Source organism: Myotis myotis, unplaced genomic scaffold (assembly GCF_014108235.1).
Source record: "Myotis myotis isolate mMyoMyo1 unplaced genomic scaffold, mMyoMyo1.p scaffold_m19_p_7, whole genome shotgun sequence".
NCBI lineage: Eukaryota > Metazoa > Chordata > Mammalia > Chiroptera > Vespertilionidae > Myotis > Myotis myotis.
Window position 1 is genome coordinate 80,690,840 of NW_023416379.1, and position 288,358 is coordinate 80,979,197.

The window sequence follows — 288,358 nt, forward strand, 5'->3', positions numbered from 1 at the left end:
AGAGAGAGAGAGAAGAAGAAGGAGAAGGAGGAGGAGGAGGAGGAGGAGGAGGAGGAGGAGGAGGAGGAGGAGGAGGAGGAGGAGAAGAAGAAGAAGAAGAAGAAGAAGAAGAAGAAGAGAAGGAGAAGGAGAAGGAGAAGGAGAAGGAGAAGGAGAAGGAGAAGGAGAAGGAGAAGAAGAAGAAGAAGAAGAAGAAGAAGAAGAAGAAGAAGAAGAAGAAGAAGAAGAAGAAGAAGAATTAACACAGACAGACATAAATCAGCATTTGTGTAGTGACAGCATATTTTTAAACTTTTCTAAAATATTAAAGGTGAAAGGATTGAGAAGTACCGATTGGTAGCTACACAATTGTCATGGGGATGTAAAGTACAGTATATGGAATATAGTCAATAATATTGTAATGACTATGTATGGTGCCAGGTGGGTACTGAAAACATCAGGGGGTTCACTTTGTAAAGTATATGATTGTCTAACCACTATGTTGTACACCTGAAATTAATACAAAATAATATTAATTGTAAACTGTAATTGAAAAAAAATCAAAAAATTGTTTTAAATAACAATAAAACCTTCTAAACTATTTCTACTGATGTTTTAGTAAAACAAAGGCTTGGTATGCTGCAGAAATGACACTCTTACACAAAAATCTCCCTAATCTCAGTATTTTCACCCAATAAAATGTATTGCTTGTTTATGTCATAATCCAATGACAATGGGCAAAGGCACTCCACTCCACATAGTCCTTCAGGGTCAGACTCCTTCCATTCTATAACAACTCCTTCTATAACATGCAGTCTCCAAGGTCACTGCAGGCGGAGGAAGTGAGAGTGGAGGGTCAAGAGGTAAGATTTTATGGGTCATTCCAATAAGTGTTAATGCATCACTTCCACCCACATTCCATTGGTCAGAACTGAGTCATATGGCCCAACCCAACTGCAACAGGTATGGAAGAATGAGCCTTCCTGTGTGCCTAACAAGAAAAATTAAATGATTTTGTTGAACATGGAACACAAGTGGTGGTGGTGGTTTTGTTTTATTGGTTGGCACCAGTGAAAATATAAACTCTTAATATTACTGCAAGTCTTTTTAAGTCCTTGATAAAATGTAGTAGGGGATAGATATTATCTAAGTGGTAGGCCTGTAGATATAGTCATCAACTTGTCTCACAATATTTCCCTTACAGCACCTAAAATAGAGACGATCAGTAATAGTGGGTCAAATAGGTGACATGTTTATTTCTCTGATAGGTGGTCTGGTGCTGCTCTGATGCATGGATTCAGTCTGAATAGGGTCCCAGGCTGCCTCTATCTTGTTGCTGTATCATTCTCCATGTGTGTCCATGTCAATGACCATGATGGCTGCTCTCATTCAGAAAAGTGCAAGTTGGGAATACTGTACCACAGAGCTATAGCACTTAACAAATCCAATTACAATTAGTACCTTAAAACAACACAATTTAGTATCTTGTAGTTCTGAAAATCAACAATCTGAAATGGGCTAAAATCAAGGTTTCAACAAGGCCGCATTCTATTCTAGAGTCCACAGAGGAAAATGTTTTCTTGCCTTTTCTGATATTTCGAGGCTGACCGAAGTCCTTGTCTCATGGATCTCTTCCTCCATGTTCAAAGCCAGCAGTGGATGGTTGAGTCTTCCTCATGATGCCATATCTCTAGCTCTCATGCCCCTGTTTTCCTCTTTCCCACTTAATCCTCTGGTAATACTGGGCTCATCTGAACAGGCCAGAGTAAGTTCTTTATCTTAAGGTCAGCTTAATGATTAGCAAGCTTAACTCCATCTGTGAGGTTAATCCCCCCAGGCCATATACATAACACATCCATTGGTTCTGGAGACTGAGAACAATGGGAGCCATTATTCTCCTTATCACAGAAACCAAGAGAAAACTGGCAGGGGAGCATTTTAGGTAGTAGATAATGAATTTATTAAGTCCATTTACTCATTTATTTCTTTAGGAAATATGAATTGTGTGCCTGCTGTGAATTTTGGCATTGGGCCAGGCCCTGAGGCTAAAAGTATGGGAAAAACTAACTAACTAACTAAATAAATAAATAAAACCGCCCCCCTTTCCTTTCTTTGTGAGCCTTAGAATCTATCTGGGGAACTAGACAGTGAGCAAGTCTGCAGCACCAGTTGGAACATCCTAATCCAGGGGCATCACAAAAGCTACCTCAACCCTAGGCATGTGGATTGGGGGCAACTGTGAAAGCTAGTATAGGGATAGATGTCTGGAGTGAAGGGGGGTGGAGATCTACCAGGAAGCAAGTATATAAGTGATTGGCAACTTAGCGTGCAAAATTAACTAAAAATAGCAGTTCAGAATTGTGGAAAACGGGAACAGAATTTGAGACACAGGAAAAGTAGGAGATCAAGCTGGGCATGGAACTTGAGTCCATACCATGGGCTTTGTAAGTGCTTTTGAGAGATTGGCACTTTATCCTCATAGCAATGAGAAACTACTAAATGCTCAGAAGGTCTATGCATACAGCAGTGCCAGGAAAAGGGTGGCCAAATTGAAAATGAGCATGAAAAGGTAGGTTAGAGGCATGTTTAAAAAAATATGAGGGGAACAGAGGGCTGACTAGATACACTGAATAAAGGAGAGAATAGAATCAATGACTTGAAGACATTGTCCTTGGTGACTAAACAAAGAGAATTTGAAGTGAGTTGATATGTGTACAATGTGGAGGATCCCAAAAGATGAACAGAAACATTTAGCTCTCCACAGAGGGATCTTAGACAGAGTTTGACAAATCCTAAATGAAAATATTACTTCAAAAATTTAGACCCATCTTTGGCCAATAAAATTGCCACCTTTTTATATTTGTATTATAAAATGTAAGTAATGTGGATTTCTTGTGATTTGAAGATCAAGTTGAAGGTGAACTATAATAATAAGCTTCCCTTATAAAAAGATCCAAGCATTTTCTCTCTTTCCTCCTATGTCCAATCTAAATATTCAGTGATGGGGAAATCACTTTCTTTCACTAGGCAAAGTGACAGGGGACGTCTTATGAAAATCTATTTACAGTAGTACATTTTCAGTCCCAAAAAGTTAAAGCAGCGATATACCTCTGGAGGATTTCCCACTTTAGTAATTCATTATGTCACAGATTTCTCTTGGTGTGAAATTCCTCTGATTAAGAAGAGCTGATAGAGGCAAGGGAGTGAAGTAATTCTCTTGTCCTCCCCTAAACAAGCTATACTTAATATTTCTTCAAGGTCAAGTTCAATTGAAAATAGGACAGGGTGATAGCGCCTTGGATTTGTACTAATAACTGGGTGTTCTCAGAAGAGGCATTTTGGCAGGAGAGCAAAGTTAACTCATCAAAACGCTTAAGAAAGCAAAATTGCCTGCCAGATAGCAGATCCAAAAGTTTCAGGGCCCATCGTAACTAGATTTCTCTTTTCTACGCAGAAGAATGAGCCTAATGCATGCATCGCAATGCCTTTGTAGGTCTGATCTCAGATGCAAAGCAAAATGTTCTCCCAAGGGTTTTGTTTGTAACTTTATTTGAGGTATTACCTTCCAACTGGCTTTAAAATATATTAGAAAAATAATGACAGGAAACAATGCCCTTCATCATGGCTGTGATTTTTTTAATGATGCCTTCAAGCATATATTAAAAGACCAAGTGGCTCCTCCATTAATTTCCCTCAAGTCACCCTTCATCATTCTTTGTTTTGACCTGTCAATTCAAACATTCAAAGCCTCAAATATCTGGAAAGTTTATCTTGATTGTCTGTGGATTCAAGAATATATATATATATATATATATATATATATATATATATATATATATATATACATATATTCACTTTAACTCAAAGGTGTCCAATAGGGGCTCATATTTTCACAACTGGTACTAAATCTCAAATAGTATAGCATGGTTAAGAGAATAGGCTTGGGTATCAGCTCTGGGTTTTAGCCTCGTCTCTACCTCTACCCACCTGTGTGATCTTGGCAAGTTACTTAACCTCTCTGAAGCTCAATTTCTTAACCAGGAAAACAGAGGTAAGATAAGTACTGTATTTACCTCATGGTGTGTTTGTAAAGATTAAATGAAATGAGATGTGGAAAGCATTTGCTGCAGTTGCTGGCACTTAGCTCTAAAGAGGGGATAGTTATTTTTTATTCAATCATGAACTACAAGGAGAGAAAAATGAAAAGAGTTTTGAAAGAAGTATTTGAAGATTTTCTTTTGCCTTTATAGCCTTGATTGGTTTTTAATTTGGAACCAAATGGCCTTCTATAATAAATCCAACATTAAATTCTCTTAATTCATTAATGGGAAATGTATCTCTAAAGAGACACCGATGAAAAAATGATGAAATTTCCTGGTAGATGTTTTTGAACAGAGAACAGCCATTTTGGCTTTGAAGTGCTGAACTAACTAGGCCTGGAGATAGATCCAGAGAGAAGGTGAGCATGATAAAGGAGCCATCATTCTGAGATAGTCAGAGCAAAGACCACGTGTAAGAGGCCCAACGGGTTATGATTATCTCTCAAAAAAGGAATGACAAAGAGAAGGGAAATGAAAGATTAGTGTGCCTGGAATCTTCTCTTCTCTCTGTCCTAACTGTACCCATTTCCCAGGCCAGGTAGGTTTCTTCCTCACCCAAGAACCCTCCACAGTACCCACCAAAGCGCTCCCTGCCTGCCCTTCCCTCCGGAGGTCCATGGCTCTTAACACTTGATATCTAATTTGACACTTTATTCCATCTTAACATTTGTCTCAGGTTATTTTGATTCAGGTGATTTGGGTCCCATTTATCATTCTATGCCCCTCCACATGGGCTTGAGCATATAAATATTTCCCAACACTTTCATTTAATTTTTATATCTACTCTATGTGTACTGGAATGCATATATATATTTCACTTTCCCAGGATATAATTCAGGCTCAGGGAGTTTAAGGCATCTGGGAAGGCCATACATCTATGCCAGTGGTCGGCAAACTCATTAGTCAACAGAGCCAAATATCAAGAGTACAATGATTGAAATTTCTTTTGAGAGCCAAATTTTTTAAATTTAAACTATATAGGTAGGTACATTGTTATTAACTTAACTAGGGTACTCCTAAACTGGCCTTTGCTAAAAACGTTTTCAGTCTGATTGAGGTACCTTCGCTGAGGTCGACCCCTTCCAACTCTCCCATCCACACTCATCTTGTATACTTGTTTTGTCTATCTCCTTTCATTCATCCTCTCTATATGTCCAAACCATCTCACCATACCTTTCTCAATCCTTGACCCTACATCTTCTTTCACTCCATAACATTCCCTGTACGTGCACGCCCACACGTGGTATTTTGTGGAAGAGTCACACTCAAGGGGCCAAAGAGCCACATGTGGCTCCAGAGCCTTGGTTTGCCAACCACTGATCTATGCCTTCCCTGTCATCTGCTATTGACTGTGTGCTAATCTCCCCATAGGGAGAGGAAAGCTCTGGTCCATTGAAGAATGACGGGTGATTGCAGGTGAATGTTTCAACTGTTGCTTTTAGACCCACTCACACCACCAGCTTGCAGTTACCTGCACCTTCAAACCTGAACTTTCTAGAGTTCTGTGCTAAAAATCAGTTTTCTTCTTGTTAATTGCCTTTGTTACAATCTTAGCTTTCCACTTTACTTTATCTTACTATCAGCAATCAAATTTCCATCTGTTTGCACATTTTGTTAACATCTGTCTGCTGTAGTTGCCTGTCTGGTTCTACTTGCCCTTGTGTGCATGTGCCTTCTTTATTCCTTAATGTCTCATTTGTCTTTGGGTTCCATGAAGAAGAATTAATAAACCAGTATGATAAACACATTATGTTTAATCCGAAATGTGGTTTCTTATTGTCTGTGATCTTTTTAGTGAATTCATGCCTCATTGTAAAGCAACATACATTGACTCATTATGTTAATGTCTCTAGCCGATATAGCTTTCTATGATCAAATGTTCAATACATTTAACGTCTTATCAATGTCAGTTTAAATAATCTCTTTGAAACCATATATATATATATATATGTATATATATACAGTATTTAAGATGTTTCCCTTTCTCATTTCTGTCATATGGCCTCTGAGTGCATGGAAGACTTGGGACTTATATAGTATCCTCTTGGGCCTTTGCTCTGGGGTGGTTGTTCTGGTTTGGCTCTTGGACTAGTGACTGTAGAGTTCTAAATTGTTCTAATTGTTCCATCTCACACTGACTGCTGTTCCATCTCACATTTGCTATCCATAGTGAATATCCTGTCATTTGGACCCAGTTCCCATGCTCCATCAGACCACTGGCCCCTCAATGTCTCTTTATTCCACCCTCAAGGCATTCAGGAACTTCTCTGTCTCCATATACCCTGGGCAGCTATGCGAGCTGCTCTATTGGCTATGGTACTTCATATTGGCTTTGAGCCAATCATTTCAGCAAGCTCTTCCCAAGATTTCAAAGTAGAACAGAGGAAAACTCCGTGGCTTTCAGTTTTCCCTAAGCTTATGTAAAATGCCTTTCCCAACTGGAATTTTGGCACAGAGAAGGAAAGGTGGGACACCTGTTTCCCATGACCTTCCTCTACCTTTGCCTTTCTCTACACCCAATTAACCTAGGAAAGGGAGGCTTTTCCTGCTTCTCACTCTCTGTCAAGGTATTTCCCCTTTGTCATAATTCCCTCTTAAGAAAATTGTTATGGCTTTGCCTTAAGGGTAAAAAAGTATTGACTTGAAACTATGTAAAAAAGCCTTTCTCTGCCAATTTTGGCTTTGGTGTAGATGATGCAGAACAGGTTATAACTATTGATCACCAAAGTTTAAAAAACACACACATACCAAGGATGCAGGGTGGGCAAAAGTAGGTTTACAGTTGAGTACACAAAACACAGTTTCTTCTTGTATTATTACTTATTAATTATTGTATTGTCTTTCATATGAACAACTGTAAATCTGCCTTTACCCCACCCTGTACTGTTCCTTTTATAAATGTGTCACTGGAATAAAAATATATCCTGAATTATTTGGGGGAAGAGATGATTTTAAAAAGTGAAATTTACTCTAGAAAACAAAAGAGGATATAAACCATGGAGACAGCCAATTAAAAAGTTCCTAAATTAATAAAAAGGAGAGTCATATATGTTCTAGTTGTGTAAGTTCTATCTTGTTGATAATAGACAAGCCAATTCTTTGAGCTTCGTAACGGGATTTATGAAGAGTAAAAGACTACCTTGGTACCCTCCAGAGTGTATTCCAGTCCTGGTATTCTGCTTTGTATGATTTTAGATATTAGAGTGTAATAGTGTGCTGGTTCTCTATTATTGCATAACAATCATCCCAAAACTTAATTGTTTAAAACAATAATAATTTATTTATTTCAGGAATCATGAAGAAAGCTGATCTTGGCTTTCATTATCTGGGTTGACTTAAGGGGGTGTGATAGAACGATTAAGTTAAAAGGAAGGCAAATTCAAACTGAGTTTTTGGAATTATTTGTGTTAATCTTCACCTGAGGATATTTTTTCCATTGATTTTTTTAGAGAGAGTGGAAGCAAGGGGGAGAGACACAGAGAAACATTGATGTGAGAGAGATGTGTTGATTGGTTGCCTCCTTGCCTGTGTGGGGAATGGAGCCTGCAACGGAGGTACTTGCCTGCCCTTGACCAAAATTGAACCCGAGAACTCAATCCAAGGACCAACACTCTAACCACTGAGCAAAACTGGCTAGGGCAGGGCAATTTTTGGAATTATTTAAATAATTACTCATCACAACTACAAAATATTTTGCTTCCTGATAAACATGGACAATAAAATCAGCCAATCTGATTTTATCAACTAGGTAGCTCAACTTCCATATTTCCACAAGATAGTGATGACTGGAGTTCCACTTATGGCTTCAAGGTACTAAAGACAGATGGCTCTATAATTAGTAGAGTGTTGATGTTAAATGAGGGTCATTAGTTCCTAACTCTTTGATAATATAGGAAGAACTGTCAAGTTCAAGCAGTCAAAAAGTTTAATATACCTGGTTTCCTCAAGATTGAGGCTAGGATGAACAGAGAGGCAAAAACAGAGGCAACTGATCATATAGATACACGTTCAATGAGTTCAATGATCCACAGGATAGGTTTTCCAAGTAATGGAAATTTTTGTAGGCCTTTTCTCAAGAATGGAAGTAACAATTATAGTAACAATGACAATGGCTTACTCAACACTTATGTGATAAAGCCTGTATTAAGAGTTTTACATGAATCCCTTCAAACAAACCCATGAACACCAATAAGAATGTATGAAATTAATATTTGATGAATTAATAAGTGAACAAACAAATGGTAGATAGTGATCTCTCAACACACATATTTTTTTAATCAATTCATTCCCATTTTAAGATATTAGAAAACTAAAGCAATAAGAAGTGAAATGTCTCCCCCAAAGTGAGTGGCAGATATGAGACTTGAAATGAGTCCAGATTATTTCCAATTCCAAACTTTATGCATTTAATCCCTAAGCTAAAGCTGATAGTGACATACTGCAGTGATGGAAATATGGAAATAAGAAATACTTTAAAAAGAAAGCTTTGTCAAGCAAATTTGCAATGTTATTCAGTAGCATATGATAAAATAAACACACATTCCTTATAAATGTTATTGATAACCTCCAATTGCCTTCTAAGATGGATGGGCTCGGCTAGCCAGAAGGTTCTTTTTAGGTCTGTGGTTGGATTAGAGTTGGCAAATTTATAGGATAAGGCAGGGAGATTTTGAAAAAGTAAAGGATTGAAGGGGCTGGGGGAGTAGTAAAGAGTAAAGGAGGTCATAGAAGATAATTTGACTTTACGTGGTGGGCACACAATGCTATATACAGTCATGTATCATAGAAAAGTACACTTGAAACCTACATGATCTTATTAACAAATGTCACCCCAATAATTTTAAAGAAAGGTCTGAGAGAAGACCAGAATTTGGGATGGGAGCTCCCGTGGGGAGTGGCTGAAAAAGAAAACTCCAGGTGGGCAGCACCCACCAACAGGGCTTGGAAGGAAAACATATTACTCAGGGCATCCCAGGGTTATGAATTATGGAATTTTGAGCATAATCTGCCATCCTCTCGCTTGTTAAGTCTCGTCTCAATACTAGAGCACGCACTGATGTCTTAAGTTATACATTTTTTTTCTTCTGAGGAATGAAAGGTGTGTTGACCCTACTTCAGACTCAGCCTGAGTGAGGACAAAGGATACATTCAGGAGCAGCTGACATCCAAGTAACACTTGTCTTTACTTTGATTGACAGAGGGTGGCCCGGCCAATTCTCTCATAGCCTGAAGGCAATATCCCCCAGACCACACAGTTTCCTTACTTTTTGAATCCAAGTTCATCAAAGAAAACGTACTTGTGTTCCTGAGGCAGCCCTCCCTGCCAGGCGGCAGGGTGCTGAGATTCGGGGGTGAAATCAGTGGCAGGGGCTACACTAGGTTTATTCTAACTAGACCCTGACAGTCCGCTTCCCAGCCTCTCCCTGTGAGAAGAGCCACAAGATCCATGTCTTCTGTTAAGAGTCTTTGTTTCCATTTCCTTTGCTTAGAACTATAGACAAATTTGATCTCAGTCTCCTTTGTTACTTGAACCCTTTGCTAGGTTCTAGGGAGAGAAATAGCGAATAAGACAAGTAAGTAGGTCTCTCTCCTCCCAGGATGTATGGTCTAGCTGAGAAACGTTTTCTGTGAAGTTTTACTCATGCTCACTCCTCACCTCCAATCACATAGAATTGAACATTCTTTTCTTTATGCTCTTCTACACTTCGTACAGACTTCAAACAGATAATATGTTATTCCTTTTAGCACTTTTAGAAACCATGTTAGACTTCCCCTGCTACCATGTATGTTACTCCGTGCTTATCCCAGGGCCTAGCATGGAGTAGGTGCTCAGTTAATGACTGCTGAGTGTAGACAACTAAATGAAAAACTGAACAAATATTTCAGCACAGCGACTCCAGGCACCAGGGACCAGCAGTCCTAGGAGCTGGCGTGTGGTCCTGGTCGTTGCAGTGCTTCTCCACGTGGTACAGCCCAGCTGTGGCCACGAGAGGCTTCAGAGGGGCTGTGAGGGAAACATCTGAAATTACATAGTGGTGCCTTTAGTCCATGAAGCCTGTAATGACATATATACATCAGCTGATTAAACTGCACTGAGAGATCAAATTCCAGGTAGCAGAAATGAAGAAAGAAGTAAGAGAACATCAAATTCTAGGTACATAATTATTGAAAACCTATGTTGTTAGGCAATTCATGAGATACAACATGGTTTGCAGAGAGTCAGGATGTGCACAGAGGTTCAGAGACTCAAAAGGCCAACTTGTCTTCCAGAAAGCCAATGCCATTATGGGCAAGGTCTCCTGGGAGCTTTTCACATGTGAGATAGAAGATGACTTCTTTCACTGTCTTGGAACAAATACTTCAGAACCCCCTTTTATGTGTCAGATGCAGAGACATGATGTGTAATAACTATTCCCAGGAAAGGATGGGAATAGGTGCATACGGTAGTGCTTTAGAGAGAACTGGTCGAATGTACTATGATTTTGTAAAACATAGAATAGGAATAGAAGGTGGGATTTTTCTAGTGCTCACTTTCTCCTAGAAGTTATGAAATATTTGTTCAAATTAGGAATTAACATCCCAAATCTGAAAGAATAGAGGGGATGCACAATAAATATTGGCTGCCTGAGTAAATGACTTGCTCCTGATAGAACTATGGGCTCTGAAATTGCTCTTGGATCAATCTTTGAAGGACGTCACATGGTGTCTGAGTCAGGAAAGCTGGCAGGGAATAGCTTCTTTCCTGTGGTTGGCATTAACTTCTCAAGAAATTAGGAGCTAACTGCAGTATGGCCACCCAGGGCTCTCTGTATCCTGTTTCCTATCAGTAAATCACAGAGAAGTGGCTGCTCAGAGGCCAATCAGTAAGGAGGTTAGTGGGAGAGTTTCTAAGACATAATAGTGCTCAACTGGTATAATAGTGGACCAGCAGTGTGATTTGGCCACTGACACAGATGACATGACCATAGGCTGTATGCACAGTAATAAAGTTCCCTTCTCCCTATGCAACAATCAGACTGCAGCCGTAGCTCGGTGACCATTTTGGGGCAAGGTGCTTCCAGAGCAGCCGTGGGCAAACTATGGCCCGCGGGCCGGATCTGGCCCATTTGAAATGAATAAAACTAAAAAAAAAAAAAAAAAGACTGTACCCTTTTATGTAATGATGTTCACTTTGAATTTATATTAGTTCACACAAACATTCCATCCGTGCTTTTGTTCCGGCCCTCCGGTCCAGTTTAAGAACCCATTGTGGCCCTTGAGTCAAAAAGTTTGCCCATCCCTGTTCCAGAGTGTCACTGGTGAGCAGGAGAATATTCAAATAAGGAACCTGACTCAGCACAAGAGGGCTGGCAAATTGTGTCATCTGAGCAAATAGTTGAAGGGGCTGGAGATTTTATTTCCTCTTGTTTTCTGAAAGGTAATAATAGTCCTCAAGGGAACAAGAGCAATCTCATCAAATACTTGAGGATCTGTATCTGAAAGATGATCTAGATTTATCCTGAATGGGCCAAAGGGTGTACCTAGATATCAGATCAGGATAAAGAGGAGCTTTTTCTTACAATTATCCAGAGATGAACGGTGTAGCCTCACAAGAGAGTAAGCCTTCCATATAAGATGCCTGGGAGCAGAAGCGACATATTTTGTAGAGGATATTTCAACGTTGGGTAGGAAGTTAGGCAATAAATATTGGGTAGTGCGGAGTGTAAGTTCATTCAGGAAAAACGTCTCCATTTTTGGCATAGTCCAGTCAGTACATGTTAAGATAAGATATTATAGTTTTCATTTGCTAAATTTGCAGAGGCTGCACGTGTAGTGATAAGAGAAAAAAGGAAAAAACCTTGGGCATCATTAATGTAATTCGGTCATTGTATGGGCTAAGCTAACTGTTGTCACTCAGTCATTTAGGGGCCGAGATCAAAGGGATTTGCTCACTTACCAGTGGTTTCCAAATTTGTCCAGGTATCTTGAGGGGTTGGAAATGGAGTCGGGGCGGGGGGGCGGGGGGGGGGGTGGGAGGGGGAGTGGCAGGCTCCTGGTCTCAGAGTTGCTGTGCTCATCCGCTCTGCCACGCAGTTTTGCATGGGTCTTTGTTTGAAAAAAGAATTCCACAACTAAAAGTTCAGAAACTCTTGTCTATACCAAATAGTATCTCCTCTATCTCCTGCAGTTCCCATAGTAGAGATAATGAAACTCACTCCCTGCCTCTTAAAATGCCATCAACCGCTTTTTGGACCACCTATCACCATAAAAACCCAAATGGGAGTGAACAAGATATACATATTTTGGGAGTTCCTGGCTCAGATGTATTATTTTCCTTCTAACTTGTTTTGCCACTGTGTGTCACTGCTCTAATTTTCCTGAGCCATGGCTTATTCTCATGAATGTATTCATCTAACTGCTTCTAATCTTTTCTCTCACTATTGATCCTTTCAATTTGTCCCAAACATTTTTGGGGATTGAAAAAGGCCAATTCTCTCATTTCAGCAGTATATGAAACACATTTTCATCTCTCAATATCCTATTGCATGTCACCCGAAATGGCACTGGCCTATTTACTTCTTATAAATCCTATATATGCATTTTCAGCTTGCTTTCTCAAATCTTTGTTGAGCTCTGTTGGCTTAACTGTGTGTGTGTGTGTGTGCGTGTGTGTATGTGTGTGTGTGTGTGTGTGTGTGTGTGTGTGTGTGTGTGTGTCTCCTAACCCCACCTCCAAATCCCGGTTTCTGGTCAATTTCCCTATGTGTTTCTCAACAAAATTCATTTGAGTTTTTGATGCTTGCATATTTAGCATATTCATGCCTGTAATTCTTGAGTGTCTTTGTGACATTTAGGAACACCGACTGCTTTATTATTGGTTGTACACTTGGTTTATCGTTGTTCTGAATCAATGATGAAGATGTAAAACAATGCTTGACTCTAGGGACTGCAGATGACACCTCCCTTCAGCAAGATTCATTTCTATTCATTTGCTTATACTGTCAGCTTTCCAACCCTGGGAATGTGCAGAGCTCAAGCAATTTGCAAGTTATATTTTTGGAATGTTATCTAAAATGTTTTCTGCATGAGCATATTGCTTATATATTCATTTTCTCTCTTGCCTGATTTGAATGATTTTTATCAATGTGTGGCCCTCACAGTTCTTTTTGAGAATGCTTAGAAATTTATTGAGTTTCTCTTTACTACCAGATTCTTAAAAAAAAACAAAACAAAAAAAACAACTTTAACTGCTACTTTACCAACTAGCATTTATCGGGATCTTTTTGCCCAATAGGCCACTTTCCTTTTTCTGTGCTATCAACTCTCTAAGGGAAAATTTCCATTCATCCTAAATATTAGGATACCATGAGTCTAGTTTAGCTTAGCTAAGCACTCACTGCTGGTCACGTGTGGACAATTTGATATACAAATTGTGTTACCATAGTTAGCTAAATATTAATAAGAAGGGAGCAAAGGAAGTCAGATACTAAGCCCGTTTGCTTCACCAGGAAGCTACAACTTCATACACTCCAGGGGCTCATAACATTGCTCTGCTGAGGATTAACATCCCTCTCTTCCCCCTCTCTGATATCGGATGGTCTGGAGGAGTAGGAAGAGGTAAGGACATGCTCAATAGAAGTCAAAATGGCACAGGGGGAGGTGTTTGACCTGGGGAAGGGATCAGAAGCCCACAAAGCTTGAGTAGTTGATTGGTTATTTTGGAAAGCTCCTGGTTATAATCCCAGGTGAACAAAGACTCTCTCTCTCACACCTGGCTGGAGTGGCTCAGTGGTTGAGCATCTACCTATGAACCAGGAGGTCATGGTTTGATTCCCGGTTAGGGCACATGCCTGGGTTATGGGCTCAATCCCCAGTAGTGGGTGTGTCAGAGGCAACCGATTAGTGATTCTCATTATTGGTGTTTCTGTCTCTCTGTCCTTCTCCCTTCCTGTCTGAAATCAATCAAAATATATTTTAAAAAAAATCTCTCTCTCCCTGTCTCTCTCTTACTCTCTCTGTCCCACTCACCCCGTGTGTTCAGGCATTCTCTCTCACCCAGGAGCATGTGACTATGTGGGCCTAGTGGCTACCAGGCCCACAGCAGACTGCACGGGCTCCAAAGGACTAAGCTTTAATATGAAACAGAAACTCTGGACACTGGCCTTCGTTCTGGCCTTGCTGAAGATGTGGTTGGACCTTTTCCACGGTGGGATGAACTGAGATGGGACACTGGGAACCCAGGAGGGGCACTCTTCTGGTTCGACCTGAATAAATCATCTTGCCACACCACAATCTCCCGTGCATGGGTCCATGGAATTATTTCCTTGCAATCCTGTGAAAGAGCCTAATTTCCACCAACACAAGAAATGATGTACAAACCCAGAGGTTATAAGCTTAGTTATTAAATATGGTGAATACTAATGGCTAATAGCTGGTATAGTGTTTTCCATATTAAAATATCCACCTGGCAGCCCACTGTCCTAAGCAAGCAGCTTTGGTTGTTTTGAGACAAGTGACCCTTGTGTTGAAAAATACAATTAATTGGTTTTTAAAAAAAAGAAATTCTGAACTTTGGTAAATAAAGGAGGTGGAATTTAACTCACTTTAAATATTCCTTTTCTCCCAGTTAGAAACTATAGCACACCATCCCTCAGCAAAGAAAATGAAAAACAAAACAAACAAACAAACAAACAAAACCTCCCATTTTTGCTAACTCTTGCTAAGGTGTTAATGAACAAATGTATACCTACACTCTTAATGTTTACCACTAGTGACTGCAGTGCCACCTTTCCCAGAGATTGTTGCATCTTGATGGAGAACTCTTAAGAGTGGTAAGCTTTCAAGATCAAAGGAATGAAATTACAATGATACAGTACATGGCCCTGAAATTGATGATTTTGGAGATGATGTTTTTCTTGCTTGTCAATCTTGCAATTTACCTCATACAATCGGCTCTGAGAAAATTGGTAACATGGGGTCCGTGGGGCAGAAAAGTTCTGACTAAAAGCTATATCTGATACATTTTCCTTTTTACTTCTCTGTTTCATGGGAAGTTTGGCGATGGCAGTGCCTGTCTTGTTTTACAGTTGCTCTTGTCATTATTTCTCAGAATATTCTGAGATTTGGTGATTATATTTCTGGTAATAGTAAAGGTTTCTTTGTTTTTCATTGGGAGTTTGGAGTGGAATGATTCAGGCTTACCAGATGTAGAATTTGACAAGTGAGGAAATCTTGTTAGTGCTTTCCCCAGATTGGGAGTAGATAGGAAGAGTGACTTCTAAGTAAGAGTGATTAGGCCTCCACTGTGGTCAGCATGGGTTTCCTGGTTTTAGCTCGTTCTAATGATATTCAGATATGCATAAGAGTGTGTTTTTTTGTTTTGTTTTGTTTTGTTTTGTTTTTGTTCTTTTGTTTATTTCTCCCCAGGAACAGGAATTGAAAATAACCCCAAATTAAGGTGTGTTGGCTGCATACAATTTCATTTGCATTCCACGTGGAAGTCGAGAGAAAGCCTGGACAGTATTTTTGGCATCTTAATAACATGCCTCCAAGACAGGAAAGAGTCACACAATTCATTTTCTTTGACAAAACTTTAATTAGAAAACCAGACTCCTTTGATTATAAAAATTACACAAGCTGATAAATCTTGGTAAGTTATATAGAGAATAATTTTATGAACATTTTATACCTAATAAAAAAGTTAAAATAATTAACAGCATTCATAAGATTAATTTTGTTTTCACACTGTTTTCTAATATAAAAAAGCATATAGTCATCAACCTTTATATAAATCCATATATGTTTGTAATAGCTTTTCATAATGGGAAGGGACAATATTCATATTTAAATAATGACGTTAGTAATAGTCAATGAATCAAACCTGCCGAAAGCTGAAGCATGATGAAATTTATTATCAGAGTTGCTCAGGGAACTGGGAGTCTTCTGTATCCAGTCAAATGATCTTTTGGAGAAAACCTAGACCCAAGAACTCATATAGTATTGCTCCACTTGAAAAAAAAAATGACATATGAGCACTGTTGCTTTATATATTTTTCAGAATGATCATTTTTTCTTTTCTTTCAACAGTTTTGTATCAGAGCGGTGATAACCATGTGCTGGTGTATTGTGCTTCCTACAGAAATTGGTGTCAGATCAATAGTAAACTGGAAATCAGACTAGTAAGAACGGATGCGTATTGACAATACAATTTCATCTGAGTATGCAGTTTCCTGCGGGGCCTAACCTCTGTTCTGGAATATTTCATCATTCAAAAATATCTTCCTTCTTAAAACTTCCATCCTGGAGAGAGGCAGCATCTCAGCACCTTCCTGACCATTGCTTTTGGGCAAGATGGAAGAATACCTCTTGAGTCCAAACAGGAAATGAGGAGTCTGGGCAGCATGAAGTATTCCTATGTAATAGGCTACATTTCTTCATCACATTCTATTTTTTTCCATATTACATTGGAATGCTGACCCAATTTCATATCATTCACAAACCATTGTGGCCTACAGTGTTTCAGTTAAAAGTACTGTTGTGTCTTTGCAATTGTATTCACATAGAAACACTGTAAACTCTAATTTTCATTGGAGAATGGCACTAGAAATGCTGTGAATTAAATCATTTAGGAAAGGCACACTACACTGAGCCCACAGATATCAAACACAAGGATGGTTGTCATTAAGTATTCTTTTACAAGCTGGCACTTTAACACTTACATCCCCAAAGTTAATTTCATTATAATCATTTCCTAGCATACTGTAATTAGAACTGATTCAATATCAGTACCTTGAGGACTGAGGATAATACATTTAAGGAAGACATTCATTTTATATCTTAAACTCAAAGCCAAGCACAAACATCTGAAATATTTCAGTTGTTTTAATTTGTAAGCCAGAGTGGTAGAAGCAGACCATCTATGGACCTTTAAACTTGAGTGTTGTCCAGGCAGCCTCTCATTGTACCTTCCCTAGGAAATGTTTTGCTAGAAATTATATACCAAGTGAGAGCCTGGAATAAAGACCCCAGTGATTATTGGAGAAGGAAGGTTCTCAGATAGAAGTGAACTTAATTTTATAGCAGGCACCCCAAATTTTAAATTGAGTCAAACATAAAAAAAATCTGATTTAGTTTCTAACATTTATCACCTTGCTCCATCAGTAAATTCTTTAAGTAGGATAGAGTAATGTATATGAAAGGAAGTTGGATCAATTTAGCTCACTCAGCTTCAAGATTCAACTGGCTAAAAATATATTTAAATAGCTATTTCAGCTGAGAACAAGGCAGAGATGAAAACATTAATGGAAATAAAAGAGTTACCACGTCAACTCTCATGCCAAGCAACTATCATCTACAAAACTTAGAGAAAACTTTGCAGATGCTGAAACCTATGTGATATAATTAATAAACTATTTTCTGCCACAAGTAGTGCAATGCTGCTTTCCCAACATAAATTGCTTTATTTGGGAGAAAATCTAACATGGATAATCTAAGGCATGCAACCAAAAGCAATGCCATTTAGACAAGCAACAAGGCTCACTCCACTAGCCATCTAAGCCAGAATTTCTGTGGATTAAATGAAATAATAAATTTGCTGACATTAAAGAACCACAAAAAAGTTCTATACTAACAAAAAGTTAGAAGATGAGAAACTTTGACCAAAAAGGAAAACAATACAACAAATATCACAATTGTACAGAAAATGTTTTCTAAATTTCTTCCTGAATTGATGAATTTAAACCATGAAATGTCTCCTTAATTTTTTTAGCCATTAGAGGACAAGGTAATTATCTTACAGAACCTGTGATTTAATTATAAGCATCTGTGTTTGAGACTAATTAATGAATCATTCGTGCGAGCTTGGAAACAGCAGGTAGAATACCAATAAATGATTCATTTCCTGGGATGAAGAAAATGTTCCTGAGCATCAGATGATATATTTTACCTATGCTTATGTCTGACTGGCTCTGGGTGCTTGTGTACATAGCTCTAAGATTCCAGCCGAAAATGGCTTGGGACCTTATCTTTGAGTTTCTTAGCTGAGCAGAAAAAGTAGCATAACAATTGCATGATAATCTTTCATTTTCTCATCTTTATTCTCTTTTTGTTTTCCCACTGACAAGCTAGGATAGGAACACAGTTCCTGCTGTGTCAAAGAAAACCATGGCTTTTGTTAAAATGTAAGCTCCTGATAAATATTTACGAAAATGAAAGGCTAGATGTTAATATTACCTGGCAAGGAATTCATAGGCAAGAAATTTTCAAACTTATTAGTAGGTCTACCTTGGATTACTTATTGGACAATGAGATACATCTAATGGCTTCAACTTTGTAACTGAAACACTTGGAACTCTCAAGGTCCTCCTGAAATTGGTCCACACTTTGGTCTTATGTCCCCCCTCCCTCCCTTTCCTTCTCCCCCAAATATTTACTTCATGCCTCATGTGTGCCTGGCACTATTCAAGGGTGCCTAGGTTACAGTATTCTATAGACCAACAACAATAAAAGATAACTGCCCTCATAGAGCTTTCAATCTACTGGGGACAGACAGACAAATACCATAGCAAGGAGGCAAGGAAGCCGACTGTATACTCAATGGTTGTGAAGAGCCTTCTAATGATATGATATTTAAATAGAACCAAAATAAAACGTGAAAAATACCTATGGCTATATGGGTAAGAGGAGCATTCAGGGTGGTGAGAATAGCAAGCACAAAGACCCAGGGAAGTGGGGGGTAGGGGGTGGGGATACGCTTGGTTCAAAGAGGACAAAGTGGGTGAGGACACAGATTGGACAGAGCCCTCTATCATACCTCTTACACCACAATTAACAGCTTTGGAGAACTGAATCCTTTGCTTAAGCAGATCCAATGCATCTTCAAGGCTTGCTGGAAATAGCATTTTTTTTTATGCTGGGTCCCCCTTTAATGCCAATAGGCTCTGATGCCCAGATTCTCTTAATTCCAAAGTATGAACCATGCAAGTTATCATCAACCATTTTCTGTGTTTTATCACTCGTGACTACTTTCTCTTTTAACATCTTCAAATAAATCTCAAGCAACTTAGAGGTAGAAACCACATAATATATTTTCTCTATCCCTTATAGTATATAAAACTGAGCTGAAGGTAACAAATGAAATACATAAAAATTGCAATAATTAATAAAAAGAGAAACCCACAACTCAAAACAGGAAATTCAAGGAATTCTGAGAACATGAAAAAGGAAACAAAAAACAATAGGTTGGAACTCAGTTGATAAGACATTTCTTCTGATTTGTCTGATGATTTATGTCACTGTCCATCCTAATATAGGGCTTATATCTATATATTTATAGACTCCTTACTCCCCTTGCAGAAAGTGGGGCCCATTTTTCTTCTTTATCACATTATTACTACCCATTCTCCTTATTGTCTGCCTTCATTTATGCTTTTTTTCCTCTCAATTTTTATCTCCAGTTTCCCAGGTATTGTTACTTAGCAGGGTCTGGGCTGTTCATAGAGCAGAGCATTATAAATATACCAGAGAGGAAGCTACACACTTTGGGGGTATGGCTGGTTCATTATGCCATTTTGCTTTCATAGGTAAAATGTTTCCAGGTAACTCCTAATATTCCCAGGGTAAAAATGCAGTAGGCCATTAGATTATTTGAACCATGTGCTAGAGATTCACCTCCTTAAGCAGGGTAATTAGGTCAGGTATTAATAGGGGTGATAAAACACTTTATAAAAATTAATTATTTCTTGTTAGGTAAGATCTTTATAATTTTTAGGCTTGAAAAATCTTTATATCCATTTTAATCAGTTCTTTTTTGAAGATAGTGAAGTCCAACAGAGGAATAAATGTTGATGTGTCTCATGCTAAACTGAACAAAGAAGAAAATAAGGTGCCACTTGGTGCCTCTCAAACCATTATTTTGCTGAAAAACTCTATGTCAATCTCCGTGCACTGCTTGAGATCTCCCAATCCGCCCAATGCTAAAGGCCACACTGGATAGGCCCTTTGGAACCTAGCACTAAGAAGAAACAAGATTGTTTTCCTCCACCCACCTATGAACTCCTTTTCCCCAAATTAGTCATGATTTTTCCTTCCTTTAAGCCAGTGGTTCTCAACCTTGGCTGCACATTAGAATCACTTGGGAATCTTTTTAAAATCCTGATTTCTGGGCCTCATCCTCCGGAAATTCTGTTTCTTTGTTACTTATGTTGTGGCCCCAACCCATAACAAAGAAACAGAATTTCCGGAGGATGAGGCCCAGAAATCAGGATTTTAAAAAGACTCCCAGGTGATTCTAATGTGCAGCCAAGGTTGAGAACCACTGCTTTAAGCCATCCTTTTGAATATGCCTTAGTCATGGACACACTAAGTAAAAGTGAGTGGATGTGGCAGCAAGGCAGGAAATGACTCCTTTTTGCTGATGTTCTCTCATTAAACAAATTTCTGTGTGTGTGTGTGTGTGTGTGTGTGTGTGTGTGTGTGTGTGTGTTTTGTGTGTTTCTTATCTGTGTCTCAGTTCTTGCTGAGTCACGTCTATTTCTCAGTATTTCTTCCCTTGGGTCAAATTATGAGTTTTGGAAGTTGCTTATATCTGATGTTACTAACTCGTTTTAGGGCATTAATAACAAGCAAAAGGATGTATACCCTCAAGGCTTTATTGTCTGCATTGTTAATAAAATTACTCAGTTGCTTTCCTGTGCTTTCCATCTTACCTTACCGTTTGTCCAAAACAGATCTAGCACACATTGATACGCATTTCCAACAAACGAACAAAAATTAACAGAATAACTGTTATTTATTATGGCAAACAAATACTAGCATAAATTTAGAGTAGGTTAATAGCAGGCAAATTGCTCTTGCCAATGTTTCATAACACAACAGTTTCAGTTAAAATAAATAGTCACTTTCATATTTTTGTAAGACATTAAGATGTTCCTCAGAATTATTTGAACATTGCTTTGTCCCTATCACAGCTCTTGGTCCATTACTTGGTACACTATAAGTACTTAATAAATTTTTGCTGGAGGGTTAGTGAATGAATGGCATGGCTGGTTCATTACACCATTTTACTTTCATAGTTTCCAGTTGTTGAAAAATTTCTTCCAACCAAAAATTATTCTCTATCTTTGCCAACTTATAGTTGTGGCTTCCTATTACTGAAAAACAAAATCAAACAAACAAACAAAATAAGTGCTCTAAGTATTTAGATAAAATACATAAAGAAAAACTATTGGCACATTTGGTAAGAGATCTTTGTCTTGCGTTGGCATTTTGAGTGTGACTCTAAGGTTCAACAAATAATTTATCTTTTCTGTATAAGTAAGGTGGCCTTTTGGGGATCTAATAATGGTAGACTTTAAAAAAAGAATTACAGCCCTAACCGGTTTGGCTCAGTGGATAGAGCATCAGCCTGCAGACTCAAGGGTCCCAGGTTCGATTCCGGTCAAGGGCATGTACCTTGGTTGTGGGCACATCCCCAATGGGGGGTGTGCAGGAGGCAGTTGATCGATGCTTCTCTCTCATCGATGTTTCTAACTCTCTATCCCTCTCCCTTCCTCTCTGTAAAAAATCAATAAAATATATTTTTAAAAAAAGAATTACAGATTTGTTAATTATTGCTTTTGCTAGACTAGGACTTAAAAAATTATCCCTACTCTGGTGTACATCACAGTTCAATAGCAGTGATATTAAGACCAAAAATCTGTGTACAGCCATTTTCAACACACTATACTGTTTTTGTTGATAGATTTTTTCTTTTTTACTTTAAAAGCTGTCAGAGAAATAATCTTGCTCAAATGTTTTATTTATGACCAAAATTTCCCAATTATCTTAGAATGCTATAGCATTTTTCAAAAGGATGAAATATAAAATACCAACCCCTTTTTTTCTACACCATTTTGACATTTCTGTTTTCAGATTTTACTCTTTTTGATCTATTTCAACTTGGCTTCCATTTATTTACTTCCAATTTTCTGAATTTCTCCTAGAACCAAAGGGCAAAATCAGCTCTGTATTGTTTTTAACGAAAAACAGACTCAATCAAGTTACCCATGTTGATGAGTCATTTTCCCTCAAGTATCTACTCTTCTGTAAGAACATAAATCACTTGATTATCTAGAAAGCAGCAATATTATTTAGAAAATGAAAACTAATTTCTATACAGGCCTGTTCAGACTGTTTATCTTAGCAATTTAATAAATGTTAATCTGCACACCAGTATTGGATATGAGCCTCTCTAATATGACATTTCCTAAAGTTTGCTCCACATAGCATGAGTTCTTTAATGTGCCCGTGAGCATAGGGTCCCATGGTCAAATACATTTGGAGAGTGGAATTTTCTGTCTACCTCACTTGGAAATTAATTGTACCCATCTAGGCTAATTTGAGGAGGAGGCCAGTGTTGAAGCCATTTGGAGTTTAAGTAGTTCCTCTTAATGAGACAGGAAGAAAAATATCTTCAAATGGATTGTACATAATACTTTCACCTTAGAGTTAATGTTTGCCAATATCCTTTGTATGTTTTATCTGATACTAATGATGGTCCCACATGCAGAGGCAGATCAATATTTTGTGGAGCCTGAAGCCTATAGAGTTTTGGAGTCCCTTTGTAAGAAAATAACCAAAAATTATCTTACTTTTGCAGATGTTATGTAAACCTGTGGCAATGTGAGCATACTACCTTGGAAGTACTCATGTAAGCAAAGGGCCCTGAAACTTAAGTCCCATTAGTTACATGCTGAATCTGTATCAGCCCCCTTGGAAAATAATATATGTATGTCATCACTTAACATGATAATATCATATTGTTTCAGTTTCATCCCTTCTGGTCCTTCTTCCCACATGACACAACACCCTACAGTCTTAGAGTTGACTGATTTAGCAAATAAAAATATAGGATATCCCGTTCAATTTGAATTTCAAATATTTTTTCAGTATGTCCCAAATGTTGCATGGGACATATTATACTAAAAACAAACAAATAAAAAACTATTCATTGTTTATCTGAAATTCAAACTTAACTGATGTCCTGTATTCAACTGGAAACCAATGTATTCTAGTCATAGATGAGTTAATACCTCTCTGCTCCCCCCTCCCTCCCCCCCACCATCAAAAAAACCTCTGTATCAGGACTTCTCTGAAAATGATATATTCTTTTATACTCCTTGCCTTGGTTCAATTTTTTCTAAATTTTCTTCATGAGAAGATTCTCTTGGGGAACTTGCTACAAATAGATTCCTAAGGCTCACCCCTCTTGAATTTAATGAGCTTTCCTGGTGAGTTTGTGAACAGGTGAACTTGGTAAACATGATTTTAATTTGGGTTTCATTTCTTCAGCCTGGAGTGTCCTTGTGTACTTTGGTCCAGCCTTTCAGGACTCCTGGGGAGAAGCTGTCCCTCATCATCATCCCCTCGCCTGGACAGATTTAACCCTGCATGCCCAAAGCTTCAGAATGCCCAAGCTGTTTACAGGCTTCTACTGCAGCAATTTGCACAGTGGAAGTGTGCTTCCTCAGACCAGTAGCATTAGCACCTGAGGACTTGTTAGCAATATAAATTTTCAGGCCTCATTCCAGACCTACTGAATCAGCAACTCCGGAGGCAGGACTCAGCGATCCTTGTTTTAACAAGCCTTGCAGGTGATTTTGGTGCTCACTCAAGTTGGAGAATAAATCCTTTCAATTTATACTCATTACTCTTGTTCTAGTTATATGTAGCTGTCTCACCTTTTCTTTGCTGGTCTAAGTTATCTGGGTGGTAGCAGCTGCACTAGGTTTTTATTTTATTTGTTGTTTTTTTTTTGCATTCATTATCAGTGCCTGGCACATACAGGATTTTTAAAATGTTTGCTGAATGAAAGATTTGGTGAGGAAATGAGTGAATGAATAATTATGGAGTTTTTGCAGTAAGTTATCTAGTGGAAGCTATGACCCATCAGGTACACCACAAAGATAGTCCACGACTGAGCTGCTCTGGGATCCTATGGTGGGACATCAGGGCTCCAAGGTCTAAATGTTTTTACATTTTCTTAAGATGTCACTTGCTCCTGCTTCCCTTACACATTCATTTCTGTTCAATAAAATTGTACACTACAAAGAGTTCATATGGATTATTATCTCTGGTCATTTTAATACTAATGTTAAAAATCATCCTATATAATAGAAGCCTAACATGCAAATGACCGAATGGTGGAACAACCGGTGGATCGACCAGTCGCTATGATGCACACTGACCACCAGGGGGCAGATGCTCAATGCAGGAGCTGCCCCCAGCCCACAGTCCCCTGGCCAGCCAATGCAAGTGCCAGTGGGGGCCCCCTGATCACCCCACTGGTTGCCCCACAGATAGGCCTTGTTCACCGACCAGGCCTAGGAACCCTACCCATGCATGAATTTTGTGCACTGGGCCTCTAATATATATATAAAGGTGAGGTGTTTGCAGGACAATTATTCCATAGGAACAGTATTAAATTAGAGACAGGCCATCTACTAAATTATGTAACTGCTATATGTAAGGATATGTTATAAAAAATTGCATTTTACATACATATCCAAAATTAACCAATGCTGATGGTTAAAAATAACATCTTATCTTTATGATGGAGTAGAAGTATTTGCCTTACACAAAACTTTCAGAGAAGATGATTAAAAACCAGCTCTCTAATTGGGGGGAGAATGATGATCTTGTTACTAAGTATAAGTCATCTGAAAAGTTAAATTCCATAAAATGGAAACAAATTTCAAGAATTATTTTCTAGTTGTATTGATGTTTCCATCTGTAGATTAATCTATATATTGTGAATTATTTAAGCATAATACATATTATACAGATATTATATACTTGTACAATTTAATCTGGAGAAAAGCACAAAAGATCAGATGTACCTATCAGTTTTCCTAAAAATTTTGTTTTCTGTTCGACTCATTTTTTTTTTTACCCTACTGAAACAACATCAATTAGATGAACCAATTAAGCCAATTTTCCCCCCAAGCTACATATGTGGAGAAACAAATCAACCATTCTATAAAGAGTGATTCCCTGATATTTTGTGGTAACAACAGGTAATTTTGGATATCAAAGCCATAGGAACATGAATTTTAAGATATGAATTAGAGTATTAGAGTAAATAGATCATTCAAAGAGTTATTGCAATACCATATCAAACTGACTAAAATATTTAACTGTTATTCTGCTGCTTTGGGCACTAGAAAATTCTTGGGTATCCAGGCTATATTTGGACATAGGTTTTTGTGCTATACTATTGATTACATTAATTTCTTCCTTTTTATTTTCACTACCACAACCTTATTTCATACCATTATCATTATTACCCTCCTAACATATTTTTGGTCCAGGTTTTTCATCTCCATTCTATATTTATATCACTGCAGACTAATATTTCTTCTAAATCCTGACACTAATAACAATGTTTTTAAACGGCTATTTCAAAAGTTTGTCAAAACGAATGTGAATTCTTCAGTATGACACTCATGGGATCCTATACCAAACTTTTCTGCTTGTACAAAATTCAACTTCTCTACTGGAAACATGCACTCAAGCTAAATTTGAGCTCATCGATCCAGGAACACATTCTGTGCTTTTGTTTCTTTATGATTTTGCTAGGGCTGTCACATGGGATGCTCAGACGAAAACTAACCCCATCTTAAGTGCTCTTTAATACAATGTATTTCTATTGGGTTTGACTCTACCAGAAATAATCTCTCTACCCTCCAGGTACTCCCTTTGGAACTTTACAAGTTCTTGCTTGCCACAGATGCCTTTGTATTATGACTTTTAAATCTTCACTCAACAGAAGGGCTCTATCAGTATTTATTAGATTGAATTTGTTGAATCCGTAATCTAAGCCACTGGTTTGAAATTTGGCTCCACATTGAACTCACTGGGGAAGTTACAAAAATACTGAGACCGGAGTCCCACTGGTGGGGACACTAATTTAAATGGCCTGGCATGAAGTCTGGGTATTGAGACTTTAACAATCTCCGTAGGTCATTCAGATATGCAGCACATTTTGAGGACCAAAGCCTCTGCTAATTTTAGAATTACCCTAATATCTTTTAGAGTTGTGTGTGGACCACAGTCTCCTATGGCTATTTGGCTGGTGGATGTATGTCCATCCAACTCTGTGAATACATAACTCTTGGAAGCTCTAAAATGTGGCTTCCCCACACAACTCCAATTTTATTTTTAACTGTGAGCAACATTATTAAGAAATGCTTATCTCAGGCTTAAAGGTTGAAAAATACTCCTCCAAACTTCCTTATAATCCTGCTTGCTGGTTTTGGGGAGCACTGATTATTATTATAGTTAAGACTCTAATTACAAAAAAGAAAAGGTCAGTATATAAATCAATTCGTTTAAAACTATGTACATTTTTATATCCTACTGTGCTCTCCAAAGAAAGTAAAAGTGACTCAAATATATGACTTAAAAATAGTTTTAAACATTTTAAGTAGAGCATTGTCTTAAATTTCGCATTTAGAAAAAAGCAATAGAGAAAAATCTATGCACTTATTTTCATCACATATAATTGGCATTTGTACCCTTCTGTACAGGCACGATTTGAATTGATTAATGATGAAAAGATGTGGTGTGCCGGGAGCCAGTCCATGCTTGCTGTTTCAAGGGACCTGGCATATATGGCATACTGTTCTTAATATGTTTGCTCACCTTCTTGGCACTATGTGTTTTAACCAAGGTCTCTGAGAAAGGGTGTTTCCCCAGGTAGGGATTTTCCCCTGAAGTTAGGGAGGGAATAAAACCTCTTAACTAGTGCCAGGTGGGTAATTAATCACTTTAACTACGAATAATCATGCTTAAGCTACATAATCTTTACTCCCTGGAATGGAGATAAGAAATGCCCTAACCTTTGTAATAGAGATTTATAGGATTGAATCAACTGGTATAAATACAGATGTAATAAGACAGCAAGACAGAACTTAGAATACGGAACCAAGAGAGATGGAACCTAGGCACAGAACCTACACAGAATGTTCTCTAGAGACAGAAGAACTTCGCTGGAGAGAACATGGCAAAAGATCCTGGACAGAAACTGGCCTCAGAACCTAGAGACAGAACCTAGCGAGCGAACATGGTAAAAGATCCTGGACTGAACCTGACTACAGAAACTGGCAAGAGAACCTGACTAGAACCTAGTGACTGAACCTGGCTGGAGAACCTGGACAGAACCTGGCTGGAGAACCGAGCGAGGGAACTTGGCTACAGAACCTGGCTGGAGAACCTGGAGAACCTGCCTGGAGAACCTAGCAAGACAACATGGACACAGAACCTGGCTGGAGATCCTAACCAGAACTTCTCTGGAGATCCAGACCAGAACTTGGCTGGAGATCCTGGCTGGAGATCCTGGCTAGGCTGCTGATCAACTGAACGCTGTCTCCGTGTCATTCCTTCTTCGCCAACTCCGTCCACACCTTTGGGGATCCCTGGACCTGCTGGGGTTGGACCCCAGCAGTGGTGCACCATATGAATATAGTACTTGCTCACAATGTTTCCTTAATAATCTATAAAGTAGGAATAACAATACCTACCCTATTTGGCAGGTATTATTTGAATTGTTGCCAAAACTTATATTAACTGATGTGATTAGTCTGAGCATATTAATTTGAGTTGTTTTTCTTTCCGGTTTGGATTCCAGTTGATCCATGTCAGTCTCTTTCTCTTGTACATAGAGAGACACCATGTGTATATGTGGTGACCAGATGGTCATGGGCACCTATGGCAGAATATGATGGTATTCCACTAACAAATTATCAAACTCATGCCTTAAAATGGCTCTTGCAAATGCCATATTCTAAGCAATTATGATTAAAATGTAAGTGTTGTTGCTGAAGTTTTGGGTCCTTTGCTTTAACAGATAAAACACAGAAAGGGGGCGGTGGTGTTTATATTGTCTCAACTTTTCACTGCTCTCAAGCCCAAGAATATATCTCAAAACAAGGTTTCTCTTCACGATCTCACTCCCAACTCCAAACAGTTCCCCATACTTAGTGGTCCTTACCCTACAATATTCCACCTTTAGTCACTCTCCTTTGGGTTCCAATGATCTCATATTTAACAGTCTTCGTCTTGGACAAACTGCTTTCCAGTCTGTATGTTCTTATGTATTCCATTTTCTTCCAAACTATCTGTCTAATAGAATCTTATCCAAGTTTCAGTGTTGATCATTTCATGATGCCTTCCTGGACCATCCCAGCCAGAAGTTTTCTCAACAGATCATAGGTGCCTCAAAGTCAAGAGTTTTGAATACTGGTATTTCCTCTGAGCCTAGCGCCAATATTGGTGCTCCTAAATATTTGCTGAGTAAATGAACGTAATCCCAAGCAATATAGAGCTGTTCCAGGAACCCATCTTGACCCTAAAATACACTGAATTTCTGGTAGTTTTTAAAGGGTTAACAGCTAACACACTTTTGTAAATTTAGGTATGTCAACATCTTTTTACCCCTTCCAATGTGTTTATTTAAAACAAACAAACAAACAAATATGCTAACAAACAGAAACCAAATAAAAAATTTAAAAATTTAGTTAAGCTGTTTATTTTACTCCTCAAAAGTTTCCCATTTGTGTTTTTGGTTTTCCTTATTGACCTCTTTTTTTTCCTTATCATCCCTATCAATTGGTATTTTTTTTCATGTTAAATCACATTCCCTTTTATTTCACTATCAAGATGTGTATAGCTGTAGGCTCTAGTATTTCAACTTATTAAAAAGGGTAGTTTCAACATACCTTAAATTTATCCTTCATATGGGGCCTTATTTCTGTGTAACTAGTTATCACAAAGAATTTCAGAAAATAAAATAAGACAAAACAACAAAAACATCCACATATAGGGCTTCACAGATTCAGATTATTAAGCAACTCACTTTTCATTAGGTCATAGGCAGACAAGTCAGAGGCAGGAGAATTCTTTCATTTATTTCTTCACTGAATAAATAATCAGCAACTGTCTGCTAAGTGGATGGATCAGTATTGCTTGGCATGTCAGTTGTCATTATTAAAAGCAGTAGGGAATTTCAGCTTGGTGCACATCTACATAACAATGAGTAATTTTTTTCGCAAACTTTAGAGCTTGCAAATATGTTCACTTATCCAGTTTAATTTTCTAATTTATTGTTTCATGCCTTTCTAGCCATGCTCATTCTTACCTAAAGGAAAAAAAAATGTTTTAATTACTCTCAGGATAATTATTTTATAAATGAAAAAAAATTGAACTTATCTAAACAAAAACCAAAACAAAATAAATTAATGATTAAATTATCAAATTTAGACAGGAAAATGGCTGTTAAGTAAATATAAACATTTCCACACAAAATTCTGGGCATTTTTGTTTTAAAAATATGAAAAACAACATAAAATGAAATGTTATTAGGCAGAGTTCTCCATGTCATGCAAATTATGTCAGTGACTGCGATGACAAAAGCTCCAACAGTGGATTGTGGATTATTAAATAGTTTCAATATAATTTTGGCATCAGATGCACTTAAATCCTGTGAAAGCTGGTTATTTAGGTAGGCCTTGTAATGCCACCATATCATTAATGAGAATAGTGGACTTGGGCATTCAAAGATCTAACATTCTTGGTTTTAATTCTTAGAAATGGTGATTAAGCTCATGCTTACTTTTACCCAGCCTTGGAGCTGACTCAGCTGCAGACTCAGGATGTGCTCTGTGAGTCAGCCTGTGTACTGCTTGAGAGCCACCAGCCTATTAGTGTCTCATCTCTATAACTCTCACAGGGGAAAAAAAATTGTTGGTTAAAGCACTTTTCTAGTTAATGTTCCTACAGTTATACAATGTAATGCAGTGAGAAGCTTCAAGTACAGTTTTTCTTATTAATTTTTGAACTGAAAATAAATTCCTGTAGACTTGAAGTTAGTGCAATTATTAGGGGTCTTAAAGAACCATCTAAATATTTCAGTAACACTTTAGTAATTTATGTTATAAAGATATTTGTGAACTTAGAGATTCATAGAAATATGTCTCAGGAATGCCAAGTTATTTTGAATTCTCCTTAACCATATAAGAATAATTAATATCTATTATCATGGTACTACTTTTAATACATTTATTCTTGAATTTTTAAAAGACAAAATTTATAATTTTTAGAATTTGTGGTTCAATAAAGGACTAGAGAAGTATAGATTATTATCTTACATTGTGGTATCATGAGATGTTATGTTTTTAGACGTTTAAATTCCTAGTTTAAAAGAATTCCTAAAGGAGATGAGGCCCAAAGTTCCCACTTATGTTAGATGAAGGAGTCATATATTGTGACATTCTGTGGGACATTAACAATAAGAAATGAAGGAGAACCTTAGCTGGTGTGTGCGTGTCATCTCTTGCACCATAAGGCCATCAGGTTGATTTCCTGTCAGGGCACATGCCCAGGTTATGGGTTTGATCCCCTGTCAGTGTGCTTGCAGCAGGCAACTGATCCATGTTTCTCTCTCACATCAATGTTTCTCTCTCTCTCTCTCTCTCTCTCTCTCTCTCTCTCTCTCTCTCTCTCTCTCTCCCCCCCCTTCCTCTAAAGTCAATTAAAACATATTTATAAAAAAGTAAGAGAAACGAAAGACAGTACAATGAATGAATGGGCAGTCGAGCTTGCAGCATTTGGGATAGTGATTTAGAAAAAAACCTGTAAAGTCAACTGACCCTAGGAACTACAGAGTAAACACCTGTATCATCTATCACTATTTTCATGTTTAACTATTCCCTATTGTGACTAATGGAACTAGAACTAAATTTTTGTTATTGTTGTTGTTAAAATAAGAGGACAATAGTCAGAGATGCTGTAAATAACTTTGCCTAGTGGCATTATAGTAAATATAACTGAGATGGCATTTTTCCAAGTAGCTAAGGCTTTCTTGTTCTTTTTCTTAAGGTTTTTACTTTTAGGCTTCAGATCATAGATTTCTTAAACAGAATAATCCTGGGAAATTTTACTAAAATTATCATACCTCAAGGGAGGAAAATAAAAATGAAATAAACAAGGAAATGTTTGATTCCTCTTGATTGAGTTATGAGATGAATATAATTATTCAACGTATCTTTAATGCACAAACCTATGAAGAATAATTTGTTATTTCTTTATTTTTATTATAGTTAGAAAAACCTGGTTTATAAATTGATTTTTTCACTTTTAGAGAATGAAGGCAAATTTTGAAAATGAACCAACTACTAGCAATTTTGAGATTTTTGAGGGGCTCATTTGCTTCTTAGAGAGTGGGATTTCCCTACTTTGAAGATATTTTGTGATGAAAAGGTAACATAATATTTTTGATATTGACATTTTTGTTCAAAATTTTGTTAAGCTTTCCTCAATACGTATCTTTAGTTTTAGAGTCTAAAATAGTTACAAAATAGAGAGCTTTAAATGGCTTTTTAGTTTATTTGCACTACTTTAGGAGTGATAGTGAGGCTGTTTTCATAAATGAAATGTAAGAACCGAATATTAAAAAAATAGTGTTCTTAGAGGGAAAGACATCTGAAAATGGTGGTTTGCTATTGGATTGGATTGATAAGACACTGGAGTCCCATAATTTCATACTTTTTTTCATTCTTCTTTGTTAGAGAAATTAGCATTTTATTTATCCAGGATTAAAGTTAGTGGGTTTTTGTTTTGGAAAAGAAATGATAGTGCTCAACTTTCACTTTCATTCTTACAACTTGTCTATGTATAGGACAAGAGAGTTTCATCCTAGTGAGTTTCATCTCACTGATTCTAAAGCTTCCAACACTGACCTATGTTTCAGAAGTCCAATTTAGCCCAAAGCACTTGTAATGGCATCAAGTGGAAAAGAACAGCTAAGTAAAATGCCAAATACTGGTAACTTTGTGCCTTTCTTTTTGCTTAGGGTGAGAAAGTAGACTGAATTTTCCTTCCATGAATAAGAAGTTCACATGGAATTTTTATTGAAGATATTTACAGATAATTTGAATATTGTGCACCTCATGCAGTAGCCTCAAAGTCAATGTCAGGTTAATTCTCCTGAAACAAGCATTGTGCTCTGGGATGTCTGTAGAGGCAATCAAACAACTGCCCTGAGAGATTTCATATTAATGAATGTCATATTAACCAGAATGCCCAAATAGGACTGCACATAAGGGTACTTCTCTTACAGTTAGCCTGGTCTCAATTTACTAAGTGAAAGAGCATGAAGGAGAGGTGATAAATCATATTGCTTTGTGGCTTTAATCTATTGCCATTTAATCAAAAGTTGCATGCCATTTTGTCTTTAAATACCCTTATGAGGTAGCTTAGAGAGATCTCTGCCCTTTACAATCTATGACAGATTTCCTATTGAAGAGCAAAAAAAAAAGCCTATTGCTGAAAAATATGCATAACTAACAAGAAAGTATAATAAAGTTGTTATTTAAACTCTGCCAAACTTTGGGATATTTGCATTGATGGATATTAGGTATAATTTTCCAGCACCCAGAACTTTTATGTTTGAGAAGAAAAGCCAGAATTTCTTGATTGTACCTCAGAATAGATGCTGCATACTGCTGCAGGACTTGCAGGAATATGATAGTTTGGTCTTTTTCCAGCACTCTTACTGTGGCTACCAATAGCCAGCCAACCAACCAAATAGAGTAATGGAAGTTATTTCTGCTTCCAGGGGAAGATTCTCTTGGCCATCCTACCTTAAATAACTTAAATGCTTCCCAGACCATACTGGAGACTACCTGCGCCAAAATCCAAGGTGATAAATTTATACACAACTGGAAAATAACACAAAATAATCTCTACTTTCCTTTTACACATGGCAGACTATCTTAGTTACTCCTAGGGAATTCTTTGGAGAATTCTTTGCAAACTTCTCATTTCTCTACTGGTTTGACCGAGCTCCTGGTGGTAATATGGTTGCTCTAATAGCCATAAAAATAGAGGAAAAGGAAACCATTCCATTCCTCAATCTTGCCATGTCATCAGCCATGTGAGAATCTAGAACACAGCTAAAATGTCTCCTGAAATCCCAGTTGAGATAAGTACCAACATGTGACATGAAGCAGGCACCACATATAACCAACAGATGTTCTTACTCCGTTTCTAAAGTTTCTTTCTGGTTTTTGAGTCTTCAGAACTAGTGTGACTCATCAGAACTTTCTTAGGAAAAACTGTAACTGGAAAAAGTAATAGGTACTTACTTTCTATAATTCATAAAAGTGAAAATTTAGCAATGATTTTTATAAATACTTAATTTTTCTTAGGAAAAACTTTAACTGGAAAAAATAATAGAGACTGACTTTCTATAATTCATAAAAGTGAAAATTTAGCAATGATTTTTATAAATACCTAATACATTAAAAATTATGTACCTTATAGAGGTTCTCAGTTTAGGGTATAAGCCCATTTAATTATGACAGCATCTTTACAGGTGCAAAAGAGATATGATGTTATCTGTAGGCTAGTCATCCGTATTAGTCTAGTGCAGCAGTTCTCAACCTATGGGTCACAACCCCTGTGGGGGTCTAACGACCCTTTCACAGGGGTCGCCTAAATACATCCTGCATATCAGATATTTACATTACAATTCATAACAGTAGCAAAATTACAGTTATGAAGTAGCAACAAAAATAATTTTATGGTTGGGGGTCACCACAACATGAGGAACTGTATTAAAGGGTCGCGGCATTAGGAAGGTTGAGAACCACTGGTCTATATATGATTTTTAAACCCTATATATTTCTTTCTTTGAATTGTTTTTCATTTTGTAAAAAAAGCAAGTGACTTTTCTATCAGCAACAGAGAAGTCTTCATTAAGTACAGAGAAAACATAAAAAAGTATTCATTATGTCCCAAGTATGTACAAAATCAGATCAATGCCAATAACCATCCCTGGGAATGAATAATGCTTATCTGGGAGCTTGCTTGAATCTTCTTTTCAAGGAGTATCCCAGTAGCCCATTTTCACCCATAAAGTGATCTATGGCTCATACTTGCTGGTTCATGCTTAGAAATTCAGGAGCACTTTCTCTGTAAATATCAGATTATGAATCTGACAAATGAGAAGACAATATTCAAGTAGGATATATTTGCATATAATCAATTCGCTAGCAGTTAAAAATCTATAGTTTTGATGCACCATGCAATTCTCTGTGCCGTATCCTAAACTGTAAAATATATGAAATTTACCCCACCTGTTCCATCACGCCTACTTACAGACATCCTAATGGCTAAGCATGTGGGCTCATTTCTCAACATCTTTTTAATCTTATTCCAAATGCTGCCTGATCCAACTCCATGAAACTTCAAACACAGAACATTGTCTCTTGCCCTTCTATCTAAAATGATGGTGACTCAAATTTTGGCCATTTAGCTTAGAAATCAATGTAATTTATTGCTGTTATAACTATATATAATCCCACCCATGCTGGACCAGATGCAAAGAGGCTTTGTTGCTGTCATTCTGATTTTTCTGCTTTCATTTGGGTAGATATATTTGTAGTCATGATTTTGGAGATAAACCAGTAAAAAACAATAGCTCATTTTTCCTCTACGAGATATATTGTCAGATCATTGCTTACAAAGGGTTGGTGTAAATGTCTGCACCACAGTAATGATGCTGAGTTTTATATTTAGATTCAAGATAGGGAGATTTCAAGGGCATGGCAATTTAGCTATATATGGGTATGGAATCAATGTCATAAAATTGGTCACAAAATTTTTTATGACACAGAAAGAGCAAAATGTCTTTTTCTTTTCTTTTTTTTTAAGGAATAAAAGTGCTTCTAGATCTCTTTTGGAATAAAGTACAATTTTCAGGTTCACATTTGAAAGGATTATTAATGCCATTTGCAAACACCAACAAAATAGACTGAACAGAGAGATCCCTCCGGAAAGAGGTTAAGCAAATCATTGAATTCTCCAATCAATAGGAGAGAACATCTAAATTTCAGCTTCACGTCATTGTATTCTCCGGATCACCACGAGATGAGCAAACACAGAACATTAAAGAATGCTTAAGTACTGACTGACACAGAATCTGGTATGTCCTCTACCTGGAAGCCAGATGTAGCCTCTAGGATTTTCCAGAAGACATTCTAGAAGAGGTTGCTGCCATTGACACCCAAGAAAGGCAATTGTTCCCCTTGGGAAAGAACTTTCTATGGAATTTAGGCCCTGGGACCAAAACCTACAAGGCATTTATTACTAGGTGATATGATAATTTTAGTAAAAGTTGCAATAACCATGAAAATAGTGTCTTTAAAAATCTATGTACTATTAGTAACAATGCATGCATAGTGCCAAGCATTCATTAACTATTTGGTCATAAAAATATGTGACTATAATTATGATATTTACAGCCAATGTATAAAAATACATCTAATTCTGAATGGCAATGGTTAATCTCTAGCTCTAACCACCAGCCTAGAAAGATTAGCTTACTATGGGAAGGTGCAATGGGTAATTACACAATGGACAAAGCTCTCACTCTCTTGAATTCAACCTTCAAGAATGGCTATTATAGCAACATAGGAGCTTCATTTGTCACAATTCTTCTTCTAAGCTCACAAGGTAAACCCAAAAATTCTGTGGGAATAAATAGGAATTAAATGGGAAAGGAACACTCACATGATACAACCACAGTGGAGAATAATTCTTTCATAGAATATTCATGCACAACTTTCAAAGAGGTTCACAGTCCCTGAACGAATTAATTGGATGACCTTTAAGTACACCCTTCATTTAGAAAAAAGTCAGTAAGGTTGAAGGTAACATATGATTACCTTTAAGTATAACAGGTTAAGAATTTAACTTGTAGCCAAATCTCTTTCTACAATTTAAGTGAGTACTTCTTTGAAGCTTTATTAACCATTGTGGAGAGTAAGCTCTTATGGTTTCTCCAATTTAAATATAAATTCTAATGGAAGAAAACAAATCCACATTCAGTTTCAATTGCGAAAAGCTGTGGTTTTTACAAACTTGAAACCTCTCACTTTAAGGAAAAAAACATCTTCCAACAAAATAAAATATTCTACATATCTGAGACATTTCCTGAAGGTTTCTTCTCTTCTAGGAGTTGATTGACCATCTTCTAGCAGTAGATAAGTTCCTTATTTGAACACCATCATTATTTCACAAGTGGACAAAAAACAGGAGGAAATTTAAAAAAACAGGGAGAATTGCACACAAGCTATTGAAAAAGGCAGAGGTTGGGTGTTAATCTGCAAATCATGATCTCATATTTTAGAATGTATTTTGGCATTCAGTAAATGGAATTCTTGGAAACATCTGTTCCAGAGTGAGGTTGGGAGGTCATATGATGCTGTTAGAGTCTTCCTGGACTTAAATTACTGCCTGGGGCTGAGTTAGGGCATTTTGAGTGGTATATTCCAGAACGAGAAATTCCATTTCAGTAATTTATTGCTACAGTTCACTAAAGAGTACCATGGTATCCTGGAAAAGAAAAGTCCTTCTAAAACTCCACACCTCTAGTCACTTGAAAAATGAGAAATTCATACTTATCTTTGTCACTCTAATCCTTGAAGATATAGCTCTCAAAAGAACTCTTTTTCCTCTTCCAAATAGACACTATGTAAATGACATTAGAAATATCAATGGTTTGGCAATATATGCCACTATCCCCACATGCATTTGGCAACTGACATGCTGGATTCTTTCTTTATGTATCATCCTGCAACCTTCTGTGCATGTGCAATTGTAGGTAATTAAGGAAAAAATAGACAAGCTTTTTAAAAATTGGTAAACGCTTGGGAGTATGGCATGACCTGGAAAGACGTAGAATGATATGATAATGGATTTCCTCAGGTGATTACCTCTTATCTTTTGAAAGAGATGTAAAGAGGGGTAAAACAAATCTTCACAAGTAATGAGTAAACTGTGAAAGAAGAATCCCGCCTCCACCCCCACCCTCCACCAAAAAAACACACCCAGTTCTTCAGAAATTTCTGCTTCAGATATGAGATCATGGTCTGCATGACTACTAGTGCCAAACGCCAGTTCATTCTAGTAGAGCAGTTCAGGAGGTAAAAGGCTAGGGTTATCTGTTACATGACTTTACATATAATGCAAGAATAATAACCCTATGTTTATGGCAATTATTTTCCATACTCGATCTATTGATATTGTGACCAGATGAACACAATTGAAAAGACATACATCATTTCTAACAGGAACTCAATTGCGTCAAGGTAGGACAAATCAAACTCCATTTAATAAATTAAAGTTTGGCTAAAGTGTTTTTTTTTATTTTATTTTAGAAACAGTTCTCCTTCCCCTTAATATTGCAGTAAACTCTTTATTTGTAAAAGGTACACTGTTTTATTACTTCATTCATCCAGAAAGTTGATTTCCAAAGACTACATCTACTATATCTCTTTTCTGAACTTAACTGAGCCCAGGAGATTGACTTTTTCCTTTTTTTCCCCCCTTAGATTTAATATTTGAGATTCAATTAAAATATACAACCAAAGTTAGTGGAAAACAGTTGCTCTTTTTCAGGTAAAAGAGCTTACTAACAGATTTTATAATCATTGGATATTTGTTCAGTCCTACCTGAAAAGTAACTTATTCTACTACTTGGCACAGGAAAAGGCATTTTCTAGTAACTTTCTGTGACAGGAAGCACAGCATTAATCCAAGTAAGCATCCAACAGACTTAGTCTATCTGCTGGGGAGCAGTTCTAAACTTTAGCTTTTAAACTTTTTTTGAAAAAGAATTCAGCCATCATTCCAATTACTTGCCACCTGTGGAAAGCTACAATCACCCTAGAAGGTGGGCCTACCAAGGAGCACTTTTCAGGTAACAAGAACAATGATACGGCAAGAAGCTACAAAATGATATTTCAATAGTTGCAGTGACCACCACAATAGTGAGCGTGGCTTGGGTTAGTGTTCCAAATATCAATTCAAGGAACACAAGATATTTTATAGGATTAGAATATTTTCTTTACTCTGAGAACCAATAGATGGTGCATGATGAATGGTGATGGTCCATTTACTCTATATCATTCTACTAGTTTCCTAGCTATGCCTCCTTTCTTCTATAGTAATGTTCTCTCTTCCATGGCAGTATATTTTTATCATCTAAAATGAGAACACTATAACTATTGCATTCTCTCTCTCTCTCTCTCTCTCTCTCTCTCTCTCTCTCTCTCTCTCTCACACACACACACACACACACACACACACACACACACTAACTAGCGCACCCTTATACACACATGTATAGACAGTACATATAAAATGCTCATTTGCCGTGGTTGAGCTCTCTGAAAGCAGCCAAATCAGCCTCCTTAATTACAGAGAACCATTTAAAGCCAATCATAAAAAACATGTCAACTATTTAGCTCTAACACAAGATTTTAAACCTTGTCCATGTGGCAATTAATTCATATGTCCTTGGTATTTTTTTTGCTAAGTCTCCCAAAGCAAGAATCTCAAAGACTGACAATATGATACATAGAATCTAATAGAGTCACATCTCTGATCATTTTGCTTAACACAGTTGAATGATAGTCTTGCTGCTGAAACACGAGTTGATTTTGAATGGCCACGAAGGCTCCTTATTTGGCTAAGGCTGATTTGACTTTCTAGAGAAAGACCAGCCTATCTGCAAATGGACATCTCCCTCCACACAAATGCCAATGTACAGTAAAGACACAACTAAGTGCATATATATATATATATATATATATATATATATATATATATATGAATGAAAGTATATGTACACAGAAAATGGATTGGGAAGTCCTTTGGTTTAGACGGGATTAAATATGTACTTCCCAAATGCATAGGTTTCCTTTGACCAACCTGTTCAAAAAACAAATATGAAAAATGCCACGACAGTTTTGACATTTTCTATGTCTGTTTCCCTATTTGGAGGCCCCCTTCCCTCTCTTCTCCACCTCTCCTAAGCATTTTCTTTTTGAAAGTAGTTGGTTCTTTTGGACTTCTAACACTTCTTTGACCCATCCATTCCTTGGAAGAGCTCTAAGATCACATCCAGAAACTTATCTTTAGTGGAGAACAAGGTGGAGAAGAAGGTTTCCCCTTCTTTGATTCCCTCTTTCCCCCAAGAAGTGGACACCTTGATGTGTCATGAGGAATTCACTCTTGATCTGACTTGCCTTGTTACCCCTGGCCAGCCCAAGCAGCTGAGGTCTGAGCTTGACTCGCCCTGCATCGTTGTGCCATACTGGAAAAGAAAAATAATCCATTAGTTACACCTTCAGACTGTGGTGACGTGATCAGGATTCTCTTGAATTTCTATGCATTCAATTTCCTCTCTCTCCTTTCGCTTGGCACGTTTCTTTTTCTTATGGTGCTTTTTGGAAGGGGGGAAAAAGGTTAGGAACACGGGTAAGATAACAAAACAGTGCAGAAGTGTGCAACCCCCGGTGAGCAGCAAGCATTTGAACAGTGTGAAGGTCAGGTTCGAAGGCACAAATAGGAGGGGGACCAACCCGATAAGAAAAGAAGTAATATTTTGCAAAATGGCTGTCCCATGCTCTTGCAGGGAGATTTTTATACATTGTGTTCGGGTGTGCTCAGTTGCTAATACAAATGTGTAAAGCAGTGGTGCACAGTGGTCAATGGCGAAATTTAAAGTGTAGATAAGGCACAAGATAGAAATGCAATCCATGTCGACGTTCCATAATGTCATTAAGCCCAGGACCCCCAGCTCAATTGAGGTGACGCTAAGAATTAGCCAGAAGTTTCCCAGAGGGTGAATCACTAGGAAAAAAGTCAGGATTAACACCAGGAGAACACCAAAGCCTGCAATCAGAACAGGCACAGTGACCGACAAGCCGTAATGGTCCATGAACACAAAGGAGGGGTTGAACACGATGAACCGGATGCTCTTTGACAGGGACAGGGGCCTCAGCTTTTCCAACACTTCTATGACTTCCTTCTGCTTGTCTCTGCTAGTCCTGGCCACCAGGTACAAGCGAGAAGCGATGATGTTGCTCTCATCCCCTGCCTTGGAGAAGATGATGTCATTGCGAAAGTGCTGGAATTCTGGCTTTTTCAGAAATGAACTCTGCAAGACACTGATAAAGTCGCTCTTGTTATTGGCACTGATGTTGCTGACTTTCAGGAACTGGTAGTACTGCTCCACCCAGGACATTGCAGTAAACCCGCTGCAGAGTCTCCGCAGGTCCTCCTGGACGGTGCTGTTCCAATACTGGAGGGGCTCATAGACGTAGAAGCCTATCACGGGGCTGTAGTTGCTGAAATATTTCTGCTGGACCGTGGCATAGGAAACGCTCGGGGAATCACTGGCTAGCAGATTGATGATGTTGGCTCTGTCACTGATCTGCAGGCACCCCATGAAGGAGAAGGAGGAGTAGATGAGATAGAGGATGACCACAAAGGGCTTCACGTAGATATTGGTAATCCATTCATTGTAATGCTCACGGAGGAAGTGCTGAATGAAGTGGTGCTGGTAGGGGTTCGTCTCATGGTGGGATGTCTGCTGATGCCCGTCACTCATCATTGTCTGGAACCACACGGGTTTGCGGTCCAGGTATTCTGCAGAAGGGATTTTACAGCAAAAGATGCTGTGGTAGCGGTTTTGCTCTAGTTGGCCAGCGAAGACCAGACAGGAGCCAAAGAAAGAAAAAATGTAGAAGTAGTTTAACAGAATGGAGACGCACATGTTCTGACAGAAGACCTTGACAGCCTCTATGTTTGTGAATGGGCTGGCACCCATGCCAAAGGTAATGAGGTACAGGGAGCTGGTCATGGTATAGGTGACCATCACATCAGAATATGCATCTGCTACCCTGTCTTTGAAGGGCAGGTTTTCTCTGGTTCTCCGCCATCCAGACAGAAGCTCAAATACTCCTTTAGTTCCATGACCTAATTTAAGAAAAGAAGAAGAAGAATTGTTTTTTATTTTCTCCTATGTGAATGCAAGTGCATTCCTGATAGGTTATCTAAGGTAAACAGTACTTTATACTCTAATCCTCCTATCAGATCTCAGCATTTGAGTTACATAGCAGGACATATTTGCTCCCTGTTCCCACTTTAGGAAAGTCCAGATTTGTTTGTTGGAAAAAAAATGAAGTATTTTTTGTCCATTCTATTAATTTGACAAGTTGTAATCTAATGTGGCATTATCTGCACACACACACACACACACACACACACACACACATTGTCTCCTTAAATGGATTATAAATTGTCAAGAGGAGGGGCTGTTGTTCCTGCATCTTCAATGCCCTCCAGCACCAACTCAGTGCTTGATCAACTGATGTATTGACTGATAGTCCCTAACCTCCATTTCAGGCTGATTTACATTCTGATTTAGGAAATTAGATGATTTTAAACACTTAAAAATGGCTTTAAATTGATTTTACAATGTTAATAATATGCTTGGTGGCCAAATGGCTTAGAAACTGATTCCTATAGATTTGATTTACACTGGATGTGTGGAAAAAAAAAAATCTGCCAGGTCATATAAAAGATAAGGCAAGACCATCAGAGCAAGAGATCACAGCCAGCATTTCCTCTGGGCTCCTCAGAGAGCCTTTATTCACAGAGATGTAAACTGACTAAATGTTTGACTGCCTCATTAAAGTACATAGAAAATGCTTCTTTTTGTAGCCAGCTTCTGTGCACATTTTGATAAGGGTAAATAGACAAAAACAGTTTATTCAAAAATACTACTTGAACACCTACTATGCGTCTGAAGCTAATAGATACTGAGATGTTTTATTTCAGGAACTTGACAGCTCTTAAGATACCACCACTTGCTTTTTTCTTACAAAATCAGAAATCATAAAGGTATCATACTATACCTGCAGTTTCTCTCTCTCTTTTTTTCCACTTGCCTGAGTTAGCTCTGTCAATGATCAGCCACGATATATCAGTCGATAACTGTCTGCCTGAATGGAAATCTTCATAGATCAGTCTTGCCCTTGTAGCCATAGCAGCACTACAGACAAACCTTTTCCATGCATGGACAGAAGCTGTGCTTGGGCTGTTCTCCAAGAAATCCACTAGACAAAAAATGTAGCATAGAGGTACCAAATGAACGTGTTTAAGAAAACCTGGAAAATGGACTTTGTATGGCACCTAGAGAGTGGAGTTCTGGGTTATAGACCCAGTTTACTGAGTAGTGCTTTAACAAACATACTATCATGGCTGAGGTCTCACTGTAATCATTGATTTTGTGTTGTTCATAGAGTTTGCTAACTGGCATACATAATTCCTTTCCTTCCTTGTCACTTTTATTTGGGACTACAATGTGCGCAATTAAAAAACTTTATTTCTGCCGAAACCGGTTTGGCTCAGTGGATAGAACGTTGGCCTGTGGACTGAAGGGTCCCAGGTTCGATTCCGGTCAAGGGCATGTACCTGGGTTGCGGGCACATCCCCAGTGGGAGATGTGCAGGAGGCAGCTGATCGATGTTTCTCTCTCATCGATGTTTCTAACTCTCTCTCTCCCTTCCTCTCTGTAAAAAATCAATAAAATATATATAAAAAAAACTTTATTTCTCAGCCATCCTTTAAACTAGATGTGGTTCATGTGACATATTTCTGGATAATGTGATGTCAGAGGAAGTCATTTAAGGATGCTTATTAGAAAACAAGCTGGCACTTTGTCCCAAATGACATCATGGAGCCACCAAAAAGAGCCTTAGCCTATCTTCCTCTTGGATTCTCTTTAAAGAAAATCAAATCTCCATTTGTCTAAACAGCTGTAAGTAAGGCGGTTTTATGCAAGTGAACCTACTCCTAACCAACAAAGTTTTGTAGGTGAGTTAACACCTACCCAAACTTGTTTCATGGGGATCTAAGAATTCTTGCTTTATAGTTAGACCATGGAATTTATAGGTTTAAATGTATATAATGCTGATCTTTGATTTTAAAGATACATTGGCCCACCTACTCTGGGAGTTACTATTAACTATTAATTCTTATTGCACTGGAGTTATTATTCCAAATAAAAACCTATTTATTCTACAAAGTTCTCTCTTCTGGGTCTCTGGTCAGGAAAGATCCTGTAACCGAACAAGTAGAAAGGGTTCTGACAGCAATCTCCCTTCTGGGTATCTACCTCCAAACTCAAAAATATTTATTCACAAAGACATATGCATTGTTCATTGCAACATTATTCACAGTGGCCAAGACATGGAGACAACCAAAGTATCCTTCAATAAAGGGTTGGATAAAAATGATATGGTACATATATACCATGGAATACTACTCAGCCATAAGAAAAGATGAAATACTGCCATTTGCAACAACATGGAGGGACCTTGAGATTATTATGCTAAGCAAAATAAAGGAGTCAGAAAAACCTAAGAACCATATGATTTCACTCATATGTGGAATATAAAACTGAAACTCATAGACACAGACAACAGTATGGTGGTTACCAGTGGGAAGGGGGTGGGAGTAGCAAAGAGTAAAGGGAGCCAAACATGGGGTGACAGAGAGGGTTTGGCTTGGGGTGGTGTGCACATAATGCCATGTGCAGATCATGTGTCCTGGAGATGTACCCTTGAAACCTATACGGCCCTATTAATCAATGTCACCCCAAGTAACTTAATAAAAACATTCCTAACCCAACAGATATGATCAATGAATTAAGTCTAATGATTCTTAACATCAGTTGTTAATTTCCATATTCTGCCGGTCTCCTTGACCGAACAGGATACTTGTTTTCTTATTCCCTTGACAAAAATGTAATATTAGGATATTAGTTAAGGTAATTAAAATAATTATTTAAATAGAGCACTTCTCTTCTGAAATGAGGACTCTTGCTATCTTTGTAGCCACAAGGGGAGGGGAAAGGCTACGTGGGGTTATAGCTAAATTTGTCTTACCTTTAATCATGGTCACTTTTATGGAATATTAGGTACACTATGTAGGCCAGCGTGCTGCTTTATATGGTACCAAGGTCTGTATGTGTAGGAAGATGTGCTAACCTGTAGTAGGTTAAGTAATCACTTTAAGTGTGATAAAGACTGAAAACACAATTTCCAGACTTTGTTTGGAGATGGCATGTTTTATCTCATTCATGGGTTTAGGTATTTTACAAGGTATTCCTATCAGTATTCACTCATTTGATTCTCATCATCATTAGGTTACTTCCTAGCAGTTCATATCTCTTACCTGCTTTAGCCAGGGTAATCCTCTCTCTCCATGAACCTGCCCATTATTAGTCTTATCTTCTTAGTTTTGTTTATGCTATTTTTTTTTCTGCCATATATAACACCTTCTCTTCATTACTAGTCAATTAATTGAAATTCTATCCATTGGACAGTTAAGGGTCAGCTCAATTCTCATCTTTGCCAAGAATCTATCTCTGAAAATTCCGAACACATTGATTTTTTTCTGATTCCTAAACTCCATTGCATCTAATTAATAATTCATTTTAACACACAACGATGGGCTGTTTTGCTCTGGAACAAACTGACTTTCTCAAGATATGGTAAATCTCTTTGGTTAAATTGAAAATTCTTCAAGGTCAGAGAATGAATTTTATGTTACTTTTATACTCTGCAGAACATTTGGCAAAGTGATAGATGACCAGAGATGTCCACTAACCTCTTATTGAATTAAATCGACTGTAATTCTTCTTTGAAAATATGTTTTTATTGATTTTTTTAGGGAGAGAGGAGGGAGATGGATAGAGAGATAGAAATATAGATGAGAAACATGGATTGACTGCCTCCTGTACACCCCACACTGGGGATTGAGCCAGTTCTATTCCTGGGCATGTGCCCTGATCAGGCATCAAACCAGTGACCTCTTGGTTCATGGGTCAATGTTCAACCACTGAGCAATGCCAGCTGGGGTACTATAATTCTTGATTCTATATGGGCTCAGAAAATGTATGTATCTTTTAAATACTTATTCTTCATTATAAAAATAATATACTTAAAGCATCGTATTATCTGTGTCAAGAAGTTATATACTTTGTAAAAATTATTTTCTAATTACTGTTGATATACCATATTATATTAGTTTCAGTTGTACAACATAGTGAATAAACATTTACTTACCTTATGAAATGATCATCCAGGTACATCTAGTACCCATATGACACCACATATACTAGTATTTACTAAAAAATTATTGACTATATTCCTTATGCTGTACTTTACATCACCATGACTATTTTTATAACTGACAATTTGTGATTCTTAATCCCTTTTACCTTTTTTTTCCCCCCACAACCTCCAGCTTTCCTCCCATCTGGCAACTATTAATTTGTTCTCTGTATCTATGAGTTTGTTTCTGTTATGTTTGTTCATTTATTTTGTTTTTTAGATTCCACATATAAGTGAAATCATATGGCATTTGTCTTTCTCTGTCTGACTTATTTCACTTAGCATAATATCCTCTAGGTCCACCCATAATGTTGTAAATGGTAAGATTTCATTTTTTTATGGATGAATAATATTCCATTGTATACACAGGGGGAGCAAAAGTAGGTTTACAGTTGTAATACAAATAAATAATACATAAATAATGATACAGGAATAAGCTCTGTTTTGCATGCTCAGAAGAGATTAGCTTGCTGTTATAGCAGATTAAGCTATTGTCCAAAAACAATGTTCCAAAAGATGACTGACAAATTTTGATTATGACTCCTTTCCACTATATTATAATTTATAAACTATGTCAGAATAATATAATATGTATCTCAGTTGTGACATTATTGAATAACTATTATTTCTTTTGGCAAAATTTCATGAAAGAAAATAGAAAAAGATCTGGACAGAGTTGAAACTCTGGGAGAAAATTGAAGAAGAGGAAATGGATAGAAATAAAAGACTGTGTGTGTGTGTGTGTGTGTGTGTGTGTGTGTGTGTGTGTGTGTATGCGCACATATTGAATATTCCAAAGGTCTTCGGGTATTTTGTTGGGGAAACTTCTTTCTAAATGAAAAAAGAATGGAAGCATTGTGCAATAATAAGGAAAACATACATGAAAGCTTGTGAACATACCTGTATTTGTGGAAATCACCACTGGTCTCAGATGAAAGAGCATTTTGACTTTCTATTGAGCTATAAGCTATGTGACTTCCCAATGCCAACCAAATGAATAAATAATGAATGAAAAAATAAAGCCCCAGTCAACAAAACCAGTGAAGCAGCTGACAAAAACATCTGGATATTTAATCAGCATTTTGTTATTGTTCACTTGTTTGGCATTATACAGGATCCTTACCAAGTTTTCCTTCTCTTTAGTTGCCTGATTCCTATTTAGATTTTTAAATATACCACTCAATCATGATCTCATTTCCAACACCTCCCCTTTCCCACTTCAATTACAACTCACTTGTTTAGAAGTCTCGCTTTTGTGTCTGAACACATTTCATGATGCTAACTACTACACCCAGCTGAATTAATCTATTGGTGGGCCTATCTTTTGTGTAAGTCTATAAGGTCCTCACTGTCTAGGGCAGGCACTTGTCTTTGTCATTTTTGTGTCCAAATTATTTGGCACATTACTGGTGCTTAATAAATGTTTGTGCCCTAACTGGTTTGGCTCAGTGGACAGAGCGTTGGCCTGCGGACTGAGAGTCCCAGGTTCGATTCCGGTCAAGGGCATGTACCTTGGTTGCAGGCACATCCCCAGTAAGGGGTGTGCAGGAGGCAGCTGATTGATGTTTATAACTCTCTATACCTCTCCCTTCCTCTCTGTAAAAAAATCAATAAAAATATATTTAAAAAATAATAATAAATGTTTGTGACACTGAATTGGCCATAATCTGTGTCTAGTTTTAAGGATATTTTAAATTTTTTGAAGTGATTATTATGAACAGTCCTTTATTCAGTATAAGATTTTGGATACAGGTATAGTAGTTTGCTTCATTTCACTGAAAAGGACACTTGCTGAATGTTACTCAGTGATTCTGTGGCAGAAGTGCTGATATCGCCAAAACCGGTTTGGCTCAGTGGATAGAGCGTCTGCCTGCAGACTGAAAGGTCCCAGGTTCGATTCCGGTCAAGGGCATGTACCTGGGTTGCGGGCACATCCCCAGTGGGGGATGTGCAGGAGGTGGCTGATCGATGTTTCTCTCTCATCGATGTTTCTGACTCTCTATTTCTCTCCCTTCCTCTCCCTTCCTCTCTGTAAAAAATCAATAAAATATATTAAAAAATTTTTTTTTTTAAAAAAAAGAAGTGCTGATATGTATCAATGATGTCCAATTACAAAATTAGCATGCAATTCATTAATTTGAATGGCTCAGCATTATAAATGTCTATAGGGAATGGAATATAAGATTAAAGAATTTGCTCTAAGTTGCTATTTGGTAGAGTACAAATGCCTCCATAAAACACTCATGCTGCCTAAGAGATGATAATTTTTCTAATCACCTTGATGTCTAACCTAAAGGTGATGAATATAGTGTATTTTGTAGAATGCCTATTTTTAAGTAATTATCATCTAGAATGAATAGGTGGTTATCAAGCTCCATTCATAAAGGATGGCCAAGGCTTTTGCCTCTTGGTACCTACAGAGCTGAGAAAGATATAGGGTAGAAAATTATTCAACAGAATTTTCCAAGCAGCTCTTGCCAGGTGCATTTGATGGTTTTACATAGAAATCTGTGATGATTTTGTGCAATGAGGATGGGTCTAGCTTCATATTACTCTTAAGCAGGAAGTGGCTTCTCTTGAGATGCCCCATCCCAGTCTAGAATGAGGCAAACTAAAACACAGAGACAGGGTATTGCATGAGAAAGAGGAATTAAAAATGAAACTGAACATATACTCATCCCTTAGCACTTAGCAGGAGGTAGGAGAATTTTATTAGGTCCTTTATTTAAAAAGAAATGGAATTTAGCAACAGATTCTCATTGTATAATTTTCAGAGTGGTTGTCTATTTTATACATATTTTAATGCATACAAAAGAGCATATAGTCTCATAGCAGAGTTTGCATGCCATCATTTTTGTAATTCTACATAAAGTTTAAAAAATTAATATTTTTGTTTTATTTACTAGTATTTCAGAGAGGAGGGGGGAGAGAGAAACATCAATGATGAGAGTCATTGACTGGCTGCCTCCTGCACGCCCCCTACTGGGGATCGAGTCCACAACTCGGGCATGTGCCCCTGACCAGAATTGAACCCTGGAACCCTCAGTCTGCAGGTTGATGCTCTATCCACTGAGCCAAACCAACTAGGGCAAAAGTTAAAAAAATTTAAAGTCCAATATATATATGTATATATATTAGTACTAGTACTAGGAGAGAGAGAGAGAGAAACAGAGAGATAACAGAGATAGAAATAGAGAGAGGTAATAGGGTTGTTTTGAAACCTAATAACTATTACAATAAAAGTTTTAATACTCAAAGTGGACCCAGCTAGATAAATAACACTATTTTATATTGGTTAGTAGCACATTCCCCAGAGGCAGACAGCTGTAATTTAAATTCCATATATTTCACTTCCTAGCTCTGTGATGATGGCAGATTGTTTTTGGAACCTCTCCATATGTTTCCTCATCTGTAAAATGAGATAACAATGGGACCTACTTCATAGAATTGTGATGAGTTTTAGAGAAGTTAACACATGTATTTAGTACCCAGTAAGGACTATATTGACTGGAAAAGCTCAATGCTGGCAATTGTAGGATGTGTGCCATGGAGAATCTTCCAAATCATTTGACTTTGAATGCTGCCTTCTGAATGCAGCGTGGTTACTGCTATCTTTACCACCACAGCTGAGCCAGCTAGGGCTTGGGGGGAGGCGGTACTCTCTTTTCAGCTTTCCTTGCTGCAGGGCCTCGGGGCTGCCAAGAGCTGAAGCACTACAGCAGGGCCAGCTCACACATGATGGCATGATTTCCTGTTTTCTCCCTCTCCCTGGCATCCCCATTCAGGGGAAAAATGACTACCAGGAAGCTTTCCATTTTCTTCTCAATGCTTTCTGTGTCTCTTAACTTAAGTTTCATGAAATTAATATACATTGTTCCCGAGAAAGAAAAAAGCAGTCCTGATAGCTGGATGCTGTCAAGTAGGCATTGGTCCTGCCAGAAGCTGGGCTGGTACTCACAGCTGTGCTCAACACTGTCCTTATTGACCATGGTCTGGCAGAACAGCATCAGACAAGACCACGCTGTGACTGGGATGGAATCAGCTCTAAGACCACTCCATGATTATGACTGAATGAAAGAAAACAAAAACACTGTCTAAAACATAAAATGGACCAAATATCCTCTTATCTCAGAGGGAAGGTGGAGGAAAGAGATCAAGAAAAGAACTTGGCCCTAACCGGTTTGGCTCAATGGATAGAGCGTCAGCCTGTGGACTCAAGGGTCCCAGGTTCGATTCCAGTCAAGGGCATGTACCTTGGTTGCGGGCACATCCCCAGTGGGGAGTGTGCAGGAGGCAGCTGATCGATGTTTCTCTCTCATCAATGTTTCTAACTCTCTATCTCTCTCCCTTCCTCTCTGTAAAACAATCAATAAAATATATTTTTTTAAAAAAAAAAAAGAAAGAAAAAGAAAAGAAAAGAACTTGTATGCATAACCCATGGACACAGACAATAGGGTGGTGAAGGCTTGGTATGGGGAGGTGGGGCGCAGGCTAGAAGAGGTCAATGGGGGGAAGAAGGGACATTATGTAATACTTTCAACAATAAAGATTTAATAAAAAGAATAGAAGTGATTTCTGCTTCTTTGCCAATCACAGTGTAGTCTTGGTATGGCCTTCTCACATTTTAGGTATAAAAATTATTAAGATAATTGATCATAGAATCATACTCCCTTCTTGACAGTAACCAATCATGCTGCCTCTTCCAAATCACCAAACACTTGCAAAAAATCATATAGTATGTCAATTATAATACCTACTTCCAGAAATGCTCCCACAGTCACCCAAAAAATATGTTCTGCCTCTTTGTAACAAGTCAACAAACTGAAATTTGTTAATTACAGTAGTGTTCCTTGTGGTCTTTTGCTTGAGTTCATTTGCATTTTAGTATATATAAGTATTTCAAAAAAACAAAATTAAATAAAACTTTTGTTGTTACTGTTGACTTTAAAAAAATAAATTTTTATTGATTTCAGAGAGAAAAGAAGAGGGAGAGAGAGACAGAAACATCAATGAGAATCATTGATCAGCTGCCTCCTACATGGCCCCTACTGGGGATCAAGCCCATAACCTGGGTATGTGTCCTGACCGGGAATTGATCCCTGACCTCCTGGTTCATAAGTCAACGCTCAACTACTGAGCCATGCCAGTCAGGCTATTGTTAGCTTTTTAATTTGATTTATTTGAGTATAGGTTATAGAACAGTATTATTGAGTGAGAGTTAATTCCTGGACGATTTGACTTTTCAGACCACATCACTAGTAAAAGGATGGCTTCCTAGTAGAAGTAATATTTTAGTTGCATCCTCACTGAAAAGATAATGACAGTTGGGCATATGAGAAGTGAAAAATGTTTTGAGAGGAAGATAACATAGATTCGCATTAATATAGGAGAAAGAAGGAGGAGCCAAGTAGAACCAAAAAGTCATTGCTTTAAGCAGAACAGAGCAATAAATGAAAGAATGGGTCATTGGTCAGAAAATTTTACAATTGCCAAAAGAAGTGGATTGGTAGTTTATAAACTAAATGCAAACATATGCATAAAAAATCAAGAGATTATATAAAAAGATAATAATAAATACAAGAACTTACAGGAATAAATATTAAGATTATCCTAATGTTTATTGAGGTAAGGCATATAAATAACAAAAAGTTAGAAAAACTAATTTATTCATTTTTTTAAAATTTTTCTGAATGTTTTAGGAAAATATGGTAAAATGTCATCCTTTTGAAGTTAATAACTCCCATTTATCCCAGTTGAAAACCACATCACAGCTATATGTTTTAATTTAGCAGTTCATTAATTACAAGATTTGGGGCTCTTCAATCTTATAAAGAGAAAAAGTGGTGATGACTTAGGATTTGTACACCACTAAGATCTGGAGAATACTTTAAAAATTTCTGATTCAATCATTCAGTAACATGTTTGAAATGGAAAGAATGTTGGCAAATTTCAATTATGCACAGTTTGGTTTCTAATAAATACTGTTCAAGAGAAAATCTTCAAAGCTATAGCACAAATGCTTGATAAAAGCATGTTTCAAAGGGCAAGTTTTCTGGGAGCATCCTTAAGTGTTTTGCTGTCTTTCTTAGAAATGAAGATGAAATAAAAATATCCCATGGGCTGGAATTCTCTCTGAACAGGATAGCCTGAAGCCTGTGGAAATTTAATTAACCAGAGAGCTCAGGAATTGAATCATCTGAGTCATTAAATTCATCAACCAGAACTTCCTTTTTGATTCAACTTTTATTGGTTGATTAACTTTATTGAATAAGATCATTCTAAATTGCATTCAATTTGTATTTCTCTTCTGTACTGTATCAAATCCTAAGGAAGGAAGGAAGGAAGGAAGGAAGGAAGGAAGGAAGGAAGGAAGGAAGGAAGGAAGGAAGGAAGGAAGGATGGAAGGAAGGAAGGAAAGAAGGGAGGGAGGGAGGGAGGGAGGAAGGGAGGGAGGGAGGGAGGGAGGAAAGAAAAAGGTAATTGCACGTGTAGCAATTAAAAGAATGTGCTCTGAAGTAACACATTTTGGTTCCAGTTCTGGCTTCATCAACTGTATAATATGTGAGGTAGAGAGAATTAGTTTAACCTCTATGTGACTCACTTTTCTAGTCTGGAAAATGGGGATAAAAATAGTACCTCTTTTAGGGGATTAAGTGAAGGTTAAATGAGATAATAGTTACTGTGTACCCTGAGCAGTGCCTGGAACACAGAAAACACTCAATGAATTAACTATTATTATTGAATAATATGTTTCTGAATTATCATTCTTTCATGCACCAATAATCAGGAGGCAATATTGCATATTGGTTAAAGCATTGAGTTCTATGGGTTTATGCTTCATTAATACCATCTACTAGATTTGTTATCTTGGGCAAAGTAAACAACTCCATGGCCAGATTTGACAAAGTGTAAAATTTTAAAATCTGCTTCAAAGGATTTCTATGTTAAAGGTAACCTAGACATGAACCCCATAGTATAAATATTTGATACACAATTAGAGCTCCCTCAAATAGTAGGTATTATTGACTACTATTATATAGTTGTAGAGTGTGGGAGTTTGGATTGAATGTGTACCAAAACTAGAGCCAAGTTTAAAAGTTTTCTTCTCTGATTACTATTTTGTATTTTGCCTTTTTTGTTACATGTTAATTGTGGAAAATGCTGATTAATAAAGGGTTTTAGTTAACTGGATTCAACTAATTGCAGCATTCTTACCTGTGTGTTCCAATTCTGAATAAGCTAATAGAATCACTCTCATTAGCTGGAGAGAGGCTGAAAGGGAGCTTTGCAGCCACTGATTTCTCTATTCTGCAACTCACAGACCAAACCAGAGTCACTTCCAGGAGAGCACAGCAGCGATGCTGGGCCGCTGGCTGAGCTCTCTCAGCAAGGAGACCTCTACCAGAGGCCACTCTCCAAGCCACTGAACTGGTATCATTTAATATATCCCTGATGAGTACAGACTTCCTTTTCAGTTGAAAAGGCTCTTTCTAGATGTATTTTTCTGTAATCTGTCCCCTTTCGGCAGCCCACAGCCTAGTTTAGCCTTATGGCAACACACATTTCTAGAGGGGAGTTATCTCAGAACATTATCCGTGTTAATTCCCAAACGAAAAAGATAGAGGACAGCGGGTGGGGCAGATAGCATCTTGGCAGAGGGGTCCCGAGCACCAGCTCTCATAGTCACACTGCTGTGTTTCAGTCTTGAAGTTGTCTATTGAGATAACAGCTAATCATGATGACATGTCAGGCCACCAAACACAGCTCCAGTGAATGGAAATGGTAGGAAACTCATTACCCTCTTGTGTAACGAGTTAAATCTATTTCCTCTTTCCATCTTAATAACCCTCCTGGACTTTGTCCTGCCCGTTTCCATTAGTCAAAATTTAATTAAGAAACAGCACAACATCACTAATCATCAGGAAAATGCAAACCAGAACCAGAATGAGAAAGCAGCTCACACATATTAAAATGGCTATTAATATCTGGAAACAGCCCAAGTGCCCATCAGCAGATAAGTGGATAAAAAAGTTGTGGTATATTTACACTGCTGTAAAAAGGGAGGAAGTCTTACCTTTGCAGCAGCATGGATGAACCTGGAGAATATTATGTGAAGCAAAATAAGCCAGACAGAGAAAGACAAATATCACATGATCTCACTTATGTGTGGAATTTAATGAATAAAATACATTAATGAACAAAATAGGTCCAGTGGCATGGATGTCTGGAATAGACTGACAGATTTCAGAGGGAAGTGGGGTGGGGAAGATGGGAAGAGATTAACCAAACAACAGATACAAATATATACATAGCTCTTGCACACAGACAATAGTGTGGTGAAGGCCTGAGGTAGGGCGAGGGCTAGGTAGAGGGAAGTAAAGTGGGAGGGGGGACTGGAGGACATCTGTAATACTGACAACAATAAATTTTGAAAATAAGAAAAAGATGACAAGTGTTGGTGAAGATGTGGAGAAAAAAGGACCCTGTGCACTGTTATTGATAATATAAATTGATGCAGCCACTATGGAAAACAGTATAGAGGTTCCTTAAAAAATCTAAAAATAGAACTACCACATGATTCAGTAATTTCACTACTGGGTTTTTTTTTCTCAAGGAAACTAAGTTGCTAACTTGAAAAGATATCACTGCAGCATTATTTATAATAACCAAGACCTGGAAATAACCTAAGTAATATTGATGGATGACAAATGGATACAAATAATTATATAACCACAAAAAATAAATGAAGAAAATCCTGCCATTTATGACAATATGGAAGGACTTGAGAGCGTTACATCAAATGAAATAGATGAGACAAAGAAAGACAAATAATGTAAGACCTCACTGATAAGTGGAATCTAAAAACAAAACAAAAACCAAACTAATGGATGAAGAGAATAGATTGGTGGTTACCAGAGATGGGGAATGAAGAATGGGAGAAATGGGTAAAGATGATCAAAATGTACACCCTGAGAGTTATTATTACATTACACCCTGGTGATGTAATGTACAACATGGTGACTATCCTATATAATAAAAGGCTAATATGCAAATCGACCAAACGGCAGAAAGACGGGTCACTATGACCCACACTGACCACCAGGGGGCAGACACTCAATGCAAGAGCACCCTCTGGTGGTCAGTGCGCTCCCACAGGAGAAGTGCCACTCAGCTAGAAATGGGCTCACAGCTGGAGGTGCAGTGATGGTGGCGGGAGCCTCTCCAGCCTCCGCAGCAGTCGGACATCCCCCAAGGGCTCCCAGACTTTAAGAGGGCACAGGCCAGGCTGAGGGACCACTCCCTCCCCAGTGTATGAATTTTGTGCACTGGGCCTCTAGTAATTAATAATACTGTATTATGTATTTGGATGTTGCTAAGAGAGTAAATCTTAAAAATTCTCATCACAACAGCCCAAGCCGGTTTGGCTCAGTGGATAGAGCATCGGCCTGCAGACTCAAGGGTCCCAGGTTCGATTTCGGTCAAGGGCATGTACCTTGGTTGTGGGCACATCCCCAGCAGGAAGTGTGCAGGAGGCAGCTGATCGATGTTTCTCTCTCATCGATGTTTCTAACTCTCTATCCCTCTTCCTTCCTCTCTGTAAAAAAATCAATAAAATATATTAAAGAAAAAAAATTCTCATCACAACAAAAAAATTGTAACTGTGTGATGTTAACTAGGTTTATCATGGTGATGATTTTATAATACATACAAATATCAAATTATTTTATTGAATACCTAAAACTAATGTTATATGACATAATGCTACATGTAAATCATATCTCAATTTAAAAAAAAATAAGAAACAGTCAAATGGAAATTCTCCCAGATAGGTATGACTATAGAATGAGCAAGTAAATTCTATGAAAGAATGATTTTTGGCCAATTCACTATCAGGAAGTTTAGGCAAATAATCTGAAAGTTTCTAATCCTTAATACACAATTTCAGCAATTACATAATGAAAAAAAATAGGTCCACATTATTTATTCTCATAACACTTTTACTGATAATTTACTTACAACAATCCAGGGCACAGAAATGTTGAATAAAGAACTAATAAAAGAATGTCGGCAGCTGATAAAATTAATTCTATTTCTGGTGCCTGAGTTTCTCTTTATCAAGGGATTGACTGTATTAACAGTGGTATGGGGTTATTCAGTAAATAAGCACACCTCCAAAAGAAATTGATCAACTAATCAGCAGATATTAGTGCAGCACCCACCACATGCAAATCATGGTGCTACATGAGAGAACTCTCAGCCTTCCCCCAATGGGTCCTCTCTTTTCATATGCTCAAAGTGCACTTCCTGCCCAGGTACTAATTTGGAAAGCTTTCCCATATTCGATGTCGAAATTAGTTTCTTAAAATTTCTAAAATTTGCTTTCAGTTGTGTTTTTTGGAATATATACCATTTTTTTTTTCTGCCTCACATCCCTAATTCACATATTGGCGACGGTGCATGGTACCTTCATCTGCTCCAGGCCAAGCATCTCATTACATTCTTTGATGACATCTGCATAGAATTCCACATGAAGTATTATATAGCAGTGTGAGTGCCTTGAAACCAAGGATATGTCTTAATTTTTTGTTTGTCGCCCAGTACCTAGCAGTGTCATGGAATAAAGGGTACTCAGGTAATACTTCTTTTAGTCTAGTGTTGATAAAATTTTATAGCTAAACTTGTAAGCTCAGAAGTTGACCAAGACATGACAGGGAGCAGAGGGTGATAGGTCCTGTGATCATCGCTGAATTACAGTTAGGAAACACAGCAGAGGAACTCATATTACATCCTGTGAATTGTTATACTCCTTCCTTCTTCTCCTGTGCTTTAGTGGGCGATGACAGACTCTTTTTTATGTTTTTTTTTTTAATTATTGATTTTTGAGAGAGAGAGAGAGGAAGGAGAGGGATAGAGAGATAGAAAGATCAAGGAGAGATGAACATCATGGATTGGCTGCCTCCTGCACGGCCCCTACTGGGGATGGAGCCTGCAACCGAGGTACATGCCCTTGACCGGAATCAAACCTGGGACCCTTCAGTCCGCAGGTTGATGCTGTATCCACTGAGCCAAACCAGCTAGGGTGACAGTCTCTTCTAATTTGACAATTGGGGTGATTTCTATGACAAATGTGGTCACGTCAGTATTGCACAAAGCCTGTCCTCACCAACTGTGGAGGACCTCAAAGGAAACACCCATTTCTTTCTCATGAGGCAGAGTATCCTAAGAATACTTCCTGGATAGATTTAGAAAATCTGCAAATAAACTAATACAGCACATGAAAAAAAAAAAAAAAAAAAAAAAAGACAGATTTTCTGTACTAGCCCTCCATGCAGCGGGGCTGGCCAGATTAGTTAGGAGAGTTGCCAGCCACTTTAATGCTAAGAAAAATGTTACTGTGTGGAAATCTGCAAGTGGAAATTATTTTAGTATGCAATTTAAGGAGTTAGTCTTCCATGAAAATGGAAATACTCCTGGGAAGATCCGCCTTGTAAGCATAGTGATTCAGTCCTTTGGATGAATGAGTTTTTTCATATCCTTTCCTAAAATGAATGTATGTTGACAAAGTAGGCTGGGCCCAAAGGAAGGACCCGCTAATGAGGACATACACACAAAGGGATCCTGAGGGATATCATTGCATATGATCTCATGAACTCCCGGAAGCATACGTACTACGCCCCCCCTCCCCCATTATTTAATAGTTAGAAAGTGGAGATTCAGAAGAGCAGGGACATGTGGCGTTAACAGAGTCCCTTTGGTAGTCAGGACAAGAACCCATATCTTCAGTTTCTTAACTCTATGAATAGACTGATCTTGAAGGCAGCAGCTATGCCATGCTTTGATGATTACATCATCATTTCTTAAGGCAGTACTTAGAATTCAGTAAATATTTATTTTAAAATTGATGAATGGATGTGTGCCTCTGAGTTTCCAAGATTTCTTGTGTTCTAGTATTTTTTTTTTGGGGGGGGGGATCTTGTTCCCTAATTCTCCTATTTCCATGAAGAGGGGGCTTCCGCTCCATTGTCATTTCAATAGTGCTAGGGTATCTTCCAGTCCTTGTTCATTCTCTTTAACCATGCTTCCAAACACTCGTGCTGACAGCCTGAAAACACTTGTGACAATTTATCAATGGACTGGGTACTATTCCCCTTTCTCTCTCCGGCACTGCCTGTGTAACAGATGAGTGAGAAGGGTCAGACCTACCCTCGGCTTTCTCATCCCCTGCAGGAAGCACTCCTGTCCATGTTCCGGTATCTTAATGTTGGTCTCTGGCACACTCTCTTCTGACAGCAACTGGGTTTGTAAGGCAAAGAGTCTTTCATGCAGTTGTCAGCTAAGGAAATCTTAGGGGGGTTGCCTTGAAGATCTACTTAACTCTCCCTACAGGGAGCAGTGGGAAATCTAGATTTGGGGTTTGTTAGGTGGAGATCCCTACCTTGGCCTCTGGTTCCATTTAAGGTCACCATTCCACCTTTAAGAGGGACTTTGGGAAATGCTGTGCCTCCATTTATATTTTCAGGGTAGGGGACCTTTTTCTGCCAAGGGCCATTTGGATATTGATAACATCATTCACTTAATGTAATTCAGTTAATATAAATGTATGTGGCTGTGAAAAAACCTCCTGGATTTATTGAATTTCGAGTCTTACCTGCAGTTGCCTTGGCAGGGCCAGACCAAATGGTTTTGTAGGCCTTATATGGCCCACGGGCCGGATGTTCCCGCCCCTGATTATAAGGATGGAAATTTGACTCTCATTTAGCTTCTTGGATGAGTATTCTCCACTGCGTAGAACCCAGCAAGGTTGATTGACTGAATGACTGATTTCCAGACTTTACCTGTGAGGTGATCAGCGAGGGAGCATCTCTAATTTCACAGTCCGATAGTAGACATAGAGCAGGCAAGCCATAAACACAGCATATTCAAGCTGCAGTTTTCTTTTTCTGTAATTATGTCATCCTTCCCAAACAGCGTTTTACATTTTTAAACTGCATTTTTCACTATCATAACCCTGTGTCTACAATTTTAGGTAACTTCTGGAATCTTTTTGGCTAATAACAACTTTTAAATATCTGCTTAACGAGTACCATTTCCATGATTAGACCTGGCCCTACACACAGTAATTAGGAAAACTATTTTAAAAACCCTATAAAACATATATTGTGTCTAAGGAATTCTCCTCTTTGGACAAGACTGGAAGCATGGGGTCAGCAGAAGAAAGTCTCATCGGCCGTGCCAGGGATTGGGGTCAGTTCAGTGCGCACAGGCTACCGTCAAATTGCTTCTCAAGGGCTCTTGTAAATAGAGGAAATCCCACGACCTGAGCTAAGCAGCAATGAATTTATCAGCTAGCTTGTGGTAACACTAGATGGGAGGACACTGGAGCCTGTTACCTCCCAACCTGATGTAAACATCCTTCCAGTTAAAGACAAAGTCACTTCAGAAAGACATGCATCCCTTGCAAGAGGAGGGAGGCCATGCCACTGTGGGGAAGTAAAGAGGGATGCCAACAAGGGAAAGGAAGAAGGGAAGAGAAACAGGTTTGCTTTAGGTCCCTTGTGGTGTTGGGGCCATTGGAAGTCAGATTCTCCCTATTTCTCCAATCAAAAAGGATGTCACTCTTTTCCTGCGAAGAACTGTATGAATAAATGCAAAGCTTTTTGCCTTAGATTCCTCCTCCAGGGAGAAGACTAGAAGTAAGCATAAGTGGAAGTGATGCTGCTGTAATAACCTGGTTATTATTTAACAGGAAAGGAGGAAAGGGAAGACTAAATATAGGCATGCCATTTATACAGCTTTGCCAGGAAACTGCATTTAACACACTCCAAGTCTCTTCCTAGCCGATCGATGGGGGAAGGGACTGGACAAAAACAATTTAGACACATGACCAGTAAGGTCTGATTGATGTACAAAGGTACATACCTGTCTGCCAGTCATACCTAGGAACAAATTAGTGGCCAGGATGGGTGTGGCCACTGCAAGTGCTCCAAACCTGAATATATGAACTTCCAAACAAAGAAAGTTTTTTTTCTCTCTCTCTCTCTCTCTCTCTCTCTCTCTCTCTCTCTCTCTCTCTCTCTCTCTCTCTCTCTTTTTCTCCTTCCCCCCAGGGCACAGGGTTCCTGTGACTCCTGTGCAGAGGGCTGCTCTCCCCTGTGCCCACATGGCACATGGCCATGTTGGACCTCACACATTGACTAGTGGACTTGAATTAGCTTGGAAGCTGAACCACACCCGGCTGCAACAGGGAGCAGAAACACTGGACACTGCCTGGTTTCTGGCTCTGCTGGAACTCTAGCTGCACCTTTTCAAGAACTGGCTTAAGGGGCAGGGGTCTTTGGAACTTGAGAAATGTGACTTCACACAAATGAAGCCTTTTCCCACATCCCATCTTCCCATGGGGGCTTCTGAAAATTATTTCAGCGGCACCCCAAGAACCTCCACCTAGCTCCCACGGGTGACAAGGGAGTTTGATTCTCTGCTAACAGAAGAGTATTTGCTCCTACAGAGTCAAAGGTAAGTTACTAAAGCAGAGCATCAAAGTAGATACAGGTCTAGGAGGGCCTTTCCCCTTCATAGCAGGACTATAAAATAATACCATATATGCCACAAACCCTGGGATTCTCACAAGAATTTCTCCCATATAATATGCACCTAAATACTTTTTTATTTCTCCTCTCTTATTCTTGTCATTCCATGTATTTTGTTAACTCCACAAAGTAATATTCTATATTTCTTTGTTTCCATACACCTGAGCTTTCACTGTAGTATATTACAGATGCTTAAGAAATGCTTTTGACAAGTTTAATAAACTATTTCCCCTAACTGCCACCAAATAGGATGGTATTTGTGAAATGGCTGTGGAAACAGTAATACTCTATTGTGCTTCATAACATAACATGGACTTAATATTGTGCAGATGTTATAGATTTCTGAGTTTGAATTCATTTTATTGGGTATAGAGGTGAGTCTGGAAAGCAAACATTTTCTAAAATAACTTTGCATGTTGTCCTAATGGGGTTTTCAAATTAAATAGAAGAAAAAGATATGAAAAGTGAACCCCTTGCTTTGGATTTTTAACAGCTTCATAGAGATATGTGCTGTATAATTCACCCATTTAAAGTGTATAATTCAATAATCCTTAGTATATTAGAGTTGTGTAACCATCACCACAATTTTAAAACATTTCATCACCCCCCTCCATAAAAATCTCATACTCATTAGCAGTCACTCCTTATTTCCCATATCTATCCCATCATCCACCAGTCCTAACTAACCATAATCTACTTTCTGTCTCTATAGATTTGTCAATTTCCTGGACATTACAAATAAATGGAGTCATACAAGATGCAGTCTTTTGAAACTGGCTTCTTTTGCTTTACGAAAACTTTATATGCTACATATTATAGCATGTATCAATACTTCATTTGTTTTTATGGCTAAATATTATTCCATTGCATGAATATACCACATTTTATTTGGATAGTTTTTACTTTTTGGCTATCATGAATAAGTTGCTTTGAACATTTGCATACAAGTTTTTTGTGTGGACATATGTTTTCATTTCTTTTGGGTATACACCTATGAGTGGAACTGTTGAGTGATATAATAACTCTACATTTAGTATTTTTAGGAATTGTCAGATTGTTTTCTAAAGCACTGTCTCATTTTATACTTCTAGCAATGTATGAAAGGTTCTAATCCTCCACAATCTCGTCAACACTTGTTATTGTCCAACTTTTAAATTTTAGCCATCTTAAGAGATATGATGTGCTCACTGAAGTTTTGATTTACATTTATCTACTGAATAATGATGTTGCTCATATTTCAGACATTCTGGCCATTTATTTATCTTAAGATAAATGTATATTCAACTAGAGGGCTGTTACAGAAAGATTCCTGCAAGAATAGGGCTTCCTCAGGACTATTCCTACAAGAATAGAGCTTCCTGTGGCCGGAGTGAAGCAGAGAAGGTAGTGAAGCTTGCCGAGGTGGGCTTCGCTCCTATCTCCACTGTCCTGCTTGCTTCCCTCCCGTCTCCGCCTCCCTGCTTGCTTCTCTGCAGCTTCACTCCCTTCTGCAGCGCTTGGCTTCCTTCTATGCTCTCTTAATTCCTTACTCCGTGCCTGCGTATGCAAATTAACCACCACCATTCTTGGGTTAATTTGCATACTCACTCTGATTGGCTGGTGGGTGTGGCGGAGGGATGGTCAATCTGCATGTTTCTCTTTTATTAGTGTAGATTTTTTGCTTACTTTTTAGTTGGATTATTTGTCTTTTTGATATTAGCTTGCAACATTTCTGGACATAGCCTTTTATCAGATATATGATTTGCAAATATTTTCTCTCTGTCAGTTGTCTGTTCTCTTGATGGTATCTTTTGAAACACAAAAGTTTTTAATTTTGAGAAAATTCTATTTACCCATGTTTTCTTTTGTTGCTTTTGCATTTGATATCATGTTTAAGGAGGCTTTGCTTACCCAGGATCATTAGGAGTTACTCCTATATTTTCTCTGCAGAGATTTCTCATTTTAGCTCTTTCATTTAAGTCTATCATTTATTTTAAGTTAAATTTTATTTAGGGTGTGAGGAAGAAGTCCAATTTCATTCTTTTTCAGTGGATATTCAATTGTCTCAGTATCATTGATTGAAAAGACTATTCTTGTCCCATTGGATTATCTAGGCACCTTTGTAAAAAATCAATTGACCATAAGTAATAATTTATTTCTGAAGTCTCAATTCTATTTTACTGATTTCTCTGTCTATCCTTGTATAAGTGCCACTGAGCCTCCATTACTGTAGCTTTATTGTAAGTCTTCTGATCTATGAACATAGAATGTCTTCCTATTTACTTAGGTCTTTTAAGGTTTGTTTTCCAGTGCTGTGTAGTTTTCAGACAATAATTTTACACTTATATTGATACATTCATTCCTTAGGATTTTATTATTTTTAATATTATTAATAGAATTGTTCTCTTAGTTCTGTATAATTGATTTTTACATATTGATCTTGGATCCTGTAACCTTGCTGAACTTGTTTATTAGTTCTTACCAGTTTTTTGTGTGAATCTTGGGATTTTCTATAATAAAATCATATCACCTCCAAATAGAGATATTTTGCTTTATCCTTTCAATATGAATGTCTTTTATTTCATTTTGTTGCCTAATTGTCATGGCTGAAATTTCCAGTACAATGTTGAGGAGAAGTGGTGAAGGCAGACATACTTACTGTTCCTGATCTTAGGGGAAAAGCATTCACCATTAAGTATGATGTTAGCTTTTTGTTTTTTAGAGCTACTTTTTATCAGGTTAAGAAAGTTCTCATCTATGCCTAGTTTGTTAAGCATTTTTTATCATAAAAGGGTGTCAAAGTCTGTCAAGTGCCTTTTCTGTATCTATGAGACAATCATGTAGTTTTTCATCTTTAGTTCATTGATATTGGCGTGATACATTATTTTTAGATGTTAAACCACCTTTGCATTTATAGGATAAACTCCACTTTATCACAGCGTATAATGTTTTTATATGTTGTTGGATATGGTTTCCTAATATTTTATCAAGGATTTTTTTGTATTTTTTTTCATAAGAAATATTGGTCTATAGTTTTCTTTCCTTATGCTGTTTTTATCTAGTTTTGGAATCTGGATAATATTGCTTCATACAATGATTTTGAAAGTGTTCCTTCTCTGTGCTTTCAATGTATTAAATATAAAAACTGTTCCTACTTCTCATATCTTGCCAGGTAAGCTCCTTCATTTTATTTATAAATTGCACATATCTAAACTTCCTCATCAGTCAGTACTTAGGAAAGTACCTATGTGATTTGAACCAATTTATTCTCATCACCAAACAGTATTTATAATGCTCCCACATGATTTAAACTAATTTAGTTTTCCCGTGAGAGATGTCAGGTGGGAGATAAAAGACAGATGGTGTGTGTTGCAGAACTGCAGCAGTTAAACACAGGAGGGAAGAAAGGCCTGGGACACTGAACCTCTAAGGAGCAGAGAGCTAGGTTTTTAGACCAAAATAAAATTTCAATATTTCACAGATCATTCTGATGATGATGATGATGATGATGATGATGATATTGCACCCTACCTTTTAGACTCTAGGAAAGGAGTCTTAATGTTTAATCTTTCAAATATTCTTTTTTTCCCCTCTTTCCCATCAGATATTTTTCCCTCCTTTTCTTCCTTCCTCCATTCATCCCTATTTCCCCCTCTCTTCTTCTTTTCCCCTTTCATCCTTTCTTTTTTTACAAGTAAATTTTCTACTAGCTTGAGGAAAATGCAGTGGGAATAATTCATTGATACCTTAAAAAGAAAATGATCTAGTCACTAACTAAAATTAAGAGTAAATGTTATTTTCTTAGCTTAACTTGTATTTCTGATTTATGATTGTGAAAACACTAAAGAATTAAATGTTTTAAAAATAAAAACAACAACAAAAATAGCAACAAGAGAATAACCTGCAAGATTCTGGATGAATTAACACCTTCTGGCTCCCTTCACAACACTAGGCTTTACTGAACCACTTTATTTTAAAGGCTGTAAAATTATAATCCTTTAATACGTAAATACCTGATACACATCAGTTTTTCTTTAAAATAATTGAGTTCAATAGGTATTTATTCAGTAACTAGCATGTTCTGGGTATTAGAGATTAGAGAGGAAGGGAGGTTCAGATGCTTTTTATTTCGAGAGGTTTATAGTCTCATTGAGAGAACACATGTATTTAAGAAATACTTAACTAAGAATCCCTAATACTTTAATCCAGGGGAATAGGCATTGGTTGTTTACCTAAGGTGTTCAAGGCACTTCATGTCTCTCAGTGGTGAAACTGTAAGAGCTGAGGGTAACACACAAATGGGAAAGTTGAAATGAAGGAAATGACGCTGGACTCAGAAAGATGATGAGAATATGGATTGCTAAAGAAATGGGAGGCATTGAAAATGATTTCACATGAAGATTAATTAGCGAGTCAGCTCAAAAGAAAAGAAGTGACTAAAATGCAACTATTAAGGATTTTTATTGGAGCACAAAGATGAGCACAATTGTACAGACTTTTTCAGTTAAAACCTTGACTAGCTTTCTCGAATACCAGAAGGAAAAGGAAGGATTACCTGTGATGGTATCTTGGTTCAGGCACAGAAAGGGAGAGGACTTATCTACTTATCCTTTTATCTAAGACATACTTATAGAGTATGTACTCTGTGTTCAGTACTATTATAGCCAATAGGAACACAGCAGTGATGAAGTCAGAGGAGGTCCCTCATAGGATTGACTTTCTAGTAAAGAAGACAAATAATAAATAAGGTAAATAAGCACAATATATAATGTGTTGTGTATTGGTGAATTAGGAACAACTTAAGCAGAAAAGAAAGGTTAGAAATATCTGGGGTGGAAGATTTTAAATTGTGTGGCTAAGAAAGACCTTACCATAAAATTGACTGGAGAGATGTCCAGAAAGAAGTGGAAAAGCTAGCTCTGATCTTCAGGAGAAGAGTATTCCAGGCAGAGGACATCTTAAGTGCAAAGGCACTGAGGCAGGAACCTGCCTGACATGTTCAAGGAGCACCCAAGGCCAGTATGGCTGGAGGGGACAGAAAGGGAGGATTGATAGGAGATGAGCTCAGAGAAAAAATGGTGAGAAACAGAGAGAGCCTGGTACATCACAGTGAGGACTTTGGCTCTCATGTTGGGTAAGATGGGAGGCCACTGGACAAGATCCACCTTGGTTGCTATAATGAAAGCAGAAGGCAGGGGTGCAAGCGATAAATGACCATAACCAATTAGGAGGCTTTTGCAATAATCCAGGCAATATAGATGTGTTACCTAAAGCTGTGTCTCTGATCACGTAGAACAGGAATTACAGCCTCTAGGCTCAAATCAGTTTGCTGCTTGTTTGGGGAATGAACTTTATTGGAACCCAGATACACTCATTTACATATTGCATATGGCTCCTCTCCCCCTACAACAGATGAAACCATATGGCTATCAAAGTAAAAAAATATTTAGTATTTGGCCCTTTTTCAGAAAAAGTCTGCCCACCTCTGATTTATAATCTCCTTAAAGGGGAAGTATGGCAGTAAAACTGCCTCTAAGATATGCAAAAGAGCATAGGTACAAATATTGTTTTTCTTCATTATGATTCTATATAGTCTTTGCACTTGGCAGAAGGTGGAGAAACTATATCTTGGTTTTAGTGAGTGGAATAGTATGAAAATAAGATTAGCCTTTCAATAAGAGATAACAAAGAATATCATTCATTCAGTCAATCAATCAATATTCTTCAAAAATGACATTTATCAATCACAAAATTTAATGAGCTGGAGATACATCAAAGAAACACACAAGTAAATACATACTAGTAATTACAAAAGCACCAAGTGCCATGAGGGAAAGCATCGGGTTCAATGGATAGAACAACTTTCTATGAGGGGAGGTCAATGGAAATACCACTTGTGTTGAGACCTGAAGGATGAGTGGGAGTGAAAGATAGAGGAAGCATTTCAGGTACAACAGCAAGATGTAAAAAGGTAGTAAAAAGGAATTAGAAGAATCTGGAAGAAAACACAGGCACACAGACACACACATATCCCATGCACATGCACATCCATGAATGGCTGGACATCATGGCTGGAGGAAATGATCATAGAATGGGTTGGACATACAGTCTGGATTGAAAAATACTGAGCTTTGTAGATCAAATAAAGGAGTTTTGATTTTATTGTAAGTTCAATGGGGAGCCATTGAAGAATGTAAGGCAAATAATTTATAGTAAGTTGTATCTTTTATATACAACTCTGGAGGAGTATAGATTGAAGTCCAGCAACAAGTTAGGAGCTGATTTGCAGTGACTCAGGAGAGAAATGATGATGTGGCTTATGCTAAGTTTCTGTGTATAGTTTAATTCAACAGACAATCACTGTATTTTTATCATAAACTAATATTCTTGGTTCTATGTTGGTAGGGCAAAGGTAAATGGGAGACTGTCTCTGCCTTTTATAGACATACAACTCTGAAGCATAAGAAAATTATGCAAATATTTTTATATGTAGTCAACTATGATAAATTCTAAATTCTGTAGGATGGCTTAAAGAGTACCATTGGAGCCCAAGATAACGGAAATTTCTACTGGCTTAATTGGTGAAAAAACTTAGTCTCCATTGTATTCCAATGATAAGCACAGTATCGCAGTACCTCACACATCATAGAAACTTGGGAGAATGACATGAATCATGTGTGTGGACTCTTGTCTTGTTCATTGTTTCCAAGCATGCTATCAATTGGCCTGTTCCTTGGCACCAGACTTTCTCTATGCCACAATCAGACATCCTTCCAGGACAACTATGCCCCTCCCTGAGCTAACAGCTAGCTTGCCTTTATTCTGTACAAAATCAGTTGGTTGTGTCTGGCTTCACAGTGTGAAAGGGAGCCAAGAATAAGAAGTGAAGATGCCAAATAAAGTTAAACTAGTTCATAGAAGTCCAGGATCCAATAAGCTTATCTTGTATTGTGGCCCAGAGTTATTTGATTCATTTTGGATCTACATGAGGGTTGTAGGGTCCTTCACCTCTCACCTTGCACACACTAGGTATCCAATAAACATTAGTCAAATCAAAAAATACAAAGTAAGCTGTGATGAAGTTTCAGGTAAGCCAGCTCATTCACACAGTGAAGAATATCCCAGAGTGTTTTCCTGCTGCTAGTGAGAGAGTCTGCCAAACGCGTTCTTTCCCTAGTCCTCTAGGCTGGACTCACTTCCACTTATGGGATCTGTCTTACACAGCATGAGCCAACTCAGGCAGAGAGTATATTGTAAACCTTAATCCCACCAAGAGTTGGAGCCTGAATTAGGCCTGAGGCCATAGAATATGGCTCTTCAGGGGACAGAACAAACTACTGATTAAAGTCAAGTATTTGGAGCCTAGATTCTCTCATTCTTTCTCCTATATTCAGGGTATATAACTGGGCAAATTTCTTAACTGTTTTGAATCCTAATTTTTTCATTTGTAGAAGGAGAAATCTTCCATACAGGATAAAATCCTTATTGTAAATCTTGACATGAGACCAGTGTTGGATAAATAGCTGTTGTTAAATTTCTGTGGTGATGGGGATCATTGTGGACATTTTGGATATAAGGAGATGGGCAGTTTCCGATGGTAGGCTCATCCTCATCACTTCATTAACATTGCAGTAGTGTGCCCTTGACATTTTGGAGCCTTACCTATAGAATTGCGGTGGTATTTACTCTATTATTGTTTATTGTGCTATGATATTATTTCTCACGCAGAAACCTGATAATCATAAGTCAGTCTAGAAAAGAGACAAAAAATTCCAACTCTCACATATTTCCTCCCACTTTTGTTTTCTAAAACATGGCCACTTTGAATGGCATGCATTGATATAATGTTTTTTATTCTTTCCACATAGAACACCCCTTGAAACAAATGCACTTCCAAATCTAGAATGTAGTTACAGGCCTGTAGTAGCCAAATAGAAACAGTGGGAAGGAATTTTGGAAACAACCGTACTACAGAATCAAGAAACTTTTCTCAGTAGAGGTCTGTTTGCTTTCCTATGTGTCAATAAAATTGCCTAAGATTTTGTCAGCTAAATGGTCTTGCTCTTATTGTGCAGTAGTTTGAGTTCCCAAAAGCACAGCCACAGGAAAAAATGTGTTTTGTAAATGATTATAATAATGAATGTTGTCATTAAAGTGAGACTTCTGGATTTGGACAAGATGGAGAAGACTCGTTTTTTGTTCTATCTCCTGATAAATGTCATTATAAACCCTATGAACACAATTCAAAAGACAAATGTAAGTTGACTCTGAAAGGTTGAATGAAGATGGCTATACTAACTGGAGACCTTGGGCCTTTAGCAAAACGGGATGAGTTCCCTACACTTTCTTTTCATGTACTAGGCTGGGCTCTGTAGAAACCCTTAACTTGGAAGTACCAGAAGACACAGCCCCCCCTTCCTCCCCCCACCCCCCCGCAAAAACAAATATCCCTCCATAGTCTGCTCTCTTAAACCAAGAGACCAGAAAGTGAGTGATCCAGCTGGATGGCAATGTTTTTTAAATAATTCACCCTACTTCAGCCAAACATCATGGGGGAAAAAAACATGCCTTCTTCCCTCACTCCCCTGTGGTGCTGGTGGAGGCTGAGTGGAGAGCCTGACTTCTGATTCCACCTGGAAGCACCAACGTAGCAAGGCAGGGTGACTCTCTGATTCCCTGTAGCCAGGGTGGTGTCAGCGGAGACTGTGGAGGAAACATGGACTCCCTGACATCACCCCAAGCTGCACTCCTCCCCCTACCAATTAGAGAGACAGGAGGAGTGGGGAGGGGAAGGGGATTGAAAAGGAGGGAGCTGGAGAAAGGACTTCTTTAAAACTTTATTGGGCACATTTTAGTAACCCACACATGCAACTGATTAGAATCACACTGCAAAATGTTTAAGACATAAATACAGTGTAGAATACAGTGTTAGAGTATATATATACATATATATATATATATATTTGTTGTTGATTTCAGAGAGAGAGAGAGAAACATGGATATGAGAGAGAAACAAGGATCGGTTGCCTCCTGCATGCCCCCTAACTGGGGATTGAGCCCACAATCAGGAATCTGCACACTGGTCACCTCTTGGTGCATTGGACTATATTTAACCAAATGGCCAGGGCTGTTCTAGTTTTTATATTGGCTGCTGAGTAGCCACATAGAAAGCGGACTATAACATCACTGCACAGGCTGTGAAGACTAAATTGTCATCAGAACCACATCCCACAAAAGTAGGTCAGGACCTGCATGATGATCTTAAAGAGAAACGCTGCTATGAGAAGTTAGGATCCAGAATCTGATAACATGATGCCCCAAATATCTGGTTATTGTTACTGGAGTAATCCCTGGACACTCCGATGGCCATGAACAAATTCTCCGCATTGCTCCCACTCTTTAGCTCTTGCTCATTTGATATGATCTATGAGTTTGAATTTTGTCTTTCTTTTCCTGCCTAGAGCTCAGAGCCCTGATTCCAACCACAGCCTCTAGAACATTGACTAACATTCCCAGAAGCGGTAGCTGATTCTGTTCCACATGTTCCCAGCAGGGAATAAACTCTGTGAATGGGTCAATTGAATAGAAATATAATGCTGTCCCATTTTGGGGTGGGTGGGGTGGGAGGTCAGGGCTCTTTGGACATATGTCCAATGGTGCCCTAAACCTGGGTCCATTACCCTGATGATACTCTTTGCCAACCCATTCTGGGCTGAGATTACTATATCTCTTCAATAACCCATGCTTTTGAGACCTAATGGTTTCCGTATTTTCAAATCTCTCTCAGGATTGCAACATAAATTGAGTACCAAACTACCCAGCAGGGTGCCTGGTAGACACAGTGGGTGCTGTAAATATTTACTGAAATTAAAACCATACGTTATGTTTTGAGTGATTTGTTCACACTAATGGATAGTTCAAATGGTACTTTAATCATGATCGCCAAAGAAATCTAGAAGCAAACTTATAATCTTGAGATTAGAAATTATCATTGTAACTTGAGATGGTGACCTTGTGATGAAATTGCTTAAATATCAGAGAGAATACATATCAGACACTTAAAAACACAGGTGTTGCAAAGCCATCCCAGTTCCATAATCTCAGGGAAACATTTCCTTGACTATCTTTGTTCACATCATCTAAGCGCTATCAAATGCTTACCTAATGGGGAGATGAAAAGGGTTTGCTTACATGATATTATTGTAGTTAAGAATTAAAGCCACATTTCCTTAATATATTTACATTAAAGACAATAATCACATGTTGAAAATATTAATATTACATGTAACTTTAAAATTTTAATATTTTCTATTATTAAAATATAGTATTCTTTGTTTAGAGTTCAAGGTTTTAAAACAAAGAGAATAGTTACTATAAGCTAAATGATAAATATTTTTGTTAGCCTCAAGCATCTGTCTAATCCTATATAATAAAATCCTAATATGCTAAGTGTCCAATCACCTGGTTGGCTGTTCAACCAATCAAAGCGTAATATGCTAATGATATGCTAAGGCTGCTCAACTGCTCGCTATGACGTGCACTGACCAGCAGGGGACAGACAGTCAACTGGTCGACCAGTCGCTATGATGTACACTGACCACTAAGGGGCAGACGCTCCGATCAGTAGGTTAGCTTGCTGCTGGGGTCCAGCTGATCGGGACTGAGCGAGACAGGCCAGACACACCCTGGAGCCCTCCTGCAATCCCTCCCCAGCCCCGATTGTGCAACAGTAGGGTCCCTCGGCCTGGCCTGTGCCCTCTGGCAATCTGGGACCCCTTGGGGGATGTCAGAGAGCCAGTTTCAGCCTAAGGGCAGAATGACCAATCACTATGATGCTCACTGACCAACAGGGGGCAGACACTCAATGCAGGAGTTGCCTCTGGTGGTCAGTGTGACCCCACAGGGGGAGCACCGCTCAGCCAGAAGCCAGACTCATGGCTGGTGAGCACAGTGGCAGTAGTGGGAGCCTCTCCTGCCTCCACTACAGCGCTAAGGATGTCCGACTAACAGCTTAGGCCCCTAAGCCGTTAGTCAGACATTCCCGGAGGGCTCCCGAACTGCAAGAGGCACAGGCCAGGCTGAGGGATTCCCCCCCCCCCCCAAGTGCACAAATTTCATGCACTGGGCTTCTAGTGATGATATATTAGCTTATAGTTCAAACTCAATTACTCTGCCATTTTTACTCTTTATTATCCCACCTCTAGGACTCTTTGAAGTGAGTCAGTAGTATAATTCCCCTCTCTTACAGATGAATAACAAGCACTCACAATGAACTGCTTGGGCCAAGAGGTTAGCAATGGAGATGCAAATGAGTAATTAGATTCTGTAAATCTTACCCCTGCTAGGATCTGGTGAATGCAGCCCTGCAACGCTGGTGAGCCTTGCACATGTGTCACATCAGAACAAAAGTAGAAATGGTTCTTCAGAATATAAGGGGTGAGCCATCTCTCCACGCAGGAGACATCCTCCTTGACTAAGAAAAATTGCTCTACCCCTTTCTGGCCAAGTGAGATTGAACTTTTTGTTCACATCGAGAACTTTGCATAGGTGGTTTATAAAAGGACCTGATTAGACACTTTTCCAAAGAGGATATAGAGATGACTCAGACATATGAAAAGATGGCTCAATGTCACTGATCTTCCTTCTGCTTTTTATTTTTTATTTATTTTTTTAGATAGAGAGGGAGGGAGAAGGAGAGAAAGAGAAACAGCAATGCGAGAGCCAGACATCATCAGCTGCCTCCTGCACACAACCCCTACTGGGGATCAAGCCTACAACCCTGGCATATGCCTGACTTGGAATCAAACTGACAACCTTTTGATGCATGGAACAACGCCCAACCAACTAAGCCAGCCGTGGGCAAACTACGGCCTGCCCGCGGGCCGGATCCGGCCCGTTTGAAATGAATAAAATTATTGAAATAAAAGACCGTACCCTTTTATGTAATGATGTTTACTTTGAATTTATATTAGTTCACACAAACACTCCATCCGTGCTTTTGTTCCAGCCCTCCGGTCCAGTTTAAGAACCCATTGTGGCCCTCGAGTCAAAAAGTTTGTCCACCCCTGATTACTAAGCCATACAGGCCAGGGCCTTCCTTCTGCTTTTTATCTTCTAACTCTTCCAGCATCTGCATATGGAATCCTCTACATTAAAATCTCTGTTTGAGATATTTGTTACATAGGTTGTATTGGAGGTGATATGAATGGGAAATGCCTCAAATGCAATAACATGTTTCTAATCAGAAAATGTTCACATTTACCAAGAATTTGCTGGCTTGACCTTTGGTCATATTTAAACTCTTAGATTTTAGTAACAGTTGCTATAATTTGCGATGTCTGTGTCCTGCAAATTTTCAAGAGAAAGGCAAATAGTTTTGCCCAGCGGTGAGCTAAACCCAACTCAGCAAGCACAGTTTTGCAAAACAATGACTTCACAGGAAGCAATAATTAACTCAGCTCCTGTCTGTTTCCATAAGATTCCTTTCTTCTACTTGGCACCAGGAGACTTTATTATTAGTGGAGGATCCTGGTGGTATCATGTTCTGTGAACTTCATTTTTATGGTGCTCCCCACGGAGATACCATTTCTTATGACTTTCCCCACCAAGAAAAATCTTACTCATTCTTCTAATGAGGGCAAGTATCTCACACTAATTTCTTTTCAGTCTGGGTGACCTGTAATCTCAATTTTCATTTCCAAAAACTGAGACAATGTTCTGCTCTTCCTTTGGTTACAATTTTCCCTCCACTCTAGTAAAAAATCAGAGAAAGAGAATTGAGAAAAAAGCTTTGCACTTTCATGGAGAACTGATGCTTGATAGGATGAAATCATGAACTCATTGTGAGGAATATATTGAAAATCCTGGACCGGGCTGGAGAAGGTAAAAATACAAGACACCCCTTTGTAAAATACTTTCCCCATCAGTAGTGGGCTCAGATTTCAAGAACAAAGAGCACCCCAATTCTTTCTGCACCACTTCCCGTTTTTAGGCTCCAATTACTTGACATTATTAATAAAAAGAGTCTAGGAGCAGAGATTCAAACTGTAGCATGCTCCAGGCGGCTGATACTGCAGAAGTTGTTAAAATGTAGCTCTTAATGCCTTTTCCCAGACATTTTTCTGTAGATTGCCTTGGAGTTCAGAAACTTCTACTTGTAACAAGTACCCCTGCCATTCTGATGTAGGCCATGTCTGGATCAGATTTCAGATGCTCGGTACCTAGAGTGCTGGTCTCTGATTATATCACAATATTCCATATTTGCAAGTGTGAACATGGTATTGATTTTTTCTCTCCTATTTGTTGATGTATGGGACAAAATAGGGATAATGGCAAAGAAATTTAGTTAATTTTCTAAATACATTCAAATATCGGAATGTTTCATATTGTGTACACAAAATATCTGTATGGATGACAAATCTTTTTCTCTTTCTTCACTAGTACATCCCATGTTGGATTCAGAGGCCATCGGAACATCCTTAGTGTCATTCTATATATATATTGATTTCAGAGAGGAAGGGAGAAGGAGAGAGAAACATCAATGATGAGAGAGAATCATTGATAGGCTGCCCCCTGCACGCCCCCTACTGGAGATCAAGCCCTCAACCTGGGCATGTGCCCTTGACTGGAATAGAACCCGGGATCCTTGAGTCCACAGGCCGACACTCTATCCACTGAGCCAAAGCAGCTAGGGCTCCTTAGTGTCATTATGATGGTTCATTTTATGAGTACCATCACATGGGGTGCCAAGATATTTGGTGAACACTATTCAGAATGTCTATGAGAATGATTCTGAATGAGATTAACATTTAAGTCCTTAAACTGAGTACAATTGATTGCTCTTCCCATTGTGGGTGGAGGCCTAACAAAAGGGAATGTTCCCTCTCTACCTGACTATTTTCAAGCTGGAACATGTCTCCTGCATTTAGACAGGAGCTTACACCTTTGGCTCGCCTGGTTTTCAGGCATATAGACTTGAACTGGAACTATACCCCAGCTCCCCTGGGTTTCCAGGTTGCATATAGCCGGACATCTTAGTCTTCATAATCACATGAAACAATTCCTTATTATTTCCCTATAGGTACATTGGTTCTGTTTCTCCAGTGAACCCTGACTAATACAGTCACGTAAATTAATAAGGGAAAGAAAGAAGAAAAAAATAATAATGCAAAAATCTATCTAATGAGACCATGGAGATGATTCATTATTTACCATGCAGCTCTTTTCCCTCTCCTCTTTCTCCAACCTTGTCAAAATGCCCCAAAGTTACTTCTTAAACCTTTATTAAAATTCATTTCAGATTTGGGTCAATAAACTATGTCTGCCTAAGGTAGTGATTAACTGTGCACATTTAAAGGTCTCCAATGGTAATTCCAGAGAAAAGAATCCCAATTAAATGTCATAGACTTTTTACTACCTCTCTGCTTAAAAAGTAAAGCCATGAATAGGGTTGCCTCAGGCTCTCCAAAATTGCTTGTCAATATGGATTGTAAAAGCTGATGTTAAATCTTTTATCTCTTATTTATTTAAGAAAATGACATATTTAGTCCACTGGCATTTCTTTACATTATTAGGTATGTTGATTTATGTATTAGGTTTATATTGGACTATTTATGGTTATTGAGGCATAGTCAGCATTTAAATATATGCCAAAATAGAGAAAAGTTGTTTACAGAGACCACTTTGAAATGTTGAAAATGCCTGGTTATACAGGAGAATAATCTGTTGGTATTGAAAGTCCTAAGCAGCTTTCATCGGGGCTTAATAGCTACATCATTTCTGAACTAAAGTTGTAAAAAGTTTGCAGGAGTTTCTGCGTGTCTAGAATAGATCCAGAGAAGATATAGGGAAGAATCTTTTGCATATAAGAAAACTGCAGCCAAAATAGAGTGAAAACTAAAAGGTAGAAGTTGGCTACTCATGATGCTGTTCTATTTGTAATGAATTTGATAATAAACTGTAGTGGTTGGCATTAATAATTATGATGTTTCTTAGAAACAATGATCGGGACTTTTCCCATTGCCTCAGAATTGCCCTGTACTGGGAGGAAGCACAAAGTTCTTGTGAACATCCTTCACTAGCACAAAATCAGTCACACAATCTAAAAGAAAGTTTTGAGTGTCGAAATGTAAAAAAAGAAAGGCAGGGATTTGGAGGCAGGGCTGGCTGGAGATGCTCTAAGATAATCCTTTACACAAAGCAGCTGGCAGGTTTCTGAGCTGCACAGTCTGAAGCTCATGCTTGTGTTATCCACTAGTACATGGGGAGAGTTTCCTAGGAGTGTGATGTGTGTGTATGTCTCAAGGTTTGGAGAGTGAACAAAGAGATTAGTGGCTGCTTCTGGTCTGCCAATTCCAGAAAGTGCTGGAAGGGTGGTGGAGTTGCTCACATCAGCAAAATGAGCAGGGAGGCTTGGGAGAAAAGGGTAGTGGTGTTCTCCTCAGCATCTTTGTGGCTCTCCCAATGGGGAAAAGAAGACCTCAGCAGTTCCTCTAGGTCCATTGAAGGGGCAGGAAGGTTAATAAAGGAGGCAGCACATAGGCAATCAGAGCTTAAACTGGCCAACAAAGATTATACCTTACCCAGGAACCTACATGCTGCAAAATGGAAGGGAGCCCCTATGAACTCCCTTTGAGGCGATCCTCCACAAACCACCCTCGTCATCTATGTGGGGAGCACCACAACCATAGATGCCTCCAGCAGCATGTGGGACCACTTTGAAGCGAAGAAGTCTTCCTCCCTACCACCTGTATGTAATCAATTGTATGTAATCAATTGCTTCAGAAGATACGCTCTTCCCATTTTCTCTTCTCCATTCCCAATTTTAGAAGAGCTAGACCTAGAAGAGGGAGCAGAAGCAGGTATTTTTGAACCAAACCTTCCTACCCTCATCACCACATACACACACTATTCTCCAAGGGCTTAGAAGGAAAGGGGTTCATTGATGATTAATAAGAGAGGAAACTAAACATTTAGAGTGAAAGAGGCTGAGCTATAATACCTAGAATTAACCTGAAATTATGGAGTTTGTTAAGGCTCATGTTGAAGGCAGTAGTTGGAGAAAAATAAAACTACTCTGTATTTAAATCCTCTTTCATCTGTATCCCTCAACATATTTAAAGAAATTCTCTGGTTTAAAAGATTTAAATAAACTCCAGTTATTTGTCTCATAATTACTCTCTGAACTAAAAATATAATATAAAGTAATGTAGAGTGAGCAATTCTGCCTTTAAAGCATGATAATTTTCATAATTTAATTTACATTAGTTTTTTCAATAATACTATGTTTGTGGAAAAATAGCACTATGTTTTCAAAGAATCAGAATAAAAGAATTATTCATTCCTTCCGAATTCTTATGCCACAAGGAATTTAAGAAAATTGCTCAAGGTCATGTTTTAAGCCCAGTTAAGCCTATGCAGCAGTTCAAATAACAAAAGCCAGGCTGTTGAAAATGTATCAGTGATCAGACAATGACTCTGATACTTAATTATCGTATTATCAAGTAGGCGAATGCATACCTGGACTCTATAAACAGCAGTGTGCTGGGCTTAAAAGTTTTTCTTTTTAGCCTTCAATCTTTAGAATGCCAAAACTCTTTCAAATTATCAACCAATATTAAAGAAAAGACTGGATTTTACTATACACCTATTCTTTTATAAATTTTCTCAAACTTAAATATGTTGAGACATTTGATGGAGAAAGGAATTTAAAGGCCCACAGTACCAAATGAATGTACAGGGTGTATGTTTTGAATGTTTAGAGTTACTGGAAATTTGAAAAATTTATCTCCAGGGATCTCATGTTACTTTTTTGGAGATAGATGTGGTTGAAAATTTATTTCTATCTGATAGTGCTGAGGGCACTTACAGAAAAATAAAAAAATAAAAGTAAATCCAAGTAGCAAGATGGTAAGACAGTTAAATGGTAGAACCATTAAAGATGTACATGAAATAGAAAAATTAAAATCCTAGTTGAACAGAATTGTATCTCCAGGAATAACTGTTCACTTAAGTTGCTGAAGCAGTAAACACAAATGGTGAATGGAGATGGCTGGGACTAAAGAAATAATTTGCCAAGAAGAGACAGGAAAACCTCAGTATACCTTTCCTAGACTAGACTCCACCTAGAATTTACCTTTCCATACAAAGTTCAGGGAAGCCTCCTCAATGCTCTCCAATCCCAGCTGCAGAGGGCTTTCACAGACATTGGGGGTTGAGAAAGTTCATATTTGAATCAGAAAGCCACACTTTCAAAGTTTCAACTTGCACAAATTAGTACATTTCTAAGGAGAAGAGAGCTAGCTAAAGCAATAGAAAGACCATTGACCAAGTCAAGGTAACGAAGACACAATATCTTTGCAATTTAAAGATCCAACCTGAAATCAGAGTTCTTTGCAATTAGTGCAGTACCCCTAAACCAGAAAGAATCCAGATCAGCCTGGAGAAATCACCGTGTGGGATATAGATATGAGTAAGAATCAAGAACCAGGGCAATCAAATGCCAAAGATATTGAATCAGAACTAAGACAGAGACGGTCCTATACTATTTTTGCTGATATTACAGATAAGTAAATGAAAAGGGATTGGTAGTTAATGCTAGAATAGTTTCTGGTTTTGTCATTGGCAAGCTATAAATATACTTAAATTAAGGGCTGTAAATACAATAGAGGTCATTCCATACTGAAGGTTCAGGGCTTTTCAGTGGAGTTTCTTTCCTTATAAAATTTTAATTGAAAAAAAAAATCACTTTAATTATTATGCTAAAACTTTTTTCTTTCTTTTCTTTTTCTGTTTTCTTTCTCTTTTTTTTGTATATCATCTCTTCTTGTAAAATAAGAGCACCCTGATTTTTAATCTTGGCACATAGCTACATAGACTAAACTTGAATTTTTCATCCACTCTTATAACTACATGACTAAGTTCTGAGAGATGGAATATAAGAGGAAGTGGAAGATGGAATATAAGAGTTCTGGATATAAAAAGTTGGACTCTATTTTCTCCCACCTGCTGGCTGGATTGTAGATGAGGTATGAGTCATGGTAAACCAATCGGGCAAGTCCTTAAATGCTTAAATCTGAGCTGCTTATATCAAAGTTATTTACTTATGAGAGAAATAAACTTTAATCAGATTTAAACACCTTAGTTTGGGTCCCTTTTACAGCAGCTAAACCAAAACTCATATCCAACTGAACTAGGTTATTTGTTCATTCATTCACTCAACAAATTGATATTTTATACATATCCTATATCAGTCTAATGATAGATTTGACAGTGAACAAAATATACCAGGTCCTTGATCTTAATAGAGTGAGGGATATCAGGTAATACATAATTAAAATTACATTTAAGGTAATATCTCATAACTATAAATGCTATACTCAAAATAGCTAAAGTAATCTAATAGTGAGATATTAGGTGTGTAGGGGGCTACTTTTAATGAGTTAATTATAGCAGCCTCTGTGAGGAGGTGACAAGATAAGGTCAGAATGATAAGAAGGATTTAAATATCAAAATATATGGAAGAAGAGTGTTCCAGCCAAGGGGCCAGCATATGCCAAAGCCTCAAGCTAAGAGTGAGTTTAGAGTTGCTAAAGGGAGTCAGAAAATAATAAACAGCCTGGCTAGTGTGGCTCAATGGCTAAGCATCAACTTCTGAAACAGGAGGTCATGGTTCGATTTGTGGTCAGGGCACATGCCCAAGTTGCAGGTTCAAACCCCAGTGGAGGATGTGCAGAAGGCAGCTGATCAATGATTTTATCTCATCATTGATGTTTCTCTCTCTCTCTCTCTCCCTCTCTCTTCCTCTCTGAAATCAATAAAAATGTATTTTTTAGAGAAAATAATAAGCAAAAGGACCTGTAGGAACATCTCAGGTCAGAGTGACACACAGGTATTTGATCATACATGATTTTGCAAACAGTATAAGAAGTTTATGTTTCATGTAATTACAGTGGGAAACTCTTAAAAAGCTGCAAAGAGAATGGTGATATGTTCTGATTTCTAATCTATTTGAAAAGATCATCCAACTGTTGTAGAAGCAGGAAATAAGTGCGGGGGAAAAAATAATGCTATGTGCTTACCAAAACACAATTTTTTCCCTCTTGGCCAAATATGAAGTCTATATTATATTGTTACCCTTGCAGGTAGGTGGGGCCAACTTCTGGCCAAGGGGATGTGAGTGGAAATGATACAGGCTTCTTTAAGGCCCAAACACTAAAATGTCTCCTTTAAATCTCTGTGACTTCTCTCTTTCCTCACCTGCTGGTTGGATGCTGCACTTTGAGGACTGAGGTGATGGTGGAGCCACTAGTCTCAGAAACTGAGACCCAGAATGACTGCATGGAGCAGATCCTTCCTCATAGAAATGATCATTTATTATGGTAAGTCACTAAAGTTTGAGTATTGTTTGCTGAAGCAGTCAGCCTAACCTGATTGACACAGACTGCTACTATGCTAGTGTGAACAAGAAGTGATAGCGGCTTGGACCAAAAGGTAGCACTGGAGGTATTGTGAAGTGATTGGGTTTGGGACATAGAAATTGGAGCAAATGGGACATACTGATGGACAGGATGGAGATAACAAGAATATGAGCAAAATAGAAAGTGACTTTAGGATTCTAATGTGAACAATCATTTGGCTTGTGATTTTATTAAGCATGGGGGTTGGATGAGAAGACTTGTGAAAGAACAATTGTCTGCAGGATGGGGGAAATCAAGCTTTCCATTCCAGCTATGAAGATTAATTAGCAATGGTTTCCCTTCCGTATGTGTGTGTGTGTGTGTGTGTGTGTGTGTGTGTGTGTGTGAGATATTACCTTAAATGTAATTTTATTTATTTATTATAAGAGAGAGGGACAGAGAGAGATAGAAACATTAATAATGAGAGAGAATCATTGATCAGCTGCCTCCTGCACGCCCACCTACTGTGGATCGAGCCCACAACACTGGCATATGCCCTGACTAGGACTCCAACCATGACCTCCTGGTTCATAGGTCAGTGTTCAACCACTGAGCACACTAGCCAAACTAGTCTACATTTTTAGATACTTAAATTAGACACTGAAATAAAAATGTTGGATATGTAAATCTGATCCTGGAATAGCAGGAAGGGCTAAAGACAAATTTTGGGGTCATCACCCAAGAGATGATCTGAATTTGACCAACATTTGCATTCACAGTACAGAACAGACTGTTTCTCATAAGAATGTCTACTCCTCACCAATGTCTTATAAAGATCCATTTACTACTTATAAAGATACACATACACGCAATCATATTAGAGAGAAGCATTAGGAACAAGTGAGCTTGGACAAGCAGGTTTAACATAGTATGAAGAATCAGACCATGGACAGACGTGTGGATTTTCATCTAAAATTCTATTCCTAAGAGAATAATAATGGCTACCACCCAAGTGTCAAAGAAAAGAACAAGACAAGAGGCCTGGAAACCTCTTAAGTACAGCTAAATAGATTGTCCAGATTGTTTCTGAGATTGTAAGAAGAGGAAAGAAGAAAAAATGATCACTAAAGTGTAATTCCATTTACCACACTGTCGGTTTAGGTCACTGAAAAAGAATTAAGTTAGCTGCAAAAGTTAAACCAAGAGGCATAAACAGAAACAAAAACAACAACTGGCTAACACTGAAGAAAATATTATGATTGTCACTATCTAAATTTAAGACAAGCTATTTTGGAAAAAAAACACACAACAAAAACATTTGTAGTTCCACTGTTCCAAGATAACTATTGTTAATCTTACACTTTTCTATAAACTATTCAGCAAGTTTTATTTCTTTTTAGGGGGTTCATTTGGTAAGAGAAAGTGCCATCTCTCTGCTTTAATTTGCACTCCTGTTAATAATAGTACATTACACATTTACCCTCCTATTTGCTACCCTGCCCAGTTATATTGAGCTGTTGTAACTAACTGGGCATATCCTTGGGTTCTGTTTTCAAATACCAATCTTTGTCTCTGTGTTAAAGACTACTATTTTCCTATCTAAATGTCCATTTTCCCTCTTAAAACCCCTAATTTTTAGCTATGCTTAAGGCCACTTGAAATCAGACATTTCTCAGCCTCCACTGTAGCGAGGCATGGCCATGCGACTAAATGCTGGGCAAATTTCTTTAACAGACAGTTGTATGGACGCTTTACCCACTTCTTCCATCCCGATGCTTAAGACGTGGATATGGTGCATGAATCTCCATCTTGGACCACAAGACCAAGGGCACCCTCTGTAGCTGGTTGCCAAGAAGTACATTGGGTTCCAGATGGCAGGACAGACACTATGCCAGCCCTGGACTGTCCACCTCCAAACTTTTAAGTGAGACAAGAACACATTTCTATTTTGTTTAAGTTGCTATTTTACAGATTTCTGTCCCTCATAACTAAGCCTAATCTTAATTAATATAGGCACCTAATTCAACTTTTTATTTTCAAATAAATGTTAGTTTTGAGAGATCCCTTGAATGTAAGGTAGTTGTTGGAAGAAATGATGAGATAAACTTATTTTTTTTTAAATTCCAGATTGAGTATCTTGGCCTGATCCCTTCCCTCTGACTCTTCTTTTTCCATCCTACCCCTCCCCGTTCTTCTCTTTGTTCACCACCACTTTCTTGTTCTGGATGTCTGTGCCTGCTTTCCTTCTAGCACCGTTGACCCCTTTGAAGGAGCTAGAAAGAGGCCATCCTCACAGAGGCTGCAGCTCCACTGGTTCATAACCTGACAAGAAGGCCGATTGCAGGAATCTGAAAAAGGTACCCCTTCTTCCTGTGGCTCCATCCCCACACAGAGCATATGGTTTGGCACGCAGAACCTGGGCTGGATTTCAATCCCTAGTCACTCACTTGGCTAAGTGCCCTTGTGCAATGAACTATACACCTATGTTTGCAGCCGGGCAGTCCTTTATTAGCAGGCTCAATTCATCTACCTACAACTCTGATGCGAAGAAGTGTATGAGAGTCCCCATAGTTCACAGCACAGTCACTTGGACTCAACATCAAGTGTCATTCTTGTTATTGGTTTTCCGGGCCTAAAATGGCCTCTCTTTGCTTATCTTATTCTGTTTTTGTCCAGAGTCCTAGAGATTCATTTGTTGCCTGCATATATCTCTACTTACTGACACTGTTTTCTGGTAGCTCCTATGACCTGTGATAGCCTATCTGGTTATTTATTTTGTTTTTCTGAGCCCTGAGTATATATTTGGTTCTTATCATCTCTACTCTCATCTTCCTTTTGTGCTAATGTCTTATAGACAAGTGTTGGCCAAGGAAACAGATATCAACAAAATTATCAGCAAAATTAATTAAGATGGCTGACTATTCCATCAACCATTAGTAAAATATTTTCATCACAGAAATGACCCTAAAAAACGTTTTTCAAATTTAAACTGTAATGGAGAAAAATTGAAATATTCAATACCAGGATTTCTCTATGTACTTTAGGGGGTGCAGCTTCATTTTCTTTATAAGCTTTCTTCCTTCCAATTTCTGGGACTTGATAGAATGGTATACACTATATTTTATTAGCAATTCTAATTGTCATACTACTCTCTTCACCAACATAACCAGAGACCTCTTGTCTTTAACCAAGTTATAGCTTTAAGACTTTTTATGCATTGTTTTTTCAGAGTGCTCACATGTAAATTTAAACTTTGCTAGCACAGAACATAATCTAGAGCAAAACCAAAGCTAGACATCTCTGTCATTTCCAACCAGATGCCTTTGCTGTTAACAATGGAACTCATGCTATTTTTATTTCCCCACTTGGCATAACCATGCAGTATTGTTTCTGTATCCTTCACTTGCTTCTTTTTCTTGCTCTAAATACAAAGAACATACATGATGTCGAGTTTGAGATTGATGCTTCACATTAAAGATAATGGTGACTATTAAATCATTGTATATGGTATAGGCTCCTTGCTAGGTTTTTCTTGTCTTAACTTGTGTTTGCTGGATGAAAAAACTTGAGTTTGACCAAGTAAGAATGCTTGATTGCAAAGTTAAAGAGGTTCCCTGGAGTTTGCTCAGGGGAACAATGTCACCTCAGTACTCTTGGCACATGCTCCCTGTCCCAGCCAAGGGCAGTGACCTAAAGCAATCCCCTGGCTTCTGAGTGACACGTCACAGTGCTGGGCCAAAGGCTAGCATCACTAAGTGTGCATGGAGAGCAAAAATCTATCTTTGGATGGTTAGCTCTCTCCCTGACATTTCCAGGGTTGATTTACACTGCCCTAAATATTTCTATTTCTATCCACCTAAGCTCTGCATCCCATCGAATCTTTTAATCCCTGACTGATTTCTGCATGGAATTCAATCTCTTGGTCATTGTCCCTAAGCCTGTCCTCTGAGCCTTGCCCTGCCCCTGGGCTGCTATCTCACCTGCTCAGCCAGATGCTTGGTCCAGGCCACTCCTGGTCACTACTGGCCTCTGATGCCCATTATAATGGAGTCCTGACTGTGTGGAAAAGCCCAGAGAGAGAAGACTTATTTCAAAATAAGCATGAGAAGGAGGGGGATAACGAAGATGTCTAACTGGCTGTTTCAGCTTATTACCAAAATGAAGATTAAGATGACTTTAAACTTGGTGGCATAGAGACCTTCAAAATGAGGGAGGCTGGTGGAGGCTAAGTCCAATAGGTGAACCCAGGTGTGACTCCTGGCCTACCACTTGCTTTTGAGTACCTGGGGCTGGTTTCTTAACCCCACGTGTCTCAGTTACCTTACTTTTAAAATGAGAATCATGATATCTGCCTTAGAGACTTGTTAGGATTACAGGAGATAATGTCCGTGATCCACTTAGCACCGTGCCTGGCCCTTGGCATGCATTCTGTAACTGGCATCTTGACATTTTAAATGCCTTTCACACATACACACACACACACACAGGTTCAGAAACCCTAGTCTTGGGCTCCCAGGAATTTTCATTGAGGTTTTGTTCAAAAGCAGCTGAGAAGAGATTGTTATATGTTTTCAAGTACAGAGCACACATACAATCCTTTGCCTCTAAGTATTTTTTTTTCTTTTCCTGTACTCACTTAATTCAAACCTCTGCTCAAATGTTGCCCCCTTAGAGAAAACTCTCTGTTGACCTCCTATAAAATGGGACTTCCCATCAGTTTCTTTCCTCTTAATTTGTTTTTCTTTATATCACTTGTAACCAGACATTATATCATATACAGTAGTTTCTCACTTAACATTTTCAATAGGTTCTTGGAAACTGCGATTTTAAGGAAATGACATATAACAAAACCAATTTTACCACAGGCTAATGGATATACACAAGAGTTAAGTTCCTACAGCATATTGCTGGTCACAAAAACATCACCAATTTCTATATAAAGACCCCAAACACTTCTAATATTAAATATTGAAATAAATGTGAGGTATACATACATCTAAGAAAGATGAGTAGAAACAAGTGAGATAATTATTTGCTGATTTGCTTATTCTAGAGCAGGGTCATGGGTGAGCAGAGCCCACCTGGCAGCTCAAGATGCCAGCTGGGAACCCACCCTGGACAGGATGCCCTTCCACCGCGGAGCCACTCACACACACCCACACCCGCTCAGACTGGGACAACATACACATGCCAATTCACAGCACATTTTGGGATGTGGGAGGAAACTGGAGTCTCCGGAGAAAACCCACCCAGGCATGAGGAGGACATGTAAACTTACATAGACAGTGGCCCTAGCCCAGAATTGATTTTTTTCATCAGTGTTATAAAGAAAACATTATTGGAGGACCTGCTGGGTATGATTTTTGTTACTGGTAGTGGGGATCTGCTTCACCAGTGTCTTCATGAAGGAAAAGACTAGTTTTTTGCTGTATCTGTAGTACTTTAGACATGTCTGAAATGGTGCTGGCCTGTTTTGCTCAGTAGTTAGAGCATCAGCCTGCAGATCAAAGGGTCCAGGATTGATTCCCAGTCAAGGGAATGTTTCTCTCTCTGTCTCTCTCCCTCCCTTCCATTCTCTCTAAAAATTCAATGGAAAAAATGTCTTTGGGTGAAGATTAACAACAGCAAAGAATAATGGATTAAATGATATTTCCTCTTCAAAAGTTGATGATTTTTTTAAAATCTCATATGCATTGAAATGAAAAAAACTGAAGATTTCTGTGAAAATTTATAGATTTCATCACCTTTCCTATCATAAAATCTTAAACCACTTTAATTAAAAAGCTTCTAGTCTTTTCTTGGTTTGCATTGTCTGCCATTCTTTTTTAAAAAAATTTATCTTTATTATGGAAAGTATTACAGATGTCCCTTCTCTCCCAGCCCCATTGCCCCCTCTCATCCTACTCCTGCTTCCTCCCCATCCTATCTAATAAAAGAGAAACATGGTAATTAGCGTACGACCGCTACCCTTCCCATTGGCTAATCAGGGTGATATGCAAATTAACTGCCAGCCAAGATGGCGGCCGGCAGCCAGGCAGCTCAAAGCAAACATAAGGCTTGCTTGCTTCAGTGATGGAGGACTCCAACATTCCCCGCCTGCCGCTGCCGGCCTCTGAGCTGCAACTCTAAGCAACTATGTTACAAATATAGAAGCTAAACAAAACTGCAGAAACCTGCTTTAGTCACTGGGCTTCAGCCAGCAGGATCGCAACATTGTTTAAATACGGAAGGTAAACAAAGGCCAGAAACTTGCTTTCGGCAGCGGAGGCCTAAGAGCTGGAGCCTCAGAGCTAAAGCCATCATCCCCTCACCCAGGCTTGCCAGGCATCCCAGTGAGGACCCACACCCTGATCCAGGACACCCTTCAGGGCAAACCAGCCAGCCCCCACCCATGCACCAGGCTTCTATCCTATATAGTAAAAGGGTAATATGCCTCCTAGCACCGGGATCAGCGTGACAGGGGGCAGTGCCCAAACCCCCTGATCGCCCTGTGGCTCTGTGTGTGACAGGGGGCGGGGCCACAACCTCCCTATCCGCCCTGCTCTGTTCGTGACAGGGGAAGGCTCCCCAACCCCCTGATCAGCCCTGCTCTGTGCCTGATAGAGGGGAGCTCCCCAACCCCTGATTGCCCTGCGGGTCTGTGTGTGACAGGGTGCGGCGGCCCAACCCCCTGATCGGCCCTGCTCTGTGTGTGACAGGGTGCGGTGCCCCAAACCCTCCCCCCCAACCCACGGGCCCTGCTCTGTGTGTGATGGGGTAGAGCCATAACCTCCCCATCAGCCCTGCCCTAAGTGTGACAGTGGCGGCGCCCCAACCCCCTGATCGGCCCTGCTTTGTGGGTGATAGAGGGCAATGCCCCAACCGCCCCCCCCCCCACGGGCCCTGCTCTGTGTGTGACGGGGTAGAGCCATAACCTCCCCATCAGCCCTGCCCTGAGTGTGACAGGGTGCAGCACCCCAACCCCCTGATCCGCCCTGCTCTGTGTGTGACAGGGGGCGGTGCCCCAACTCCCCTATCGGCCCTACTCTGTGAGTGACGGGGGGGGGCTCCCCAACCCCCTGATTGGCCCTACTCTATGCGTGACAGGGGGGAGCTCCCCAAACCCATGATCAACCCTGCTCTGTGCGTGACAGGGTACGGAGCCCCAATCCCCCTGATGGGCCCTGCTCTGTGAGTGACAGGGGGCAGTGCCCCAACCCCCTGATTGGCCCTGCTCTGTGCTTGACAGGGAGTGGTGCCACAACCTGCCCATTGACCCTGCCTTGAGTGTGACAGGCGGCGGTGCCCCAACCCCCCAATCGGCCCTACCCTGAGCATGACTGAGGGTGGCATCGCAACCTCCCAATCCGCCCTACTCTATGTATGACAGGGGGCGGTGCCCCAACTCCCCAATCAGCCCTGCTCTGAGCCCGACCAGGGGCTGCACCTAGGGATTGGGCCTGCCCTCTGCCACCCGGGAGCAGGCCTAAGCCAGCAGGTAGTTATCTCCCAAGGGGTCCCAGACTGCGAGAGGACACAGGCCAGGCTGAGGGGCCCCCCTCCCTCCCCCCTAGTGCACAAATTTTTGTGCACTGGGCCTCTAGTTATTCATATAAACAATTTATATACTATGTAAGGTTAGGGGGAATCCCTCACTCAGTGCCTCTGTTTTTCCAGGACATGACCTTACCCAAGCGCACACACTTGGATATTTCCAGGTGACTGAGTTTTAAGGAACTGCTCCTATGACAGTAAAAAAAAAAAAAAAAAAAAAAAGAAAAGTCTAAAATATTTACATTCCAAGTTTACCAAGGAATAGAAGTTTACCAAGGAATAGATTCTACAACTGGCTCTGACAATCTATAATAATAAAAAGGCAATATGCTAATAGACTGGACGTCTTCCAGACATCATTCTGGATGTCCTTCCTGATGAAGCTGGGGCAGGAAGGAAGCCAGCCCAGCCCGGGTCCCGGGTGCCTGCGGGTGGCCCGAGGGAAGCCAGCCAGGGTCCCGGGTGCCAGAGAGAAGCCAGTGCCAGCAGCCAGGGGAAGGAAGGCTTACTCTTGCATGAATTTTCATGCATCGGGCCACTAGTTATTTTCATAAATAGGAAAGTCAGTGAGAAAGAAACAAATCTAAAGAAATGCTGAATTAGCATTTCTAATTAGCGTTTCTAATTTCATTCTAATGAAATTTCACAAGGGTCTTTCTAAACTACTGAGGAAAATGGGCTAAAGGTACTGTTAGCATTTTCTTTAGTCTTCATTGATGTGGATTAAATCATACCAATGGGTAACAGGTCTACCATTTAATTAATATCTCCCCTTTTAAGAATTCACCCTGAACAATATGATGTACCTGTGTACTCCCAATTGTTAAAAATAAGGCAAGCCCCCAAATTCAGGGGTCCTGGTAGAACACAAAACACACTGGGGAGCCAGGTAACAAGGCAAATACGTTTACTCCTGCAGGAGGGTGGGCAGCACGTGGTCTGGAAGCACATCCACACTCAACGGGTGGTCTTCTCGGCTTTTTAATCCTGATGCATATGAGCTGTCCCTCACTCTTGATTGGAGCTCAGGCTCACAGTCTTTCTTGATTGGCTAATTCAAAGGGAGGGGTTGGCTTTTGCCATTTCAAGATGGTGGCCCCCAGGGGAAATGCAAGTCATGCGGCCAAAATGATGGCTGTGTAAACTGTTTTTTGACAGAAAAGATTGACTTGTTTATTCTCACACAATCATGAAGAACCAATCCCTTTATCTTTGTTATAGCACTCTACTGTGTCTATAACTATATGCTATTATGTAAAGTCATATATCACCTCATAGCATCCATCCTATTGCATACCAATTCCTACTGGCATTTCTGCTTACTCTACCTGATTGTGAATTCCTTGAAGATGGGGATCATGTCTTAATCATTTTTGTCCTTCCAGAGGCTCAAGCAGTTCTTGTTGCAGTGGATCATGCATGTGCTTCTAATGCTGAATGAGTGAATTAATGTGCAATGTACGAATATAAGGAATGCATAATGGTGCTTGAGGGGAGAAGTACTACAAGCAATCACTTTAAGTAGAAATGTCTAAGTGAAAACAAGACTTGAGCTGAATCTAGTCACATCTGGGGTATAGAGAGTGTTTTTAAATAGGAGAGCTCTAAATAGAGCTGCATTTAGAATGATGCTCTTGTTAAAATTATGAATTGGTACCAAACACTTCATTCTAATAGCTAGATAGTTTTATTTATTTTACTTTTTTAGATATTTTTATTGATTCAGATAGGAAGGAAGAGGGAGAGAGAGATAGAAACATCAAAGCTGAGAGAGAATCATTGATTGGCTGCCTCCTGCATGACCCTTATTGGAGATCAAGCCTGCAATCCTGGCACATGCCCTTGACCAGAATTGAACCCAGGACCCTTCAGCCTACAGTCCGATCTTCTATCCACTAAGCCAAACCGGCTAGAGCTAGCTAGACAATTTTATTTTATTTTATCTTTTAAAGCATATTTTATTGATTTTTTACAGAGAGGAAGGGAAAGGGATAGAGAGTTAGAAACATGGATGAGAGAGAAACAAGAGAAATATCGATCAGCTGCCTCCTGCACACCCTCTACTGGGGATGTGTCTGTAACCAAGGTATATACCCTTGACCAGAATCGAACCTGGGACCATTCAGTCCGCAAGCTGACACTCTACAATTTTAATGTCTATTCCTATTGCATGCTTTGTAAGCACCTTGTTATGCAACATCTTTATAAACAGTACAAAATGAAAAAAGTTGGCAAAATAAGTGAAGTAGTCCACATAGAAAAGATACTTTACATATCAAAATGAAAATGCTCATTTGAACTAAGGATTTGAACTCAGGAAGAAGACTTAGCAGAAGTAAAACAGATATGTAAAAAACCCAAAACATTCAAATAGGTCCCTGAATATTAAGAACCTACCTGCACCCAGGTGGTAAGTCATTATTTATGTTCTTTACATTTATAATTAATAAAACCAGAATAGAAAGAGTATCTGATAAGCCCAAAGGAGCAATTCTGTAGCAATTTCTTGTTAATTCTTGCTCCATGGAACTTGCCAGCATTTTGAGTTCCTGCCTATTTTGAAGAAAACATAACGTTGTTCCTTTTCATTTTGCAGTAGGTAAGGAGGTTGTAAACGCTGACAAATCGCCACTGCATTTTCATTTATGACGCCCCGGTGCCATAGAAGTAAAACTGTGAATTTCCAGAAAGGAACTCCAGGCTGCGATAAAGGGTTTGAATCATTGCCTGGGAAATGGGGTCCTGCACGCGCTGGTGCCATTTCCCCGATGATGTATGGGCATTCGGAGTGCACAGCTGTGTGCCAACGGTAGCTCCGTGACAGTCCTGCTCACTGCCGGTGTTGGTGTGCCGTTGAGTGTGGCCCCTTTCTGGTCCACTTTTCATTCACATGGTCGGGAACACCTTCCACCCCTTACAGATCAGTGACTAGGAGGCTAAGCCCAACAGCAGCAATGCCTCCTGCTCTTTGTTCATCTCTTTGTTCTGCTTTTCGTTACACCATTTTAGGTTCGCTTTTTCTGGGACAGAACGCATAGTCCTAGGTAAGGAACTTGTTTTGAATAGTTCCACCCAGCTCCATGCCCTGTGGTGGAAGCTGGGTCAGCGTCCTTCAATCAGCTGTCAGAAAACAGTAGGATTTTTCTCAGGTGGATGGAAAAGAAGGAAAACAGGAAGAAAGGAGAGGGAAGAGAGGCAGCACTGGTCCAGAGCACAAGGACACTCTTCGAAAGGGCAAAAAAGAGCAGACGCTTCCCAGACATAGAACAATATCTTCTTCCTCTATTAAAGAATTCTGAAGTTCCAAGCACAGCCAGGTACTTGGACAAACATTTTGCTTTGCACACAGATGTTTGGAACCTGACAGAAAGTCTGTAATGGGGGCATGGATTTTTGAAGTAGAATCACCCAAACTAAGGTTCTTTTTCATCTTCACAGCATCGCTCCCTAAAGCATCCCATAAGCCATCACTATCTACTCTATTATTGCATTTCTGTGTATTTCCACGCACATATTCTCAGGAATCCATGGCATACATTAAAAAAACATTTTTAAGAGATTTTCTTCGCAGAAAACCCAAAATGAAACATTCACCAGAGCCATGTATGCTTAGAAGGTATGCAGAGTCCTATCAAAACTTATACTTCTGCCCAACCAGGTTTGGCTCAGTGGATAGGGCATCAGCCCACACACTGAAGAGAGAAAAAGAACTATAATATCTGATGATTTTTCCCCGGACAGTCCTTGTTTCTCTTCGATTCAGCAGGACAGACAGCTGATGTGCATCATGGGATTTTTGTCAGGCTACTGGAAATGGCAGCATCCTGACTTTGCATGATTTATGAAGTGCATTCTGGTTTGACACTGACTTTATATAAGACAGTGTCTCTCCCACAAGATTCATTAATCAACTCCTGAGGTTCCTGAGTGTGAGATCTGACAGTGTCCTGCTTAGCCCTCTCTATTCCCCAGCCCCCCTGTTCCCAGTCACTCAAAGACTTTTTGGTCTTACCATCATGCATGCAAATATCACCAGGGTCCAGTGAATGTGATACATATGCACTTGGCACTTTCTCTTTGATGAGTTTTTCTTTATTTGGAAAGATGATTGTTTCTAGATGGATGAACATGGTGTCGAAGATGCATTGTTACAGCCAAGCCTTTCAAATGGCTGCTGAAAGGCTACCAACTAAATGCATCAATAAATGAGCACATTCATAGTGGAGAAAAAACAGGTAATTGTGCAATCGTTACTGCTTGAAGAGCGATGAAATGCCTCCTTTACTTATGTAGTTAAAATGCTGTTCACTTTTTAAAAAAAAGTATTAGGGTGACATCGGTTAATAAAACCATACAGGTTTCAAGTGCATGACTCTATAACACATCATCTGCACACTGCATTGCATGCACACCGCCCAACATCATCTCTTTCCGCCACCATTTATCCTACCTTTTCCCTCTTCCTCCTCCCCCATCCTCTTTTACTTTTCCTCTGGCAATCAGTACACTGTTGTCTGTGTCTATGAGTGTTTTGTGGTTTGTTTGATTTTTGCTAATACCTTCACATTTTTCAACTAGACCCCCCAACCCTTCCCCTATGACAGCTATCAGTCTGTTCCCTGTATCTATGAGTCTGCTTCTGTTTTGTTTGTTAGTTTATTTTGTCATTAGATTCCACATGTAAGTAAAATTATGTGGTATTTTTCTTTCTCTGACTGGCTTATTTCACTTAGCATAATATTCTCCAGGTCCATCCATGCTTTAGCAAATAAGATTTCCTTGTTTTTTACAGCTGAGTAAATGTACCACAGTTTTTTTTTTATCCATTCTTCTATGATAGGTGCATGGACTGCTTCCAAATCTTGGCTATTGTAAATAATGCTGCCATGAACATAGGGGTGTGTATATTCTTTCAAATTAGTGTTTCAGGTTTCTTGGGATATATTCCCAGAAATGGAATTGCTGAATCATTAAGCATATACTTCAAGTAGGATATGAAGAATCAATAAATTCTCATTTTAATTTAGGTTTGTATAAACATACAGATTCTTCTTTGGCCTGAAGCTGATAAAAGGCATCATTAGTATAATTCTGGCATAACAATAGCAGGAATCCTATATAATAAAGAGGCAATATGCAAATTGACCATCACACCTCACACAAGATGGCCACCCCCATGTGGGCACAAGACGGCCACCACAAGATGGCTGGCAGGGGAGGGCAGTTGGGGGTGATCAGGCCAGCAGGGGAGGGAGGTTGGGGGTGACCAGGCCAGCAGGGGAAGGCAGTTGGGGGCAACCAGGCTGGCAGGGGAGCAGTTAGGCATCAATCAGGCTGGCAGGAGAGTGGTTAGGAGTGATCAGGCTGGCAGGCAGAAGCAGTCAGGGGCAAACAGGAAGGCAGGCAGGCAAGTGGTTGGGAGCCAGCAGTCCCGGATTGTGAGAGGGATGTTTGACTGCAGGTTTAGGCCCTGTGGAATTGGGCCTAAACCGGCAGTTGGACATCCCCCAAGGGGTCCCAGATTGGAGATGGTGCAGGCTTGGCTGAGGGATACCCTCCGCCCCCACCCCAGTACACAAATTTTGTGCACAGGGCCTCTAGTAATAATAATAATAATGTTCATGTCTAAGGGGCCAGGTAATTTTCCTAGGTGGTGCTCCATGAATCCTCCCAAGGCCCCTGTGAGGAAGATAAAGGGCAGTCAGTATCTTAGTAATTTATTGATAGGGAAATTGAGGCCCAAAGGTGAAGTGACCCAGGGACTAAAGGGCTTCTCAGGGAGCCACTGAACACTGTAGAAGTCCATGTAATGCCACAAAACCCAAAAGTAGGCCTCAAATTCCATGCAGCATGGGAACCACTCCCATCTAGCCCTCTGGCATTGACCTCCACAGTGAATCTCTCTCCAAGAAACACTCTATTGCTTCCCAGCATCACAGCTTTTTCCTCCTAATTCTCTATTGCAGAAGGTGTGGGTGATGGTGGTTTAGAAGATCATCTCTGGAGCCAGGCTGACTGAGTGTGAAGGGCCTTTCTGCTCCTTGCTAGCTGTGAGACCTCCACAAGTGACTTATTCTCTCATAATCTCCATTTCCTCATCTGTAAAATGGGATTATAATCAAAGCCACTCTGGGGATAGTGGGGAGGATTCCATGATAAGTTATGAGAATAAGTTTAATGATATTCACATGATAAAAGAACAACTTTTTTTGGTTTGATTGTCCTGACACCTGAGAAAAATGTCTTTGTTTTTACAGGGTATGTGGTGTGATGGATTGAACTATGTCCAGAGCAATAGTTTTCAATAAGTTCAATGATGAGTTTTATAAGGCTGCTTCTTAAGACAGCCTTCCATACAAGAGCAAATGCCAAATAAAAGCTAAAGAAAGGCACAGTTTTAGGGGCCGATGCGCCCTGGTCCAAGTGCATGGCTAGCTTCGCATGGTACAATGTAAAGGTTAAGGACATGGGCTCTGGAAACGAATTACCAAAGTTTGGAACGCAACTTTGACACTTTCTGGCTATGTGTCATTGCATAAATTATCTCTCTGGTTCATTGTAGTCATCTATTAAGTAGGTATAATTACATAATCTAGTTCAAATATTTGGGGTTTTCTTTTTATTGTTTGTTTGTTTGTTTTTCCTGAAGATTAAATTAGATGATATGTGTAAAGACCTGAAAATCGCACCTTGGCACAAAGCTTAAGTTGTTATTAATCAAATAAAAAATTAAAATATCTAGAAGGTAGACTACACACAAGTTAAGATCCTCACAATAAGTGCCATGTTTGCAGTTGGGAGGTGAGTGTTTGAGATTATACTTTCTGACAAGAACCTAGCCTGCAGAAATTTCATAGGGTTGATTAAAAGAAGGACCATATTCCCTGATAATCAACCAAGTAGAAGGCTGAACTGACATCTGTAATGTAAGATCAAGAGCCCAACTCAGCACATGGTGAATGCAAGGCCATCCCTTCACTGTGAGGACGTAGGGTTACCTGTGGAGGAATCCAAATGTTTCTCAGGAAAGTGTTCTGGGTCCACTAAAATACACACAGATCTTCAAGGGCTTGGGCTCTGTGCAATAGAGGGAAATGGGCTGAACTAATTTTAATTTGAAAAATTTTCAATGTGAGTATAAATATTTAACCATATGCCCATATCTATAATAATAAAAGTGTAATATGCTAATTAGACCAGGCATCCTTCCAGACGACCTTCCAGATGAAGCTGGGGTTGCAAGGGAAGCCCGGGTCCCGGGTGCCAGAGGGAAGCCGGTGCCAGCAGCAGGGGGAAGGCAGGCCTACTCTTGCATGTATTTGTGCATCAGGCCTCCAGTATATTAATAAGAAACTAGAAAGCATTTTAAGTGCTTGCAAATTCCTAATGAATCCTGCAAGGTAAACTGAATTCAGCTATACTCCCTCTAGATAGCTGAGTTTTGGCTTGCTATCTAGGGCAGTAAGACATAAGTCAATAAAATGTTGGAAAATCATGGTTTTAGCATTTGAGAAGTAATAAAGTTCATTCTTTTAAAAGTCATCAGTATCAGTTATTTATTGAGACTGATCCTCCTTTACGAGGGAAAATGCCCTATCTATAAATACAAAAATAATGAGACTTCCTTTCTTCTCTGTTTTGAACAAACATTAACTTGATAATTATATTATTTTCCTAAACCATTTACCATTTATTTTTACTATCATGCATTATAAGACAAATGATGATGCATTCCTAAGATAAGTCAAAAGATTAAAATGTTATGCTTCATTTGATTATTGCAATAAACACTTAGATTGTTGTCTTTATAAATTCTTTATAGAATAGCATGGTCGCCCTAACCGGTTTGGCTCAGTGGATAGAGCATCAGCCTGCGCACTGAAGGGTCCCAGGTTCGATTCCAGCCAAGGGCATGTACCTTGGTTGCAGGCACGTCCCCAGTAGGTGGTGTGCAGGAGGCAACTGATCAATGTTTCTGTCTCATCGGTGTTTCTAACTCTCTATCCCTTTCCCTTCCTCTCTGTAAAAAATCAATAAAATATATTTAAAAACATAAAAAGTTAAAAAAAAGAATAGCATAGTCACCTGGTCAAAACCGTAAATATTCATGTGTACATCATGTAAATGTATATCCATGTCATCAAATTCCTCATAAAACTATTACATTGAATGCTATTACATATGCAAACTTTCTGTGTATTAAGCCAAGAAAAAAAGAAAGATTAATAGAATGTTTGATTTCCAACATATTTTACAGATCTAAATCTTGTAATTTAATCTAATAGCATAAAAATACATGGGTGACTTAGTTTGCTAAAGCACATATGAATGTTAAACTTGACCAGTATGACCTTTAGTTCCTTTCTCAAAATTATTACTTTTAAAATATTTTCCTTGAACTCCTTCTAAAACTGTACTTCTACATAAAGCAGTTGGGAATGAATTGAAATAGAATGGTGGCTCTTCATTCCACTACTCCTTATAAACCCCCAAATTTACATTTTCATTCATTTCCTCCCTTACCCATTTTGATCCTGTTATCTTCATCTTCTGGTGGTGGATATTGTTTGCACTTAATTCTAAAACCTACATCAATTTTGAGAAGAGAGATTTTAAATACATTTTTCATATCTCTATAATTGTTTTAATTACAAAACAATTAAAATTATTGGATATGCACAGTATTCTAAATGAATATGTAGGAGCTTAGTTAATAATACTGTGCATAGCCTAAATATCCTAATATTCTAAAATTCTAAAATTATCTTAATATTCTAATTCTAAAAATATCTTAATAGTCTAAAATTAAAGAAGACTTCATGTGGCAAAGTAAATCCACTAGAAAAATATCATGTAACTGCTTATTTGTTATTGTTTATAGTGAATATTTCATTTCTAGCAAGTTGTTTTTGTGTGATAGTGTCACAGATTTAGATATCAGATCTGTTTTTAAAGATTGCTATTTTAGAGAGAAAGGTAGGGAGAGGGAGAAAGAGAGAAACATTGATGTGAGAGCAAAACATTGATTGTCTGCCTCCTGCATACACCCCATTGATGATTGAGCTGGAAACCCAGGCATGTGCCCAGACTGGGAATCAAACTGGAAACATTTTGGTGCATGGGATGACACCCAACCAAGTGAGCCACACTGGCTTGTATGATTTCAGATCCTTAAATGAATCTTGTGTCATAGAATTAAAACCATTCATTTCTATGTAGTTCTCATGCCTTGCACACAGCCTTACTGTGTGAGGCTGGTCTTAGGTTAAATACATAAACTATGAAGTCAACTGTGAAGTATATCATCCCTATGCTTCTCTTCATTTGTAGCTTTAAATTGTATTTAGATATTTATTCTTTTGGTGAGTCTAATTTAGGGAAGGAATTAATACATTGGATGCTATTAAAAGGAGAATATGCTGTGGGGCACTTTTTATTCTTTGGATGTCTGCATGAACTCAAGTGGAGAACATCAGCTGGCACACCCTGTGCGTTCTGTCACCTTTCGTTTATATTACCTCCAACACTGTCTTAATATTTTCTTCTTCACATACCAAACCACATCAAGGGAGGCCTCAAACACTGAAAAAGCATTTTGAGAACGATTCATCACAATCAATGAATTTGCATATTCTAGCTTTTTTTAAAATTTCTCTATACAAGTTGGTTGACTTAAATCAGATTTGCATTTAATCATGCCTTTAATTTCTTTCATCCATTCATTTATTCAACAAATGCATAGATTGCTGATTAGGTGCCAGAGATGATTTTAGGTTCTGGGTTATAGCAACAGAAAAAGAAGAGTTCTAATTCTTATTGATACTACATTTAAATGAGGGAGACAGACAAATAATATGTATATAACGTTAGGTGGTTACAAATGTTATGGAGAAAAATAAAGCTAATAATGCATATAAGGAGAGTTAAAAGTGCCAGTGGCAGTGTGATTCAGAAGGAGGGCTTGCCATTGTATTATATGGGTAATAAAGTGACATTTAAGCAGAGAGGTGAGGAGCACTGAGACCTGTGAATATTCAGGGGAAGGGAATTTCAGGAGAAGAAATAATAAATGCAAAGACCCTGAGATAGGAGCACGCTCGGATCATTGGAGGAACAGACAGGAGCTTCAGTGGCGTTTCAGTGAAGTCATAGAAGAGAAGGACAGAAATGTAATGGATCATGGAGGCCATCCTAAGTAGCTGAGGTCTTGTCATGAGTGAGAGGCAAAACCCCTGGATCATTTGAAGGAGAGAAGTGACTTTATCTAATTTACCTTTAATAGCATCATTCAGGGTGATCTGGGGAAGACACCTTAAAGAGAACAACAGGACAAGACAGGAGGCTATTGCAGTGACCAGGTTAAAAAAAAAAAAAAAGATAATGGCTTAAATTAGGATAGTGGTGATAAGAATCATGTGAGTCTAGAAAAAATATTTTAAAGGTAAATCCAACAGGGTGTGATGTAGGATGACTATATCCTGGCTTACATAGGACACTCCAGAAATGGATTTTTTTGCCTCTAGTTTGATGTAGAACTCTATACATTCCTTAATATTGTTTGGAATTTTAATGAACTGGAGGAAGTTCCTTCTGAGTGTCTCTATTTTTTTCATTGAAATATAAAATAAGGCCATCTGCTGAAAGCACGATCGGGGAGAAAGAGTTGAGTATTTGAGCAGAAAGGAGAAGGTGTAACACAGTCATCTAGGTGAGTGGGGCAGTGAATGGACTGGAGGTCACTAGCATGGTTGCCAGGCAGCATCAGTGCCAACTTCAGTAGTTCACAAATGAATTGAAAGTGAGAATAGTCAGTGTGTTTTTCTTTGAGCATGTTCTGCTACGCAGGTACAGGTGTAGAGTAGGCAGAATTAGATTTAACCAGGATTATAGTTTTATGCGTGATACCAGCAAAATGAGAGAGGGCCAAGGAGTTCAGCATCTTCCCAAGAGAGTGATTATAATAACTAACCATGGAATTTAAGTGAGGTGAAGAAGGAAGAGGATAAGGGCTGGGGAAAGCTAGTAGAATTGATATATTAGAGGTCCCAGAATAGACAGAGAGTTCAAGGTACAAGAAGGAGTGAGCTGGAAAGATGCTGGTGGTGTTCAGAGAATAAATGCATAACATTGAGATTATAGAGAAGTGCACTGGCAGAGACCTAGGTGATGGCCGCAGGACAGTGCCGGAGGTTGGCGGAAGGAGCTCCCCGAGAAGAGGAGTTCAGGGAACTGAAACCAAGGGTGTGGATCACCACAGCAGTGCTTCTCAAGTTTTAGCTGAAACAGAATCCCGTGAAGGGGTCATTAAAACTCAGATTATGAGGCCCCACTCTCATCAATTTTCATTCAGTTGATCTGGGAAGGAGCCTGAGAATTAGGTGGTGCTGATATCAATGGTTGGGGGACTACATTTGGAAAACACGTCCTACATGTACATTGAAATCAAGAATTAAGGGAAAAATAATATGGGAAAGAGCAACACTGAGTCGGGAGCTAATACTGCCCAGACAAGGGGAAGGAGAATGACCCAGAGGTTGGCAGTGAACAGTCTCAATGATCCGACTACAATGCAGTGTAAACGTTCGTTTAGTCTTCTCATTCTGCTATTTATCAGTGACTCCAACTGAGGTTTCTGGAGTCAAGCTGGCTTTTTATTAGCTCTGTGACCTTGGACCAGTTGATTAACTCTTTATATCTGTGTTTCCTCTTCTATAAAGTATAATAAATAAATAAACAAACAAACAAACAAACCTACCCGTCAAGGTTGTTGGGAGAATAAATGAGTTAATAAATGTTCTAGTACCTAGGGCAGTAGTGATTCATGGTGATCACAAGTTCAACACAATTGTACCTGTTATTTCTTCCTTTCTCCATGTTCTTTGTTTAAATGAGCTCTCCTGGAATCCCCTGTCTTCCTTTGAAACTGATATTTTGTCCCTGGTTTGATGTAGAACTCTATACTTCCCTTGATATTATTTGGCATTTAAAATTCTGACTCCCTATAACAAATGAAACTTGGTGATTTAGACATTCATTCCTTTGAACTAGGAATGCAAAGGATGTTGGCATAGAATGAAAGCACTGTCATTGTACAGACATAATCTACACTTACAATAATAATTTTATTTTCTGTAAAGATCTTTCACCAAATGTAGAAATAGATTTGACCACAGTTGTTTTGGGATCTTTTTGTCTTGGATCCCATTTGTGACCACAAAGATATCATAAATAAAGTTATAGAGAAACATATAGAAAGATTTCAACACCACCTATAAAGTCATTATATAATCTCAGTGGATAATGTAACAACTGTAACTATCAGTATATTGAGTTTAAATTACCCATATCATGTTTCCTGCATAATGCCCCATGCAATGTATTTAGGAAGAAGTATTTGGTGTCTGCTCAGTAAGCTTGGGCTCCATGTTGCGCATGTATTTTCCCCCAGAGGATGCTTTTTAAAAATAAAATGTAAGAGAGAGAGGAGGGAAAGAGGCAGAGAGGGAGAGAGAAAGAGAGAAAGAGAAGCAATTTAACAAATTATTTTTTTCATCTCCAAAGGGAGTTCCCCAGAGACATTCAGCTGAATATTTTTCAAACTTTATACCATAAAGCATTAGCCTTTCTAGGTCACTCTATTGCATCTGAGCCATCTGAGCCTTAGATTAAAACATTAAAACCTAAAGCCTTAACTTCCATGCTTTTTAAAAGCTGATGAAAACAGTCATTTCTCTTCGCCACTTCAATGTGTTTATTTATATGAGAAAGAACACTTTGAAAAATATGGCATAAAAGAAGTCACACAGAGAATAAGGGGAGAGAAAAACCAATTTACATGTTTCCATTTTTCTTTCCCTTCTATTCATTCATTCTTTCTCTCTATCCAATTAAAGAGAAAGAAATTGGTCAACCCAAGTTAATGGTCAAATCAATACTAAAATATGAAAGGTAGTTGTAAGTCTAACATCTCTCATAGTCTCCATTCCATTACTGGTCCACAACAGAGAGCTAGTAAATATTGATTCTCTGACACTGAGTCCAATGTATAGACCTGTATTATCTAGTCTGCCTAGTGAGCCACAATACCAGTTGTTTGGGAGCAAAACTTCCCTGACTTCCAGCGTGTCTCTTGGCAATTTAGGGTCACCGTGGTCCATATTTTATTCCCTCCTTGCAAGGCACACATGGGAACTATGTTTTTCAGAATCTATGCTAGCAGGGTTGCTTTGCTGAGTGGAGTCTATCAATCAGAGAGACTTTCAAGATATCTGCAAGGTAAAAGAAGAACGAAAGATATACTCCTGTTCTTCAGCTAAAGTAAGACCCGTGTGCTTTGTCAGATGTTCCATAGCCATTGTGGAGACAGAGCACTACTAGTTCTGCAGGTTCTGTTCCCCTGGAAGCTTGTGAAACCCTTCCTTGTCCTACATCCTCTAACCCTTCTAAGGATTTTGAAGCTCCTGATTCCCTGTACCAAATCTCCTCTGGCTTGAAATACCCATTTTTTTGATGGGACCTATTAATATACTCAGATTGGAGGAAGGAGAGAAATTGAAAGACTGAGGTTCACCACAGGAATCCATGCTCTGTAGGTAAGTCTACTAGACACATGGCCATAAAGTAGTAGAACTAAGGCCACGTGGAGACATACTGAGTGGGAGATCATTAAAACACAACACCAACTAGCTGTGTGATTTTGTATAAATTATTACCTCAGTTTTCTCATCTATAAAATGTAATTAATGGCATTAACTACCGCACAGGATTATGTACATTAGTGCATTGATATTTGCAAAATCCATAGAACGAGGAATGGCACATGGTTAGTGCCATATGATTTTTGTTAAACGAACAGTGAATTTAAAAATACACACATAGACATTTCCTTAAAAGTGGTTTTCTTGGGAAGTGAAACACTAATTCCAATGCTCAAAACATTCCTGGAATGTGAACATTTTGGAAATTGCGGTGACACCCTGAGAAAACTGTAATTTCTGACCCTGACCTACTCTGCTTCCCAGTGTAGGACACTCCCAAACCCCAGTATCTCTAAAGGTCCTTTTCAGTCTGGGCTGACAAACCATGTTATGTAACTTGGTGATTCACCTTGTCCGTGTGCTTTAGTTCTGAATAATTGAGGGCTGTTCATACAAATTCAAGTGCACTCCCAAAGGACGAAGCATTGCTTCCCTCAAAAATATTCAGAACAATGTTGCCGAAACTCCGGAGGGATCCAACTGAGAAAGCAGCTTGAATGCAACCTAGACAATGGCACTGCCCCTGGCCCAAGCTTGCAGCCTCTCAGAATAGCTTGAAAAGGACAGAACTCTTTGGCTGATATATTTAAAGAAAAATCGTGCTTTTGCTTTATAATAAACCCATGAGTATGTGATGGTTGTCCTTCATCAATTTCCAGGGTTTTCCAGGAGAATAGAGAATAGCAAAACACGACACAACAGCAATAATAATAGAAACACAAAATAATAACACAAAACAGCTCAAAGGACAGAAAATATAAGCTACAGGGTCATGATGGTCTTTCTCTGTTGCGCTTGTCGCAGCTGGTGAAGGCTGCCAAAGCTGCCCTGTTAGGCAGACTTATATCTAAAAGTTCCATTTGCTGAAAATATGATTTCAAAAAGCAGGACTCCTATTACTTAGTAAACCAGTGTTTGCCCTTGGATGCTTTTCCTGGCAGACATTGTTCAGTTTTGCAAAGTTGAGACACACATTTTGTTGCTGGCAGATGTCACCCAGGGGAGAAACAGGACAAAATAATGTGTCTTGTTTTTTCTCTTAGGTGCAAATAGTTTCCCTCTGGTCCCTAGTTTTTCCCTCTAGTGTTTCAGTAATCAGTTGAGAAATTCAGCAAGAATATGTCAGATCACCTGAAAAAAATAACTTCTCCAGGTGTTGACATTAACACAGAATGAAAGCTTTCTGTGGTGATCGTGGAGCCTGTAACAGCGGTTTGCAACTTGCGTGTGGGTTGAGCTGTTGAATGTAGAGTTTCCTGAGAGAAATGATCTAGTTAATTAGTCCATTGCAATCCAGCTGAATACAGATATGAGGGTAGGCTTATCAATTTATCAGGCTTCGGGCCAAATCCAGTGTGCTGCTTGTTTTTGTAAATGAAATTTTATTGGAATGCAGCCAAGCTCATTCATTTATGTGTTGTTTATGGTTACTTTCCAGGACAAAGACAGAACTAAGTACTTGCTAAAGCGAGGAGTTGCAAAACCTAAAATATTCACAGTCTGATCCTTAAGAGAAGCTTGCCTCCTGATGGTTTAGATTATTATAGTGGCAGATCAGGTGTCTGAACACCACCCCTTTAACCTCATCCTATCAAACTTTGACTATCTTAACTATCTTAAAGTGCTCTCTAGCAAATTTATATTTATTAGTAGTAAATATTGTCTATAAATTTCTTTTTTAAAAATGTTTGTGAGGTTAGCCCAAAAATCTCCACCCCCAGAAATGATCAACCTTCAGAAACAAATTCTACTTTTGCATATTATCAATTCACAAAGGGAATGGCAGAGTTGGGTAGCCATACATAAAATGAGAGAGTAGGATTAAATTATCCCAAAAAAACCCCAAAACTTTCAATTCCAATATCCCATAGCTCTGTTTCTATAATAACAATTTCATGGGTTAAAACTAAACAGGGCACTGCAGCTGGAGCAAACCCACAACATGGTTTATAGAAATCAATTAATGATTGAGACAAGCCTGACTGCAACTGCACCATTAAAACCCAAGTCTCCCAAATTTATCTGGCAACATTAAGGATAAACCCCAGCCAACAACATATTATTCAAAGAACTTTCAAAAAATCAATGAAAATAATGTGGTAGCATTCCCACTCCATCTCTGACATATATTAGATTCTACCAGGTGAATGTGAAGTGAAAAAAAATGCCCTTGAGGAATAAAAGAAAAAATCAACAGCAGGTCTGATAGCAAGAATTACTTCTTCAAATTACCTTGCCTTAATGACCCATCAAGTCACGTGGTTAGTTTTAAAGTCGGCTTTTGAGAAAGGGCTGGAGGACTTGCATTTCACTAATGAGTAGAGTAGAGTAGAGTAGAGTAGAGTAGAGTAGAGTAGAGTAGAGTTCTAAGTTTAGAAGAGAGGCAGGAGAGAGAGGCAGAGAAGAATAGTCCCTCCGTTCTTCTTTAGCCTATTGTAATCACATTAATGCCTGCTAGTGAATATTGGGAGCCTCTGTCCTTTCCTGTCATCTATTCAGCAAACATTTATTGAAGTCGTACTCTTTGCCAAGTACTGAGCTCGGAGCAGGAAATACAATAGAGAATAAGGCAAACTTGCTCCTCATTTCATGGTGCCTAAGTGGGTGAGGAGAGGTATTGAGCAAGTGCAATAAAATATAACGTGCTAGTGAGTGTGGGGGAATGTAGAATCCTACAAGAACATGCCAGGCAGCTCTGTCTTGGTCTAAGCTAGGGTGTCAGAGTCCTTCCTGGTCAGTCATCTCAGATCTGAAGAGAAGTGGGAATTTGCTGACTCTTCTCTGCTCCTTCCCTGCTCTTCTCTTTCCACCCTTTCTTGTTTACGTCTGCTCAAAGTCTGAAAAAGGAAATTGACCCAGGAGACATTTGAGAATATGGTGATTGTAAGGTCATGTATCCAGTAGGAATCATTATGACAAGCACATGATAAACAGGTAAAACAAATAAAATGACAAACCCGAAGGTGATGGAATCAGTTTACTTCCTCAAGGCAGTGAGATACGTTGACTTTTGAACACTGTGGGTTAGGGGCACTGAAGCTGCACAGTCCAAAATCTACATAGAACTATTTTACTCTATAGTTGCTACTTTGCATGCCCAGATTCAACCAACTGCTGATGGATTTTTTTTTTTCGGGCAATAAGATTGAATGTGTGTTAAATCTCCTCATTCTAGCCTGCATAGAATAGCATTTCATTCATAATTTTTGTCTCTGTCTCTAAGTGCAGTATTCTGCAATTTCTTCTCCTCTGTGTTCCAGTTCACCTTCTCTCTGGGTCTCACCCATAGACTTTAATATTTAATCATTATATTGATTTTTTTATTTCTAGAAGCTCTTTTTGTTCTTTCTTAAATCTGCCTTTTCACTTTTGAAAATCCTGAAACCCTTGATCACTCTTTTAACCTCCTCTTTTTACTTTTTGAAACATGTGTAATATGCCTAGTTTATTTATTAATACTGAATAATACAAAGATCTATAATCTCTGAAGTCTGATTCTATAGTTTGCTCCTTCTGTAACTCTTTTCCTCCTCTGGTTTCTTATGTTTTTTTATATTGTTGAAACTATTACAGATGCCCCCATTTTCCACCCATTTGCCCACCTCCACCCAGACCCCTTCCCATCTTCGCTCTAGCCATCATCACACTGTTGTCTGTGTCTAGGGGTTATGCATATATGTTCTTTGGCTAATCCCTTCTCCTTCTTTCTCCCAGTGCCCTCTCCCTTCCCCTCTGACAGCTATCAGTCTGTTCCATGTATCCATGCCTCTGTTTTTGTTTTCTTTGTCAGTTTATTTTGTTCATTAGTATCCACATATAAATGAGATCGTGTGATATCTGTCTTTCTCTGTATCTTGTCCATCATTGTTTGTAATCATGAGCTTTACATGAAACTTTATTTTCTGGAATTATTTCAAGATAGCACTTAAAGTGTATATTTTTAAAAGGACATCTATGTTTGTTTCTGAGCATTGCATTAGAGATAGACATGTACTCCCCACGGTTGCTCTCTTGCAGATTCAGTTTTCCCCAGTTCAACCTAAAAAAATCACCTCATATGTGAGATCCAAATTCTGTCTTTTTTTAACTCAGTTGCCAGGCTTTTCCTCCCGTCTTACTCAGGCCTCACCCATTGAAACCCAAGCCTTGACCATGGGGCCACTAGTTTCCTTAGGGCAAACACTGATTTCAAAGCACAGTTACATCTCTGGATTTGAGCTTCCGTGTCGTTTGTAACCTCTGATTCTTTCCCTTCCTTTACTGCCAAGTCACCTCTGCTATAAAGAAATATTTTTACAAAATGTTTATATAATATTATTAGGTGTTGGTGGTGAATGTTTTTTTGAACATCTAAAATGCTGTATTTTTGAATAAAAGAAATGGATTAATACAATTTTCTATCCTACTCACCACTGAGCAATATCTGAAGAAAATTAATATGATGCTAACAGTGGTTATTGCTTACATTAGAGTTTTTGCTTATCTTTGTTATGTATCTACATAGTTTGACTACATGTTGCTTTGGCAATAAAGGGGGGAAAGGTTATTTTAAACAAACACTAAATTTGCTCTGAGTTTCCTAACAGTAGTTGTATAAAATGAACTCCAAACTTGCTGCTGCAGATGGCATCTTTGGCAATTAAAAAACAAAGTAAATGTTCTCGGATGCATAATATCAAAGTGACAAAAGAGACAAAAGGTATCAAAGAGGTAAAATCAGGTAAAATTCTCACTGCTGAACAGTGAGAATTCTCAGAATAAACTCTGGGAGAGAAAATGATGTCAGAAGGTTGGTTGCATTTGGGGGTTTGGAAATAAGCAGAAGCAAAAGGCTGACTCTGCAGATCTGGTGCCAGTTTTCCTAGAGCTTTGATGGGAAAATCTGCTGTGGGGACCTGAAGAGCCACTGGACTTCCTCTGAAGGCAGATCACACATCTGCCAGCAGAGCAAGGAGTGTGAAGAATGATTAATGAAGCACAGTTTTATGCTTTCTTTTTTTTTTTTCGACATTAGAAGACAGAAGACAATATACTTGGAGAAAATGCATGTTGGATTGGAAGACAGGTGGGGTGGGGTGGGGTTGGGGTAGGGTGGGGTGGGATGGGGTGAACAAAGGATTCTCAAATCAGAAAGGAGCTAAATCTGGAAAAGGATAAAAAAAGTCACGGGAGCTGTCTTTCAATTGCAACTGACTGGAGTTCATCAGGGTCTGCCTAGGCTTGATAAGAACAGCGTTTCTCTAAGAAATAATTGCCAATGTGTCTCCTATAGCCAGATTCTCAGGGTTCTCTGTCAGGTGTCTTTAACATACAACTTTGGACCAGAGATCTTAGGCCTCAGGAGTTGCTGCAGTTTCTGCTTTCACTCACCCATCAAATATTTGAAATAGATGTATTTTTGAGTGACAACTCTCTGCTAGGCTGTGCTAATCCTGGGACACAGTGTGAAACAAAAGAAGTGTCACCACTATCCTCGGTATTAGGAAGCTTAAAGTCTCTTTGGAAGAGATAGGAATCCAGCAAATACTGGAAAACCAGATTTTATTATAATTATGATAAGCACTATAAAAGAAAACGAACTCCAAATCTGTGGGTAGAGATATGAGGGCCTTGCTAGCTTTTGCCATGATTTTAATTGACTCATAGGGTATTGTCCACTTCTGAGACAGTTTTCATGCTTAGTCTCTATGGTCTTCCTTCTTATCTTTTTTTTTTTAATATGTTGTGTTAATTATCTATTGCTATATACTTATATAGCAAGAAATGCAATGGCTTAAAACACCACTCATTAATTACATCATTGTTTCTGTGGGTCATGATTCTAGGCACGGCATAGCTGGCTTCTGTACGTCAGAAACTCCTGAGGTTACAGTCAAGGTGTTGGCTGGGGCTGAGGTCTCATCTGAAGGCTAAACTGGGGAAGCGTCCACTTCTAACATCACATAATTGTTGACCAGATTCAGTTCTTTCTGGTTGTAGAATTAAGACTCAGCCAGCAAGGGAGAGAGTCTCTTTATTAAACACACCTATGTAACATATTCATGGTTGTGCATCCCATTATTCTTATTGAATTCCTTTGGTTTAAAATAAGCCACATGTCTAGTAATCACCCTAAAGGAGAGGGATCACACAAAAGCATGGATATTCAGAGTTGGGTAACCCAGGGGTTACTGCAGAATTTGTCTACTACATATGTGGTTCTAATTTGCTTTCTTTTGTTTTACTCCTATATCTGTTTGTGTAAATTTTAATTTTAAAATGGGAAACAGAAAGCATCAAGAGAGGGAGCTCTTTCCATTCCTTTGTCTTTTGTCTGGATTTCTTTAAGTTCTCCTAACCAGTCTCTTGCTTTCAATCTGGCTTCCCTCTGATCCAATAACTACACTGCAATCCTGATGATCTCTCAACCTTATATATCTAAATAACGACTGGCTCTGCTATTATAGTTTCAATGGCTCCACATATACCTGGGGATCAAGTCCACACTCAAGGCCTTGCCTTGCTTATTCCTAAAACTTTATATTTCTCTAACTGCACTCTCCCTTTTAATATATCTATTAATTTTGGAGAGGAAGGGAGAGAGAGATGTAAATAGAAACATCAATAATGACAGAGAATCATTGATTGACTGGGGATCGAGTCTGCAACCCGGGCATATGGCCTGACCAGGAATAGAACTGTGACCTCCTGGTTCATAGGTCAATGCTCAACCACTGAATTATGCCCAGCCCAGCCACTCTTCCTTCTTTGACCTCACTCCATATTCATTGAATTCATTGCAGTTCATGTATTTAATAAAAAAAGTGTTAAGTCTATACTTCAAAGCTCTAGAAATCAGTAGTAAATTAACAGGCCAAATACATTCTTGGAGTTACTTAGAAATCAAATTCTGATCAGGGAGACAGACAATAAACAAATAAGTTAGGAAAATAAATAACCAAATAAACAAATAACTCTGTTTCTTATATCAAGAATATTGTATAATGACAATTCAGAGGCTAAGGGTTTTGGGGTGACAAGATGGGCTTGCCTTTGGCTGGTTTACTCAAACAATATAGATTCACATACATTGAACATTCTGGACTACTATAGAAACAACATATATTGATGGTGGTAATGATGATGATGACAATGTCAATGATAAAATATGCTTTCTAGAAAAGGAGTCCACATCTTAACTTCTGGATAATGGATGCTCTGCTGAAAGTTATGACAGCTTTGGCAACTATATGCAAATATATATACACACACACACACTAGAGGCTCGGTGCACAAAAATTTGTGCACTTGTGGGTGGGGGGTCCCTCAGGCCAACCTGTGCCCTCTCGCAGTCTGGGACTACTCGGGGGATGTCCACCTGCTGGCTTAGGCCCACTCCCCATGGGATCGGGCCTAAGCTGGCAGTCATATATCCCTCTGACAGCCCAGGTGCCCTTGGGGGATGTCCACTTGCCAGCAGGGAGCAGGTCTAAGCTGTAGTCTGACATCCTTAGTGCTGCTGAGGAGGTGGGAAAGGCTCCCACCACAACTAGTGTGCTGGCAACCACCAGCCTGGCTTGTGGCTGAGCAGAGCTCCCCTGTGGGAGTGCACTGACCACCAGGGGGCAGCTCCTGCATTGAGCACCTGCCCCCTGGTGGTCAGTGTGTCACAGTGACCAGTCATTCTCAGTCGTTCTGTTGTTAAGGTCAATTTGCATATTACCCTTTTATTATATAGGATAGAGGCCTGGTGCACTGGTGGGGGCTGGCTGGTTTGCCCTGAAGGGTGTCCTGGATCAAGGTGGGGGTCCCCACTGGGGTGCCTGGCCAGCCTGGGTGAGGGGCTGAGGGCTGTTTTCAGGCTGGCCACACCCCCTTAAGAGTTGGGGTCTCTATGGGGTTGCCTAGCTAGACTAAGTGAGAGGCTGAGGGCTATTTTCAGCCTGGCCATGGCTACTTGAAGCAGGTATCTGGAATTTATTTAACTTCTATAATTGAAACTTTGTAACCTTGGTCCCGCTCTAAGCCTGGGTTGCCCCTGGCAATGGAGGCTCCCAGCCCCTCCTTGAGCGGAGGCCATGCAGGCTGGAAGCAGGTATCTGCAATTTATTTATCTTCTATAATTGAAACTTTGTAGCCTTGAGCGAGCTCAGGGCTGGCCAGGGCAGGTGGGAAGCTTGGCTTCCTCCATGGCCAGGGGCAACCAAGCCTCCTGCTCACTCCAGCTCCATGGCAGCCACCATCTTTGTGACAGGATGACAGAGTGAGGGAGTGAGGGTGTGATGGTTAATTTGCATATTACTCTTTTATTAGATAGGATATATATGACTGAGTAACTATGTGTATGTATCTGTTTGTTTTTACTCTGAAGTCCTTATCTTTCATCAATATTTTTAATGGTTCAGAACAAAAAAAAGTTAAAAATTCTGCTGTGTGGGGAAAATAATTATTACAAAATGTTCCACTTGCATGCTAGTGTGAGATTTAAGTTGGGATGATATTTTATTTAAGAAGTAATTTTTTTACCCTTTGTTACCTTAATTGGAATATAGATAAAATCACTCCTGTACTATACATCTCAAAAAGAATTCCACCAGGTTAAATGCTCTGAGATATCCCTACAGGAAATATTCTAGTATAAACACAAAATGGCATAATATTGATTTTGATTAAAATCAGGGTGGTCATTGAAATATTGGAATCAGAATATAAAGCATAAATCACATAAAATACATAAAAGGAGAAGTAGAATGAGGTCACATAAATCTTGTCCAAAGTGCTTTGCATGTAAAAATATTCCATTAAGAAAAGAATATTTGAGTGATATATTGATGTAACTAAGGACTATGAAATAATTTCCCAGGCAAACACTGACTGCTTAAATGATATCATTATGCAATACACTATCTGGTCTAAATTGGAACCTTCCTTCAATTTTGAATGCTGTCTACCAAAATGGATCACAGGAGCAGAAGCCAAGCAGTATAGTACCTTCTAAATGTATAATTTCCCCACTAACACTTCCTGAGGGAAAGATTTTTCATCCTAATTTAATATTTAAGAAGAGTTCTTCTTTTTTAGCCTCTTAAGTGTTTCCTATTTTGATATAATCTTTTTCACTTTGCTATTGAAGGATAACTAGTTTACTAATGAATTAGAATTGTTTTAGAAAGACTTTATATTATGTTGTAATTTTTAGTTGTGATGATTCAAACTTTCCACTCATGCAGTAAACAAGTTATTAAGAGCCTGCTCTGCACTAAGTCTTGTGCTACGTTTTGAAATAAAATATGATTAAGGCATAAATCCTCTTTTCAGGCAGCCTGTGTCCAATGAAAAAGAAAATCAGAGAGTACACTCAAGTGAGGAAGTTACCACCAGAGGCATATGTTAAGCACTGCAGTATTAGTATTGATATACTTTTAGTAAATGGCAGGACTAGTGTTTTGTAGCATTAGCTGCATTGCTAAAGTATTAATGTGGCAGATAGCTCAAAATGGCCACAGTACCATGTCTGGTCCCACATGTGCTTCTAGATCCTTGCCACTCCTACAGTTTGAGAACTACCTCCCACTTTCTCACACCTTTTATCTAAATTAAATTTTTGTTTCAATAATTTATGAAGCATGTGTCTTTTTGAGGAAAGATATTTATTTTAATTACAATAAAATGAAGTTTTATTATATATTAGTTTCATTATATATTAGCTGACATGTAAGAATGTATATTTAGCTCTTCTTTTTATGTTACTTCTGCTCCAATTCATGTTGTTTCTGGATGAATAAGTGCAGTAAAACGATATATTCTTTTCATCAAGACAGTATATTGTTACACATGGGTGGATAGAGAGCTTGTCAATCTATGATATAAGCATTCAAGAACTTAAGATTTTTAAGTGATTTTTCAATCTACCATCTGCTTTAGGTTGATCATTACAGAAAATGCCAATTCTTTTTTAAAAATAATTACTAATTCAAGAAACAAATTGTATTTTGGTACAGACCTTTTGGAAGAGTATCACATGCAAACAATATCACACAATAACCCTACTCTGATATATAATTCAACAGAATTAGAGATATGTATGTGAATATTTTTTTGTAGCATTATCTATTATGACACAGAAATGACTTGAATAAAAATTAAGAATTGATTCAGTAAATTACAGACTTACTAGTAAAAGATGATAAAATGTGGTCCTAAAAAACAATTATGAAAAACCTATAGAAACATGTACCTATAACAATAGCTAATATTAAGTGAGGGCTTAGTATGTACCAGTCTCTATTTTAAGTATTTTAAAAAATATTATTCCATTCGATCCTCAAAACATCCTCATGAGGTAGGTAATGTTGTTTTGCACATTATACAGAAAAGGCACAGAGGTATAAATAATTTGGCCAGAACCAAAGAGCTAGATGGTGGCAGGGCAAGGATTTGAAGCCAGAGTGTTCTTAACAATGCCATATACTATGCTAAGCTATGTAAGTTTGGTTTAAACTGTTACACACACACACACACACACACACACAGACACACACACTCACGGGTAAGAATCCTATCTAATAAAGAGGGAATATGCTAATTGACCCTCATGATGTCACCGCCCACAGCCAATAAGGAAGGAATATGCTAATTGACTGCCATGCCCTCAAAGATGGTGGTGCCCACAGCCACAAGATGGTGGCACCCAGTCCCCTCAGCCCCTCAGCCCCCCAGGGCCATCTGAGGCTCAGGTAACCAGGGCCGGCCAAGGCTTGTGCTGTGGGCAGTGGCAGTAGCAGAGGTGTGATGGGGCGTCGCCTTCCCCTGATCGCTGGGTTGCCTCCTTCCCCTGAGGATTCCTGGACGGTGAGAGGGGGCAGGCTGGGCTGAGGGATCCCCCACCTCCAGTGCATGAATTTTCATGCATTGGGCCTCTAGTTGAAAGATAATAAAAGTATTTTTAAATGATTATTTTAGGGTAGTGAGAATATGAATACTTTTTATCATTTTTCTAAATTGCCTGTAATGAGTTAAATGACTTTTAAACAGAGAGAAGAAAACTAAATTTAAAAAACTTAATAGCTAAAAGTAAAAAGCAAACATAGTTTCATTCAACAAAGACAAGTTATTGCATAGGATGTGAATTCCCAAAGCCACTCTGAGCCATTACTTAAGCTACATCTGTCAAATTTCCATTATTTATGAGACCATGCAGAAATATTATTGATAAAGCTGTGTGTTCTTTTCCTGTTATGAATTTTCAGGCCATGTAACATATGCTGCATCTCTTATAAAGTTTAATCTGAATTAGTTAATGTTTCCACCCCAGTCCCTCCATCGCAAGAAATGTTGTAAATGTATTTCCACTATTTAAACTTAAGACTAGATCCACATACTTCTTATACTCCAATGCTAAACAATGCTGTCCATTGGGAGCTGGAGAGAACCAAATCCACATTATTTTCCAAAAGTATATTATATAGAATTCTAACTATTTGAAAGAGTCCTCTTTCTACTAATAGAAAATCTAATGTCCTTTTATAACAAGGAAGTTAAAGATGTCTTAAATCACTGTGGATTTTGTTTTTATTTCAAATTAACTGCCACTTTGATAATAGTCTTTCTAGTTTGGTAATAATGTATATATATATACTAGTCAGGATAGACTAGAACAGTGGTTAGCAAACTGCGGCTCGCGAGCCACATGCTGCTTTTTGGTCCCTTGAGTGTGGCTCATCCACAAAATACCACTTGCAGGCGCGCACGTACAGTGCGATTTAAACTTCGTGGCCCATGCACAGAAGTCGGTTTTCGGCCTGAGCGAGTCTGTTTTGAAGAAGTGGGGGGTGTCAGTCGGTCGGGCGACAACGGGAGACGTGGCACAGGCTGGCCACGGGATACGCAGTGCAGGGGAGGTGCGCGATTCATGCAGGAGTTGAGTGAGACTGGCTACAAGATGAGTGTGGATGGGAGAGTTGGAAGGGGTTGACCTCAGCGAACGTATCTCAATCAGATTGAGGACATTTTTAGCAAAGGCCAGTTTAGGAGTACCCTAATTAAGTTAATAACAATGTACCTAACTATATAGTTTAAGTTTAAAAAATTTGGCTCTCAAAAGAAATTTCAATCGTTGTACTGTTGATATTTGGCTCTGTTGACTAATGAGTTTGCTGACCACTGGACTAGAATATGTTGTGGTAACAAAATAATCTCAAAATACCAGTGGCTTGGACTTTCCCTTTAGACAAGATAGAATTGCGGGAACCTTATTTATCATTTCTCCCCCAACCTGAAACAACTAAAAGCATGTGACAAATGGTACGAAGTAGTTTCAAAACAATCCTATATAATAAAGAGCTAATATGCTAATTAGACCAGAGGGTGGAATGAACTTCCAGAATGACCAGTAGGCAGGGGGCAGGGCCACAAGGCAGCTGGAGTTTGAGGCAGCCAGGGCTGCAGAGCCGAGGCAACTGGGGCTGCAAGGGCCGAACTCTTTGCATAAATTTGATGCATCAGGGCACTAGTGCATAAAAGATAGTTAAGGACAGTAATCCCTGGTAAATGGGCAAAAATTTAAGCAGGGATATGGAATCTAAAAATGCACAAACTCTAAATTCTAGACATAGAAACTATAATTTCTGAAATGAAAAATATATTGTATGAGATTAATAGCAGTTATCCATTGCAGAAGAATAGGTTAGTAAATTCAAGACCCAGAATAGAAACAATCCACAATGAACCCAATTGAGAAAAAAAGTTTAAAAAATGAACAGAGTATCAGTGAGCAGTGGGGCAACTGCAAGCTGTAGGATATATATGGAATTGGAGTCCCTAAGTGGGGAATAAGGACAAAATAATTGAAGAAATGGGCAATTTTTTTCCAAATTTGTTGAAAAAATAAATCCAAGACTCAAGAAGCTTACTGCGAGAAACATGATGAAAACTACAGTAAGGCACATCACCATCAAATTGTAAAGAACAGGTTTTGTCCAAAACCAGATTTTTTTAAGAGAAAATTTTAAGAGCAGCCTGAGTAAAATAATATATACAAAGGAACAAAGATAAAGATGACAGGCAGTGTCACATTGGGGAAAAAAATGCAAGCAAGAAGATATGGAGCGACATCTTTAAAATACTGAAAGAAGCCCTGGCCGAGTGCTCACTGTGTTTGAGTATCATCCCATACACCAAAAGGTTCAGGTTCAATTCCCAGTCAGGACATGTACCTAGACTACAGATTAGATCCCCAACTGAGGCATGTATGGGAGGCCCATCAATGTTCCTCTCCCTCTGTCCCTCTCTCCCTCTCTGTCTATTCTTCTCTCTCTAAAATCAATTAAACAACAACAGAACATATCCTTGGTGAGGATTAAAAATATTAAGAAAAGAAAATATGCCAATCTAGAAATATATTATTTAGAAAAAATACCTTTCAGACATGAAGGCAAAATAAACACTTTTATTTTTTTCCAAAATATATTTCTTTATTGATTTCAAAGAGGAAGGGAGAAGGAGAGAGATATAGAAACATCAATGATGAGAGAGAATCACTGATTGGTTGCCCCCTGCATGCCCCCACTGGAAACTGAGCCCGCAACCCAGGCATGTGCCCTTGGCCGGAATCGAACCTGGGACTCTTCAGTCCACAGCTAATGCTCGATCCACTGAGCAAACACTTTTAAAGAAATATTAAAGGAAGTCCTTCAAAGGAAGAAAAATGATAACAGATGGAAATAAGAATCTATATATTAGAACAAAAGACAATGTAAATTGTAGTTATATGGAAAAGTATACACTTTTTTCTTCTTAAATATTTTACAAGTTAATCATTTAAAAATAATAGCAATGTAGCATTGGGTTTATAACAAATGTAAAACACATGACAACAATAATGTATGATAACAATGAAAAGGTTGAGCAGGGAGAAATGGAATATCCTATATAATAAAAGGCTAATATGCAAATTGTCCCCTGAGGAGTTTGACTGACCAGGAGTTTGAACGCTCACTATGACATGCGCTGACCACCAGAGGGCAGCATGAAATGAAGGAAGACCCCGGCTGGCAGCCTACAGCTGGGGGAAAGGAAGGATCTGATCAGCCCTGATTGCCAGCAGGCCTAGGGACCCTACCCATGCACAAATTTCATGCACCGGGCCTCTAGTACCACTATAAAGTTCTTATTCTATTTATACAGTGGTATAATATCCCTTAAAAGCAGACTTTGATGTTCAAGATGTTTACTATAACCCTGGCTGGTGTGGATCACTTGGTTGGAGCACTGTCTTGTACACTACAGGGTCAGGGGTTCTATTCCTGGTTGGGGCATTAGCCTGGGTTGCAGGTTTGGTCCCTGGTTGAGGTGTGTATGGGAGATAGCCAGTCAATGCTTCTCTCACATAAGTCTCTCTCTCTCTCTCTCTCTCTCTCCCCTCTCTCTCTCTCCAGTAAAACACATCCTTGGATAAGGATAAATAAAGAGGATGTATACTATATACTCTAGATCAACCATTTAAATAATAATAAAAGAACTCAAAGAGGTATAGCTAATAAGTTACTCAAGGAGATAAGATGGAATAACAAAAACCACCCAATAAAAAACACCAAAGGAAGATAGAAAAAATTAAATTAAATTAAATTAAAAGAAACAAAGGATAGATAAGCAAATGATAGACCTAACTTGACTCATCAAAATGACATGAAATATAAATGCACTACATGCCCCAATTAAAAGGGTTGTCATATGGGAGTAAAAAAAGCAAGATCCAACTTTCAGCATCTATAAGAAACTCACTTAAAATGTAAACACATAGATCAATTAAAAGAAGAACAGAGAAAGACATATCATGTTGACAGTAACCAAATGAAAGCTGGAGTGACTATATTAATATCTAACAATGCAAATTTCATTATAAACAATACTACTAGGGATAACGAAGACCATTTTGTAATTATTCCTGGATCAGTACATCAGAGGTTCATAATAATCCTAAATGTTCATGTACCTAATGATAGGGCTTCAAGAATTGAATTGCAGAGAGACAGATCCATAATTATAGTCAGAGATTTCAGTAACCCTCTCTCAATAATTGCTGGAACAAGTAGATTAAAAAATCAGTAAGCTGATAAATGACTGAAAGAATTCTATCAACCAGCTAAAATTTATGAAGCAGCAACAACTGCAGAATGCATAGGGAATCTTTATCAATATAGACTGTGTTCTGGGCCATCAAACAAGTCTCAATAAATTTGAAAGACTTCAAGTCATGCAAAGTGTGTTCTCTAACGAAAATGTAATTAAATTAGAGAACAATAGTATAAGAATCTCTGGAGTACCCTTAAAAACTTGGAAACTAAATGACATATTTAACCCATGGATCAAAGGAAAAAAATTAGAAAGCATTTGACCTGAATAAAAATTAAAACACACTACCAAACTATATGCCACTGAATCAATACTTAGGGGAAGATTTATTGCACTAACTAAACACCTATGTCAGAAAAAGAAGAAAAATCTCAAATCAATGATCTCAGTTTCTCCTGTAAGAAATTAGAGAAAGATGAAATTAAACTTATAGTAAGCAAAAGAAAAAAACAGTACACAAGAGTACAAATCAATTAAGTAGAAAATTTAAAACAGGTAAAAAAATCAATAGAAACAAAATATTGTTTGTAGAGAAGACCAAAAAGATAAATTAACCTCTAGCTAGACTTAACAGGAAAGAGAGAAGATAAAAATGAACCATTCTCAGGAGCGAAAGGGGTTACATCACCACAGATTCTACAGATATTGAAATGATAAGATAATATTATTAAAATGTTCATGCCAATGAATCAAATAAATTATCTATACTAATAAAAGAGTAGTATGCTAATTAGACTGGATGTCTTCCGGATGATCATTCAGACTTTCTTCCAGACAAAGCCACAGTGGCTACCTGAGGCTCAGGCAAGCTGCAGATAGTGGCGGCAACCTCCCAGGGCCGGCCCAAGGCTCAGGCAACAAGAGCCAGCCAAGGCTTGCATGGCTGGCAGTGGCAGCAGCAGAGGTGTGATGGGGGCATCACCCTCCTCTGATGGGCCAGTCGCCTCCAGCAGAGGGAGGCCAAACTGTGGCTTAGGCCCGCTTCCCATGGGGAGCGGGCCTAAGCTGTCAGTAGGACATCCCCTGAGGACTCCCAGACTTTGAGAGGGGGTAGGCCAGGCTGAAGGACACTCCCTCCCCACCCCAGTGCACAAATTTTCATGCACCAGACCTCTAGTATGAAATCAACATATTTGTTGAAAGATAAAATGTACCAACAAAATTCCAGTGACTTAACATAGCCAGAGTTTCCTTCCTATTCATACTATATGTCCTTTGCAGATTAGTGGGGACTTTGCTCCACTCCTTCACGCAAGCACTCAGGCTATTGAAGCTCTGAGATTAAGACACTAAGAACTCCAAGTCTGCTGCAGCAAAACAAGAGCAAGACTGAAAAATCAAATGTGGGTTTCCATAGGCTTAGACTAAAGTGACACACCCTTTTGAGAGTTAATTAGACAGAACTACTCCCATAGATCTTAACTATTAGGGGGCTGAAAATTGCATGGTGAGCATACATTTCTCTGCCATAGACTGACAATAATATATCCTATGTTGTTATTGAAAGCTTTTTTTTTCCTTTTGGAAAAAATGCAGACTGACAGTTCTAGATATATCAACCGTATTTCCACATTTCTGCATATGTTATCTAACTTTTGATACCTACAACACTGCTTTTAAAGCAGTTTCACCTTGGAAATAAATGTTTTAATCCTAATACAGTGTTCCCACACCATACATTCCACATTTGTGTTTAAGAGTTTGGTTGTTTAAGACCTGCGATAACTTTGCAATAATTAGCAAAATATACTCCAACACTAAAGTTTAGTTTGAAACTAAATAGGATATTTTTTTCTCCTATGCAGTACATCATTGCCATGTTGTAGGGTATTATGAAGATTTAAAAATAACAGTGTGCATCTTACTTGCAATGAACTCTTGTGGAGTATGGTAGTACAATATTGATAACTGTTGTTACACATTTCTGTTTCTAATAGAGTTCCTGCCAGTCATTAGATGGAGAATACCTGGCCATCATTACTATATCTACTCATCATTATTCCTCTTTCTATTCCAGGCCTTTTAAATGGGGTAGTAATGAGAAAATAACTATAATAATAAAAGCATAATATGCTAATTAGATCATATGTCCTTCCAGACGGAGCCTAGGGAAGCCTGGGTCCCAGGTGCCTTCTGGTGGCCAGAGAGAAGCCCGGGTCCCAGGTGTCAGAGGGAAGCCGGTGCCAGCAGCCAGGGAAAGGGAGGCTTACTCTTGCACAAATTTCATGCATCAGGCCTCTAGTTAGAATATATTTAAGGATAAATAATTTTTCATGAAGACCAGTTACAAAAGTATGCAGGCTTTGAATTACACTTTATAGCACTGTGGTTCTAGAAGTCTTAAAAGCAAACTTGTACCTTTTAAAGGATCTGGAGAAAGAAGTATTTCCAATTACTCTCCTTATAAAGGTCTCATAATAGCCCAAAATATTACAGACAGGGCAAGACTGTTGTTTTAATAGGGCCTTAATGATTTTAACTACAAAAAGAAATGTAAAAAAGCAAACAAAAAAAAACAGTGGTCATACATCTAATACTATCAGGCATCACAGCAGAAAATCTGAGGAAATATATGTGTTATATCATTATTGAGTTATACTTAAAAAATATTTTTAAAAATTTACACTCACTGCCTATCATAGATAGTTTTATATAAAGTGAAATATTCTAAAACTCAATAATTAGTAAACATAGATAAAGTTATAGAGTAAATATTGAAGATTAAATTTTGACAGAAAAAAATTTAAAAAAACAAATATAAGTTAAGCCAGGCTAGTGTTGCTCAGTGGTTGAGTGCTGACCCATGCACCAGGAGGTCACTGGTTCGATTACCAATCAGGGCACATGCCCAGGTTCCAGGCTCAATCCCCAGTGGGGACACCCAGCCTCTGAGGGTAAGAGCCTCAGAAAGGTTAATCTGAGGAGCAGTTCCCCTGAGGCCACCTTACCCAGAGCATTCGCCTGCCTCTCCAAGGTGCCCACGTGCAGGACACGGAAGGATGCTGACACTTCTCTCTTGTTAATATTCTCTCTCTCTCTCTCTCTCTCTCTCTCTCTCTCTCTCTCTCTCTCCTCAATCTTGCTATTTCTCTCTCTCTTTCTCTTTCTTTCTCTTTCTCTCAATCCCTCACTCTCTCTAAAACCAATAAAAACATATTTAAAAACAATAAAAATATAGTGAAATTGCATAGCCATTAGAAGGAGATTATATTCAGGAAGAATCTTAAAGAATTTTGATTTTACCTCAAGCTAGGGTACATAAAGCTTCAAGGTATTTAAAATTCTCAGTAGCTGAAATTTCAGTTGAAGATGAAAGAATACAATTTTTTTAATCCAATCTCCTTCCTTGAAATTTACCAGAATTAACAGAAAATGAAAATTATGGAAACACTATCCTCAATGAAACAAGAAGATAGCTGCAACTCAAGTATTAATTGTGACTTAAATACTGTCAAGGTTAAAACAAAATAAAAGAAGAAGCTGAGAAAGTTGACACACAACTTCTTTTGTTTATTTTATTTTATTTTTTTAAAATCCTCACTCAAGGACATGCTTAGAGAGAGGGAGGGAGAGAGAGAGAGAGAGAGAGAGAGAGAGAGAGAGAGAGAGAGAGAAAGAGAGAAAGACTTCAATAGGTGCCTTCTGCTGTGCCCTGACTGGGACTGGGGATCAAACCCACAACCCAGGCGTGACCTGGCCAGGAATCAAACTGGAAACCTTTTAATGCATAAGATGAGGGCTGGAGGGGGTTGATGGGGGAAGAAGGGGGACATATGTAATACTTTCAACAATAAAGATTTTTTAAAAAACCATTTAAGATATGCAAGATTTCAAATGTTTACCTCCAAACTCTCTTTGCTCAAAATGTGCTCCATGTAGACAAGAAGATGAGATTTGGGAAATAAGACCAAAATCATAGGACATAGAAGAAAGGGGTCACATCCGACCAAAGGTGGCAAGGTTGCTGCAGCCTTAGAGAGAAGTCAGTTGACTGGCTCAGGAGGACAGAAGGCTCCTTAGAAGCAACTTCTTTGAGAGGAAACAACTGACCTAACCCATTACTTAAAGCATTGTGACATGTGGGAAATAATGCTAAGTTAAGAAAGAATTAGCAATACTAACATAGAAAAGCAAGGAAACTACTAATTTGTGAAAAAATCTGTATGGGATAGAAATTTAATCATGGCTGAACTTCAAAAATATTTGTACTCATATTATTATAAGCACAGACCATTGGTTTAATAAAAATGATGATATAACCACAATGAGAGAATGTGAGGAATAAACATGTGTGTCAGAGCTGGTATAAATGGGCTAAATCCTCATAGTCCATAATAAGTAGGTAGATACCGTACACTTCTTAAATCAATCATGAAACAGCAGAAACATCATGTATGGACTCAGTGAAAAGGCTGATGATGAGCCTGGACTCTATTTAAATGCAGAACTAAGCCTAAATAACTTGGGGGATAATGGCTATATTAGAATAAATTATTAGTAAGTAACAAAATTCAGGAGCTGGGAAAGAGGAAGCTATAAGAAAGTGTGCTAATTTCAAATGTTTCCTATTAAGGAAAATATAAGGATGGCCTTAAAAAGAGAAACAAGTATTTAAAAAACGTCAGTTCCTAATGTTTTGCATTTTTCTCTTATCCATAAAAATTCTAGAAAGGAATATCTGTTATCATTTTGGAACTCTGTGTAAAGTTCAGAAAAAAATTTCAACTCCAAAAATCATTTCGCTTTTTAAAAATTTAGAATAAATTTTAGAATAATTTGTAATAAAACATAGTGTAATATCACTTTGTTTTTAATCTATCTACTTATCTTTCTATCTAACATCCATCCATCCATCCATCCATCCATCCATCCATCCATCATGTCTGCCTAAGTACATTAAGCAATATGTAGACCAAGGTTCACCAGTTGTTAATAATTTTTATGAGTGGTGAGACGTGGAATTATTTTTTTACTCTTGTCTTTGTACTTTTTGTATTGATTAAACTTATAAAAATAACAATGGCATTAGTATTAAAATATCTTTAATTTTAAAATTGAAGAGATCTCTTTTCATGAATTTTAGTGCCTGAAAGTTGAATGATATCATTCCCTTTTAATCATGTTTGTATATTTAATCCCTCATTATATGGGTGTAGTACTCCATAATTAAACCACTCATGTCATATTGCTCATTTCCTCACTATTTTTTTTCCATGTAAACATTATTGTTACTTTTTTATTCTTATGAGTCAGAAATTGTGCTTCATTTACACTATTATTTATAATTCTCTGTGTATTGCACATTTGAAATGAACCTGAACAGAATAGTCACATTTTTGCCATGATTTTTTTTACCATAATTTATTTGCCAAATGCTATAGATAGATTTCCTGGAACTTAAAGGAAGATAATGTGGAAGACCAAATTTTGGTTCATATCTGAGGTCTTCTGTTTTCCTTGAAAACATTTAAACAAATACCTAGATATCAAGGAAAAGAAGCTTTTCACCTACTTTTACTTATTGGCATTGAAGATAAGCACCACCTCCACCAATAGTAATGACAGAACTACCTGACCAAGGTTATAGCTGGTGATAAAATCAAAACACTATTCAAAGTATTTAACAACTTGGGGAGACTCGGAGTGCTGTTGGAATCAGCCAATCAGAACAGAAGATATTGGAGCTGAAAGGCACCTAATAGGGCAGGTATTAATTAACCCTGTGATTGCTGAAGTGTGGGGTGATGGAGAAGGGTCTGTAGTGGGGCTGGGTCACTGGGGGCGATAGTGAGGAGGCTTAGAGCAGAAGCTCTATGTCTATCATGTAGAAACTGTTTTAGTACTTTATCTACTACCAGTGGCTAACTACTGCTGGTACTATAGCCAAAAATGAAGAACAACCTTGGTTATAAATTCTTATACTTACAGAGGTAGAGTTTATATAAAAATCCAATTCTAAAGAACAAAAGAAAAGTGAAAGATGTGTTTTAAAAAGCTCTAGTAAGTCAGTGCTTAAAATCTCACCATTATTTATCAATAACTGCGAGTGAAGTATTACCACCTTTCCTTAAAAAAAAAAAATGAAAATACAGTGATCTTGTTTTCTGGAAAGAAAACAAGAAAAAAAATTGGCTCCAATATTTTATCTCATTTTAGCAGCAGGCAAATGGCTAACTCTTCCATGCACACTTTGTTCAAGAGCCAAAATCCGTTTTTTCATCTATGCCTTCTACTATATTTTGTTAGGTTAAAGAGTCAAACACATTTTCTGTAATAAAAACATAGACTTTAAGAGCTAGAAGAGTGCTAAGCATTAAAAGTAAAACCACCACTGGTAATCTGTGCCAAATAAGTAGAGACCCTGATTTAAAATATCCAAGAGTTTTCAACATTAGCATGACTGACATTTGGACTGGATATTTTTTTGTTGTTGTGGGGGGCATCCTGTGTGTTGTAGAATGTTGGTGAGCATCCCTGTTTCTACGCTCCAGATGCCAGTAGCATTCTTCCTGTCTTGACAATAAAAAATGTCTTGAGACATTGCTGAATATCACGTGTGTGTGTGTGTGTGTGTGTTGGGTCGGGAGGAGGATATTGTCCCTGGTGGAGAACACTGAAATAATCTAAGAAAAATATTTGATTTTAGAAGGCATGATGTTTTTATTTCTTGAAGATTTTCCTTGCTAATTGTGTTTAATGTAGGCTAATATTAACACTGACTTTTATTTGCTGACCACAAATTATTCGTGAACAGAGAAGGAGGCCAGTAAATGCAAAAATATCAGCTGGAAACCAATCTGGAATTTAAAGCATTTCATGTTAAACATTTGTCAAGTTGTGGCAGCATCTTTCATTCCTTTACTTTCCATCAACAGATATTTATTTACTAGGCATCATTCCAGATATTGGGGATTCAATGGGGAAAAATAATAGTTGGGTTCGGCCTGTCATGGAACTTACATTTCTGTGGCTACACTCAAATATTCCAGTAAAATGTAAACATTCTCAACATGTTCTAGCCAATCTTTGACTTTATGTCTCACTGTACTTACAACAATTCTAAAATAATATTTAAGAATTGTACTTATTTTAGGTCATACCACTAAGGATACAATTGTTGGTTAAATTTTTTAAAAATCCAATCAATTATATGCCTGCTTCTTGTGCAGGCTCCAAGTTTCATGCACACCAAAATGCAGGAGGTTTCCTGAGTGAATCCTCCAAATCTTTCTCAACTCCATATTGGGGTGCCTTCTGCTGCCCCTTTCAGGGCTTTACCCTCTAACTCTCCCTCCCTCAGCTCAACTAGTCACTCATCACAATAGCCCTATTTTCTCATCTCCTCTGGGAAGCCTGCATCATCTCCATGGCTGGGTTAGGCTTGTCCATTGAAACTCATTTAAAAACTCATAATCTCATCATGGCCTTATAGTGTTGTAATTGTTCGCTTTTTGAAGTTATAGAATGTACCTTGTTCACCATCGTACACCCAGTGAGTAGCATATTCTGCCACATGATGTATGCTCAATGTATAGTTACTGAGTAAGTACATGAATGACTGATCCACTTGGAAAATGTATCCTGTTATAGATTCTAACATATATGCACATATGAGACAGATGTTCATCCCAATATTGAGATACCCCTTTGTTGTTTTCTAATGTCTCTATTCCCAATCTTCTTGGTTTGCATTGATTTCTCAATCCTTAAGCCTATCTATTAAATTTGCCTTGCCTTTGGTGTATCATTTTTATTTGGTGAGGTTGACCTTGATAACCATATTCCATTGTTTTCCATTCCTCTTTTTTTTTCCCAATACAAGCCTTTTATTGCATCTTTAAAATAATGCAAGTAAGTGTGACAAATCATTCAGCATCTTGCTATTTCTATAGCTGGACAACTTAGATCTTATTCATCAGCCTGCTGAACTGTTCCTTTTTCAGAAACATAGATACCATCCAAAAATTTTCTGATATCCTTGTTTTTAACTGTTGTGGCTTGCTGAACCAAAGCAGTTGAATTTGATACAAGTTCAATATCGTTTCCTTCAAGAATCAACTCACCTTTGTGGGCTTGAGATACTGAACAAGCAAAGCCTGAACTCATCTGAACTCTGCAGATGTATTTTTCACCCAAGAAATTTCTGATTTCAACAAGAGAACCATTCTCCTGAATAACGACCTTGATGGGGAAGTGAGCGAACACAGACCTCATCTTCTAACAAAAGCCTAGTTTAACACCCTTGATCCTGTTCTGTACATGATTGCAGATAATGAGAACCATGGCCAGTTCCTTTCTGTTTCCCTATTTGTCAACCCAGAGCCTCTTCTTTTTATTTTCAACAAGACTGAACTCTACATTGATGTGGTTGAAGTCCCTCCACAGGGTGCCTCTGGGGCCCTCCACAGTAACTGTGCATCCCTTCAGAGTGATGTCCACATTTTCTGGGATGTTGACAGTCTAATTTCTTCATCCTCACAGTAAATGTGGCAAAGAGCTCCATTCCTCTTTTTTCCCAAACATCTGTGCATCACTGCTGTACCTTCTTAGGCCTTTTGCTAACTGTTCTACTACATCTATTTTTTAAGTTGAACTAGTAATATTTCTTACACCCCTATTATGAATTTGGCATAATCTTAGCATTCTGAATACAAAGATAAACAGGGAAACTCATGCTCTTGAAAAGGGTATAGTGAATCAAATACTACTTCAATTTTACATAGACATCCTGGGTCATTTATTCACAAGATGGGCACCAGAAGGGATAGATAATATTTTTTAGATTGGTCCCCAAACAAGCCTTCACCTTCTCTGTTGTCTGATCTCCTGTTTGCCTCCTTTCAGTCATCATCTATCTCCCAGATGTCTTGTCTGTCTTGTTCTTCCAACTTGGCAATACCATTTTGGGATTTTTACAAGCGACATCACTCTCCAATTTCTTATGTTCTTTACTTTGATAAAGCTCTTCCTGAAACTGTCCCATTTTACACATTTCACTCAGCCTATAGCTGGAGTTCCCACAACCTTAAAAACCCTGAATAGGTATGGTTCAGTAGCTAGAAAATGAATGCTTTACTGGTTGTCTTCTAAGAGCAAACACACAATCCTACCTCCACAGAGAGAAATGACAACTTCCTCAAAGCCTTCTCAGCTTCCTGCTCCCAAGTGAGAAGTGAATTCTGTCTGGCTGCAAGTCTGCTCATATCTCAATGCATCAATACTTCCAGAGGCATTTATGTTATAAATGAGGGTCATTACAAATTAATAGTTCAATTAATATGTCCCACTTTAAAATGGCAAAGAATATAAATATCCAATAAGGAGATTTAAAAAGTTTAGCATCTGATCTAGCAATTTCACTTTTGGCTATTTACCCAAAGACAATGGAAAAAAACAAAAAACACAACAACACTAGTTCAAAAAGTTAAATGCACCCCAAGGTCATTGCAGTATTATTTACAGTAGCCATGATATGGAAACAACCTAATGTTCACAGATGGATGATTGGGCAAAGAAAATGTGGTAGAGATATATACAATGAAAAATTATTCAGTATAAAAAAGAATGAAATTTTCCCTTTGCAATATCATGGAAGGATTATGCTAAGTGAAATAAATCTGACAGATAAAGACAAATACTCCATGATCTCGCTTATATGTGGAATCTACAGAAAGAAAGAAAGAAAGAAAGAAAGAAAGAAAGAAAGAAAGAAAGAAAGAAAGAAAGAAAGAAAGAAAGAAGAAAGAAAGAAAGAAAGAAAGAAAGAAAGAAAGAAAGAAAGAAAGAAAGAAAGAAAGAAAGAAGCAGAAAACAACAACAACAAAAAACACTCAAGGTCATAGATACAGAGAACATATTGGTGGTTGCTAGAGACAAATAATAGAGTGAGCTAAATAGATTAAGAGAGTCAAAAGGTACAAACCTCCGGTTATAAAACAAATAAGTCATGGTGACGTAATTTACAACATAGCAACTATAGTTAATAAAACTATATTACATATTCGAAATAACAACAGACCCCACAGAAATACAAATGATTGTTAAAAAATACTATGGACAGCTCTACTCCAACAAACTAGACAACCTGGAGGAAATGGACAAATTCCTAGAAAAATACAACATTCCAAAACTCAATCAGGAAGAATCTAAAAATCTCAACAGGCCAATAACTATGGAAGAAATTGAAGCAGTCATCAAAAAGCTTCCAGCAAACAAAAGCCCAGGACCAGACGGCTTCACAGGGGAGTTTTACCAAACATTCAAGGAAGAACTAAAACCTATCCTCCTCAGACTACTACAAAAAATTCAAGAGGAAGGAACACTTCCAAGCTCATTCTATGAAGCCAGCATCACCCTAATACCAAAACCAGGTAAAGACAACACAATGAAAGAGAATTACAGGCCAATATCCCTCATGAACATAGATGCCAAAATCCTCAACAAAATCTTAGCAAATCGGATCCAGCAGTACATCAGAAAGATCATACACCATGACCAAGTAGGATTTATCCCAGGGATGCAAGGATGGTACAATATCCGCAAATCAATAAACGTGATACATCACATAAACAAATTGAAAGAAAAAAACCACATGGTCATATCAATTGATGCAGAAAAAGCATTTGACAAAATTCAACACCCATTTTTGATAAAAGCTCTCAGCAAGGTGGGAGTAGAAGGATCATACCTCAACATAATAAAAGCCATATATGACAGGCCCACAGCCAACATCATACTCAATGGACAAAAACTAACACCATTTCCCCTAAGAACAGGAACAAGACAGGGATGCCCCCTCTCACCACTCCTGTTCAACATAGTACTGGAAGTGTTAGCCATTGCAATTCGGCAAGAAGAAGAAATAAAAGGCATCCAAATTGGAAAAGAGGAAGTAAAACTGTCCTTATTTGCAGACGACATGATATTATACATACAAAACCCTAGAGACTCCATCAAAAAGCTACTGGACTTAATACATGAATTTGGCAATGTAGCAGGATACAAAATTAACCCCAAGAAATCCGAGGCATTTCTATACACCAATAGTGAACTTTCAGAAAGAGAGATTATAAAAACAATCCCGTTTACCATCGCACCAAAAAAATTAAGCTACCTAGGAATAAACTTAACTAAAGAGGTAAAAGACCTCTACTCAGAAAACTACAGCACGTTGAAAAAAGATATAGAGGAAGACATAAACAGATGGAAGAACATACCGTGTTCATGGATTGGTAGAATCAACATCATTAAAATGTCCATACTACCCAAAGCAATCTATAAATTCAACGCGCTTCCCATTAAAATACCAACGGCATACTTCAGAGATCTAGAACGAACTCTCCAAAAATTCATCTGGAATAAAAAAAGACCTCGAATAGCTGCAGCAATCCTGAAAAAGACCAAAGTAGGTGGGATCTCAATACCAGATATCAAGATGTATTACAAAGCCACTGTTCTCAAAACTGCCTGGTACTGGCACAAGAATAGGCATATAGATCAATGGAATAGAATAGAGAGCCCAGAAATCGGCCCGAACCAATATGCTCAATTAATATTTGACAAAGGAGGCAAGAACATACAATGGAGCCAAGATAGTCTCTTCAATAAATGGTGCTGGGAAAATTGGACAGATATATGCAAGAAAATGAAACTAGACCACCAACTTACACCATACACAAAAATAAACTCAAAATGGATAAAGGACTTAAATGTACGACAGGAAACTATAAAAATTCTAGAAGAATCCAAAGGCAACAAAATCTCAGACATATGCCGAAGCAATTTCTTCACTGATACAGCTCCTAGGGCACTTGAAACTAAAGAGAAAATGAACAAATGGGACTACATCAAAATAAAAAGCTTCTGCACAGCAAAAGAAACCATCAACAAAACAACGAGAAAACCCACTGTGTGGGAAAACATATTTGCCAATGTCATATCCGATAAGGGCCTAATCTCCAAAATTTATAGGGAACTCATACAACTTAACAAAAGGAAGATAAACAATCCAATCAAAAAATGGGCAAAGGACCTAAATAGACACCTTTCAAAAGAGGACATTCAGAAAGCCAAGAGACATATGAAAACATGCTCAAAGTCACTAATCATCCGAGAGATGCAAATCAAAACAACAATGAGGTACCATCTCACACCTGTCAGACTGGCTATCATCAACAAATCAACAAACGACAAGTGCTGGAGAGGATGTGGAGAAAAAGGAACACTTGTGCACTGCTGGTGGGAATGCAGACTGGTGCAGCCACTATGGAAGACAGTATGGAGTTTCCTCAAAAAACTACAAATGGAACTCCCATTTGACCCTGTGATCCCACTTCTAGGAATATATCCCAAGAAACCAGAAACACCAATCAGAAAGGATATATGCACCCCTATGTTCATAGCAGCACAATTCACCATAGCTAAGATCTGGAAACAGCCTAAGTGCCCATCAGTAGATGAATGGATTAGAAAACTGTGGTACATCTACACGATGGAATACTATGCTGCTCTAAAAAGGAAGGAACTCTTACCATTTGCAACGTCATGGATGGAACTGGAGAGCATTATGCTAAGTGAAATAAGCCAGTCAATGAAGGAAAAATACCACATGATCTCACTCATTCATGGATAATAGAGACCATTATAAACTTTTGAACAATAATAGATACAGAGGCAGAGCTGCCTCAAACAGATTGTCAAACTGCAGCAGGAAGGCCGGGGAGGGTTGCGGGGCAGGAGGTAGGGGGGTAAGAGATCAACTAAAGGACTTGTATGCATGCATAGAAGCATAACCAGTGGACATAAGACATGGGGGGATAGGGGAGGCTAGGGGACTGTCTAGGGCGGGGGGATAAAATGGACACATATGTAATACACTTTGTAATACTTTAAGCAATAAAAAAAAAAAAAAAAAAAAAAAAAAAAAAAAAAAAAAAAAAAAAAAAAACTATATTACATATTCGAAGGTTGCTAAGAGAGTAATCTTAAAAATTCTCATCAAGCCCAGGCAGTGTGGCTCCATGGTTGAGTGTTGACCTATGAATCAGGAGATCACAGTTCAATTCCCGGTCAGGGCACATGCCCGAGGTTGTGGGCTCGATCCCCCATGTGGGGCTTACAGAAAGCAGCCAATCAATGATTCTCTCTCATCATTGATGTTTCTATCTATCTCTCCCTCTCCCTTCCTCACTGAAACGAATAAAAATATTTTTAAAAACTCTCATAAAAAATTATGTATAGCTAAGTATACTGATGGCTATAACTAGACTCATTGTAGTATCATTTCTCAACATATACAAATATCAAGCCATTATGTTGTACATCTGAAACTAATACACTGTTCTATGTGAGTTATACCTTAATTTTTAAAAGTTCAACTCAACAACTTAAAAAAAGTTAAAATGAAACTGTAATAGCATTTCTTGCTATTTAAGTTCTCATCAGTTATTAAAATGAAATTATCGAGAATTAGTGAGAATTGGAAGAAACAGACACTGACTGTCAAGCCCTGCTGAGAAGATAAATTAACTTAACCTTGTTAAAAAGTAATTTGCCAATGTTATTAAAAGTGCACATATCCTTTGACTTAGCAATTTCACTTTTAGGAATTTATCATAAGAAAATAATTAGAGAGGTGAATAAAATTATATGTACAACATGGTCACATCAGCATTTTAGTAACTGAAATAATAGTGATAATGATGATGACAATAATAATAGCACTCATTGAGTGCTTACTGTGTGTCAGGCACTGTTCTTAACTCTATGAGGTAGAACAATAAATCTTTCTCTCTCCCTCCTTCCCTTCCTCTTTTTCTCTCTAAAAATCAATCAATAAATTTTTGTAATTGGATAAGAGCCCAGTCCATAAGGAAAGCACTATATAAATCTAAAATGATCTAAGTTTATATTTCCTATAAGTTCACAAAATCAATCACAATAATTCATATATTCTCTTTGCTGCATTTTTAAAATATATTTTATTGATTTCTTACAGAGAGGAAGGGACAGGGAAAGAGAGTTAGAAACATCAATGAGAGAGAAACATTGATCAGCTGCCTCCTGCACACTCCCCACTGGGGATGTGCCCGCAGCCAAGGTACATGCCCTTGACGGGAATCAAACCCGGGACCCTTCAGTCCACAGGTCAACGCTCTATCCACTAAGCCAAACCGGTTAGGGCTTTGCTGCATTTTTTGATGTCCAAGGAACAAATACTCCTTCCTGGAAAGTAATACTGTTTTTCAAGAAAGTAGTCTTATTTCTACTAGGTTTTATTTATTTTTTATTTATTATTATTAAATTTTTTTTTAGGTTTTGACCATTGTTTAATTTATTTTTAAATTTTATTATTGTTCAAAGTAGCACATGTCCTCACCTCCCTAGTGTCTGTGTCCATTGGTTATACTTATATGTATGCATACAAGTCCTTTGGTTGATCTCTCACCACCACCACCCCCACACACTATGTTTTAAAATACACTGTATACCTGGCTGTTCTAGGGACAGAACTATGAGAATATCTATTTATATTCAATTATTCCATGCACAGAATCCAAATGTTTCTGTGCAGATCAAACACATTCTCTTAACCATGAAAGGAGGTAATTCTATTTTATGTTTAAGAATATTAAAATATGAAGGAAGATGATTTTTATGGCACTTAAATAGAATAAGGGTAGGCTTACCCTTATCTAAAATAAGAGTAAACCCCATGACCTTTAGGCCACAAACCCCCATTTTTATATTCACATGTTGGTATGCTACAATTTTTATTTGGTGATGAAAAAATCTAGGCTATATGAAAAACTGCACTAGACTCAGAGGAAGGAAGAATGAAAATTGGTGGAAGAAATATTAGTAACTTGGGATACACAGATGACACCATCTTGCTGGCAAAAGACAAATAGTTTGAAATGACTTCTGGTGAAAGTGAAGGAAGAAAGTACCGAAGAATGACTGCATTTGAAGAATAAGAAGACAAAAATCATGACTACAGAAGAAATACACATATTTAACATAGACAATGAAGCCATTGAACTTGTTTAAAGATTTTGTTTATTTTGGTTCAGTAATCAATGCAGATGGAGACTGCAGCCAAGAACTCAGGAGAAGGCTGAGACTCAGAAGGGCAGCGATGGAAGAATGAGGAAAGATCACCAGAGCAAAGATATGTCATTAGAGACCAAGGTTAAGATCATCCACATCCTCAAACCCCCAACTCCTATGTACAGATGTGAAAGTTCGACAGTGAAGAAAGCTGATTGGAAAAAAAATCTTTGATTCATTTGAAATATGGTGGTAGAGGAGAGCTCTACAGATATCCCGAACCACCAGAAAGACAAACTAGTGGGTCCTACAACAAATGAAGCCTGAAACATCACTGGAGGCAAAAATAACAGAATTGGCCCTAACCAGTTTGGCTCAGTGGATAGAGCGTCAGCCTGCGGACTCAAGGGTCCCAGGTTCGATTCCCGTCAAGGGCATGTACCTTGGTTGCGGGCACATCCCCAGTGGGGAGTGTGCAGGAGGCAGCTGATCGATGTTTCTAACTCTCTATTCCTCTCACTTCCTCTCTGTAAAAAATCAATAAAATATATTTTAAAAAAAATAACAGAATTGAAGCTGTCTTACTTCAGGCACATCATGAGAAGGCAGGGTTCCTTGGAAAAGGCAGTAATACAGGGTGAGGCAAAAGTAGGTCTGTAGTTGTGAGTACACAAAACACAGAGTTTATTCTTATATTAGTATTTATTAATTATTATACTATTTTCTATATGAACAACTGTAAACCTACTTTTGCCCCACCCTGAACCAGGAAAAATATAAAACAGCAGGAAAATGAAGACCAAATATGCAATGGACTGACTATAAAAGAAGCCATAGGCCTGAGCCTACAGCAGCTCAGCAAGACAGCTGAGGAGAAGACATTGTGGACGTCAGTCATGCATAGTTTTAGGTTTTTTCCTTCCATTATTTTCCCCCCACTAGCTCTGCCAGCTTGCTTTTCTTCTTTTTTGCTGACTCATTCATAGGGTCTCTAGAAGTCAAAGCCGACTCAAAGGCAGGTAACACACATGAAAAAAATTGCTGCATGTTGTACTTGCATAGTGCCATTCCAAATGTCTTCATATTCATGTCTTCTTTCTCTATATTTTTAATCCCATTTTTGCCATTCTTTTTTAAAATATGTTTTTTTATGGATTTTTGGAGAGATAGAAACATTGATGAGAGAGAAACATCATCAATCGGCTACCTCCTGCATGCCTCCTACCTGGAATCAAGTCCGCAACATGGGCATGTGCCCTGACCAGGAATAGAACCAGTGGCCTTTTGGTTCCTGAGTTACCCCTCAACCACTGAGCCACACCAGCAGGCTTTGTCATTCTTAACACTCTTTTCTCCATAACTGTTCACCTTAAAAATTTAAAAATGCCCTTTATCATTCAATCAATTTAGAAAGAAATGAGATTTGATTATACAAAAAATCATTTTAAGTAATGTTTTAGATACACTTGTTTCGTGTCAATGACAACTGCTGAATGATTTGGTAACTTAATGGAATGTCACATCTTATCTTTAAATATGTTCCTCAAAATAAATTGCTAAGCTTCATATGACATGCTTATAATTATAAAGTTTCTAAATAAGTCTTCTAAGTAAAAGTGATAAAAAGTTAGGAAAAGTTAATATATCAGCTCATTTATAAAATTTCATATTTCATCACTAAGCACTATCAGTATATTCCTCATTGTGAAAGGCAAGAGGTACACACAGTTCCTTCCTCCTCTCCAGTTTATTATGCAGAAGGTGTCCCCCAAAATGTAAACATACTTTAATAGCTTATAGCTCAATTTTGAAAATGAAATGTACTTTAATAAACAGTGCCTTTATAATTATTCAAAGTGTGTGTGTACATTTTTGGGGATACCCTATATGTTTTACAATTTTGAGATTTATATAGTTGCATTCAATTCTATATCTATAATTATAGGAATTTGTACCTTTGGTTCTATATTTAAATAGTTTTATCATGGTTTCTCAATTCTGAGTTCTTTACATTTAGATTATTTTTTAATGACATTTTATAAAGGAGCCTCTATTTCAAGAAGGGGTCATGTTAGCTCTGTGTTCTGAGCTCCTAGACACCAGAGATCATCTATCTTTAATATTAATGCTTGAAAGAAAATTGGGATAATTATGAATATTTTATTTGTTCCATATTTCTATGTTTTTTCTTCAGAATCACAGCTTATCATTATGTTGATCCCTTTGTCTCCATCTTAATCATCTCTGTAATTGCTTTCCTATTTTTGTTCTTTTTTATTTCATTTTGTGTGATATTCTCAAGTTTGTGCTGTGTTTCTGTATTTCACTCTTCTTTATTTTGTATTTTGTTCCACTAATAGTTTTAGTTTTTTCCCTCCTATTTCCCCCCCAAGCTCTGCCAGCTTGCTTTTCTTCTTTTTGCTGTCTCTTCAGTTTTTCTGTTTCTTTTGTCTATTTTTCACATTTTTTGTAATCACTGTATTTTCTATGGAGTATGCTTTGAGATTTTCATTTTCTGTGATAAATGACTCCTCTGGCAGAACTCCATCATCTGCATCTTGCTTATATTCTTTTCTCCTTCATTCTATGAGCTGGCACCTCTCTGGTTACAGAAGGGAGGCGATTCTATTACAGCAACTGGAGAGGGTGTCAGCAGAAGTGAGATTTGTCATCTTCCAGGTTCAGTTTAAGCTGTACATCTTAGAACCTCCCTCACTAAATCCTCTGTGCCCTCTATCCTGGTCCAGGGTCTTCATTTAGCTTTTAGCATTCAGGAGGTCCGATGGCTTACTGAGACCCTCCTGAAAGGATGGGCTCCCTAGGTGAAGGATAGTCCACATTGCTCCCCTCCAGTCCTCACCTAGGCCTTCCTTCACCAAGAAAGACTACTCTTTCCTTTGTTCCATTTTCCTAACATTTTACATTAGACTGAGTTCTTATGGGGCATTGCTCTGACTCTCCCAAGGCCGGCCTCGGCTTCTACATGTCATTCTACATGTCAAATATTAGAAGGGTGGTTTGAGCTCTTCTCAGAATTGTGACATTTAGTAGTCAAGGAATCTTAAAACCAAGGAGCTGGATACAGGTTAAGTCTTTCATTCTCTTTCAATTTATTCCAATATAGCAGATATTTTCAATTTATGGCTTGGGGTTGTGACTCTTTAGTTGCTTTTGGTGGTTGGTAAGGCAGAAAAGCTATTAAAAATGTCTGTGTCAGCATCTCTAATTAGAAACTTTGTCTATCCATGAAGCTGATATGAAGTCCCACCTCCCCTTGAATTTTCTTCAACAAATCAATCACAATTTGATCTTTCTCATTTATGGCAGCTTTATGGTGCTTACTATTTTATCTCTGCAAAATATATCAGATTGTATCCTAAATCAGTCCTGATTTTCTTCCATATGTATAAAAATGAAAACTTAATCTCAATGAATGAAGGGATCACATCAGTCTTGCCTATCACATTTTCCCCACTACATAGCATAATCCCTAGCAGATAATACATGTTCAATAAAAAATTGGAATGAAATAACTCATGAATGTAGTATAAACTTACTTTCAAACAAGATTATATTATATTTGAGGGGATCCAATGCCTATCAATATAAATAATTTTGAAAATGTTTTAAAAGGACTATAAAATAATATATATTATGTACATGGCAGCCGAGAGTAAATAAGCCCTTAAAGCCTTGATAACGGAATTGAATTAAATAATTAAATATCATTAATTTAATTAAAGTAAATTAATATAATTAAATATAGAGGTACATTTGGAAGAAAACTTATATAGATTACATATTTATAAAAGTTAGAATAAAATAATGTAGACAACAAAAGTAAAATAGCCCAGCCAGTGTGGTTCAGTGATTGAGCATCAACCCGAAAAATTGGAAGTCATGGTTCAATTTCCAGTCAGGGTACATGCCCAAGTTACAGGCTCGATCTCCAGTAGTGGGTGTGCAGGAGGCAACAAATTGGTGATTCTCTCTCATCATTGTTGTGTCAATCTCTCTCCCTCTCCCTCCTTCACTCTGAAATCAATAAAAACTTTTTTTAAGAAAAATAAATGACGTACAAAAGGAAGAGAATTATGTAAGAGGTAAAATGGAGGAAGGTAAAAAGTTGTTTGGATACTAAAGTTTGTGGATTATTTTTATTTTTTGCTTTTTTCTACAACAGAAAAAATAGTTTTAGCATAATAAAAGAAGATGACTAAAGGAAGTTTTTTCATTCTCTTAGAATGCCAATGTTGGATTTATGAAAATGTTTTTGAATTTCAGAAGAGAAGGGTTTAGTTTTCAGCAGTTTGAATATTTAGTTTTCTTACAGCCCAGACAGGCATCCTGAGAGCAGTATAAAAGCATGAGATTAGAACAGTATATATATATATATATATATATATATATATATATATATATAAAATAAATATATATATTTCTATTTGGGAAGATACATTTGGTATTTCAAGATTTAAAGGGCAAATAACTGGGATTTCCAAATTTAGGGTTTTTTTTTAAAAATATATTTTATTGATTTTTTACAGAGAGAAAGGGAGAGAGATAGAGAGTTAGAAACATCAATGAGAGAGAAACATCGATCAGCTGCCTCCTGCACATCTCCTACTGGGGATATGCCCGCAACCCAGGTACATGCCCTTGACCGGAATCGAACCTGGGACCTTTCAGTCCGCAGGCCGATGCTCTATCCACTGAGCCAAACCGGTTTCGGCAAATTTAGGTTTTTTTTTAATAGTGCAACCATATAGCAAAATTCAGTCTTTGAGTGTAATAGGATAACATTTTGGTAAACGCCTAATGTTATTGTACCATATTAAGAAAAAAATAAAGAATGTAGCAAGTTACCAATTAAGTTAGTTAGCTATGCTTAGAGCTTAAAGGCTTATGAAGTTCAAATTAAAAAAAGTGAACCTCTAAATATTATGATAATCTAGGCTAGCATGTCATTCTAATCTTAGAACCTAGTAAAAAAGGGTAATTTTAGTTTTGCATGTATGAAATACAATGAATCAGAAATATCAAACATTTGGCAGTGAAGCAAATGGCATTTTTACCCAGTTCCTATGTAAATTTGTGACAGTACCATATAGGTAGTATTTAAACAGAAAGAATGATGTATTTCCTTCACCTTGTAATATGGTATATTTAATAGATGACCCCTTTTCGTTGTGTTCATCATGTGGTAGAGGAGAGGAGCTAGCTCTCTGCGCTCTCTTTATAAGAACACTAATCCTAAGCATGAAGGCTGCAATCTCATGGCTTACTCACCTCCAAAAGCCCCACCTCCAAAAATTTGAAATTCAAGAAGAAATGATAATCAAAAAAGTAGTATGTGAGTAAATGAAAAAGACCATGAACTATAATTTTTTTAAATGTCTAGTGATGTTAAATAGAATTAAAATGATAAACAGTAATAAAATATAAGTCACAATGGGGTCTAAATAAAGATTAAATGATCTAACTTCTTTATTATATAAGGATGAAAAATGAAAGTTTTAATAAATTTTAGACTTTGATAAGTATGATTATTATAATTCCCCTATATCAATCACAAAATTAGAAGCAAACACATAAACCTGAAATATGCAAAAGAGAAAAAGATATAAAAATATTAAGTCAATCCAAAAGATGACCAAAAAGAGAGCGAAAAAATATATAGATAGTAATATATGTGGGACATGTGAGACAAATAGAAAGCATAAAATAAAATGGTAGATTTAAATCCAAAGACATCTGAAATTATATTAAAGGGACTAATTCTTCAGCTAAAAGACAAAGATTTTCCCATCATACTGGAAAATTTTTCACATTCAACTATGTATAATATACAAGACATAGCAAATCTAAGAAAACCAAAAGGTTGATTTTAAAAGAATGCAAAATCATATACTTAAATATGAAGAAAATATTTTGATGAAGCTATATTAATAATAGAAGATAAAATTTAAAGCTAAAAGCATTTCTAGAGATGGAAAATCTGTTTATTTTGATAAAATATTTAGTTCATGAAGAAGATATAATAACATATATTTGTATGTACGTTACAACATAGGTAGTGAAAATATAAAGAAAATCTAAGAGCTGATTTTCTTAAAAGTCAAGATAATGTTTATTGCAAAGGAGGGAAGTGTGAATAGAAAGAGATATTTAAAGGTTTTTGGGATGCTGGTGATGTTCTATTTCTTAATCTGAGCAGTGTTCATACAAGTTTTATCATATAACTATTAAAAATAATATAATGCTGTTTTTTAACATTTTCTGTATGTATGGAAATTCTTGAGCTATCCAATAAAAAGGAATGCTGCATAATAATATAAATACAGAGTTATCTTGTTTTGTTTTATATCTGTATATATAAAAGCCTAAGCAACCGTTTGATCATTCGAACATTCAGCTGGTAGCTATGATGCGCAAGACCACCAGGGGAAAGACACTCAAAGGGGAAAGACAGGCATGGAAACATAGAACAGATTGATGACTCTCAGAAGGAAGGGGGGAGAGGGGGAGATGGGAAGAGATTAACCGAAGATTTTTTTATGCATACTAGAAGCCCCATGCATGGATTCATGCACCAGTGGGGTCCCTCAGCCTGGCCTGCGGAGATCAGGCTGAAACCAGCTCTCCGACATCCCACAGGGGTCCTGGATTGTGAGAGGGCAGAGGCCAGACTGAGGGACCCCACCAATGCACGAATCCATGCATCAGGCCTCTAGTATCTACATATTTATCTACCTATAGCTGTAGTCAAAAGATATATGTTAAATTTTTATCAACAACTATCTCTAGATGGTGGTTTTATACTTTCTTTTAATTTTTTCCTATAGTATGTATTGTTTTGGTAATAAGGGAAAAACAAAATTTTAAAATACTGCCACTCAGAGAGATTAAAGGTTGGTAGAAGGATATCTGTCAACCTTAAAATGGAAAATGAATAGCTTTATGGAAAGTGAGACATAGATACTCAATGAAAAGAAAATACTTGGAAAGCAGTAATGCTGAAAATGACTTCAGGGTGAGTATGGACAGCAAATTAGATAGAAGCTTGCAGTGCTATGTGCCAGAAATGAGAGCCAATGTTATTTATAGTTGCAAAAGCACAGACACCATGGCACAAAACAAGGACAGGCAGCCTCTTTTTATATATATATTTGGAAAATCTGACTGTAAGGCAACAATTATATAGCAAACTGGTTTTAGCTTAAACTAGGTACAAGGAAGAAAATAGCCACCATGACCTAAAAATCATTATGGCAACATGGAATTCTCCAGTGGGATCATTTCTCTCTCTGGTTTTGTAAAGTGCTTAGCCTCTATTAAGGGCAGCCCCAAGTTTTATCAAGTAATGGTAAAAACATGGATATTTGCTTTTTATCTTTTGCAAAAAAGACACATCACAGTAGTCATACATGATGCAAAAATAAGTCTGCATAGGAAGCTTGCATGCCTTCAAGAGTTCAACTTGCTGAGAAAGAAAAGTGCAGACATTATAAAAGTGGGGGACATGAATCCTGACACAAGACTGGCCTTTGAAAGTGGATACAATGCACAATGCCCAAAGGATATTGTAAACTGAGGGTGTCCAATATGTTAAGCAGAATATGGCAGCAGGTACCGAGGTGCCAGTTAATAATCAAATTCAGATAAGCAAATGCAGACTGCTGCTAGGTCCAGGGAGGGCCAGGAGTTGGGTTGGTGGAGAGTAGGATCCAGTAAAGAAGGTTGGTTGGCAAGAGTTAGGCAAGAACTTAAGGCGAGCAGATGGACTTCAGGGCAGGATATCCAATCCAACAAGATATTGGGGTGCTGTATCATATCTTGCAAGAGATAGAGAGGATTAATAGGATATAGATATCTCTCAGATAGTATAAATAAAAATACCTAATTGAGAGATTACTTACCAAGTTATGGTCAGAGCCATTAAAATAACAACACCACCACCAACACACAAGGAAGGTAGAGGTGCACACAGACTATCAAGAGCAGGATGCTATTAGCACTTTAAGTCTAAGGGAATAAAGGAAGGAAACAGGATCAAGACGGTTCAGTAAGAACTGTGGATATGGAGGAGTGGCTGCCTGTCAGAGGCTGAAGTTGCCATAGAAATAGTGTCAAAATAAGGAGGAAAAGGGCAGGAAAAAAAACTAGAGGTCAAGGGAGTCTGGGTGATGGAGGCCATAAAAATTAGCTTTTTAGTGCAAAAATCAGGAAAGAGAGGGTAGAGAAGAAAATCTATTGGTGATGGCAGAGGTGCAAACAGAGAGCAACCTGCTCAAGTGTTATACAAGGATCCAAAGGTGAGGCCAGTGATGCAGAGTGGGCCAATATGCCCGAGCTGTCCTTCATTCAGTCAACCCCAACAGTTTTTTAAAATGCTTCCTATCTTGGGCCAGCCCCTCTACTAGCTGCTGAGGATACAAAAAAGAGTAAATCCTTTCTAAGGAAGGACTTATAGCTCAGTATAGAAGTGAAGAGAGAATATAAAGAAGGAAAGACAAAACAAGAAATCAGTCATTCTTGGGTTTGGAAGTCAGTAAAGAAACGCCATAGAGCAAAAGACATTTAAGGCTTGAAAATCAAAACAAGGGAGGGACAGAAGGACATATGTGGGGCCGGGGGTGGAGGTGGGGGGAATCATGAGACATGAAACAGTCTTGGGTATTTGGGCATAAAGCAGTTTGGTCGAAGTGCAGAATGTGAAGTAAATTGAAATTAGAAGCTACACAGCAATTAATCCGAGGGGTCTCCTTTGGACAGACTGTTCTAGGAACACGGCAGCGCTGATCTGAGTGAGTAGATGGCACATCGGTAGTAGTGGTTGGGCATTGTGGGGGAATACAGAAATGCTCATGCAACATGCTGCTGCGTTAGAGGTTTTATCCCTCAGGATAAGATGATGAAGAATTAGCAGAATGGGCCAGGGGATAAACAGACTGGAATAAATAACATAACCAAAAAGAAAAATATCATCAAAAGCTCACAGAGGGAAGAGAAGGGAAGAACCATCAGAAACACTATTTACTTAGTTCACTTACTAACATAGTGGTATTGACTCATCTTAGAAAGTTTCTCAACAAAAGAAGATGCCCAACATAGAATGGTAGGGTCCAGCATGTGAACATCTGTGTTGTGTATGCAGAGCTTTCCAGGGGAGAATTACACTGAATCTGGGAGTCATGGGTGGGCATGTTGGCAGCATTCTTTAAGGGGAACAAGGAAATTCATCAGACGTCACTGTGTTCTAATTCATGCTCATCACATAGCCTTCTGAGTAATGCTTGGTCTCTTTTATATATATATATATCAAGAGAGAAAAGCTAGTTAGGGGATATACGTAAACCACTTTTTGAAAAGGTTACCAGAAGAGAGATTTTTGACTTATATATTATCTCTTCTCAACTTAATTAATGGGCTTCTTTCATTGAGAATCGAGGTCTACCACTGTACCTTTACAAGACAATTTCCTGACCAGTGAGACAGACATTCCAACCTGGAATACAATAAAATTAGCAATAATCCTACCCTTTGGAGTCTCTTGGCCGCCTCACTCAGTTCCCCCTGCCAACCCTGCGATGTCATTGCCTCCATGCCTTTAGATTTTCTGCATCTTAAAAATAGGTTGGCTTGTCTACAGAGAAACTGCAGGTCCTAAGCGGAAATCACACCTCTAGAAACGCTTTAATAAAATGATGACAGGAAGTATGTGGGTATAACAGTTGTACAAAGCACAGCCACCCAGGCTGTAAAATAAACTTAGTTTATCTCAAGTTTAGTTTTTACTTTCCAGTAAATTATGAAGGAGGCACAATAAAATGGTAGAGAACTAGCTGTTTTCAAACATTTTTTAAGCCTCCGGAATTCTTCCTCAAACTAAATCTTTATGAAAATTGTCATGTAAAAATATGAAGTGCATGGTCAGAAGCAGGAGGGAACAGCCAGGGGTCTGCTGGCTCCATTCTTTCCAAGGCTTGTAGTTCCCCAGCACATCCCAGGGAACGCCAGGCTCAAGTTGAGATCAGGTAACAGAATCAAGGAACCTGGGAGGGAAAATCGAGTGATATAGGTTCTACCTCGGCTCTGTGCATGGTTGAGAATAGTTCTGAGATACGGTATGAAACAGCTGCAATCAATAAAAGCTACAGAAACCTTTAACAAGGAAATAAGACTACCCCTGTCCCCACCGAATTCATGGCTTAAAACTGAGCAGAGACCAGCGTGATCCAACATGGACTAATTTCACCCTTAGCCTCATTATATGGTGTGACTCTTAAAACCTAAAAGTAATATGGAAAATGAAAGTTATAAATACATGTATACACACATTTGCATATTTACACTTACACAGAAATCATCAATACACTAGAGCCCAGCTTCAACACTGCCCTTAGCTTCACCCTGCAGGGCCACCTTTCCCATTTTTACTTAGGTTAAAAACAAAACAAAACAAAGCACCTCTGGTCAGGTCCAGATGTGTTTGCCGTATACTACATTCTGTGTTGCTGCAAGGCTCTAGTTTAGAGAGATCCACATATAAATACTCATTTGGTTTGAGGATGTGTTTTAACCATTCACGGCAAAATTTAGAAGAGACCTCAGTCTCTTAGATTATTTTTTTATGATGACATCTGTTACAGCATCAAAAACAACCTGCACATTCTGAGTATCTGTGGCTCATGTGAAACGGGTGTCTACTAGTATTTCCTTTGTGTCTTTTCTCTTATTCAGACTGACACTGAATGTATGCAGCTGCCACTTCATATGTGTTTGAGCCTGCGTATTCTGGAGAGCATATAGTGAGAAGGCTCTTCTTGATTTTTTCTTCGAAGGGAAATAGAAAACCCATGTAAAGACACAAAATGGTCCACAAAACTCCTCTGAGAAATCTCTACCACTTCCCAGGAAGATCCTGAGTAGCCCTCCCGCTTCTTGAACACCCCACCCCCTATTAAATTAAAGGAACCTCAATAAAGGAAACAAATTCTGCTAAAGGGGGGGGGGGCTGCTCTGTCTGTGGATTAGCTCTCTGTCTCACTATTTCACTAATAAACTCACTTTCATGTTACACTTTATGCTGGCTGGCATTTGAATTCTTTCCTGTGAAAAGTTAAGAACCCACAGTGGGTTTTGAACCCAGGTCCCTAGATTCCCAGAATGCCTGCAGCGTGTTGAAAGGATTTTAGAGGCAGAAGAGGCAGTTAAGGAAAGGGGGGTCCATGGGAGAGGAATGCATACAGCTCCAAGCTGCCAGATTATTTACAAGAATGTTACAAGATAAGAAGAAGAAGAGGGGGCCATTGGGTGAGCTTTGAAACTTTGAAACTGATACCATGCAGGGAAAAGGGGAAGTGGCCAATTGGGGAAGAACAGGTGACATAACATAAGGAAAGGTCCAACTAGAAAGTGGAATGAACAAGCAAGGAAACTCTGAGTGTTTATACAAAGAGACTCATGGGACTAGGTGTTCGGTGTGTTTTGTTTTTTTCACATTTTAGAGAGAGGGGACCCCTCACCAGGGGGAGTTTGTATCCACTTGCAATAAACTTCCACACTTTTGCTTAAAATATTTTAGTCCAAGAATTGTATTCTTCAAACTTTGCAGGACAAGAACCTGTGAGGAGAGTCCCAGCTTGCCATTCAGGGCATCAATGTCTGGTGACTTTATTTCCTTATTTAACAGAAGCAGCTGCCCTCATTACTTCTGGACAAATAAGGAAGCAGTTTCATGATAAAATGGCCATGGGAATACTTTGAAGTGGCATGAAGCACCAAACAAAAGATTCAATGTTTAGGTTAAATCCTCATATTTGGAAATCTGAAATCCCCTCATTGTATCATCACTTTCAATGGCTTTGTGTAAAAGCCATTGTTCTACATTTTTTAAAAGAACACACACAATTTCATATAATAGATTTATATTCAATTCTAAAAAAAATAACCTTTATCTTTGTTGTGACCTAGTGAAATTATAAGTAATTTATTCAAGTAATAGTTATTGAGCACTTATTATTCATGAAATATTGTGCCAACACAGTCAAATATATAAAGTTGCGTCCTTGCTTAACCATGACAGAGGAAAGAAAGGTGAGAGTGGTAAAATTATAGAGTAAATTTATTGACTTACTGTTGAGTATTATGATGAGTCATTACTATGTTCTTCACAGACTCACCCAAAATCTACAAGTTAAGAACCTTTCATCAGTCTCTCTTTTCTGTGTGCAATCTTGATTAGATTATACTCAATGAAATGAGCCATCTAACCTGTTTCCTCCTCTCTCCCCCTTTGTTTTGGCTGTTTGTTTGTTTGTTTGTTTGTTTTGCTATAAAGTAGCTTAACTTAATGGTATGCCTAGTTCTCTCTGATTAAAGTATTTCCTTTCCTTCATTATTTGGTTTATAACATTGACTACTATGGTTATATTCTATACTTTTTATTTAAGTCATCTAAAATACTATTAATAAATATTATTAATAATACTTCACTGTTTTATATTATTAAATATAATATTTAGCTTAGGATGTTATACTTACAATGGAAACCATCACTGGGCGGGATATATTCTTATTCCCATTTAGGCCAAGTCAGTGTGGGGAAGAAGTAGGAATAACGGCAGGATCTTCTTTATATTAAGTTGAACTCTCAGAGCGCATAAAATCTATAAGCCAAGGTTTAAGTAAGAGAATTTTTCTGGACCAAAAACTCTATGACATATGGTTATTGGAGGCATACAGTACATAAAACACAGTGTTCCAGGAAGGCAGGTGGGAATTGGTGCACAGGGATTCTTCAGTTCTCAGAAGCTTAAGGCTGGCCTCTATGATCTTTAAACCAGCAAAGGATTTATATTATGTTTCTCTGCAAATTTTACTTTTCATTAAATATCAGGGTATGAAAATATGGTCTTGAAAAATAACTGAATCGAAGAAGTAAGTCTTCAGTTTTAAATAGTTTTTTTTTTTTTAATTTATCTAGATGAGACTTTGCTTTTCTCAAAAAAAGCAATGGCATAAGCCTTGGTGCTCTTCACCCTTCAAGTTTCAAGATTTTAAATTGCAGCATTTTCCTTGATGCAGTATTTGCCTTGGTGAAGCTCCTCAGAAAATCCCATTCTGGTTGGCAACTGCAGCTCCCTGCATCGGTAATATGTTTTCTTGGCATGTTCTGATGTGGCAAGTGAACTCCGATTAATGAGAATGGTTAAGTTTGCTTGTGATAGGCATGTATTCGAGGAAGGCTGAGATGTCCATGCTAGAGAGGTGGTAGTACCTAGCATATAATTGTTCTTCCATGTGCTGGATAAATAGTTCTTCCATGTCTTTCTCATTTCCCCGTCTGCTTAAATGTTCAAGCCTGATTTATGATCTGATTTAATGAGGTAAGAAACAAGGGCAGAACATATTAGGCAGCATATGGCTTATTTATCAATCTTTCCATTTTAAAAGTCTAAACTAGCATATCAACTACTCCTGAGATTAAAAAAAAAAGATCACCAAAATGGGTCCATATGCCTCTCACTCTGAGTCAAACTGTATTATGTAACAGTTCTCTTCCTCATTCCTAAATTCCAACTACCACTGGAAGACGCTCATTAGCAGTAAAAAGTACAAAAATGAAGGTTGATTCCAAAGAAAATGCAGAATATTAAGGAGGCAGGATATAATTACTACTCATGTTGGACAGTGTTACACAATAAAAACTACATAATAGTCAATTCAACCTCAAATGCTTGAAATAAAATTCAACTTCTTACTTGTTATGCCAAGATCTGCTCCCTTCCCACTTCCTTCAAAGTCCACAGAAACCAGTTAGTAAGCCAATGTCTTAACTAATTAAAAATGTTTCATTCAGGAGGTCCATTTCACGTATACTATAGAAGAACTAATATAAAAAATTAAAACTAAAGAATAACATAAAAATATATATTAGATATCCAAGCTAGAAACAACCAAAATGTTTAGACTTTTCTTGTTATAAGAACTTTAACAGGACAAAGCCATCCATAAGTCAATGTTTTGCAAAATGCATACTATGCACACTTTGGACTAGACACAGACACTGGAAAAGATTCCAGGTAGACCCAGTTCCAGGCCCCAAGGAGACAAAAATCTAGATGAGGTAATATATAGCGTAAGCTTCAAATAAATGATTTGCTGATTAAAGAGTAAAGGTAGAAGAGATGTTAAAGAACAATCCATCTGACTTCCTCATCTTCTGCAAGAGAAAACATGGTAGACTCAGAAAGAATAAATCACTCGTAGGTAAGAGGAAGGAACTGAACTGGACTACAACTCTTCTGACTTCAAGCCTCTAAGCCACTGGTTTTCAACCTTGGCTGCACATTAGAATCACCTGGGAATCTTTTTAAAATCCTGATTTCTGGGCCTCATCCTCCGGAAATTCTGTTTCTTTGTTACTAATGTTGTGGCCGCACCCCATAACAAAGAAACAGAATTTCCCGAGGATGAGGCCCAGAAATTAGGATTTTAAAAAGATTCCCAGGTGATTCTAATGTGCAGCCAAGGTTGAGAACCACTGCTCTAAGCATAGGGATTTTCACATCATTGGTGGACCCTTTTCTAAAGGAAATGACTTTATCACCAAAAGAAATAGCTTTATCACCAAAGGAAATAACTCTATCACCAAAAGCTAGGTGGCTGCAATTAATGGGCTGAGTAACAGCTCTAATTGAACATTCTTGATATCATAATAAGGTCATTTCTGTTCCAGCAATGGAGTTATTTTAGGAAGGCTTTCCATGAGTTTGAGGACCTTAAGTAAAACAGGTCCTGTGGCAAAAACCAATTTGTTGAGAAACATTTCCAATACTATAACATAATCATTAAAGAATTACAGCCAATCATCAAGACTGAGAGGACCCACTATATGCTATTTTCCTGGCTCACACCTGGGAAAATAGAAGTGCCCCAAAGGAGCCACCTTCTGTCTCTGGTTACTCTGCCCCTTTCTAAATGGAGATATAGCCTCCAGCAGGACCAAGTAGAGCTTCTACCTCTGCTTCTGATGAGTTCTCCCCATCAATAAGTCTCCACTTATCTGCATAATCTGCTTAAGGCATCAGTTCAAAGAAGATTCTAGAGTAATTTTTCTAAAACTTTTTTTGTGTGGCTCACATTAGGAAATACAATTTACATCATGATCTATTATACCCGTATATGTTAAATTGAAATAAAAGTTTGACATAAAAATACTATATTACTTTAATGCCTTCTAATATTTCCTATTCCTTTTTATTCCTTATTCTTGAAGTAAAATATAAATGTGGATTATAATACATTAATTTACTTTAATGACTCTCTAATAGATCATAACCCACTTAAGAAACACTATGCGGCCATTTATCCATTCATTTCTAGTGAATTTATTGTCTACCCTAGGTCAAGTACTATTAGAAGTATTGGAAAACACTTTCCTTGAAGCCGCCATAAAAGAAGTCTGACTACCTTGAGAATACCATGCTGAAGACTCCATGTTCAGATGGCAGTATTCAACAGTTCCAGCCCAGATTGTCCTTCAGAAATCCTAGACATGGTAACCACGTCACAAAGAATCCATCTTGGAAGGGGGTGGTCTAGTCCATGAATCCAGTCCTCAACATTCAAGTCACCTTCAGCTATTTAAACCATCTCAGCTGAGACTCTAGACATCCTGGAGGTGGGGAGAGCTGACACCACTGTGACCTTACCAAATTACTGAGGACAGAATGCATGAGCATAATGAAATGGTTGTTGTTTTGCATGACAAAGTTTCATGATTGTTTTACAGGAATAGGTAGTGCAGACTCCAACCTAAAGCAATTTTCTGACCCCACAATAAATGAGAATATTTTTACCCAATCAGCTTTTTACTATGATGTTGATGATGATGAAGGCTGAATTCTCCTTGCTTTTATTGTTTGGCTTAGTTTCTGTGAAAGGGGGCAATTGATGTTCATAAAATAATCCACTGGCTCTCCACCTTTTCTACACATTCGTGCAGTTAGGTGATGGCTATTGTCCAGTTCTGGCTAATAAAATATGATGAGATGCAACTTTGGCTGCAGTTACAAATAGGTATGATTCCTCTACCTTTTCCCCTTTGGACTAGGAGCACAAGCTGAGGAGACAGAATTGCAAGATGGAGGTATCCTGGATCCCTGACTCCCTGTCCATACAGAGGTGCTCAAGAGAGCTCTCTGACCCACTCCAAACTCCAATATGAACAACAAATAAATCTTTGTTGCCCTAACCGGTTTTGCTCAGTGGGTAGAGTGTCGGCCTGCGGACTGTTGGGTCCCGGGTTTCATTCTGGTCAGAGAGCATGTACCTTGGTTGTGGGCACATACCCAGGGTGCAGGAACCTGATCGATGTTTCTCTCTCATCGATGCTTCTAACTATCCCTCTCCTTTCCTCTCTGTAAAAAAAAAATCAATAAAATATTTTTAAAAAGAAATAAATCTTTGTTGTGTTAGGCTATGTAAATTAAAGCCATTACTTGTTATTGCAACACAGTCTAGGTAGTATAGCTAACCCTAAGCAGTACAATTTTCATAATCTTCTAATATAGTCCCTCTGCATACACTATAAACCCTCTCTTTTTTTTCCTCATCAAATTCATCTCAATGCCTACTCAACTCTTTCCTGAAACAGCTATAAGGCTGAGTGGGGAGGGGAAGGGACTAAGCAATCATGGTAACTGATTTTTTTTTTTAATTTATGTACACCGACTTCAAATGGACCCTTAATGCTTCCTAGTTATTCTCTTAAATTTTCTTCTTTAATTCACTCTCCAATTTTCCAAAGTGATTTTTTCAAACTCCCTTCACTTTCTTCAAATCAACATCTTCTTCCCCAAATTTATTCTCAGCTGATGACTTGCTTAATATTTTACTGACAAAGTTGAGGCCACAGAAAAGAATTTCCACATGTACCAATCTATGGATCTATCCATATATATTTTCTTCCATTTCTTAATTGTAGCTGAGCTGTCTACACTTTTATATAAAGCCAATGACTCTACTTGAGCTCTGAATCCAGTCCCATCTCTCCTACTCATTGATATTGCTTCCATAATTTCCTTCTCTCTCTCTGCATTACTATGAAGCTTTCTTTCTTTATTGCACATTCCCATCACCATGCAATCATTGGTAGTCTCCTTTATTGCAAAACTCCTTGAAAAATATTATCTTTACTCATTATCTTCACTTGATATACGCCAAGTGTTATCACTTGAAATTACCCTCAGCACTTTGCCAAAGCAGATATTGTCAAAGTCACTAATGACCTTCAAATTGCCACATTAAAAAAAAAAATTCTTATTTCTCATTGGACACAATTTCTTAACAGCTTTTGGAACAATTGATCCTGTGCCCCTTCGTGAAACAATTTTTCCTTGGCTGCTGGAAAAACGTTCTCTTTTATTTTTTGGTGTTTTGGTTTTTTTGCTATCTCACTGCCTGATTGTTCTTAGTGTCTTTTTCTGAATCAGGCTCATTTTCCCAATCTCTAAGTGTTAGAATGGTCCCAGGATCAGATTTCAGACTTTGATTTTCCATTTGTATTTATCTTTCTAATTGATCTCATTAGAATCCATGTCTTTCATTTTTAGCTGTGCCTTGATGAATTCAAAATTTATATTTTCAGCTTCAACTTAGAGATTTTACTTCTGAACCCAATCTCCATACTGTCTTATATAGCTAACCCCACATTTTCCCACTTGGATGCTTAATAGGCATCTCTATCTTAGCAGAAGCAAAACTAAACTCTTGATATTTTTTTCCTCAATTTATTCCTCCCACAGTCTCCCTATGACAGTAAGTGACAACTTCTTTCTACTAGATATTCAGTCCTCAAAGCTTGGGTCATTCTTGACTCTTCTTTTTCTAACACATCATACCCAGTCCTTTAGCCAATCCTTTCAATTCTATTTTCAAATATGTATCCTGAGTCTAATCCCTTTTAACAACTGTCACAGCTCCCACACTATTTCAGGCCACCATTATATCCCATGAAGATTTTCCAGTAACCTTTTACACAGTTTCCCTATAACCATTCTCGCTCTATTACAGACTAATTTCCATATTGTAGCGGAAGATGCTATAACATAATAGCTACAATGTGTAGCACAAAGATGCTTTAAAGTCTAAGTCAGAGCACACTCTCTTGTCTCAAATGCTTCAGATAGCTTTCCATCTAAAGTCCTAAGTTCTCAGTGCCCTATATGACCTGACTATACAGTACTCCCCCCGACCCCTTCTTATAATACTCAGACAATTGCCCACTCTGCTCCAGCCACACTCCCTTTCTTTCCCTTTCTTAACTTCACCATGCAAGGTTCATCTCAAAGCTTTTGCATGTATAGCTCTCTTTGTCAAGGACACTCTCTTCTGAGGTTGCCATGTGGCCCTTTACTCATTTCATTTAATCTCTCTGCTTCAAGTTCATCTTTTCTTAAAAAGCTTTTCTCTGACCACCTGTGCTCTTGATCCATTATCCTGTTTTATGTTTATACTAGAGGCCTGTTGCACGAAGAGATTCGTGCAATAGGCCTTCCCTTCCCCTGGCTGCCGGCGCCGGTTTTCCTCGGCACCCGGGACCCAGGCCCTCGCTCCAGACGGAGCCTTCAGTCTCCGCAGCTCTGGATGGAGCCTTCAGTCTTCTCTCCGCCACTTCGCCCCTACGTATGCAAATTAACCACCGTCTTAGTTGGGTTAATTTGCATACTCTCCTGATTGGCTGGTGAGTGTAGCGGAGGAACAGTTAATTTACATGTTGTCTATTATTAGGTAAGATTTTATATCACTTATCAATAATATAACATCATTTATATTAGATGTGCTTATTGTCTGATGGCTGCCCTGTGCAGGCCTAGAATGTAAAATCCATACAGGCAACAACTTGGTGAGTTCTATTGGATGCCTTTTATTATAGAACCCAAAATATCTGGAACATAGTAGGTGCTCAATAAATATTTGAATAAATTAATAAATAGATGAATATGAAACTCAGTTTTAGATGATGAATAAAAGTCTCATATCTGGAAACTCTGAGTTCATGTGAGAAAACAAGTCATCTGCGTGGATCCGGAGGCATCGAACTGACTAAAGTAAGGCTCCTAGAATATAAAACAAACTTAGGATGGGCAGCAAAAACAATAGTGAACCAAGGCTACTAATATCCTTGGCAACTAGCCACAGAAGACCAACAAGATCAAGCAGGAACCAGCCTGGCATTTGTGTGCAATATTTGCTCATATTTCTTCTTGCATAAAGAGAAGGCACATCCACATGAAGCAAATGCAGTTAAAACAAATGCTGACAACTGGTTATAAATTAAATTAATGGCATTCTCATTAGTTTATGCTTGTTTAGGGAAAGGACATTAGGCAGTAGTTAAATGGGGCCATTTAAGGTGGTTCTAAAAAATATTATGTCTGGATTTCTCTTTCTGATATCTTTTCTAGAGAAAATACATATGCCTAAAATAATCTTTTCTAAACCTACATCTGTAATATACAATTGCACAAACATAAATTTACTTATGGGGACACCAAGACAAAATATAAAAATTGATACAGGCTTTAAAAAAGGCAGGATATAGAGGTACAGTATATATGACTCTGAAATGACCTTGGGTATATTAACTGGATGAATGGTCACAAAAAAGAACAAGCAGATGCAGTACAGAAGGAAGTGAGGTCATCAAAAATAAGATGACTGAAGAGCAGAACACCATTAGTAACATATTTATTCAGCTACAGGAATAAGTTCTAATGAGGATGAATGGTTGGAATCCTAGAACATAATAGAGCACATGATCATGACCTCAGAGAAATCCTTGTAGGAAAATGGGAATAGAAATAGAGGCTTACCAAAGGAATTGGACTTCTTTCCTTTACACACAACTGATTTTGGATTATGCAGTTTTGAACCCTTGTTAACTGTAATCCTTTAAAAGATTAGTTTAACCAATGCTGTATGTACCGCTGGAAGATATGTATCTGCCAAACTCAACTTATTGATGCTCAAATTACATTCAGCTTCACCACCTTCATCGAGGTGTGCTTTTTGTGTCTAAGGCTTTGTGTGTCTAAGGCTTTGCATGTGTGTCTGCCCAAAAACACGCACACTAGCAGTCAACAAAGGAGAATGGAGATTATATATTTGAGGATAATATATACCTTCATTGTTTTTATAAAGGAATGATAAAATTCTAACCTCAGTTAAAGAATGAAATAAATAATATTGTAGGATCTTAAAAATTTCAAAATCTTTCTTTTAATATATGAAGAACTCAGACAAAGTGGCAAAATACTATACTAACTTGAGCAACGAAACATATGAAAATAGTGGAAAAGCTGAGATGAAAACCCAGATTTCCTAGTGCTGGGTATTATTCCTTTCATTTCACTAGTTCTCAGTCTTAGGATCTTTACTTTACAAACAAATAAAACACAACAAAACAACTTTCTCCCTGACAGAACAAATATTTTAAATAAGTATATATTTTCATGTCTATTGTTATGTTTCAGAACATAGCACAAATGTTTCTGTTGGTATATTTTAAGGGTTTGAATTGCAGAAATACTGAAAGGCTTCCTAATTTCTTCACATACACTGCCCTGGGTTAAAGTCACTCAGAGAAAAGAGTATGAAAGAAAAGTCATACTGTCCAGGGTTAGAGTCACTGAGAGAAAAGAGTATGAGAAGTGTGTGTTGCACTGTCAGGCCTTTTCCCTCATCATGGCTTTCAGCGTTTTTATTATTTCTTTAAGGGATGGAAACACCACTCTGATTTTGTAGAGCCTATGTTGCAATTCAGCATCACAAGAGACAAACTTTCTTCTTATTTCAATTTATGAAACTTAAATTTTGATGTATTATAGACTCTTCTGATAAACTTTTCCATTGCCAACTTTATTTCTACCAGTTTTAGAAAAAAAAGCCATAGTAGGCTCTAAGGTATCTAATTTTCCAATCTTGAATGAGTAACGTTTTTTTTTTAATTTACTCTAATTTTTTAATTAAATTTATTTGGGTGACATTTAATAGGATCATATAGGTTTCAAGTATACATTTCTATGATGCATAATCTGTATATTTCATGGTGTGCCCATCACCTAAAGTCAAAACATCTTCCGTCACCATACATTTGGCCCCTTTTACTACCCTCAAATCCCCTTCTATCTGGTAACCACCATCCTATTGTCTGTGTCTATAAGTTTCAGTTTTATATCCCAAAGATGAGTGACATCATATGGAATGAGTCATTTTTCCTTTTTTGATTCATGCTGTGTGATTCTTATGAATCTGATATTATTATTTCAAGTAAAGAGACCGAGCTCAAAAAACATAACAACTATTAAATGGTTCAAATCTAGACTCATCCTGTCACTGGCAAAATGTCTTTTCATATAGTTCTTTGGGAAAAAGAAATACCCTTTTTATTAACAAGATGAGCATGCAATTGAAGATGAGATGCAAAATACAGGAAGACTCAATTTCCGGAAGCCAAGGGCTGTTTCCTATTCACCACTGAATCCTCTACACTTAACACACCAGCTTAACCACTAAAATCTATTGATACTTATTGAGTGTTTACTATGTGCTACTAGCTTTAGGTATGGCCTATTAAGCTCAATAAACACATTTTTAAAGATGTTAAGAATAATTATTCTTATTTTATAAAAGAAGAAATGGAGGCTCAGTTAGATGAACTAACTTAATAGGACCACAACGAAGTTGGGTTTCCAGATGGAGAAGTTTGGTCTCAGTACCTACAATATGAATCCACTTTCCAGTGTTGTTATCGAAGACACTCGTTAGGTGAAAACAAAAAGGGGCCAGGTCACCTAGAGGACTCTGTGACCACACTCCTGTGTCTTTTTCATCTAACAATAGAACTGTAATTTAGAGCTGATTTTTCCTGGGGAGTGAAAGGCAATTACTTTAGAGTTGATGCTCTCTTGCTCATGTCAGTTCACCACCTAGAGGCCATTTTTACAGCTCATCCTCCAAATCACTACATGTAGGGAATTATATCACATCTGACAGGGCTCTTTTGCAGCACCACAGTTATCCCCATTATCATCTCTTTTCTGAAAAGCTCCATCAGTTTTGTTGCTGAACCATCACTCACTTTCCTTCTAAGACTTGATCTTATCTTTTGTAAACACACACACACACACACACACACACACACACACACACACACCATTTTCTAGACCATTCATGTATGCCTGGCGGAAAACTTGCAAGAAGGAATAACCTTAACTGAGGATGCTTATTAATTTTTTTCATCAGAGATGAACATATTTTTAATTGGCAGCTGGAAGGTTTTCTTTATATAGATGTGGGGAAATGGATTATATTGTCAGCAAAAAAAATTGAAATGACTTAATATTTAATAAAGAAGTTCTTTCAGATTAGAACATAACAGTTCTCAAAATTTTCATCCTATGAAAATTTTATCATCAACAACTTGAGGATGCCCATAAATATAAACTATAAAATTTTGTTTGAAAATGAAGGTTTGAGATCTCCCTAAATCTGTACTCCACAATCTGTGACCAGTAATTTTCAAAGATGTTGAGTAGAGAATTACAGTATTGTGCAATTTAAAATATTTGACAGCATTCAGTTCTTCAACCTAAATGGAAAAACGGTCAGCCCATACTTTCCTGACAGGCACAATAAGGAGAAGCAGACCCACCCCACGTAAATTCATACCGAATCACGCAGACACACCGATACAAAATTAAATCAGACTTGCACCTGAGAATTCAAGAAATGTACTACCTTGCCCCAAACAGGTAAGAATCCGATTACCACAAGGATGGATAGTTACCCATGGCGAAGAAGGGGATTCCCAGCAGGGTGGAGTTGTACTTCCCATCAGTGATGAAGAAGATCCCTGCTGCCGTGACGATGGAGATGCACACTGTGAGCACCCCCAGGAGGCCTAGGAAGGGCTTGCTGCGCAAACAGTCCTTCATGGAGCTGGAGAGGGTGGCTGTGGTCAAGATCAGCACAAGGCTCACCAGGACCTTGCTCCTGGCCAGGATGCTGGTCTTATGAAAGTCTCTCCAGAGGCTAAAGGATGCTAAAGAGAAGAGCTGAAGTTCCTGGTGCTCTTCCTGGAGCTTCCTCATAAGCTTACAGAACTCATTCTCCCACTTCTCCCCTATGAGGTCCTGGGTGGCAGAGCCATAGGTCTGGAGGTAGTAGGTGATTTGAATGGCTCTGGCTGACTTGACCCGTTGGTCCTTGCTGTTTGGCACTTCTACTACCCCGCCCAGTTGGTGTCCAATAAAACTGTTCCTCCCATCCTTGAAAACAGAAACAAAGGGAGACGTAAGTTACAAGAGAGATGCATAATCCAGAGGACAGCTTCTTATTCTAAGTGAAGGAGAACAAGGAAGGCAGAGATGGGCTTTAGCAATTGTGGAACTGATATGTGGGTGGAGTGACATGTTAGATTTTATGTTTCGCCTTTGGGAGCCACATGGGATACCATGCAAGATGATCAGGGTTAGAAAAGATGCAAAGAGAATTATGAAGCTCTACAAGTCTTGCCACATGCATAGGAAATGGGCATGACTATTATTTTGATCTCATCCATACCCTCATTGCCACCATTTCCTTCTGTAACAACCCACTGTAATTCCTTAATGTGGATCAAGTTTTATGATTCAGTTTCAGCCCAAAATGAAGCATGGCATGAGTTAACATTTCAAAAGTTAAACTATTCACTTAATAAATAGGTGCTAAACTTTCTAGGGTTAACACACACACCTACACCACACACACTTAGACACACAAACTTTACACGCACATCCATACTCATCCTTTATATTCTGGGAATACAACTGCATATCACAGAACAAGTAGAATAAAATATTGTTTTGTTTTTATAATCAATTTTATAGTGTTGAAATGTTTTTTGAAATCTTATATGAGCACCTATTCACTCATTATAATTTTCCCTCTGAATACATGCCTCAGTCTTACCGTAGGTTGACCTCTTTCCAATAGAATACAGTGAACAAACCCCCTAAATGAGACTGCTCACATTTCAAGTGGGTTTGTTAAAAGTCATAACAACTTCAGAATTTCACATAAGGTAGAGTAGACAAGATCATAAGAGTAGGATATTTATCCCTCCTGTTTAAGGTGCTCCTGAGTCAGACACTGATTCTCATCCAATGTACCTTACCACTTAGAACAAAATCCATGACAGCCATTATTACATTTTAATCAGTTTTTGTTTTCTATGTTTTGTTTTCTTTTGTTTTTGCCACACTGTCATTTACTCTAATGCCAATGGCTGTCAGATGGAATATTGAAACCAATAGCTGGTTGCAAGATGGAATATAACATCAAAAATGGGTAACATCTAAAATGCAGGTATTGAGTGGGACACAGGTATGAAGGTCAATTTTTGCTAGATCAGGCAAGCCATTTATCTCAAGAGGATATAAAAGAGTAGATTCAGAGCAGAAAGCAAATCTTTCTAGAAGGGTAGTACAGAGGGTAACAAACCAACAACGTTATAACCATGGTTATTTTCACCAAACTGTTATTGTGGACTTGTGTAGTACAGACACCTGTATCTGAGGTTCTTGTTTGTATTTGTATTTTTTTAATATATATTTTATTGATTTTTTACAGAGAGGAAGGGAAAGGGTTAGAGAGTTAGAAACATTGATGAGAGAGAAACATCAATCAGCTGCCTCCCGCACACCCCCCACTGGGGATGTGCACACAACCAAGGTACATGCCCTTGACCGGAATCGAACCCGGGACCCTTCAGTCCACAGGCTGACGCTCTATCCACTGAGCCAAACCAGTCAGGGCTGTATTTGTATTTTTAACATGCACCAAAAGCAACACAAAAGTTTGAGAAATTTACAGAGAGTACCAATGTTGTTAGTGGCATCATCCAGAATTAAGAGGAACGAAATTTTATAGTCACTTCACACACCCATATTTTCTCCACCTGTTCAATAGAAATAATCTTTCTGTTTAACTCAATCTGGCCAGCTGTAAGTGAACAATATATTTCTAAGTAAGAATTTGATTGAGTTTTGTTTTTTTTCGTTTACTTGGTTTATCTCCCACTTCTAGTCATCTTTTTAACTTATAAATATCAAACTAAAATTCCAGCTGTAGGTTCACAAAGCTCTATCTCCACGAAACCCCCTGTGTTCTCCGATGAGCTGTAAGTAAAAAGTGGAAAAGCTTTGAGAAAGGCGTGAGAATCCTGACTCACACTGAGAGATTGTGAAATATAGTTTCCTGTGTTTCAGTCCAGGAAACATAGACCCTTAATTAGGCTTGTTTACTTTTGTTTTAAGCTTGGTATAATTTTAAGTTCCAGTCTTGGTTTCTACTTCTTTGAAATCCCATCTGTGATGTTGAGTTGTGCTTTTGATTATTTGAAAGAGTATTTTAAAAGCTGTACATATTCACTTGAGAATGTACAGTTCCACGTATCTTTACTCATTTTCATAATCAAAAAATATTTCTGAGGGATCTTTAGTGACAGAGCAAAGATTTATGCATCCCTTAGGCCTCATTTAGAGATTATAGTGGATCAAAGAAGGTGTTGGTAATGTATCCGGACAAAAGTAAAAATTTTAAAAAGGCAAATATAGATTATTAAATAACTGATCTTCATTGGCTTTGGCTAACAGCTTACCCCCCCCTTTTAAGGTGGTCTAATTTTCATTTTTTTATTATTTCGTAAAAAAATATGGTTTCATTCCATTATATTCAAATCAAAGCAACAAATAGAATGAGTTCCTCTCTCTTAATTTGCTTTACTCCATGAACAAGAACAAAATAAGCAAGGTCTTTAGATGTCCTTGAATTGAAAGCGCTATTGAATGGTTCACATTGGAGACAAGCCATTGGTGCAATTATTATACTCAGTACAGTCTTGAGAAATATACTTTCATACATTATTTGTAAAGGGAATTCTATTATTTTGTAAGGGGAGGCAGAAGAGTTATTCAGTTTCCTAAACTAACCAGTTCATAGGTGCCTCTATGTAGGAGAAAAAAGGAAAGAATATCACATATGTTGTAATTATCCTCTGGACATGTAAGAAGCTAGGTAGGCTTAATAGAGAGAATACATAATCAGCAGTCATGTGACCTGAATCACTGTGTGCATCTCATTCTAATTGGATAAAAAACCCTTGTCTGGTTCATTTCCCCTCCTAGTGTTCCATTTTCTTATTTATAAAGTGAGTAGATATGAGTATATGAGTAAATGTTTATGACACTGAAGGCATTTTCAGCTCTATCCATATATATAAAAGGTTGATATGCAAAGTGTCCCCTCAGGAGTTCAACCATGAGACCAAGAGTTCAATCACTCACTATGATGTGGGCTGACCACCACCGGGGTGTGGCAAGGAACATGGCAGCGGGGTCCTGAAGGAGTGGAGGAAGGAGGAAGGAGGAGGCAGGGAGGCAGGCAGGCGGGGGGAACCGAACACTGTGGTGGTGGTGCGTGGGTGGTGAGAGAAGGAGGAGGCAGAGAGGTGGGGAGGGGGGAACCTCGCAATGGCAGTGTGCGGACAGCAGCGAGGGAAAGAGGAGGCAGGGAGTTGGGGAACCTGATCAGCCCTGATCGCCAGTCAGGCCTAGGGATCCTACCCATATATGAATTTCGTACACTAGGTCTCTAGTTATTCTATGAAAATACTGTCCAGAAAGCTACTTTGGAGAGATCTAAATGTCAGAATGATATCATTACATCTAATAGAGCCATAAATTGATTATTTTTACATTCTACTCCACTCATTGGGTAGAACTGGTTTGTTTAATTAAATAAGCAACTAGAGGCTCTAAGAAGACAAATCTGCCAGTCACCGGGATGAACACAAGGTTCCAACTCAACTGAGACAACCTCAATTTCAACACTTTCCAGAGTTCTATGGGGTGATTTCAGGGAAGTCAGGCTGGCCCCCATTCTCCACTAAATGTTCTTTATTATTAAAACTATCTTACATGAAGGTCTCCTTTTCCCAATATTTTCCTCTCCATTAAACCAACAGCCAACCATTTAACACATGGTGATTCATTTCCTCCTTTCCCAGTGAAACCTCCTACACAAATTCTGAAATTCCTTTGAGTGCAAAATCACTTTTATGTCTCAATGAAGATAAATCTTGAAATAAAAATATGACAAGATGGTAACATATTACTTTCATATGCTCTCCTTTTTCAGTGTTTCACTGAATTCAACTGTCATTATTAGGATGAGATAAATTGAAGTCCCCAACTCATATCCTGTGACCATTTCCACTCCTCTTCAATATGTTTTCCATATTAAAGGTGAAACATATTTCCCCAGTTCTAAATAAAATCACATAATTTCTTCACTTAAAACTTTCTACTAGCTTCCACTTGTACCAGGAATAAAATAAGAACCCCTTACCAGGCCTGCAAGGCCCTGAATGGCTCATTGCTGGTTGAGCCCACAGACCTCTTCTCCTAGTCTTCCACTCATGAATTCTGCACCAGATTTTCTGCCTTTTCACCTACTCCCTGAAGTTAATTTTCACTTCATGGCCTCTGCACCAACTATACCCTCTGCCTAGAATGCTTTTCTCTGTTCTTATAGCCAAGGCTACTTCCTTATGGAGATCTCAGCTTCTAATAGACTATTTGAATCACATAGTATAAACTAGACACCTCCTTCCCAGCAATCACTCCATCACATGGTCCTATTTTATTTCCTTCCTGCTAACCATTTCTACCTGTAGTGACCCTCCATTGATCATTTAATCATTCCTTTTTCTGTCTCTTCCAGGAGAGTGTGTGTTCATTGAAAGCTGGCATGTTTCCTATCTTGCTTACTGATAATCTCCCTGGGCCTAGAACAAAGCCTGATGTATAATAAACACGTCATAATATTTAACTCAGTGAGTTCACTTAGAGGTGTGGTAACATTACTTTTTAGAGACTATTTTGCTAAGAAGGGGAGAAGTAAGAGGCAGCTCAAAGTATTTGAGGACAGTAGGACCGCAGATGAAGAGAGGTGTGCATAGAAATTAGAGATGATACAGAAGAAAACAAACTTTATCCTTTTTTTTCCAATCTGCGTAGTTTAGTGAAATATTTCCCCTAAATATTTTTCCTCTTCTACTTCCTCTGCACACTAATAATGTGCAGTAAGCTTGTCAACGGACAAGGGGACTTAGTGAGTAGCCAGAAAAAGGATTTGTATGCACTATGGTTGGGACAAAGAACAGCACGAGATGTTCAAAGAACTGAAGGAAACTATGGAATTTGAGACTAGAGAGGAAAGCAGGGTCTCCTCTGTAAGGGCCAGGAGAGGCATATTGAGTTGGACTTAACTGTCCCGTGGTAGGAAGCCCTGGTGAGCTTTAAGCAGGGGCTATAGCATGCTTTACTTTTTGGAGTGCTCACTCTGATTGCTCTGTGGATCATGATTTAGGGAGTCGGATGACTCTAAAGGAAAGAGCTCAGTTGGAAGGCCCCTGCAGTATTTCTGGTTCTTGATGCAGCATGAATAAAATGTCAGCTGAGTCAGCCCCTGGTAGGTAAATTCTCCCAAGGTGAATCAGTGGAAGTACAGGTCACGATGCTGTCTCACGGCCATGAAGCATCTCATCACATTATCTCCCTAGGAGCAGTAATGCCAGGGAAAAAAAATATATATCTTAGGCTCTTTAGGTCTTTTTTTAGTTTACAGTTACTACTCTTAGTTTATAGTTACTACTTTGTAGCTCTTAAAATTACTCCCATGCAAGCTACACCTCTAGAGTGGAAAAGAAAATTAAACTCTCAGAGATATGATCAAAGAATAAATTCTTAAAGAGATGCAAGAGGAAAGAGACATTAATGCTATAAAAAATTATGCAGAAAGTAAATTACTTGATGATGCTTTGATATTATAGGGAGTAAGTGTCATATCTGCTCAATGTATGCACTAGGTTTGCATTAAGATATTTGCTATGACTGCAAGACAATTTGGAAACACAGCTCCTGTTCAAGGCAACTGCAATTCAAATTTCATTAATATTTGATGAGGGAGACCCTGTAATGATGTTGGAAATTTTTAGATGGTCAGTTGCCTTTATTGCTGACAAGAATACTAGTTCCTTTGTCAACAAGAATACTAGTTCCTATGTATGGTAAATAGTGATGTTTCTAAAGAAATTGTAAGGTTTTTTTTGTGTGTGCTTTTTTGTTTGCTAGTTTGTTTAAACAAGATTTTTCCTCATACATATTTCTTAATTTATCCTCTGATTTATTCTCAGTATCAAGTATACACATAAAGTGGGATTAAATAAAATCATCAACAATCTTGAATTTTGTCTCTAGAACTTCATGTTTAGTAGAAACACAGCAAATACAGAGAAAGCAAGTTCATTTTCCTTTAGTTAAAAAGAAAAAATCAAGAGTCATGTTCAAAATGAAGGCTTTAAAGCATTAAAATGCTCTGATAAAGAATAAATTAAAATTCTTATGCATATTACTAAGTTAGGAGAGTGCAATCATACATTTCTTGTTTTTTTTTCAAAGAGGAAGGTTAAAAAATAATTTTCTGTGTTGCTGAAATGAAATCCTATATAATAAAAGGCTAATATGCAAATCGACCAAATGGTGGAACGACTGGTCACTATGATGTGCACTGACCAACAGGGGGCAGATGCTCAACGCAGGAGCTGCACCCTGATGGTCAGTGTGCTCCCACAGGGGGAGCACCGCTCAGCCAGAAGCTGGGCTCGCAGCTGGCGAGCACAGGGGCAGTGGCAGGAGCCTCTTCCGCCTCCGCGGCAGCGCTAAGCATGTTTGACTGATGGCTTAGGCCCATTTCCCTCAGGGAGTGGGCCTAAGCCGTCAGTTGGACATCCCCTAAGGGCTCCCAGACTGCAAGAGGGTGCAGGCCAAGCTGAAGGACACCCCTGGGGTGCATGTATTTCATACCCCCAGGCCTCTAGTAAGAATATAAAATATGTTTAACATAACACAATAGCATATCAATTAACTTTGACTTGGTTGGAAATTTTTAACACATGGCCAACTCGGTTCCAAGACTTAAGAACTTTCTTTTCAGTCACTCCTTGATGGGGGTGCTATACTGGAGGAGCCTCAAGTCACCAATGAGGACACAGAGGCTGAAGGGGGGCAGAGTTTGCCACTGCAAATATGCCCCTTTGAGATATGGATTATTTTAAGCTGGTTCTTTGTAAGGTCCAGAAGGCTCAGAAGAACCTTTGACCTTACCTCTAACTGCCTTAAAGAATTTAAGGTAGAAGGTCTGGTCCAGAGAGGAGCTAGTACCATCAATAACGATAGTTTAGTCTGGGAACTAGCCCAGCCCTTCAATCAAAGTCCTTTCTATGTCACACTGTCTCAAGATGTTCCAGCAAACATTTGTTTACTAAACATTAACCATTTTCATCTCCCAGGTGAGGTGAATTGCTTTATTTCCCTTGGAAGTCCCAGACCCCTACCTCTTTCTCCTTAGTCCAGAACGTTACACATACACAACAGGTCCTCGAATAATGTCATTTTAGTCAATGCCATTTCAATATAACATTGATGAAAAAAAAGTAATTCCTAGCTGGGGCCACTGTCTGTGTGGAGTCAGCACATTCTCCCCATGTCTGTGTGGGTTTTCTCCAGGGATTCGGGTTTCCTTCCACATCCCATAGATGCGCAAGTGAGGTGAGTGGACTTGTCTAAATTGTCCCAGTCTGAGTGAGTGTGGGTGTGAGTGGCCCTGCGATGGAAGTGCATCCTGTCCAGGGTGGGTCCCGCTTTCCTCCCTGAGCTGCTGATATGGTCTCCAGACACCCATGACTCTGAACTAGAATAAGTGGGTAGGAAAATCATTATCTTACTTATTTTTTTAATGTTTCTTAAATATATGTATGACTCACAGTTATTTGTTTCGTTTTTGTTAATCTTCACCCAAGGATACTTTTTCCATTGATTTTTAGAGAGAATGGATGGGAGTGGAGGAGGGAAGAGAGAGAGAGAGAAGGAGAGAGTGAGAGAAACATCGATGTAAGAGAGATACATTGATTGGTTGCCCCCTGCATGTCCCTGACTGGGGCTGGGTATAGAACCTGCAACCCATGTACCTGCCATTGACCGGGGATTAAACTTGCTATCCTTTGGTGCTAGGGCCAACGTTCTAATCACTAAAAATGCTGGTCAGGGTTGTATTGCTCACATTTAATTCAATGTTTAATATCAGAAATGTTTGGGATCTAACTTTGAGGTTTGGTGATGGTTTTGAGGACAGAAATATGCTGTAGGAACCTGAATCTTGTTTATATCAATTAGCCTATAGTAAAATTGGTCTCACTATATGTCATTTCACTTAAAGTCACATTTTCCAAAAATCTACTATTAAGTGGGGACTTAATGTACCTCATTTTGCCTTACTGTCTTTGGAATTGTCATGCTTATGTGAGTTCCCCGTGTGTACGTATTAAATTTTATTTTCTCTTCTTAATCTGCCTTATGTCATTTTAATTATTTGACTAGCCGTAAGAACCATGAAGGAAAGGGGGTGTTATTTCCTAGGCCACAAGGCCAAGTGAGAGAAAACAATGTGAGTGAAGTCATACAGCTCCTAACTGACACAGCTGGTCACATGATTCTTCTTTCTGACACCAATGCTCATGCTCTTAACTCCACTGCATATATGTTTGAATAATTTATTGATATACTTGAATAAAAGGAAGCATATAGCACTTATGCACACAGACTCAAGTGTTCAATGGTCTTGCTTAGAGTCTCAGCGTCCACACTGACAACTGTGGAGATCTCTCGAGCTCTGGACTTTAGTTTTATTGTTGGTTAACATAAGAATCCTAAGACATTGTGAGGGTCAAGTGTGTTAACACACATGAAACATTTAGAATCATGCTCAGAAAGTGCTGCATGTTATTCTTATTAATATATGTCATGACTTCAACATTTAAGTGAGACTGTCTATTTACTTAGCCATCTAAGATTATTTCACATTTGTCAGCAAACGACTGAAACAGAACACCTGGTTGCAAGTTGCAGTTGTAATACTTTACATCAGGGCGACAGGGGACATGCTGTTGACTTCTCTGAATGCCAACTCCCTCATCTCCAAAATAAAAGCTTTGGCTTACATTCTCTCTAAAGGTCTTATTAGCTCTGTATTTAATGATTCATCTGTAGGAAAGTCATTAGATACTGCAAAGTAGGCTGGAGAAGTCTGCCCTGAGGGGGAGAAAAAAAGAAATAAGAAGGAAGGAGAAACACTAGATGACCCATGTTCATTTCCATAGAAACAAGAAGGTTTTCTTGTCTTTAAATCTGGACCCAATAGCTTTTTTCCTCTTTCTTTGAATAGTTTCCAGAGAGAATTCTTATCAAACAGAAAAAGATCAAGAATTTGCCCCATTTTGCCTAGATGTAAATCATCTCTCAGTAGCCCAGATGAATTAATTTAGTTCTTAGTAAAATTCATTTTAGCTTCAGTTTTCTATTTCATGAGTATCATCTCCCCTGTATTGGTTTTACTTAGGATAAATATTTGTAATTTATCCTTACTCAGGTAAAATATTTGCACAAATTAAAAAACAATGTGTGGAAGTAGAGCTAGCATTTATATTAAATGTGAGGCAAAGAAACAATAAACATTTTGTTTCTTTGTACCTCATATTTGTGACTCTATCCCAAAAATTTCCATAAGAAGCAATATTACTATTTTATGTGAGTCTTTCACAAAAGGATTGTTGTCATTTAATTAGCTAGTATATTACTATTAATAAAAGGAAGCGAGCATAGGGAAGGCCAGACATTATAAGGGGTCAGCTGGGAAGCTTCACCAGGAAACTACAGCTTCACACAGCATTATTCTTCCAAGGAGATTAACTACCCTTTCTTCCCCCATCTGGTATTGGATTGTTGGGAGGAGAAGGAGGAGATAGGCATATGTGTAGTGAAGTGGGGCTGATATAGTGAAAGTGCTTGGTTATTAGTCTAGCCTGAGGAACAGTGGATTGGCTAGGGGTAGACCCCGTCAGAAATGAGTGAAATCTTGGAAAGTTAAAATCCCCAAAGAGTTCCCACTCTTTCTGTGCCCTTTTCTTTTGTTCCATGACTAGCACTCACCCATGCATTCAGGTATTCTCTCTTCATAGACATGTGACCTTGAGCAAGGCCATGCAGACCCCACATGCAGTGGACTGCAAGCTAAGCTAGCCAGATGCTGGACTGGACTGCACTTTAATATTACATAGAAACTATGGGCAGCAGCCTTAAATCTGGCCTGCTGAAGACAAGATTGAACTTCTTCCATGGTGAGAGGAACAGACATGGGAGCTCCCCATCTTGGAGGGAGCTTTTTTTACATCATCAATAATGCTTTCCAGGAAACCCCATCCTCCTATGGGGACCTCAGGAAATTCTTTTCCTCACAACATCCCAAGAACTCCACTTCTACTGATAACAGAATCACAACCATTCATGGGCAAGTAGTCCATATCTATGAACATTTAACTCTGATGCTGGTTACATAAAGGAAGAATATACATCCTTCTTGTGGGAGCATTTCAGGAATGCAGAAAGGCCCTGAATAGAGGGATTGAAAGTCTCCTTCTTCAGGACAGCTTTCCTTGTGGGTTAAGAAACTTCTCCAACAAAGACTCTAATTGACAACCACATACTTTATAAGGCCTGCGACATCAGGGCCATCAGCACCCCTGAGTGGAAAAGTAGATCAGACTGACAACCTACAGAGGCAAACCTCAGAACAGAGCTCAAAACATCCTCACAGAAATGGGAAAGTTAGGGCAAAACAAAAGTATAGGCACTGCAGGTATCTACATGGGGCACTAATGTGGAGAGTTCCTGGGGTTCCTAGTACATGACACACAGATGGAAACAGGCAAGAAGAGCAATGGTATTCCCTTCCTCGAGAAATATTCAGTGAGTGCATGTTCTGTGTCTCTGTGTCAGCCAGGTATGAAGGACAGAATGGTAAACAGCTATAGTTCTTACCTTCAAAGAGCCTATGGCTCTGGGTGGAGTGAGCGGTTGGGGAAGATAAATAGGCAGGCAGACATCTGGTACTGGTTAACACAAGATGCTAAGGTAGCACTAAGAAGGAATGACCCAGCCTAGTAGGGACTAAGAAGGCTTTCCAAAGAAGGTGGCATCTTAGCTGGGACTTGAAGCATGAGTGAAAATTACCCAAGTGAACATGGAAATGTGGATGGTGGACATGGGGAGAAATGGTCTTCTTCCAGACAGAAGGAAAAATATGTGCCAAGGTCTAGGAAGGAGAGTAAGCATGTTGAGTTCCTGGGACTTTGAGAGTGACTGAAATATACAACGGGGGCTACCGAGGAGCAGTGATGCAGAGATGGGTACTGGTAGTGAGTATGGAGATTTGCTTATTCAAATGCTCTCTTTACCAGCAGTGTGAAGAATAAACTTTTGGTGTGTATTGAGGATAGAGATGGGCACTAGATAGGGGGCATTAGATCATTTTTTCCCCTCCTCATAGCTTTGTCTATACCAAGACTTACCTAACTGATTGTATGAGCATCAAAAAAAAAAAAAAAGACTTTTCAGATCTTATGGAATGCATACTATTCTGAAAATAAATTTTTCCCATACCCAGAAGCAGCTGATGAATTCTTGAAGAAAAGTTTACATGCAAGGATAGTTGGAAGTGATCTATTTCTTCTAATGATCCCCATAAATCCAATAAATTAAAACAATATCTGTGTTGAGAGCATGGGAAGGTGAATTGTTAGTCTATGTCTAGAAAACAAGATAAAGGCAAATAAATGAAAGATAAAGTCTCTGTACTGGAAGAGTTTATAATTTTTTAAATATATTTTATTGATTTTTTTTACAGAGAGGAAGGGAGGAATAGAGAGTTAGAAACACCAATGAGAGAGAAACATCGATCAGCTGCCTCCTACACACCTCCTACTGGGTATGTGCCCACAACCAAGGTACATTCCCTTGACCGGAATCAAACCTGAGACCTTTCAGTCCACAGGCCAATGCTTTATCCACTGAGCAAAACTGGTTAGGGCAAGAGTTTATAATTTTGTTATAGAAACAAATCACAGAAATAATAGGGCAAAAAATGAAGCAGAATAGAGCATTATAACATGGAATACATCACTGAAGACTCAAGATAATTGCTGAGAGCTGCAAAAATTATTTACATATGGTATGATCCAGCCATGTTAAAATAAATATGCACATATAAATATTCAAAGGAAATTATCAACATTTTAACATTGGCTCTTATTTCGTATAGAATTATAGGTTGTCTGTTTTCTTGGTTAGTTGGGCTATTTTATATTTTTTTAAAAAAATATAGGGACTCACCAACAAAAATAATAACAAATGTGTTAAGGGAACTGAATAAAGGGTAGAGAGAAACGGGAGGGATAAATTAGATACAACTACTAATCAAATGTCACTTCTGCAGTTGGGAGAGGTGAGAGGGCCAAGAATCAGGACTCCCTTATTTCCAGGCTTATGTTATAAGCAATCTGCCTTGTGGCATCTCAGTGAACTTGAGATATGATGGTTTGTTCATTCTTCATTAAGGACTGTGATTTGGTCCATTAAGATGTAATGAAGAATAACCTTGAAGTTATAGGTTAGTCCACAGCAGATTCTTGGGTTCCATAATATTGTAAAATGCTAACACACACTTAAGTCTGGAGCTGATCTGACCTTGCACTTGGCTATGTGTTTTCTTTTCAAATAAAATATTTTGAGGAACTTGGTAGCTCAATATCGCTTTTCTTGTATTGAACTTGAATTCTAAAATTCATGGGGTTCTTTTTCATTTTTGTTTTTGTAGCCTTCTTTCCCATGCATTATTTTTCTTTAATTTGAAAACAAAGGCCAAATTATTTGACCCAATGAAAAAAAAGTTAGGATATACATAAAGCATCATTTTAGTAAAAGCTGGTTTATTTCTTTCTTGAATTATCCAGATAATTGTAATTGCAAAGATCTAGATTATGAGGTTGATTAAAACTTTCAGGAAATATGTCATCAATTTGTGCAGCTTGCAGATAGGGTTGCTATTTATGAACTCCATTTTTCTAACTTCTATTTTGCTTTGATTTCCAAGATTGTATCATTGTTTTCATTCAAAGAGGCCTCCTCTGATACGAATACATGTTGCCCTTTACCATTGCTGTCTGTTTTATCGTTCCAACTAGACTTCCAGATTCACTGAAGGTAGGAAATGAAGGCTGTACCTTTCCCAAGCTAAATCAAATACTTTGGGGCACATAATTCAGGGAAGCGTAGAAGAACGAACACACAGTGAGAGAATGTGAAAACAAGAGTGCAGCATTCAGATGCAGTTGATGTTAGAATCTTAACCCTTCGATAAAACAAAAGTGACACCCTTCTATCTCTACCGAAGATGAGTCAGATCTTAGTTTCTCATTGTCTTATATGAACAACCTCCCGGTCTCTTCCTGGCTCCAACTCACTGCTCCCCTCCTCCTCCTGCCTAGCAGTTTCTTCTGCTCTTTCTCTCTTTTCTTTCCTATCTCCCCCACCCCTCTGATCTGCCTCCAGTTTCCTTTCTTTCTCGTCCCCCTCCCTTTTCTGTCCTTCCTTTATTTGAAAGACAACTACCTCGAAGTCACAGTGAGGGATATTATTGAACTATGTCAGTAAAATGCCAGATAAAGAATCCAACGTGTGCTTAAGTCCATTTTATCTTCACTAAATTACCTTTTCTTTTTAATCCCTGAAAGGACAGACATGCTTTGAAAGTATCGTGTGTGATACACATTCTAATGAGACCCCTGCAATTGTTCTGTACAACCACCAAGATATTCAGCCTCAAAGATATAAAAATAATTGAAAGCCTCTTGATAAAGCCAAGGAAATAACTACTCTCCTATCTCGTGGCTCCATGTGGGAGTTAAATATTGCTTCTCTCAGCACAGGAGACGAAGATGTAAAGGTTCACCTTTGCAAGTGTGTTAACATTTTCTGTGTGGATGTGGCATGGTTTAGGAAGTGCCTTAGCTCCTCTTTGAATTAAACTGTATGTTCTTGTATATCTAGCGAAGGAGTATCTGGATGCCTTTGGAAGGTAAAATTTTAAAAATTAATAAAACTTTTAAAATATACCCAAATGAAAAATTAACCCATAAGCAAAATACCTGTTTTTTTTGTTTGTTTGTTTGTTTGTTTGTTTGTTTTTTGCAGGATAGTTTAAAACTTACTGCAAAAGATTATCTATAAATATTTAAAGATTTAGAAAATAATTTTGTCTCTGTTTCTTGAGAGCAAAAAAATTGCCCCCCTGGTATCTTTCTTTAAAGCAAAGATTCAAGTTGTTTTTGTTTAAAGCTAATATAAAGCTAAGTTAGTATTAAAGGTAATGAATAACTGTGGACTTTAATTTTAGTAAGGCGGGTTAAATTTCATGTTTCCTTATTATTTAAATAAGAACAATTCATAGAACACTTATATACAAATGTTCTTAGTTTATATCTATGTGAGATTTCTTAATTAGTAATATCTATTAATTAAAATCTTTTATTTGACCACATCTCTCCATTTTTGGTTTGGAACATATGGTAAACTTAATAAGTTAGGTGGTAATAAGTTACAGTGAGTAAAAGCAAACTTGATGAATCACCCCAAAAGATTTTGACGATTGATTTACTTAGATTTTTATGAAATAGGGAAAAATATTAAGACAGAGAGTTGCATTATAATAAAAGCAACTATCACTGTGAATTTGCTATTCTGAATCAGGCCAATTTTCAGAGGTTCAACCCACATTAAAGCCTTTGGGAATTTGATTGCTTCCACTACATAAACATGACTGCTGCTACTTCCAGCCACACATAAATATCCCACCTAGCTCTGTCAGTTCTGATATCACCTAGTCCTATTTCATGGAGTTTGGAGGTAATGCTTCTAATCAAAATTGCACTCCTTATTTTAGGTTGGTTAAAATTTACTTCTGAATATTTCAAAATAGTGCCAAGTTTCAGCAGCCCCATTTCTCATAATTTTGACAGTCAATGGATTTTTTTTAAGTCACTAACTTTCCTTTCAAAGGACAAAACTTTAGCCTATAGAGCAGCAGTTCTCAACCTGTGGGTCGAGATCCCTTTGGGGGTCGAAGGACCCTTTCACAGGGGTCGCCTAAGTCCATCGGAAAACACATATATAATTACATATTGTTTTTGTGATTAATCACTATGCTTTAATTATGTTCAATTTGTAACAATGAAAATACATCCTGCATATCAGATATTTACATTACAATTCATAACAGTAGCAAAATTACAGTTCTGAAGTAGCAACAAAAATAATTTTATGGCTGGGGGTCACCACAACATGAGGAACTGTATTAAAGGGTCGCGGCATTAGGAAGGTTGGGAACCACTGCTTAGAGAATTCTATCCAACATGTTCTTAAGAAATGTACTGAGATCTCCCCATTCTTCAGAGGAAAGGTCTAGAGTGCTTAGTCAAATGACCTGGTTACCGCAGTGATGATGGCAAAACCACTTTAGCATCTCAGGCCATATAGCTGGCAATGGCAGTTTGCTTTAAAGCTTGGAGAACTTGGGCTTTAATGCCAATTTGATCACTTATCACTGCTGTGACTTTTGGAAAGTTGCTTAGACTTCTGAGCTTCTTTCTTTAATCATGAAACGGGACTGCCTAGATCAGCCGTGGGCAAACTACGGCCTGCAGGCCGGATCCTGCCCGTTTGAAATGAATAAAACTAAAAAAAAAAAAAAAAGACCGTACCCTTTTATGTAATGATGTTTACTTTGAATTTATATTCGTTCACACAAACACTCCATCCATGCTTTTGTTCCAGCCCTCCGGTCCAGTTTAAGAACCTATTGTGGCCCTCGAGTCAAAAAGTTTGCCCACCCCTGTCTAGATCATAAGCTTTATTATAAGAAATTTTCTATGATATTTGAAGAGGAATGGCACCCTGTGTGTTACTTTGTAAGGGCTCTATCAACAGCTATTATTTAATTTATAATAATAAAAGCATAATATGCTAATTAGACCGGACATCCTTTCAAACATCCTTCCTTCTGGACAAAGCTGCAGTGGGTGGGCTGTAGCAGAGGTGGCAGAAGCCCCCCTCCCCTCACCCGTCTTCCCCCCTCCATGGCAGCAGCAGGCAGGGGCCGCACTGGCAGTGGGCAGGGACCGGGACCAAGGCCTTTGCACAATTTCATGCATTGGACCTCTAGTTACAAAGTAATGACTGAGTAATTCAGTTATCTTACAATGAAATAAACTCAGGCCATGGTCCTTGGCACTGAAAACATTCCATTGACTCTCAGCCTAAACCACAAATACAAAAAGGGTCCAGGGCTCCTAATTAAGGTATATTTAGCTACAAGGGGGGACAAAAGGTGTTAATACCCTACCCCAGTCCTGGGGGGCCACTCTCTATACAACTTAAAGCTTGCTCCCAGCTTAATGCAGTTTTAGGAGACAGGTTGTATCTGGTCTATTAGAGGGAATCTAAAATTGCTGATTCAAATTTCCCTTAAATGTCCACCTGGACTTGGGCTTTCTCTAACCTGGAAAACAATGCATGATCATAACAGAGCAAATTTCTGGGACAATTGAGTTCATGGGGTTTACCCTCCTTCACTGTAGGCTTCCCAGGATTCACTGGGTGCAGGAATTGAGTCAGGCCTGTATGTCATCACTGTCACCTGCTTTTACTCTAGGTACCAAACATTTACTCCAGTTGTGGTAAATTTCATGGTCGAAAGAGGACCTGTGGCTTTGTGGCATTCTCTGCAGCCAGAAAATGATGGAAGTGAGAATCCAGCCTGCAGGTTCCACAGTACAGAATCGCCCCCCCTACCCTAGAAAGGTCCTCTAACTGAAATTACCGGGTGAAATCATGAAGGAGCCTCACTAGCTTCCTGGTTGTGTACCTGTCTTTAAATTTCATATATAGAATGGCAGCCTGCAAAAGCCAAATGAGGTTATTCTAAACTCAGGCAGTTTCATTTTGTGTTTTCTGATCCATCATCTGATCACCCAACTGGATATTTCAGAGGAATATAACTGAATCAAAATAAGTTACAGAAAGCTTTGATTTCAATATATTTGTTTCAGTGCCGTATTTCACGCTTGCTATAGATATTAAATGTTCTCTTATTCTGTAACACGTTACAGACATCACTGAAGTTTGCTAAAGAATGGCAAGATTATTTTTTCTAGCACAGTGTTAATATGAATTGAATGTATTTCAACTTCCCCATTGATAGCAAATACCTTCAACCAAATGACTTGGTTATATTAAAGTGAAGAGAAGGGGAAAATACAGTTAGAAATGGAAATACAAAAATGGTACACACAGACATTATTTTCAACTTCACACACTCAATAAAGACCTAGTTTTTTAGAGCACCTGCTACAAACCGGGCTATTTTACAAAATATAAGCGCAAAAATACAAAAGGCTGGTCCATTGTCCTTAAGAACATTCACTGTCACTCTCTCACTGCAGCACAGATTAATTCTGCATAATGTTGTAGTAGTCAGAGAATCGGAGGTGACGATGTCTTGCCGATCCCTTATGAATAGGCGAGAGGCTCTGTGTTGTACAGAGCTTATGTAAAGAAAACAATCTGACATCCTTCATTTACATGGAGGTACTTTGTGGAAGCATGATTAACTTAGTAAGTGGGTGTCTGCTTCAGTGGAAAGATCAGGGCTATGTGAAGCCACTGCAATCAGTTATGTAAGCAGGTATTTATGCGAGACTTTTCATATGCATATTGTTACATCAATGCACTATTGAAAACATCAATAGCAACACCAACATGGAAAACAACACTCCCTTAGAATGGACTGGCAGCACTGGAGCTGTTTACAAGGAAATACCTGGTCAGGGTTTAAGGGAGTGGACTGGCCCTCGGAACTAAGCTAGCCAATTTGGGATAACAAAGGCCTCTTCCTGCTGTGGAGGGGCAGTGAGTCCCACCACACCCTCCAGGAGCAGTCTGAGGAATGGTGTTCATTATTGCTCATCCAGAACAGAAAAGAAGAATGAAATGAGGGAGGCATCAAAAGGGACTGTGTATCATCCAAAAGAAAGTGAGACAGTTGCCATTGAAAATCACTAAAACAAGAAGTAATTTGATGAGGTATATGTGTTTGCAGTTCCCTCTGGTAGCAATATGAAGAATGATCTGAGGGGTGTGTGTGTGTGTGTGTGTGTGTGTGTGTGTGTGTGTGTGTGTTGAGATTTTACGACAATATTGACAGAGCAATAGATGAGTAGATTCCATTAAACATCCAGGTGAGAGATAATGAATCCCTAAATTGAGCAAGTGGCAATAGAGAGAAAATGAGTTAATAAAGGAATATATAAGTAGTATAATGAATAGAACTTGGTGACAGACAGAATGTGAGAGATGAAGGCAAGAAAGGACAAGTAGATGACAACTCCATAGTTGTTGCTTAGGAACCTGAAGGACAATAGTGGCACTCACTAGCTTAAAATCACATTTGTGTGGGATTAGGGGAACTAGAATTGAGCTCTGTATATTGAGTTTTAGGTACCTGAAAAATATCAAGGTGGGGAGACTTACAAATGAGTAAGATTATGAGTAGATTGCTCAAGACAGAGGCTAGAGATATCCAAAGTATTACACAGCCAATGGACTGTGGCTAAGGCCATACTTGTCCAAAGAAAGTGAGTAATGTGAGAAGACTAGAAGCTGTGAGGGGAATCCAGAGGACTAAGGAAAATAGGTCAGGAAAATCCATAAAAAGGCAAAGCAATGCAGAAAAACAGCAGCACTTCCTGTAGAGTCTATATTGATGAAACATTTCACCATCCCTGATGAGAAAAATATAGTAAACAAAGGAAGAATTATAACGTATGACAACCCATTTACTGACATTGTTTAATTATCTCAGAATAAAATTTTGTAGGATATGGACTTGTAACACACTCAAATGTTCCAATTCATTGAAATGAAAGTGGTTCAGATCCAAAGAATAGTCTGTAGTTGGAATCTTTTTTCAGTGCCTTAATAGGAAATTAAGTCAAGTGAAGTAGCATCCTGTTCAACCTTTTGAGATGAAGGATTTGCCTTTTAATGAGAAATTTGCATTTCATTATAATGATGTACCCTATGTCCTTGACTTGGTTATTCTCTATAGAAGTGGAGACATTTTTGGATCATGTGCTCAGCATATAATGGCAGAATCCAGAAAATTTATCTGAGACATTGAAAAAAATAAATGTAGTTAAAAGAAAGTGAGTATGAAAAAAACATACTCTCTTGTGCTGGGTATACTGTAAAGTATATCCTTAGAGGTGACCTCACGTGTTTCCTGTTTCACAGCCAGGCATCTGTGCAGACAGAACTAGTCATGGAAACAGTCATATCAGATTAGGTCATTGAATATGCTAAGAATTATTTGCAAAGGGGAATTTGATCATTTAGGGACACATGAGTCAGCAGAACATTTAAAGCAGGGAATAGCTGTGGGGGAGAGGGGAAGGAGAGGGGTCCAAAATTCTAATTTAATTTGACATTGTAATGCCTTGAATAGACAGAAATTAAGTTAAATAATAAAGAATTAACAAAAATGATCAATTTTTGAAGCAATGGCATATTGCATTAAAATTAATAACTTAATACATTTTCCTGAATATAATAAAATAGTAAAATAGATTTTCAAAATGGATTAAAATGACCATTAAAGATTCAGCATTTCTGAGGAAATTTCAGAATTATCTGAGATAAGTCAACGTATTTGCAAGAGAAATTCTTATCTGTGGCAAAAAGTTAAAACTGACAAAAATTGTTCAAGAACCTTAAACTGGGAGAAAGCTCTTTCCTCTGAAGTGTGATATTTTCTGGATTGCTCCTATGACATTTATAATTATTATATGGTATTTTCATTAGGTTTGTTTATCCCCTTCCTTACTGGGAACTCCTTGGAGTCAGACTAAGTGCGCTTTTTTTTTGGTTTGTTTACTTGTTTTGTTTTGCAATTGACTAAGTTATAGTATCTTCTCAAAAATCATTTCACAAAGTGATATGTACCTTAGCTAAAAACTTTTCTTTTTGAATTGTGTGGAGACTTGTAATACCAGATCATGACACTAGAGAAGGGCAAGGCATGAAAGTTGCAGGCACATGAAAGGAATCCAGATAATTCATATTTTTCTCTGTATGTCAAAATGGTATTATTTATATGTGGTTTTTGCCTTCTCTCAATTATCTTCCCCATTGACTGCCATAGCCTTGCTTTTACTTATTTGGGCCTGAAAGTCTTACTACTTCATGTGTTACCTGCCGGGAGCCGGTCCATGCTTACTGTTTCAAGGGACCTGGCATATATGGCATACTGTTCTTAATATGTTTGCTCACCTTCTTGGCACTATGTGTTTTAACCAAGGTCTCCTCTCTGAGAAAGGTTGTTTCCCCAGGTAGGGATTTTCCCCTGAAGTTAGGGAGGGAATAAAACCTCTTAACTAAGTGCCAGGTGGGTAATTAATCACTTTAACTACAAACAATCATGCTTAAGCTACATAATCTTTACTCCCTGGAATGGAGGTAAGAAACGCCCTAACCTTTGGAATAGAGATTGATAGGATTGGGATCAACTGGTATAAATACAGATGTAACAAGACAGAACTTAGAAGACAGAACTTAGAAGACAGAACTTAGAAGACAGAACTTAGAAGACAGAACCTACACAGAACCTAGAGACAGAAGAACTTCGCTGGAGAGAACATGGCAAAAGATCCTGGACTGAACCTGACTACAGAAATTGGCAAGAGAACCTGACTAGAACCTGGTGACTGAACCTGGCTGGAGAACCTAGCGAGGGAACATGGCTACAGAACCTGGCTGGAGAACCTGGAGAACCTGGCTGGAGAACCTAGCAAGAGAACATGGACACAGAACCTGGCTGGAGATCCTAACCAGAACTTCGCTGGAGATCCTGACCACTGAACGCTGTCTCCATGTCATTCCTTCTTCGCCGACTCCGTCCACACCTTTGGGGACCCCTGGACCCGCTGGGGTTGGACCCCGGCAGTTACCCAACAAAGAAAGTGGGGACAACATTCCCTAAAACAATGCCCTTAAGAATAATAATCCGGATGGAAATGATTAGCTTGGATGCTGTTTCTTACTAGCAGGTCAACCCAGAGCAAAACTCTATTATCTTATACAGCACAGAGGCAGGGCCTGAAAGAATGATCCGTTCAATAAACAATCTTTGAGGAGTCAAACATGAGGTGTCCCTTGAGAAATGGTGGGCCCTCGAAGATATTACCTGTATTTTTAGGAAATCCTGGGCTACAGGATGTTGGAGAAAATTAGATAGCTTGAGCTTTTGAATAAAATTAGCTGAGGAATTCTGGTTGTGTGGTTATTGTTATTTTTATTGTTATTTATAGTTATTGTTATTTTATTAAAACAAAGAAAAAAAACCAATCTCCACAAATGACCTAAAATGGCAAGGTTTAAGTAAGTGATTTTAAGTAAGCCATGATGGCATATTTGAATAAAGAGAGATGTCTAAGGACAGTCATTATTAGGTGACTAGTTGCTGTTACAAGGTAGAACCTGATAATACTAATCCTATATAATAAAAAGCTAATATGCAAGTAGACTGAACAACTGGAACAGCCGAACAACTGGTCAGTATGTGTGCTGGCCACTAGGGGACGTGCGTGGAGCATGGTGGGCATCGGCTGCAGTGGGATGATGGAGCAAATGAGTGGGCGTGCCAGATCAGAGTGGAGCACTGGTCACTGCTATCGGGGCAAGCCTCTGGTGGTTACTGAAAATTCTTTGCTCCCGCACACAGCGGTCCTGTCCAGCACTTGCACGTGCTGCCGGTTCCAGCCCCACTCACATCTGATCGCTTGATGCCGTCAGTGGGTGTGAGTGGTGACTGCTGGCCCCAACTGCCCCTCAGGGTTTCTCCACCTCCCCCTGCTCCTGAGGGGAGATTGGGGCCAGCAGCCACTGCTCACACCCGCTGCCAGTGCCGGCCCCAACCACTCAGCAGCAGCAGGAGAGGGGCTGCCGGCAGACAGGGGACCGGGGGTCGCAGCAGGAGGGGCTGGATGGGGGCACAGAGGATGGGCTGAGACCCACCCCTGTGCCTACTGCAGCCTCGCAACCCACAGTTCCTTTCAAGGTGCACGAATTTGTGCACTGGGCCCCTAGTACCTAATAAAAAGAGATTAGAATTAGGGCCTAGAAGTAAAGATTAGCAGTTGACTCTATTGTACTCTCTTAATCATCTGAAAGATGCAAATTAAAACATCAATGAGCTAGGACCTCACATCTTCCAGAAGGACTACAATCAACAAAGGACAAGTGTTGGCAAGGATGTAGAGAAAAGAGAACCCTAGTACACTGCTAGTGAGAATGCATACTGATGCAGCCTCTGTGGAAAACAGTATTGAGGTTCCTCAAAAAATTAAAAATGGAATTGCCATTTGACCCAGTGATCCACTTCTTGGAATATATCTTAAGAATCGTGAAACACCAATCATAAAAAATATATGCACCCCTATATTTATAGGAGCACTATTTACAATAGCTAAGATCTGGAAACAGCCCAATGCCCATCAGTAGATAAGTGGATAAAAAAGCTGTGGGACATTTATACCATGGAATACTATGAGGCTGTAAAAAAGAAGGATCTCATACCTTTTGAGACAACAATGGAGGGACCTTGAGAGTATTATGCTAAGAGATATAAGCCAGTCAGAGAAAGAAAAATATCACATGATCTCACTTATATGTGGAATCAAATGAACAAAATAAACTGATGAACAAAATAGATTCAGAGACATAAAATCATGGACAGACAGACAAATCTCAGAGGGAAGGGTGGGAAGTGATTAACCAAAGAACTTGATGCATATATGCATAACCATGGACACAGACAATAGGGCAGTGAAGATCTGGGGTGGGGGTGGGAGTGGGATAAAAGGGGTCAATGGGGGAAAAGGGGGACATATGTAATACTTTCCATAATAAATATTAAAAAATAAAAATTCACATTTTTATGATTTCAGATGATAATAGTATTTGAACAGAGGTTTGGAATATTAAAAATACTTGAAAGGTATAAGAGGGAGAGTGTTGAGTGGGAGAAAGTGTGTCCTCGGACTAATTGTTCTCTATTCCTATGCTGCCTCCTCCACTCTGAGCCGTGGCATACGGTGCACTTCTCCTGATCCCTCAGCAGGTTCATCACTCAAGACCTATTTACTGAAGGCACCATCTCTTATCTGAGTACTCTCCCTTTGTGGTGGATGGAAATGTTGCTTTGGGCTCTCTATTCCTCTCATTCCCCAAACAGTGATTAGAAGACAAAATGTCTTGAATTATTGACTAATAATAAAATGCTGGTTTAAGGTATCTGGGCAGTGAGCTACCTTATGAGGGACAGTGAAGTACTTCCCTTCCGGAACAGCCATTACACACATTCTGCATTCCCTCCCCACCTAAAAAAAGGGGGAGACAGAGTCCTCCAAGAGTTTAACCCCTTCTTCATGATGCTCTACTATTCTTGTATACTACAATGTATATGAAACGCAAACTGTAACTACTTCTTTTAAGAATCATTTTTTTCTTACCATCCCCATGGTAGATAAATAACGATCTCTTCATTTTGCAGAGGTAAAATCATTGAACTGTCATGATTTTTCCTCCTACATATAATACACCACTGAAACCCTTACTTAGAAGATGGCAAACACATGAATCCATGCTAACAGCTCAAACTCTGTCATTAATATAGTAATGAAGTCTGAGGATGAGTTGGGTTATTCTTAATTAGAAAAATCTCAGAAAATTCTAATATTTCACTCTAGCACAGTGGTTTTCATAGCATGTCCCCTGCACCATCAGCATCAACATCACCTGGGAACTTGGTAGAAATGCAAGTTATCCAAATTCCGACTCTTTGAATAAAAAATCAGAGTAGGGCTCTGCAATGTGCATTGTAGTAAGCCTCCAGGTGAGTCTGGTATAAGCTCAAGTCTGAGAACCGCTGCCCTCAGAGAACTTCTGTGCTTATAATATCAGCTTGATGGTGATGGGTCAAATTTCACACCAGAAACATGGTAAGAAGTCTAATTTTGTTGTTGTTTGCGGGAAATTAAGCATGTATGCCAGCAGAAGGATGGTTAAAAAAAGGAGACCGCGAGAGATATAGTTTAGGGAGAAAGGTTTTCCTGATAAGACAGACTGAGATTCACGAAAAGCCAGGAGAAAAAGGGAAAGCATTAAAGGGAAGAAGTAAGTAAGTACTTAAAGATGGCACATTGTACTGAAGAGATGGAGAGGCCCACAAACTTCAAGACGTCGAGAAGTCCTTTATCAGAAAGGAAGTATACACACTTTTGTGTCTTTTTCTTTCTTCTGTTTAAAAAGTATTCTGATCAAGCTTGGGCTTAGTCAGACATGCACTGTGAACTTCAGAAAGGAAGACTTCAAAGCTGTAAAAGGAAAAGTTGACAGAATCTTTGACATGTACCTCCATAACAGAGAAAGCAAGCTCCAAGTTGGGTAAAGTCTTAAAAATACCGTTCGTACTGCACAAATAGTAATTTCAATGAGGAAGAAAAAAGGGAGAAACCTACAGAAAATGAGGTGGCACGGAATCTTCTCCAATGCATTTAGCATTTAAAAGGAGAAGTCTAAATAATAATAATAAAAAATTTAAGAAGGAGACAATTTAAAAGAACATCAATCTATAAATAATAGTGTTCAGAGGCAAAATTTAAAATAAGTCACCAAATGCTGAGTGTAAGAAAAAAGTTCTTTTTGTTTGTTGTAGATAATGTTTAACTTGACTTGTTTTTCTTTGTTTGGATCAAGAAGATCAAAGAAGAAATAGGCCCACTGTTTCAGTCTCATAATGTAACTCTTGATGGCTGACCAATAAGAAAAAATGAAGACAGCTGCTACTTCATTTCTGTCTTCTCTTTCCGTGAGAATGAAAGGATGGAAAGAATATAGGAGAGCCTAGCTGGCATGGCTGAGTGGTTGAGCATCAATCTATGAGCCAGGAGGTCATGGTTTGATTCCCAGTGAGGGCACATGCCTGGGTTGTGGGCTCTATCCCCATTGTGCAAGAGGCAGCTGATCTCTCTCTCTCTCCCTCACACTTTTTCTCTGAAATCAATCTAATCTAGTAAAAGAGAAACATGCAAATTGACCGTACATTTGCTACGTCCAAGCCACACCCACAAGCCAATCAGAGCAACTATATGCAAAATAACCCAACCAAGATGGTGGCCAGCAGCCACGGAGCTGGAGCAAGCAGGAGGCTTGGTTGCCCTGGTGATGGATGAAGCCAAGCTTTCCGCCTGCCTGGACGGCTGTGGCCCCCACTAAAGGCAACAAAGTTTCAATTATAGAAGATAAATAAATCCCAGATACCTGCTTCCAGCTAGCCTCCACTGGAAGCTTGGGTGGCTGGGGGCCGTGACCAGCCTGCAAACAGCCATCAGCCACTCACCCAGCCTGGCCACACCCTCAAGGGGTGAGGGTCCCTGCTGAGGGGCTTAACCAGCCTGGAAACAGCCCTCAGCCCCTCACCCAGGCTGGCCAGGCACCCCAGCAGGACCCCCCTCCCTGAAGGGGGTGTGGCCAGTCTGAAAATGGCCCTGAGCCTCTCACCCAGGCTGGCCAGGCACCCCCGTGGAACCCCCACCCTGATCCGGGACACCCTTCAGGGCAAACCAGTCAGCCCCCACCTATGCACCACGCATATAATAAAAGGGTAATATGCAAATTGACCCTAACAGCAGAACAACTGGGAATGACTGGTCACTATGACACACACTGACCACCAGGGGGCAGATGCTCAATGCAGAAGCTGCCCCCTGGTGGTCAGTGTGCTCCCACAGGGGGAGCTCTGCTCAGCCACAAGCCAGGCTGATGGCTTCCAGCACAGCAGTGATGGTGGGAGCCTCTCCTGCCTCCTCAGCAGCACTAAGGATGTCTGACTGCAGCTTAGGCCTGGTCCCCACTGACAAGTGGACATCCTCTGAGGGCTCCTGGGCTGCCAGAGGGATGTCTGACTGCCAGCTTAGGCCTGATCCCCCAGGGAGCGGGCCTAAGCCAGCAGGTGGACATCCCCCGAGGGGTTCCAGACTGCAAGAGGGCACAGGCCGGGCTGAGGGATCCTCCCGGAGTGCACAAATTTTTTGTGTACCGGGCCTCTAGTTATATGTATAAAGGAACATAGGAGAAAAGGATGCTGAGGAAAGAATAGAAGATAATGAAAACATTGTTGAATGATGCCTTTAAATGATGTGTTCTGACTGGGTTAACCACCGCCCACTGCTCTAAGAGAGCCCGAGAAAGAGCCTGAGCTGCCAATCGTTGTGCTGCTGGTGCAGCCACAGTAAGCAGAGGAGGATCAGAACCCTGGGCAGGGGCAAATGTAATCTGGGTGTAAAAAATGACAGAAAGACGTTTTCTCACATGCATCTACTAAAGGAGTGATGTCGATTTGAGAACTGCTATTTCAGGCCATGGTGGGTGAGCAATTAAGATAAAAAGGCCTTAAAAAAAAAGGGGGTCATAGACAGCAATATTAAAGAGTTACAGAGGACGTAGTGCAGCATCTAAAAAAGTCTTTTATGGGCAATGACAGGATTCTTTTATCCTTCTGGTTAGGAAGTAAACTACTAGATGCTCTTTGGAAACCCTTCAGCATTACCCAGTCAAGCTGAAGATGCAGAGACTCTGGGATTGGTTTCTTAGCTAGGTAGCCTGGGAATATTTTGCACCAATACTAGGAGACAGGTGCACAGATGTGCATAGAAGCTTTACATTTGTGAGTGGCCCCAAACAGCAAACCACAAAGAAGCTCATGCACACTAGAATACATTGTGAAATTAGTGCTCAATGACATATTATAATAGAAAAGAAAAGGAACTAAAGCACAACTAATCCACTAACCACACAAATATAAAATTAAGTGAGGTTAGCAAAGAATGCAAAGCATAGAACTAACTCTATTTATATAATGCTCAAAAACAGGTGAAACAGAATCACCTGATTTAAGAATGTATACTGAGATGGAAAACCTATAAAGGCAAGGCAAAGTGCTTATCATAGCAGCCATACTATTAATGGTTATTATCATTAGAGGGGAGAATAGAGGCTAGCTCCCGCAGGAATGCTGAACTACTGACAATGATTTATGTTTTAACCCTGGTAGCGTTTATATGGTATTTACTTGTTAATTATCCTTTAAACTATACATACAGGGTGGGGAAAATGTAGGTTTACAGTTGTCTATATGGAAAATACTACAATAATTAATGAATAATAATACAAGAATAAACTGTTTCACACACTCACAACTGTAAACCTACTTTTGCCCCCCTTGTATATCTTTTATATGTTTTTCTGTATGTATGGTATATCAGACAATTAAAATTCTAGAGAACATGTCTCTCATGATATTACTGTGGAGAAGAAAAGGGAAAATATTTTCGGTGACAATATTTAATTAGGTGAATTTGTATTACTGAAAAAGATAACGACAATCACTGATTTCAGAGGTGTAGTGAAGAGTTCTTCATCCTGTTCAGTGTTTTAATGAGCACTTTTCATCAGAGACTTCGATGAAAATACAAAATATACATATGAGATTTGAAATTTACATGAAAATGGAATGGTGTTTCCCAAAGTATTGTGTGCATAGAAACCACATGGGAATGTTGATGCAGATTTTGATTAAAAATATCTAACATGGGGCCGAAGCCGGTTTGGCTCAGTGGATAGAGCGTCGGCCTGCGGACTGAGAGGTCCCAGGTTCGATTCCGGTCAAGGGCATGTGCCTGGGTTGCGGGCACATCCCCAGTGGGGGATGTGCAGGAGGCAGCTGATCGATGATTCTCTCTCATCGATGTTTCTGACTCTCTATCTCTCTCCCTTCCTCTCTGTGAAAAATCAATAAAAATATATTTAAAAAAAAAAAAATCTAACATGGGGTCTGAGATTCCGCATTTCTCACACATTTCAACTGATAAAGATGCCATGGATCAGTGATGTCACTTTGAGTAGCAAGAAAATTAGACCATTTTTAAAGTCCTTCTCAATCCTAAGATTTAATGATGCTATGACTCTCTTTTTTTAAAAAAATATGTTTTTATTAGTTTAAGAGAGAGAGGAAGGGAGGGAGAGAAAAATATAGATCCGATGCCTCCGATGTGCCCCACACTGGGGATCGAGCCCCAAACCTGGCCATATGATAGGACTGGGAACCCAACCGTGACTTCTTGGTGCATGAGATGATGCTCAACTAACTGAGTTACATTGGCTGGGCATATCTTTTTTAAAATATATTTTTATTATTTTTTTACGAAAAGGAAGGGCGAAGGATAGAGAGTATGAGCATCAGTGAGAGATAAACATCCATCAGCTGTCTCCTGCATGCCCCCTACTGGGAATTGAGCCCGCAACCAAGGTACATGCCCTTGACCAGAATCAAACCCAGAATTTTCAGTCTGCAATCCAACATTCTATCCACTGAGCCAAACAGGTCAGGGCAACTCTAATTCTTAATTTAAGTACATGCATGAGTCAATTTCCTGCTATTGAGGCCATGCCACTCACAAGGTGATGAGGATGGTTTGTCAATTCAAGCATCTGATTACCCCCTTTTCCATATTCTCTCTTACATTGTTATTGACATTTTCCATCTTTACTTATGAAGATTCTATTTTCATCCATTCTGGAACGTAACAATGGGTCCCTGGTAAACATTCATCCTAACATTTTCCTTATAACACAAGGAGTAGCAGAAAGCATAGCCACATGGTCCCTTCATCAGAGGCACCCATGGTGTAAGTTAGCTTTTGTCTCAGAGGAGTCAAGAAGGAAGAAAAAAAAATCAAGTATGTCTTGCTTTCTAGTTCTCACAATGATTAAGTATACATTTGGGGGCCAACAGGGTGGTTCTAAATTATGAGCAATGAGTGTTTTATGAACAAATTTGTAGCATGGAAAAGAGTGGGTTTAGAGTAAGAACCAAAAAATATAAAATCTATTTATTAAGTTTGTGCTATATACCAGATACATTGGTAGGTGCTTTCCTATTCTTTAATTCCATCAATAACTCTATGGCATGGGTACTATTATTATTTACATTTTACAGAGAGAAAGCAAGTGGTTTGTCCAAAGCACCAATCTCATAATAGATGGAGTCAAAATTATAATCCAAGACAGTGCCCCTTTTGGCTGATTTTACTGCCTTACTTGCAGCTCCTAGAGAGAAGCAAAATACTATCTTGGAGAAGCATGGATGAGAAGTACCATGCATTTTAGGTTATTTAGAAATATCTTAAAATTCCATCTTTGTTGTATATAAAAATCCACATTAATGATTATGGCAAATACCCATTCAAAATTCAGTATCAAATATCACCCCCTTGCATATAAATTACCCACTTCTTTGGATTACAATGAGATGAGCTTTGCTTTTAAAACTGGTTACTAGGGACAAATTCAATTTAGTGAGTAAACTGACTGATAAAGAATAGAGTTGAAGAGGGCCTCTCTCCAGTTGATAATCTGATTAGATTCTCAATTTTCATAATAGAATGTCATCCCTGCTACTATCTCCTCTGGTAACCAAAAGTGTTCACTCTCCCAATACTGTAATGTAGGACCATCAGCTTTTCAGTTCCCAGTCAAAGCATGTGGCTTCAAACACTCTGCAATCCAACTCTTATGGCATGTTTAGCTAAATAAAGTGACACTTGGTAGAGATTGTCTAAAGGACTCATTGCCCTCTGATTCCGTGAGATTTGTTAAAATCTCTCTTTGGCACCCATTAGAACATGAGAGGTCTACAGACCAAACCCTCTTAGCTTAGCCCGCTCGTAGAACTGCCATCATTAAAATATTTAGCACTATGCTCTTACTGAAAGTCACAACTATATACAATTTCCCTCTATGCTTACCAAAAATGTCACTGTGATTATTGTCTAGTATATCAATACTTTAAGATTCAGTGATAGGAAAGACTAGTAGAATCATATCCTTGTTGAACAGGTCATGCTTTTTTAAGTTATATCTTCTAGCATCCAGAAAACTGATTGGAATTTGAAGCCGAAACTTATGAACCATTTGACCACAATTGCTACCATATGTGTAGAAACATCTTTATTCTCTTCTTTTATTCTGTTTTCCTTATCTGGTTAAAAGCCACCTGAAATTATTTGTGAGTAATTTTGGAAGTAGTAAAATACTTCAAAAGTGTTCAGATTGCTGGAAGAAAGGGCAACACACTGTAAAATTCCTTTGCTGATTGGTATAATTCAAGACATGCACAGAAACATATTGATGGATTAATTAGAATCTTGGTGCTCAATGTCAGAACTGTAGGAACCAAACAGACTGCTCTGCTCTTAAGTTCACAGTCTGTGAATGATACGGATACTAACAAGAGGCCAATGATTTGTGGTTAGGGATAAACACCTTTCTCTCTTCTCGTGGATTAAATCCAAGAGAAAGAAAACTTATCACTCCCCACTCTTCATTCTTTGTGTTTACTATCACCACCCATGTTGAGTAATTTTTAACGCAAACCTAAGCCCATAAACAGGGGCTTGATATTTGGGAGTAAGAATGGCTCCACACAGCTTTCTATCAGGCAGTGTGCAGAAAGGCAAATGCTATGAACTTGGAATCAGAAGGTTTGAGTTCACTCTCTCTAGTTGTATATCTTTGGATAAATTACTTCATGATTATTTGATCTGGAAACGAGAATACAAATGTAAATGCAATCCAATCCAATAGAAATATAAGTTCCAATCTATATCTGGTCTAGAGAGCCCCCTGCTCCTTATAAAACAAGTTTTTCAGAGAGGCTGAACCTGAACGGTGAGATAGAAATACCAGCTCAGTACTCTGACAGAGAAATGGAAACTGACTAGGATGAGAGCTGCTGCCCTTTCCCACCCAGTCACCTCCCAGTCTCATTTTTCTGCCTACTGGTTGCAGGGACTTCCCAGGCCACTGCATTGCAGTTTATTCCTTCCTATTTTTCTACCCTGCTGTTCTCTTCTGTAGTTTCTTAGTCAAAACACAGGCAGACATCTGACACAGTGGAAAACTTAATAAATATTACATCAATCAACGCAGTAATTAATCAGAGACAACTGCCAACAATATTCTGCGCCACAAACATTTGCCTGTACTTTTTCATCTGCTTCATTTTTCCCCAAGGAATAGAGGCCAGAGAGAAAGACTGCCAGTTTGCTGTCTACTCTGATTTCTAATGAATGTCAGTGGTGTTGGGTCTAGTAGTTCCTTCGCTAATGCATCAAACATATTTGTTGAGTTTCTACTGTGTACTGAACTATGGGAGAGTATTAAGGACTGAGTTGAAAATATGAGGGAACAAATGTTAGAGCTGGAGCGAGTTAGAGAAACACAAGTACATTTTAATAAAGACCTCATAGTATAAACAAGCATACATTAAATGTATTCACTGTTAGGCAGGTATGAACATGCCTTTAATCTAGATAAAAATGCATAAACACTTTTTGTCTTTTTTAAAATATATTTTTATTGATTTCAGAGAGGAAGGGAGAGGGAGAGAGAGATAGAAACATCAATGATGAGAGAGAATGAATCATTGATCGGCTGCCTCCTGCACGCCCCCTATGGGGGATCGAGCCCACAACCTGGACATATGCCCTTGACCGGAATCCAAACCGGAACCCTTCAGTCTTCAGGCTGATGCTCTATCCACTGAGCCAAACCAGCTAAAGCAACACTTTTGGTCTTTAAGTTTTCTTTCGTTTCAAGAAATTTCCATGTCAATCCCAAGCCTTCCGAGAGCGATTTTGTAATAAGTATAATTTTGCAATCCAAACTGTTCTTTCCAATATCTATAACAATAGTAGTAATGTCTATCTGCCTGAGGCAAACATCTCACAGAACTGCTAGGGAAATATTTTTCATTCCCTATAAAAGTATTAAATTATTTTTTCCAAGCGAAGAAGCAGCCTTTTCTGTTGTTCCAAATCAAATGACTATGACTGAGAATGTCAAGGTTCTATTTCCTCCCTTTTTTCACCTTAGTCTCAAAGCTTTGTCTCAAGCATACTGGCACTTTCTGTACATTTCTTCATATTTAGATTCAGTCATTCCATGGTAACCTACATTGCAAGTTTGCTATAAAGCATGTGCTACCATGCCAAGCATGGACATGATTTCAAACTCCAAATGTTATCACTCCTTAAATTCAAATGCCTGCGCTTGCTATTCTCACTACGTACAATGTCTCTAAGAATGCCACCAAAAATAGGTGCCAAGCTCATAACAATGTTCAAAAATGAAAACGGTGCTTCCCGATGCCAAGTATTTATAAGAGTGAGGCTGTCTGCCTCCTCGAGGGGATACAGCTTATCAGATGCACTGCTAGCAGCTCCACAGAACTCTGTGGATCTAAAGAAGGGAAGCTATTTAACCCGGAGGCACAAGTAGAGCTAGTTTTCAGGCTTAGAACCTTGATCCAAAATCTAAAGTAAAACTGTCTCCAATATGGGAGAATTAGATGCAAGAACTCAGGGGTTTGAGGCAAAGTGGAAGGGAAAGAAAGGAGAGAGCCTCATTAATCTTGATTGCCCTGATTGCAGGGCTCGGTATGTCTTATTTTATGAGGCCTTTCCCAAGGAGAGTTTAGTGCTGCTATTTTATGTGTTTTCATTAATATTTTAATTTTTGTACTTGCATCCTGAGGCCTTTTCATGAAGGGAACAATTTTAGCCATGGAAGAGAAATAACATGACAGTTTCTTCTCCCTGCTGCCGGAAAGTTTAACACACCAGGAAGATGTTCTCAGGCCGTCAGGAACTATATCCTTGTCACTCAGCCTTTTAGTGTCTTCAAATTCTTTCTAAATTGAGTGCAAGTTTGTAATACAAACTTGTGACACACTTGTCAAATTTCCTTTGTATATTTGCATCTTCCTAGTCTAAGTGCAGTTCTAGATACTCCAATGTAAAGATTGGGGAACTATAGATATGCAAGACAGATTTGATGTGGGGGTGTCTGATACCCAGCAGAGGAAAACTTTATTATTCATTTAAAAAAGAGGCTTGAGCCCTAGCCAGTTTGGTTCAGTGGATAGAGCATCAGCCATTGGACTGAAGGGTTACAGGTTCATTTCCAGTCAAGGGCTCATTACCTCAGTCCCAGGCTCAATCCCCGGGAAGCAAGTTGGAGTGCATGCATGATGCAATCAATGGATGTGTCTCACATCAATGTTTCTCTCTCTGTCTCTCCCCTTCCCTTTCATTCTCTCTAAAAATCAATGGAAAAACATTCTTAGGTGAGGATTAACAAATAAACAAACAAACAAAATAGGCTTGAAAAAATTTTAAACTGAGAGGTGGCAAACTATAGACCACCAACCAAATTTGGCCCTTGCCAGTTTTTGTAAATAAAGTTTTACTGGTATGTAGGCACACACATTGGTTTATGCATTGTCTGGCACTTTACAGAAAGGCTTATGATCACCTGATCTAGAGCATGCAAAACAGGTATCTGTATGTTACGATTTTATTTTCTCCCATGATTTATTGGGCTTAGAATCCTTTTTCATTGAAATTAGTAATATGAACTTTGAAAATGAAGGAACATAGGAATTTTGAGGTTTAAATTTTCAAATATTTTTCCATGCATTCCAAATGACAACGTCCTCAAAATCCTGTCAAATAGCAACTTATTAAGTGAAATGCTGTCAGGTTTCCATGCGATAGCATAATATCTGGAGGTTGCAATTCTAAGCAGAATTTATATGTTCGTGTTTCCACATCAAATTTTCAAAAGACTTTGCATGTAATTCCACAGATTGCAGATTATGTTCCCTTCCTTATGAAAAATGGAACTGCCACCTATTTCTTCTGACCTTTTACCACCTCGTTTCCATCTCTGCCTCAGTGGTTTATTGTGCGTTGTCAACTCGGCACATCAGCCCTACATCAATCATCGGAGGAGAAAGATCCTAAGGATTTCCTCTCCGGCTCCAGTCCACCCTGCATGCAAATCATCCCGGGAAGACAGCTGGATGGCGTATTTCTAAAAATACATTTGTGAGGGTGATACATTTTATTAACAACCTTTAGAATCAGAAAGTTTTCCTTAGCCCTTAGTTTTACTAGAGTTTAACTCTATTCCCTCCTCTAACTCAGCAGAGATGAGGAATAGAACAATCCCTTGATATTATTTGAAAATGCTTCAGTTGTCATATTTCCAAATTTAAAGTGATTTGATTATTCCAGCAATGTCTCCACCCACATAGAACAGTGCATTTACATTTTTCTTACTCTTGAGATGCCAAAAGGTCTAGGTGTCCCCACTTTAGAGATCTCCTACAATTTCATTTTTGTGTTTATTTTTTTAAATGTATTTCTACCCTTTAGAGTATAAACACTAACATCTACTCATCGCTTATTTTGGAATAGTCACTGAAAAGTGCTCCTCATTTCAATCCTTCCAGTGACCTAAAAGATAGTTTTCATCATTCTCCCATTGTAAATTGAAGAAGCCAAGGCTTAAGGAACTAGTCATTTATCCAATATGGCACAATTCTTGACAAGGTCAGGATGCAACCATAGATCGGGCTGACTGCAGAGATGGGGTTTTTGCCCCCTGATCTCTACCGCTTGGAGGGCAGGGGTTGGGTTTACTGCCCCTTTGTTTCTCCAGCGTCCAGCACACATTCTACCATGTAGGAGAGTCTCACTAACATGTATGTTTAATGAACAAATCACTAAACAAATTTGAGACAAGGGGTTTAAAGTCTATGTAAAAAATGTTAGCTATCTCCTTAGCAGTTGCTATGTCTTGGTTTAGCTGTGACTGAGCCAGTCTGACCATTTGACAATTTGATTGAGTAATTTATTCAGATATTCAGAGAAAATGAAAAATTAGAAAGGGACTACTCACACTGACAAATTAAATAATACCAGTGAACAAATAAATATGTTATTTTGGGAGAATAAATGAGAAAATAACTCTAAAACTTGCCATCTCAACACTAGTTTACTTTAGTTTCCAAATGTCTTCCCTCGTGATTAAGGCATTCTCATCCCATATTGTTGATTCTCAGAGATATACCTATGTTTAAATATGTTTATCTCATTTTTAATGGAGGTGTTCCTTTCTAGAAATAAAAAAAAAAATCAAGATGCAAGTAGCTCTGTTGGGAAGCCCCAAGCCTACAAAGCATTTTGAATGAACTCTCCCAGTCTCTTCTGAATGGAATTCAGACAGATTTAAAAGTGTCCATGATTTCCCAGCACCATGATTTAATTTTTAAATTAAGCAAGTATACATTTAATTGATAGGATGGGCTGATTTTTGCCTGCCTTTTACTATCATAAGCTAGTAGTTCAATTGTGTTAACTATATTATCTGTAGGAAGCCTCATTGTGAACTCTAGTACTTTATATTTTCCTTCCATTGTACACTTCCAAACTTCCCAATATTATACTGCGACAGCTTTCTCAATTGTTCTGAAAGGTCTTACACCTTATTTAATAATACATATCTTATGCAGCATAACACCCAATTTATGATACAACTTGTCAATTTTCAAATGAAATAAAATGAGGTTTCCCAAGGAAGACTTCTTTGGAACATAATAAAATGGAGGCTGGCTTGAATTAAATGTCCCTCTTTGGGGTATTAATGTAAGAGGTTATTAAGAAGCTACAATAGCTCAGGCTACATTGCTAACTTCCAAAGAAAATGTCATGAAGGGGAAAAATGTGTGGATGCTCTAAATATCTCCCCTGGCACCCATGTCATAAGCTGAATATTGGTTGGAATTCTTGGACTCATCGTCAGAGCCTGAAAATTGGGTTGCCTGACCCATGGGCCCAGTCGCCAGGATGGTTTTCTTCTTTGTTCTTATGAGATGAGGAAAGACTTTAGTAAATGAACCCCAAATGGTATTCTGTTTATTAGGACTCTCCGGTTCTTCCCTTCTTTCTTGTTCTAATGACTACGTCTTTTTCAACAGAGCAGGCCCATGACAAATCATAGCAGGCCAGTTTTCATGGGGACTTCAATATTTGTCTTTCTATGTACCCTGAGAAAACCCCCCTGGGTAAAGAACCACATTATCATTTAGAAATGTGTATCACCTGATAATTGCAATGGCTGCACGCAGGCTTCTCCATTCACTTTACCTCTGTCTACAATTACTCTCAGTGGAGCTAAACTCCAAAACAGCAGAGCCTGACTCATGGAAAAATTTGAAGTTTGGTAGTTTTGAATGTTTATATCACATGGGGTCAACCACTCAAGCAGCACAGATTAAAACATAAAGCTCTCTGCAATCCCTGAGCATTATACATTCTCATTAGAGCCCCCAAATCAATGAAATTTTGTGTAAACTGAGCACACAGTCTAGGAGCATGCATTTGGACCTTGTCATATATGAAAAAAAAATGATATTGTTTCATTAAGACAAAAAATTGGCATTCTGGTAAGAAAGTTATTACCTCTCTCAGGGCACAGAAATCAAAGTTCTAAGATGACTGCTACCTGGAAGAGTGTTAATGAACTACTTGGGAGCCCTGCTGAAAGACCTGTGCATTCCTGAGGATTTACTGCAGCTTCAATGGTCATGTGAAAATTTAAGATGAGCTTGAGACAGGCACTAGGACAATTTGGACTAAAATTGATTATACAAGAAATTGGCAAGTGTAGTCCTGGCCGGTGTGGCTCAGTTGGTTGGATGTCATCCCATGCACTGAAAGGTGGCCAGTTCAATTCCCTCTGAGGACACATGCCCCGGTTGTGGGCTTGATCCCCAGTGGAGGAGGCAGCTGATCAATGTTTTGCTCTCACATCATTGTATCTCTCTCTCTCCTCCTCTCCTTCTTCGCTCTTTAAAACAAATCTTTTAAAAAAAAATTGACAAATGTGAAAATATAGCCATTCATGAGAAATATTTATCATCAAGCAGTTGCCCAAATGTCATCTATTTCCTATAAACTGCAATTGAGCAGGCGGTTCCCCAGTTCCATGACTATCTTCTAACTCTGGGAAAAGTATTTTCCAGAAAGGTCAAAACATTTCACATGAAAAATGAACTATATGTATGAGTGACATAGGCATGTAATATATAACGTGTAGAAAGGTTGATTGTGCTTAACATAGTTTCATAACATTCTCTGAGGGCAACCTACCTTCCCCATGTTACCAAAATGCCAAATGATAAAGTTAACCAACAGTATTCTCTCCACAGCTTCCCCTAAATCTATGCAGGTAGTTTAGTAGGCCTTTTCCCTCCTTAGTGCCATGGACTAGGTTTTGCAATATTACCTTCAGGATTTAGCATCTCAGCTCGGCTGTCTCTGAGTCTCCAAATGAGGAAGATAAATTATTTAACATCCAGGAAGCACCAGCTGTGCTCTCTCCTAAACGCTGAGCTTTCCCTACCAACGGGATTTACCATTGAAATAGGTTTCTAGTCTAGAAAGGACTATGATTTTGACAAGTGAACACGACTAGAGAGTTTTTCCCCAGTGGAGGAAAGATATTAGTGAACATTTCTTAGTGGCTTTTGCTGTGCATCCTGGAAATTATCCAGGGATTGCAGCCCGGTGTCCGGCCAAGTGGTCTGAGTACTCCCGACATGAAAAGCACCCACCCCAAGGCCACACAAAAGGGGGCTGCGGCATGCAATATGAGGGATTTAGGTTAGGTACAAAGATGAGTGTCCTTAGAGAGCAGGATGCTGCTAAACATCCTACAGTGCACAAGACAGCTTCTTGCAAGAGAAACCTACCGGGTCCGAAATGTCAATAGTGCTAAGATTAAGAAACCCTGACCTAGAGAATTTACGAATGCTTTGAGTTCTCTTCAATGTTGGCATACTTGGGGGCCTTATAATTAACTCTTTTAAGAGGGCTTCTACTACTCTAATTAGCCTACCTGGGTCAGTTTTAGGAGATAAAATAATTTTCCATGTGGGTTTAATGAGAATAAAAACACTGATTTACCACCCAAGTGGGCAGACTCTAAAGCAGGATGGTGACCCTTTTGAGCTCGGCGTGTCAGCATTTTGAAAAACCCTAACTTAACTCTGGTGTCGTGTCACATATAAAAATTTTTTGATATTTGCAACCATAGTAAAACAAAGACATATTTTTGATATTTATTTTATATGTTTAAATGCCATTTAACAAATAAAAATCAACCAAAAAAATGAGTTCGTGTGTCACCTCTGACACACGTGTCATAGGTTCGCCATCACTGCTCTAAAGACTGGTTGTTCTTTTGTCTCAAGTGTTGTCCCTGTACTTTCCCAATGGATTGCAACACTTGTTTTTAGAACTATCTCAAATCCTACTTCATCCCAAAAGCCTTAGGGAAACTCCTTTCTACCGAAATTAGAGTCTGCATCCCTCACTGGGAGCTTACTGCCTTATATGCTCACGATATATATGTGACATGCCAACTGAGATGTAAATTCCTTGCTGATAGCCATAGTATTTCATACTGCTTCAGAGACACATAATTGATTATTATCTTGCACATAGTGGAAACTCCAAAAATGTTTATTCATCATCTTCATACATTCTGGGAACCCTCAGAATGGTGGTTATTAAATAAAATTAGAAGGCCTTTGGCTGCCAGTTTTTCCCAGTCTAAATTTGGGGCAGGAAGAGGTCATTTTAAAATTACATCAAATATGTTTCTATTTACAGTGGTTCTTATTCTACAAAGCCAGGATGAGGACTTTGATTTCTGGCCTTCATAAGAACGAGGTATCAGCATGACTTATTAGAAAAAGAATTATTATTTAGGGTCATTCTATGTTGTTAGTAGAAAAAGTAATAATGGAATACCATAATAAAGAGAAATAGTTTTATAATAGAGAAGTGCCATTATATTAGTTAGGTTTATTAGGCATGAGAGGAGTATTCCAAGAAAAGAGGCAGAAATTCAATCAATTAAATGAGGTGCACATAAATTGTACTTAATAAAACTGCCTAAATTGCTTTGGGAAAAGATGCTATAGGGAATATACTTTTATTAGTCCTAGGTAAGGGTGACTTTGATGATACAGCGAATCCTTTTCCACTTTTAATCTTGAATCTCCTATGAAAACCATCAGGAATAACTTTAGAAATATACAGACAACCAAACTAAAGATCAAATTACCGGTGTGGTGAATGTGTGGTCAATGGTTTAGCAGTTAAATGTAGGTGCTGCAGTAAGAATACTGGCTTCACTCCAGTCTAAGTGGGCTTTGACAAATTGCTTAACCATCGGTGCCTCAGATTCCTCATTGTAAAAATAAAGCTAATATAAGGTAGTGCTCACTGACTTATTGGTGAGGACCAGATGAGTGCCTGTATCTTATTGGAACAGTGCCTGCTCCAAATAACAGAATATCAGTGTGTGTCAGTGCACATCCCCATCTGTGGTAGAACTTCTCCCGTGGACCCACATCTGGCACACCATCATCTGTCCTTGCCTCTAAAAAATTAGAAGAAAGAGACTTCCTAACTTGCTGTCATACAATGTCTAAATTAAAACATATAACAACAACAAAGAAAACAACAACAAGAGAACTGAAACAATTACTGAGATAAGAAAAGCAAAAGAAAAGTGTCGCCATAAGACAGATAACGATAACTAGATTTTCTATTTGTGATGATTGAAGACACTGGGCAATTATTTAATGCTGCGCTTCACTTTGCTGGTATAGATAATCCTTATGAAAAAAAGAAAAAGGCACATTTCCATTTTATGTTTCTTAACACAGAGACTTAGAGTCCTACAATTTCTACATAAACATTAATGCCCAGAAGCATACATCAAATTCCATTCTATTGGTAAAGATAAGAGATATATTTTGCTGATTATAATATAATTATACATCCAGTTCTAGAATAGATTTATTGTGAACTGTTGTTAAAGATATAAACTAATTTGTTTGATGGGAATAAAAATGCTAATCTATCACGCAAGTGGGCACTAAATCAGGGTTTATGAAACCAGACATTGCTGTAAACAAAAGTAGAAAATAGCTCTTTATTCTTTGTCCTTATTAAAAATGCTCAGACTCATAGCTGCGGTTGCTTCACAATTTGTAAAAGATGCTTTATAATTATATATATGCCTCATTTTTGCTGGTAATCCCACAATTATCCTAACAGTTACTACACACTAGGGAGGAAAGACCTGAGGGTAGGATGATTTGGGGTCATGGAAAGTTCCACTATCCAACAATTTTCTAGCCAGGTCTGATGGATAATTTATAACCCTCGTGTTTTTTCATCTTGGTCCATACCCATAAAATTTTCTTGCTTTGTGTTCATTTTTTAAGTCCATAGCATTATTGGGATTTTATGCTGACTTCATAACCTTCACAGTAATTGATCATAGCAAAATGTTTCTCTGCTTACGGAGAGCAGCTCTCCACTGACCTCAATTTTAATGAGTATATTTTGGAAAAAGAAAACATTTATTACCGATTAAAATCAATGTCTCTGAAAGACTTCTCCCACCAGTAAAGAGTGATGGGTTTGATGATCGAGCCCCCAAGGAGGCTGGATTTGATGTAGCACCAACTCTGGGTTATTAGGAGTTGGAGATTTTAAGATTCAAGTCCACATGCTGTATTAATTTTTCATTTCCTTGTCTTCCTCACTAGACTGCAGGCTGAAAAAGATGGTCTGTAACTTATCTCTGTAACTCCAGTGCCTAGCCAGCCCGTGGTCTGAAACAATGTAAACATGGACCCCATCTCTATTGAGAAAAGCTGTTCACTTGAGATAAGGCAAACACCCTGAGGGGGAGTTTTGGAGCAGGGTAGATACTTGTATATCTTTATAAAGAACAGAACATATGTGTTTAAGATTCAGGAGACACATCAATTTTCCAACCTTAAATGTTGGCTGAAACCAAGAAGGCCTGTGAGATGGACAAGGTCTGTGTGTGACAGAGTATGCAGCCAGAGAGAAGGCGGCCACGGGAATATAATTACCATCTCCAAAGTCACAGGTAGAAGACGGTTCAAAAATGACAGTAATGACCCAGGTTCCCCTTTACTGAAGAAAGAACAAATTGAATACCTGTTTTTAAAAAAGATAAAGAATAATTTTCTTCTAGAGAGACACTAGTGAGTAGGTATTGAAACAATTTATGTATAACAGGACTTTCTGAAGTGTGTAGATCAGATAACCTTCCCAAATCTGTCTCGTTGACATCTTGTGAAAATATATACACATAATATGATGCTTATGTCAAACTCGTTTAAGGTATGTCACAATTACTTAATAGTTTTTTTAAAGTAAATAAAAGAGGAACCAATTCCCTAGTTTATGTGGCTCTGCAAAACAGAAGGCGAGTATGGATTCAACTTTGTAAAATGCTTTTACTTGTTGCCAAAAATAAGGTATTTAATATAAAGGTGGTACTGGGGAAACAAGTAAGTGGCTTTCTCTGTGTAAAGCATGATTTCCAGTTACCAGCGGCCAGTGGTGCCCATCACATCATTCACATTGACTAGAGGCACATCCTTTCACCTCCCTGTATCAGTGATTTATAATTGCCATTTAAAAATAATAAGAGAGTGAGTATAAGATTTGTGAACTCACTGGGATGCTAATGGAAACGCTTTCTACTGACCCAAGAAGGGCACTTAGATTGTTATAGCTCCTATGTAGCTGAAATTACTTTAAATATTTATTGCACTTTAATGAACATACTTTCCCTTTAATTAGACATTGTGTTAATACTGTTTTAATATGGACTGACTTGCCACACTGGTCTGGGGAAGCTAGGATTCATATATGAATAAGTTAGAAGTCACAAACTTGCTAAAATTAGTACTTAACCTTCCCAGAACTCATATGCCTAAAAAGAAGTTAATATTATTTTCACAGGTGAAAAGATAGAAGACATAGGGGTTGGCTTTAGAGTGAGTGAATTTTGGCTAAGCTAAGGCTGGGAACATTTTCAAAATCTTTAATGTCACACTTTTAATACTCAAAGTGTGACAATTTAAAAGCCATTTATTCAGCACACACTATGTGCTTATCAAAAGGATGGGCTAACAGCTCTTGTTGTTTTTTCTCAGTGAGTAGAGCATGGGGCCATGGACTGAATGGCCATGGGCTAGATTCCAGTCAAGGGCACATACCTCGGTTGCAGGCTCCATCCCCAACCCCTGTTGGGGCGCATGTGGAAGGCAACCAATCAATATGCCTCTCTCACATCTATGTTTCTCTCTGTCTCTCCCCTTCCATTCCACTCTCTCTAAAAATCAATGGGAAAAATATCCTTAGGTAAGGCTTAAAAAAAAGGATGGGCTAACTAAGGTTAGCATTAACAAACTGGTTACAAATTAGCAAACACTGACCACCTCAGTATGTGAAAGAATTTAGGTTATTCTGATGGAAATCGAGGACTTAATAACAGCTTAATAAAAATTGAGTCTATTTCAAGTCCTAGTGTTATACTTCTTGGAGTTATCAAGATTTATTACCTTTGGCTCTATCACCATAATAATAAATATTTACTATGGGCCTAAGGTTTTCTTTATTAATCTCCTTGCAAAAATGTATTAAGCAACGATGCCTTTTAAAGTGTCAAGGGATAGATCTTCCCAATGACTAGCAATCTAGGACATCTTTGAAACACAGCAAATTGATTAAGACATCATATTTCTGGCCAGGCAGTACCAGATCGGGGAATTACAGCAGAGGAGGAAGCTGTGCATTTTAGCCACAGAGTTCCCATGGAGGCAGTCTACCTGGTGGGGCAAGGCTGATCATTGTCAGGGCAAATCTCTCCCCTTTGAGACCCCAGACTAAGCCTGAAGCTGAGGCTCAGGGAAAGCAGATTATCCCCTTATCCTCTCAACCTACACACTGCAAAGGGGCTGGGGAAGACAGGGGATCGTTTTCTGGTCCAAGGCCCTTCAGTATTTCTCAATCAGGATATCCACTGGAATTGTAGGAGAAGCTTCAGAAATGCCACTTCTTGGGTCCTTTCCCTGCAGATTACGTTTCACTTAGTCTGTGGAGGGGCCCCAGGCATCATATAATTGGAAAGTTCCTGAAGTGTTTTTTATGAGAATCACTGAGCTATAGCAAGTGGAAAGAGGAAAAATTTACTTTGCAGTAGGATAAGCCCCACAAGGTACTCTTAGAAGCTTAATCTTGGATGTGGTCCTTCGCACAGCTATTTAGAGCATGTAGGAGTGGGTCTATAAATAAATCAGGTCTTTCTAATTTTTACCCAAGCCCTTTCTGGGGGCACCTACTCCCCTGGAACTTGACCTATATTTGTATCTTGCTTTCATAAGGGCACATACTTACCAACGTGGCATTTTAAATCACACAAGGAAGTGCTCTTTTCCTACCGCTTCTGTTGACAAGCCAGAATATTTTGCTTTCTTCCTTATGCCTGTTAAAGATTGTTCAAAAACATCACCCCAGAAATACCCAAAGATAAACAGTGAAGTAAATTCTGCCAGAGTCACTTGCCAGAATTTTGAGCAAGAAATAAAATAATTTTGGAAATGCTTATGAAAAAGTGAAAACAAACAGGATCATAAAAAACATACACTGTGTATTTTGTAGTGAAAGATGAAAACAAATTGTTTAAAGAATTGGTGGTGGGATTGTGATTTTTCACTTGGCATTCTAATCATTCCTTGGTATCGTTATAATGCTGGGTTTATATAAAGAATAGCTACAATTTATTAAGAAACTACAAAGTGCCAGAAATTTAAAAAATCAGCAGAATGGATATTAATAATAACATTTCTTAACATATAAAAGGCAGGGACAAAGGCATTAAATTACATGTCCAAAGTCCTGCAGCTAGTAAATGAAGAAATCAAATTCAAACATAGGTTTGTCTGTTTCCTTTTTAGTACTCTCTTATTCACTATTTATAAATTTTATTTTATTTTTTTATTGATGGATTTTAGAGAAAGAGAGAGAGGGGGAAAGAGAGAGAGAGAGAGAGAGAGAGAGAGAGAGAGAGAGAGAGAGAGGAGAGAGAGAGAGATGCACATCGATTTGTTGTTCCACTTATTTATGCCTTCATTAGTTAGTTGCTTCTTGTATGTGCCCTGACTGGGGATCAAACCCACAACCTTGGCGAATTGGTCCAATGCTCTCACCAACTGAGCTACTGGCCAGGGCCATTATTTACAAATTTTAAAAGAGAAACTCAATCAATAAGCAGTTCCTCTATCTCAGTCCATTAAGAAATTAAAACCCCCACCACAATTAAAAAAAAAACAAAAACGTTTATTGCTTTAGACTAAATGGGCCAGATTGTCAATACTTATAATTTTAACATCAATAAGGTTTCAGGATACTGAACTGAGGGAAAGATGAGAAATGAGGCTCTCTTGTCAATTTAGTTGTCAATTATCAAAATATTTTTCCAACAGGAAGAAGACAAGTAGAATCACATCAGTTTAGAAACAATTTTTGAGATATGTTAACTAAATTATAAACTGGAATACTGTTTAGTGAGAGACATGCTGATAAGATGTGGTTAGTTAAAAAAAAAAAAAAGTCACAAGTTTCTCAGTCTAGAAAAAACCCAATTCCCTAAAAAATAATCCCCAAGGGAAAGATGGTTGAAAAGAATGAAATGAAAATAAAAGTCAAGTTGCTGATGCCAGTTTTATGTGCTATTCCCTTAGAGAGGTATGCTCTACCTATGAAAAGGGGTCATAAACTAGTTCAGACCCAGAGCTTCTCACACCCCTCCCAGCCCCGGGAGCTCTAGCAGGGTGCATGTCTGTCTCCGGGGACACTCACTATTGCTGTCCTCATGCTGCCTTGCCCAGGCTCTGCCTCGTCCACCCAGGGCTGGGCCTCACACAGATCATCCCCTAAACTGGCTTGTGCAGGAGCCCTGGAAAGGCCTCGTTCCTGGGGAGGGAGAAATAACAGGCTTGACTTTTTCCACGTTTCCTTTAAGCTTGAAATGTGACCAAGATATGATCCACACCCTTAAAACTTTGTAATCTTGAGGGAATATGAGATGAGTTCTCAATAGCACGTCTATTTCATTGGTGACGTTGTACAAACATTTACTGGCATGCTGCATCTTTGTTCCAATGCAACATTTCATACATGGGAAGGGGAACCGAGCCTGTAGACACTGTGGGTTCAGATTTCAGCTGGCTACTATTGGCAGCCTAAAAATTTCCACTAATTTGAACCCATCATCTTCCTTCCTTCCTTCCTCTCTTCTTTTCTTCCTTCCTTTGTTCCTTCCTTCCTTCTTTCCTTCCTTCCTTCCTTCCTCTTCCTCCCTTCCTCCCTTCCTTCCTTCCTTCCTTCCTTCCTTCCTTCTTCCTTTTTTAATGGGGAGCAGGAGTTCTCCTGTTCTTTATACAATTCCCTATGTTTTAAGGAATTAATTTCAATCTCTACCGTTGAATGAATGAAAATAGTAAAATAATTTCCTTTACATTTCATGACCTCTCTCAGTTTTGCTTATGAAATTCTCAATCCTACCTTACTCCAATGGCAAGCATGGTCAGTTAAATAAACTACCCTCTCCCCAATCTAGTGATTTTTAAATCTGAATACTGATAGACCCTTTATTATAAAAGAGAAAACTTGACCCACAGTGTTGACCTGAATTAATTAATTTATAATAAAGGGCTGTTTTAATACAGATATCATTCTGCCTAATATGGACAGTTTCTTTTAAAATTTCTTAAATTGACATAACATTGCTTTAGGTGTGTGACATAGTTATTTGATACACTAGTATGTATATACTGTGAAATGATCACCACACTAAGTTTAGTTAATACCTCTTGCTTAACAACTTTAAAATATATAATACAGTGTTGTTAACCATAATTACCATGTTGTACATTATATTCCAAGGACTTATTTTTCCTACAACTTAATTAAATTAATTTTTTTGGTATATAAATATTTTTCATCTTCTCATAGATAAGATATAAAACCAAAGACATTTCTGTTAAATGGCCTCTTGATCCAGTGTACTCTTTGGATAAATTTTTCCATTTATTCATTCAATTTTCATTTTACTCGCAAATAACCACTTGGAGCTATTAAAGCCATAATGTAACCCGGGGTTCCTAAGGCCGGAGCATAGGCATGAGGACATATTAAAAGGCACTTCAGTTTCACTTGCTTGCATCCCACTTGAATAAGACAGGGACTCTGGCCCCTGCAAACTCTCACCCACGCACTTCTGGGAGTCCTTCGAACATCCTTACTATCTCCCAACTGGGGCTCTCCTGGTCTTCCTTCCAGCCCCCTGACCGATGACCTCTACTGTGAGTGACAACTGGAGTGGATCCCTGTGATGCTTTGAAGTCTGCTGGCGTCCTCAGATGTGATTCTGTGAACTCCCAGAGTGCTCAGCTGCCTGATAAAATATGGGACACCAAATTGAATCTAACTTTTAGGTAAATAATGCAATATTTAGGGCATACTTGTACTAAAAAAGTATTCTTTGTTTATCCAAAATTCAAATTTAATTAGGTGTCTTGTATTTTTATTTGCTACATCTGTCAGCCCTACCAAATGCCCAAGCCATGTTATGCTCCCTGCAGCCTCACCTGAGCTGAAGTCACATGTGTGCTGTGGGGAAATGTTTCTCTTTCTTTCTTTCTCTCTCTCTCTCTCTCTCTCTCTCTCTCTCTCTCTCTCTCTCTCTCTCTCCCCCCCCCCCCTTCTGTTGGCTCTTTGTCTATAAGCACAAAGTTATGTTGCTTGTGCCTCAGGTATCTCAGGACCACTCACGAAAATAATTTTAATGTCTTTCTGTGGCCATCTCTGATTCAGGTTCAGGCACAGCCTGAGAACATCAGACTGAGACTGTGATGGGCTTTCTTCCTGTTCCCCTGCAACTTCCCCCAAAGGCTTGTCCTACAGACCTCCTCCTTACTAGTTATCATCTCCCAGGCAAATCGATTGGCTACCAGCCTATTGGTTTCTTAGGCACATGCAGTTATATCTCAGCAAAGACTTGTGACAAATCTAAAATACAAATAACACTGTGATTAGGAGAACTGCCTTCGAAGTACCTCCAATGCTAAGTGAAATAAGCCAGTCAGAGAAAGATAAATACCTCATGATTTCACTCATTTGTGGAATATAGAGAACAACATAGACTGATGAACAGGGACAGATCCAAAGACAGAGAAACAGTGATCAGACTATTAATCCCCAGAGGGAAAGTAGGGGAGGGAGGGGGTAAGGGGAAGAGATCAACCAAAGGACTTGTATGCATGCATATAAGCCAAACCAATGGACATGGACAACAGGGAGATGAGAGCATGAGTGGGGGGAGGGGAGGATGGGGGTTTATGGGGGGGAATGAGGACACATTTGTAACACCTTAACTAATAAAGAATTAAAAAAAACAACAACAAAGTGTATGGAAATGTTTTCTATCTTGGGAAGCTCTTAGAAAAGCTTCATGGAAACATGAAGTGGCTTTGGGGCCTCAGTTTTTAAGAGATGTGTGTGAGTTTGAGAAATTCCAAGCAAAATGAAAAGTGTAAATGGCGGTGAGGGAAAAAGAAAGTTCAGGGTGACTTTATTTGGGGGTTTGGTTGCAGCAGGTGGTGTATTGCAACCTGAAACTGCAAATAAAATTGGGGGCCTGTCCCAGGAAAGTTCTCAGAGATCACTGTCAAAAGTTTATAATTTCTTCTCCGGGCAACAGGAAGCCCTTGCGAGATTTGGTTAGTGGAAAATATAACCAAGAAATGCAGAGGATCCTGCACATAGGCTAGGTTCCAACTGTGAGAAGTTATGTGAGAGAGGTTAGATCGTCACATAAATAAAATAGGTAATGAAGGCTTAAAGGAACATAAATTTGAAAAGGAGACCTTGGTAACCCATTATAATCAAAAGAGGAGGTTTAAAAATTCCCCATGTCTATGCCACTTCCAGACTAATTAAATCAGAATCTCTGGAGATGAGACTCATGACATCAGTCTTCTCAAACCTCCCTTTGACCTCAGCCACGATGGAGCACGAAAACTATAGAACTGTGGTTCTCATACTCCAGCAGGAATCAGAATAGTCTAGAGGGCTTGTTGGACTCCACCCGCAGAGATTCAACAGGTCTGGAATGAGATCTGATCATTTACATGTCTATCAAGTTCCCAGGTGATGCGGATGCTGTGGGTGCAAGGACTCCACTTTGAGAAGGTCTGCGGCAGAGGGATCAGCGCCTGGTAGTTAATTAGGTATTACCCCGAAACCTAGGTCCCATACTTTCCTTGTCTGCCTTTTACCGTCCATAGCAAAGAGACCTCACATTCATAACAGTAACCCTGGAGAAAGCTCAAGTTTTTAGTGCAAAAAGAAGAGAGCTCTATGTCCCTCATGTTGCACTTACTGAGAAAATAGCAATAACTACCACATCATAGATTTTTCAACTCTGAGGGTTGAAGAAAAAAAGGGTTCTTCATATAATTATGAGTTCACAAGAGAGTCAATTAATCAATTCCGAATAAGGACACAGTGTCAGTGCTTAAGGGGTGAAACCACTAGCATTTAAGAATTGACAATGAACCAGGTGCTGTTCTAAGTGCTATGTACCCTTCTTACTCAGAGGGTAGTTCATGGACCAAAGGCCTCAGAATCACTGGCTGACAGAGTTTGAGAAGCACTGCTTAAGTATCATGGGCTCACTAATCCACTCAATGCTAAGAGGTGGGGGCTATGATGAAGGAACTCAATTACAAAGTTAAAATATCTGTGCAAAGTCATAGAGCTAAAGCAGTGGAGACAGATACAAACCTAGGAAATCTAGATTCCTAGACTCTCTTCTAGCTTGTGCGACTCCACCTGGCAAGAAAGTCTTACCACAGCCATAGGCACCCTCACCACCATCACTCTTTAACATCCATCCACAGTGGCTTTCGCTCCATGCATCTAAGCGACGATGTCCTCCCCATTGTACTCTTGCTTCTACCGTCTAACCCACTCTTGAAGAATGTGAACTCCCTTCCGGTCTCAGCTCACAGTCACTTCCTCAGGAAAGTGATTTCTAGCAGCCTCAAGTCTTCATATCCTACTCTCGCCGCACCATGTACTTTTCCTCCATGATAACCTGCAATTATGGGTTTACCCATGAGATTTTTGTCTTTTTCCCCAGACTTCAGCTCCTGGAGGGCAAGCACCCCATCTGCTTTGTTCCTTGCTGAATCTGGAACAGACACTTAAAATAGTTACCCAAACGGATGTATATATGAATGTCTTGCCCACATTAGTATGACCTGCAGTGACAATCAGTCTGCAGTGACCATCGGAACTGAACATTCTCTCCCTCCATGTCATCAAGAGACCTGGTGAGGTGAGAGAACAGACTGAACATTCAAAGGGAAGTGTAACCTTTGAGGCTGAACCCTAAATAGCCCATCAAGCCTCCATCTGCCAGGAACACCTGGAGCTGCTCTCAGACCTTCTGAAACTATGAGAACCCTTTAAACATGGTTCCGCTTTTCAAAACCCAGTGCCTGTACTGTGCCTTCTGCCTCTGAGACTGCGAAGTGAAAGTGGCCCAGGTGTGGCCTCCCCATGTTGGGAGGGTAGTTCTGGAGGGAAAACACTGGCTGTTCTAACACAAATCCCGTAACTAAACACAGTCCATTCATTTTGAGTGCTGCTCATCAGGTAGCTTTCAGAGGCCCTGAATATCCCTGAATGGCAGAGAATAACTTTGATTTCAGTGAATGGCTCGCCATAATAATCATAACAATCCTGTCTGAGGAAAGCATGGATTGCAAGGCTCCTTTCAAAATACACACCACTGTAATCATGTGTTTCAGTTCCCCCAAATACTCTGCTCCTATGTATAGTTCCCATATCTTGAGTTCTCATAATATTAACGTAATTAGTCTAACTTGGGTTTAATGTTGCTCCTATTGTGACATAACTGCAAAGAGGCTTGAGAAAAATGCTGCTAATTTTTCTCTTAAAGAGACAGATTTAATTTCAACATTTGGGGGAAATATTGAACAACAGCAATCAGCTTTAAGTTTAAGCAGGTGACAGGCCCAGTTACAGATGATAGAGGTGAAGGTTTCTCACTGTGGAACAGCTGCTTAATAATTCTTCAGACGTTTCTTCAACGTCTCTACCACGTGGTTAAATGATATGGCTATGAGCTCAGTTACTCTTTTTTTTTTTTTTCTTGTGGTGTTTTTGTTACTTTAAACTCAAGCCATGGCCCAGCCAGTGTGGCTCAGTGGTTGAGCATCAACCTATGAACCAATGTCAAGGTTCAATTCCTGGTCAGGGCACATGCCTGGATTTTGGGCACACCCCCCAGTTGGGAACATGCAGGAGGCAGCCAATCAATGATTCTCTCTCAGCACTGATGTTTCCAGGTCTCTTTCCCTCTCCCTTCCTCTCTGAAATCATTAAAAATATATTTTTAAAAAAGAGAAAATAAAACTCAAGCCATGAATGAGCAATACTAAAGTCAACCTTTGTTTTAGACCTGAGCTTCTCAAACTCTGTGGGACCTTGTTAAAATGAGTTTCTGGTCCATAGGTCTGAGCTGAGGCCTGGGGAGTTTCCATTTCGAACAAGCTGCTGGGTGCTGCGGCTGCTGGCCCATACACAGCACTATGAGAAGCGTGGTCTTAGAGAACACAACAAAATTAGTTTTGTGGCAAATTAGTTTTGTCTTGCAATGCAAGTTGGCACGCTTTTAAGTCGGAAGTATTGCCTAAATGTTTCCGCGGGCCAGGGATGTGATGAATGTAACGCTATCCACCTCGCACGGTCAGAAACAATCACAGAAATGAGTCACTCCCGTGTTTCCACCCTGGGGTGAGGGGACTGAGTTGGGGAAGAAATAGACCTGCTGTCCATCTAGAGCTGTCTTATGCAAATCTAGAATCCTGGAATATCCAGACATCCTCTTTCCCAATGTTGATAATAAGCATACATAGAAATGTCTGGACATATCTGGAATAGGTGTGGACATACAGTATGCTGATCAACTCTAAAACTGTATTAAAAGCAATGTGGTCCAATCATGGTGTAATAGCTAGTGGATTAAAAGAAAAAAAATATTCTTCAAACAGTATATTTTGAAAAGCACATCCCAGCTTATTTCATTTATAATAATGTTTACAGTAGAACCGAAAAAGAGAAAAAAAAAACCACACTTTTAATTATTGCTTAACACAGCAGGAGAGGCAAAGGAGTGGTTTTCTTTTTTGGGGGGAGGGGGGAGTGGAGGGAGGAAGTTGGAGTGGCCTTAGCCCCTTCCACACTTCCACCATGCTGTATGTCTTTGCCTTCTTCCCACCCTACTCCCAAGTCCTTGTGGTCGCTGGCCACTGAGGAAACCACCATCACCTCCGCTGATGGTAAGGAAATGAGAAAAATGGACAGAACCATTTATGTTCCGTTTTTTAAAACCCTCTCTTAACTCTTGAATTTCAAAAATGGAAAGAAACATAAATACTTCCAAAAAATTATTTAATTTTATTTAAAATGAGTTTTTGTTGAAACCAAGGAGCAGTATCTAGTCCCAATGCCAAGCAAGTCCTTTGCCTACTTGGGTACTCTGAAAAATTTCATAAACAAATACACTGTTACCGTGACCAGGAAATATACGTGCAACAATTTAGTTAGGACCCTATGAGTAACACCATTCAACAGCATAGTTCCAATCTAATCAAGAAAAATCTTCACTCTAAAGGAAAAATATTTCAAAATATACCCCCAAATATATGATAATGATACTTACTACTACAGGATGGACTGTTACAGAAAAATCCTAGGACTTGAAGCCCAGATTGGTGATGGGGCTTGTCCAGGAACTATTCTTTAAAGACCTGGGGTTAGAACTTAGGTCTCCTGAATATTTCTCAATTTAGTCCTCATTGTGTTAATGTATTATTCCATGCTCCCTCATCAATCCTTTTTCCCGATGCCAATCTAAGATAGAGATACACAAGTCTATCTGGCACCTAAGGCCATGGATCAGAGCCCTGGGTCACATTACACAGATTCCCGCTTAAGGTTGATCCTAGAGCCTCACTCGAATTTGCTCTGAATTATTGTGATATTATGTTACAGGTGAAATCATGGGCCAGTGAGGAATTTGCTAAACTCTTGTGGCAGGTTCCACAGTAGATACAGAGTAGGAGTTTGCCCAAACTGCAAGCTTTACTCCCTTACCGGCAGATCAGCCTCACTTCACCTTCCTCAGGGCTGGCCTTTCTGACTGAGCATGGGGGCTGCTGTGAAAGAGCATTGGTGACCTTTTAACATGGATTTCACATGGCTTGGGATTTACAGCCCTGGTTCTTCCTTAGTACAAAGGGCCGTTGCTACGGAGAATGATGCAGGAGGTACTAGTACGTAAAATAGTACTGTGGTTAAGAATATGAAGGTCAGGGTCCGCCAGCATGACTCAAGGGTTGAGTGCCGACCTATGAACTAGGTCACTAGGAGATCACAGTTCGAGTCCCAGTCAGGACATATGCCTGGGTTGTGGTTCAATCTCCGGTGTGGGCATGCAAGAGGCAGCCAATCAATAATTCTTTCTCATCATTGATGTTTCTATCTTTCTCTCCCTCTCCCTTCCTCTCTGAAATCAATAAAAATATATTTAAAATAAAAGAATATGAAGGTCAGTATAGACAGATCTGGATTTAAATTCCAGCTTCAAAATGCCCCACCTTGGGGACTTCAACATTGCTTAACCTCCTGGTCTTTAGTCTCCTTACCTCTAAAATGAAAATAAAGACTCCCTCTGGCTCAGACTTATAAACATGACAGACTATATATAAAACACTGACATCACTTAGGACTCAACCAGAACATTCAGTAAGGTAGCCGTGTTTTTTTCCTAAATCAGAGAAGATCCCGACATGGATGTCTTTAGAGGGTTTAGAATGAATTAGGGAAAGAAGTCTATGGAATAACTTTTCTTGCAATCTCTAAAAATATTGTTAGTGTTCAGTTTCCATGTTGGCTTAAGATGTCCTTCCATTGAGATAGGAACTAAAAAACTAATGGCAACATTTTCCACAACCGGGAAGATGTATTCCACATGAACCCAAAGAAACACTATGTTTTGTTAAAAAGCAGAAAGTGTTTCTTTGTTCCTATTCCTAAATATGGTACATTGAAGGATATATACTCCACTTAAACACTTGTCCAGAGGTATGTTATTAATGGAACTTAATGGGAAGAACAGGCTGCAGGGGAATCAAATCTGTGTCATTCCTTTCTCACCATTCGCCATGGACCACATTTGTCTGTTTCTCCTTTATTTGTTTTTTCACTGTGGCCAAAATAAAGAACAGGGGACATATGGGAATTGTTTCCTTTCTTGGAACTAGCCAGATGGAAAAGTGCAGTCATGATGGCCTACCTAAGAGGCAGAAAAATATTACCTGCAACACCTGAGCCCCTTGAATTATAATGAAAACACATTCTGGAGTCCAGAGTAGTCCTTGCGTAATGACTCTAAGTGCCAGTCTCATCTTAATCACGAGACTAGTTTCAACAATATGTATATATTTAACTGAAAGTTTAAAAATGGATGTTTCAAAAGTTGAAAAAAAAGACCCCCCAATTATTGGAGTCAAAAGTACTTTATAGAAATCAGGAAAATGTAGATAATGCCTTTTTTTTTTTTTTTTTTTTCAAAAAGCATGTCACAGAGGTTTAAAAAGTGATGATGATTTTTTGAAAATACAGCATAAATGTACAAATTAATCAACCTACTAATCAATGATGTGACTACTATCTATGTAGACACAGATAAGGTTGGGCTGGAGGAATGTGAATAGTATAGAAGGAATATAAGACATGGCCTTTGCGCCTAATCAGAGATATAACCACATAAAAATTATAATGATAGGCCAAAACCGGTTTGGCTCAGTGGATAGAGCATCGGCGTGCGGACTGAAAGGTCCCAGGTTCGATTCCGGTCAAGGGCATGTACCTGGGTTGCGGGCACATCCCCAGTAGGAGATGTGCAGGTGGTGGCTGATCGATGTTTCTCTCTCATCGATGTTTCTAACTCTCTATCTCTCTCCCTTCCTCTCTGTAAAAAATCAATAAAATATATTTAAAAAAAATTATAATGATAGGCACAATGATGGAGTTCACATTATATAGGTGTAGGGATTTCAGATTCTGGCCTCTTTCCCTCACAGCTTTAAAAAATGTGTATGTTTCATTCCTTCTGTAGTATTATTCTAAGCTGACTGCTGCTTTTTTCATGCCAGCTTTATCTGAGCCTCTGTTTAGAATTCTATACTAGTAACTTTCTGTGTCCCTGCTTGTCTGGATCACCTTGTCAAGATAATCATGTTTATCAGAAGTCCTAAACCTTTCTGTGTTCAGTACTACTTGGGTGTATTAATAATATTTAGAAGGCGCCCTCATGGTTGTCATAACTAAGGTGTTTGACCACTCCATTCTGTCAATCGGTGTTTAGACATCTTCAGACTACCTCTAAGCTATATCATGTCAGGAAAATGCCAATCCCTCGTCATATCATCCAGCCACTGCTATTTATTTTGCATTTTTCTTCAACTTCTGGTTCCCTGCCCTCCAAGAACATCTTCCAGCACTAAAATTTTCCATATTGTCCTGAGTTGGAAAGGTTGGTGATCCAAATATGAGAGAGGAAAGCAAATGAATCAGAGGGCCACAAAACATACATATAAAACTTTTCTCTCCAACCTCATACACCAGAGAGTCTCTAACTTTAGCAAGTGTCAGCATTGTAGGGACACTCTTTGAATGTCACTGCCACACATGACTTAAAAAATTATTTCCAAATAACATGCAATTGAAATAAGCCATATCCCTTTACTGTGTGCCAGGCAGTTAACCTGAAAATCATCGGGGGGGTCTTTGATAGGATTCTAAGTATCCACAGTACTCCACAAATTATATTTTATATTGCATTCGCTTGTATGAGATTATATCTGGATGCTTGAGAGGTCCCATTGTTCACAGAAGATTCTTCAAGGATTCATTTACCCAAACATTGCTTAAGGACACCACTGATGTCTGCAGCGAGCGTCAAGCCAACACATTTGAGGAGACATTGACATTAGAATATAGCAGAATAAAGGCTTCACAGTTTATAGAGCCAATATATAATTCAGTTATTTTATGGTTAGTGGATAATTCTACTTTTACTACATTGACCTTCATAATCTTTACTCCAATCCTTTATGATTATCTTCTGACTTCTACCAAGATGTAGATCGACCAACCAATAAGGCAACAAGTTTAGATGGAGCCCCTCTTATAGGCCTAGCATGGAGTTGGCTCAATGATGGACCCAAAAATTACAGAGTCCCTGCTTACAGGTAACTCTGGGTGGGAACACTGACATCTACTACTTTTAAGCCCCACTAGGGTAAGAACCCCGATTTTCATGCCTCAAATTCTATCTCATGTGTTGAGAGGACCACCTGGTAAACCATAGGAGCACAACTAACAATTATTAAATAAGTGAATTAAAGGCCTCAGGGGTCTGTACTATAAATGTCATAATGATAAACAAAATGTCCATAGTGGCCAGTTGGCCAAAGCTCTTACACCTAGAGAATACTGCTGAATAAAGGAAACAAGGGACCCAACTAAGAATGCATATCAATAAAGTGCAAACTAGCCTCAATAGGGAAAACTAGCTGAAGTTTCAAACCTTTCTTTACACCTGATGTTGGCATAGAAAAGAACTCAGTTAAAAGGCTGTAGCTGGAAAGATCACTCCCCACCACATCCTTTTGTTTAGCAAGCAATAATGCTGATGTAAAGGATCCAGAAAATGAAAAGCATGCTGCCCAACCACATACTAGTATATTCATCATACTCCCTTCAATAAGTGTGAAGCAGACAAGCCCTTACCTAGATTTCAAGCTGATGAATCATCTGTCCAGTTTCACTAAACCTCAAGGGGCTGTTCAACTAAACAAGGGGCTGAAACCCTGTCAGCCTCCAGATGCATTTAAATAAGGGAAACATGTTAAAAGGAAGCAGGTGATGAGGTTTCCCAAGGATCCCTAGTTTCTAAGTGCATTAAATCCTCCTTCAGTTCAGGAAAGACAGGCTTTTGATCTCAAAAATCATGAGAAAATTATTTTGTGTGTATAGATGCTGACTATATCAGATAAACAGAAATATTAGCGATTTCCTATATTTAGGCCATCCATTTATTGAACCTGGGGTTCCTCCTATTCCAAGATCCCTATGGAAACACACACACACACACACACACACACACACACACACACACTTCGTCACACACACTAGAAGAAAGAAAATTCCTTCTTCTGGGGAAACCCCTGTCTTGGGAATACTTGGTTGTATAGCCACTGAGCCTGCATAGGGTCGAGCATACAAATGGTGCAGTGACACTTTGGAAGTCACATTTGTCCCTGAAACTTCAGTCACCTGGAGACTGCATGCCTCATTGCCCGCAGCAGCTCAATCCTGACAGTGTAGGATGAGTTTAGAAATCTCATTGGAGCAACACAATTTGAATTGAGCGTTTAAACAGCACAGTATTTGTAGTGCTGAAATAACCATCCTTTGCAATTTTTGCTGATTGTGGACTTTTTTCTTTTCTTCTGCTATTATAATAATCTTGCCTTGGTTTGAATATTTTCATGAGAAGAAGATAACAGGGCTCAGTAAACTAGTACATCAGGTAGCTGCACATTCCCATTTTCACACAGAGAAAATCCCTGCTCCTTTTGCTATGCCAACACACATACACACAGTTCCTGGAATCCCAACTGCATTCATACCCATTACTCTCAGACAGACTCACACAGGGCACTGAGACAAAACTCCCTACATGTCAAAATCAAGGCAGGCTGAAGATGCAGGTAGGTGGATATGGCGCCAGGTGGATGTGTAATCAGTAATAAGAAATACATTGAGCCCCATAATGAAAAGAAATCCCCCAAATTGTTCAGGATTCCCCCTCCCCCTTTCCATTCACTGATTTATTAACCCTGAACAAAGATGTAATTGCAGGGTCTCAGGAATCATTTTTTTTTCCTTTTTTTCCCCATTTTTTGGCATTTGTTTTGTTTGATTTTGAATATTCTTAATATCTAGTCATACCATTCATTGCCTGTTTTCTTCACTCAGTTGCCCATCTTTTCCCCCCAAAATGAAAGAAGCATCAGCTTCTGAGTCTTAAAGATGAGTGAGACCTCTGCATTCTCTTTGCTTGTTTAGGGCAAGAAATGAAGTGCTGCCTCTTTAATTGGCAGAAGCATGCAGGAGGAGCATACCTTTAATTTAGTGTTGGGATACCTCACTTGCACCCTGGCTGTTGTCTTATTGGAGACGGCAGCCTGCCTGAGATCCTCTAGCACTGAAATAATATCATCCAGCACGCATTTCTTATCCTGATTTCTCAACACACACAGATGGGAAAAAGTATAATTATAGCCCTTGTGGTTCACCTTCATTTCCAGCACGGCTCGGTGGGTCTGCAGGATCCCCTCAGCATGGAGCAAAATATTGTCCCCGGGTGGGGAGAGGAGGATCACCCTGCCATACCTCCCAGGGGTGTGCAAGTCCGAATAGAGCTGGCTTTTGGACTGGTCCAGGGGGAAAAGGCTGCTGGCCAGGCTGCGCTCGATCTTGGCCAGGCTGTGGCTGGGAGCGACCAGGCGCTCCAGGTCGCTCTCGGGCTGGAAGTGGTTGAGCGCGCTGAGGCCGAAGGTGATGGTCAGGACTGCGGGCACGGTGAGGAAAAAGACGGGGTGCCGGCTCACGCACAAGCCCAGCCTGTGGCAGAAAGACTGGAGCCCTCTGCGAAGCACCTGCCGCAGCAGCATCCTCCACCAGATCCAGCTTGCAGGCGCTCCCGGCCGTCTTAAAAAGCACATGTGACACGTGTCAGCGCCGGGCGACCCGGGTCTCCCGCATCCCGCCCCCTTTGGGACCAAACCCCCCTCCCCACCGCCGCCGCCTCCCCGCCCCCCTCCGCGCTCACCCCGACCCCTCCGCCTGGTCTTTCCCCGGCCCCACCTCCATGCGCTCACTACTCTTTCAAACACTGCAGCAAGTTGCAGCAAGGCGGGCAAACAGCGACCGCGCGCTGCGGGGGCTCCGCGGGGCCCACCCCCGCCCCGGCCTCCCCCCGCCCGCGCGCCCCCGCGCCCCCTCTCACCGCCCGAGCTGCGATCCCGCGGACTAGCCCTTCATCTCGCTGCTGCAGTCCCCCGGCCTCCCTCGCCGGAGGCGGCTCGGTGCGGAGCGTCCCACCGGTGTGGATTTCCTCTCCGTCCTGGCGGGGTTTGGCGCCGAGCGGGAACCATGTGCCTCGGTGTTGTAAGAAGCAGACATGTGCCCCATAAACAGGGGGGAGGAGGGATGGGGCGAGGGGGCGGGAGGGGGGGCGGGTAGAAGGACGAGAGGGGGGAGCAGCTACGCTTTTCCTTTCTTAAGATGCTGACAGTTATTTTTAGAGTTTTGTTTTCCCTCTTTGCTCCCCGCTGGAGTGAATGGAAGAGGAAATGGGAGCAGGCGCTGCTGGCCCATTGGAGCGGAGGCTATTAGAGCCCGAGCCAGGCGGGTGGAGGTGCAGGGAGGGAGCTCCTGGAGGCAGGCGGCCAGCTTTGCCCCTCCGGGTTCCCTTGCCCTCGAATTCTGCTCTTTGGCTGAAGGAAAGGAGCAGAGAGGATGATGCTGCATTTTTAGCATGCCGCCAAGCGTGCAGAGGGATCCTGGCAACGCCACGCTGTCAGTCCACAGAGGATCAGCTGCAGCGAGGGCTGCCAGGGACCCCATCCTTCCGCGGTGCTTTGGGCTCTAGGAATCCCTTCCTGGCTCTGGTGATTGGAGAGGACACAATTGCCAATAGCAGCCGTGTGTGTGTGTGTGTGTGTGTGTGTGTGTGTGTGTGTGTGTGTGTGAAGATCTACATGCAATATGTGGTTTCTCATAAAATATTACGTTCCCACTCTGTACTTTTGAAGTTTAGGAGAAAAAGTTGTTAAAGGCTGGTTTCAGCCCTCTTCCCCCCATTTTCTCTTTCATCTCGCCTTTTCCGAAACCAGCCGGTTTCTAGCCATCTGATTTATGCTGAGATGAAGGGGAATGAGAGGCTGTCTAATTTCCTCCTTTGAGCAGAATTCCAGGGGGAAAAAATAAACACACACACACACACACACACACACACACACACACACATTTTGGGATATTCCTCACATTGTTTTTGCTTGATGGGCTAGATGGGTAAGGGTAAGTACATTGGAGTCCTTTGCTGTGTAAAACAGTGAGTCACCTTCACCATTTAGGAAACAAAATTCACCAGGTACAAATCCTCCCTCAGTAAACAAAAGTGTGAAGGTGAGGAACTCTCACCTGCATCAGATCAAAAACTTGCATATTAATAAGCTTGTGTGTGTGTGTGTGTGTGTGTGTGTGTGTGTGTGTTATTTCTTACCTGTCAGGGCTTTCACAAGTTCATGTTCTGGAAAGAAGAGGGAGAAATCTTGAGGACAAATTCTAAAGTCTGATTGTGAACTGGAGACCTGTTTTCCGAAGCTTCTCTTCTTTTAGCCTTGACTTCATATAGAAGATTGAGTTTCAAGAGCTGATTTCTTCACACCTTCTTAGTAACAGTGAAAGACGTGTTCTTCATTGGATGCTTAGAGAGGTGCCCACCCATGCATATAAACAAACCAAAGGTCCCATCCTTTTAATAATTCAATGCTTTTTATTTTTGCTAGTGGAATCTATTATTCCGTTATCTAGAGAACAATGAGACGACAGAGAGCTCAGAAGCAGGGACAATACTTGCGGGCAGTAGACTAAAGGGTGGTGTTGTCCCTAAAATTAAAGAAAAATTCTAGCCTTTTAAAATTGAAAGTGAACTTGGAGGCCATCAGTTTGAATTCCTACCAAGGGAAGGTGTTGCTTCTGAATATCCCTGATGATTCTCCATCGAGCTCTTGCTGCAAAATTCTTCACATACAAGAACCCACTCATTTTTCTAGAAAGCCCATTCTATTTTAGACACCCCCTTCTTTGTGTTTAGCTGAACTCAATCTCCTTGCAGCATTTATAGGCTAGTCCTCCCTCTCCTTCAGTGGGAAGAGTCCCCTTTGCATAACTGTTAGATCTTCATGCCATTTCACATAATGTATTCCATTAGTGCAACATGATGGATATTGTTTTTGATTATACAGCAAAGAGGAAATGTATCTGTCATCTATTTTCTACACCCTCTTTATCATATTAAGTATGCTTGGCCATATCCTATACGTAAAATTCTCTTAAAAATGGTCTTTTTGCAAAATATATACAAATGGTCTTTTTGCAAAATATATTTTAGGAATGGACAGTTGAATAAATTATGTAGTTCATTTTCTAGGTAAGGACACTAAGAACTGTAGAGGTTAAGTGAAATTAACCATAACCCAAGTTATTTGCAAAGCTAAAACCAGTGTTCAGATCTCTTGTTTTCCCTGGCAGCACTGGACCAGGCCCACCTGTCTGTTTTTCACAATGAACAAATAGGTCAGAATTGCTTCCTCTCTTCTTACAGCCTCCATTTCCCACAACTCCTTCCCTAATAAGTTCAATGGAATTAGAGAAGAATAAAGACACCAATGGGTAATTGACTAAATAATGTGATACATCCTAAGATGAACTACTCTAAAGTAAATACAAATCACGTTGTAGAATTATAAGGGCATCAAAATACATCCACCAAATGTTAAATGAAAAAGTATGAAACCACTTTGAAAAATAAAAGTAGACACTGGAAAAAATAAAATCTGTATTATAGTGTTTATTTTTATTGCTAGATTATGGGATCATGGGTTATTGCTTTTAAAGAAAAAACCTTAAATGTAGAAGCTTTAGGTTATAGAAAATTGCAAAAATAGTACACAGAGCACTTTTATACAACACATTCCATCCCTATTATTAATACCTTGCATTAGGATGGCATATTTATTACAATTAATGCACCAATATTCATACATTATTATTAACTAAAGTCCATACTTTATTGGGATTTCCTTAATTTTTACTAATATTCTGGGTTTTTGTTTGTATGTTTTTTGGGGGTTTTTTTGGTTCTAGGATTCCATTCAGGATACCACATTGCATTTAGTCATCAAGTTTCCTAGACTCCTCTTGGCTGTGACAGTTTCTCTAGACTTTTCTGGTTTGGGGTGACCTTGACAATTTTGAGTAGTGGTCAGGTATTTTGAAGAATGCCCCTCAATTGGGAATTTTTTGGTGCTTGTCTTATTAGATTGGGGTTAGGAAATCTGGGGAGGAATAACACAGAGGTAAAGTGCCATTTTTATTATATCATATTAAGGGTATAGTCTAGCAACATGTCTATCATATTGAATGAACCTGCCTGAAGTAGTGTTTGTCAACTTTCTCTGCTGTAAAGTTACTCTTCTACTCTGCTTCCATAGGCTCCCCTTTGGAAGGAAGTCACTATGGGAGCTCACACTTAAGAAGTGGGAGCCATGCTCCACCTCCTCCCTCCTTGAGGATGGAGTCTACATAAGTTATTTGAAATTCTTTGACATGGGAGATCTGTCCTATTCTATTCTACTCCATTCTCTTCTATTCTATTCCATTCTACTCTTTTATTCTATTCTGTTTTATCCTTTCAATCTTTCATTTATATCAGTACTGACTCAAGGACATTTCTAAGCATTTTCTTATATTTTGGGTTATACTTCAATACTTCTTTGTGGCTCAAATTCATCCAACCTTGACTATTATTGGGAGCTCTTCCCATTGGCTCCTATGTCCTTTTGACATATACCATTACTGCTGGGTACTTGAAAGAAGTTATTCCCTATTTTGTTGCATGATGAGATATTCCAGGCTCAACTGCAACTTTCCTGCTCCAGTCCTAGAATCAGCCACTTCTCTAAGGAGCCCTGGTTTGTGTTTATTAGAAAAAAGTATAAGATCTGGATGCCTTATGTGCTTCTTGTTGTGGTATTATTGCTTCTAAGTCCTCTCAGCTGAAAGCAAGGAAATAGGTTATACTAATCTGTGTACGTGTATATCCATAAATAGTTCTTTATATAACTCTCTGTATCTATATTAACCTAAATATGAGTTTATACTTATGTCTCTAACTCTAATCTATTGCAACATGGATTATTATAGTCTCTTCCCCTGTCTTACCTTTAACCTCCCACTCCAAAGGTGAAAACTTGGCTCAGTGGGTGATGTTTAAATTGCTTTTCTATAACAAAAACATATTAATTTTTTATTAGAAAAAAATGTTTAAGTGCAAGAAGAAAAAAATGGATCCTTAATTTTGATACCATATATGGATAATACTAAGCAATATTATGCATTCATTAGAAAGATAAATTGTCTGCTTAAAGGAAGAAAAATGTTAACAACATTTAAAATCAAACTCCAAGGAGTTACTTTGCACTAAAATGTCAGCAGATACCAATCACATGGTAATTCTAGTAAATCAGATTTTAAATAAAGCTTAATATAAAGCTGAAAGCAGTGCATTTAGGGCCCAATCAGTAACAACACAAAAACCTGTAGTGTTCGATTCATACAGGATTTGTCTTCTCTGACATATCTTGGTCAATGTCATTTTCAGCACTTGGAACCAAGTTGGAATTTATCTGCTTGTCCTTTTGCAGGACAGGACACCAGAAGAACATGAGCTTGGATACAGAGGAGCTGAGTTCTAGGAAAGCTCTAGAAGTTGCTTCCTTGGTGCTTAGGGTGAGATTCCCAACTCTCTCTGATCCACAGTGTCCTTATTTATAAACTTGGATTCACTTGTTAATTCACTCGTATCATTAGTCACTAGAACTCTAACTCTACTGTATCATCTATGTTGTATTACTAGTAATTGCAACAAATAAACCTCTAAAAACTTGGTACCACAATAAAAGGGTATATCTTATTCAAGGTTAGCGGTCCATTATAGTACATATTCCTGCTCGCAGAAAAAGGTAGAACACAGACGCTTCAATTCCATAAGTCATTTATACACTTTCAACTTATGGTTGCCAAGGTCATTCCTGAGGTCATTTCCCAGCTAGTCAGCTGAAAGGGGGGAAACCTAGAGTACACCTGGGAGGTTTTTCTATCTCGGTCTGGAAAGTAGTATGTGTCAGTTCCTCTTACATCTTCTGATTAGAACTTAGTCATAACAGAGGCTGAATAATGCAGCTTAGGCATGTGCCTAGAGAGAAGAGGGGATAAATTCAATGATTGGCTGGCAAAATCCCTCCCCCTCTTTTTGGATTTTCTTGCCTTGTTTACCCAAAGTCCCTATTATATGTTCAAGGGGAACATCAGATGCCCTTTTGTCATTTCACACAGCACTCTTTCAGCAGCTGCCATTTACACAATGCTGGCGTTGGGGCTTTAAGAAAATGCTCTTTGAGCTCATGTGGTGATAGCTTTAAGGATAGTTCATTGGATCACCCACACCTCTTGGTCAGACTTGTATCCAAGAAGGGCACATCTGAGCAAGTTTTAGAGGCAATTTTGCTCTTTATCATTTTGTGTTTCCAACTGCAACCGGGTTACGTAGTAAGGACATTTCTTACCTCGCCTAACAAGATGTCCAGAAACACAGCATTTATAGAGCTGGTCAGTTTAGAGGCTCAAGGGTGTCCTCAAAAATCCAGGCCCTCATCCTCACTCTGCTTTGCCCATTTGGGACCAGAAGCTTTATACTCAACGGGGGAACACATCCAGGCAAAGCAAGGTCCCAAGGAAGAAGAAGCTGCATTTTTCTGTGCATCTCTTCTAAGAGTGGAGAAAGTTTTCCCAGAACACCCCCAACAAACCTGTTCTTGAGTGTCATTCCCCAGGCCCATGCCTAAACCAATCACTGCGAGAGGAATGATGACACAGTAATCAGCTTAAACCAATCTGGGCTCACGCGGGGGCAGAGAGTGGAGCAAGCCTCCTTTCTGAGCATGTGGGGGATTTTGTGGGGTTTATTTTGTTAGTATGTTTTATTTTTAAACAAGTCCCTTAGTAAAAAACATGGCGTGATGGTGGAAATGTTTGGATATTGGACAGCTGACACTACCCTTGGTGTTGAGCTTTTTGTATGAAGCAAATTACTTGCTTGAGACCATGTTTTCTGAATGAGAAATAGAGCTATAATTGGACAAAGGGATTGATTTTCTAATTTGTGATTCCTTTAGACTAAAAGCTTTACAATGGTACACAATGGAAGTAAAATGACATTTGATACTTTTAAAATTACCTTTATTTCAATAGCATACAAATATGTAAGCATTATTCTTGCGACAAGTTTACTATCACTGATCACCATATCCATATGGGGTGGAAATGACTGACCTGAGGAGTTTATGCAATCATCTTGACTTAATAAAAATTATTAAAAGTTTAGGTAGGCTTTGCATTGATTGATAACTTAAATTCATCCTATATAAGGTTGTGCATCATATCTGGCCCATCAGTTCAGTCTCATCACCATGTTGTTGTATCCTGTATGCTTAAAACCTAAAATAAGTACCGTTAGAAATTTACCATTCTAATAGTAAAATATCCACAGTATAGATTTTTAAAAGGCACACAATAGTGTGTACATTTATAAATCGCTACCATTTCTAAATAAATCATCAATACTGAATTTCTGCCACAACTAGTATTTTCCTATGGTGGAACATGGTGCAAGTTCTAGAGAAGATTTCAGACAATTAAGATTCTGCCTAATTGCTCTGTTAGTTTGTCTTTTCTGCTTACTCACTATATCAGCTTCCCTTAGATGTATATCTGTAAACTAATACAAAGTAATAGAATTGAAGTAAGTGATCATTAACTCTTCCTCCAGCTATGATTTCATGATCTTCTGGAACTTGAGCTAATGGGGTTCATTTGCTCAGTTTGCTACATTTTACCGTGAACAACCTCTGATTCCCCACTCAAGTCACAGTCTCCCTTTTCTGGTTACTGTTCATATAGTGTCAAACGCAGTCACTGAGCTTTGGGATTAGCCCGGCACTCAGGAGATGCAAGCTTTGGTATTAGTCTGGGAAAAAAGAGAGGCTGGAAAAATACTTGGAATATTGAGGCCACAGGGGAATAGCTGGACTGAGGATGAAATACTGCCTGCCAAAATACAGTACAGTGCAGACAGAGCCTCATCAAATCAATGCCCCGAGATGACATGCTGCACTGGACACATTTGATTTTCAAACATTTAAATAAACAGTTTTGAATTTGAGAAGAAGTAGACTACACTTAAAAAAAAATCATCTTTTAATTTAATTTTGTTTCCTCTTCTTACATCCAAATGTGGAAGGATTGCCTACAATTTTTTTTGCCTTTCCTCTCCCCTTTCCTTCTTTCCTTCCTTCCAATAGCAATTCATTTTTCTGAAATGTTCCTGTCAAGGTTTTCTTCAAATTATATATATATATATATATACACTAGTGGCCCGGTGCACGAAATTCATGCACATTAAAAGGGGATTAATTAGAGGAAATATTTTAATATTGCTATTTGCCCTTTCTCTATAATAGAAGTGTCAGAGATGAAAGAAAATTAGTAAAATGTATATGAAAATCTTCCTCCTGTCAGAGTCTGGGGTGCACCACGGGACCCAAAGTCAAGCCCCCACCCACCCACGTGTGCCTCAAAATCACATGAAACCCAGACCCAGCCGCAGCCCCCGCCATTGGGATAGATCCAGACCTGGCCGGTACCACCCTTGTCAAGCCCAGCCTCAGGTCCCGTGGCCTAGTGCCTGGGCAGGGAGGCACGGCCTGCTGTCCCCCAGCCTGGCACCGGGGCGGGGGATGCGGCCTGAGGGTCCCCTGGTCTGGTGCTGGGGTAGGGAGCACAGCCTCAGGTCCACTGGCCCCATTGCCAGGGCAGGGGGCATGGCCTGAGGTCCCCCGACCTGGCACCAGGGCAGGGGGCTCAGCCTGAGTTCCTATGGCCTGGTGCCAGGGTGGAGGATGTGGCCTGAGGTCCCCCGGCCCAGCACCAGGGTGGAGGGTGCATCTTGACTGCCTTAGATGCCCTGGCCCAGTATATAGTCATATTAGTTGTCACAAAGTTATACATTTTCCAAAAGCTTGTGCTCATATTCAAACTGGGTTATTGGTTACCAAACTGGGTTTTGGTGGTGTTACTACATTCAGAGATAAGTCTGCTCCTAAAAGATGGGTTTCATTAATTTGAAGCATGACCTTGAACATGCCCCCTGACAAGGCAATTTTCCCAATCAGATACCCACAAAATAAAGAATTTTATGGAGCTGCCTGTGGAGTGGATGTGAGCATCAGATTCACCATGGAAGAGCTACCCAAATGGGGAAGCAATGGGAAAGCTTATTAGAGCTCCACATTTATTATTGCATCATAGATATCATATTGATATCATTATAAACAGCAACGGAAGATAATACTCGCTCTCTCTCTTAATAGCAGGTCTTGCTCAGAGGGTCATGGAGAAAGAGAGACATGAGTACTGAGAAGAGGACTTTTGGGGGAGACAGTTGACAATATATGGTGACAATAAAAAGAAAATCAGATTTTAATCAGTTTTATCATTTCTTTAAATTTTCAACAGCCAATGCTATTATTGCCTATACCTGAGGTGGGGCACTCCCACCGCTGTGCTCCCTGCCCTGTACCTCTCTTTGGTCTCTTACTGCCCCCAGGAGTTGCAAGTGTGATTTCTGAGTAACTTCCCATTTTGCATATGCAATACTGCATATTGCTGAAAAGATGTGGGTGGCCTTACAGTCAATCTGGGATCACAATATGAAACATGCAGTTGTTCTCCTCATGTGATATTAATCTCTGCCCTGTAAGATGACTTCTCCCCTCACAGTGGTCTAGAGCAGTGATGGCGAACCTATGACACGCGTGTCAGAGGTGACACGCCAACTCATTTTTTTGGTTGATTTTTCCTTGTTAAATGGCATTTAAATATATAAAATAAATATCAAAAATATAAGTCTTTGTTTTACTATGGTTGCAAATATCAAAAAATTTCTATATGTGACACTGCACCAGAGTTAAAGTTAGGGTTTTTCAAAATGCTGACACGCTGAGCTTAAAATTTCGCCATCACTGGTCTAGACCAGTGGTTGGCAAACTGCAGCTTGCAAGACACATGCGGCTCTTTGGCCCCTTAAGTGTGGCTCTTCCACAAAATACCACGTGCGGGTGCGCATGTACAGTGCAACTGAAACTTCGTGGCCCATGCGCAGAAGTCGGTATTTTGTGGAAGAGCCACACTCAAGGGGCCAAAGAGCCGCATGTGGCTTGCGAGCCGCAGTTTGCGGACCACAGACTTTGAGTGGAAGGACATGAAGAACCTGGCTCCTGGAGCAGCACAGCCTGCATATGGCTTGACTTCAGATTGAGTTTTCATGCTGGGGAAAACACAGAAGCTACATAAGTGAAATGCCGTTAGACAACAGACAAACTCGGACTGTTTAAAAGTGTGTTTGACATTCAAAAATTTGTTCTTCAGCCTGTCAAGGTGAGGAATCGCACTGTGACCTTTGGGAACTGTTCAGCCTTTTAGCCAGGAAAAGCAATGTAAACAAAATAAGTTGATGTCCAAATGGAAAGATGAGAAAGTTTCCTATAACCAATCGCCTATTATACATCAACAACAACACATGTCCAGAAAGCATGTAGACGCTATATCTGCCAATTCAGTTATGTGGTCATGGCAACATCAATAGACAATTCGAGAAACTGCAATGTGTCAAAGGTTCATGAACAGCAAAAGTCAAACCAACAAATCATCATAGTGCTAATTAGTAAAGCTTACTTTGCACACACCAGAAGTCTGGTTTGCCAACCAGTAGCACTGAAATCAAAATTTAGAATGAGGCTTTAAAAAGTGACCAAATTGGGCAACTTTTATGCCTTTTAAAAAGAGAAACAATTATCCCTGAAAAATGGTCAAAAGAGTTCTAGCAAATTATTGAAAAAGGAGCAAAAGTGTATTTATGCAGCCTTCTTGGCCCTGAATTTCCTATCTCTGGAGATAAGGATGCCTCTTTTTCTTGGTACAAGGCGGGGACCTTTCACATGGGAAATGTATTTCCTGCTTTCAGGGGAGTAAAGAAGGGTGAGAGTGTTCTTCTTATCCCCGCTGTTTCTTAATAACTTTAATTCAAAATTATAAACATATATATGTATATATATATATGAATTATACTTATACATATAAAATTCAATCTATAGTGGCATATGTGGGGGAGACCTGTCCCGAATCCCATACTTAGTCATGCAAAATAAGCTAAGCTTTGTTTGTATAACTAAAATGGTTTGTCTGTTTCAGGAATTTTCAAGGCTGGTCTTTGTTCCTCCTTGATTTTAGCAGATGAAACCTCTTTCTGTGAGCCCTCATCTTTGGCAAAGCGCCCCTCCTTTGCTGAGCAACTGTAACATTTAGTGCAGTCTTCCTTCTATTGTATTGAAATGATCTGTCTCCCTCCTACATAGACTGCAGCCTGCATGAGAGCAATGGCTATTACCCTCCGGCCTTGTACCCTCAGTGCTAGCAGGATGCCTGGCACTTAATAACCACATAATAGCATAATAGCTACTTAACTCGTTCCAGAATGGCTCTCCCAAAGTCAGAGAAAGACGAAAGAAACTAAGGACGGTAACTAAGGAAGGTAAGAAAAGTATACATGTCACTAAGAATAAGACACAACAAGCTATTTTTCAACCAGAGGGTTGGTTCTTGTGGCTGTGACATGGGTCTGTACTCCTCTTTGCTTTGTGTCCATTGCCCAATGTCCTTTTATTCCCAAGTGTCTCTTTGTTTGGCCCTCCTAGCTGCTCTGTTACCAGGTCCAGCTCTCCTGGTATCAGATTGTCTGCACCTTGGAGTTCACCTTCTTCATTTTCAGTGTTGTGTGTTTCCAATAACTGTTTCTCTTTTGGGTAATTTTCAGGATCTAAACAACGTTCATTATAGCTAGATTGTACATTCAAGGGCAGGAGTAGGAAAAGATGAAGCTGAAGGAATGAACTAGTGCAAGGATATAAAGAAGCTTGGAAACCAGTTTTATTCAACACACTGACCAAAGACTTAGTGAATAACCAGTATGTGCAAGGCCCTCCCTTGCAATCTGGAAAGGGTTGCTACTTTCTTAGAGTTTCCACTGGAGGGGGAGTTAAAGGTGAGAGCCCCGTGGAACTATGAAGTGTTACAAGAGCACACTGGGTTCTAGGCTGCAGCGCTGCTCCAGGGTAGAGAATGAAAACGGGGTGATCCTGTGGGAGGCTGAAAGAGTTTGAGCCATGACAAGAGCAGCTTGAACCAGGCTAATAGGGGCAGAGGTGGTGGGGAACGAAAGCTTTGTAAATTATTTACAAGTGAAATAGGTATAAGTTGGTGAAGGGTTATGTGTGGATGTGCACACTAGAAACAGTGTACCCCCTGAATGCACTTACGAAGATAAGCATTAAAACAATTACGGGAACGTTTCCACTCTGTTCTATGGGTGAGGGCAATACAACAGAGCAGATGTCTAGACTCTGGACATACTCACACCCAGTTTCTATGTCTGCTATGGACACAGACACATCCAGTTTCAAATTCCTTAAATCCCTCTTCTGTCACCAAGGTGTTACCTTGGGCAAGTTATTTAACCACTCTAAGGTTTAGCCTTCCCATCTGTTACAGTGAGATAATAAAAGCTCACACTCCATTAGCTTTTGTGTGGATTCAGCGGAATACTGAATGAAAATATTCAAACGCATTAATAGAAACAGGATGCGTATTATACGGAGTTAGACAAGAATTATTAGATGCGTTCTTGCCTTTAAAATACTTATCAAAAATAAAAGGAAATACATCACTGCTTGAGAGTAAAGCATATAATTAAATTAATTTCCATATACTTAAAATTTATACCTAAGCATATACAGATACGTTAGATAGTATATAATTGTAGACACTACAAAAGATGGTTTGGTGAGAGAAGGCAGAAAAACTTAGTTATATTTATCTTTTCTTATACTAAATATTTTGCTAGTTGCATTTACTGTTTAATTAGTTATTTTTAAACACTGTGACATAATATCACTTGCTATTACAGGATGAGAACTGAGGTTCAGAGGGCTCGGAATTACTGGAGGACCATAAGCCCCTGCTCATCCCAGTATTCATGCTGTTGCGTAGAAGAACTTTCTGTGTTCTTAGCATATCATAGATATGCCCTTGTTTAGAATCATTGTCTATTTATTGACTTTGTCTTACTTTGCTTACTCATGGATCCAGCAAAAATATTCCACTGCTTATGTCAGGTTTGCCCTAGGAAATAAAAGACCTTTGCTTAAGATTCCCCTTCTCTTGATGGGAAGGGAGGGATGTCTACAGCCAGCGGAATCCGGAAGTCTTCTCTTTAAGAAATGAAGACAGAAGGAAGATATCAGAACATGAAAATCAAAAGGAAAAATGTGAGCCACAGAATATTGTTTTCAAGTCCTGTGAGATTTTTTTCAATTTATGTTTTATTCATTTAAATCCTGGCTTAAATGAATAAAACATAGGGACTTACCTTAATAATCAGCTGTACTCTGAATTCCTTACTCATTTCTGTTTTTTTGGTGTATATCAATTTCCTGAAGAAAGGTTAGCTTGCACCATAGATTTCTTAAAAGAATAAATTGTACACACATGTGTATATAAAATTCTTCTACTCACTAGCATGAATACTGGGATGAGCAGGGGCCTTGGGTCCTCCAGTAATTCTGAGCCCTCTGAACCTCAGATCTCATCTCTGTAATGGCAAGTGATATTATGTCACAGTGTTTTATTAAAGTAAAATCAAGTAATGTGTGTGTGTGCGCGCATGTGTGTGTTATGTGCCATTTTGTGATCTCTGATTCTGGGTGAATCTATGAATGAGTGTATTCACAGTGTCCTGTCCTTAACGGTGATGCTCAGCTCCCGTAGACTCATGACTATGGCTTCTTTTATACAGTCGATCCATCTCATAATTGGTCTTAGTAGGACAGCTTCAGTTTTGTTGTCATTTTTGCCTCCAGTGATGTTCAGACTTAATTTGTTCTAAGATTTGTTTGATTAAACATTCTAGTGGTAGTATATCCATAGAGCTCCCCCTAACATAATATTCAGTCAAATACTACCTTGGCCTTATAATGAAAAGCAAGAATCCCTGCTCCACTTCTCACTTTCGGCCCCACTCCTGAGAGAGAACGTTCATCATTTTTAGCCCTCTCTTATTGAATATTTTTCCATATCGCTAAGCAATATTTATAGAGCTCTGCTTCAGGATTAATCACTAGAGACCAAAGTCTTTTTTTATTGCTTTCTTAATGTCTCCACAAAATTGTCAATTCGTTTTATAAAAATAACTTTAATTATAGTTATCTCTTTGAAATGTAATAAATATGCATTATTTAAAAACATTAGAATACATGTAATTAATGACAGTAAAAATAGCTAGTGTTTATATTTATTATAATATAATTTTAGTACTGAATGGACTTACTCTAATTTATTTAATCATTCCTTTTGTGGTGCATACTTATTTCTGCCTTTATAAATGATGCTGAATAAATGAAAACTCTTGCTAAATTTGAGTACACACATACTTTGTGTAATAGAAAAAATTCTAAGTAATATAATGGCTGGCAAATTTTTTGTTTGTGTTTTTTTTAAATAATTTTATTTATTTATTTATTTTTCTTTAATATATTTTTTATTGATTTCAGAAAAAAAGGGAGAGAGATAGAGAGATAGAAACATCAATGATGAGAGAGAATCACTGATTAGCTGCCTCCTGCACACCCCCTATTGGGGGGATCGAACCCACAACCCAGGCATGTGCCCTTGGCCAGAATCAAATCTGGGACTTTTTAGCCCGCAGCTGATGCTCTATCCACTTAGCCAAACCGTCTAGGGCTGTTTGTGTGTGTGTGTGTGTGTGTGTGTGTGTGTGTGTGTGTGTGTGTGTTTAAACATATTGTTAAATTTTCTTCTAGAGAGTCTGCACCAATTAATATTTTTGCAAAAACAGGGTTCGATGAACTTTTTCTGTAATGGGACAGGTGGTAAATATTTTAGATTATGTGCCAAATGGAAAAATTGAGGAAACTAGAAAGCTATTTCTATAACAAGAATAAAATATACATTTTCATGCATTTTACTTAACAAATATCAAAATACAATGATAACAATAAATTCAATTTTGTACCACAGATCTGTTAATAAGAATGGAATTCTTTTGGGGAATACCAGTTTGCTTGCTTGGGTTGGTGGCAGAATATGCCTCCACAAACATGCCCACATTCTGATCTTTGGATGTGTTTATAGCAAAAAAAGAAGTTGTAGATTTGATTGAGATTGTGGATGTGAAAATAGGAAGGTTAAAATGCATTATTCCAAGTGGGACGAGTCTAATCAAATGAGCTCTTGAAGGCAAAGAGGGTGCTCTCGGGCTGAAGTTGGAGAGATGCAGCAGAAGGAAAAGATGCAGAGATGAGAAGCATGAAAGAGGCTTGTCCTACAGTTGCTGGAGGGGCCAAAGGGCAAGCATGAGAAAGAATGTGGAGAGTATTTAGGAGCAATGACCCAGCCCCTGGCTAACAGTCAGCCAGGAAATGAGGGCCTCGGTTCTATAATCAAAAGGAACTAAACTTGTTCAACAACCTGAATGAGCGTAAAAGTGGGATCATTTCCAAACCCTCCAGAGAGAAATACTGCTTTGCTGACACCTTGATTTTGGCCTTGTAGACGTTAAGAAAATTCAGTTGAGGTTTTCTGTAACACAGACTTCTGACTTCCAATCTGAGCGGTTGTAACGGGTATTGTTTTAAGCCACTGCATTGTAGTAAATTGTTATAGCAGTGATAGGAAACTCACACACTGGGCTTTCAAATTTAATGTTCTCTATCATCAAAAGTGATCACAAATGTCCATTTGTTAATGTTGAGCTGAAATGAGATTTTTGTATATTTCATCTATGAAGTGTCTTTTCATACACTGGCACTGCCAAATCTTGAAGAAATTCACAGACATATGATTTTAATTGAACATATTCATCTCTAGGAAGGAATTTATATGTTTCCTTTGGAATCTCTTTTTGATATCTGCCTTTTAACACATCATTACATGGCAGATTCATCACTTCCAATTGAAGGTAAGATGGAAGCTCTTCAGTTGCACAGTTAAATAGACTTTAAAATATAAAAATTTCCCTTACATTTTCTTCCAGATCAGAATAATGCTACTGTACCTGTAGATTTATCTCAGAACTATAATTCATCCCATTACCAATTTGTTTAAAAATGGAGATCTAGCTTATTGTTTTAACTTTTGATAGCATAAGGCTTATAAAAATATATTACTTGTGATTCAAACAATATCAGTTGTGGACATTACTATACTGAAGTATACACTTCACATATTAGACACTCTTCTGCCTTTCTTAATGTTCATTAAGGAACATTATCAAGTCCACAGCAAAAGCTAATTTCAAAAGGTGCTCAGTATTTGATAGTAGTGGTTGAGAGAAGTTCTAATTCAGGAAAATTTCATTCTTGGTCTTGAGTTCAAAATCTACCAGTTGACAACAGTTAAGTCCATAAGAGTGCATGAAATATACCTTCTAATGACTAATACAGTAAGTGGCCTTATGCTTAAATACGTTACATCTTCACAAGCTTCATGAATTTTTGAAAAACTAAACCCTTTTCTGCTCTACACATATTTTTACGACCATTAGTCATAACACAACTTAGCAGATTCCACTTCAAGTGTTTTCTCAACTTCTTTGAAATTATTCTCACCTCTCACCCGTATTTGTTCCACACAGACTATTCATAGATAAATCTCCAGTCACTTCAAACGCATCACTGACTTCACTAATAAGCAACAACTGACTAGTAATGGTAACATCTTTTGACTTACCAATAGCCAAGGAAAGACACTCAAGATCATTTGCATTGTTTTTACTTATTTTTTTCCTTTTTATTGAATTCCTTGGGGTGGCACAAAATTATAAGTTTCCAGGAGCATAATTCGACAACATCATCTGTACACTATATTGTGTATTCACCACCACAAGTCAAGTCTCTGTCCACCATCATTTATTTCCCCTATACCTACCTTCACTTCCCACCATCCCACCTCTCCCCAGCAATCCTCACACTGTTGTCCAGTCTATGAGTTCTTTCTTTTTTTTAAATTTATTTTATTGACTTTTTACAGAAGAAGGGAGAGAGACAGAGAGTTAGAAACATCGATGAGAGAGAAACATCGATCAGCTGCCTCCTGCACATTCCCTACTGGGGATGTGCCCACAACCAAGGTACATGCCTTTGACCGGAATTGAACCTGGGACCCTTGAGTCCGCAGGCTGACGCTCTATCCACTGAGTCAAACCGGTTAGGGCAGAGTTCTTTCTTTATCCCCTCTCTTTTTTTGTCCAACTCCTCTATCCTCCCACCCAGGTGTAGCACCAACCCCCAACAGCTCTCTATTGTCAGCCTGCTCTCTATCTAAGAGTCCGTCTCTATTTTGCTTATTAGTTCATTTTGTTCATTAGGTTCCACATATGGGTAAAATCATATGGTACTTGTCTTTCTTTGGCAAACTTATTTCACTTAGCATTGTGTACTGTTGGTGACAATGCAGATTGGTTCAGCCATTGTGAAAAGACGTATGAAAAATTAAAAATGGAATTGATTTATGACACAAAGATTCCACTTCTGGGAATTTGTCTGAAGAATCCCAAAACACTAATTTGTAAGAACATGTGCACCCTTATGTTCATTGCAGCATTATCTACAACAGCCAAGATTTGGAAACAGCCCAAGTACCCATAAGTAAATGAGTGGATACAAAAGCTGTGGTACACTTATACACTGGAATACTTCTTGGCCGAAAAAAAGAAGGAAATTTTACCCTTTGGGACAGCTTGGGTGGGCCTGGAGTTCTCTGTTTTTAAATTGACTATTGATGTTGCTTCTGATGTTTTCAACTCTTTGAGAAACTGTTTTTTTCAAGAAGTTGATAGTTTTAATTACTTCCCCTGCCCACATTTCTTCAATTGCTAAGTTAACATTGGTAACGGATTTTCTTTCTTGGCTAATAAACGAACTTCTGAGAAATTTAGTTGCAGCCTCATTTTTGTCTTTTATTTTTCTGAAGAAATACTTTTTATGATATTTTACTTAAATTTTACTCCCTTTTCTGACTGTTGTTTGCTTATGAGTTGGAGATGTCATTGCTCAATTTAAAAAAAAAAGATATTTTGTCATTGCTCAATTTAAAAAAAAGATATTTTGCCACCTAAATTGATAACAAAATAATTCACCCGTGTACTACAATTGCAATATTCAAGCTGCACTCTTTTGCTTTTTTATTATTTTGACATGACATGCAACAAAATAAGACAAATGTTATTGTATAGAGATATGCATGGCACCAAAAATGTTGTAGAATTATCACTGTCACTGTGCTTTGTAGTGAACCAAGCAGCAGTGCGAAGCAATGAGCCTGTACGTAACATACGCTCTGGGTCACAACTGCTCAACTCTGCTGTTGGAGCATGAAAGCAGCCAGAGACAGTATGTGAAAAAAATGAGTGTGGCTGTGTCCTAATAAAACTTTAATTATGGACACAAACATTAGAATTTTTACATGCCACAAGTTGTGCTATGATAATACCATTTATTAATAAAGCAATTATGACAGTGATGTTAATCATAATAATTAACATTTATGGCACCCTTATTGAAGCCAGGAACTTTGCCTACACTTTTATTTAATCCTCACAAAAGTCCTGGCTGAGTAGTATTAATTGCTACAGAGTTAATTGAGGCTCCAAGAAGATAAATAACTTTAAGATCTCATAACCACTAGATGGCAGAGCCTGGATTCAAATCCAGATCTGTCGTGTTCTAAAGTCTATGTATTGATGGTGGGAGTGTGGGTGGGTGGAAAGAGGTCAACCAAAGGACTTGTATGCACATATGCATAACCCATGGACACAGACAATAGGATGGTGAAGGCCTGGGGTGGGGGTGGGGGTGGGGTGGGCTAAAAAGGGTCAATGGTAGAAAAAAGGGGACATATGTAATACTTTCAACAATAAAGATTTTCTTTAAAAAGAGAGAAAGGCAAATGAGAAAGGTGTAACTATTAAAAAGAATTAGCTTACTGTTGTGTGATCTATCATTTCATTCAGCTCGCAATTATTAATGAGTTAGGCAGCCAAGACCAGGGTCAATTATAATGTCTATGTATCTCTATGCCCAATGGAATTATCATACGAATGCCTCTTAAGAAGTTAAACTCAGATAAAGTGTATGGTATACAGAACATATTGATAAAAAAACAAAACAAAACAAAAAAACCTCTAGGTTAAAATATCAGTTTTATTGTGTGATATATAACTCACCTGGCTGCACCTGGCTGCAATAAGGTGAGAGTAAACCCGATAATTATATTTATCTCAAAATCAAAATTACTTTTTGAGTTGGTATGTTAGGTCACAAGGCTATCAAAAGGAAACACAGGATCATAGATTCCTTGTCATTTCTTACAAGAAGTTTTACAGGGAAGCATCCAGTATTGGCTTCATCTGATAAAACACAAAACAAATACTGTTTGTATTTTTAGATCTCTTCATTGGTAGAATTTTGGTGCGTATCTTCGGAAGGGTGGGTCGCTCATTCCAGTCAGTACAGATCAATTTGCTTCACTTAGCATAATTTAAGTGTTCAATGAATATGTCGATTTGATTTAAGAAAATCTATTTTATGAAACCCCCAAGGTTCAAAAATGCATATGTAATTTGTAATTTAAATGCTTTTTTAGTTCATAAAAAGCAATTGACTTTTTGGGCTCTGTAATGACTATGAGCCAATTGTGTTAAAGATGATTATTGAATAGATCAAACAAAAGCAATGCATGAAATGATTGTGTAAACATAAATGTGAGTTGTTGAAGATGACTTATTATTTCAAAGCAGTGATCAGAAATCCAGTGAAGTACAACAAATGCTGTAAGAATATCATTAGTATTTCAGGTATTAAACAACTATGGTTTTATTGAATGCAATGGAAATGAACATATTTCACAACATCAAATGTACCCGTCTTTTCTTCCAACACAGGGTTTTGCCCAAACATTTGGTATAAAGAAACATGGGTAACCATCACACTCCTGCAAACTTGCCCATGTTGAATACAGAGTTATAGCAATGTGAGATCAATAGGAGCAAGGCCAGAAGATGTAGAAATTCCCAAAAGACTGATAATAATAAAATGATGATAGAAGAACAATTTGCAATGTACTGAATCTAGGCCAAATATGGTTTTAAGAAAGTTCTAAATGTTATCTATTTATTTCTTTCCATAATATTTCCAAATATTGAATTTATAGTCACAAATGAAGAGGTGGAATGAATATAGAAAATCTATCAGTCTGTCTCCATAGGATGGAGAAGAATCACAATTATCTATACCCACAAAGAACTTACTGTTAAAAAGTCCAAACTTAATTATGAGCAATATTAAGTACTAGTAAACATGTATTCAGAAATGCATACAGTTCTTCTAAATAATCTAGCTTTTGTGCCACTATTTATAAATTAACAAGGGTCATTTTCACATGATCATTGGATATTTGACTGGAGGGAAAGTCATTCCCAGGAAGCTTATAAAAATATGGTTCCTCCATAGGAAATAGTTGCTATCTGCTGGGCATTTTGCAGGCTACTTAACTTATATTGCCTCTAATCCTCACCACTACCCTGCCAAACAGGTATTTTTAGTGTCATTTCTTCAGAGCAGGCTCATAAAGGTCATCCTGTTAATAATTATCTATGCTAGTATCTGAACTGAGGGCTGCTTGATTCAAAAACCTATGACATTTATACACTAGATGGCAAAAAAATCTCAGAAAGAAAAAATATAATTATTCCATAAGAAAGTCAGGCTGTCAAGGGCTGCAGAATCCCTATAACTTGTCATTTCTCTATGCATGGGGCTGGCCACACAGTCATGCAGACAATAAGTCATATTGTAGAATGAGCACAAGGAACTAGGTGGAATCGATAAGTGTTCAAATCACTAAAACAAGTCATGGATAATATTTATCAACTGCCCCACTTCAGTCTTAATTTTGCTTCATTTTTGAAACAATCATGGTACTTAAATATGTTTCTTTTTTAACAGCTCTAATTCACACCAAACTTTTCAGTTGACAAGTTATTATATAAACAAGTGTCTAGCATAACCACTTTTTCTATTAAATTTTCCCTGAAAATTCCTCATTAAGCAATTTCTGGAGATTATGTTATTAGAAAAGCTTATCATATCTTTCTGGGTTGATCATATCCAACAGCAAAATAAATGTGGGCAAATTTGGGATATGCGAGGTGAAAATATGAATAAACAAAATATTTATATTTTAGCACATTTTGGTTACTTTGCTCATTCAGTACCTTTGTAGTTTTTACCTAAAACAAAAGCATTATTAATTTTTTATTATTCACCATCCAGTGTCAGTTATCATAAAACTGAAATTATAGGAGTCATGCGGCAGAGTGTAGAGCAGTGGTACTCAATATCTGCCCTTTAATCATTCTGCCACGCTTTACCAGGGGTGTTTGTTATATGTGTACATTCTCAGACCGCATCCCAGACCTACTGAATCAGAAACTCTGCATAGATGCTGGGGTAGGGCTGTGCAATCAGTGTTTAATCAAGCCCCGCAGGTGATTCTGCTGCATGCTCAAGTTTGAGGAGCACTGTTTTAGAGAGCACTGCTACTCAACACCAGGTCCTCCAGCTGGCAGCCTCAGCATCAGCCGAGTGCAGAAACGTGGACCACACTCCAGCCTATAGAAGCAGGAATTATATTTGATAAGATCCCCTGCTATTAGTGCACACACTAAACAGAGACCTGGATAAGATCTCATTGGACAACTACCTTCAATTTATTCCCTACATCTGTCTCTTGTCCTAAAATTGCTGATGCTCATCTGTTGTAAACAAAAATGACTATCTGAATTTGGTCATTTTAATTCTAACCGTGCCATTCCATATATACAGAAAATAAAACCTAGAGAGGAATGAAAATAGGAACCCACTGATGGGCTAAGTCTATTGACCATGGTTCCTTTATTATCTCTAGATGGTGTGGTGGAGTTTGTACCAGCTTTTCCAGTGGTGGTGTATAACATCTCTCCAACTGGCCTTGCCAAGTGCTAGATTATCCACTTACTTCTTTTAATCTTCTGTGTTAAAGTATTAAAACTTTGGTCAACATGCAGCTAGGGAATCTCTTACATCTCCCTCAGTCAGTATGGAGACTATAATTCATTTAAAAGATAATAAGCTGTGGTGAAAGAAACATTGGTTATGAGACACAAGTGTGCTCTTCAGCCCTGGTATAACTATACATTAATTGTGATTTTTGATAGGCCATTGACTGCTCTGAAGCTCCATTTTTAAGATGAGAAATGTAAAAAATTTTGAATTAATAATTTTAAGTTATCCTGAATTCCCACCCAATCACTTCAGTTAACTTAGACGACCAAACTGGGGTCATCAAATGGGTTGGCTTTTATGGGGCAGAAGGAGTTGGGCAAAGAAAGGTTCAGCATGAAGGGATCTTATTGGGGATCGTTGTGTAAGCAGGTGTACAGAGATCTCACCAATCCTCTTCCCTGGCATGTGAATGGGCCTCAATAGAGCCACCAAGGCAAAATCCTTTCGTGGACTACTTTCTTCCATAAGTGTTAGTCTTCATATGTACATGTTCTAAATTCCTGATTTGAATTTCAGGAATATTTGTGTTCTCCACTCACCATGATTTCTGGCTCCCTTAGTGGAATTCTTGTTTCCTCTTACCCTTTCGGAGGCTTTGTTGGGCACAAGCAGTGCTGGGGACACTGACAGCAGCCATCCTCAGGCACAGCAGGCTGCCCTGATATGCTTCATTTAATAAAAATAGTTTGGAGCCCTAGCATAAAACCGTTCATCCTTCCATCTTAAATTACTTTACAGACATTGATTCTCCTAGAATTTCTGCAAGGCACACATTATAGAGCCATAGATTCATAGAGACTTAAAGGTAGAAGGGACTTCAGAGATCATCCACTTCAAATTACTTCATGATTTTTCAAGTGAAAAAATTGACATCTCAAAAGGTGAAGTGACTTGCCTAAGCAGTTCTCTCTTTAAAAATGGGAATTCAAAACAGGTGAATAACTCCAGGCCACAGCAGAGAATGCATTTTTAATTACTGTGGAAATGAAACTTGAAATTGCATTTACTAGCCTTGGGAAGAAGTTCCTTCTATCTTTTTGAAGGCAGAACTAAGGCGTGGGGAAATGGACAGAAATTACATAATAAAATATTTCAATGAGTGACAATATAGTGTGCCGGTGAGTAGAAGAAACAATAGCATTTCTCCTCACTTAATTTGAAGGTATGGGATGGGGGAAACTGCTAGAAATTAATCTCTGTATAAAATTTGACAAGTTCTCTTTCCATCTTTAATTCTAGGTGCATCCAATCACCTGTTACTACTTTGTCACCCACTCTTCCTACCTCCCTATATGATCCATCTGTCACTTAAAAAAACAAAAAACAAAAAAACCCAAAACAAATAAAAACAAGGAACTTGGAAGGAGAAGAAAGAAATTGAGCATGAAGAGACCTGCTGGTCCCTAAGGAGAGATGGGGGAAGATCATCATGGAACCTTTTGCATTTGTTCAGAGAAAGGAGAATGGCACAGAAGCTCCTGAGATAACAGTGTTTATCTCATTGGTACACAACATTTTCAAAGATTCAAGGCTGTTGTGTGAGAGCTCATAGGCAGCATACTTTACCCTACCATAATATTACTGGGACTAAATGTGTAATAGTGTTGCAAATAAAGTACTATGGCAGAGCATAGAAATATATATGAATCAAAATGGATGGACTTGGGAGGACTGGGGGAAGAATTCAAAGTGATTAGCAAAATGAGGTTGTTGGGAAAGGGCATTCCAGATAAATGGGAATATATTTCACCATAAGCATCATGCTTTTTTTCTTTCCCTAAAAGACAAAAACAAATAGAAAAAAAGGTCCCAAGGAATGCAGCCAAAAGACTAATTTGTGAAAAAAAACTAATGCAAGAAAATGAAGATATGAATCATGACTAGTGGCAACTAGAAGATTTCACTTGAGAGAACTTATTTGGAGCATTTTGAGAGTATTTACTGCTGATTGATGGATAAAGTGAAGAAAGGGGGAATAGGGTTACACAGAGAATGCAGAAATATTGAGATAAAATAGAAGACAAGGAAGTCTGCAAAAACTCCATTGAATGCTGGGTAATACAATCAACTAAGTACATCATTGACAGAATATTAGAAGATATATGGATTTGACCAAATCATAAAATGACTTTTCTTCTCTATATTCTTTGGGCTAGCTCTTTCAAGCCTTTTTTCCCCCAAGAGACATGATTGAATCCATAAATGTATTTCTCAAAAGACACAATAAAGAACTCTGATTGATGGCCTAAGAAAATAAGGAAGAGTTAGTTAGGGTCCTATGGTAAATGTAAGTAGGTAATGGCAATATTTTAATATAACAGATAAGTGTAGTTTTTCTTCCTTGAAACTATAGCAGGTTGGAACAACTAGTGGCCTTAGGGTTTATTATCGATATGTATAACATCATAGATGAGTCTTAATTTAATTATATTGAGTGAAGGATGCCAGACTCCCCATCTCTGTCCCCAAAGGGCACATATTGAATAGTTTCATACATAAATCCCTAGAAAAAGAAAACTAAACTATAGGGCCAAGAAATGGATTAATAGATGCTTCGACTAGGGGCAGGGTAGGGTAGATTATAAAGGGGCATAATGAAACATTGGGAAACGATGGATATGCTCACTATTTTGATACATAGTTTTATAGGGCAAAACTTATCAAATTGTACACTTTGTACTTGTGCATTTTCATGTGTGCCAATTAAACTTCAATAAAGTAGCTTAAAAATAATATGAATGACAGAAGATCTATTTGCACCCAGAATCTATAATAAACTTGGCCAATTTGGATAACACCTAAGTATATGTGCCTCTGACACAGGATATCCATTCTTCTCATGGAACAGGGAAGTTTAGTTTAGATGATTTTTAAAAAGAAATGTAACTATAATATTTATGAAAAATGGAGTATTTTTGTAGTTCACCGGTAGAGCAGGAAAGGCCCGGGACCTCTTGTCAGAATGCCTGCCCCTTTTGCGAACAATGGCTTTGGTTTACTCTGTGATTTTGAAACTTAATCTCACCTTATTACATGCAAAATGGGATATAAAATATCTGTGCCACACTTTACTTACAAAAGATAAAATTTTTAGAAATATTTAGAATATTTTTGGTACATGCAAAGCTATGGGGATACAAAGATAAATAAGATATACTTTTTCTCTTAAGGGTTGTATTCTCTCCCTATAGGTATGTAGATAGAAAGAAGGAAAGATATTAGAGAGATGATAGATGATAGATAGATATGAAAATCAATCATAAAATACTCTAAAATATATAATAATGTATGAAAAGAGTATAGTAGACGTACAAAGAAGGAAGCAGCTAATTATCTGAGAGTAGAGGAAGCAACATTTTAATTGTTCTTGAAGAAACAATTCAGCAGAAAAGAAAGTATAAAGATTCAAGATGGAAGACACGTGCAAAAGCATACACACCTAAGCGGACCTGGTACTTGGAAGACGGCTTAAAATGTGTTGTGCTTGGTGGAGAGAGCAAATGTGGGAGCATGTTGAAAGATGAAGATGAGGGTAGTTTGGGGCTATCTTGGGATGGGCCTTGTATGCTATCCTGGAGAATCTATATATAATGGAACTACTAGAATTTTTAAGCATGAAAGTATATAATTAATATAAAATTGGCATAAATGTACATTGCACTAGACAAGAAAAATAAATGAATATAATAAAATAATCAGTGCAAAAATAATTTACTGGTTAAATATTTGACCTGTACAATAAATAATTTTGGAGTAATATCAAGAGAAATTGATACAGGAGTGCAACCAAAAATGTGCCTAATTATTTTTCCTGTTAAAATGATTTTTTGTAATGTAAATCTATATTAATTTATAGCAACTAGCTAAGTCATGATTATACTTCTTTGTTATTTAATTTAAAGTCTTAATATTAGTGTATTACCATAGATCAAAGACTTTCTTAGAAAAAAATATTGACTAAATGTAGCTTCCTCTTGGGAAATAAAACCTTGTAAAATTTAAACGTGCTTGAGAAATGCAAGACCAGTTTAAGAAGTAATGATTATTAAAGTCTTTTAATCAAGAAAATGGCTTGTTTAAGAAAAGCAAAGTAATTATCAGATATTTTTCAGATGCATGGAGTGGAAGTCTTGTGTGTAGATGAATGCTCTTCCCTGCCTGGAGTCAGATAATGCCTTTGTTTGGCTTACACTTTCAAAGATTACTGATCTATTCAATATTTATATCTAGTTTCTTAGTATCATAAGTATAGTATTGTTTCAATGTGGATTTTGATGCTGAAAAGTTTTGAGGTTAGCTTAGACCATGAGAGTTTCTTGCTGGGTAACTTTAAGCAAGTTATTTAACCTCTCTAATACTCAGTTTCTCAATTGCCACATGAGGATATGACAATATTCAAATCAGAGTTGTTACAATTGTTAGATGGAATAGCGTTTCTAAAATTCATAGTGTAGTGTTTGATATACAGTAAACCTTCAATAAAAATTAGATGTTTTTAATGTTATTGTTGTTGCTCTCTGGGTATATGGGTCTGAAAGATAAATATGGGACCAGTTGCCCTTTTCACACTGAATCTCATGCAGCCCTACGGTGAGTGGAAAAGCACCACATTGGAAGCCAGGAAACCTGGCTTTTGCCACCACTCTGATATCAATGAGCCGTGTGACCTTGGTGGTGTAACATGGTGCCTCTTACTCTTACATTTTTTCATCTATAAAATAAGGGGACTAGACCATGACTGGGGTCTCAAAAATGCATTTGAGGAATCCTAGAAATTCTGGATTTCCTTAACTGATGCTCATCCAGTAGGAGAAAGGGGGGAGCTGAAGAGATGAGACTCAACTGTCTCTACCTTTGCTTCAAACAGAACATCCTACCTAATTAATGTTTAGTTTTGGACCACTTAGAAGGATAGTTTTTGTTTTTTAGACAATTTCTTTTTTTTTAATAGTCATCTGTATATTGTATGGTGTGTTCACTGCCCAAAGTCAAATCTCCTTCCATCACCATTTATTCCCCCTACCCCTCCCATCTTCCACTTCCACCTACTTCCTTTTCCTTCTTGTAATCACCATAATGTTGTCTGTGTCTATGCGTTTGGGGGTTTTTTTTCTTTGCTTGATCCTTTCACCTTTTTCACTCAGACCTCCAATCCTCCTCTCCTCTGACAGCTGTAAGTCGGTTCTCTGTATTTATGGGTCTATTTTTATTTTATTAGTTTATTTTGTTTATTAGATTCAACATATAAATGAGATCACATGGTATTTGTCTATATCTGGCTGGCATATTTCACTTAACATACTCTCCAGGTCCATCCCTGCTGTTGCAAAAGGTAAGATTTCTAGAAGGACATTTCTTGAACAAAGTGCCCCACAGCAATGTAAGTTTGAAAACTACTAGGGTTTATAATTTTGTTCTATAATTTTACAACTGTTTTTGACTGTTGTAAGATCTAAATCCAAAACCTTCCATAAATACAATCATGCTAAAGATTTAAATAATTTTATTTCTTATTAGGATAGGAAATTCATATATGTAACAAACATAATCATTAGGAGTTTTATACCAACCCAATTTTTATAAAAAAAAAACTTACGAAAGGCATCATTTATCCTATTTGAAACACAAGAACACCGAGACTCAAGAAGTTTAAATTATGCTATAGATAAATGATAGTTTTGGAATTTACACTTAAACTTATCAACTCCAGATATTATGCTCATTCCTTTGCAATGAATAAACCATTAATGAAAATACCAATAACAGAGTAAGAAATATTCTAAGATATCATGCAATCTGCTCCTATAAAGTCTACCTTAGGTCCTTGAATTGTTCAATTCAACAAGCTTTCAATGAGCACTTACTTTGTGACCAGAACCTTAGAGCATATAAGATGAGCAGGACAGAGATCCTGCCCCCTAAGGGTTTCTAATTTCGACAGGAAGATAAGCCCTTAATGGGAAGCTATTATAAGTTGAACTGAGGTAGTGGTACGTGGTACAATCTAGGTTTGCTGGGAGAAGGAGAAATCAGAGATCATAAATACAGAAGCTTAGACCATCTGCAAATAGTAACAATTCATCTTTGCAGATATATGTAAAACAGGATGAGTCTGGCCAAATTCTTAAGCAGGAAGGAGAAGGTATCTCTTAACATCGATTTTAGAAGAACCAGACAGCGCAAGCAGAGAAGAAGTTACATTAGTCATGTAAATCCTTGGTTAGAAGCCAAGACCCTGTACATTCTCTGCCATATCAGAGCAGTCAGATCTTACAGCCTATAAGCATGGCCAGCACCCTTTTTAAGGCTTCCAGCCACAGTCTCCCAAACTGACATTCGCAGCCATGAGGAAAAGCCGGGGAGCAAGTAACCGCTGAGAACATCTTCTACTATCACTAAGGTCACATCCTCCACTGCCAAACAATAAGCAATTGCAGCAAGAAGAACTGCAATTTTGAGGCAAAGTAAAAAAAAAAAAAAAAAAAGAAAGAAATATAGGAGTTTCTTTAGCTTCAAAGTGAAATAAGTACAGGCTAAATAAATAAGTAACTATAATTTTATATTTATGAAATGGATGCTTCCCTTGGCCAATACTATTATGTTTGATACTATCTATCACCCCCTGGTGCTCGAACAAAGAGAGTAATCTTTTTAATACCAATCCTTTCTAGGTTTGGAGAAACTCAAGACTTTCCTTATCTTACTTGAGTGGCTTCAGGAAAAGGAAGGTTCAAATAATAGAAAGGAGAATTACCATCCACTCTATGATAGAACTAAAAGTTGAAAGTAAAATGATGCATCACACCATAAATGTGCAGTCATTGAAGATGCTCAGCAAAGAGCACATTGTATCTCATATTCTTTTTGCAAACAAGCTCTGGACCTCCACAGCAATTCGCTCCATATTAATTAGCATTTCAGCTATTTTTGTCTGTAATTGGTATGAAAAAAGAAGCTTCTTTATCTTCACTGCATTTGAGAAGCTGCTTCCTTCCTGGCAGTAATGAGGTTGGCAGAGTTGATGCATACCTGATCCAGATTTCTAATGGACACTGGGAGAAGGCTTTGCAAACTCCAGAATCTCTGGAGAGTGGTTACCAGTCTGCATCTTTCCGCTCCTTAAAGGGACATCTGCTTCCAGCACCAGGAGGCACTAGTATGGTTGGGCATGTGGGCCCATAGAAGCAGGCCTTCAAGGCACCCCTGATATTTCTACTCTTCTGGAACTTGGCAACATGACTGTTGGCATGTTCTGTGTCACAGAGGTGACTCAACCCTGTTTGTTTGTTTGTTTGTTTGTTTGTTTGTTTGTTTGTTTGCTTTTTCCCTCCATGATATCCTTGGTCCAGGGCACAGGATAACAGCAACGTGGGATACATAAGAGGGGTAGGTTAGCTGACAAGGAAAACCCTGGAGAGGGGATGTGGAAAACAAATCGCAAGCACAGTCTCTACCAGTTATCCCAGAATCCAAGAGCAATCCACTGACTCTAGCCATGTTTTCCTCACTATAACCCAAGCAGTGCACTTATGGACTCACAGCCAAGGGAAATAATTATGACATGAGGTTAGGACACGGAGCCTCTGAGCCATGTCTGTCACAAGGAAGGATGCTCAATATTAATGTTGGCATTTTTGCAATTTAAAAAAAAGGAAGAAAATGGGACACATCCTATAATGATCCATCATTAAAGAAATATTCTAAAGTGTATGTTATTAATGTATTTATGGAGCTGATATATGCAAAGTACTTAGAACAATGTCTGGGGCTTGATAAACAGTATGTAGCTAGATGGGTTAGTTTTATTTCCCTCCCCACCCTAGAATTGTAAGCTCATTGAAAGCAGTTATGTTTGTCGCTTTCATTCACAATTGTATCACCTGTTCCTGGAACAACGCCTGACACAAAGCAGGTCCTCAGTATTCTAGGATGACGCTTATATACACGGAATGCTCCTTATGCTGTGATTGCTCCTCTATACTTATTCTCTGCCCTGCTCTGATTCCTGGGAAGCTTACCTGGAGCTCCCTTACCCTCTGGCTTTGAGTTTGTATCAGCCCAAGCAGGCAACAATGGGATTGGACAGTGAGAGGGGATATCTGGTATTTCTCTCTGCTACTCCTCTGCAGTACTGTGGTTGATAGTGACTGAATCCCTCTACCTATGGCCAGACCTTCCAGTGGGAAAGTCTAGACAACCCTCCCCCATGGCACAGTTCTCCCTGATTTAAGTAAAAAAGAACATTCTTGCTCTGCTTCCTCAGGCCTTAAGGTGGTCGCTACTTTCTTCTGTTAATAAAACCTGGGAAACTTCACCATCCTCTGTTATTTCCCCTAATTCTGCCCACGCATGTTTCTTGTTGGGACCACAACTGTTATAGAAGCTATGCAATGCCCTGCAGCTATTAAATGGTGTGAAGGAGAAATAGATGCACTGATATGAAAACAATTCCACAATGGATATGTTAAATTTTTAAAAGACCAAGAAAAGATACCCATATGTAATTTATCCGCAATCAAAATTTGCTATGTTTCGGTGTAATGCTGTTTCTAACATTTAGATACTTCAAATCCATAGGCACTATAATAGAAAAACCACTGACTATCTAATACACATGTGGACAGTTCAATGGTTTCAAAAGAGCTTCAACTATTCAAATACTTAAGCGGCTGTAAATCCTAAACAACTTATGCCATTCCAGCAATAACACAGGGGCATAGATGCAACCCCTTCCTTAGGTGTCACACCTTCTGGCTGTATCACAAAGAAAGAAGATTCCCTGGCAAGAATTCTATTTGCAGTACCAGCCCCAACCATCATTCACAACCTGACACAACAGCATCATGCACTGTCATTCCTTCAACTTTTATGGCACTTCAGTTTATAAAGTGATGATCAAAGAACAGATTATAAAGTCCTAACAACTTCTAGTGTTTAGACATTCAGATATTTTCTACCATATTTCAATGCTGTTGATTCAACAACTCAGGACTTTCCCAGGTAAAATTTGATATGCCGAGGGCGAGGAGATACCAAAGAAAGAGGCATGCCACTTTAGAGTGGGGGAGGAGAGGTTGGGCAGTTTTTGTAAGCAAGGGAACTAACATCCAAGTTTGTCCTGGGTAACTTCAGGATGAGTAGATCTCCATACCTGCCTACCAGAATTTTGGAAGTTCAGTCATGAGTAAGTCATGTATTCAGTCCAGATCAGCGGTTCTCAACCTGTGGGTCGCGACTCCTTTGGGGATCGAATGACCCTTTCACAGGGGTCGCCAAGATCATCGGAAAACACATATATAATTACATATTGTTTTGTGATTATTCACTATGCTTTAATTATGTTCAATTTGTAACAATGAAAATACACCCTGCATATCAGATATTTACATTAGGATTCGTAACAGTAGCAAAATTACAATTATGAAGTAGCAACAAAAATAATTTTATGGTTGGGGGTCACCACAACATGAGGAACTGTATTAAAGGGTCGCGGCATTAGGAAGGTTGAGAACCACTGGTCCAGATGGTCTCAATAACACATTACACTTCAAGGCTGTGTCCTTTGAACAGCTCCTAGTGAAGGAATGGTGGGTGGAACCTACATTCCAAGGTCAGGGGAGAGGGTGAGGAGCCTGTCTAGAAGGTCTAACTATCAGGCCAACTGGAGGGCACATCCTTTTGCTGACCTCCTACAGTAAATTCCTAGAAAATAATTGGATCAAAATATGAGTGGCAACTACATCCAGGTATGGGATTGAAACTGGCATAGGCATATGAAGTTTATATTTCTGTTCTATAAACTTCTGTATCATTGAAAAACAGTTTTACAGTAAGCCCATATTTTATTTTCTAATTACTTAAACAAATTTAAATAAAATGTTTACTATATACTTTTATTATTTCAGAGAGGAAGGGAGAGAGAGAGAGATAGAAACATCAATGATGAGAGAGAATCATTGATTGGCTGCCTCCTACATGCCCCACACTGGGAATCTAGCCCACAACCCAAGAATATGCCCTGACCGGGAATCAAACTATGACCTCCTAGTTCATAGGTCAATTGAGCAATGCCCAACAGGCAAATTTAAATAAAATTTGACACAAAAGAATGATAGAATCTAAGAAAATTTTGATAATTCCATGGAAGAGAAAAAGAAGAGAACAACTTGACTACACACAGAGCTCTCTGAGATCAGCATTTAAAAGAACATGTAAGAAAAAATGAGATGTGATACATGGCGATCATTAGGATCACTAACCTGATAGTGTATGGAGTGCCTTACATGGATCAGGGAGGCCTGCAGCAATATGGTCAGGATAGCCCAAAGCTCAGGTTGTGTTGAGATCTATGAAAAGAAGATCAATACAATTATTTTTTTTCCTAAAAGCAGACAAGAACATTAGCTGAACAAGAAACAGATATGTATCACCTTTAACTGAGATTTAATTATTTTGGTTTATGTCTTATTCTTGATATGGTTATGTGAACTTCTACAAGAATGGGATGCTATTTTGTCTCTGTCTCATAGCATCTTTAACCATCAAGGTGATCACTAAATGTTTGTTGAGGGAGAATGAATGAATGAACTAAAGGTACACGTTAAGCAGCAATGTCTTTCTCATCTCTAAAAGCACTCTAATTCAGACTGTAAGACCATGTGTGAATGTTGTTGCTAAAGAGAGAGAAGTTAGAAAACAAAATACCAGGGTTCCTTCTGTTAGAGCCCTGTGGTGACAGAGCGAGGGGGAGTCATGACAGGCGCAGAGACAGCTGTAGCGAGACCCTGTATCCACCTCACAGATTCCTTTCTTCTCTCAGCAGGATGATGTTAACCCCTGTCCCTTAGTTCAACCTGGCTCTTATGCACAAGGAGGCTCTCAGAAAAGACCCTCCTATCACATAGGAGGCAACTGCCGTTCAGAATAATCCCTGAAATATTGCCTGTCTCTTCTGGGGCATTTACTGTCTTCTTGAGTTCTGACTGTTCATCAGACTTAGGGTATCTTTCCATGGGCATGGCAGTTGGATAATTTCAAACTTCATAATGGATTTGTCTCAGTGCTTGAACCTTTTGACAACTCTTTCAACAATGTGACCAGAGCTTTTCAAACCATTCTTCTACTTGCCTTCCTGGCTTTCCCAATACTGGTCCCTCACACCTATGTAATTGTATTAACCATTGTCACCCCAATAAATCTAATTTAAAAACACCTAGGAGTCTTTATAATCCTGATGATGCCTGGGAGCTGGTTTAAATATCAAACAGGCATTCCCATCTCTAGCCCAACATGGTACTGGGAACTTCATACCTCTAAATTCCATAGCACTGGGTTACACGTAGGTTGAAGGCTGCTCTAGGGAGCTCAACATACATTAACAATTTCTGTCAAATGGGGAATTATGCTCAGAGATCCAAATCCCTGCCTTCTAAATCAATTTTGTGATTTTTTTTTCATATGAGGGCTGTTCATAAAAGTGTTTTTTCCAGGGTGCCACGATTTTTCAAATTTATTAAATGTTCTCATTTTTTTTTTCATAAATAGAAGACAAAGGAGAGAAGTGATCATTATCTTCCTAATTTCTCAAGATCTGCTCCAAATACATCCCTCTGCTCTAGGCTTCGACCTGAAGTAGGAAACTCATAGATTGTCAGTGATGATGACAGGTAAAGAAACACAAGGACAAAAATGGCAATCACAGACTCTTCAGATTTCCAAATTAGCAGTGCAAGCTTAAATTTTCAAACCGTTAAAGTAAGTACCACCCCTGGCTGGCGTGGCTCAGTTGGTTGAGTGTTGTCCCATGTACCAAGAGGTTGTCAGTTGGAGTCCCAGTCAGGACACATGCCTGGGTTTCGGGCTCAATCCCCAGTAGGTGTCATGCAGGAGGCAGCCGATGGATATTCCTTCCTCATAGATATTTCTCTCTCTCTCTCCCCCTTACTCTCTCTCCCAAATCAATAAAACCTTTTTTTTAAAAAAAAAGTAAGTACCAATACATCAATGCTGGCAGTATTTATGATCTTTCTAATATGAAATATTTTTGAAGTAGTAATCTCTATTTAAAAAAAAAATCAATTTAGCCATATACTTACCAAAACCAGTGAAGAAAATTTGACTGATATGTTGAAATCAATTGACCAATTATTAATGAACCATAAATTATTATTTTTTAAATTAGGGTAATGTGTAGAAATAGCTCACTGCTTAATAGATATGACTGATAAATATGACTGCAGCATATTTTAAAATGATTTTCCAGGTATAGCACCTATAGTTTCTTCAAAAAATAAAAGGGGGCAAATTAAAATGAGAACATAATGATTATGAGAATGTACTTTGAAGTCAAACATACTAGAATTTTAATCCCAGCTTTTTTAGTAACCAGAAGTGCAACCTTGAGCCTAAGTTTCTCTATCTTCTAATAGAGTTAATGATATCTACCTTATTTGTGATTTTTAAAAAATCATATATTTATACATGCCTACTATAGTAACAGCCACCTAGAAACATTCTATAAATGGTACATTTTATTATGATGCAACCTGAACTAAATGTCTACAAATATTGCAATGGGTGTAGAAAAGATAATATGTTTTATGAGCACATAATGTTGTTACCCACATAAGAAGGCAAATAATTTTTCTGACGCTAATGTCTTCTCCATAGCTATTGCTTGGCTTTCATTGACTCACTATGCCCTCTGCTTTTCCTTCAAGTGCATTGATGAATAGGAGCTCTCTTTAGTGAAGTCATCTTTACTTGAAAAAAAAATAAAGGAAACAATCACAAAGAAAAAGTCTATATACACCATGAATTAAACTATACTTTGAGAAACGCTTTTGTTATTGAGACCCTTGAAGGAGGCCATTTCTAACTGACATGCCGCAGCTGTTGCTCCAATTCTCTCTGATGCCGGCTGTTAATGGTTAGTCAGGATGTGTAAAGAAGCAATGATAACTCAGCTAATTTGGTTCAAGTGATACATCATGCTGAAATTCATTGTTATATTAATTTTTTATTTGTTTTGCAGATCCTGACACACATATGCAGGTAAAGCAAATGACTATGGTGACTTTGATTTGTCATTTCTCAAGAGTTTCTTTAGCTCTTTTTTTTCAAATTTACTATGACACTTTTCCGAGTTTCCTATTTACTGTGGATATTTTAAGCTTTTCATGTTAATTCTTCAAAGATAGTAATATTAAAGAAAAATTCTGATAATTGTTAAAATGTAAGAAAAACTTTATTCAAGACTATTGCAATAGGGCTATTGTAAGAGGGAGCTAGAACAGGTTAACTCTGAAAATAGCAAAGCCAGTTGGGATTTATAGCCAACAGGCAGATTGAAGGGGTGCAGGGATGGAAAACTACTCAGAGGAGACATCAAGGGTAGGGAGATTCTTGCTAAACTGATGTACCAAGGTTCTTGCTAAAGCCACTTCAAGGACTTAAACATTATGGGCGCATGAGGAATTTGATCAAATGGGAATTCTCACTAAAGAATCTGCACTTAGCAGAGCAGCCATTAGAAAATATGTAATATTTCTGGGGTGTCATATACCTTTGTTACAGAAATATTAATTATATTACCTCCAGGTCTTTCCTTTAAGGAGACATTTATTTCAGTCTCTATTTAAGACCAGAACACCACCACACCCTGAGACCAAGCAGATCAGGACTTTAAGAAAGGGTCGGTGCAATTTGCACTTTCACATGATAAAGTCAAATTAAAATATAGGTATAGCTGTTAAGAGAGACTTCTTTGTTTCTCTCTAATACATAATTGAAACAAAGTCAGATCATTTACTTTGTCCTCCTTTTTCTTATAGTTACATGGGCTGACCATACTAATCATGTTTAAAGAACGCAATTACTAAGAAATTCTTTAGACATGCTAATTAATGTCCTAGTTATATAGTGTATAAAAGAAAACTCTGTGGATTTATAATGTTAGTGTATTTAAAGTCATATTAAAAGGGTTTACAATCTGCCTCCCCCTTTAAAAAATATGGAACAAGGCATCTGGGCTAGCTGCTGCTAAAATAAACAATAATTTCCCTCCTTCTGAATATTACTACTGACATAATGCCTCCTTTCACTCTCAACATAACCCCACTGGTTTCATGCACTGATACTTTTGTTTAGCTACTTCAAACTAGAAACAGATTTGGTCTTGGCTGGATTGTGCAGGAGCAGGGGGTTAAAAAGGAAGAAGGAAAGGATAGAGAAGAAAGATGGAGGAGATGTGGAGCATATTCCAAATTGGCCCTTTGGCTTGGTTTTGAACTCACAGAGTAGGGCTACTGTAGCAGAGGCTGAAGCTGATGCCATTGAATTGGGACTCTGAGAGATTGCAAGACCCAAGAGACAAAGAATGGCCGAGAGAGGTAAAAGCTGCTCTTGTTTCTGCTTGGAAGCCAGAGCTAAGGAAGCTCCAGAGGTAGCATTCATGGCTGGAATGGTGTTCCCTGACTTTCGATGACTACTGTGAGATCACTCCGGCTTTCTCAGTAGATGTGCATACAGGCGAGCCAAGTCAGGTGAGTAAGCATCAGACAAACCGGGTGGAATCTGTGGCTGATTGCATATAAGTGCGGCTTGCTATTGGTTACTCTTAGATATGGCTTGGAGACACTGATAGAGGGCTAGGGTCCTGCTATTTAGAGGTGAGGGCAATTGAGGTAGTAGCTATATCACTTACCAGTATGTATTTCAATTTATTCAAAGAGATTCTATGATTGCCTTCAGTTTTTTTTTTTTGCAAGTTTCAAAAAAATCTCTATTTCATCTATCAGAATAATAGACTCATTGAAATGATAGCTATTGTTCCATTGTAGCGGTCACACTCTTATAATTGGAAATGAATTGCTTTCATACATGCATATTCACATATGGTATATAAGAAATGAACACTGTCACCTCCAGCTCCATGCCAACATATCTCTGCAGGACATCTGACAAATTGTCATTTCATCTCTGTTCGTCAGCTCTAAATTCTTATTTAGAGTAAATAATCCCTATCCATAGTAAGTTCAAAGCAGTCCCTTGGTGACTTTCAATCTTTTTTTCTTACTTCTGCCCTTTACAGCAATAGACTCACTCTTCTGCATGACATCCCTTCAAGAATTTGAACACAGCCGCCTCTATGTCCAGCTCCATCCTGCATTTTCATTTTTCCAACCTGACTATTCTTTGGTTCTTCAACCACTCCATTTGCATCCATGTTTCCTATCTTTCACTATCTAGTCAGTCTTCTCTGTAAACTGATTGTTTATTGTCCCAATGTAGCAGTCACAGTGAGATGCAAGATTTCACAATGGGTTAAACTTAAGGTATTTCCTTCATTGGTAAGGACAACATACATCTTTGCTTTAGGAAATAATAACATTAAATAAAACATTAAATCACTGAATGAAGTGGAACTGAGAATAAATCATCTGACAATCTCGGTAGCTGCTTTCTGTGAAGCAGAGTGAAGCGGGTTGTATTGCAAGATGCCTACTGAAAACTTGTAATACATCACTATAATACTCACAAAAATACTGCGGGCGAAGAATTACCACCTACATTTCACAAAGGAGTGAACTGAGGTTCAGGGAAGTTAACTTGATGAAGACACGAAGCTGGCAAATGGCAGAACCTGAATCTGTGTGTGTAAATACAGCCATAAATCTCACACAGGTTTCTTTGATTCAGTCTGGTACTTAGTCCCGGTTCCAGAACATCAATCAAACCTGTGGTCCCGAGAACCTCTCATTTGTAGCCAGGAGGTCAGAAGTACAGGAAACAACCTCGACTTTGAACAGTATCCTGAGTTGGAGGGAGTCATTGGAACCTTCAGCCAGAAGCACAGGTAACCTGCACACTTGACTGGCATCGGAAGTGGGCAGGTGGGGCCCTATTGTAGGACTGAGCCTTTAGCCTATGGAATGTGATGTGTGTCCAGGTAGACAGTATCAGAACTGAGTTCAATTCTCAGACGCCTTGTTAGAGTCTGAGAATTGCTTGGCATTTGTTGCATAGGAAGCAACCCCACCCCCTATAAGCCCCAACATACGAGTTGAATGAAACTGGATCCAGGAACCCAAAACGTATTAATTAGGCAACTTGTATTTAACTAGATATTTTATTTGATCCCTGTGCTCTTTGGTCTATGAGGATGATGCAATATTTCTATGTGTCATAAAATTTTTGAGTCGGGAAAACCTAACATTTACCGAGGTCCTCAAATGTACTACATATTTTGTGGAGAGCATCTCATGAGCTATAAATATATAGGAGAAAGCCTCTTGGAAATCCTCACATATTATAATCAACCCAGAGAGTCTAAGTGACTCATCAAAATTCACAGATTAATTTTGTGCCAGAGTACTTCATCTTCAGACTCAATGTCATTATTTAACTCAAATTCACTGTAGCCCCTTCCACGAAGGGGCTCACAGAAAACTGGCAGCTGGAGTTTATCTGAGAGAAGGGATATAATAGTGAATGAGTTGAGAGCAAAGTCTCTGGGGGTTGGCAATCTGGATTGAAATGCCACCTCTGCCATCTTCCCCTTTGTCTCAGTTCTCCCCTCTGTAAAATAGGGTGTTAATAATGGTACCTGATGTGAAGGATAAGTGTGAATGATATAAATTAATAAAGCTTAGCACATAGTAATTGCTATATACATATTAACTTTAAATATACCATGTGATTTTAAAATATACAGGGGCATATGGACTATGACAAAGTATAATGATCTTGATTTCTTATAATATAGTCATATGTTAGGTAATCGGTAAAGGATAGTTTTTCTTTTAATTGGAGGATCAGGTCACTGGTAAGGGCTTTAAGGCTGTTTTAATAGCTAAAAACTATTTATTTCCAAAATGTACATGTCTGGGAATAGAAAAAGCTGTCCTAGAACTCCTCAGACTGAGGAAAGAATAGGTTAAAGCAAGTAACTTACCTTAAAAAAAAGTGAGTTCCTGCCCTCGCTGTTTTTACTCAGTGGATAGAGCGCAGGCCTATGGACTGAAGATTCTCAGGTTTAATTCCGGACAAGGGCACTACCTTGGCTGCAGGCTAGATTCTGGGCCCTGATCAGGGCTTGTGTGGAAGGCAAACAATCAATGTGTCTCTCTCACATTGATGTTTCTCTCTGTGTGTCTCTTCCCTTCCCTTCCACTCTCTCTAAAAATCAATGGAAAATTTTCCTAGCTTAAGGATTAACAACAACAACAACAAGAGTTACGTATTACTAGACTGGATGAAAAGACAAAACAGCCCCTGTCTTTAGGAGCTTTCTCTTTAGCAGGAAATATAAATAAGGGAATAATGTGTGACAAGTGCATGGCGGAGGTGGGCCCAGAGAGCATGAAAAGTCCCTAACCTGGACTTGCTGTCCAATTTCACAGTTAAAGAAGCAGGTACCAGAGTCAGGCCCCTGGCCTTAAATCCTGATTCATCACTTACAGCTGTGTCATTCTCAGCACGGTACTCAATTCCTCTTTTTCTTATTTTAGAAAAAGTTCCAAACATAGGGGTGTGTTTTTTCTCTAAATAACTCCCCCCCTCCTCCCCAGCCCTTGGTGTCTGAATCAAATTTCCCTTCACTTCTGTGATTCCTTCCTGGTAAAGATTCACTTCTGATTGCCTACAGGTTTACTTCTTGCAAATTCTATGGAAAGCAGCTGTATGTGATGTTAAAGGTAATCAATCCAGGTAGAAGGGCAAGGTGGCCGAGGCCACAGGACATGACAGGATGGATAGCTGCAAAGACAAGGCTGGGACCCCTGATCCTGCCAGGCTGTGGCTGGTGCTACCACAATCAGGATTACTGAAGTGGCAGGTTGTGCAACTGGCCCACCTCATTGATCGGCTGCCACTACCAAGTTGGGTAGACTCCAACCTCTGTCACACCAGGCTAGTGCCCAGGTGACAGAATAAGGCTAGAGGAATGTGGACTTGTGCAAAGGAGCAGAGATCAAATAAATGTCCTTCAATCCCAGTTCTATCTGCTCATTTTTAGCCGTTTTATACTTGCATCTCCACATCTCAATAAATGTGTTTTCCCTTCCCCAGTTCCCACTTGACAGAGTAATTGTAGTATACTAACAATACTGGACAAAGAGATCAGGATGGGGGGAGGGGCAGAGTAAACAAGTTTCTAACATCTCTAAATTACTTTTTTTTTTTTTTTTTTTTTTTTTTTTTTTAGCAATTATCCACTCCACACCCATCCTTATTCATTTTGGGAGAGATCCTTATCCCTACTTCAGATTCAGCCTTTTTTTTTCCTTTTAATATTACAACTTAACACTAAAGCCTTAATAATGGCATATCAATCATATCTTCACTAAACAGTTGAGAATAGGACCATTATGGCTTTTAAATTAGCATCCTTAAATTTTCATTCTCTCCCACTCATGATAGTTTGCATTGTTTTTGACAGAGTATTTGTATCTATATTTATGGGTTACTATAACAATTATTGGCTCAATATTATATTGAACACTGATAGTTCCTGTCTCCGTGTTCAATGTTTGCTTTTGTGCAACTGTTTTACCTGCTCATTAAAAAAAAACAGCCCCAAATGCTCATTTGCATTCCGATGCTGCTTGCTGTTTTCTTTTAAATTAAATGTGCAAATTGTCCCTTTTGGCAAACTGACCATACAACAATTAGATGGAAATTGACTCTTTATTCAACTTTTAAAAAAGCATTAGTATCTGTTCAACTTTCCAAATACATTTTCCTTTGTCTATGTTTCAGGTATTTTAATAATCAGTTCTTTTTAATTGCTTGTTTAAAAAGAGTTCTCTAACACTTGCATCAAGCTGTGCTTTAGAATTGGATTTAGGTACCACCCCCTCCCAAGGTATTATTTGCAGAACATCAATGATGCTTTGTAAAATACAGAAGAAAAGATGTCCGAAATGAACTGACTACTATTTTAGACTAAAATAGATAGGACAAGACATCAAAGCCACTTGTTTTAGTGGAAAGAATTTTTTTTTTCTTCAGTGCTTCTTGGAAAAATACTCACGATCTTTTAGCTAAGGCTGTGACAGTATATTTTGTGACCTTTTACCTTTCTTTTTCTAGCTCTAGTTTTTGTATTATTAGAGCCACAAGTTCTGAATGTCTCCCAAGTCTGGTTCCTTAGCCCTCTGCTCTTCTCTATTTATATCTTTCACTCCAAAGCTTTCTTCTTGCTTCTATGTATGGGTGATCTCTAGCCCTGACCTAAATTCTAGCTTTAAATGTCTAAAAGTTGCTAGAATATATATATATATATATATATATATATATATATATATATATATATATATATATATATTTTAATATATTTTATTGATTTTTTACAAAGAGGAAGGGAGAGAGATAGAGAGTTAGAAATATCGATGAGAGAGAAGCATCGATCAGCTGCCTCCTGCACATCTCCTACCGGGGATGTGCCCGCAACCCAGGTACATGCCCTTGACCGGAATCGAACCTGGGACCTTTCAGTCCACAAGCTGACGCTCTATCCACTGAGTCAAACTGGTTTCGGCTAGAATATATTTTTATTGGATGTCTTGAACTAAAAAGTCCAAAACTTGAAGCAGCTCATTGTTTTATTTTTTTATAATTGCATCTACCAGTAAAAATGTGATAAATTTTTATGTTAGCTCAAAAAATTAGTATTCCTATTTCATTGACTCCTTTGCTGGAAGCCAGTTCCCATGCAAATTTTAAACTGAGTCATATAAACTAACTTCTAACGAAGTAAATATATCAACATGTCATGGTGCTCCCATGCTCTTATTTTCATTTATATTTTTTACTGAGATTAAAATACATAAGATTAAATGTATCATTTTAACCATTTTTAAATGTACAGTACAGTAATGTTAACTTTATCCCCATTAATGTGCAACAGCTCTCTAGAACTCTTAAATCTTGCAGAACTGAAGAGCTATATCCATTGAATATCCATTTTTTTCTTTTCTCCTCTTCCTAGCACCTGGCAAATAACCACCTTTCTACTTTTTGTTTCTAAGGTTTTGACTATTTTAGAGATCTCATATAAGTGGATCATAAAGTATTTATCTTTTTGTGACTGGCTTATTTTACTTAGTATAATGTCCTCAAGTTTCATCCATGTTTTAACATGTGACAGCATTTCTTTTCTTTTTTTTTTTTTAGGCTGAAAAATGTTTCACTGTTTATATATACTACTTTTTTTTTTAATCCATTCAGATGCTGACAGACATTTAATATGGTTCATCCTCTTGGCTCTTTTACATAATGCTGCAATAAGCACAACACACCATTAAATGTGTGTGCAAATATCTCTTTCAGATTCTGCTTCCAGTTCTTTTGATTCTATATGTACAAGTGGGAATGTTGGATTATATAATACTAGAGGCCCGGTGCATGAATTCGTGCACCAGTGGGGTCCCTCAACCTGGCCTGCGAGATTGGGCCAAAACTGGCTCTCTGACATCCCCCAAGGGGTCCCAGATTTCAAGAGGGCTCAGGCCAGGCCAAGGGACCCCACCAGTGCATGATCAGGGCTGGGGAGGGACCATGGGAGGGCTCCAGGGTATGTCTAGCCCTGTCTCACCCAGTCCCATTCAGGGCCAATCAGGGCTGGCAGGCCGGGGAGAGACGTGGGTGGTTGGCCAGCCAGGGAGGGACTGCAGGAGGACTCCAGAGTGTGTCCATCCCGTCTTGCTCAGTCCCAATCAGCCGGACCCCAGCAGCAAGCTAACCTACTGGTTGGAGTGTCTGCCCCTGGTGGTCAGTGCACATAATAGCGACTGGTTGACCGGTCGACCATCTGCCCCCTGGTGGTCAGTGCACGTCATAGTGAGTGGTTGAGCAGTCTTAGCGTATCATTAGGATATTACTTTGATTGGTTGAATGGCTGACTGGTCTACCAGACAAATGGTATATTAGGCTTTTATTATATAGGTTTAAAAATATAACTATCATATAGGTTATCTTAAAATTCATATGCATGCACTTTGAATAATTATAAAGGCAGTGTTTATTAAAATACATTTCATTTTCAAAATTGAGCTATAAGCTACTAAAGTGTTTATACATTTTTTTGGACACCCTGTATAATAAATAGTTATATTTTTAATGTTTTGAGGAACTTCCATACTGTTTTCCATGGAGGCTATCATTTTACATTCCACCAATAGTACACAAAGGGTTCAATTTCTTCACATCCTTTCCAACCCTTGTTGGGGTCAGGGGAGGTGATATACCTCAGTGTGGTTCTGATTGGAATTTCTTTTATAATTAGTGATGTTGAGTATGTTTTCTTATGCGTGTTGCTCATTTGTATATTTTCTTTTAATACTTTTCTATTTAAGTCCTTTGCCCATTTTTTTTAAATTTATCATTATTGTTGAAATCAATTATTATTTCAGATGCCCCCCCTTTTTTTCACTCCTCCTGCCCCCCAGGCCTTAAATTGCATTATTTATTTTTGTTGTTGTTGAAGAGTTTCTTCATATATATTCTGGATGTTAACACCTTATCAAATATATGGCTTGCCAACACGTCTCCCATTCTGTAGATCGCGTTTTCACTCTGGTGATTCTTTTCTTTTTGACGTGCAAAAGTTTTAAAATTCAATATAGTCCCATTTGCCTATTTTTAAATTTTGTTGTATGTACTTTGGGTGTGGTATCCAAGAAATCATTGACAATCCAATGTCATTAATATTTCCCTTGTGTTTTATTTTAGTGGTTTTATAGTTTCAGATCTTGTGTTTCTGTCTTTCATTCACTCTGAGTTAATTTCTAGACATGGTATAAGTTCCAACTTTATTTGTTTGCATGTGTATATCCTGTTTTCCCAGCACCATTTTTTTTTTCATTTAAAAATTTTGACATGTAACATTGTATAAGTTTAAGGTGTACAGTGTGTTACTTATTGAAATATGTTTGCCAAGGTAGCAATATTTATCACATTATATAATTACTAGAGGCCTAGTGCACGGATTCGTGCACTGGTGGGGTCCCTCAGCCTGATCTGCACCCACTTGCAATCCAGGACCCCTCAATCCGAAACCAGCAGTCCAACATCCCCCGAGGGATGTAGTAGTGTGTGAAGCAGCAGGAGGCCGGGGAGGAGCCCGAGCCCGGGCCAGGCACTGTGCCACTCCCGCTCATCTCAGCCCCACTGCACCTGCCACCGCCGCTGCTTGGTAGTGCTGCCACGGAGGCAGCTTGTCAGCCGTGAGACTGGCGTCTGGTGTCCATCAGTTCAGTCAGCTGAGCGGCACTCCTGCTGTGGGAGTGCACTGACCACCATGGGGCAGCTCCTGCATTGAGCGTCTTCCCCCTGGTGGTCAGTGTGCATCATAGCTACTGGCCAGTCATCTGGTCGTCTGGTCATCCAATCGTTTGGTCACTTAGGCTTTTATATTTATAGACAGCATAATATTTATTATACTGTGCATTAGATCTGTATGACCTATTTATTTACTGCCTGTTACAAGTTTCTACCCTTAAACACTATCAATCTTATCTTCTCCTCTCTATCCACCATTAACCACCATTTTTACATGGTTCACATTTTTATATTTCACATGTAAGCAATATCATACTGTTCAGGACTTTTCTAGATCTGTTTGACTTATCTCACTTAGTATAAAGTGCTCAAGGTTCATCCATGTTGCTGCCAGTAGGAAAATATCTTCGTTTCTTATTGTTGAATTATATTTCATTGTGTATATGTACCATATCTTTTTAATGCCCTCATTTGTTGATGGTCAATAGGATTTTTTTCATATCTTGGCTATGTAAATAATTCTGTTATAATGATGTGAGTGCATATATCTCATCCAAATCCTGTTTTCATTTCTTTTGGGTATATCCCCAGAAGTGGAAAACAGCTCCATTTTTTTTTTTTTTGCAGTGTATGCATCCTTGACATCTTTGCAGATGATTATTTGACAATGTATGTGAGCATTTCTTTCTGTGTTCTCTATTCTGTTTCATTGGTCTACGCTGCTTTGACTGCATAGCTTTGTAACATGTTTTGAAACCAGGAAGTAAGAGGCCTCTAGCTTTGTTTTTCTTTCTCAACATTTTGTGGACTATTGAGTCCTTTGATATTCCTAGGGTATCTTTCCTATTTCTGAAAATATTACCATTGGAATTTTAATAAAGATTGAATTGAATCTGTAGATCACTTTGGGTAGCATGATACGTTTCCCAATTACTGAGCATGGTATGTGTTCCCATTTATTTATGTCTTAATTTCAGAAATATTTTGGAGTTTTTAGTGTATAAGTCTTAACACTACAATGGTTAAATTTATTCCTAAATATTTTATTATTTTTGATAACATTACAAATGGAATTATTTTCTTAATTTTTAATTGTTTATTGTTATTTTATAGAAATATAACTGATTTGGGCTGTTAATTTTGTATCCTTTAACTTTATTGAATTTGTTTATTAATTCTAAAAATTTTTTGTGGGGTCTTTAGGGCTTTCTACATATGAATTCATGTCATCAGTAAACAGATAATTTCACTTCTTCCTTTTCTATTTTGATGCTTTTATTTCTTTTTCTTGCCTGATTGCTATGACTAAGACTTCCAGTACAATGTTTAATAGAAGTGGCAAAAGTGGACATCATTGTCTTTATACTGATCTTGGAGGGAATGCTTTTAAATTTTCACCATTGATCATGATGTTGATTGGAGGTTTTTCCCATATGGCCTTAATTGTGTTAATGTAATTTCATTTTATTCCTAGTTTGTTGAGTGTTTTTATTATAAATTAATGTTGAATTTTGTCAAATGCCTTTTCTTCATTAATCAAATGATTTATCAAAATGATCACTATTTTTTTCTTTTACTATGGTATATTATATTGATTGATTTTCATAAGTAGAATCCTTCTTATATTTCAGTAATAAATACCATTTATTGGTAATGCATAATCTTTTTAATGTGTTTTTAAATTTGTTTGATAATATTTTGTTGATAATTTTGCATCAGTATTCAATTTTTATATCAGGGATATTGGTTTGTAATTTTCTTTTCTTATAATAGCTTTGTCTGATTTTAGTTTCAGGGTACTCATGACCTCATAAAATAAAATAAATTTGGAATTGTTCCCTTCTCTTCAATTGAAAAATATACTTATATAAACACACACATGTTCAAAGGCTGTTAAATCGCATGATCCCCAGTAGGGGGCATGCAGGAGGCAACCAATCAATGATTCTCTCTCATCATTAATGTTTCTCTCTCTCTCCCTCTCTCTTCTTCTCTGAAATCAATAAAAATATTTAAAAAAAAAAGAAAAGAAAAGAGAGAGTGTGCAAGCTCCCTGGATTTTTTCTTATATATACACTATTCAGATCAAGGCCCCACCTTTATGACCTCATTTAACTTTAATTGCCTCTTTATAGGCCCTATTTCCATACTTTGACACTGCAGGTGTCAAAGTTTCAACATACATATTTTGGGGGACACAATTATGTTCCCAGTAGGTGTGACTAGACTGAGGGAAATATACTTTTTTTAGTGCAAAATATATTTAGAGGAACCTTTCACCAAGAAGAGGACACTGACAACAAACATCCAAATAGTTTTTTATTTCAAAATAAATTTTTCTGTTTGTTTTCTATTTCTGACAGTATCTCTCATACAGAATCACTTGTGGGAAAGGGCAGAAATGTACTCAAATTAGCTGGGGAAAAGTAAACAGGGAAGCCTATGGAATTGTATAGAATACAGGAATACAGTCAGATTTTACAAGTCCTCAGCAACACTCAAGTTTCCCCTTAACTGTTTGGTATAATCTAAATCTAATACTAAATATAACATACTAAATAATAACTTAATAGAAAAAATCTATTTTTTAGACATGTGCTCAACTCAATAATATTTTAGAGATTTGCAGAAACAGAACAAAACAATACAATACACAAGTTGTATCCCTAGCTCTCTTATCTAACTCTGTGCTCCAAGATCTCTGTTCAAATGTTTCCTCTCTAATTAAGTGATACAGTTTCTCGCTGCTTAGAAAACACTAACATCCAATGGGCTATTCTATTTGAATATGAAGACTTTATAGGCACAAAGTACCTCTTCTCTCTAGCATTTGCCATAAATTTATATACTATCTAGTATTACTTAGATAAGGCACCCTCTCCTAATGACTTTATATAAACACTGAGCTCTTTCTTTCACAATGAGCTCAGAAACAAAAATCTATTATAAAAATCAAGTACAAAAAATTGATTATTTATAATCACATTATCATGGTCAAATTCGGTTGTTTTATTAATACTCCAAAACTTCCTTTCAAGAAAATGAAAAAGAGCATTAAAATATTATTTAAAAATCACTGAAAACATTAAGAATTAGGTCAGATGTTAAAATGGCAATGAGTCATAAACTGAATTAATGGCATGCTTGTGTTTGTTTCAATGTAGTCTTAAAAGGAAGAAATGTCATATTATGTAAATTGTAGTAAATGTAATATGAAGAAGAAAAATGAATGTCTTCCCTGAATAAAAAAATGATGTTTGAGTGGAATAATATAAAAAAAAACTTTATATACAAATACCATGTAGGTAGATGTCCATTTAAAGTGATATATTAGCCTTTAAACTGACCTTCAATTAAGGACAACCTTCTTGTTGATAACATTCAATTTTCAAAATTGAATCTAACAATCACTTTGAATTATTAGGAAACTGATATAATTCTTAAGAATGTTCAAAACAGTCTTGATCATATTTCCCCTCCTTTTAACTCTTTCCCCCTGAGTTTATAGAATTTTCTCCAATTAATCTAGCCTTTATGTACATTTCAAATCAGCATAGTCAAATGGTTACTAGTAGAATTAAGTCTTCACGTTGTGAAGTACATAAGATTTTATTTTTCTGTAGGCTGCCATTTTTATTGTTCAGTTGTTTTTGTTTATTCCCTCATTTGTTTAACCAGCTATGTGCCAGGAATGAGGTCATCAAAGCTGATATAATCCCTGGCTCATGGACCAGTAGCATGGGAAGAAGGTGTGCAAACAGATATTAAGCAAATAATTCCAAAAATATATATATAACAGAGAAGAATGGTAAGCACTGTGACTGAAAAAAAAATACAACAGGGTAATGCATTAGGGAATTCATCTGACCTCAGGAGTCAGAATAGACTTCTCTGAGGAAGGGTATTTGACTTGAGATCAGACGAATGAATTGGCATTGTTTGGGCCAAGCGGTTGGGGGAAACGCATGGAAGACTGGTCATGTGCAAAATCCTTGACAAGTGAGAATTCGTGGAACTATAGGCCCGGGAGATGAAAATGAGGCTCTGAAGGAAGACAGAGGTGAGAATAAACAAGGTATTTCAGCCATTTAGAGACTTTGCCTATGCTAATAACAATGAAAAGCCTTTCTAATATTTTTTGAGTGATGGGAGATAATAAGATCTTCATGTTAAAAAGATCTTTCTGTACTTTCTATGGAGAATGGGTAGTTTGGAACATCAGCGGGAGAGGAGAGAGAAGTTGGCAAACCAAAGAGGAGAGGATAATAGCTTGGATCACAATGGTGGGCATTTTGGAGATGGAAAGGAGAAGACAGCATAGAAATACTTAAGATTTAAAATCAAAAGTCATTAAAGAGGTATGTTTTGCTGAGGAATAAAATAATCCATTTTTATGGTTCACCTTGTAAGCCAGATGCATTGTTCTCTCATTTGCTAGGATAGGGCAACCCTGGAGAAGAAGCAGTTTTGGAGAAAATATGATAAATTCACCTTTGGACCTGCTGAGTTTGAATTCCCTTTAGGGTCTAGCCTCAAAATAAAGGGCCTGAGTGATGATAAAGATTTGAGAGCCATAGATTATCTAAGGACCCTTGAGTAAAGAGTTAATGGAGGGAACACTACATTAAAGAGTATGGGGTCTGTGGAAAGACCTTGAAAAATCTAGAGCAAAAAAACTCCACAAAAAACAACCCCCCCAAACACAAATAAACAAACAAAATACCATATTTGTCTGTGTATAAGACTCTATTTTTTTCTAAAATAATTAGACTGAAAGTCAAGGGGTGCCTTATACAGGGAAGTCAGCCAAGGAGGGAGCCACATGGGCACATAGCTGCCCATACCTTGTCAAACAGGCTTCCTCCAATCATGAGCCTTTTTGTTACTGATGTCAGCTGATGACATAATTGGAGAATGGAGGTGGAGAGTGCCCAGATGCAACAGGGACTGAGCCCATAAAGATGTCAAAAAATAAAAAGATAAATACCGGTACGTGATTATCTTACTCTGCAAAATTCAAACTGAATGTAATCAGCTATGCAAAAGAGCATGGGAATAGAGCTGCAGAGAGACCATTTGGACCTCCTCCCACTGAGTGTATGATCAGACAGTGGAGAAAACAGGAGGAACAACTCATTGAGATGCCAAAAAAAGAAGAAGGCCCTAAGAGGAAAACCAGCAAAATGGGCAAACTTGGAGCAGAGGCTTAAGACTTGGATTATGGAGCAGTGCCAGAGTGGCTTATGTGTGTCAACCAAGCTTATTCAACCTCAGGCAAGAATGTTTGCAAGTGAAATGAACATTGTTGATTTCATAGGGAAGGAAAAATGGTGCTTCAGTTTCATGAGGAGAGAAGGGTTGGCCATGAGAACACGAACAAAGTTAGCTCAGAAAATGCTACCAGTTTATAAGGATGATCTCACATATATAGACAGTGATTCAGAAGAAAGCAGTGATACAATAGAAGTTGAAGAAATTGATATGCCTGGAACTAATAGTGATGAAGAAGAGAGCAGTGATGCAACAGAGGTTGAATAAAGTGATATGCTGATATCATAGTACTGGTATGTAAGCATTACCTGCGGTAATTACTCAATAAAAATGTGTTCTGTTTTATGTTTAAAATGTTGATTTCTTAATTTTGGGTTGGAAAAGTGGGGGGCGTCTTATACACAGAAAAATACGATACCCACCAGGGCACTGAACTGGTTCTCATTCTTTTTAATCTTGATACTTCTGTTGTTTGTTTTGTGTTGTTTCTTTTTTGTTGGCTGAATCAATGATGGTTAAATTATCTTATCTTAATGGTTTTAGCTCCTTCTACAAAAGAAGTCCAATACATTCATGCATTCTACACAGAGGGTTAAGTGCGCACCTATACTCTATTGTTTCAGGGATTATAGGAATGTCTCTTTATTAAGTTTGCTGGTGAATGAAATACAAAATCACTGGTTTGTCTTTTGGCTAACTATTTTGTCATCCTCTTTCAATATGAAAACCTCATTGGTATTGTAACTCTTTAACCAGCAACCATTTAGTTAATTCTCCGCTGTAATGTATCTGCAAAGTTGTTTCCTGGGAATAACTTATAATTAATAATTATTTCTTCCATTATTTCATTACTAAGGAGAACAGGATTATTATGGATCAAATTCAGCATGTGAGACAAATACTTATTAATCGTGGTTGTTTTTTTTTCTTTGTTAATTTCCCAGGGTGTTTACATATGAATAGAGAATGAAGTTCTCTTTTTTAAAAAAGAAAAAAAAAATAGAACCTCTAATGTAAACTATGTTTTGTGGTTATCTTTTTGGAGAATTAAAAGACTCTTCTTAGAATCAGTAAAATTTTATCAGCTGTTACTATGCCCACTGTCTGAATAATGTCTGAAGAAAATTATAGTTAAAAATTAACTGGAGAATTTTCTCTGATGGAAATTCTCCTATACAGGCATAATCCTGTGCACATTCTCTCTCTTATCACCCCTCAGTAAACCTCCACAATTAGGTGTTTATTTTTCTATAGTGATGCTCAACAAAGTTATGTCAAAGATATTGTGTGGTTCAAGGACATATCATTAATACAAACTTACATCATAGGGCTTTCAGCCAAGGAAATTAAATTAATTTTAAAAAATAAGAATTAAGTTTCATTTGAGTTCTCAGTTCTGCTTTCTAGATCTCACCTTGATTCTCCTTATGTCTCCCAACCTCACGCAGGGGTTATAAAAACAATTGGTTATGCAACTGTCCTCCCTGAAACTTTTATAACCCTTCTTGAAATGTTTGCAGCAGCTTGAGTAAATGCTTTATGCTCCTATTTAGCCTTTTCCATCTGAATGTAACCTCCCTGCCATACTTTAATAGACTAATAGAGGAGAAAATTCTGGCGGAAATAAAAAACAAGTGAACTTTCAATGTAGTGGAATAGATCAAGTAGCTGTTTATTACCCTGACTTTTTATATCTTTATTTCAAGAATTTTTTCAGTGGTTAAGGTCACTTAATAATTGTCCAATAACACATTTAGTAAACACACTGAGATTGTCTTTCACAGAGTGAGTATTAAAATCACCCAGAGCCTCTGGAAAAAAATGTACATAGTTATTGAGAGAGGCAAGTGATCAAAAAACCATGTCCTGAAATTCATGTGAACCTAAATGGATTTATGGTAAACCAACAGGAGAAATGACCTCATCTAAACCTAATTACCTTCCAAAGACTCCACCTCCAAATACCATCATCATATTGGGGATTAGAGTTTCAACAAGTGGATTTTGGGAGGACACAAACTTGCATTACATAACATAAGCTTTGGTGAGTTTGGAGAGAAGATAGGAGGAGTAAACTGTAGTTCTAAAAGCTGGAGAAATTTAAAATTAGAACAGGGAGCAAGTATGAAAGGTTGGAAAAGGAGACTATCATATTTAAGGGATTTGTTTAAGAGACTTCTCTTAAACAATATTCAGTGTCTATAACAGAAATTGCAGGTCTACTAATGAGAGATGTTGGAAATAATGTCAAACAGAGGGATGTGGCTTCAGGATTCTTGTTACTTGCTTTACCCTTTCCTTTCCTCTCCTGAATGCTTATGCAACACTGTGCCACCTGTAATTAGTTATATCTTGAAGTAACAAATTACTTCCCCAAATAGTGGCTTAATAATAATCATTTATTATGTAACAGTTTCTGTAGGTCAGAAATTCTAAAGTTGGGTGGTTCTGGCCTAATCTCCCTCATAACATGGCATTTAAGATGTCAGCCTGCGGCCTGGGCTGCAATCATCTGAAGGCTTGATCGAGGCTAGAAGGTCTGCTTTGAAAGTGGCTCATGGGTTCATGACTGCCATTCGGTACGGGCTTTTGACAGAAGTCCTCAGGTCCTTGCCACATGGACCCTTTTAACTCAAGGGCTGCTTGAGTGTCCTCATGACTTGACAAATAGCTTTCCTCAAAGACATCAATCCAAGAGTGAGCAAAGAGATGCTGTGATATATTTTATGAATCACTGGAGCGCTCTCATGAAGGCTGGCCACTGCAACATCTCTTCAAAAATTATTTCTGGAAGTCCGCAGAACATTCCTTAGGACCACAGAACAATTATTGCTTTTAGTCAATTATGAAATGTTCCTACCATTTACTGTGAATGAGGAAGGGACACTAAGACAATTTTTTTTTTGGGGGGGGGGGGGGGGGGGGGAACCTGTTATCTTCTGCTAAAAGCCAGGCTTTAGAATAATTAATGAAGAGGTAAAACACACCTATGTTCACCCTTTGTGGTAATTGTTTCCATCTTCTATCATTCTTCATATTTTTTTGGGAGTGCCCAGACTATTCTGCTTTGATTGACTAGAACCCCCACTTTCTCCTCTAATATTTATCTTACTAAACTTTATCTTCTTTTTACTGTTGCTTCTGTTTAATAGTTTTTTCTTAAGTTCCTTCAATGCTGGCTGAGCTCAGTTTGCTAAAATAAAGTTATTTAGTCAAATTAAACTTATGATTTATGACTTATTTGCCCTCCTAAGTGTTTACAGGATGTTATTCTATTAAGTTACTGAGTCTTGAAATGTGAAATGAGAATTAAAGCCAATTAAAGACCCTTTAGATGTTGATAACCACAACATGTATGGTTTTGAAGACTTCTTTTTTGGAGTAGCATAGAGTTGTTTGTAGCAATCCATATTTTTCTTTGAACTAAAAAAAACAAACACACTTATGAACAAATCATGGGCACCATATTTTAAAAAGTATTAGGGATTGCAGAAGTAAGGACTAGAGGAACTAAAATACTAGAGCAGAGACACCTTTCACAGTTGAACCCAGGATATGCAGCTGCCTTTTTTTTTTTTTTGGCATTTGCCAATTTTGGTTGTGGAATAAAGCCTGGGCTTAGTGGACTAATGGATCATTGCTGGAAGACAGGGAAAAGAGAACTTTTCAGGCTGAAAAGTAGCAGTCACATCAGGCTGAAATTAAAAAAAAAAATAACCTAGAGATTAAAGGAGAACCACTGATTGGCTGGTTTACTCTACTAGATATTTGCTGCATTCCCCAGTTGCATCAGGTTAGAGTGATATTTCCTTAAAAGGGGAGTAAAAATTCCCACAGTCTCAAGATCCTTAGCGGACAAAATCTTCTAAAGGCAGAGGCCCCAAGAAAATGAAAGACATGAATTGAAAGCTCTTAAGAGTGATGATTTGAAACTGATCAGCTGCAGTATTTTCCCAGGGGCACACACCCATCTGGACGCATCTAAAAACTTCCTGAATTTAGTGAATCAATCTATATATCCAATAACCTCTCAAACAGTAAACTAGATAATTTCTAAGAAAATCATGATAAAAGTGTTAAAAATCAAAGACAAAGATAAATCTCAAATGCACCTAGGAAGGGATGGTGGGGGGTGACAACCCCACCACATAAGTATTTTGCCTAAAAAAAAAAATCCTTGCATATACTCCAGCCTGGTTTTTCTTTAACTTTTCTGCTTGCATGCCCTCCCAGGGCCACTGTTACAACCCCTACACAATTTAATATGTGTCTGTTTGTCCCTTTTATGATTAAAATATGAGAAAAATCATGCCAGTTAGGCTTAGATGCACAAGTGAAAGGTGAACATGAGCAGGAGAGGGGTGAATTAGGATGTATTAATGTTATCGGTGGGGACATCTCCATGTCTCCACCAACTGTTAGTGGGAGTGGGCTTCTTTCCATATCCTGGGAAAAGGAATTTTCTGAGACTCACATGGGAGGATGAGATATTGTGGAAAGCTTCATTTCTGTGAAATCAAACCCCTGTGTTTCCAAGTTCCCCTCTCCCATTGTCCCACCAAAGAAGAAGTCCCACTTTACTTTCAGCAGAGCTCAGATCAAAGTCAGTGTCCAGAGTTTCCATTTCATGTTGAGACACACTCTAACCCAGCATCAGGCTAGTTTAGTGTGTGTTCCCAGCTGCAGTCCATTAGCCCAATGTGAGTGAGGCCCGCATGGCCACCTGAACATGGAGGGGACAGGGGCAAGTGCAAAGCCAAAGGAACCAGGGAGCCAAGAGCAGAGAGCCAAGCAAGTCACAAGAGAGTTAAGAGGGCAAGCTCCGTTGGCAAGGGGTCTATGTATTCCCCAAATTCCCTGAGTTTGCAGTGGCCCTGCCCACTCTGGCCAATGATTTCTGTTCCCAGGTTTGAATGACAGGCAAGTACCTTCCCTATGTCACCCCAACTCACTGTGCATGCACCTATTTCCCCTTTGTCCAGTCCCTTCCCCTAGTAGTCTGCAGGGAATGGGCAGATGGTTTCCTGAAGAGTATAAAACTGCAGCTCCCTGGTGAGGCTGCCCAAATGACATTCCTATAATGTCTGGCCTCCCTTTGCTCCTTTCCGATTATTAATAACCATCTAATTACATGGCATCATTTAGAGAAAAGCCAAGGCTGGTGGAATCTGAGGAATGTAAATTTTCACCATCTCTTCAGTACAATTTTAATCTACCTACAATGTTCTCAGTCTTATGGGAGTAACTCACTTCTTTGAGAATCTTATGTAAATATGGACAGAAAAAAATTTTTTAGGCAGTTTGGAAAGAGAAAGTACATGCTATCTTTAAAATTAGGAAGGGTCAAAAAGTTCAAATAATAGATTCTGAGAAACTTTTATAGACAATGGGCCTGGGGAAGAGAGTGCAATGAAAAACTGGATCCTGCTCCATTCTGAGCTATTTTAAACATTTAGATAAGCTATATAACATAGTAGATTTGTCATTCTTTAGTACTGATAAGACAGGCATTCTCTCCACAGGGGACAGTTGACATAGAAACTGCCATAGTCCTGTGGAAATTAATCCATGCTAAATGAATTTGATCTCTAAATTTTGTGCCCACTTAATAATAACGATGTTGCTATATTCGTGTGTGATCCTATGGGGGTGAGAAAGATAACAATGTATAGAGATTGACTTTAAATTTATCTAATTCTTTAAAGAAAATGTAAACAATATGCAGACTTACTTAAGGGGCTGTTTGCCTAAGGACGAACTGAGATTTTGTATCCTACTGTATGAATATCAGTAACACAAATAGAATTCTGGGAATAAGAGCAATGTTCCTTTTGAAAGTTGCAGGTTGTGTTGCTGAGGGTAAAAAAAAGAGCGGTGAGTAAGTCTCTCCACACCCTTATTTTACCTCCTTGCAGGGGCTCCTGTACGGTCAAAGAGCAGGAAAGTCACCATGATCCGTTTTAGTTTGTGTTTTGTCCAGTAGCTGATGAATGTTTTAGCCATTGGTATCTGGATTTGCTAGTAATAAGAGCCCAAGGACAATTTTATATTAAAACAGTTTTGTAACAACTACTGGAAACTCAACTCTTGCCTAATTATTTGCCCACATACTTATAGATTTAAGCAAGAAAATCAGGAAATCCTTAATACTGACTTTAAATATGAACTCCTATGAAAATTGATAGAAATTTCAACACTTGGATGGGGGAATACACAATACAATATGCAGATGATGCATTGTAGAATTGTATACCTGAAATCTATACAATTTCAATAACCAATATCACCCCACTAAATTCAATAAAACAGCTTCAACACAAGTTTTATTTACTAGATCCAAATAATTAGCCCTGGTCATCACCTGGACATAAGATCTCAAGTAAAAGGCAGTGGATGGGGAGCAGTGCCAACCTGGAGTGAAGTATCTCTATCCTACTCTTCCCAAGTACTTGAAAGATTCGACTCTTGAATTCATAATTACAAGATCTAGAGCAGACAAAATCTCTAACCAGATATTAAATAGTTATGAGGAATACCACTTATGACCAGATGTGTTCTTTATCTTACAACCCAAACAGGGATGATGAGAAAGCAGGTTAATTAAGTCATTAATGGAGTATACACAGGTGTGTAGTATGTGTTAACTGGAAACTAACCATTAACGATTATAAAATTGAAGAACCAGTGGTTTTCTTACAGTTCTATAGTGCCAAAGGCATATCTTTGCCTCCTTGTTTGAAATAAACAGGAGTTTATACTTCTTAAAGTAATGATAGTAGCCTATTTTCTAAAAGACATTTGTCATATAAGAGTAAATGGCCTAAAATAACATTACGTAAGGATGCATTAGTCAGCTCGGGGTGCCATAAAGGATATCACAGGCAGGTTGGGTGACTGAAATAACAGAAATTTGTTCATTTATCTTTTCCATTGAGGAAGAAGGTGAGGGCTTGGGTGGAAAAGGGACAGGAAGCAGGGGCCTGGGAGCTAAAAGAAAATGATGATGTAAGAGTTCTTTCCTTTTTTAAATCTGTTTAGTTGCATTGCATAACATGAGTCATTTTAGTCACCCATAGGTAGTGTTAAAAAATTCACGAGCCTTTCAATACTATTGCTCCACAGGAATCTCAGTGACAAAGAAGGATATGTCACAATATGGCAGAGGTACACAATGCCACAGCATACCCATGACACTCTTGTAGTGGGTTCACCATAATGAAAATATTTTGGGTGGGGGAAAAATGTACTGTAAACCACAGAAAACATGGATATACAGTGGGCCCTTGACTTACGAGTTTAATTCGTTCTGTGACGGAGCTCGTAATTCAAATCACCCGCATGTCAAATCAAAAAGTGAACGAGTGAGACACGTGATGCGGGGCTGATGTTGTGGCGTTCACTGTGACGTTCGCTGCGCCAACTAGCAGTGGGGTATCTGAAGCTGGCTCGTAACCTGAATTTTAGCTCGCAACTCAAAGCAAAAAATCTGCCGAGAGACGGCTCATATCTCGAAAAACTCGTTAGTCGGGACACTCGTAAGTCAAGGCCCCACTGTATTATGAATTAGAATGAAACTGTATAAGAATGTTTAAGTAAAACTTCAAAAAAATTTTGCTTTCCAGGTAAACATTTTGGCTACACTACCAGATACCTACTACATTATTAATTTTCTTGTGCAATGCTGTGGTGGAAATATATGAGAACTCATTTATCTATCCTATGAATTATCAATGCCTCCACAGGGAGGCAAAAGTTGTTTCTTGAGGCAAAAGTTGTTATCTTAGCCATTACAATGGTTTGTGGCCCTCTAAATAGGTCAAAATATACAAAGAGACACAGTCTACATCTGTGTTATTAGCTCATTGGGGGAATTAGGAAAAGCAATCTAAAATGTCTCCTTGGCAGGGGCAATAATGAAAAAAAGATAAAGAAATACTGATCCATTCAGATCAATCACTGGGCTTTATTTTCATTAGTTGACTTTAAACTTGTTGTTCTGTGGTAGTAAGTATATTTTGTCATCTACCATTTCTATCCATAGTGGAAGCTATTATAGAAACATGTGCAGGGGTTACTAATAAAGAAAATGATTGATATTTTTAATAACATTTGTTATAGAGTAAGTCACTGTGTGGGGATTGATCTAAAAATTAAAATGAAACAAAACTACAGACCATGAAGATTTTGTTTTTATTGACCATAAATATTTTATGATTATGATTTTTTTACTTATTAGATTTTTTTCCTGATTAGATGTTAGAGAAAAATATAAAAACTTTATGGGAAAATATTTTGTTATAACCTAGTTAGCATAAATGTAGAGAGAAATGTATAATAATTGCCCATTGAACAATATTTAATCTTTAGAGGGATGAAAATGGTTCCATGTTTATGAATATACTTAATTGGGAAGCAATATCCAACCCATGGAATTGCTAAGTCATTAATAAAAATAACCTAAAAGGATGCTAGTGTTTGTTCTCAATTTGTTTCACCTCATAATTTACCCCAACTTTTAGCATATATGTAGTTAATGATCTTCTTTTCTTTTAGAAAAGTGTGCTCTTTGAAGGACCCTTAAGAATTAATTGCTTAATTCTATTGGTTTAATTTGCAGTATGAGAGTGCCATGGCCATTTTGCATATCACAGTCTGATTAACTGAACTATTTTGACAATCCTTTACAACTTGAGTCACAAGGAGTTTAGAAATGGGCTGCTTTCCAAATCTAATCTTGAGAAATTGTTTATAAACTTGAAGTATCTTTACTTTCCTTATTGGTCTCTATGCTTGGCCTGTACCCCCTCAATTTAATAGTGGGCAGTATGTGAGAAGGCGATGCCCCCGTTTGATTTGTGCACCCAGGCTGACTCCTGTGTCTGGTAGTGAATTTTTATGGAACATACTAGAGAAATGTGTCTTCATTATGCTCAGGCTGCTTGTTTTTTTGTTTGTTTGTTTGTTTGACTTTTTTTTTTTTTTTTTGCAGAAACAGTTGACTTCTATAAACCATTAGTACCAAAATCAATGAATGCTCAGTCAATTCAGATTATGGGCTTTGGGCAGAGAACACTTCCCTTATTAAAGCTGTATTCTCTTCCATCTCTGATGATAGGCCAGCTAGCTTATTGAGAGTTTGGTTTGTTTGTTTGTTTGTTTGTTTGTTTATTATTTATTACTAGAGGCCCGGTGCACAAAAATTTGTGCACTCGGGGGGGGAGGGGGGGCCCCTCAGCCTGGCCTGTGCCCTCTCGCAGTCTGGGACCCCTCGGGAGATAACGACCTGCTGGCTTAGGCCTGCTCCCGGGTGGCAGAGGGCAGGCCCAATCCCTAGGTGCAGCCCCTGGTTGGGCTCAGAGCAGGGCCGATGGGGAGTTGGGGCGCCGCCCCGTCATGCACAGAGCAGGGCGGATCGGGAGGTTGCGATGCCACCCTCAGTCACGCTCAGGGTAGGGCCAATTGGGGGGTTGGGGCACCGGCCCCTGTCACACTCAAGGCAGGGTTGATGGGGAGGTTGCGGCGCCAGCCCCTGTCACCCACAGAGCAGGGCCTATCAAGGGGTTGGGGTGCTGCCCCCGTCACACACAGAGCAGGGCCCATCAGGGGGTTGGGGCACCGCCCTCTATCACCCACAGAGCAGGGCCAATCAGGGGGTTGGGGCACCGCCACTCTCACACTCAGGGCAGGGCCAATGGGGAGGTTATGGCTCTACCCCATCACACACAGAGCAGGGCCCGTGGGGGGGGGGGGTTGGGGAGCTCCCCCCTATCAGGCACAGAGCAGGGCTGATCAGGGGGTTGGGGCCCCGCCCCCTGTCACGCTGATCCCGGTGCCGGGAGGCATATTACCCTTTTACTATATAGGGTAGAGGACTGGTGCATGGGTGGGGCCGGCTGGTTTGCCCTGAAGGGTGTCCTGGATCAGGGTGGGGGTCCCCACTGGGGTGCCTGGCCAGTCTGGGTGAGGGGCTGAGGGCTGTTTTCAGGCTGGGAGTGACTGAAGTTACCAACCGCTCCTTTTTTTCTTTTTTTTTTTTTTTTTTTATTCTGGGCCAGCTTTACCTTGAGGCTTGGCTCCAGCTTTTAGGCCTCCGCAGCTGAAAGTAGGTTTCTGGCCTTTGCTTACAATGTTGCGAATCTGCTGGCTGAAGTCCAGGTGGTATTTGTTACAATGTTTCTTAAACTGCCCTCTCAGAGGCCTGCAGCTGCAGGCGGGGAACGTTGGTTTCCTCCAACGATCCTCCGTCACTGAGGCAAGCAAGCCTCATGTTAGTTTCAAGCTGCCTGGCTGCCGGCTGCCATCTTGGCTGACAGTTAATTTGCATATCTAGCTGATTAGCCAATGAAAAGGGTAGCGGTCGTACGCCAATTACCATGTTTCTCTTTTATTAGTGTAGATAGCATGATGTTGATAATGGCTACAAACACCTATATGCTATTTTTTTTTCCCCCAACAAGCTCGGGTGACATGTATCTGCCACTATAGTCATAGCAGGCAATTGTTTGATCAAACGTATTATCTGAGAATGACTAGGGTCATCAGCTTTGTAGTAGGCCATATAATGTGTTCTTTCCATCTGCTGTCTGATAAAGTGGCATATATATTTTGCATTTTAAATCATACTACACATATGTGTTTGGGAAATTACAGACTTCTTTTCCAAAACATAAACATATTTGAACTCAATATAAAAGCAAGTTAAAGAGACCTGAATAGACACTTGAATTCAGAAAAATTTTGAGGAGAAAACCAAGATGGCGGCATAGGTAAACACCAGAGTTAGCTGCCTAGAACAACCACTTCAAAAATACAACTAAAAGCCGGAATGGACATCGCCCAGAACCACAGGAAGACTGGCTGAGGGGAAATTCTTCAACTAGAGGGAAAGAGAACAGCATGCAAGACTCAGAGGAGGCGCAGTGTGGAAAATACAAAGGTGCGGAGGTACACGCGGAGCGGGCTGGTAGCTGAGGGCGCGGTTGTCGTTTTCAATCAGGAGGGAGGCTCAGATTCTAAGCTCTAGTTCTGGGCGAGTCTCTAGGGACCCAGACTCAAACGATCCTCCCTCCACCCGCTCCTTTGATCCTGTGTGCCCCGCCCCACCCAAGCCCTACACAGAGCCATTTGCCAGATAGCCTCAGGCAAAGGCTAGATTAGCACCTCCCTAGAGGACAGAAGTTTTCCCACTGCAAACACAGCTGATTCTCACAGCCAGTTGGCCTGGAGGTCAAATCCCCCTAGTACTAACTACAACAATCAAGGCTTAACTACAACAAGACTGCACACAAAGACCACTAGGGGGTGCACCAAGAAAGCTAAAAAATGCGGAGACAAAGAAACAGGACAAAACTGTCAATGGAGGATATTGAGTTCAGAACCACACTTTTAAGGTCTCTCAAGAACTGTCTAGAAGCCGCCGATAAAGTTATTGAGATCTACAAGAAATCTAATGAGACCCTCAATGTTATGATAAAGAACCAACTAGAAATTAAGCATACATGGACTGAAATAATGAATATTATACAGACTCCCAACAGAAGACCAGAGGAGCGAAAGAATCAAGTCAATGATTTGAAATGCAAAGAAGCAAAAAACACCCAACCAGAAAAGCAAAATGAAAAAAGAATCCAAAAATACGAAGATAGCGTAAGGAGCCTCTGGGACAGTTTCAAGCATCAGAATTATAGGGGTGCCAGAAGATGAGAGAGAGCAAGATATTGAAAACCTATTTGAAGAAATAATGACAGAAAACTTCCCCCACCTGGTGAAAGAAGTAGACTTACAAGTCCAGGAAGCACAGAGAACCCCAAACAAAAGGAATCCAAAGAGGACCACACCAAGACACATCATAATTAAAATGCCAAGAGCAAAAGACAAAGAGAGAATCTTAAAAGCAGCAAGAGAAGGAAACTCAGTTACCTACAAGGGAATACCCATATGACTGTCACCTGATTTCTCAACAGAAACTTTGCAGGCCCGAAGGGAGTGGCAAGAAATATTCAAAGTGATGAATACCAAGAACCTACAACCAAGATTACTTTATCCAGCAAAGCTATCATTCAAAATTGAAGGTCAGATAAAGAGCTTCACAGATAAGGAAAAGCTAAAGGAGTTCATCACCACCAGTCCAGTATTATATGAAATGCTGAAAGGTATCCTTTAAGAAGAGGAAGAAGAAGAAAAAGGTAAAGATACTAATTATGAACAACAAATATGCATCTATCAACAAGTGAATCTAAGAATCAAGTGAATAAATAATCTGATGAACAGAATGAACTGGTGATTATAATAGAATCAGGGACATAGAAAGGGAATGGACTCACTATTCTTGGGGGGGGGGGGAAGGGGTGTGGGAGATGCGGGAAGAGACTGGACAAAAATTGTTCACCTATGGATGAGGACAGTGGGGGGGTAAGGGTAGAGGGAGGGGTGGGAACTGGGTGGAAGGGAGCTATGGGGGGAAAAAGAGAAACAAATGTAATAATCTGAACAAGAAAGATTTAATAAAATAAAATTAAAAAAAGAAAAATTTTGATACTTCTAGTTCATTTAAGAGATGAGAGAATCATTGCCTGCTTTTTGCTGTGTAATAAATCTGGTATTTAAGTCTTGGCTGAATTGAGTAAATCTCTCTGAGTCTTAGTTGCTAATAGGTTGTAAATGCCATGAGGAGAAGGATTGCATTTGCTTTGTGCATTAGTATAATTTCAGCATCTATAGGAGGGATTTAATAAATATCTGTTCAATTAAATCCAATGGAGTTAGGCTGTGATTCTAAATATTGTAAGAAAGGTTAGCAGGGCTAATTTTGTTGTTCAAATCAGCTGCACCGATTCAAAGCTAAATCTTTTACTAGTTTATAGTATTAAATGATTTTTATGCTTTGTGATTTTCTTTATTAAGTTAATAGATTTTTGTCATGTTTTTAACTCCTCCTTTATTGATTTTTTCCTTATCTCTCTTGTTAATGTCTTTTACATGCTTGATGTAAGCACAACCAAAATGTTTTATTTCAAGGAGTCATTTATTCAGTTTTAATTTATATAAAAATACATAAACAATATTAAAAGAGAATAAAATTATACAGAAGAGCTCAGAACTTAGGCTATTTTGCCTGTCACTATATCACATTTGTTTCTTATATAATTTCCTATTTATATGCATAACAGACTCTCAATGTCATTTCCTGAGCTCTCTGAAAACTGCCTTAGTGGCATTATGAGGATTCATTAAGATATATAAGAAAAACACTAATAATATCATTTGATAAGTCCTCTTTTCAGTTCCATACACATTTGTCTTCAATATTATGTACATGTAGTTGCTGCTATTATATAGTGGGGAAGTATTTGTGATACTAATATGTTTCTTGAATATTAATTTCTTTCTAAGAAAAAGCAAAAGATATAGGGATAAATTACTCTAATGCTTTTATAGCTTTTTATTTTGTTAAAACAGCTGTCAATGCTCATAAATACTTAAAATATGCCTTTAATTTTTTAGCATATTTCTCCACTTATAATGCTTTTTCCTTATAATATTGTATATTTACGCAATATTAACAATATTTGCATAAATATACATTTACAACATTTAATTTTTATTTCTCTCTGAATCTTATTTCCTACACAGAGTTATCTTACATTTGTGAAAATATCTTCAGAGGTTATGGAATCTATTATGAATTTAAGGCACTAAGGGCTATTAGGAAGTTAAAGATATCTTAGAAGTACATAAACTTAAAACCACAGACTTAGTGCCTAAAAATATCCAAATTGAGATTAGAATTTAAATTGGTGAGGAGAGAATAAGCAACTGTGTCAAATCAGTAAACCACATTGACAGGATTTTATATTACCATCATAGAGATTTTTTGAAATGTATCAAAATAGCATAATTCTCTTCAGTGATACATGTGCTGTGATGTGGGAAAAAGGGTTGGAGACGTGGGGGTAGAGTTCACTTCCCCTTACCCCTCATTACTTTCAGATTGTAAAATCTCAGAAAATCATTTAATCTCATTGTGGCTCAGTTTCCTCATCTGTAAAATGGAGATAATAAATATTAAATTTTTTCATGGTGTTCATAATGAGTATTGCATGAAGATTAATATATGTAATTATACATATATGTATAGGTACACACATATGTATAGATACACATACATATATGTATATGTACTTATTTATAATTACATTCCACACACTCACTGTTCTGATTCACACACACACACACACACACACACATAATGTGTAACGTGTGTAATAGTAGTCTCCACTTATCCATGGTTTCATTTTCTACTATTTCAGTTACTTGTCATCAATGGTGGTCCAAAAATATTCCATGGAAAATTCCAGAAATAAACAATCTTTTAAATTGCATGTGGTTCTGAATAGTGTGATGAAATCTCCCATAGTCCCTCTTGAGTGCTGAATCATCCATTTGTCCAGCCTCACCATGCTATTGACATTCCCAACCATTAGTCATGTGGCAGTAGCCGTGGTTATCAGACTAACTATAGGGGTATGGAGATGCTTATAAGAAGAAATTACAGATATAAATCTTTAGTCAACAGTTTTTTAGAGAAAATACAGATTTATACCTGTATTGTCTTCGTGGCTACATCCATCAGGAGTGGAGCTTCTTCCATCCTGCTAAGCTGAAGAGAGTAAGAGAAAGAGCAAGTCATGTTTTAAGTTCTAAAGACTGTTTTTACTGAGATTTAGGTTTTCTCGAGTCAAAGTTTCCTCAGATGGTATATATGCTCTTAGGAAAATTTCCAGAGACTTTAAATGCTTGTTATCATTGCTGTTTTAAAAGTAATTTTTATCAGTTATGGTTGTTTTCATGGTGACTAGATCTGTGAATCTCCTCAGGCTACCTGCCATTCCAGAAGTAGCAGCTGGATTTTATGAATATACTAGAGGCCCAGTGCACAAATTCATGCACAGGTAGGGTCCCTCAGCCTGGGCTGACAATTGGGGTCGGTTGGGACTGCCTCACCCAGTCTCAATAGGGACCGGCCGGCCAGGGGGAGAGACCTCAGGAGGTTGGCCAGCCACGGGAGGTTGAGCATCTGCCCCCTGGTGGTCAGTGCGCATCATAGCTACCGTCCAGTCATCTCATCATAACGGTTGCAATGGTAGCTTAGGCTTTTATATATAGACTAGTGACCCGGTGCATGAAATTTGTGCACATTAAAAGGGAATTAATTAGAGGAAATATCATAATATTGCTATTTGTTCTTTATAATAGAAGTGTCAGAGATGAAAGGAAATTAGTAAAATGTATATGAAAATAATATACAAATTTATTAATAAACTGGACAGGGACGCATGCAGGCAGCGTCATGTCCCTGGCCAGGGACTCAGGCAGGCAGCTTCACGTCAGTGCTGGCGGGGATGCACGCAGGCAGCGCCACGTCCCAGGTCAGGGGCACAGGCAGGCAGCATCATGTTAGCGCTGGGCAGGCCTGCCTGCTCCTCTGCCAGGGCCACCTCCACCAGGGGTCGCCCCTGGACCAGGCAGCCTCTGGGCTGGACTGAGCAGAGGCTGCCTCCATGGGGGGCTGCTCTGGGCCCAGCCGCAAAGAGGCCCTCCTGGTGATGGCAGTCCCTGCCCACCTGCTCCTGCTGTGCATACCTGCAGCAGAGCATTTGTGACATTACAGCATCCTGGATAATTTGCATATTCCTCTATTATTATATAGGATAGATAAGTTTTAAAATGTTAGGGCTCTAGGTAGCATATCTGTGAGAGATCTTGTTAAAGGTAGAGTTGTTAAATCCCTTCTAGTTAATTTTTTACTCAAGAGCACAGACATGAGATTTTGCCCTTAATTTATATGAACCTAGAAATTTAAAATTTTGCTGAAGCCAGTTTCTAACTCATGCCAATGAAGGAGTCACAACCCACCCTAGTGAAGGACACAAATGACTTGATATGAATCATATGCCCTTTACTGTAGTCACAGGAGTTGGTACACTACATGAAAGTAGAGGAAAGGTGTGTTAGGGAGATACAAATAGTTCTTTATTCATTTTAAAGGCATTTCATTATCTTTCACTTTCTTATTTCCTGGATCTGCAGCATCTTTCAGGTTCCTTTTGTGAGTCACTGCCCCAGAATCATCCATTTCTCTTAGAAGCTCTGGATCCTTTTATTAGAAAAATCATATTAGAAACCAAGATTTGGATGCTAGGTGTGTTCATTACTACTAGGCTCATTGTTTATAGGCCCTCTTACCTGGCAGAACAAAAATATATGTGTTTATCCTTCCTTTTAAAAAATAATTTTCTGCCTTATACTGCAGAGTAATTATATGTTAAGGTATTAAGTTTATATTACCTCCTGATATAAAGACAAAGTATACCATAAATATAATTTTCAAATGGAATTGTATGTTTGTATTCTATTTTACTTTCTCAACTATGAGAAATTTATCCATGAAATCAGTGTTATTTTAAATAAATTAGTTACTTTTCTCCCCAATCCTCTCTGAGAGGCCAAAGGAAGAAAAATCCTCTTGTTTCACTATCCCCTTTAAAACAATATCTCCAGCATATTTTTTCTCAAATACAGAATGGCTAACAGCCATGCTAACTATTTCTCTTTATAATGGAGTCTTTGTAAAAACAGCACAGCTATGAATAGATTCACTCTTAGAGACAATACTATTACAGGAAAACAAAAATCTTCTACAGACAAGTTACCTGGCAAATGATGACATGACCAATGGGAGAGTCCCTGGATCCAGAGAGAATAACAAGGAGGGTCTGGAAGTAACAATTACTTTCATTCTTGCTTAGGAATAAACCACAATAGCAAATAAAGGAGCCTCTGCAGTGACCAGAAGTCATTTTTTAGTGATAGCATCAGAGCTAGGAGACATAGTGCCCCAACTTGGAGAGAAAAAGACCTCTGGCACACATAAAATGCTTCTGTATAGAGCAGTGGGGCTAAAGGAGTCACCACTTGTATCAGAAAATTAGTTGAATACTATGTTGAGGGAAATTAAATGAAAACCCCTTGCCGAAACCGGTTTGGCTCAGTGGATAGAGCGTCGGCCTGCAGACTGGGGGGTCCCAGGTTCGATTCCGGTCAAGGGCATGTACCTGGGTTGTGGGCACATCCCCTGTGGGAGATGTGCAGGAGACGGCTGATCGATGTTTCTCTCTCATCGATGTTTCTAACTCTCTATCTCTCTCCCTTCCTCTCTGTAAAAAAATCAATAAAATATATTAAAAAAAAGAAAACCCCAATAACAGAATGACTTAAAATGATGTCTGTATTAGATTCCTTTTCATATGCTTCAAAAATATTATTTTATTTCCTCATTTTGGGGATTACAAAATTAAGTTACACATATGGTCACAATTTGAAGGTAAGAAAACCCAAATATAGATTAATACCTCTTCCTAAATTACAATTAAACCTAACTTATTGTTCTGGGTGTTTGCTTATGGACTATAAATCACAATCATTAGGGTAGTTGATCCACTATTATAAATATATCTTCAGGATGCTTCTTGAACTGAATTTAAAGAGAGGAGTATTTTTTAAGAAACAACAACTCAGAGTTGCTTGATGAAATAAATTTCCATTTTTTGGCTTTTTAAATTCCAGCTGAAAAGTTTACTAATGCATATGACACCTTATCAATTATGATGCCCTCCTTTTCAGTTTCCAATTTGTTGGGCTTCAATGCATGCATCTAAAGTGAAACCAGTGATGTCATGAGAGTCATTAATATTTGCGTTTAATGACTTCTCTTTAAATATCAAATGAATTTTTTTCAAATGACTTTCATTTAGGAGCTCAATGACTAGGCTTGTAAAATTCCAGGGCCTTTGGGAGAATTTTTGATTCTGAAACTAACAAGAGGCAGCAACTCTTGAGTTGTAGTGAGATGTACAATGACCTTACACCCTCATTTTACTTAAAGTGGATAATACTGGGTACTGAGAGGAAAATCCTGAAAATTATTTTAAAAGATATGGTTTATATTTAAAGTCAGTTACTGCAATGATTTTCCTACCATTTACAGTGATAAGCACAAGCATATGTGTTAAATTATGCTTGAGCCAAGTAGAGAACCAGTGAGAACTGGTTCAAGACACTCTACAATGTAATATATATCTTACATATATTGTATCTTACCTTTATAACCATATTTCAAGGTAAATTTAATTATGCCTATTTTACAGATAAGGAAACATTCATAGAACTTAAACAATTTACTCTTATTCTATAGGGTCCTAATACCCATTCACGTTCGCTTTTATGCCAATGACAGTTAGCTCCATACAAGACTTTTATTCATGCTTTTGATAAATAAACAGGAAACATTTTCACAGTTTTCTACTAATAAATATTATCTTACTTTTCACCAGTACTTTTAGAATGATTGCCTTTCTTTTCTGGTTCATAATAAAGTAATCATATCTATGGCAAGTGGAAGAGGTAAAGATGACTAAATTAACAACACAAAGGGGACAAAATCACTAGAAACTCACCTTTAATTTCTTGTGTATTTTGTTTTAAAACTATATTTTAGAGTCTTAAATTCAAACTTTATCAGAATAGCACCATGATACTGCTAAGCTATTGTGTTTTAGCAAAAGAAAAAAAGGTACCTAATCAATTTTTTTAAAAAATCATTGATCCTTTTGTAAACTCTTATTGTCTTTGTTTTTTCCAAAGCTGTTACAAGTTTACATGAATATGTGAATCAGTTTAGGAACTAGAACAAAAATGAGCTTACATTTGGGAACCTCATCAGCTTGTTGATGATAAACACACTCTAGTGTGAAAAGAACAATTTTTCTCTATATTTGGACTGAAATAGTGTAACTATTACCTAATAAACAGATCCTTCTTGATCAGGACACCAATAACAACTGCCAGGGACTTAGCATCCTTGCTTGTGGAAATATTATAACAAAGATGAGTGAGATTATAGAGAACAGGAGTGAGAAGTTTATCAGGGTGACTTAGGGTAGTACTGCCTGGCAGAATAGATGACCACTTGACATCTGACTACAGAACAATGATGAAGGAGGGACATGGCATTAAGGAGGAGAAGGGCAGAGGGGAGGGGTTTTCAGGGAATCCTATAGGAGAGAAACCCCTGACAGGGAGTATTGGAAAAGATTCCTAAGACGTTTAACCCTGCAATGAAAGATACCTGCAATTTTTAAAAGGATCAATCCATTTTAACCTTCCCAGGCCTAGGTGCAAAAATGATTCTAAAAATTAAGATTCTATTTCTAATTATAAAAACACAAGCAACTCAGCAAAATGTCAGCGATGGAAAGAGCACTTGACAAAAGCAACCCCTTTGGATGCTACCTAAATTTCTGAAATGTTTTCTCAGTAACCATGGTCCAATTTTCCTCCTCAGCAGTTTTTAAGGATGTCACAATTTTGATAGTCTATGAGAAACAGACACATAAATAGCAGTGAAAATTGGAATCTTATCAATGGCATGCAGGTTTCTCTAAAAGAATATCTTCACAACAGCACCCTTTTTAGACATCCTTGAGGAACCACAATTCATTTTGAGACTTAATCATAGGAACACAACTTCTGGAATTAAGCTCTTTTGATTAGAATTCAGGTTCCACCACTTGGACAAGTTACTCACCTTTTCTGCCTCATTTGCTCATCAGAAAAAAAGAAAGTATGATTAGAATTCTTCCCTCTTATAATGTGAGAACAACTTTTTAAAATATGCATCCAGTGCTTGATACAGTGCTTGACATACAATTCACACTCACTTTATGTAAGCATGTAAGCTGTAATTATCGTTAATACCGTGAGTCGCCCCCTCCACCCAACGGGAATGCCAATGCAGTGGCAGTTCTCTAGGATTGTGGAGTTGTATGTATCTGGGTTCAAATTATGGCTCCATCATTTACTAATTCAATGGCCATAACAAGGACTTTTCTTCTTTGGATAAAGTTCTCTTATGTAAAAGGTAATGATAGATGATCTACTTTCCAGAAATCATTGCATGCTAATGCACTTAAGGCAGTTAGCATTGTGTTTGTCAGGTAGTTAGCAGTTCAAACTTCTGGTGGTTACAGAAACCAATATATATCCTGGACAGATAGAGATCTTTCTTGCTTACTTTTAAATACTTAAGCAAAGGTGGTAAACTTATTGCAGGGAAAGTTCTTTGACCTTTTGAACTCCTATTATGTTTTCTAATAAAAATGATTTATTTTTTAAGAAAACTGCAGCTCTGGAATGCTTGTATCTTCCTCTTCTTTTGCTCATATTCTCTTATTCTACACTGAGAATCAAAAAGAAATTGAACAATTCTAGCCGTGCTGTTGATGTAGGTGATGCTTAGAGGTCCTGGATCTTGCTATTTTCCCCTCTGAGTGAATAGGCACCTCTTCACTGACTTCCACCTGCGTTCTCACTAATCTCATTCTTTCTCTTTCCTATGCCTCATCAAACCATGTTCTCAGCACTCCTCTTTATGCTGCTTTGACGTGAAACCTGATAAAACTACAAATATTGGACCGCTCAAAGATATATGCATTCAAACGGGGATTCAGATCTCAAATCTAAGTGGGGGAAAGCAACTAATTCAACAAAGACATGGAAATCAACTATTTCGCTGCAGGTGGGGAGACACCAGGAGTTTCTAGTAGTGCCTGAAAATGATATCTATGTCTAAAACTGACCCTGTCTAAGGGAGAATGATAATAGGATCAGAAGTGTGAAATAGGAAGGGCATAAATGGACAGAGACAATATCAGATGGATTCATGTCTTGCCTCATTTTCTCTCTTCCAGTCTCCATTTACTTTCCATGAAGCCTAGGTCTTAGTTTTGAATCCTATTTTCATCACTTATTAGATATTAAAACTAACAAGTCAAAAAAATCCTCAGTTTTATCACCTATGAAATATTTGTTTCTAGTGTCTTTGTAAACAAATTATTGAAGGTAGATGAAAGCACTTTTCAAATGCTAGCCCTAGTCCTGACCTGTGTGCCTCATTCCGTGCACCAAGAGTCACCAGTTGGATTCCTGGTTCAGGCACATGCCCAGGGTGTGGGCTCAGTCCTCAGTATAGGGCATGCAGGAGGCAGCCAGTCCATGTCTCTCTCTCTCTCTCTTTCTCTCTCTCTCTCTCTCTCTTTTTCTCTCTCTCTCTCAAATCAACTTAAAAAGCATCTTTAAGAAAAATGCTAGCCCTAGTAATTAGGACAATGCTTTTCTGATCTGACTCAGGCTCAACTATATACTAGACCTCATCATTTCTACTTCTTAAAAGTGAAGCACTTATCCTTTATACTCTAGTTGAAATTAAGAAAGCTCATGTGTAAACATAATTTTAGAGTTCAAAAGTCAAATGAAACATTATTAACAATGAGTGTAATATATTATATTTGAAAATATTGGGCCCACTCTTCTTTTCTCATTTATATTACAACTAATGGACCGGTGCATGAAGTTTGTGCGGGGGGGGGGGGGGGGGGGGGGTGGATGTCCCTTAGCCCAGCCTGCACCCTCTCCAATCTGGGACCCCTAGGGAAATGTCTGACTACTGGTTTAGGCCCAATCCCACAGATCAGGCCTAAACCGGCAGTCGGACATCCCTCTCACAATCTGGGACTGCTGGCTCCTAACCACTCACCTGCCTGCCTGCCTGATTGCCCCCAACACTCTGCCTGATGGCATGATCACCCCTAACTGCCCCCCCTCCCAGCCTGATCGTTCCTAACTGCCCCCCCTTCAGACCTGATCACCCCCAACTGCCCCCCTTGCTGGCCTGATTGCCCTCAACTGCCCCCCCAGCTGGCCTACTGGCCCCCAACTGCCCCTCACTTGCCAGCCTGATTGTCCCAACTGCCTGCCCCCTCACCAACATGCTCGCCACCAACTGCCACCCCTTCCCAGCCTGCTTACCCCCACTGCCCCCCCCACCAGTCTGATAACCCCCAACTGCCCTCCCCTCCTGGCCTGATTGCCCCTAACTGCCTCTGCCTTGGCCCCGCCACCATGGCGTTGTCCAGAAGGACTTCTTGTAAGGTCTCCCAGTCTAATTAGCATATTACCCTTTTATTAGTATAGACTACAGGCCTGGTGCACAAAAATTTGTGCACTCGGGGGGGGGGGGGGTGTACCTCAGCCGGGCCTGTGCCCTCTCGCAGTCTGGGACCCCTCAGGAGATAACGACCTGCTGGCTTAGGCCTGCTCCTGGGTGGCAGAGGGCAGGCCCAATTCCTAGGTGCAGCCCCTGGTCGGGCTCAGAGCAGGGCTGATTGGGGAGTTGGGGTACCGCCCCCTGTCATGCACAGAGCAGGGCGGATCAGGAGGTTGCTATGCCATCCTCAGTCATGCTCAGGGTAGGGCCAATTGGGGGGTTGGGGCACCGGCCCCTGTCACACTCAAGGCAGGGTCGATGGAGAGGTTGCGGCACCACGCCCTGTCACGCACAGAGCAGGGCCAATCAGGGGGTTGGGGCGCTGCCCCCTGTCACTCACAGAGCAGGGTCCATCAGAGGGGTTGGGGCTCCATACCCTGTCATGCACAGAGCAGGGCCCATCAGGGGATTGGGGAGCTCCCCCCTGTCATGCACAGAGCAGGGCCCATCAGGGGGCTGAGGAGCTCTCCCCTGTCACTCACAGAGTAGGGCCGATAGGGGAGTTGGGGCACCACCCCCTGTCACACACAGAGCAGGGCGGATCAGGGGGTTGGGGCACCGCCACTCTCACACTCAGGGCAGGGCCGATGGGGAGGTTATGGCTCTACCCCATCACACACAGAGCAGGGCCCTTGGGGGGGAGGGGGAGAGTTGGGGCGCTGCATCCTGTCACACACAGAGCTGCAGGGCCATCAGGGGTTTTGGGCGCTGCCCCCTGTCACACTGATCCCGGTGCCGGGAGGCCTCGCAGCTCCATTGATCCCGGTGCTGGGAGGCATATTACCCTTTTACTATATAGGTTAGAGGCCTGGTGCACATGTGGGGGCTGGCTGGTTTGCCCTGAAGGGTGTCCTGGATCAGGCTGGGGGTCCTGCTTGGGTGCCTGGCCAGCCTGGCTGAGGGGCTGAGGCCTGTTTTCAGGCGGGCGGGTGACTGAAGCTCCCAACCACTCCTTTTTTTCTTTTACTTTTTTATTCTGGGCAAGCTTTAGCTCTAAGGCTTGGCTCCAGCTCTTAGGCCTCGCTGCTCAAAGTAGGTATCTGGGTTGTTTGGGTTCTATAATTGAAACACTGTTTCAACTCCAGCTCTGAGATCCCAACTGGCTTAAAGCAGGTTTCTGGGGTTTTGTTTAGCTTCTATATTTGTAACAATGTTTCAAACTGCAAGCTCAGAGGCCGGCAGCAGCAGGCGGGAAACGTTAGCTTCCTCCGTCACTGAAGCAAGCAAGCCTCATGTTCGCTTCAAGCTGCCTGGCTTCCGGCCGCCATCTTGGCTGGCAATTAATTTGCATATCGCCCTGATTAGCCAATGGGAAGGGTAGCGGAGGTACGGCTAATTACCATGTTTCTCTTTTATTAGATAGGATGTTTTCAGTCATTAAAAACATTAAATTATTTTTCCTTCCTACTCTTGATCAAGAAACTCTCAGGGGGCTCTTGTGACATAACAGTGGGATAGAGTTGTTTAAAATGGAAAAGGAGTTTCTCAAGGTGATTTATAGAAGTAGAAGTTCTGCATTTAGCTTCTCCTATACTGGCAACACTTTGTCAAAGTGTTCCCACCTGTCTGTCACTGTGGATGTATTACTTTGTTTTAGGCCTACTTTTTAATGGGGAGAAAGAAGCAAAATCATGAATTATTTTTAATGTATGTGTATAACCAATGGGGTAAGAGTTTCTTGATTTCTCCTAAGATTTTGTCCTTTAAAGAATGCTTAATTTTACACAAAGGAGACAATTTTTAGTGGGAATACCTTTGATCAAGGCATTAATACAATAATCAAGTTTAAACTGGAATCAAGTTTAATGGCATTTCAACTCCTCCTTTTCTTGTGATAAATAATAATTACCCATTGTTGTTTAAACATGTCTGGCTTATTCTATTCAGGTCTGATAAGAGAACTGTGAAACTGAACCCAGGCACATAGTACTGCCAGAGATCTTAAATTATCCAGCTTCCTATGTAACAGAGGAAGAAAATGGTGCTCAGAAATCTAAGAAGAGAAAGGCTTTGTCCAAGGTCACACCAATGTGTGTTGTTACAAAACCACATGGCATTGCCTTGAGCATCTCCTGTGGTCTCTCTCCTTTTTAATCATGCCCTCTTCTTTTCAGCTGTTGTCGGGTGTTATCATCAAGCTCTCTGGATGTTTAGGTTCTCTCACATGGTGCACCACCCTCAGACACATTCTTTCCTTGATCTATATTAAGATATATTTATCCCCTGTTTCCTTGATATATTATTTCATTATAAGGAATTAATGGATGATGTTGGCTTGGCATACTGCCATGGTTTCCAAATAACACAGTTCAGTGTTTTAACATTAAGGATCCATGGCCGATCTATGTCCTCAAATAACTTAAAACATTAACTCACATAGAGTCTTTCAGGTAACTCTCAAATATCACCCTCTATTTTTCTATCTCTTCCAGTTATATGAACAGTTGTCTGCATTCTCTCTAAGCAACAAAGAAAAATATTCACCAACTACATTTTCAATATTCAATAAAAATGAATGATGTTCATAAATAATTGTTTTATTTATTTATCAGTGAAGCATAATCAAATCCTAAAGAAGCAATCAAAGCACTAAATTAATTAAAATGGAATCCTAGGCTCTCTGTAGTGAGGAAGGGTATTCAATAACCATATTTTTCATTATAACTTACCTCTCTTAATTCTTATCCAGAATTAATCAATAGGAGAAATGATTCAAGGTAGGGAGGAGAAATGTTAACCATTCCTTAGGGAGAAGGAGGAGGGAGGTAAAAGCAGTATATTTAGGAAAAGCTTTTACCCAGTATAAAGTTAAAATCAATAAAAGGCATGCAGTTTTATTTAGGATAAATAATAGCCAGTGGAGGCAACATAATATTTTTAAACATATGAGATAGTTGAGTAGTTATTTATGAAGTAAAATGAATGCAGTGATATAAAATACAGATAAAATATGTGAGATAAAAGTGATTTTATTTACATATGTATTATGCTGCAGCTATAAAATTCCATGTCTGGAATTTCCACTTCTGAAATCGTGAAATAGATTCACATTTCCCTGTGCTTTCCATTAAGTACAACCAAAACAACTGCTTATTATGTACAAAATAAACGTAACAGTATGAATCAGAGGAAAAAGTAGAATGATTAGGGACCTTGGGATCTGAGGAACACATTTGCTGAGTTCCCTGGTTTTTGTTTTTCCTCTTATACTCTAGACTTGGAGCTACAGGAGCCAGCAACCTAAAACACCAACTGATATGGACAGAAAATGTGCCCCCAAAGCCTTCTCTCTCCAGCCAAAGAGTGGGGGAAGGGCAGTCTAGTATGAAAAATATATATATTTAGCAATAACTTCTTTACCATAAACAAACACCTGGTCCTCTACCTCCACAAGGCAGTAAGGAAGTAGTTACCTCTTTCCCCCACCAAGAAGTGTCATAAATAACTAAAGAAATGGTTTAGGCTCTGACTGGTTTGGCTCAGTGTATAGACTAGCATCGGCCTGTGGACTGAAGGGTCTCAGGTTCGATTTCGGTCAAGGGCATGTACCTTGGTTGCGGGCACATCCCCAGTAGGGGGTGTGCAGGAGGCAGCTGATTGATGTTTCTCTCTCATCAATATTTCTAACCCTCTATCCCTCTCCCTTCCTTTCTGTAAGAAAATCAATAAAATATATATTTTTTAAAAAGAAATGGTTTAGATAACTAGTCTCATTATACAAAAAAAGTCTAGGTTAAGTAAAATCAATAGTCATACAAGAAATATGAAGATCTCAAACTGTATGAAAAAAAAAGACATTAAATAGACATCAACACCAAAAAGAGAGATGTTAGAATTATGTGACAAAGATTTAAAAACAGCCATGATTAAAAACAATACTTCAAGGGACAGATCCAGAGACAGAGAAGCAGCAATCAGACTGTCAAACCTCAAAGGGAAGGTAGGGGAGGGTGGGGGTAAGGGGGAGAAATCAACCAAAGGACTTGTATGCATGCATATAAGCCCAACCAATGGACACAAACAATAGGGGGATAAGAGCATGGGGGCGGGTTATGGGGGGATGAGGTCACATATGTAATACCTTAATTAATAAAGAAATTAAAGATTGAAAAAAACAATAGTTCAATAGAAGGATTTTGAAAAAAATAGAAGGATTTAGCAAAGAAACAGAAATTCTGAGTTAAGAATAGAAGAAATCAAAGAGAACCAAATAAAAGGAGGAATAATGGGGAAGAAAATGTTCAGTAGATGGGCTCCACACAGAATGGAAAGGACTAAGTAAAGAATCAGTAAACTATAAGACAAAATAACAGAAATTGTCTAACCTGACCAAGAAAGAGAATATAGACAACAAAAGGGAACTGAGTCTTAGGGACCTGTAAGACTATGACAATCCTATATAATAAAAGGCTAATATGCAAATAAACCAAACGGCAGAACAATAGAACAACTGGTCGCTATCACGTGCGCTGAACACCAGGGTGTGTGTGCAGGACATGGAGGCATTGGCTGTGGCAGGATGGTGGAGCATGTGAGTGGGGGTGCCAGACCATGGCAGGGCACCAGTCACTGTCATCCAGGTGAGCCCGTGGTAGTTACTGAAAATTCTTTGCTCCCTTGCAACACGATCCTGCCTGGCACTCGCACCTGCTACTGGCGTTGGCCCCACTTGCACCCGCTGCCAGAGCCAGAGCCAGAGCCAGAGCCGCTGCTCACACCTACTGCCAGCACCAACCCCATTCGCACCTGCAGCCAGTACCTGGTGCTGGTCCCTATCACTCGGTGCCATCAGTGGGTGCGAATGGCAGCGGCCAGCCTTGATTGCCCCTGAGGGCTTCTCCACCTCCCCCTGCTCCTGAGGGGCGATTGGGGCAGCAGCTGCCACCTGTACCCACTGACAGCACTGGCCCCGCTCGCACCCATTGCTGATGCCAGCCCCAATAGCTCCATGCTGTCAACCGGTGCAAGTGGAGCTGGCGCCATCAGTGTGAGGGAGTGGCAGTGGCAGGAGCGGGGCTGCCAGCAAAGGGGACCTGGGGGCCATGGCAAGAGGGGCCAGGTGGGGGCACAGAGGATGGGTGGAGACCTGACCCTGTACCTACCACAGCCTTGCAGCCCACAGTTCCTTTCAAGGTGCACAAATTCATGCACTGGGCCCCTAGTGATTTAATACTTGTAAATTTAGAATGTTTCCATTTCTAAATTAAATCACAATGTGATATCATTGCATACCAATCAGAAGGGCTAAAATAAAAAATAGTAACAGCACCAAATGCTGGACAGGATACAGAGAAATTGAATCATTTAGATATTGCTGGTGGGGATGAAAAATAGTGCAATCATTTTGAAAACAAATTTGGCAGTTACTTTAAAACAGAACATACAACTACCATAGCACCCAGCAATTGCAATGCTGGACATTTATCTCAGAAAAATGAAGACTTATGTTCAAACAAAAACTTGTAATGTTTGTAAACACTTTATGCTTAATAGCCAAACCTGGAAACAACCCTAATGTCAATGGTGAATTAAACTGTGGCTTACTATTGAATAATGAAAGGAAATAAACTATTGACACATGCAACAACCTGGCTGAATCTCCAGTGAATGATTTTGAGTGGAAAAGCTAGTTCCAAAATTTATATACTGTATGCTTCTATTTATATACAATTCTTGAAAGAACAGATTTAGAGAAATGA

The 288,358-nt window shown here is 38.7% G+C and overlaps 1 protein-coding gene and 1 pseudogene across 1 annotated transcript; both read right to left on the minus strand.

Annotated features, from left to right (window-relative positions):
* Nucleotides 1–39,288: 39,288 nt before the first annotated feature.
* On the minus strand, nt 39,289–211,534 carry PTCHD4 (patched domain containing 4). Its single transcript, XM_036317538.1, has 3 exons — nt 211,106–211,534; nt 153,399–153,879; nt 39,289–40,922 (listed from the first exon to the last, which is right to left on the minus strand). The coding sequence occupies exons 1-3, from the start codon at nt 211,532–211,534 to the stop codon at nt 39,289–39,291; spliced, it is 2,544 nt and encodes an 847-aa protein (XP_036173431.1).
* LOC118660121 lies at nt 123,373–123,995 on the minus strand (annotated as a pseudogene).
* Nucleotides 211,535–288,358: the final 76,824 nt, after the last annotated feature.

Coding starts and splice junctions, on each gene's coding strand:
- PTCHD4 (XM_036317538.1), bottom strand. CDS start 211,534: ATGTGCTTTTTAAGACGGCCGGGAGCGCCTGCAAGCTGGATCTGGTGG. Junction 153,880..211,105: donor GAGCCGTGCTGGAAATGAAG/GTGAACCACAAG, acceptor TCTGTTTTCAAG/GATGGGAGGAACAGTTTTAT. Junction 40,923..153,398: donor AATCCCCTTCTTCGCCATGG/GTAACTATCCAT, acceptor TTCTTAAATTAG/GTCATGGAACTAAAGGAGTA.